Source organism: Zootoca vivipara, chromosome 1 (assembly GCF_963506605.1).
Source record: "Zootoca vivipara chromosome 1, rZooViv1.1, whole genome shotgun sequence".
NCBI classification, from domain to species: domain Eukaryota; kingdom Metazoa; phylum Chordata; class Lepidosauria; order Squamata; family Lacertidae; genus Zootoca; species Zootoca vivipara.
In genome coordinates, this window is record NC_083276.1 from 14,549,302 (window position 1) to 14,837,659 (window position 288,358).

At 45.7% G+C, this 288,358-nt stretch overlaps 1 protein-coding gene across 3 annotated transcripts; it reads right to left on the minus strand.

The window, feature by feature from the left end:
• Positions 1-75,425: 75,425 nt before the first annotated feature.
• Positions 75,426-219,109, minus strand: RCOR1 (REST corepressor 1). 3 transcript variants are annotated; one of them, XM_035105605.2, is made up of 12 exons: positions 218,465-219,109; positions 218,101-218,160; positions 169,024-169,107; positions 132,772-132,824; positions 126,565-126,726; positions 119,943-120,061; positions 109,370-109,448; positions 93,710-93,907; positions 89,904-89,981; positions 87,161-87,218; positions 83,025-83,254; positions 75,426-80,885 (listed from the first exon to the last, which is right to left on the minus strand). In XM_035105605.2, the coding sequence occupies exons 1-12, from the start codon at positions 218,700-218,702 to the stop codon at positions 80,844-80,846; spliced, it is 1,401 nt and encodes a 466-aa protein (XP_034961496.1). In that variant the 5' UTR covers positions 218,703-219,109; the 3' UTR covers positions 75,426-80,843. The 3 variants fall into 3 exon arrangements, with proteins under 3 accessions (XP_034961496.1, XP_034961506.1, XP_034961489.1); XM_035105615.2 differs by having other exon boundaries at positions 83,187-83,254; positions 93,710-93,922; positions 218,465-219,108; XM_035105598.2 differs by having other exon boundaries at positions 93,710-93,922; positions 218,465-219,108.
• Positions 219,110-288,358: the final 69,249 nt, after the last annotated feature.

Genomic DNA, 288,358 nt, shown 5'->3' on the forward strand with positions numbered 1-288,358 from the left:
TAATAAATACATAAGCAAGCATGCATTGCAGTGTGCGAGGAAGGAGCTGATTAGCAGCCGCAAAGATGGTAAACAACACCCTGCCAGCTTAAGATGCGTTACGTTAAGCTGCAGTGCAGGGACGTACTCTGATTTTTATTCTTAGCATTTATACACCATCCTATGAACAGGGAGCTGCTTAGTGAACCTCCAGAGAGGTTGCGAAATGAAGAAACCACGGGAGAACTCAGGCAATAGATTGATACTCTTTATTCTTAATTAATAAATAGATGAAACGGGAAGCATTCAAAGCTTTGACTGGAGAAGTGTGTTTTATTGGCCGGATAACTGATCAAGCCCTTGCTTTGGGTGGGGGTTGCTCCCCTTGGAAGAGTCCCTTCATAGTCTGGGGGTGGATCCTGGAATCCACCCAAGGGGTGTATAATTTTGTTGTTGTTGTTGAGTCATTTAGTTGTGTCCGACTCTTCGTGACCCCATGGACCATAGCACGCCAAGCACTCCTGTCTTCCACTGCCTCCCGCAGTTTGGTCAGACTCATGTTGGTAGCTTTGAGAACACTGTCCAACCATCTCGTCCTCTGTCGTCCCCTTCTCCTTGTGTCCTCCATCTTTCCCAACATCGGGGTCTTTTCCAGGGAGTCTTCTCTTCTCATGAGGTGGCCAAAGTATTGGAGCCTAAACTTCAGGATCTGTCCTTCCATGTACAGTATGTATGTAATTTTTTATTACATACATACATACATACATACATACATACATACATACAGTACTATTGGGAGGGCCATTCCACATGATGTCAGAATAAAACCTACAGTGTGGCAGTGGACTGGGAATGGCCGCATTGGTCCTAAAGGATCTTCACTGGGTCCCAGTACATTTCCGAGCACAATTCAAAGTGTTGGTGCTGACCTTTAAAGCCCTAAATGGACTCCACCCAGTATACCTGAAGGAGCGTCTCCACCCCCCACTGAGGTCCAGCGCCGATGACCTTCTGACGGTTCCCTCGCTACGAGAAGTGAGGTTGCAGGGAACCAGGCAGAGGGCCTTCTTGGTAGTGGCACCTGCCCTGTGGAACACCCTCCCATCAGATGTCAAAGAAATAAACAACTATCTGACTTTTAGAAGAAATCTGAAGGCAGCCCTGACTCGGGAAGTTTTTCATATTTGATGTTTTATTCTGGTTTTTATATTCTGCTGGAAGCCGCCCTGAGTCGCTGAGGAAACCCAGCTGGATGGGTGGGGTGTAAATATTATTATTATTATTATTATTATTATTATTATTATTATTATTATTACTGCACTTTGTAACTCCCATTATATATCATGCAGGCATATTCTCAATTGGCCTTTCAGTACCTGCTGAAAACGTTTCTAAGTGGAGACTTTTATCCCAGCTGGTATCTGCTTTGGATTTGAATTGATTCGTCATACATGTGTTCATGTTTGTCCTTCCGCCGGCAGGTGAATGCCTCTTATTCAAACAGGCTGTTGGGAACTGACTGCTTTTAATGAAAGGGCTGATGCCATGCTGTTTTTACTGTAAGTATCTTTATGTTTCTAATAAATATTATATATACAGTATTCTCTTAATGCTATACTGTTCAATTTCTTTTTAATCATTGCTTCCCTCCCAAACACCTTTAGCTGTTCCTTTTTTATATATGGGTTAAACCAGAGTCTAGGGCTTGCTGATCAGAAGGTCGGCGGTTCAAATCCCTGCAACGGGGTGAGCTCCTGTTGTTCGGTCCCAGCTCCTGCCCACCTAGCAGTTCGAAAGCACCTCAAAGTGCAAGTAGATAAATAGGGACCGCTCCGGCGGGAAGGTAAACAGTGTTTCCATGTGCTGCTCTGGTTCGCCAGAAGCAGCTTTGTCATGCTGGCCATATGACCCGGAAGCTGTCTGCGGACAAACGCTGGCTCCCTCGGCCTATAGAGCGAGATGAGCGCCACAACCCCAGAGTCGGACACGACTGGACCTGAGGGTCAGGGGCCCCTTTACCTTTACCTTATTTTATATGTAAGCTGCCTTGACTTGATGTCAGGGAACAGGGCAAGGGTATAAATAATTATTATAATAAGAATAAGAATAACATACCCTCCACCACGTTGAGGCGAAAAACCTGGATGCTCGTTTTCTGGGGCACACTCCCATGTGAGTCACATGGCGTGGGTGAGCTTGTGGCCCCCAAAAGCACAGTGCTCACGGTGCCCCAAAAGGCATGTTTTGGGGGTACCACAAGAGATTGCTGCCCCACAAAAAGTGCATCTTTCGGGGTGAGTTTGCGGTGTGAGATCATGTGAGATTGTGGTGCTCAAAACCACGCTTTTTTGGGTGCCATGCTCTTGCACAGAAAAATTGGATTTCCCGGGACAAGTGATGGGTATGGAATAAGAATAATATGTGGTGCACATGTACGTTTTTGTGTGTGTGTTGTAAATTGTTGTATTGCAAATTGCTTTGAGGTGTCTCGCAGGGCAGGATTCGTAAATGAAATAAATATATAATAAAGCCAAACAATAAAGTTGCTTACAAGAAAATGTATTCACTGAAAGTGGAAAATGGGAAGAGTTGCATTAAATAGTGACATCGGAAGAGGAGTGTTCTTGGAAGCCTTGAAATTGCGGCAGGAGAGGAAATACTAAGAACATTGTTGGAGGGGTGTTGCTGGGACTAAGACTCCCTTCTTCTTCTTATTATTATTATTATTGCTATTGGCAGGAAGTGTCATGTTGTTTAATGTTGTTGTTATATTTATAGTACTGAAATATTTGGGGGTTTCTTGCATGTCACTATGTGATTTGCTATTACAAGTGGTACCTCGGTTTTCGAAAGTCTCCATTGTCGAACGTTTCACTTTTCGAACGCCGTAAACCCAAAAGAAAGGGCTTCGTTTTTCGAACACGCCTAGGAGGTTGAACACGCCACGCGGCTTCCGTATTGAGTTTTCCGTACTGAGTTTTCCATACTGACTCTTCCGTTATCAGTTTTCAAACATTTCGGAACTCGAAAGGTCTTCCGGAACGGATTACGTCCAAAAACCGAGTTACCACCATGCGTCCTTTCGTTATCATGTAGCAGCTCTTGCGATGGTTGGTATAAAGATTTATTCCTTTATCCTTCATTGCAAGCCGCCTTCAGCAAAATTATTTTTTTGTGGAAAGGCGGCAGAGAAATAAAATGATTGAAATTGTACTGAAAGTTAAACAAACAAACAAAAAACCTAGAGGCAGCTAAAGACAACTAGGTTCAGGTTAATTCTGTCTCCAGGGCAGCTGTCTATCAGCTCCATCTGGTATGCAGGCTGAGAGCCTACCTGCCCGCAGACTGCCTTACCAGAGTGGTGCATGCTCTGGTTATCTCCCGCTTGGATTACTGCAATGCGCTCTATGTGGGGCTACCTTTGAAAGTGACCCGGAAACTACAACTAATCCAGAATGTGGCAGCTAGACTGGTGACTGGGAGCAGCCGCCGAGACCACATAACACCGGTCTTGAAAGACCTACATTGGCTCCCAGTACGTTTCCGAGCACAATTCAAAGTGTTGGTGCTGACCTTTAAAGCCCTAAATGGCCTCGGCCCACTATACCTGAAGGAGCGTCTCCACCCCCATTGTTCAGCCCGGACACTGAGATCCAGCGCCGAGGGCCTTCTGGCGGTTCCCTCACTGCGAGAAGCAAAGCTACAGGGAACCAGGCAGAGGGCCTTCTCGGTAGTGGCGCCCGCCCTGTGGAACGCCCTTCCATCGGAGGTCAAGGAGATAAACAACTACCTGACATTTAGAAAACACCTAAAGGCAGCCCTGTTTAGGGAAGTTTTTAATCTATGATATTTGATGTATTTTAATGTTTTGTTGGAAGCCGTCCAGAGTGGCTGGGGAAACCCAGCCAGATGAGCGGGGTGTAAATATTATTATTATTATTATTATTATTATTATTATTATTATTATTTTATAGCTTTTAGGTGCCTTTAAAAGCTGCAGAATCGCCTTTGCATTAAAAACAATAAATATCTGAATGATCAAATCACCCAGGGCATTTTCTGACAAAATTGACTTACACAGAATTAAAACAGCATTGCAAAGGTGGGAGCCAACATCCTGACAACTTCTGATATGTCACTCTCAGCTGCATTGCAGTCATGCGCCCCCTTTTTATTCCAAGTGCAGTATTTATACACTGTTCCATGAATAGGAAGCTGGCCTGGCCAAAAGATGAAATTAATTGGATAAGTGGCACCAGACTGGGCAGTCCAAAAATAATGATTTACATCTATTTCAGGAAAGGCATATCCACTATACTAAGGGAGCGGAATTTATCTTAGCGCGACACATCATCTACCATAACCCAGACACTTCAGGAGGTCTTGTAGCAGATACTGCTCTCAAAATGGGTCGTTCAAATTGTTGCTGAATTTCACTGCTCTCTTTTTAAAAAAAAAAAAATTATTGGCCAGCATTTATTCTTGATTTTATAGGCATTCTTTTCTGTGTGTGTGTGTGTGTGTGTGTTTATGAGATTTATAGAAACCACAAGCCACAGCGCCTGGGTGCCTCGCCGTCTGCTTAAAAATAAACAAATATCCATGGCCTCCACTGTTTGACGGGAAAAAATAGATGTGCTTGTTTGGCATAATGTGACCAAGGGATTCAGAAGAGGGCAACAGTCAAGAATCCTCAGTTAGGTGTATGGTGACTAAGGGTGTTAGAAAACAGTGAGAAAAGTAAGTACAGTGGTGCCTCGCTAGACGAACTTAATTCGTTCCACGGGTCAATTCTTATAACGAAAAATTCGTCTAGCGAATCCCATAGGAATGCATTGAATTTATTTTTATTTTATTTTTTTGCCCATAGGAACGCATTAATTGAATTTCAATGCATTCCTATGGGAAACCGCGATTCACTAGACGAATTTTTCGTAAAACGATATCGTCTAGCAAGGCAACCTCCGCTAGAAAAATCCTTTTGTTAAGCGAAAATTTTGTCTTACAGGATGTACTTCAGGAGGTGACGGGAAGTCAACACTTTTAGTTTAATAAGTTGGGCTCGATTATGTTTAGTTTATGAATTCATTTATTTTTTGTATATATTTGATTTAACGTAAAGAACATAGGAAAAAAGAAATAACCAACATGTATCCCAAAAAATAATCAACGTGTATCCCAAAATATGTAACAAATGCTTAATAATGTAAGCAAACAACAGTGTACATGTATATAAGACTGCATATGGATTGACAAAATAAAGATATATCTCAAAAAAAGAAAGAAAAGAAAACAGTGGGTTTTTTTATTGTGAACATTTTTCCAGAAATGCCCATTTTTTGTGTGCCATTTTGCCTCATGTACACATATTTGCAGGAAACCTTCCTAAAATATATATTGATTTATTTATCCATTAGAGAGTTCTATACAGTACTGCCCTTTGTGGGGATGGGTGGTCATAGGGCAGTTTATCCCCCCAAAATGGTACTGTAAAAAGATAAACGCATAATAAGCAAAACCATTGCGATAATTCTCATGAGTAAAATAATTCGAACACAGTAAAAACGACTGAGGAACAGTTCCCAGGATCCTTTGCTGCAAGTCATGTGCTTCAGAGTTCCTTGAAATGGATGTTGTGTACACAGCCACGGCCAGAGGCAAAAAGCGACATTCAGGGTCAGATTGAAGCCCTTCATTCCACAGGAACAACAAAACTCTGAACCTTTGGCAAAGGACGCAGGAGGAAGGCTTGGGAATAAGGCTGCAGGAGTGATGAATGCGGTCGTGTGTAAGTTCATACATCTCAGTTAGATCAAAGTGCATACATCTCAGATTCATGCATCTCAGTTAGATCAAAAGAACCGGCAATTAATTCACTTTAACTCTGGTCCCAGCCTACTTTCCGTGCTCATTACGGCATGTGTACATCTTTCAGCTTCTTCCCCAAATTGCAGAGCAGCCACCAATTTTTCACCTGGAAAGTACAGGCATTAGGGGGGTCTGTGTTTAATGCCTGGGAAAACTTCTGTGCTGCACATCCAGAATCCATAGGCTGCTGAGGGGGGGGGAGATTTAGGGTTCCCAGTGTGGTTTAACGCTCAATCTCTCTTCACACAGAATTGCAGGTCTGTGAGGGGCATAAGGGTCTCCTAACAACTCTCAGCTCCCTTAACAAACTACAGCTCCTGCCCAGTTCTCTTTGGAAGAAGCATGATTGTTTAACATGGTATTGTAGCATAGGTGTACCCAGGGGGGGCAGGCGGGGGCAGCTGCCCCCCCAGAAGCAAAAAATTAACATATTTTACAATCCATAACCAGCACTTTTCCCCTCCAAAAACTGAAGTGGAAAAGGGCAAACGGGAGACGTGCTTTGCTTTAGCGAGAGCCGCTCGGTCGCCGCTTGCTTGGGGGGGGGGGCGGGAACACAGCTGTAACAAAAACAAAGCAAATAAATAAAGCAAAGTGGCTACCGGTAGTTAAGCAGTTAAGACAATGGAGCAGATATCCCCTTTCAGGCAAGATTTGATAGCTCACCACTTCACCCTATTGTTCTTCAGTGGGAGTTGTTAATGAGCATTCAGGGATCGCATTAAGAGTTCTATTGGCGATTTAATGAGGGCACAGAGGATTCAATTTGACTGAGGTGGCTCTGCAAGGCTAAAAGGAAGTGAATAAGAAGAAAGGGGGGTGTAGCTTTGATAGACACAGTGATGTTTATAAAAAGCAGTGGTGTTCCAGTCTGCCCCTCCTCCTGCATCTGTATACTGTGTAAATCAAGCAGAGAGAAAGCTGCTTACAGGCGTACTGGTATCTTCCTCTTGCTGCAGAGTTCCAGCATCACAGCATCACCCAGAGGCACCCACAAATGTGAGTTATCCCTCTCTCTATTTCTTCCTTTCTTCCCTCCCTCTTCCATCCTTAATAAAATACTGGGGGGGGCAGGTAAGCCCCACATAGAAAGCCCATCAGCATGGGGGGGATGACTCTTTCAAATATGGTATTTACAAGTAATGGGGGGGCACCTAGGCCTCTAGGAGTTGGCTGCTATGCCTAGGACAATTCAAGAAAGCAGAATGATGCATATGCTATGGTAATATATCAAAAGAATCATAGAATTGTAGTCGGAAGGGACCACAAGGGTCATCTAGTCCAACCCCCTGCAATGCAGGAATTTTTTCCCAAGGTGGGGCGACATGGTTGAAATATTATGCTGATATGCAGCAACGCCTTAGAGCCGTCGTGACTGCAGCCGTGCCTTGCCTTGCCCTTGCCTGCCCTGCCACCCCCTCTCACCTGCCCGACCCTCCCATCCTCTCCAGCCAAGCAGGGTAGCAGCCCCAGAAGCACAAGGTGTCCGCTCTCGCCGACGCCACAATGTCGTCGGGCCCGCTGGCCCTGTAGCCCCGCCCATGTTCCCACTTCATGGCCCCGCCCCTGAACGACCATGGCTTGCCCCCCCCCAGTTTTGATCCTGGGTATGCCCCTGTATCGTAGTGCATTAAATGTATGGCCTGTGGCTTTCTTGTTCCAGCAGGTATTTAAAGGTAGAGTTTGACCTTACGATTTCTTTTTTATTGTTTTTCTGTCTCACTTTCTGTCAATTGTTTTTATGTACACCCCTTAGAAATGTGAAAAATTAAGCAGTATGAAAATGCCTCAAATACCTTTAAAAGTTTTTTTCCTTTTTCTTTTATAAGACTGGGCAAAGCTGGATCCAAAATGTGGCAAATTGCTAATCTAAGGGACACGGGATGCAAGTTGGATAAATGAATAAAATGCAATGAAAGTGGGCTTTGAAAATGTGGTTCTCTGTCATTTGAGCAAGTCTTATTTTTGCAAAGTCCTTTTAAATGCATCGGGTTATGTTTTATTAACATTTTCAGCCCCTGCCTTCCTCCACCTCTGATAAAAAGGATATTCACAGTGCCCTAGCGCAACAGCGGTGCTCCTTTCAATAAAACTGTTTGGGGGGAGCAGTCCACAGTGAAAATACGATAGCAAAAAGAAGAAGAAGAAGAATGCAACCCAAGCTTTAATGAGCTGGGAAGCAGACAGATTCATTTGGGAGCATTCAATCAATAACATTATCAAACAAAGGCAATTTGCATTCTCTTCTTTAAAAACAACAACCATCAAAGCTAAATGCCAAACCATAGTAAAACAATGTTGAGGTAGCAAGTTAAAAAAGTAAACACAAATTGCGTAAAACAGCACCAAATGTAGATACCGTACTACACAACAGTGCTACCGACCTTCCCTTATTCTGTTTTTTTTAATAATAATTTTTCCAATTTAACAAATAAAACAAACAAAACAACATTTTTAATACAATTCATCTTAGATTCGCCCATCTCCATCTGCTCTGCCAAGCTTTGACTTCCCTCCCTCCCTTCTCGCGGTTTTCTTATTTACTCCTGTCTCGCAGTTTATTATTGTCCTCACTTTAGTCAATTCGTAGGATTTATTTCAATCCTGCGAGTGATTTTAAACTTCTACAGTTCTTCTCCATATAGTCCACAAATTTACTCCAGTCTTTTCGGAACTTTGTCTCTCCCTGGTTTCGGATCCTGCATGTCAGTTTTGCTGATTCAGCATAATCTATCAATTTCATCTGCCACTCATCAATCGTTGGTATTTCCTGATTTTTCCATTTTTGGGCCAATAAAGTCCTGGCTGCGGTTGTCGCATACATAAACAATGTTTGGTCATCTTTTACAATCTCCCCTCCCATAATTCCTAACAAAAATGCCTCTGGTTTTTTGGGAAAGGTGTATTTAAACATCTTTTTCAATTCATTATATATCATTTCCCAAAATCTTTTAATTCTGTCACATGTCCACCACATATGATAAAGACCTTCCCTTATTCTGAGGGGATCCGCAGGCCCAGCATTATTGTGAAGGAGAGATGGGGTGGCCCTCCAGATATTCTTGGACTTCAACTCCCATCAGCCCCCGCCAGCGTAGTCCATGGTCAGGGATGATGGGAGTTGGAGTGCCACAACGCCTGGTGGGGCACAGTCTCTCCATCTCTCCTCTAAAGCAACGGGAAGCAGCTGGTTCAGGCAGAAGATTCCAGAGGGAGAACCATTCTTCTGTTTTCGGTTTCCATCTCTGTGTATCATTTTAAAAAAATAAAAATAAAAAACAGTCCAGAGGAGAAAGTATCCGCCATTTTGACTTCTTTGTTTTTCTCAGGTTTTAAAATATCTAAGGAGGACATGTGCAGTTTTTTTTTTTTTAAAAAAAATGTTTTCATCCTCTAAGGCAGTGCTAGGATTGGATGTCAGGAGAGCCGGTCTGCAATCAACCACACAGCATCAGTGAAATTAACTCTTTATTTAAGGGAGCGGGGTCTGGTCAGGAGGCCAGGCCTAGTGAGCACAACACCCTGGTAGATATTGCCCCTTTGAGGTAGTTGTAGGGACTGAAGGTCACCACCTTCCCACAGTCACCTAAGTCTCCTCCTCTCCCAGGTCCTTCCCAAGCAATCTGAGACTCCATTGACATGTATGTCTCTGCTCCACGCTTTTCATACCTTTTCTGGTTCTAGGAAACCAGGGGGAGAGGAGCTGGTCGCAGCAGGAGGGGGAGACACCATGGCTTCTTCACCAACCTGGCTCATCTCTGCCTTTTGGACCCCCTCCTCCCCAACCTCTGATTCTGCCTCTGATTCTGGGCTTCTCTCCTTGCCTTCCTCCTCTTCTCCCTGTGACCACTCTTCATTGTCCCACCACCAATCCCCTGGCTCTGAGCCTTCTCCCCTTGGTGTTTCCCCAGTTGGTTCCTCCCACCATTCCTCTGCGTCCAACCAGTCCATGACAGTAAATGAAACCAGGGGGTTGCGAACAAGGACATGTGTCCTGTAGCTTCTTGAGAAATACCGCTCTTTGATGCATTTCCCATTCAACCAACTTCTATCCAACTCGAAAACGTAAGTTGCTTCATGGGGAAAGCATCCCCCACCCCACTCTCTGGTGTGTACAGCAACACACAAAAAGAACTCGAAAGGCAGCAGAAAGAAATAACCTCGCTGCATTTTAAGCCACTAATGTGTGATGTGTGAAGCTTTTGAGATGAACCATTCAGTAACAGCACCGTCGGACTGAAGGGCAAGCTAGCAAGGCAACAATGGACCATCTGCTTGAAGGAGAAGCCAGAAAAGGGAATCAGCATAAGATGCCTAACTGCTATTGAAATGCAATCAATTAATCGATTGACTAAGCAGTAGGGATAGTCGTGAAAGCCTCCCATCTGAATTAATCCCTAGACGCTGAGCTGCTTAATTATCTGATTATGTTCCCAGAGCAAAACTGATAAACTCGGAATCCTTCCTTCTTATTTCCGGAAACTGCATGGAGCCAAAATGTTCCTTTTCTGTTACTCAAAGATGGGGAACCTTTTCGTCCTACGGGGTGTGTTTTCTTCTGAACAGCCTTCAGGAGGGCAACTTGCAAGCAGTAGGGCCGGATGCAACATGGGAGGGGGCAATAAATATATATGTATATATTTATCTTTGTATAGCAGGTAGGTGTGCATTGCTGTGGGTGCCAGCACTGGTCCATTCTGCTGAGTACCATTAAAAAAGCCCTGCCCCCTCTAGCCAACAAAGTTGAGGTATAATAATTAATTAAAAGAATAAATAGCTAAAATCAGTTAAAAACACAAAGACAACAAATACATCATTCATTCATTCATTAAATTTGTATTCCACCCTTCATTGGTAGACCACAGAGTGGTGGCTCCTAGAAGCTATCTCCATGGGACAGCAGCCACATCCCAGGAAACGGCTTCAACTGGCCAGCTAAACCAGGTGAGGGTAGCCAATGGGTCTCAAACCCTCAAGGAGCTGGGGACCTCCGCTGCATGCAAAGACAGACTCCGGCGGGCTCAGCAGAAGAGACCAATTGTGAGGTCCAATGCTCAAGAAGGTGGTTTATGCACCTACTGTAGAGGGAAGTGAGAGGCCTTCCAGAGTTAACACTGAATACATTACTTCTGTTGTCTTTGTCCATGGAGTTTTCTTGGCAGGGATACTGGAGTGGCTTGCCAATTCCTGCTCCAGGTGGATCACGTTTGGTCAAAACTCTCCACTATGACCTGTCCATCTTGGGTGGCCCTGCATGGCATAGCTCATAGCTTCTCTGAGTTATCCAAGCCCCTTCACCATGACAAGCATGAAGGATTGATGCTTTTGAATTATGGTGCTGGAGGAGACTCTTGAGAGTCCCATGGACTGCAAGAAGATCAAACCTATCCATTCTGAAGGAAATCAGCCCTGAGTGCTCACTGGAAGGACAGATCCTGAAGCTGAAGCTCCAATACTTTGGCCACCTCATGAGAAGAGAAGACTCCCTGGAAAAGTCCCTGATGCTGGGAAAGATGGAGGGCACAAGGAGAAGGGGATAACAGAGGACAAGATGGTTGGACAGTGTTCTCGAAGCTACCAACATGAATTTGACCAAGCTGTGGGAGGCAGTGGAAGACAGGAGTGCCTGGCATGCTATGGTCCATGGGGTCACGAAGAGTCGGACACGACTAAATGACTAAACAACAACAACAACAACAATTGTTTAAGGGGTTGTTGCTCTTTTTTTGATATTAATTCTTTGTATTTTTGTCTGGTCCATGGCGTCACGAAGTCGGACACGACGAAATGACTAAACAACAACAACATTACTTCTGGTAAATGAGCCACTATAACTGCTAGAGGGCTGTGAAAATTTGTGTCCCGGGCTTCTTAGACTGATCTACCCATGTATTATTGTACAGGTGCAATTCCCCTCCCCCCAGTTTTCCTACCCCACTATGTTAACCAGGTATGGTAGCACATCTAGGAGAAGGAAAACTCTGATCCTAAACCTCTGCTGCCTACACAATTCTGGAGTGGAGTGCCTAGGGTGGTTAGATGGTGCCTTGTACGCCTCCTTCCGGCAACTCCTGCAGCCAAGCTGGTGCCAAATGTATTGCTCTGCTTTCCTTTGGACCACTTCAGCGAGACTGAGAGTCTTGTCATCTGGGCAGCCCAGAACCTCCATATACACTACCCAGGCTTGTGCCTTGGGGAGGCCACTTCGATGCTGCTCATGCAGCGGTTTGGCTTCACCCCCGGAGATGCACTTCACTGTCTCTGGAGACAGAGGGATGCCAACAGCAGCAATGAAGCCCTTTTCAGGGATGAGCATGGATGAGCAAGGTGGTAAGATGCTCATGTTGGTTCCTGAAAGGGGCTTCCTACCATGAGTTGAAAGCATCTTCCCAGAACTAACTCGGTTAGCTACATAATGGGGAAGGGCAATAGCTCGGTGTTAAAAGCATCTGCTTGTCATGCAGAAGGTCCCGGTCTCGATCCCTGGCATCTCCAGCTCAAGCTAGGAATCTTCCCTTCCTGGATCCTGGAGAACAACTGCCAGTCGGTGGAGGCAATACAGAGCCAGCTGTGCTAGTGATGTGACTCAGTAGAAGGAAGCTTCCCTACATTTCCAGCTTGGATGAGTAGTAGCACCACGGACGTTTTCGGGAGAAGATGCAGTACATACCAGCAATGTATAATTAACTGCTACAGTACTTCCAGCACAAACATGCACGAGTTGGTTGAGAGTACTGTTAGCTGCGCTTCCCTTCATTCCGGAGGATTAAATGTTGACTTTTCGTTTTTGCATGCCACACTTGCTGCTGTAGGGCGAAACAGAAGGTTGCACTGTGCTTATCCTTGTGTGCAAACAATATAAATAGATGTCAAATAGAGAACGCCGCGGAGCCATCTTTCTCCCGACAATATGGTAAGCCTCAAAGGCAGAAATGGATTTCCTGCTCGCTGCTCGCTACCTCTGCCTCAGTTGCTATAGCATTAGCCGGAGCCTAGCTTTGCAGAATGAGGGAAATAAAAATAAAAACAAGCATCTACTATAAGTAGCAAACAACAACAACATATGCACTGCTCCCAGGAGATGCTGCTAATATCGAAAGGCTTTCGAGAAGCCGCTCGTCATTCTTAGCATGGCTTCGAAGGCTGAGAACAACGTAGTGTGGAACAATATTGTGCATCAATTTCGTTCAACAGCAGCTTTAAAGGGAGAGAAAATCACTCCAAGTGGTGACTTTGTGTGTGTGTGTGAAAGCAGCTCTGTATATTCTAATCACACCTCATTGCTGCCAAGTCCAGATCTATAAGGGGAGAAAGAGCTGAATCAGAAAAAGCACAAGAACGCATGCAGAAGGCAACCTCTGCTGCAAGGTTGTGGGAATTCTGCAGCACATTTTACTAATTCACCTCCAGCCCTGCAGCGATAACGTGGCAGTTTGCAATCTCCAAGTACTCTTTGAGGGGGGGGAGTGAAGTGGATCGGGGGTGGGGGAAGCATTCTTAGGAATCCTTGCTGCAATACTGAGCTGCACAACCAAGAAAGACAGATTTCCAACCAACTCACTAAGCAATTCAACTTAAATCCATAAATGGTAATCCTTACGCTACCTTTATCTCAGGTCGTGCTCATCGCAAATAAATGCCTCCTGAGAAAATAACAGATGCCAGTTGCAGAGGAAGATTGCACAGGCGAAAGATCCCATTGCCGTCTTTGGCATTTAAAACAAATATTTTGTTTCAGAGTACAGGGTGATGCATTATTCCAGGGCACCCTGCTTGCCCAGCTAATCTAAGTACTATCTACCTCAAGGGTGGGGAACTTTTTGCAGTCCGGGGGCCACCTTCTCTTCCGGACGATCATCCAGGGCCCACATGCCAGCGGTGGCCAGAACATCCCATTTTAACTTTCCATAGCAGCCTAGGCTCTACACACAGGGACTTCCACCCAGGCAGGCAAAAGCCATTATTAGAGTTCAAGGACACTTTACACATAGGAAAAAAACACCCAAGGAGGTTGCAAAAGAAGGAGGTGGCGAGTAGGGCTGTCTCATATTTCAGAAAGTAGAAAAACAGGACAGCATGTGAGAGCCAGGCTGGTGAGAGTCCTGAGGGCCAATGAGAGACACCTAGGGGGGCTTATCTGGCCCCTGAGCCTTGAAAATCTCCATCCCTGGTCCGGCAACTCTCCAGGGGCCCAAATAAAGGTTTTCATGCACTCTACCACGGGGGGGGGGCGTACAGAGCTGTAAACTCTCCCACTTCAGGTGCTGGAGCACACAAGCTGGGAGTCACAGACACTACCAGAACTAGTAATTTATAATCTTATAAACCTCTAGCACAAGTGTAGCATTTGGGGGAGGTGCCCTGCTTTCTGGATTATGTCAACCTGTATGGTATACTCCCGATGTTTTAGACTACAGCATCCATTATCCCTGATCATAGGCTGTGCTGGCTGAGTGAAGCTGATGGAAGTTGTAGTTCAAAAGGGCAACACAGCTGATGTGTAGTGATTGGTGGGGCAGCACAGGCAGGACAGTGTTGCTCACCTGCCTTCCAAGCACCAAGTGTTGCTGCTGGTTCCTGAGAGAAGGGAGTGCGAGGAGCAGGAAGCTGCCGTGCTCGGTGAAGGCATGGCAGTGGAACCATGCTTCCTGCCACCATGCTTGCACCACGCTGAGCTCCCTGTGCCTCGCCCGTCTCCCTGGTCCCTCTCCCTCTCAGGAAACAGCAACAATGCTCAGTGGGCAATACTGCTCTGCCCCGCCCTGCTGACTGCTGTGGCCTCTGATGTCAACAGTTCAGGAGTTAAAATGAGGGATGAACATCAGTATGGTGTACTCTCATCCCTTCTCAGCGATGCTCACAAGAGGAGCCTTCCAGAGCTGGCATTGTTACAGGTGCCAACATAATGCCTGTTCTGCAATGGTACCACCAAACTTTGGAACTCCCTGCCTGTTGACATCAGGCAAGGGACTTTACTATGCTCTTTTCAGTGCCTGCTAAAAACATTTTTGTTGAGACAAGCCTACAAGGCTCTGTAGAATGTTGATGTATGTTTTAAGCTTATTGCCAATTTAAAATTTTTAAAATAGTTTAATTGCTTTGTTCTCTTTGGTAATACATAGCCACCACATTGATGAGCTCCTTTTAGTGAGAACCAGTGCTCCATCTAAAACAGGCACCCCCAAACTTCGACCCTCCAGATGTTTTGGACTACAATCCCCATCATCCCTGGCCACTGGTCCTGTTAGCTAGGGATCATAGGAGTTGTAGGCCAAAACATCTGGAGGGCCGCAGTTTGGGGATGCCTGATCTAAAACAAGCTTAATGGCTATCAACCTTAGGTACTGGAATGTCGGAACAAGAACAAGATTCACATGCAATGGCATGCATGTATCACAGGAGGAGCGAGTGACAATTTCTGGAAAATGCATGGCACCTCCCTTCGCATTTGTTAACAGCCCAGCCTGAACAACAATTGGTCTCTCTCAGTTTCTGGCCAGTAGAGATTAAGGGTATTATTATGAATGGTGACATTTTCGGCACACAGGGAGAAGAGGAGTTTTTTTCATCGTAGCTGTTTCTTCTGGATAACAGAGATGTGTGAACTGCATATTTAATGTTCATAAGAGGCTTTGAAAATGTAAAGGGCAGTTTATTTATTCTTGCCTAAAATGATTAATCGTGGTCCTGAGGCACAAAAAGAAAGCATCGGAAGCTTTTTCAAGTGCAAACTTTCACGTTTCAGGTCTCAATCTCCAGCTCATCATGGGCAAGGCTTGATGCATTAGGTATAATAAACATGTAAGGGTGTTGTCATGCTGCAGTTCACTGAGCCACTGACAGGTGGTGCTGTGGAGTAAACCCATCCAAAAGGCAGTGGATGAATGGCATAGCTGCCAAGTTTTCCCTTTTCTCGCGAGGAAGCCTATTCAGCATAAGGGAAAATCCCTTAAAAAAAGGGATAACTTGGCAGCTATGGAATGGCCCAGGAGCACCCAAAACAGGCTGCAGGAGATCCCTAGCAGCTACCTTACTCTACTAGCTCCTCCAGCTGCCAGTCCTAGAATTCCTGTCCCCAGGATCCAAAGCCCCAGGTTGCCCAGTGCTGCTACGAGCCAGCTTCTTCCTCCCTGGTCAACTTGAGGAGCTTCTGCTTCTGCTTCCATGGCTGAGTAGGAGCATGAATTCCTGTAGGAGCACAGGAAGGTGGCTATGAGCAGTGGCAGGCCAGCCTGGTAATCCGTTTCTTCAACACATGATCCCCAACTGGCCGGCGCTTCTGGCCTCCTTCCTGCCCTCCTCCTGCTCCTGCCAGGCCAACCCTTCATCTCCCTTGGCTGTGGTGGACAACAGAAAGACATAGAAGCATGCTTTGATGAAGGAGGAGGATGCAATTTCTGTTCAATGGAAACGGCTGCTCCCTCCCTTCCAGCAGTGCTCTTTGGAGCTTCTTGCACCTCCAAGCTTACAGCCACCCAGGAGCCACATGGAGAGGCTTTGAAAGCCCTTCCAATCCCTCCCCATTTTCCTTTGCACCTCTGACATTGGAGTTGCAAAGGAGAAGGGTGGGAGAAGGATCATAAAGGACTAGAGGAGGGGTGGGGGATCTTTGGCCCACCAGATGTTCAGAGAACCATAGAACCATAGGATTGCAGAGTTGGAGGCACCTGAGGGTCATCTAGTGCCTGCAATGCAGGAATCTCAGCTAAAGCATCCATGACAAATGACCATCCGTCTAAAAAAATCTCCAAGGAAGGAGAGTCCAAAACCTTCCGAGGGAGCCTGTTCCACCCCCAATCAGTTTTTACCAACAGAAAGTTATTCCTGATGTTAGTCAGAATCTCCTTTCTTGTAACTTGAATCCATTGGTGCACGGCCTATCCTCCAGAGCAGGAGAAAACGAACTTGCTCCATTCTCCTTGTGACAGTCCTTTAAATATCTGAAGACGGCTGTCGTATCTCCTCTCAGTCTCCTCATTACCAGGCTAGACATACCCAGCTCCCTCCATGACTGTTCCTCATAAGGCTTGGTTTCCAGACCCTTGATCATCTTGGTTGCCCTCCTCTGCACGGCTGCCAACTTGTGAATGTCCTTCTTAAATTGTGGCGCCCACAACTGAAAACATGTTGTGCTGCTAACTGTGGGCAAACCACCTGGCTTCGTCTTTTGCAAGCCAAATCTAGCAACGAAAGCATGCCTACCTCCGAGGTAGGTTCCCATCGGTACATGAAAATCCAGACACCGCTGCTGCTGACAGTGAGACGACTTGGCTGACACTGAAGCTGCTGCGGCCAGAAAGCCGTGCAGAGTTTGCCTCCCACCTTCTCGGCGGGGTCCTGAGCTGCTGTGGCTACTGTTTGGGTTGCCTGGATTATGGTTTAGAAAAGGCTGATCTGCTCTGGTCAAACACTACATAATCCATAATGCTTACCTAGGGGGAAATGTACCAATAGGAGCAGTGAAAGAGAAAGGGGTAAACTTTCACACCAGGGCTGGTTGCAAACTGCAACAGGTGTAACTAAATTGCTAAATGCGCATTTTGGGTGTGCGTGTGCCGAGTTATAAATACAATGCCTCTCTGATGGAAAATTGCTTCATCTATTCCCCTTTTTATAGCATTGCATATGCTTGCATCTAATAGTTGGAGAGTTAGTGCAATCCAATTTCTCTGGCTTTAAAAAACAACCACAATGCTAAAGCGGAAAACTATAACTTGCAGCCATTAGTCCACATTTGCAATGATCTATTATGTTCTCAGTGCCTAATTCCACCGCCCTGCATGAAAATGAAATTAACAGGATCATATTCGGGATGAGCCTTATTTTCAAACACAATGTCTTAAGATGTCAATAAAGCAGCAGCTCATTGGGCAGAGAAGCTTTATATTTTTTTAGTTGTTGGTGTGTGTGTGTGTGTGTGTGTGTGTGTGTGTGTGTGTGTGTATCTATCTACCTGTTATGTATTAAGTTAACTGCAGTATTCCTTCTGGCCACCGTGGCTGCAGTTCTTACCCTGCCCACTGTGGCTGCAGTTCTCACTCAGGTCCACAACATGCAAATGAAGGATTGAGACTGCTGTTCATGGATTGGGTAGCTAGGGGAAGTTTGTTACTGTTGCAAGTTACTGAGTACTATATAAGCCAGTTGGCTAAGCTGCTGTTCAGTCTGGACTCAGAGCTAGAATAAAGAGCTGGTTGTTTTGAGAGCTGTGTCTTCATCCTTCTTACCCACTATTCTACACTACCGATATGCTGGGATCCTTTCAAGCGTGCTTCACAGAACAGTGGGATGCAACGATAGGATCTAGTTTATGAAACGGTCGTAAAAAACGAAAGGGAGGGAGGGGAACGATTATGGAAAGCGCGCTATATGTGACAAGTCACGTCTGCGGCAGGGTGGCTCGGAAAAAAACATATTTATAAACTCTTCCGGTTGGGTGCTTATAGATTGGCAAGATTGCAACCCAGAAGATATGCATTTATGGAGGATATAAATTGTATTTGCAATTTACACAACAAAGGAGGGCACAGCAGAAGCTGCCAACAGTGTGGCCGCCAGCACCTTCTCAGAAACCCACAATGAACGAGAGGCTGTTTGCTCATTCTGTTTGGTTCCTGGCTCAGTCCCTGCTGCGATGGACACCCACCCTTAAGCCTGCCCACGTTTCATTGGGTGCCAGGGTTGGACACCCATCCTCCCATCCGTCCTGAGTATAGGAGAGGTGCAAAGAGCATCTCTCTGTGAGTGAAGGTAGAAAAGTCTGGTGTAGATACTCCCCACAACCCCCATTGATAGGGTGGCTGACATAGCTGCCAAGTCTCCCGTTTTCCCCGGGAAACCCCCCGTTTTTCCAGCTGTCCCCAGCCAAAAAAACGGATTTTTTTTGTTTTTCCCCAGTTTATTCTGGCGCGGTGGCCATTTTGGAAGTGGGCGGAGCATGCTCAGAAGCGACTTTTGATGCTGCTCTGCCCAGTTCCAAAATGCCCAGTTCTGGTGCAGCGGCCATTTTGGAACTGGGCACAGCAGCATCAAAAGTCACTTCTGAGCATGCTCCGCCCACTTCCAAAATGGCCGCTGCACTACTTCCGGTATGCTACTTTCCGTCCGGTCCCTTATTTTTCAGAGAGGAACTTAACAGGTATGGTGGCTGATGCAGAGGCATGCCTGTAACATTTTATAGCCTTGTGCTTTTTTCTGCCCTTTTAGATATGGCAGCCATTTTGTGCTACACCACACCTCCTGCCAAAGCCATTTTGTGACTGGTGACCATGGTACTTCTTCCACTGTGAAATGCGCCCACCTGGCCCAAAATTCGCAACCCCTATCATGGCATAGCTGCCAAGTACGTGGCAGAGAAATCCGGGATCGGCAGCTGCGCGACACCGGAAGTTGCATAGATGCAACTTCCTGTGTCACTTTGCCCATCTATGGGCACCGAAAATGGCCGGCGCTGGTGCCGGAAGTCGCGTCTACGCATGTCCGGAAGTGCGTAGACGCAACTTCCAGTGTCGGCGCCGGCCATTTTCGGTGCCCATAGATGGGCAAAGCGACACCGGAAGTTGCGTCTATGCACTTCCGGACATGCGTAGACGCGACTTCTGGCGGCGGCACCGACCATTTTTTGTGCCCATAGATGGGCAAAACGGCACCAGAAAAATGGCCGCCGACAGGAACAAACATAAGGTAAATCAACGGGAGAGGAGCTGGAACGGGAGACATTCAGGAAACAGTAAGTAAAAACGGGGGTTTCCCGGGAAATACGGGGTCTTGGCAGCTATGTATCATGGTAGCTTGATGGAAGAGTGCGTGCTTGTTTGCAGAAACTACCAAGTTCAATCCTTGGCAGTGCCAGGATCAGGACCTGAACCCCACACTCTGGCGAGGCCCACTGCTGAGCCTACATTTATTTTCAGATTTGACAAGCGAGTGAACCAAACTAACCTTGTAAAATCCCCACAATGCCCTTGGGTCTAGCATCATTCTGGAATGCAGTAACGTAGCATGGGTTGCCAGTGCCCGGGGCTGTGCGGAGGGAGGGAAACGGATGGAGTAGACATGCACATTCAACTGCCTAACGGCGTTCGTGTCACCCAGAAGATCGCAACCACTGAGATAAGAAAATAATAGTCGTTCCGTTGTCTGGAGAGGTCACTTCCTGGTTCGCGAGGAGAAGCTGTTTTCAACAGAGCCCAGCAACAGAAGTATGTAGCTGTGTTGACGCAGCACTGGGTGTTGAAACTTTGCAGCCCTAACAATTTTGCGCCTGGGGCAACTGCCTCTGCACACTAAAGCACTGCTGGAATGTTCTAGGGAATTAATAAGCCCAGTGCAGTTCACAACCTTGCAACCTGCAGCCAGGTAAGCCCACTAACAGAGGAAGTGACATGGGGTCACTTCAAAGCTGGAGCTGCGGCCCTGATCCCTGGAATCTCCTGTTCAAAAGGTCTGGGAAGACCGTTGCCTAAGATGATGAGACTGTGGAGAGCTGCTGTCAGTCAGAATAAGCAATAGTGAGCTAGGTAGACTAATGGTTTGATTCATGCCTTCCTCCTCAATTTGCTACACTCAAAGGTAAATTCACACTTCCTGGGTTATATGAAATGACAATCTGCCTTGTGAGTGCCAAAGAACACCGCCAAATTTCTTCCTCACTCAAATTCCTGCTTCTTTTTCAACAGTCCTTTTTTTATATATATAATAATTTTTATTAGAATTTTTTCTTAAAATAATCACAACAAAGAATAACACAACGAAATTTTTTTAAAAAGACACTACAATAACAACAAAAAAGAAAAAATAAACACAAAAATTCAAATTACTTATTCCTTTTTCCTTCACATTATATATGGGGACCCCCTCGGGCTCCCGTCTACTGCGGTTCTTTACCAAATTGAATTTTTAGCAACTTCTAAAACATTTTAATCACATTTTCTAAACTTATTTTACTCCTTTGTACTTAACATATTCATACATTCCACAGTTTCTTTTTAACCTAATTCTAATCTTAATATGTAACTTTTGCATATTTTTTTAAATATAGCTTAAAATCTTTCCATTCTTCTTCTGTCGTTTCTTCTCCCCGGTTGCAGATTCTTCCGGTCATCTCAGCCAGTTCCATAAACTCCATCATCTTCATCTGCCAGTCATCAACTGTTGGTAGTACTACATGGGATTTCCAGTTCTTAGCTCTTTTTCAACAGTCCTAATCTGCTGCAGACCATGGATGGAAAACCCACCATGGATCCAGCTATCCTTGGTCAGTTTGGGCAGTAGCCAATCCATTATTCAGTCACCATAAGGATGTACACTTCCCCACTCGACACACTGTACCCTGCCCCAAATTTGCTCTGAAGGGCTCGGGGAACCCCCCAAAACAGGTTTAGGAGGCACCAGAGGGGCCGAAGAATAAAAGCCTTTTCCTCCAATGCTGTGGAAAGTGCCTCACAGCAAGAGAGGCAATGCTCTCTAATGGTTGACTTCACGATAACGCGCAGCGACCAGAAATAGATAAAGTGTCAATAGCCACAATTAGTGGGTCAATATTCATTAGCGTAATAAAAGAGCTGCCCATAAAAGCACTTGGCTCCAACTCGAGAGGACGGTAGCCGAGTTTCTGTTTACACAGACAAAACAAAATAGCTTATTTCAAGGAAGGGAAACCATGACTAAGGAGTGGTTCTTATCAATTCAGTGCAGTCCTAGTTTCGTCCCTGCTCTGCCACGATGCTCTCTGGGTGGCCCTTGGGCCAATCACTGGCAGAGACTGGAAGGAGCTGGAAGATGAAGGGCTGGGGAGAGAGGGGACATGACAAAGTGTACGACTGGGCAGGGGCGTAGGAAGATAGGGGCCGTGGGGGCGGAGCGCCCCGGGCGGCGCGATCCCAGGGGCGCCATCGCAACTGCCTGCCCCGCCCCCAAAATGTGCGCCCCGCCCCTGCACACGGCATGCCCCACCCATAGCTGCCAAGTTATCCCTTTTTTAAAGGGAAATTCCCTTATGCTGAATAGGCTTCCTTGTGAGAAAAGGGAAAACTTGGCAGCTATGGCCCCACCCCAAAGTGCGTGCCCCGCCCCAAAATGCATCGATGTAACTTCCGGTGTCGCTTTGCCCTTCTATGGGCACTCAAAATGGCCACCGCCAACACCGGAAGTCACGTCTATGCACTTCCGGACATGCGTAGATGCGACTTTTGAAGCTGGCGGTGGCCATTTTTGGTGCCCATAGAAGGGCAAATCGGAAAGAAAAAAATGGCCGCCGGCAGGAGAAAATAACGGAGACAAACGGGAGACAAAGTGATACGGGGGACCACCAGGAATAGGTAAGTAAAAAAGGGGTTTTCCCGGGGGAAACGGGAGACTTGGCAGCTATGGACTGGGGATAGGGTGGTGGGGCAGCGGGAGGAAGAGGCAGCGGATCCTGGGGACGAGACTAGTGAACTGTGGGGTTCTGTGCCACCACTGAGAATTAAAATAACCCTCCACCAGCACCCTCCCCATAGGCACCAGCCGTGTCTGCGAGGCATTTGCCGGCAAAGTCAGGGGAGCTGGGTGCAGGTCAACAACAGCAAAGGAGAGGAGACGGAAGCCCAGGCATTGACAAGACAGCCTCCAGAGATCCCTGAACATGGCCGTGCAGAGCTTGTCTGAGGCCTATGGTGGGAGTCCCCAGTCAGCTGGGAGGCACGGACATTCTTGGCATGATGGCATAAGTCCCTGGCAGGGGACTTCAGCCAGCTTAGCCCTCAGCCCTGAGGCAAGTGTACTCTGTATAGCTTTGTACAGTTGTACCTTGGTTTTCAAACGGCCTGTGACTCGAACCTTTTGTCTCCCGGACGCCGCAAATCCGGAAGTGACTGTTCCAGTTTTTGCAGGCGTGTTTTTGGAAGTCGAATGTCCGACACGGCTTCCAATTGAGTGCAGAAAGCTCCTGCAGCAGCCAGTCAGAAGCCATGCCTTGGTTTCCAAACGTTTTCAGAAGTCGAACAGACTTCCAGAACGGGTTCCCTTTGAGAACCAAGGTACGACTGTATAGGGAAGCTTTGCAATGTTTCATGTTTTATTATGTTTTTATATATGTTGGAAGCCGCCCAGAGTGGCTGGGGCATCCCAGTCGATACATGATGGTGATGGCGATGGCGATGGCGATGGTGACTATCCCTGCCCTGCATAGGCCTCTCCCTGATTGCTGAGAGTCACCCAAGCCCCCTGAAGAGGCTGAGCCTCCAGAGCCCTTTGTGGATCATTCTCCCCACTGAGGTGCATCCAACTACATCATTTTTTTCTTACAGGAAACAGGTGGAGACCCACCTTTTCCAGGAGGCTTTGGGATGTGGGAATTGTGTCCGCAGTAATTTGTGGATAATTTGATGGTGATGCTTTTATTATAAGTTGTAGTAAAGCAAGTGTTTTTACCTCAAATGCCTGTTGTGCTAGTTACAGGTAGGTAGCCGTGTTGGTCTGAGTCGAAACAAAATAAAAAAATTCCTTCAGTAGCACCTTAAAGACCAACTAAGTTTTTATTTTGGTATAAGCTTTCGTGTGCATGCACACTTCGTCAGATACCACAGCCTGTTGTGCTGTTTATCATGTTGTAAATCACCCCGTGGCCTTTTGGCGTAGAGCAGGGGTAGCCAACTCCCAAGAGACTCTGATCTACTCACAGAGTTTTGGGGGGTTCAGGTCAAAGCTGCTGAGTTTTTTAAAGGAAGGGAAGCCCTGTTTTGGGGGGGTTAGGTCAAACTTGTTGAGTTTCTTTTAGGAGGGAGGGAGGGAGGCCCATTTTTGTTTAGGGCTTCAGGTCATAGTTTAGCTTTTTTTAGGGAGGAGGAAAATTTTGGGTGAGCTTTTTTTAGGGGTGCCAGTGATCTAGCAGTGATCTACCACAGACATCCAGTGATCTACTGGTAGATCACAATCTACCTGTTGGACGTGCCTGGCAACAACACCCAAAAGAATTTTGATAACATTTTGCATGCATTTCTGAAAACGCAGCTAGTCATGTTTTGGTTGATGCATCGGTTAAGGGAAGTACAAATTTGGGTAGTTTCCATTCTCCATGAATGTGTCTCGAAAGTCTTGTTCACATGTTATACTGTACCAAACACAAGTCTTTACACATATACTCACATCTGAGCAACAGAGTGTATCCTTATGGAGTTGTACAGTTCAAATACCTGGGTACACAGGTACACAAATTGTACACCTGCCAATTGTATTGCATGTACACTCATACGGTCACCCCCCTTTAAAGCCATTTCATGGCAGCCAATTCCACAGGTTAACTTTGTGCTGCGTGAAGAAATACTTCTCTATCTCTGGCCTTGAATTTTCTGCCAATCAGTCTTGTTGGATGACCCTGAAAGGTAGACACAGCAGTGAGGGGTGGAGTTTTTTTTTTTTTTGCATCTACATTCTCCATACCAGGCAGAACGTTAAACATTTTGGAGTGATCCAAGGCCAGTTTAGGCCACGGGAAGGCATCACCATTGATTAAAGTAAAACCGCAATTCATCTTCCTTCTCCCTTTTTAAATAAGTAAAATCCAAACATTATTATTCAGTCGTTACCTTGGAAAGTTCCTTCAATAGTTGGGTTCGGTCCATCACAGTATAACTAATAAGCTGCCCTTGCTTAACTCTGGCTGGAGAAACGCAGTGATATCCGGAAAGTGCTGAACAGGCATTCTAGAGGACATTGGACTTAGCAGCATTTGGAAAGAAAGGGGGGAAAACAGCACTATAAATAGAGAGCTGGAAGAATCCAACTATGTTAATTACGGTATAAATAAGGCACGCTTCAGCTGTGTTTACACATGCACTTCATTCTGGATTTCCTGAGTGTTCTTATTCTTGTTGGCTTCACACACACAACCCCGCCCCCCCAAATGCATTTGAGCCTTTGCAACGGGGTGGGGATTGTTTCCCTCCCGTTTGCATTCCCTCATGGGAAACCTTCCAGGGTCCATAAGCCAGCGAGGAGCACACTGGAGAGAAACACAGCCACCCTTTGAAACCCGCACTTCTCCAGCCGAGTAATGTGCACAAAAATACATATCCTCGTGTCAGATGTGCAGGTGGATGCCTCTATTGGTGAAAACAACGTGCAAAATTGCATTGTGTTGTAACTTGCCCTGGGATCTCCAGCATTTCTCCAATGAAAACAGGGACATCCTAAGGAAAAGTGGGACATTCCGGGATCAAATCCAGAAACCAGGTGGCTTCTCTAAATCAGGGACGCGTCCCTGGAAAATAGGGACACTTGGAGGGTCTGCCATTTGCTTTGGCAACAAATTACCCCCCAAGACAATGTGATTCCCTGCTCTGCTTTCCGAGACATACTTGCAAAGTCTTTCATTCCAGGCTGTTCTGACATTATTCTGTGACACACACATGAACTTGCATGCACAGGGAAGAAGTGGTGCCATGCCAGCTGACACCCACCACCGACACCTGCAGATTGGGGGGGGGGACCGTAGGAAAGGGGAGCCAACCTGCATATGTTCATGCCCACCAGTTCACGCCCACTCTCCTTTCAGACAATGCACAAAGACTTGGGTGCATGGAAACATTACTGGGAACAGTGTTGTGCAATGGATGCTGCTGCTGAATAATAATAATAATAATAATAATAATAATAATAATAATAATAATAATAATAATGTTGTTTAGTCGTTTAGTCGTGTCCGACTCTTCGTGACCCCATGGACCATAGCACGCCAGGCACTCCTGTCTTCCACTGCCTCCTGCAGTTTGGTCAAACTCATGTTCGTAGCTTCAAGAACGCTGTCCAACCATCTCGTCCTCTGTCGTCCCCTTCTCTTAGTGCCCTCAATCTTTCCCAACTTCAGGGTCTTTTCCAAGGATTCTTCTCTTCTCATGAGGTGGCCAAAGTATTGGAGCCTCAGCTTCACGATCTGTCCTTCCAGGGAGCATCCAGGGTTGATTTCCTTCAGAATGGATAGGTTTGATCTTCTTGCAGTCCAGGGGACTCTCAAGAGTCTCCTCCAGCACCATAATTCAAAAGCATCAATTCTTCGGCGATCAGCCTTCTTTATGGTCCAGCTCAGGTATATAGGACCGAGGCCGTTTAGGGCTTTAAAAGTCAGCACCAACACTTTGAATTGTGCTCGGAAAACGTACTGGCACTGAGAGGTGATGGTGCGCGTCTCTTCTGTTGGCGCTAGTGTCTGATGTCTACGAGCTGCAACACAGCCTGCCTGTCTCGATGCCTGCCTCCTCCCAGGTTCAAGAATGCCATAAATGCTACTCTCCCTCCATGAGGAATCTGACCACATAAAAGGCTTCTCCTGTGGAAGTTGAGAGCCCAGGAAACTTCTCTCCTGAAGGAATGGAGGCGTACGAGTTCAGCCTGAGTGAACGAGTGACCATTTGCCCGAGGTTTCTCTGCCACAGCTGCAGACAGCTTATGGTAATTTTAAAGAGTATTTATAGCCAGCTTTGATGAGTTCCCTGCAGTATTTCAAAGCTCGTTGCAATCATTTGGCATTTCTAATGACTCCTCCGTTCCCCCACCTACTCCCTCTGCCTAGCCTAACCAAGCAACACTGCGGTACCTGCAGGTGTAAAGGTTTCTGAGAAAGCAAAACTGTTCAAAGGTGTGTCCACACCTACACAGTTGTCTCATCATCATTCTTTCTGATACCTATCATTCTTTCTGATACCTATCAGACCAGTGGTCCTCAACCTTGGGCCTCCAGATGTTTTTGGCCTACAACTCCCATGATCCCTAGCTAGCAGGACCAGTGATCAGGGATGATGGGAATTGTAGTCTCAAAACATCTGGAGGCCCAAGGTTGAGGACCACTGTATCAGACCATATCTGCACAAATGCCACTTTAACCATCACTTTAACCATCCCCCCAAAGAATCCTGGGAGCTGTAGTTTGATAAAGGTGCTTAGAGTTGTTAGGATACCTGTATTCCACTTACAGAGCTACAATTCGCAGAGTTCCCGGAGAAAAAGGAATCTCTATGAAACCCCTCTGGGAATTGTAGCTCCAACTGAGTTGCTAGGACGGTGATGGCGAACCTATGACATGCGTGTCAGATGTGACATGCAGAGCCCTGACTGCTGGCACGCGCCCCATCGGCCCATTCGCACTGTTGTTGTTGTTTTTTCCCATTTGTTCTCCTGCTGCTCCTCACGCTACAGCTTGTCTCTGCTGTTAAAACCCAGATCCTTTTTTGTTGTTGTTGCTGGTAGCCAGAGATTGGTTTTTTAACCCTTTCTGTGCTGTTTTTTCTGGCGCTTTGGCAGACTATGACGGTGCTGCGTGTTAGTTCCAGCGAAGGTATTATTCGTCATTTATTTCTGTTCTCTTTCCACCCCAAAAAGTGCAGCAGCTTTGGGGCACCCCCCCAAAAAAAGCCTCCAAAACTTTGGTCAGCAGCTCCCCCCAAAAAGCTCAACAACTCTGGGCACTTTGTGATAAATAAGGGTTTTTTGGTTTGGTTTGGTTAAATAATTAGTTTTTGGTTTATTAAATACAGTTATATATTACAATTATACATTTTTGTTATTTAAACTATAAATATCGCAAAATTATAGTTTTTTTCTCGAAGTGACACACCACCCGAGTTATGCTCGGTTTTTCGGCAAATTTTGACACACCAAGCTCAAAAGGTTGCCCATCACTGTGCTAGGAGAACCCTATTTCCCTCAAAGAGCTGAAATTCTCACCGTGGTTTAACAGTCAATTCCTCTCCCCAAGAAACACCGACAATTCCAGCCTCAGTGCTTTCCAGAGGAATGTGGGGGGGGGGGGCTGGAGGCTGAAACAGGCCTCCTCTCCAAATGGTGGCCAGCCTCTCCACTCTTACTGCCTGCCATCATGTTTGCAACTCTCTAATACTTATCCACCCAGAGAGATTTTGCTACAGACCCTCCAAGTGTCCCTATTTTCCAGGGACAGTCCCAGATTTAGAGATGCTGTCCTGGTTTCTGATTTGATCCCAGAATGTCCTATTTTTCCTTAGGACGTCTCTATTTTCATTGGAGAAATGTTGGAGGGTATGGCGTTATCCGACCCCCGATCCATCTGAAGGCCATCCTATACAGTTGTACCTCGGAAGTCAAACAGAATCCATTCTGGAAGTTTGTTCGATTTCCAAAATGTTCGGAAACCAAAGCGCAGCTTCTGATTGGCTGCAGGAAGCTTCTACAGTCAACTGGAAGCCGCGGAAGCCCCATCGGACGTTCGGCTTCCAAAAATAGTTCGCAAACTGGAACACTCACTTCCGGGTTTACGGTGTTCAGGAGCCAAAACATTCAAGAACTAAGCTGTTCAAAAACAAAGGTACAACTACATAGGGAAGGTTTTTTTAGTGTTTCATTTTTTATTTTTATTTTTTGTATACGTTTTAAGTATGCCCAGAGTGGCTGGGGCAACCCAGTAAGATGTGTAGGGTACACATAATAAAATTATCATTATGAAATGAGGTGTCCCTATTTTCATCAGAGAAATGTTGGAGGTTGTGTTACCACCACCATCCAGCATAGACATATAAAACTGTGGGAATCAGGCCATGGATAATAAACTAAGGCCCAGTAGTAGGAGCATCCCATACCCGCAAGTGTCCCAGAAAAACCAGCACTTCCTGTTTTTTTAGCATGAAAGCATGGCAGCCATTTTAGCTGCTGTGATCTCACGCGGTTTTGCAGTGCAATTTTCTCCTGAAAAGAAGCACTTGGGGGTTCGGCTGCAATCTTGCGTGGTGCCCCAAAACACATGTCTTTGGATACCTGGACCTTACCTTCCAAGTCCCGGACTGCAGAATCCAGGACCGGCAGCCGTGTGACACCGGAAGTTGCATCGACGTAACTTCCGGTGTCGCTTTGCCCTTCTATGGGCACCAAAAATGGCCGCCGCTGACACCGGAAGTCGCGTCTACGCACTTCCGGACATGCGTAGATGCGACTTTTGAAGCCGGCGGTGGCCATTTTGGGTGCCCATAGAAGGGCAAATCAGGAAAAAAATGGCCGCCAGCAGGAGAAAATAATGGAGAAAAACGGGAGATGAAGTGATACGGGGGACCACCGGGAAAAGGTAAGTAAAAACGGGGGTTTCCCAGGGAAAACGGGGTACTTGGCAGCTATGGCCTGGACCAAAAAAGCGCTTTTGGGGAAAGGAACCACAGCGCGAAATTGCGTGAGATCATAGCAGCCCAAATGGTCGTCATGCTCTTGAGATAAAAAAAAAGGGAAGGTGGCATCCGGGAAGATGGCATCCTGAATTTGGGCACCCCAGAATGTCAGGAGGAAGGCAGCCAGTCCACCTCAACGCTCCTCACCCTGTCTCTTACTCATGGGGGAAACTCACCAACTCAAACTTGCCCCAGAATGTCAGGCTTTTGCCCCAGCTGAGGACCTGGACTACAGTTCCATATTCTGACCGACAGTGAGATTGCTCCTGTCCCTCTGACACCCCAAACTAATGACCCAAAGGGTCGAGCCCCTTTGGCGCCTCCCCTTCAGAGACAGCCATGCTGCCCGTGGCAGAGCTTGTTCTTCTAATAAGGCAGGGCAGGGATTATGGCAGTTGTAGTCCTGAAAATCTGGGGGGGCACAAACTCCCCACCCCTGGACAGAGCAGAGCGCCATTTTGTAATGCTGTTATTTATAGGCGAAGGCCTTTCTTTTGGATGGCTTCATTTCAAATGGTGAATTTGAAACTTCCATTGAAAACTATAAATCCACAGAGTGACTCTCCACCCCCCACCTTACAAGGCAAAAAAGGAAAAAAAAGTTTAAATAATCACACCCATGAATTAGACAGCTTGGGCAGACTCATAACCTATGAATTACAGGGTGATACGTGAACTGCATTGCAATGGTGCCTTCTACACTATTAATTTTCTTTTTTTTCCTTCTTACGTAATTCTTCCTAAGGGTTCAGGCATTAATGGAGTACTAGCGCTCCCAATGCAGACAAGAGTCCAGCGCATTCCAGATTCTAATTTGAATTGTAATTTGTAAAGCGTTGAAGGGACGTCCCTTTGCCCCCAACCACTGAAAGTATTTGTCATCCTCTCCTCCCTCCGGAATGACAGCCCTGTTCGCCATTTCTCTCCTCATCTGGCCAAGGTTCTCTCCTCAAGTATAAACATTTAGATGATAGATTTTTCTGGTGGTGTTGGGGAACCAATCTCAACCCCCCACAAAATTCCTAGATTTCTCTGGGAAAAGGGATTGATGGTTTGGGAACCGCTCTGTGAACGATAGCTCTGTGAAGGGAATAAAGGACTCGTAACAACTCTCTCAGCACCCTTCACAAACTGCAACTCCCAGGATTCTTTGGGGGAAGAAGCCATGACTGTTCAAAGGGGTATCATAGTGCTTTAAATGTACGGTTTGAATTTGGCCAGTGTTTGCCATCAAAAGGTATCTGCTTCCCACCCTCCAGCCCTTGAAAAGCCTGCACAGGAGAGCTGCTTCCAGTTGAGGTAGAAAAGATGGTTGTTGGCCCTGAATTCCCCAAACATTCCTCTTCGTTGGAAGACCCTGGGATCTAATGCTATGAGAGAGGTCTGTTCGCTTTTTTCAAACAGTGCACCTCTGCCATGCTCTCTTCAAAGGTGAAGAATGGTCAGTGGTTCGAATCCCCGCAACGGGGTGAGCTCCCGTTGCTCGGGCCCAGCTCCTGCCAACCTAGCAGTTTGAAAGCACGTCAAAGTGCAAGCAGATAAATAGGTACCACTCCGGCGGGAAGGTAAAGGGTGTTTCCATGTGCTGCTCTGGTTCACCAGAAGTAGCTTAGTCATGCTGGCCACATGACCTGGAAGCTGTACGCCAGCTCCCTCGGCCAATAAAGCGAGATGAGCGCCGCAACCCCAGAGTCGGTCATGACTGGACCTAATGGTCAGGGGTCCCTTTACCTTTACCTATGGTCCCAAAAGACTTTCCTTGTGTGCTGCTTCCTAAATATATCCCACCATATACTATACATGAGCAATTGATTTCTTGTTGTTGCCCAAATGCAAGACTTTGTATTTGTCCTTGTTCAACTCCATTCTGTCTATTGCAGCCCAGTTTCCCTTTCTGTCCATGCTGCTTTGAATTTCATTCCTATCTTCTTCACTATTCCTCCCTGTTTTTTATGTGATCTGCGGGTTTGATAAGGGTCCCTTCAACAACCCCTTTCATCTAAGTAGTTAATGAAAATATTACCAGGCTCTGAATCACAGCACCCCACTCAATGCCTCTCTCCAGTTTGATGAGGAGCCACTGATGCCCACTCTCCCAGTAGGATTTTCTCTCCAGCTGCGAATCAACCGGACGGTATTATTGTCTGGCTCACATTTCACCAGCTTGCTAACCGAAATGCCGTGGGACATTTAGCTGCCCAACACCGACTTATCATTTCTGTGGACATCTAAAGGTCAGACCTCCCCCACAAGGACTCCAGCCCCACATCCTGCTAATGCTGGCACATTGTCGAGCAGCTGTGATCCTAGGCAGAAACCTAGGAATGGCGTTCCAGTCTTTTCAGAGAAGAGCTGGACTACAGAACAAGTACAGTCATACCTCGGTTTAAGTACGCCTTGGTTTGAGTATTTTCAGTTTAAGTACTCCGCGGACCCGTCTGGAACGGATTAAACCACTTTCCATTATTTTCAATGGGAAAGTTCACTTCAGGTTAAGTACGCTTCAGGTTAAGTATGGACTTCCAGAACCAATTACACTCATACCTCGGGTTAAGTACGCTTCAGGTTGAGTACTCCGCGGGCCTGTCTGGAACAGATTAATCCACTTTCCATTACTTTCAATGGGAAAGTTTGCTTCAGGTTAAGTATGCTTCAGTTTAAGTACTCCACGGGCTGCCTGGAATGGATTAATCCACTTTCCATTACATTCAATGGGAAAGTTCGCTTCAGGTTAAGTGTGCTTCAGGTTAAGTACAGACTTCCGGAACCAATTGTGTTTGTAAAACCGAGGTACCACTGTATTAGAATAGAATAGAATAGAATAGAATAGAATAGAATAGAATAGAATAGAATAGAATAGAATAGAATAGAATATCTTTATTGTCATTGTCCCCTTGCGGGAACAACGAAATTTCTCGGTTGCTATATCAACTCAAATAAGACACTCCACATAAATTAAAATACTAATAAGCACAATACAATACAGAACAATATAACAGATAAATAAGATGACTTCAGAGTCCATAGTTCCCATTTAAGGCCAAGATTGCTCTAGGAAAGAAACTGTTCTTGAGACGGCTCGTTCTCGCCTTCATTGTTCTATATCTCCATCCCAATGGCAGGAGCTCAAAGAAGCAATGACCAGGATGTGATGGGTCTCCTGATGTATCTAATGCCTTTCTGTGGCACCTGATGGTATAGATATGTTCTAAGGTATCTCAACTGACCTGGTTTTAGGACAGATGAAAGGACGTACTGTTTCACACAGCATGCTGGTGGTGGGCGGGGCAAAGGGAAAAGTGGGTGGAGCAATAAAATGTGCTTTACCTCTTTGTAGTAGCCTAGTTTCCACACATGCACTCCCAACATCCCTCTTTCCATCCTCCTACATCCAGAGGCGTGAACAGAATTCCAAAGCACATTCCAGCCAAAGCCTGTGGAGAAGGGCTGGTGAGGAGGTGTGGCTGGGGGAAAGGGGGTTCTCCAAGCCCACCACAAGGCATACATCTGAGAATCAAGTCTTTATTAACAAAAGAAGCACTTATAGTGACTCCTATGGTGCTCTCGATGCACACGCAGATGTGCATGTGCGCACACACGGCTCTAGTCGCTAGTCAGCTGTCCTCCACAAATCTGCACCCTGCAGAGCAATTGCATCAATAATGAGACTCCCATCCCTCTGCAGCTTATATACCCTCCCCTGAGACTTCTTCTGCATGGAAAGTTGTTGGGGATTGTTGGACGCAGAGGAATGGTGGGAGGAACCAGTTGGGGAACTACAAAGGGAAGAAGGCTCAGAGCTCAGGGATTGTTGATGGGGCAACAAGAAGACTGGGAGGAGGAAGTGGTGTTGGAAGCTGAAGCAGTAACAGGGCTTGGTGAGCAGGGAGCATCTGTGGCAGAGAGCGGTCCGGAATCAGAGGCAGAAGCTGAAGCAGGAGAGGAAGGAGGCCAAGAGGCAGAGATTAATCCAGCTGGTGAAGAGTCATGGGTGTCTCTCCTTCTGCTGTGACCAGCTTCCCACTCCTCCTCATCTTTCAGAACCAGAAGAAGCATGAAAAGGGCAGAGGAGAGATCGGCTTCACGCAGGTGCAGTCTCCGATTGCTTGGGGGGGAAAAAACCTGGAGAGGAGGTAGGCTGTGGGGAAGAGGGGACTTTCAGTCACGGCAACTGATTTTCATGGAGGAAGAGCACAGGGAATGAACTGCTCTGACCACTAAGCCCGATACTCAGTGAAGTCTGCGGAGATTGTGTTTTTACTAATAAAAAGTGAACTCCAACCTGCATGGTGTAATTTACGGCTGACTTGCTGTTTCCACTTCAAGCCCCTCCAGGTTCTAGGAGACAGCAAGTTTGGGGAAGGCCTAGTGACCTGTCTGCCACCTGAACGGCCTCTTCTTCTTCCACCACATCCTATGTGCCTTCCTCCATCTCGGACTGCTCTGATTCTCTTCCCTCTTCCTGCCCTGGCTCCTGCCTTGCGAATGGCATCAATCAAACCCCATAAATCGCTGGCTCCTTCTCCTGGGTCGCTCCCCTTGGCCCCTGCCTCTGCCACACACTCTTCAGAGACCTGACAGTCCCTGACAGAGGCCTGGCTGGGGAGAGGTAGGGACCCCCAGGGCCACATTTGGCCCCTCGGCCTGAGGTTCCCCAGCCCTGAGCTCCAGTTTCACCATGATGTTGTGTTCATAAGACCACTGTGGTTTCTGTAAGAGGTCTGCGATATCCACAGCTTTCCTAGTTTCTCAGGGCTGTGCAAAGAAACGCTCTGGCAATGCCAAATGCGGGAGCAACAGCAGTTTTGTATTTTTGTCTTTTGAGGGCGGGGGGGAAGATGCTTATCCGACCTCCCCGAAACTGGGCTTTGCATTGCAGCAGTAGAATTTACTTCCATCTTGTGGGTTTTAAATGCTCCCTTGGCAGGAGTGTCACGATTCAACTCTGCAGCTGTGTCCTGTGGTATATACACAGCATCCAGAAATGACAAATTAAGCTTTCAAAAGGGGGCAAAATGCAATTCCAACCCAATTCCGCAGCTTCCAGTTGTCACCATGCATGTGTTTTATAGGCATCTTCTCCCCCATCTTGTATATATATATATATCCCTCTCCCTCTGCATAAAGTAAAAGAAAAATGGCATTATGGTATTTAACTGTGGCTTTGAACAAATAGTTCTAATTTTCTCTTCCAGGGGAGAAAATAAATACAAGGTCGGTCAGGCTGTCTGTTCTTCTATAACCTAGGGGGGGGGGGCAGCAACCCTTTTGGTTGCATTTCCTTGGGGGTAATCTGTCAGGGGCCACATGCCACTGGTGGGCAGGGCCGGATGCAAAAGTGGGGGGGCACAATCTTCTCTCCCCCTCCCTTTCACCCTGTGTTTTATCCCTTCCTTCCCACCAGCATGAAATTGGGTCAAGAGCCAACACCAGAGATGGAGAACCATTCTCAGCATGACACTATCGCAGTCATACTAACAAATCATGTTCTGCCAGATAGACGCATGAAGGCTCACAGAACTTTCCCGTAATATTTGCTAGAGAGAAATCTCATTTTGTACTTTTGTAACTTTGATAGTAGTTACAAACCTGCCTTCATCTTGCTGCTGTAATTGGTGCTTCAAGGCCTAGATTATGTAAGTAAATACTACTTTTATTTGTTCACACAACAATGTGTAGGTGTGTGATCGTTGTTCTTAAGGGGGAGAAAAGGGGCAATGCCAGGAAAATCCAGTCTGCCTTAAAGCATCCTGGATTATTGTTTCTAGAAGGTTAGATCAACTTTGTCTTAGCTTCCAAGTTTAAGCTGCAAAGGATGGTACTCTGTTGATCTCACTAAATTGAGCAAGGAAAATAACTAAACAGTATATAACAGGCATCCCCAAACTGCAGCCCTCCAGATGTTTTGGCCTACAACTCCCATGATCCCTAGCTAACAGGACCAGTGGTCAGGAATGATGGGAATTGTAGTCCAAAACATCTGGAGGGCTGAAGTTTGGGGGTGCCTGGTATATCCAAACTCTTCTATATAATCTCCTGGTGTCTAAATCTATTCCTACAAATCTTCCTCAGCCCACCTGTCAGTCATCACAATGACATCAGGTGACTGATAGGTGGGCAGCGGCAGGCCCTCCCTCTCCCACCTGTCAAAGTTGACCCATGGGGCCAGATGGAGGGGTCTCATTCACCACTGCATTCCCTGCAGGGAATGAGCTGGTAAAGCAGCACCCAGCTGGGCTGAAGCACACTAGCCAACTGGTGTCACCTGGTCGTGTCAGCTGATGGTCAGGTGAGTTTGGTTTGGGGAAAATGGCTTATTAGGCCAATTCGGACTGCCTTGCAGGCCAAGAATGGCCCAGAGGCCAGATGTTCTTCCAGTCCTGTTTTTGGAGCACCTACCTTAGGCGAATAGTCTACATATTTAATGCCGTTTAGATGGTAAACACCAATGTTATGGCTCTACAGGCTGCATCTCTCTTCTAATTAACGTAGAAATGAAATGAATGACCAAGGGGGGAAAAAGAGGAGAGCACAAAACAGTAATGAAATAGAAACTAAACAAATGAGACAATGACAAATGGAAAAGTAAAGAAATTGGGTTCCTGGAAACAAAACAGAACAAGGGATGAGATGAAATGCAACAGTAATTTTTCAAGAGCATGGCTCTAGTAGATCATGCTTGGTTAGGAGGATCCAGAAGTCTGAGAAGCTGTGGAAAGAAGTGTGGGTGGGCTCAAGGTTTTAGCAATTTAAGCCTTAATGTGTGGCACAGCTGTGCTCTCTGATGCCAGTTTCTTCATTTGTCCTCTAAGGAAAGGAAGATATTTCCCTGGTCTGGAAGGCTGTATATGCAGAGAGTGGTGTGTTCTACAATTGTAGTTTCACCAATAAAGCAATCCTATACATGTCTACTCAGAAGTAAGCTCTGTTAAGTTTTATGGGACTTACTTCCAGGTAAGCATGCTTGGACAGTAGCCTATGAGGCTTAAATGTGAACTGAACCAAGGGCGTTGGGAAGTGTGATTGGGGGATGGGACAGGTGAGGCAATAAACAGATCATTACTAGTTAGAAGAGATGATTTATGTGTAATAGAGAAGGTGACCCATCAAATTAAAACAGAAAACAACGTGGCAAGTCCTGCTGGTTGTATATATTTACTGCACTACACAATGTTTAAATAGCTTTCACATTAAGATTTTCTCATAATTTTCACATCTATTCTTTGTTTTGTTCTATCAAAATGTCACCCTACAGCATTAATATTTCCAGGGCACCTTACAGAATTAAAACAACAAAAGCAGCAATTTATTTATTCATGAAATATTTATGCCGCAACTTCTATAACAATGTCGGATATACAAAAACACCCCAGCAGGGAGTTCTGTACCTTAGTGAACCGAGTTTGTATGGGGACAGTTTGATCAAAATCATTTGGTTTGCAGTGATAATGTATTCATATTATTTTTAATGTTATTAATATTAATATGTCACTTTTATTGGGTCAGGTTCTCTTTTTAGAACTTGTTCCTTAAACTCCCAAGGCTTTGTGTGGCTTCTGATTCCCATGAGTGTGGCTTATTGGACAGAACAGAAGGTGAAAGTCGGTCTCCTACATCCACCTGAGGCAGGTGTGGGCAAGTGTGAGGAACCTTTGGCCCTCCAGGTGTTGCTGAACTACAATTCCCATCCCCCCCAATCACTTGCTATACTCTCTGGGGCTGATGGGAGTTGTAGTTCAGCAGAACTCTGGAGGGCCAGAAGCTTACCACACCAGCCCTAAGGCCTTGCGTGGCCCTCAGCCTAATTTCATGCATCCTTGCCCTACGGTAACTTTGTATGGGTGGAAAGGATTTTCTTTGACTGTTGTGACGTGGGGTTCGTGATTTCAGCTCTCTTGACATAATATGCTGGAGACAGTTCTCTAGTAACACTTCTTTATTAAAGCAAACAAGACTGAGCTCTGAGGAAAGGAAAGCTGCATTTATAGGGACGGGGGAATAGCTAGAACGGGATACATTTTGGAGGGAGCGATATCAGGCAATCACAGTGCTGCCTTTTGGAGGAAACCAATAAGACAGAGGATCCAAATACAGCAGCTTAAATGAACCAATAGTAGCTGTACCTTCTGGAACCAAAAGGCAGTTACTTTACCCTAATGCAAATACAGTGGTACCTCGGTATCCGAATGCCTCGACTTCCGAAGGTTTCGACTTACAAAGTCGGCAAACCCGGAAGTATTTTTGCCCCGCTTGCGTTCTGCGCATGTGCAAAACGGACGCTTCGACATCCGAAGGTTTTGACTTATGAAGAGCGCCGCGGAACGGATCGCCTTCGTAAGTCGAGGTACCACTGTACATACAATAGTAATACAGATATAAAATCCTTTGATTCAATACACAACATTGACCACAGCTTTGTGGTCCCTGGAAGATTATCCCCAGGGAATACGACTCTCAACAAAAGAAAAAGGATGGTCCACCCCTGAGCTAAGGAAACTCAGAACTCTAAGCTGATAGGCGTATAACATGGGTAGGCAAAACTAAGGCCCGGGGGCCGGATCCGGCCCAATCGCCTTCTAAATCCGGCCTGCAGATGGCCGAGGAATCAGCGTGTTTTTACATAAGTAGAATGTGTCCTTTTATTTAAAATGCATCTCTGGGTTTTTTATGGGGCCTGCCTGGTGTTTTTACAGGAGCAGAACGTGTGCTTTTATTTAAAATGCATCTCAGGGTTATTTGTGGGGCATAGGAATTTGTTCATCCCCCCCAAAAAAAAATTTTTTATAGTCCGGCCCCCCACAAGGTCTGAGGGACAGTGGACCGGCCCCCTGCTGAAAAAGTTTGTTGACCCCTGGTTTTTAACGTCCTGAATCCCTCCCCACCCAACCCCACAGGTAGCTTTCACCTGAATACACAGTTGGGGAAGGATGCAATCTACCTGCGCTATATTACTTTGCATGGGATGCGCATTGCAGTGCGCATTGAAGCACATCCCCACTACCATCTTATGCAACATTTGCAGATGAATACCTTTGCCAGGGTTGGACTAAGGCTGGGAGAGGTTCTGATCTCAGGTCTCCCTGTGAATGGGTTCCTAAGAAACCACTGCAGAGCGTGTCAGGAAACTGTACATTAGACAATCTGAATGGCTGTCATTATCTGAGCGGAGTAAGTAATTTGGTCTGATAATTTGTTTGAAAAACAAGGCAAGACTTAGAGAATGATTTAGCCCGGACATGCCAACCCAGATCTAGCCAAACAAAAGGGAAGATAAGAAGAAGGTATCTTCCCACGCAGATCAGAGCACAGTGAAGGAGATGCAATTTTCTTTTTAGAATAGTTTCATACTGGTTATTCTTGAGAGGCAGTCTTTTGTAATTAGGATGAAGGCTTTTCAGTGGCTCTGATTTTGACTAGCTTTCTCGGGATACATTTTCCGCAGTGCTTGTTCCTCTCCAACCTCTTTTACGATAAATTGGTTCATATAAAGAAAAGCTCAAGGAAAGTCAGGTATTTTGGTGCAATGGCGAGGGCGGGGGGGGGGGGCAGGATGATAATATATTATGATTGGGGCAAGGTCACTGATCCTCAAATCTGAAAGCCTTATCTTACGGTATAAACAGATCTGGAGAGACGTCTGTTGGTGAGGAAAACGATAAAACTGTACCTGTAACGATTTATAACTGCTGGAAGTGTAACAGAAGAGATCATTCCATATGTAATTTATGGGTTAATTTTTGTTATCCATAAGTCAGCTAAGAGGGTGGCTGTGGTCATGTTACTTAGCAACCAGGCAGAGTGCTGTAAGGTAGTATGTGCTCTGTAGTTCTGAGGGAGTTTTCCTCCATATGTTTGGTTGGATGTCTTCCTGATGTGCACAAGGCCTGAAGTCAGAATTACACACTCCCCCCCCCCACTGCTCTGGTTCATCAGTACAGTAATGCGTTTTCAAGACTTTTCTCTCTGGACTTTGTCTTATTTAAGTGACTTTGCTAACCACAGCAGGAGGCACAAGAGTCCAGAAAAACACACCCGGATAACGATTTAGCTAAAAACATTATTATTATTATTATTATTATTATTATTATTATTATTAAGCAGCTATTTAGCAAACTCGACATTTCTAGCTGATTCCTAAGGTACACGCATGGGAGAGAGGTGACGCCACATGGCAGCACCTCTACCAATGAAACGCAGCGCCCTGTTGGCAGGAAGGAACCCGCTGTGGCCCGGCCTGCCCAGGCACCCCGCTCCGCTGGGAGAAGGGAGGAAGGCCGCACGGAGCAGCAGCCTTATAACCCTCCGCCCAAAATTGTATCTCCTACCTCTCTAGTGCTCATACCCCATGCAGGGCAGCTCACAACAAAAGCACAATGCTTTTTCAAAAAATAAATAAATGCAAAATACCCCAAACATAAAGGACGCACAACATTAAAAATGCATTTCGAAAGCAACGGTGGCAGAGATCACAGATAAAAATGAAGAACAGTGCATACTGGAATTTGCAAATTCCATTCCAAATGTGTGGACATTTTTCTTTCCTCCTTCAGTAGCAGCAGCAGCAGCAACATGAAGACACTTTGCATAAATCCTCCTCGGCCAGAATCTGTTATCTACATGATCATTGCTTCCAATCTACTGATTTGCCAGGGCTTTTCACACTGGCATTAAGGAGGATAATTACAACAGGCCCCCACCCCCCACCCCTCGTTTATCTGCAGATCCAAAAGCTTTACAAATGATTTCACAAGCCCCGAGATCCTTCTGTCAGCTAAAGGTACTAAATAATCCTTAAGATCTGAGCGATGGGTCACTTCCAGATGAAAATTTACCTTGGGGAAAATTCAATGCAGCATCTTCAGCTGCTTCCAACCATCTCCGCATCTGCTTGTTCTCTTGGTCCTGTCTAGTGGCTCGCCGCTAGAATTATAGCGATCGTTCCGGCCCAGATTTATGGACCATTTATGTGCAAACCCCTACAACTTTTGTGTTCTATTTTTAGGCATCTGGTGGTTCTGTGGCACTGTAGGATGCTCACGCTGCATACATCAGCCCCTTCCTTAGAGCTCTTAGGCCAGGCACCTCCCAACAGGACTTAATTTAAACCTGGTTTCAGCTCCGGCGGGGATTAGGGACCTGTAGTTATTGGGATCGTGCTGGCTGGGTTTCAGGATGCTGTCAGAGGCTCCCGGCTGGATGCCCAGGAAAGTACTGTATAAAGACAAGGGAAAGTTTCTTACAGTCCTTTTTTTATTCCAATCCTTACAGAGAGAGGCTATAGAACCCAGCCTCATGGATAATGGCATTGTCCCGTGTGAATCTCCACCCCCTGCCACTCCCGATTCCTCATTCGTCACTTCTACGGGTGCTGCTACGTGCCCTCTTGTCTTTGAGCTCTTTGCTCTCCTACTTTTAAGGCTCGCCAGGTTCTGGGAGATGGAGGGTGTGGAATGCTTTCTAATGACCTCCCTCAAACCCCTGCTGCAAATCTATACTGTCTTCCTCTTTCTCCTCCCTGGAAGGGTCAGGCTGGGGAGGCGGTCTCCACCATTCCTCCTCTGCCCAGTCCCTGACACTGGGGTTGATAGCAGCTGAAGCTCAACAACTTCTGAAGGGATCCCCATCTGTGGCTCAGGGCTTATCCACACCTCTGTTTGCCCTGCCACTAACCCCATCCCACCCCAGAAGGAAATCTGACCTTTAACAGTTAATCAGAACAAATGGCAATTGGGTTTGCTGTTTGTTCTGATTTCGCACTAAAGAGTGGGTTTTTTTAGTGGACAGTGGTGGGCCATGGCATCCAAACAAACAAAGCCATCGCCATCATAAGACCTAGAAACTTGCTCTTTTCAAATCGAAAGCGGAGATTTTCCAGGAACCGTTGTTTTGATGTGGGTTTTCTACGTTCCCACAAAACTGTGGTGTATAGGTAGACATACCGGTGTGCACTTTATATGTCTGTTGGACAGCTAGTAACTGGGAAGCAAGGCAAACAATGCTCTTCATTCCTTTGTTCTTTTTCACCTGACAAGTCTGCATGTGAATTGCTCTGTTTAAGAAAACGCATTGTTGTTTGTTGTTTAGTCGTTTAGTCGTGTCCGACTCTTCGTGACCCCATGGACCAGAGCACGCCAGGCACTCCTGTCTTGCACTGCCTCCCGCAGTTTGGTCAAACTCATGTTCGTAGCTTCGAGAACACTGTCCAACCATCTTGTCCTCTGTCGTCCCCTTCTCCTAGTGCCCTCAATCTTTCCCAACATCAGGGTCTTTTCCAAGGATTCTTCTCTTCTCATGAGGTGGCCAAAGTATTGGAGCCTCAGCTTCACGATCTGTCCTTCCAGGGAGCACTCAGGGCTGATTTCCTTAAGAATGGATAGGTTTGATCTTCTTGCAGTCCATGGGACTCTCAAGAGTCTCCTCCAGCACCATAATTCAAAAGCATCAATTCTTCGGCGATCAGCCTTCTTTATGGTCCAGCTCTCACTTCCATACATCACTACTGGGAAAACCATAGCTTTAACTATACGGACCTTTGTCGGCAAGGTGATGTCTCTGCTTTTTAAGATGCTGTCTAGGTTTGTCATTGCTTTTCTCCCAAGAAGCAGGCGTCTTTTAATTTCGTGACTGCTGTCACCATCTGCAGTGATCAAGGAGCCCAAGAAAGTAAAATCTCTCACTGCCTCCATTTCTTCCCCTTCTATTTGCCAGGAGGTGATGGGACCAGTGGCCATGATCTTGGTTTTTTTGATGTTGAGCTTCAGACCATATTTTGCGCTCTCCTCTTTCACCCTCATTAAAAGGTTCTTTAATTCCTCCTCGCTTTCTGCCATCAAGGTTGTGTCATCTGCATATCTGAGGTTGTTGATATTTCTTCCGGCAATCTTAATTCCGGCTTGGGATTCATCTAGTCCAGCCTTTCGCATGATGAATTCTGCATATAAGTTAAATAAGCAGGGAGACAATATACAACCTTGTCGTACTCCTTTCCCAATTTTGAACCAATCAGTTGTTCCATATCCAGTTCTAACTGTAGCTTCTTGTCCCACATAGAGATTTCTCAGGAGACAGATGAGGTGATCAGGCACTCCCATTTCTTTAAGAACTTGCCATAGTTTGCTGTGGTCGACACAGTCAAAGGCTTTGGCATAGTCAATGAAGCAGAAGTAGACGTTTTTCTGGAACTCTCTAGCTTTCTCCATAATCCAGCGCATGTTTGCTATTTGGTCTCTGGTTCCTCTGCCCTTTCGAAATCCAGCTTGCACTTCTGGGAGTTCTCGGTCCACATACTGCCTAAGCCTGCCTTGTAGAATTTTAAGCATAACCTTGCTAGCGTGTGAAATGAGCGCAATTGTGCGGTAGTTGGAGCATTCTTTGGCACTGCCCTTCTTTGGAATTGGGATGTAGACTGATCTTCTCCAATCCTCTGGCCATTGCTGAGTTCTCCAAACGCATACTTGCGTGAAAAATGTTGCAATTGTTTTGTCTTCTGTTGCTGTAACTTGTGCTACATTTGACTTGAGTGCCTCCAATCCTCTGGCCATTGCTGAGTTCTCCAAACGCATACTTGCGTGAAAAATGTTGCAATTGTTTTGTCTTCTGTTGCTGTAACTTGTGCTACATTTGACTTGAGTGCCTCCCCCTCAATCATTCCCGTTTGTTTGTATGTAAAAAAAAATTCTCTTTCTTTTTATAATTCACAAATTTTAATAAAAACTTTTAAAACAACAGCAACAACAACACCCAGCTCACAGAAAATCTGAAACTTGAACCCATGGCTTCCAAATGGACTCAAAAGGCCCAGCTTAGCCCTCTTTTTAGCAATTAAGTGTCATGAAGGGATCACTTTGTAAAAGAAAAATTTAAAAATCCCCAGAGCTCCAGTCCTAGGAAGCCACAGCAACCTATATACTGGGGATTGCAGAAGAGAAAACAAGTGACGGCAAAGAAAGGGGGATCAAGGTAAATCTTGAGTTATATGCACTGCATAGCAAGAAAGATGAGTCTTCTTAGGCATCTGAAGATTGTCAGTTTTACAACCTCGGAAGGTAAGAAAAGTGGAATGCAAGAAGCATGCACACAAACAACTAGAGCTGTCTCTTCCACATAAGCCTAGCTGATAATATAACATCAAAACCTCTATCTTTTTCCGCAGGAAAATCATATATTCTCCTCTCTCTTCATGATGATTTTGATTCAGTTTCAATACTTTATCCAAGATGATGAATTTGACATTCTTAAAATAACAACAACAACAACAACAACAGCAACAACAACAACAACAACAACTTATACCCCCACCCATCCAGCTGGGTTTCCCTAGCCACTGGGCATCTTCCAACACACATAAAAACAGAACAAAACATCAAACATTAAAAACTTCCCTAAACAGGGCTGCCTTCAGATGTCTTCTAAAAGTCAGATAGTTGTTTGTTTCCTTGACATCTGATGGGAGGGCATTCCACAGGGTGGGTGCCACCACAGAGAAGGCCCTCTGCCTGGTTCCCTGTAATCTCATTTATTGCAGGGAGGGAACCGCCAGAAGGCCCTCGGAGCAGGACCTTAGAACAATGGGGGTTGTTGGAGATGCTCCATTCTTAAAATGGACAAAGCTACATATTTTAATATAGTTCACTAAATTTATATCCTGCTCTTCCTCCCAAAGGAGCCCAGGGCGGCTCCTAAAGGCACATGACTTCCCCTGAAGAATCCTGGGAACTGTAGTTTACCCTTTACATACCGTAGTTGCTACTGTTCTCAGCACCTTTAACAAACGACAGCGGTAAACTGCGGAATGCCCCTCCCTCGGGGTGATCCACCCATAGGGTTGGGGTAGGAAATTTGATTCAGCTTGCATTTAAAGGCAAACCTACCCAATTCACATTCTGCCAAATCACTATGTGGACTGAAAGACAGCTGTCCTTCAAAAGTTGCCCTTTCCTGAATTTTGCAATGCAATTCTCTAGCCAAGTAATGTGTAACCCCCCCAAAAAAATGCATTTAATAAACCGTGCATATAAATATTCAAGAAAATAAAATGCAAAAACACGCTGTATTAAGGCAAATTGCAAAAAGGTTGCACACACGAGAAGCACCAACCCCACAACAAAGACCCCCCAGGAAGCTCATGTATGCAAGAGGAAAAGACTATTGACATCATCCACGGCATATCAGTTTTCTGAATGCATCTCAGTGGCTTCTGTTTGAAATAGTCTGCTAAAGTTGTTGGCACCCATCTGTCTTGCATGACAATGGAGAAGTGAGCCTTTAGGGGCGAGGCCAAACTATTGGGAGATTGCAGCGCTTGCTGTGGCTATAAAGACCAGTGCAAGAGAGACATGTTTTGTTGCAGCTGGGGCAGATGAAGGCAGCCGGTTGTGCTGCTGCAGATGCACCCTGGCGTTTCTTCTCTCTGCGCTCCTCCCAGTGGTCATTCCTCCTCTGGTCACTGCTGTGGATGCAAAATCTGACTCCAGTGTCTCCAGGCACTGCAGTCATTTGCAAGGGATTCCCACACCGCAGGGTTGATGTTGCCAGCCTTCATGTCATGTTTACAGACATCTTTGTGACGCAGATTTGGTTTGCCAATACCTGAAGGAGCGTCTCCACCCCCATCGTTCTGCCCGGACACTGAGGTCCAGCGCCCAGGGCCTTCTGGCAGTTCCCTCACTGTGAGAAGCCAAGCTACAGGGAACCAGGCAGAGGGCCTTCTCGGTAGTGGCACCCGCCCTGTGGAACGCCCTCCCATCAGATGTCAAATAGAAAATCAACTACCAGACTTTTAGAGGACGTCTGAAGGCAGCCCTGTTTAGGGAAGCTTTTAATGTTTAATAAATAATTGTATTTTAATATTTCTGTTGGAAGCCGCCCAGAGTGGCTGGGGAAACCCAGCCAGATGGGTGGGGTATAAATAATAATAATAATAATAATAATAATAATAATAATAATATGTTGTTGTTGTTGTTGTTGCTAATGGGCCTGGTGCCTGAAGCCAGCTGCCTGAACAGACAGGCCTAAATCTGGTATAGCAGGGTACTTCCTTAAATTCTCGATGTAATAAATGAAAGCTACTACTCACCGTTAGAAGGGCACTGTTAATATATTATTTTCCATTCTCTTCTTACAGTTACCATCCCGAGACAAAGAAATAAATCCTCAAAGAAAGGAAGAGCTTTGCCCTTTAATCTCCTGCAATTAATGTTTGCCCCCACTAATGAATCAAGCTTTAGATAAGATTGCTATCTTTGGATTATTAACCTACTGATTGAAGCCTGGAGCGGTACATTTTAAAATGCATCTTTTAAGATGCAAGTTTTAATTACTTATTGACCCCACGATACCTTCTCCAACAGAACGAAGATGCAGTCCATGGGTCACGACATTGGTTTGCAGGACTGGTGACCAATTTATCTGGGCACTGCATTTGTGCTGGGTGCTAGAGCTGCCTATCCTAAGGCAGCCGGGCAGATTCCTGGTTGTGCTCTATCCCCTATAAATAATTTAAGCATATTTAAAGGGGCACGGAACCACCTGGAGAAATAAATCACCACTGCCCAGTCCTGCTGCTGACAACTTAGAAACGCCCCTGTTATGTGACAGAGAGAATCATAGTATCGTAGAGTTGGAAGAGACCACAAGGGCCATCCAGTCCAACCCCCTGCCAAGCAGGAAACACCATCAAAGCATTCTTGACATATGCCTGTCAAGCCTCTACTTAAAGACCTCCAAAGAAGGAGACTCCACCACACTCCTTGGTAGCAAATTCCACTGCCGAACAGCTCTTACTGTCAGGAAGTTCTTCCTAATGTTTAGGTGGAATCTTCTTTCTTGTAGTTTGAATCCATTGCTCCGTGTCCACTTCTCTGGAGCAGCAGAAAACAACCTTTCTCCCTCCTCTATATGACATCCTTTTATATATTTGAACATGGCTATCATATCACCCCTTAACCTTCTCTTCTCCAGGCTAAACATACCCAGTTCCCTAAGCCGTTCCTCATAAGGCATTGTTTCCAGGCCTTTGACCATTTTGGTTGCCCTCCTCTGGACACGTTCCAGCTTGTCAGTATCCTTCTTGAACTGTGGTGCCCAGAACTGGACACAGTACTCCAGGTGAGGTCTGACCAGAGCAGAATACAGTGGTACTATTACTTCCCTTGATCTAGATGCTATACTCCTATTGATGCATCCCAGAATTGCATTGGCTTTTTTAGCTGCTGCATCACACTGCTGACTCATGTCAAGTCTGTGGTCTACCAAGACTCCTAGATCCTTTTCACATGTACTGCTCTCAAGCCAGGTGTCTCCCATCCTGTATTTGTGCCTTTCATTTTTTTTTGCCCAAGTGTAGTACTTTACATTTCTCCTTGTTAAAATTCATCTTGTTTGCTTTGGCCCAGTTGTCTAATCTGTTAAGGTCATTTTGAAGTGTGATCCTGTAGTTGAAGTGTGATCCTGTAGGAAGTAGTTTCCATTAGGCCATTGATGTGACACAACATATTATCATAGGTGTATGTGGGCCAATGACCTAGGACCTTTGGTTATGGACTAGAAACCTATGTGGGCTTTCAGCTGCAGTTGAACACAATGTGGGATATTTAAAATGCAGTCAAACCAACCATTCACATTTTGCTAGATAGGCACATGGTAGGAACTGAAGCTCACAGGCTTTCCCTGTAAACTTGCTAGGGAGTGTCTCCCACTGTGCCCTGAAAGAGGGAGGGCATAGCCATATATTCTCCTACCTGCCAGGGCACAACCTTTCCCCATCTATTTCCACTCTGCCAGCAATGTGCCACATTTTAAGCTAGACTTACGTCATTGATACTGAATTACCATTTTAAGCTTGCCTGGACATAGCTGCTCTACCTGTTACTCTTTGACAAGGATTCTGAATGAGGAAATGTTATTCTTACCTTTTACAAGACTGTTTGTGTGGTTATTGTTTTAAGGGGGGGGGAAGAAAAGGGGAAAATACCGGGAAAATCCAGCCTGCCTTAAAATATCCTAGATTACTTAAGCAAAAAGGCTAATACTAGCCTATCCCAGCTTCCCTTTAAGCTGCAAAGGGATGGCCCTCTGCTGACCTCGCAAACGTGAGGAAGGAAAGATAATATTTTACAAATATATCCTCTCCTAGCATCCATTCACATCCCAACACATAAAATAAAAGGGCAGATCACGGAATGCAGCAGACAAATGAGTGGGGCCATAACCATAGCTGCCAAGTTATCCATTTTTTTAAGGGAAATTCCCTTATGCTGAATAGGCTTCCTCGTGAGAAAAAGAAAAACTTGGCAGCTATGGCCATAACCCATGTTTGATTTCCTGATCTGCTCCAGGAAGCAGTAAGAACAGCATTTGCTGCATGTTTGTGACTGCCCTTTGGTGTATTACTGGTAAGTCTGAGTCCTGCCTTATTTGCATGGTTAGACTGCCGAAACACATTTTGCTGCCTTAAGAATATCTCAGAGGTTCCACCTGAGAATCCACCAGAGGACTCGCTTCAAAACAGGCTTCAGAACTGCACTTCTTCTAGTGAAAGCTGCAATTCTCTCTGTGCGTGTACGTGTCGGGTTAATTTTGCTTGGGTTCCCTCCCCGCTTGCAGTCTCCTGTTGCTAGGGTGTGATAAAATATAATTTCTTGTAGTTCTACCCCTTCTGAAGAAAGTCTCTCCTCGCAAGCACAGAGTCAATAAAGATCTCAAAGCGTTTTGCAAATTAATAGCGCCATTATCTTCTGTATGGAAACAGCCAGCTCCCACAGTGCTCTCTGCTGACTGCAGTCTTAAAACCCCCAGATTCCAGGGTCTGCCACACTCTGCTATCTGCCAGAATTCAGGGCAAGGATATCTCAGAAGGACTGCGGCTCAGTGACTGAGCAATCTGCTCAGTCCAGTCCCCGGCATCTCCAGGGAAGACTTGGAAAGACTCTTGCCCGAATGGAATGTCAACAATATTGATCCAGATATAAGGCAGGTTCCTTTGCTTTCTGTGGGACAATCTGAGATACACTGCAATCTGAGAGACACTCAGGAGGGAGCAAAATCTGCCTCTCATCCCAGATGACTGGCACCAAAGGGGGTGGGCATTTCCTCCCATTGTAAATAGCAGCTTCAGGGGAGCAATCTTCATCAAGAGAATAGCAGGAAAGGGAGAGGATTTGGCTCCCCCTTTTCGGCCTGCTGTGATCCCAATAAATATCTGCCCTCTTCCCCCTCCCCCTCCCCAGAAGCTGCTGGTTGCATTTTCAAAAAACGTAACAATGCATTTAACCTAATATTTAATTTGGCCCTGGGGTGATCAGGGCAGGTTTTTAGACACACTCTGGGGTGCAGTCCTGAGTAGAATCGTAGAATCATAGTGTTGGAAGAGACCACAAGGGCCATCCAGTCCAACCCCCTGCCAAGCAGGAAACACCATCAAAGCATTCCTGACATATGCCTGTCAAGCCTCTGCTTAAAGACCTCCAAAGAAGGAGACTCCACCACACTCCTTGGTAGCAAATTCCACTGCCAAACAGCTCTTACTGTCAGGAAGTTCTTCCTAATGTTTAGGTGGTATCTTCTTTCTTGTAGTTTGAATCCATTGATCCGTGTCTGCTTCTCTGGAGCAGCAGAAAACAATCTTTCTCCCTCCTCCATATGACATCATTTCATATATTTGAACATGGCTATCATATCACCCCTTAACCTTCTCTTCTCCAGGCTAAACATACCCAGTTCCCTAAGCCGTTCCTCATAAGGCATTGTTTCCAGGCCTTTGACCATTTTGGTTGCCCTCCTCTGGACACGTTCCAGCTTGTCAGTATCCTTCTTGAACTGTGGTGCCCAGAACTGGACACAGTACTCCAGAGCAGAATACAGTGGTACTATTACTTCCCTAGATATAAAGAGTATAGCTCTTTATTTTCTCTCATTCAAATGAAAGCTTCCTTTCCCCTATTCCATGGGGTCAGGCAGGCTTGCCGCAATATCAAATGGTTCGAGGGATATAAGGGAGGCCAACAAATAAATGACATTAGAATAAGCCATAAACAGTTCCAAAAGAAAATCATCTAATTTCCAAGCAAAGGGTCTGCTGGTTTCTCTTGAAGGTTTCCAGACTCAAAAGAGAGCAGGGCAATTAAAGGCACAGAAGTCCTGTCATCTATTGAGTCTGGCAACCCTAGAAACTACCTACAGTAGTTCAAACATTTGGAACCAATAGGTGGAACAAAACGCAGCCATCTTTTCCCAGTCCACACTTCTCCAAATTTTGCAATGCAGCTTTCCAATGTGTACAAAAAAGCATGCATCAGAAGTTTGCATCAGAAGACACATATTTCTGGGAGAGCAGAGCTCAGTTCCAGAGGTGGTGATACCTTTTATATATATATTTAATTTATAAGTATTCTTAACCGCTCTTCACCAAGTCGGTGTACAAAGAAATATGCAGTTTTGGGGGAAGCCATCATGGCTGTTTAAAGTGGTGTCATAGTGCCTTGAATGTATTATGGGATGAATGTGGCCATATTGTCTCATTGAGGCAACCCTGCAAGTAAAGGCAGGAACGTGTCAGGCTCAGCATGGGGTGGGGGGGTGGGACATCCATGACCCTCCAAACATTGCTGGGGGCCAACTTGTAGCAGCCCCGGCCAGCATGCCCAGTGGTCAGAGAGGATGGCTCTAGGTGGCAAAACGTCTTTGGCCAGCCCTGTCGTTGTGCTTGTTTATTGTGCTTTGACTGAGTTTGGTTGTAATTATCTTTTTATGGTTGTTCTTCTTTTTAATTAGTGGGAGCTGCTTTGAGGGATTTGGGCTGACAAGCAGCCCAGAAATAAATATGAACGGTATAGATGTTATGTTAATAGGTTCTGGATGAATCACGTACCTCAGTGTTCTGTAGAGCAGGGGCCTCAGCTGACCTTGGGCTCCAGAGAATCACAGAATTGGAGAGTCAGAAGGGACCCTGAAGATCATTAAGCCCAACCTGTAATGCGGAAATATCCCATACGGAAGCGCAACAAGAGAGCCAGTGTGGGGTAGTGATTAAGAGCAGTAGGTTTGAGTCTCCGCTCCTCCGCATGCAGCTGCTGGGTGACCTTGGGCTAGTCACACTTCTCTGAAGTCTCTCAGCCTCACTCACCTCACAGAGTGTTTGTTGTGGGGGAGGAAGGGAAAGGAGACTGTTAGCCGCTTTGAGACTCCTTCGGGTAGTGATAAAGCGGGATATCAAATCCAAACTCCTCCTCCTCCTCCTCCTCCTCCTCCTCCTCCTCCTCCTCCTCCTCCTCCTCCTCCTCCTCCTCCTCCTCCTCCTCCTCCTCCTCCTCCTCTTCTTCTTCTTCTTCTTCTTCTTCTTCTTCTTCTTCTTCTTCTTCTTCTTCTTCGCACTAAGAACCCACACAAGTACAGCCAAACACCTGAGTATTTTGGCCTGGCTGGAATGCATCCTTGCACTCCCATCATGTCTTGTTTGCCTGGATGGAGAATGAGATGCAGCTATGTGTAGAAACTAGCCTATGGCACAAAGGCAAAATTTTATTTGTTGATCTGCCAACTCCCCCCCCCCACCTCCAACCACCACTGGCATAAGGTCCCCAGAAGGCTGCCCTCATGCAGAAAACATTTTCTCAAGCTTTCCATACCAGGAGATTTTCTTGCCATCCCTGCACCCCTGTTCCAAAATCACCTACAGAAGACTGTTCTTTTCTAATAATAATAATAATAATAATAATTTATTATTTATACCCCGCCCATCTGGCCGGGTTCCCCCAGCCACTCTGGGCGGCTTCCAAAAAAAACAGAAATTCTAAAATACAGAAATCCATCAAACATTAAAAGCTTCCCTAAACAGGGCTGCCTTGAGATGCCTTCTAAAGGTCTGGTAATTGTTCTCTTTGACCTCTAGTGGGAGGGCATTCCACAGGGTGGGTGCCACTACCGAGAAGGCCCTCTGCCTGGTTCCCTGTAACTTGGCTTCTCGTAATGAGGGAACCGCCAGAAGGCCCTCGGAGCTGGACCTCAGTGTCCGGGCAGAACGATGGGGGTGGAGACGCTCCTTCAGGTATACCGGACCGAGGCCGTTTAGGGCTTTAAAGGTCAACACCAACACTTTGAATTGTGCTCGGAAACGTACTGGGAGCCAATGTAGGTCTTTTAGGACCGGTGTTATGTGATCTCGGCGGCCGCTCCCAGTCACCAGTCTAGCTGCCGCATTCTGGATTAGTTGTAGTTTCCGGGTCACCTTCAAAGGTAGCCCCACGTAGAGCGCATTGCAGTAGTCCAAGCGAGAGATAACTAGAGCATGCACCACTCTGGAGAGACAGTCAGTGGGCAGGTAGGGACTCAGCCTGCGTACCAGATGGAGCTGATAAACAGCTGCCCTGGACACGGAGTTGACCTGTGCCTCCATGGACAGCTGTGAGTCTAAAATGACTCCCAGGCTGCGCACCTGGTCTTTCAGGGGCACAGTTACCCCATTCAGGACCAGGGAGTCCTCCACACCCGCCCGCCTCCTGTCCCCCACAAACAGTACTTCTGTCTTGTCAGGATTCAATCTCAATCTGTTAGCCGCCATCCATCCTCCAACCGCCTCCAAGCACTCACACAGGACCTTCACCGCCTTCACTGGTTCTGATTTAAAAGAGAGGTAGAGCTGGGTATCATCAGCATACTGATGGACACCCAGCCCAAACCCCCTGATGATCTCTCCCAGTGGCTGCATATAGATGTTAAAAAGCATGGGGGAGAGGACAGAACCCTGAGGCACCCCACAAGTGAGCGCCCAGGGGTCTGAACACTCATCCCCCACCACCACTTTCTGAACACGGCCCAGGAGGAAGGAGCGGAACCACTGCATGACAGTGCCCCCAGCTCCCAAGCCCTCTAGACGGTCCAGAAGGATGTTATGGTCGATGGTGTCAAAAGCCGCTGAGAGATCCAGCAGAACAAGGAAACAGCTCTTACCTTTGTCCCTAGCCCGCCGGAGATCATCGACCAGTGCGACCAAGGCAGTTTCAGTCCCATGATGAGGCCTGAATCCTGACTGGAAGGGATCCAAACGGTCCGCTTCTTCCAGGCGTGCCTGGAGTTGTTCCGCAACCACTCGCTCAATCACCTTGCCCAAGAATGGAAGATTTGAGACTGGGCGATAGTTGGCCATATTGGCCGGATCTAAAGATGGTTTTTTAAGAAGCGGTTTAATAACCGCCTCTTTCAGCGGGTCTGGGAAGGCTCCCTCATGGAGAGAAGCATTTACCAACCCGCGAAGCCCATCGCCCAGCCCTTCCTGGCTAGCTTTTATAAGCCAGGATGGGCAAGGATCAAGGAGACAGGTGGTTGGTTTCATTCGTCTAAGCAGCCTGTCCACATCCTCGGAGGTAACAGATTGAAATTGATCCCACAAAACTTGACTAGACAGGACTCTAGCACTCCCCCGCCCCGGCCCTGCTCCCACGGTGGAGTCTACCTCTTCCCGAATCTGAGCGACTTTATCTGCAAAAAACTTTGCAAAATCATTGCAGGAGATCATGTGGCCCGTACTGGGCCCGGATGGAGCAGGTGGTTCCGCTAAATTGTGAACCACCTGGAAGAGTCTCCTGCTGCTGTTTTCTGCAGATGCGATGGAGACGGTGAAGAAGGTCCTCTTCGCCGTCGCCATTGCCACTTGGTAGGCTCGAAGTTGAGCTCTAGCCCGTGTCCGGTCTGATTCAAAATGAGTTTTCCGCCACCGGCGCTCTAGCCGTCTCAACGACTGTTTCATTGCCCTCAGCGCCGGGGAAAACCACGGGGCTGTCCAGGCTCCATGCAATCTGAGAGGGCGCTTCGGAGCCAGACAGTCAATAGCGCTGGTTAACTCCGCATTCCAGCGGGCCACCAGGGAATCAGCTGAAAGGCCATCGACATGGGATAAAACATCCCCTACCACTCTTTGGAAGCCAATTGGATCCATTAAGTAGCGGGGGTGGACCATCCGAATCGGTCCCACCTCCCTGCAGAGGGAAAGGGTTGCGGAGAAGTCCAGTTGCACCAGAAAGTGATCTGACCATGGCACTTCTTTTGTTTCGCTTTTACTTAATGTCAGATCACCAACATCCATAGAGGTAAACACCAAGTCCAAGGCATGTCCGCGGCTATGAGTTGGGCCAGACTTATTCAGGGACAGCCCCATGGTGGCCATGCTTTCCACGAAGTCCCGAGCGGCTCCTTGTAAGGTCGTGTCGGCATGGATGTTAAAATCCCCTAAGACAACCAAGCTAGGTGTCTCCAGGAGCACATCCGACACGACCTGAAGCAGCTCGGGCAGGGAATCCTTGGTGCAGCGGGGATTTCGGTACACCAAAAGGAATCCTGTACTGCCTCTATTGCCCAACTTCCAGAACATGCACTCAGAGAACTGGGTCTTCCCAATAGGACGCCTGGTGCAAACTAATGACTTCCTAAAAATCACTGCAACCCCCCCTCCCCGCCCAGATGGCCTGGGTTGCTGTGCATAAGAGAAACCTGGTGGGCAAGCAGCGCCAAGAACGGGCCCATCGGCTTCCTCCAACCAGGTCTCTGTCACACATGCCAGGTCAAATCCTCCATCCACAATCAGGTCGTGAATGGCGGTGGTCTTATTCATCATCGACCTGGCATTGCACAGCAGCACCTTCAGGTCATGTGGGTATCCCTTGCTGATTCCAATATCCGTCCGGTCAGGACCAGACCTGGAGGCAGGGATAGTCCTCAGACAACGACTAAGTCTGCCTCCTCGGTAATGACATGGTCTGGTCTTAGCGTAACTCCTCCTCCTACCCGTGACCACTGAGATCGGTTGTTCCAGTGCACACCCCCCTGTGGAATCTGCCCCAGCCATTTTGCTTGCTGGGACCCCCTCCCGGGCAGCCCTGACCCCTCCCCTTAAAAACAAAATAAAACCTCTGTAAAAAACAGCAAAGAACTCAACAAAAGAAGAACACAAAAAAGACAATAAAACAATAAAACCAAAAACAATAAAAATTACAAATACACTAAAATTTAACAGATTCCCACACCCAACTAAAAATCCCTCCCACCTACCACCCCAAACACAATAAAACAATAAAACCAAAAACAATAAAAATTACAAATACACTAAAATTTAACAGATTCCCACACCCAACTAAAAATCCCTCCCACCTACCACCCCAAAGAAGATAAAAACATTAAAAATTCTTTAAAAAGCATTTTAAAAAGGACTCTGTGCTGTTTCAAGTTCCCCTGGGCAGCACCAGCAGCAGAGCGGCGGCAGCAGTCCTGTATGAGGCCTTCCAGGCCCCGCCCTAGACCAGGTGGAAGGAGGCAGGGACAGGGCCTGTGGGCACTCACAGCAGGAGAGAGTCCTGGGCAGCACCAGCAGCAGAGCAGCGGCAGCAGTCCTTTATGAGGCCTTCCAGGCCCCGCCCTAGACCAGGTGGAAGGAGGCAGGGACAGGGCCTGTGGGCACTCACAGCAGGAGAGAGTCCTGGGCAGCACCAGCAGCAGAGCAGCGGCAGCAGTCCTTTATGAGGCCTTCCAGGCCCCGCCCTAGACCAGGTGGAAGGAGGCAGGGACAGGGCCTGTGGGCACTCACAGCAGGAGAGAGTCCTGGGCAGCACCAGCAGCAGAGCAGCGGCAGCAGTCCTTTATGAGGCCTTCCAGGCCCCGCCCTAGACCAGGTGGAAGGAGGCAGGGACAGGGCCTGTGGGCACTCACAGCAGGAGAGAGTCCTGGGCAGCACCAGCAGCAGAGCAGCGGCAGCAGTCCTTTATGAGGCCTTCCAGGCCCCGCCCTAGACCAGGTGGAAGGAGGCAGGGACAGGGCCTGTGGGCACTCACAGCAGGAGAGAGTCCTGGGCAGCACCAGCAGCAGAGCAGCGGCAGCAGTCCTTTATGAGGCCTTCCAGGCCCCGCCCTAGACCAGGTGGAAGGAGGCAGGGACAGGGCCTGTGGGCACTCACAGCAGGAGAGAGTCCTGGGCAGCACCTTTGATTTATTTGCCATGCTTGTTTGTTGATATGCATCTTTTGATTTATTTGCCATGCTTGTTTGTTGATATGCATCTTTGCATTTATATATATTCTGCTGTTGGTGCATCCTTTTTATTTATTATGATACTTATGGAATCATAGAAGCTTAGAGTTGGAATAATCAATTCCAAGCATTCCTGCAATGCAGGAATCTCAGCTAAAGCACCCATGACAGATGGCCATCTAACCTCTGCTTAAAAACCTCCAAGGAAGGAGAGTCCACCACCTTCTGGGAGTCCCTTCCTCTGTCAGCTATTAAGTTATTCCTTACTAGTGTCATTCAGCCCGTTAAATAAACGGGCGCTAGAACACATATGAGAGGAGTGCCGGTGCTGCTCTCGTGCCTGCTGAGCCACCTGGGTGGCCTCTTGGTGGCGGCGGCGGTGGGGCAGGCCCAGGTGGAGGTGCTACTCTTGCTGCCTCCCCTGCTGCCGCCACCGCCCAAAGAACAGCCAGCGCAGCAGGCTGAGGGAAGCGGCCCGGCAGCAGCTACACTCTGCAGGGCGCACTGCTGGGCAGGCCCGGCCTGGAGCCAGAGCACAGGGAGAAGCGGTCCCAGGAAGAGGGCGAGGAGGAGGCGGAGGAGGAGGAAGCTATCCAGGGCAGCCTCGTCCTGGTGAGCGGCAGCCCCACGACGACCTCCCCTGATTTCACGGGCCGCGGGCGGGGGAGAGAGGCATGCGGGCGGCGGCGAGTGGTCCAGGAGCTGCACCCACCTCCCCAGCGCCGCCTCCCTCACCGCTCCGTCCTCCGAGGGCAGACGGGAGAGATGCGGCGCTAGAACATATGTGAGAGGAGTGACGGGGCCGCGGCCTTCCCTCCCTCTCTGTGCTCGGCCGCGGGGCGTGCCGGGAATGCTGAGCGCAGAGAGGGAGGGAAGGCCGCGGCCCCACCGTCCCTCTCACGGGCCAGGGAGGGTTGTCAGTAGGAGGCAGCGGCAGACCAAGATGGCGGCATCGGGCTCCTCCAGCTGCGGGAGCTGGACCGGGATCCTCCTTGTCATCTTGCTGCTGGTCACCGGGGGGGAGCATAGGGGGGGAAGGAAAAGGAAGCAGCCTCCTCTTCATGCTTTAGCGCAAGCGCAGGGAGGCGCTGTCCGAACGGGAGCGGCGGTTGGCGGCCACAGGTAAACGGTAGGCAGAGGGGTGGGGGTGGGGAGAGCGTGCGCGTGTGTGTGCGTCCAGTCTCTGCGTCCAATCCCTGTGTCCGTGGGGCACATGCGCAGTAGCGTGGACACAGGGACACAGGGACTGGACGCAGAGACACAGGGACTTTATTATATAGGATATTGAGTCGAAATCTCATTTCTTGCAACTTGAATCCCTTGGATCGGGTTGTAGCCTCTGGAGCAGGAGAAACCATCTTCCCCCAGCTTCCATGTGACAGACCTCGAGATATCTGAAGATGCTTATCATATCTCCTCTCAAAATGAAAAAATAAAAAATTGTCCAGTAGCACCTTATAGACCAAATAAGTTTGGTCTAAGCTTTCGTGTGCATGCACACTTCTTCAGATACCTTATGAATTCTTCATGTATACATGCACACGAAAGCTTGTACCAGAACAAACTTAGTTGGTCTATAAGGTGCTGTTGTTTAGTCATTTAGTCGTGTCCGACTCTTCGTGACCCCATGGACCAGAGCAAGCCAGGTGCTACTGGACAATTATTATTTTTTCTAAGTGCGTCAGACCAACACGGCTACCTACCTGAATCTATATCTCCTCTCAGTCCATCACATGCCCAACTCCCTCAACTGCTCCTTCTAAGGCTTTGTATTCTACTTTTCCTCCAAAAAGCCCAAGGCGCTTTATATGGTTCTCCCTCTCTCTGGTTTATCCCCACAACAGCCCTGTAGTGTAGGTTAGGTTGAGGGATTGCTGTTCAATCGTGTCTGTGCGTGTTCTATCCTTCGGTTGCTGCACTGAGCATTTCTGAAGCTGGAAGGGTGAAGAATATGTTGTCTAATAAATGAATAAGTTATAAACGGACCCCTAACTTTGCATCGCCTCAAGCCCTATGGACACGGCGTATTCTTTTTGGACAAAAGGAACGGGCTTTGTTCCTGCAAGCAAATGCCTGGCCCAGCTTCCTCTCAGCCCCTGCCCCTGCATCTTTTGCATTCAGATCACAGGCATGTTAACCTTGGCTTTATTTCTGGTGCAGGCTATAATGTACCACTTTCTGCTGCCACAGTAATGACCCTGGATGGTGACAGGCAGGCTGTGGAGCTCGCAGGATGCCCTAGGAAAACTAAACCAATTTACTAGCAGAGCTGCTCCATCTCGGGAGGATCTGGGATCGTTTTCTGCCACTTCCTCGCGACTTCTCTTATTATATCCTGAGCGTTATATGGCTCTGCGGCTGCATAACTTACCAGATACAGATGGATTCTCAAGCACAGGTAGGCGTACGTGCGCCAAGGAAGTCATTTAAGGGAATCTCCGCTTGTTGCTCTTATGATGACGCAGTCTCTGCCTGGCAGGCCCGCAAGGATGTGCTGGAGCCCGAGGAAATATTGCAGGGCCCTCCCAAGCTCAGACGGCTCCTCTTCTCACTTTTATACCAATGTGGTCCACCTACATGCACTCATGAGTGCATTCCCACACACACCAGTACATTTTGGCACCTGAGGCAACCCCCCCCAAAAAAATGGCTTATCCCTCCCTGCAAGGGAAGAAGGGATGAGTGAAGGAACAAGGATCAGGAACGGGGGGGGGGGACAACAACATCGGGGTGTGCTGTCCCTGGGGATCCTGCCACCGGAGGCCGTTGCCTCACTTGGTCTCATGTGTGGGCCGGCCCTACAGAGACTGACACACACACACACACACAGAGAGAGAGAGAGAGAGAGAGAGAGAGAGAGAGAGAGAGAGAGAGAGAGAGAGAGAGAGAAAGTTGCTCACGCACTTGCAACATGCTGACTAACACTCTCTCTTCAGACGCTGCATCAGTACAGATTATTGCAGATTAAATGAACACATCCAGGAGTTCCAACTTGGCCAAGCGACTGGGTACTGAAATTTGTGGGTGCCAATTCATGGGGAATGTTGTGGATGCTCAGGCACCCAGGCCCTCAGGGAGTTGGCACCTAAGAACCTGCAGCAGGCGGAAAAGATTTGCAACTGGGGTGGGAGGAGCTTGAGCAGCAACTCCCGGTGTAAGAATAATGGCACTTAGGTACAAAATGTGACCCTGTTTTACCCTGTGACATGTTGGTGGATGTGAGGATGTTCTGATGGTAAGAGGTGACTGTACCACTTCAGACTTCTTCGGGTGTGTGGTGGGGTGTTGAATGCTTCCCCATTGGCTTGTTTTTGCTTGTTTGCTTGCTTTTGTTTGTTTCCTTGCATATAGGAATAAGATGCCTTTATTTTCATTGGAGGAATATTGGAGGGTATGGACTCCTCAACCCTCCAGACTGCATTTGTGGGGGAGAATCTGCTGTGCCAATAGCATCTGCCCCACTGAGAGATGGACACCATTAGATTTCACCTGTCATGTTTGAACAGCTCGTTATGAGCAATATAACAAAAACCCAGGAACTCCAATATTGAAATATTGTGACATTAACACTGAATAATTAGAGCTGTCATGCAGTTGTCAAATATCCAGGATGGCACTTCAAGCGGATTGTTTCTGTGCTGTACAAATCAATCGTAAATAGAGTGTGTTTTGAAGAGGAGGCAAGAGTGGCAGGCAGGCAGATAGGAACAAAGTCCTTATTGAGGTATGTCAAGAATGGAAGCCACGTAGTCTGGGCTTGGGGTGAATCTTGGTTATCCACGCCCCTGATCTCAGGCGGATGGGGTGCCAAATCTCTGAGAACTAGCTCTCAAACGTGCAGCCCCGTTGCCAGTTCCTACTTTTGTTCTGTTTCTAATCAAGCTGCCACCAGCATGAATGAGATAAGACCCCTAAGGAAAACGTTAGTTTGCAGAGCCTACCAAATGGAAAAAGAAGAGGCGATAAAATTGCTACCGTGCTTTGTCAGCTGCACTGATTCCTTGTTTATTTCCAGGCCTAGTTTAAGGTGATGGTTTTAACTTTTCTTAATGAGCTGGAAGCAGGTGACCTGGAATTTCACCTCCACCCTACATATAAACTGTCTGGGTCCAGATCCTCATCAGAGGGCTTGCTCTGAGTGCTGTTGTTGGCTTGAGAGAGGGCCTTGTTGGTGTTGGCACACCAGTTATGGAGTTGTTTCCCTTGCAACCCCTTTATGATGTTTTCAGCACATTTTAATTTACCCAGGAACTCGTAAATAATTTGTGCTTTTACAATCTGGGCTTTTCCATTCGATTTTTTTTTTACTGTATACCAGGCATTGCAAATCGTAGGGAGAAGCTCTTTGAACTTTCCCCCTCTTGGTCTCCTAGTCTTGCATCCAATGAAATATAGTCATGTTTAAGCAGGACCAGGGGATTTGTATAATGTAGGACAGGCACGTCCAACAGGTAGATTGTGATCTACCAGTAGATCACTGGATGTCTGTGCTAGATCACTGGCACCCCTAAAAAAAGCTCACCCAAAATTTTCCTCCTCCCTACAAAAAGCTGACCTGAAGCCCTAAACAAAAATGGGCCTCCCTCCCTCCTAAAAGAAGCTCAACAAGTTTGACCTAAACGCCAAAAAACAGGGCTTCCCTTCCTTAAAAAAAACTCAACAGCTTTGACCTGAACCCCCCAAAAGGAGGTAGATCACTCCCAGTTTTTAACTCTGTGAGTAGATCAGGGTCTCTTGGGAGATGGCCACCCCTGATGTAGGAGATGCTGAACCAGGAACAAACAGTCTCTTGTGTATTGTGGAAAACTCAGGCCTTTTGTCTTAGGAAGTACCCGGCAAGCAGATGTTGGCTCCCCATTTTGCATAGACATGCTGTTAATTGTTTTCCCCCCCTGCTAGGGAAAACAATTAGGCTGCTCTCTATTAATCGTACAGTATTATAACTTTGCATTTTTTTCTATTACTTTTTTTTTTTTGCAAGCTGCCCGGAGAACACATTCCTTCAGTAGCCATGCAAATATAATTAAATAATAAACCAACATTAAAGGCAGGCAGGGGATATTTTCTGCTACGTTATTTCTTTTCTTTCTTTCTTTTTTAAATACATTTTTATTGGGTTTCTTTGTTATAACAAATTGCCAATACCGTACAATTATCCAAATTTTATATTTTACAATCCCCACCCTCCCATTGACTTCCCTCATCTTCCCTTTCTGGTTTATTACATTACTTGTTATCTTCTGCATGTTAAATAACTATACATGTTGTTACGCTGTCTTTCATCACATTCTGTTTAAATAAAGTTGTGAATGTTTATTCAAAACCTGCCAATGAGTCAGTCTCTTTTTGTTGTTTCTGTAGGTAAGTTGTGAAAGGTCCCCATTCTTTTTTAAAAGCCACTCTTGCCCTTTTCATGTAATTTGTCTGTAAAGCTTGCTAATTATGCATAATTCATCAATTTTTATTGCCATTGTTCCTTCGTTGCTCCTTCTCCTGTTTTCCAGCCCTGGGCTAACAAAACTCTTGCCGCTGTTGTGGAATACATAAATATTTTCCATTTTTCTTTTGGCAGATCTTGACCTGAAATACCCAGCATTGCTATGTTATTTCTGTGGTCATATTGAATGCCCACCTCCAAAAATTGTGCAACCTGTGGCCATGCCCACCACATAGGAATGTGGGGTGAGGGTGTGCCCCTGTGCATCCCTCCAGCATTTGGGTGAGAGATTCCCACTGCTCATAGCTGCCAAGTCTCCCGTATTCCCCGGGAAACCCCTGTTTTTCCAGCTGCCCCCAGCCAAAAAAAACGGATTTTTTTGTTTCTTCCTGGTTTATTCTGGCGCGGCGGCCATTTTGGAACTGAGCGGAGCATGCTCAGAAGCGACTTTTGATGCTGCTTTGCCCAGTTCCAAAATGGCTGCAGCGCGACTTCTGGTGCGGCGGCCATTTTGGAACAGGGCAGAGCAGCATCAAAAGTCGCTTCTGAGCATGCTCCGCCCAGTTCCAAAATGGCGGCAGTGCTACTTCCGGTCTGCTACTTCCGGTCCAGTCCCTTATTTCTCAGGCCGGAACTTGGCAGGTATGCCACTGCTATGGCATGAAGTTTTGCTGGTATTAAGTGCCATCTGGTCACTAGCTTCTGAAAGGACTCCCATTGCTACCAATATGGTATTAAATAACTGCTTGGTCCACAGAGCACCCAAGATGCATTTGAACCCACTGGACACGTACTGTATAAAAATGCTAAATTATATTCATAATGGAAATGCCCGATGCAAACTTGTGCATCAATTTGTTCTTGGGTAGCATATCGCCACCCTTTATTTTCAGCCTTGGCTATGAAAATATCATCAACGCCACCGGCAATAAATAAATAAAAAGAACATCCCTAGAGTGGCACAATTATTGCTACAAATGTTACTGATAAGCACTGATGAAGTGCAAGGAAATCATTTTAGGAAATAGAGCAAGCATAAATGCCAGAGCCCATTATCTTGTGCCATTGCGTCGGAATCATGCCTATTTATTGCATTTTAAAAAAAACAAAAGCCCGGCTTCAACTTTGCCAGTGCGAGGAAATCCTTTTAAAATATCACACATCCCTTTAAAACAGGGGTCAGCAAACTTTTTCAGCAGGGGGCCGGTCCACTGTCCCTCAGACCTTGTGGGGGGCCGGACTAATTTTTTTGGGGGGGGAGTGAACAAATTCCTATGCCCCACAAATAACCCAGAGATGCATTTTAAATAAAAGTACATATTCTACTCATGTAAAAACACACTGATGTCTGGACCGCCCGCGGGCTGGATTTAGAAGGCGATTGGGACAGATCTGGCCCCCGGACCTTAGTTTGCCTACCCATGCTTTAAAATATCATACAGTACATCGTATTAGCATGCAGGCATTATGCACTCCCTAATTCCACACTAACATCCAGATTTTCCACACTAACTACAGCTGGCAAGCATGACCAATAGGCAGGGGTGATGGAATTTGAAAGGCAGTTGCACCTGGAGGATGACCCTGCTGTTGTATTATTATTATTATTATTATTATTATTATTATTATTATTATTATTATTCTGCCCTACACCCATAGATTTCAGGATGGTTCACAACATAAAATTACAATATAAAAAACGCAAAATACATAATAAAAATAATAACTAAGACAACCCAATAATCCCCTCTACAACAACACATTCAAAAGGGCATCGAATGTCAATCAGCCAAGGACTTGGTTGAAGATGAGGAGCCACCACAGAAAAGGCCCTTTCTCATGTTGCCACCCTCTGGACTTCCCATGGGGGAATCACATGAAGGGCAGTCCACCATTGGAAGACAGACTATGTTCCTTGGAAAAGCATATATCTATGTAGATTTATGTTGAGAGGCCACTATTAAGGTGTCACACAAACAGCCTCTCAAATGGGAGAAGAAAGAAAAGGCAATATGTCATATTTCTCATTTACTTTTCTGTTCACAAACCAGACTGGCCGTCCCTCCCCTTCTCATTCCACCACCCAGCAGAAACCTCATTAAGAAATCCTTTTTTTCCCCAACCCCGCCGTGTGCCTTCTCCCTAAGGGAGTTTTAGTGCCATAACTCAAGGGAGCTTTCAAGTCTTATATTACTTCTGTTTTGATTTATCTCACGCCCTGTTCACAGCAGCCCAGGGCAAAGCACAGCGTGCTTAAAAGCTGAGAAAATATCAAATGTGAATCCTAAGCGTATCCTATCATTGACAATCATTTATAAGGGCAATTATATTATGCAGAATGCTTTATAACCTGACATTTAGGCTGCTGACAAATCGGCAAAGGACACTGCCAGTGTTCCCGTTTCGCAAACAATGCTCTTCCCAGGCACCACATACACCACCAGCGATACAAAGACTGCAGTCGGATATGCACTTAAAGTTGGATGAGACATCAATAGGTCATCTAACGCAACCTGCTTGCAAGAAACCCATTCCTCCAGTATCTCTGACAGGTTGACTCTGTTTCAAGACCACTAAGTAAGGAACTGACTGCAATGCAGTCCTGCGTTATGCCAGCTTGCCAGTTTACGATTGCTCAGGACTCTGGTCTTCCCACCCTAGCAAGGCAGAGAGGTCATGTCTTCCCTTCAGCATACAAACTGTAGAAAGGGTTCATTTGGCTGGGAGGTGGGGACAGCCTTTCACGACTTCCAAAAGGCATCATGTTCCCCTTTCTGTCTGTCTGGGGAATGACTAAAAGCGACCTGAGTCAGGAGAGCTTTTAAAAGACGAACTGTTGCCGACAGTTCACCTCCAGGTTTTGCAGGAGGGATTCAATTGCCTACCAGAAAGTTAGGGTTGTGCGGTTGCAGTGCTCCCAAGTGCACTGGTGCATCAAATCAGCATTTCTTTCAAAGGCAGACATTTTTGCATTTAGAAAATGGATAGGGGTATTCGCTAAAAAGCGACGCGGGTGGTGCTGTGGGTTAAACCACAGAGCCTAGATCTTGCTGATCAGAAGCTCGGCGGTTTGATTCCCCACAACGGGGTGAGCTCCTGTTGCTTGGTCCAAGCTCCTGCCAATCTAGCAGTTCGAAAGCACGTCAAAGTGCAAGTAAATAAATAGGTACTGCTGCAAGCGGGAAGGTAAACGGCGTTTCCGTGCGCTGCTCTGGTTTCGCCAGAAGCGGCTTAGTCATGCTGGCCACATGACCTGGAAGCTGTATGCCGGCTCCCTCGGCCAGTAACGCGAGATGAACACCGCAACCCCAGAGCCGGTCACGATTGGACCTAATGGTCAGGGGTCCCTTTACCTTTTCGCTAAAAAAAGTGCGGAATAAATTACTGGTTGATCCTTCATGCAATCAAATCAGGACAAATACTCACCGTCATAAATGGCAATAATTTTAGATGCATTCAGTTGACATGCCAGTGCGCATGTTCTTTTGGACCCAGAGGAGGGAGGAATGTGGGCAGGAGTGTAAAAGGGCGTAATGGGGTGGAACAGGATTACGCATGCTCTGCTTATGCAGAGAGGCCAGTAATGGAGCCCCCGTGGAAAATGGCTGGTACCTGTAACCTTCCCAGAAACAATCAGACCAAATGCTCAATAAAGAGCAGGTATTGCATAAGCGGGGCCGGTCCACCCATGAGGTGAAGTGAGGTAACTGGAACGGGGGGGGGGGGCGGGAGCCCGATGTCAGTCTTCATTCCCCTCTTGTTCCTGTTGTAGAACTTCCCTCACCTCTTCTTCCCTGGCAGTGAGGGGGTGCCATTTTGGGGTTCGCCTCAGGTGCCAAAATGTCTCGGGCCGACCCTGTGTACAAGCAAAACCAGGTCATTTGGATGAGCCCCCAGTCCATTGCCCCTCAACCCCACCTGACTAGCGTTGCGAGGGAGGGGGGAGCCGTGAGAGCGATGCAGACCCCCAAAACAGCCCCAGATCGAGCATTCTGAATTTTATTTTTCTGTTGAAAGCCGCCCAGAGTGGCTGGGGAAACCCAGCCAGATGGGCGGGGTATAAATTATAAATTATTATTATTGTTATTATTACACCAGAGGAGACCAGAGGTCTGTAGGCAAGTAGCTGCCATAGGGTAGCTAGATCTGAATGGTTCATTTGCTTTCCTGCTCCTTTCCCCCTTGTGGCTCTAATGGTTGTTGGACTCTTGCATGATTTGTGCCAGATTCAGGGAGATATACACCCTTCATTTGGCTTTGTTTGATGTGTTGTGACAAAGAAATCAAGTTTCCCTTGGCTCTTAGGAGAGATGGGAAAGTTGGAGACCTCCCTAATAGGTGTTTTCCTTGCAACCCTTAGCCCAAAGTTAGAGGGAACCTAAGTGGGGTGAGAGCCCTCTTATGGTGGGGGCAGCTTTCCAGGCTCTGAGTCACAGCAGCAGGTCTACATTTTTGGGGTCATGAAGCTTGAACTGTTATGGGGGCCCTTTTGCAACCAGCAACAAGGTCGGGGTAACCACTGTCTACCATACAGATCGGCATAGAAAGCTCTATGTGGGGCTACCTTTGAAGGTGACCCGGAAACTACAACTAATCCAGAATGCGGCAGCTAGACTGGTGACTGGGAGCGGCCGCCGATACCACATAACACTGGTCCTGAAAGACCTACATTGGCTCCCAGTACGTTTCCGAGCACCATTCAAAGTGTTGGTGCTGACCTTTAAAGCCCTAAATGGCCTCAGTCCAGTATACCTGAAGGAGCATCTCCACCCCCATCATTCTGCCCGGACACTGAGGTCCAGTACCGAGGGCCTTCTGGCGGTTCCCTCATTTTGCAATTTTTCCTGAATTTTTCAAGCCCTATTGACATCAGAGCTCCGACATTAAAAAAATTAAAAAAAGTTATGAGAGAAAAAGTAAAAGGGGGGGAGTGGCAAAAATACAATAAGAAGGATACAGGTGAAACTCAGAAAATTAGAATATCATCAAAAAGTGCATTTATTTCAGTAATGCAACTTATTATTTTTTATTTTTATTTTAATTTTTACAAATGCTTTCTGTTGTAAATTCCAGTAATAAAACAAATAGTTACAATAATACAAAAAAATAAACATTGCTATTACATTTCATTAATTACATTCCATTTATAATTGAACCGCCTAACGACAAATAATTACAATTGCAACAAATAAAGGCTTGATCTATCTTGCTTTGCATGTCATGCATCACTCTCATATATTGGTTTCACCTTTTAAGTTGCGTTACTGAAATAAATGCACTTTTCGGCGATATTCTAATTTCCCAAGTTTCACCTGTAATCAGTGACAGAAGAACCTGCTTGGTTTTATTTTGAAGGATTAAGTTAGTTTATTAAGGAAAGGGGACAAAGATTATGTTCAATTACATTGTCCTTTCCAAATGAGCAGACCCACTTTGCCTTTCGTCTATTGACGACTTCTTGGCTGAAAGCTTATGGCAACATTTTGCCATTTGAAAACACACTCACACACAGGCTATGCCAATGCATTCCCAGAGAGCAGAACATTCTCCACTGCAGGTCTTCCAGATTTTTGCTGTCAGAGCCCAAAGCTCAACCTGACACTAATGAGAGGGTCTGATGGGTGAGCGTTCAGATTGTGTCTGTTATGCAGTCGTTTATTATGGTTTCCCTGTGAAGTTGTGACACAAAATCATAGCATCCAGCCCTTTTAACTTCGCAGCGGCTTCTACGAGCCCCGACATTTTATTCCTCTCATTGAAGATCCTTGTCAAGGGGAAAGGATGGCTATAATGATAGCAAAGCACACAAGACTGCATGCAGAAGGCCTCAAAACACACAAAGGCTCTCATTTGCAAGGAAGAAATATATTTTTATTCAAGCAAGAAGTGGCGCCGGCTGAGCAGTAGACACAGCCCTCAGGAGTCATAGTTCAGGAGCACAAGAAGCAGCATAGCTGCCAAGTCTCCCGTATTCCCCGGGAAACCCCTGTTTTCCCAGCTGTTCCCAGCTGAAAAAAACGGATTTTTTTGTTTTCCCCCGGTTTATTCTGGCGTGGCGGCCATTTTGGAACAGGGCAGAGCAGCATCAAAAGTCGCTTCTGAGCATGCTCTGCCCAGTTCCAAAATGGCGACAGCGCTACTTCCGGTCTGCTACTTCCGGTCCAGTCCCTTATTTCTCAGGCAGGGACTTGGCAGGTATGAGAAGCAGCTCAGATCTGGGAGGAAGCAGCGAAGATGTCCCAACAAGTTGCCATGCCATGCCTGGGACAGGTAGAGACATGGCTGCCAACCTGGTTGTGTATTTGCAAGGGAAAGCAGACTTTGGCTCTACTTCCCATTAACTGATGGATCGTAAAGACAAAGCCTGTTGGATTGGCTGCGTGTAGTTCTTTGAAGTCCCAACTTGGGGACCTCAAAGTGCCTAGTCACCTGGCATCATTGTGCTATCAGGTGACAGATAGGTAGGCAGTCACACTGATCCTGATAAGGATCGGGCCCGCAGAGCCAGAAAGGGTCCCCCACTGCTGTTCTATGTGGAAAACATGTGCTCTGCCCTGAGAGAGATATAGCCGCTCCGGCACCCTACCTCTTATTTCTCTTATCAAAAACCGCAAGAAGGGCATATACACTCGCCAGAAGCATGGCCCTGCCCATGCCTGTCTTGGAAGGATCCTACAAAAAAAATCCCATATGCCCAAAGGCTCTGCACCTGCCCATTAGAGGAAATAGGAAGCCCAAAGCACATTTTCTTTAGATGCCCCTTCTATGAAGAGGCACGCAGGGAGATCTTGGATCCCATACTGGCGAGGTCAGTAGGCCTCCCGGAAAAGCAAATATACGATCTGCTTCGGTTAGGTAAAGACCAGAAGATAACCAGGACGGTCGCCAGATTCTGTGTCCAGATATGCATACATCAGTGATGGGTAACCTTTTGTGTGTCAAAATTCGCCAAAAAACGAGCATAACTCGGGTGGTGTGTCACTTCGAGAAAAAAACCATAATTTCGTGATATTTATAGTTTAAATAACAAAAATGTATAATTGTAATATATAACTATATTTAATAAACCCAAAACTAATTATTTAACCAAACCAAACCAAAAAACCCTTATTTGTCACAAAGTGCCCAGAGTTGTCGAGCTTTTTGGGGGGAGCTGCTGACCAAAGTTTTGGAGGTTTTTTGGGGGGTGCAAAAGTTGCTTTGCTTTTTTTGGGGGGGTGCCCCAAAGCTGCTGCGCTTTTTTGCGGGGGAAGAGAACAGAATTAAATGACGAATAATACCTTCGCTGGAACTAACACGCAGCACCGACATAGTCTGCGAAAGCACAAAAAACCCCCAGCACAGAACGGGTTAAAAAACCAATCTGGCTACCAGCAGCAACAACAACAACAACAAAGGATCCGGGTTTTAACAGCGGAGACAAGCTCTAGCAGAGACAAGCTGTAGGAGGAGCGGGAGAACAAATGGGGAGAACCAACAACAACAGAGCAAATGGGCCGATGGGGCGCGTGCCAGCAGTGAGGGCTCTGCGTGTCACGTCTGACACGCGTGTCATAGGTTCACCATCACTGGCATACATAGACTCTCCCCTGAGAAGAACCAGCCTGTCGGAATGTCCTAAAACACGGTTCCCCGAGCGACCCAGGCTCAGTTTTCTGCGGCAGCTTTTTAAGTTTTAAGCTTTAAGCTCTCTTATTCCCATTGCTTTTATTACAATATAAATTTTATTGTTGTATAAAGCGTCACATGTATGATATGTTCTTTGGAAATGTTCTTCCAAAGGAATTTTTTTATAAGAGCTGGTCTTCGACTGTAATAAAGTATTCATTCATTCATGTGCTCTGCCTATTTCACCAACTACTCTTAAGCACTACAGCTCATGCGTAATAGCCAAAACATAACTGCTCATCAGCTTTAATGCATTTAAGAAGCCAAAAATACAACTGAGTGTCTGGGCACTGTGACTATTCCCATCGCAAAGGGAGCAACCCAATGCTCTCATTAGCAATGCCATGCTAAGCGAGAGAGGCAAAAGACAGATGAAATGTTGCAGTGAGCTTTGTGTTGAAAAGATTGTCCCCTTTCAACACAACCAGACTTCTGTTTGTTTGTGCAAATAAGAGCAATCTACAGGAGTGCTTGTAACCTACTTGGTAAGTTGTGTTAACAGAAAATAAATAGGCACTCCCATGAAACTTTTCTAATTGCCTCTTAATGTGCCAAACACAGGTCTCCATTCATGCAGCCATTGTTTTGCTCTGTTTCCGCTCTGGGTCCACTGGGCTTTCCCCTAGAAAAGGAACAAAACCATGTATGCTCACCTCAAGTTTACTGGGTTGACACTAGCTCAGTAGAGGATGTTGAGATGACTCAGTTCTAGAGTGTTATTTACTTATTAGTATTAATAATAATATTAGGTGGCATAAAGCAAGGTTTTACTCACAGAGTAGACTAAGGTTACCAGATGTCCCCGGTTCCTGGTAATCATAATTTCTGGGCAATTTCCAGAACAGCCAAGTCAGCCTATCATAGCCCATAATCTGATAGCCTAATTTCTTAAATGGTCTGAAAATGGGACGTTCTAATGTTTAAATCAAATGCTTCAATGTTTTGCAGACACAATGCTAAATTTGTGAATTAAAAGTGCGAGTTTGCAGCTTGCAGGGTACAAGAATGGATCTCTAAACGGCAAGGAAGGAAAATCACTTCCCAGTGGCAAAGCTGTCATTTCTGTAGGAAGCATCTTCTGTACGTGTTGACCTAAAATAAGAAATAATGGTCTATATGTTACAACCATAATGAGCCCCTGCGAGACCGAATGAACTGTGCGACTGTCCTAATGTATATTGACAGCATAATCTGAGGGATTATGGTGGAACTGTAGCCTTGCTAAAATGTATTGGCTAAATAATAGAGAGAGATTTTTTAAAGGATTATTGGATACAGCATTACTCTTCAGCCCAAGAGTGATCTTTCCTGGTTATCCAAAACACTCACGAGAGAATCGAGAGCTCGCTTGGAATATTCTGACAATTGCTAGAACATCCTTGTTTTAAGTAATGCAGAAGTGTGTCACTGCCTGGAATAGTGACAGCAGTATAGGAGGACATGGTATGTATTATTGAAGTGACGTGCCTTACACATATGAGGTGAACGGGAATAAAGCCTTTAACGACATTTGAAGCCTATTTGGGGTTTTTGTTTGGTTTGGTTTTGAAGGAAGACATTGAAACAGGATTATGTTCTGCTACGTCTTGAAAAGAAGAGGTTGTGCTGGCAGCCTCACTTAGCCCAAGAGTTCTCTCAGGCCAATGATGGTTCTGTCAGGAGTGATTATATTGCCTGAGGAAAGAGAAGATCGAGGCTGTGTACACACTTCTGTTTATTTTGCATCCGTCACTTGTTTGGGAAGTGCTGTGCACGCAGGTCCTGCTATCCAAACGCTCGTTATACGGAAAATTCACCTATCCAAATACAAGGAATTCGTACCCAAACCTCGCTAGACATACCGCAGATTCAGATATCCAAACAGCTGGACCTGCGTATAGTACTGTCAACAAATAAGCCGCCTTAGACAAGCCTTGCTTTTTTGTTTTGCGGGTCTGTGGCAGCCCACAGGGAGGGAGGAGGAGAGATTGGGCATATACGAGAGCCCATTTTTCCCTTCCTTGTTTGCCTTTTGCAAGGTTTTAAAGGGTTGTCCTGGTATTTTATCCCTTATCTTGAAGTCCAAATCCCGTAGTCAGGAACGCAATAGATTTTTCCTCATGGCAATCAATGAAAATCGCAGACTCACTCTGCAAACACTCACAAAACTATTTCCTGAAAACACATTGTGTTTGTCTGGCAGGAGCTGCCTTTACAAATCCCGTGTATCAATCCTGTCTCTCCTTATGAAAAGCAGCCTCAATCCAAAGAATGGCTTAGCTGCACTTTAAGCAGGTACTGTGTACACGGCCAAAGTATGGGATAAATAGAAGGTGCATATTGATTACAAGAAGGGACTTATTAGGAAAGAAGAGGTCTGCTTGTTTTGGCTTGGCTCTTAAGGACAGGCCATAATAATCTCAGTCATACCTGCAACAGGCCTGTGTCTCTCACACAGTGAGGCACCACTCACGCTGGACAAGCAATCTGTCACAGATGGGGTGTTGGCTACTCCCGAGTAAGCACTCCACACATCCTCTGGATTTTCATAGTTTTATTGTGCATGCTATATACAGTGGTGAGATGTCTCAAATCATGTCTGCTCTGCATGGGGCAGAAGCCCACAATGGCGTCTCGTGGGCTCTGACCCCCCTTTTAAGACTCCAAACGCCCCTCCTCCTTGCTCTATGGGTCCTCCGTGGTCCCAAACCAGGCTCCTGAGGTGCCGTTCTCTCTCCTCCCTCCTTTCCAGCCCCTGCTGAAGCTAGCTCCTCCCCTGCTTCCCTGCTACCAACCTGGAGCTGAGCCACCAGGACTCTGCAGAGCCCTGGACCCGTCTTAACCCTTCCTGTTCCTGATTTGAACTCCCAGACTTGCTGCTGCTCTCCCATCTGGTGGAAGTAAGCAGAGTGGGCTGCTCTCTGCAAGCCCTCTCTCTTACATCCACCCCCCCTCCAGGCTCCCCCCCCCTTCCTGAGGCCTGGTTTGCCTGGTCTGATGTCTGTAAAGAGGGCTGGAAGCCTGACAGGTCTTCCTCCTCTGTAGTGTGTGTAAAATCCTGTTCCCCGTCGGTGCTGGGTGGCTGGTCCGTGTAGTTCCTTCCGTTGTCATCCTCCTCCTCCCTCTGGAAAATTGCTTCCGATTCCCGGAGGGCTCCTTGGGTCTGCGTCTCCCCTGCTCCCCACCTGGGATCGCCCTCCCCCTCTGTGTTCCCTGTGCTACTGACGTGTGGTGGTTTGGGTCTGTGGGAGAAAGGAGCGTGCAGTTCCAGTGTGCGGTCCTCCCCTTGCATGGTGTGCGTGGTTGCCTCCGCGTTTTGGGAAGCAGGAGTGCCCTGCCTGGCCATCAGACATTTTAACCCCCCCTCCCCCCACCGGGAGCCCGGGCTCGCTGTGGCACTGTAGACCTCCTCCTCTTCCTTTCTTTCTGGAACCTCTTGGCTGCCTTCTCCCTCCACCCTTCTGTCTAGTGTCTTTTGTGTGATTTCCTCCCCCTCCCTCCTGTCAGCGTCTTGTGTTGGATGTGTGTCACGTCCTCTGAACCTTGGGCTTTCCCTAAAGTGTGAGAGCAAAGACCTGTGACCCACGGGATGGACCTTTCTCGCTGTAGGTGCTTCCCCCCTGAAGGTGACAGGGTTGATCTGTGTCAGAACCTTGAAGGGCCCCAGCCTTCTGGGTGCCAGCTTCTTCCCCCTTCCCCCCATGGGAAGGCCTTCTGACCACAGCCAGACCCTGTCCCCTCCGTGGAAGACCTTCTCCAGTCCCCTGTGATGGTCTGCCCCCTCCTTGTAAGCCTCATTGCCCCTTGCCACGTCTCCATCCAGTTGTTGGTGTACTGTCTCCCTCCTCTCACCCCATGCCTCAATAGGAGGTCCCCCAATCTCCCCCTCCCCCTGCTCTGGGAAGGCTCTGGGGTTTCGCCCAAGACTGGCCTTACTGGGTGTGAGCCTCGTGAAGACATGTACTGCATGCCCCTCCGTGGGGTTGTCATGATATTGCTTGAGAATCTTCCCTCTGAGGGAGTCCTGGGGCATATACCGGGCATCATTGCTAAAGAGTAACCCCTCTTTCTCGGCAAGCCCTTCCCCTGCCCCCTTTTTCTCCCTCAAGTCCCTCCGTATGTTCTGGGTAAAAGTGTCCTCTTTGGTGAGTTGGCTCAGTTTCTCTTCCTGCATCCCCGCCTCTGCGTCGTTCCATCCGCCTGGGGAGCTGATGTGGTGCGATCCTGAGGATTCTCCTTCTTTCCTGCAGTGCTCCTTGCCGTCTGCATCTCCAAAGGTGAGATCTCCCCGGCGCTGGCTGCCCACAGGGTCATTGTCCATTAAGTCCAAAGCTAGCACTTCTGCGTGCTTGTTCACTGTCATCTTCCGAGAGGGGGTCTGTTGCGTGACCTCACCCTCCTGCAATTCCCGGTCGCCTACGGTCAAGACGCTCATGGGCAGCTCCCTTGGGAAAATGGGAATCTGATCCTGCTTAGCCAAGTCCACCGATAGGAAATCGTTGCTGCTGCCCCTGCGGAGAAGCCCGACTGTCTCCTGGGTCTGGCCTCTTGGCAGCTGCAGACTCACTTCCATCTCTTTGTCGTGCTGTGGGGTGTTACAGGAGGGCTCAGTTGTTGGTGCTCTGCCTGGCCCCTCCCCTCCTGATCTGGCATCCAGGCTTGTGTCTGTGCCTGCCTGCTCTCGCCATTCCTTCCTCTGGGGGCAGTGTTCCACCCAGTGGCTGGGTGCATTGTAAAGGCATCTCCCGCCTTTCTCTTCCCTCTGTTTTCCCGCGTCAGCGTTTGAAAGTACCCGCGCGCGGGCTTTGTCCCTCTGCATCACATCTGGCTGGAGGGGGCTGTGCTGTGCTGCAGCTGCCTCCCCGGGACTGTATGGGAACTTGTGGCCGCTGCCTTTCCCCTCCGTCTGTCCCCTCTGCCCGGACTCGCCTCTCAGCCTCCTGCACTTCCACGCCACCATGCCTCTCAGTCTTAGAGCCAGCTTGTGCTGAGGGTCGCCCTACAAAGTGCTGGCCCGTCCAGAGTGTCCTCTCTGCTTGTCCAGCCTCCGCTCCTCTGGCTTGGCTGTGTTCCGAGCTGCTCGGTTCACTAAGCTTGGCTTCCCCTGTGCCCGGGTGCCTACCTGGTGCTTGAGCCGTTCCATAGTTGCAGGGTGCTGGCAACTCATGCCAATCCTCCCTCGGCATCTCTCTCTTCTGCTTTAGATGCTGCCAACTTCATGCCGGCTGCTACATTTGCAGCCCTCTTCCCTCGGGGTAGCCATCAAGAGATTGTGGGCTTGCTGTCACAGATGGGGTGTTGGCTACTCCCGAGTAAGCACTCCACACATCCTCTGGATTTTCATAGTTTTATTGTGCATGCTATATACAGTGGTGAGATGTCTCAAATCATGTCTGCTCTGCATGGGGCAGAAGCCCACAATGGCGTCTCGTGGGCTCTGACCCCCCTTTTAAGACTCCAAACGCCCCTCCTCCTTGCTCTATGGGTCCTCCGTGGTCCCAAACCAGGCTCCTGAGGTGCCGTTCTCTCTCCTCCCTCCTTTCCAGCCCCTGCTGAAGCTAGCTCCTCCCCTGCTTCCCTGCTACCAACCTGGAGCTGAGCCACCAGGACTCTGCAGAGCCCTGGACCCGTCTTAACCCTTCCTGTTCCTGATTTGAACTCCCAGACTTGCTGCTGCTCTCCCATCTGGTGGAAGTAAGCAGAGTGGGCTGCTCTCTGCAAGCCCTCTCTCTTACACAATCAATTCTCAAGTCCTATCAATTTTGGAATGATGAGGCTTTTAAGCACACAGCACGTCACATCAATGGCTTGAGTTTTGTTTTTTTTAATTTCATGTCAGCAAACATTGGAAATAATAGAAAAAATGAACTGTGCAGAGTTTCAGAAAAGAATCACAAGTTCCCCTCCCCGCCATAATTCCTCTTACAGTAAAATGATAATTCAAGGGGTAGGGGAGGAAAAACTATTATTTTCAGTGGCTAAGCAGTTTTATAATTCTATGACCATTCATCACAGTTAAGTGTACTAAATAATGCGCAGGGAGGGAAAGAAACAGGCAACAAGAGAGAGAGAGAGATGAATAATATTACTTACAACAGCATTATCAATACATACTTTTTTTTAAAAAAAACCTACCCCTGGTGCATAATTGTATCACTTCAAAGGCTAATACAGAATTTAATTATATTTGCAAACTTAACCTTAATCATCAGAAAGTCCGGGGGGGGGGGGAGGAATCGACCTTGTAAGCAGTCTATGAGAATTTAACAAAACTGATAAAATCTACACAATGGAATAACTATACACTCCAGTATAAATTTAAATTTGAGGAGAATATGAATGTAAACACTCATTAATATACAACATGCCCAGACGTATACTGACCTTCTCTCTTCAGAACTGTCGCTTTCGCTGTTAATTGTGCTTTGCTGCCCACAGAGGCAGCTATCCAACCGGTGTTGCCTCTTTCGGTTTCAGGGGTGCTTGCAAGGGAAACATTCCAGCTCAAGCACCACTGAAACGAATGGAGGCTATGCAGCAGCATCACTACAAGGCGAGCTGTGCCCAGGGACACACACACACACACAAAAGCTGCACTATTTTCAGGGAGTAGCCAAAGAGGACTTGGGGTATTGGGCATTGCACAAGATGGCTCGGTTTTGACAAGCTAAAAACACGGGCTAGAGCTAATTGTAACTCATAAAAACAGGGACACTGATTATTATTATTTTTACCCTGGTTCAAGTTTTTAAAATGTCCCAAGAGAATTAAACTTTGTCATTTTAAAACCAATACCTGCAAAATTAGTAAAGCCTTTTACACTTGTCTATACCGTAAGGAAATCAGGTTCTTTAAAAGCAATGCTTGGATCCTATCTGGTATGCAACAGGCAGTGTGTGTGAAAACCTAAACGAAAGTGAAGAGTTAAATGACAACCAACGTATTTTAGCCGGGCCGTAAATAGTAACAAAACTTCTGGCTAGGATGGCGATTTGAGGATAGTTTCCTTCTCTTTCTCTCAAAAAAGTTGCTACCATTTTTAACCAACTTCAAGACGCACACAACACCCAAAGTAATTTCTGGAACTCAAAATAAAAAAATTCCTTTGGTATGAGCTTTCGTGTGCATGCACACTTCTTCAGATACACTTGTATCTGAAGAAGTGTGCATGCACACGAAAGCTCATACCAAAATAAAAACTTAGTTGGTCTTTAAGATGCTACTGAAGGAATAATTTTATTTTGCTTCGACTCAGACCAACACGGCTGCCTACCTGTAACTAGAATTCTGGAACTCAAGCAAGCCTTCTATTTTCTCCTTCCCCCCCCCTTCTCAAACAGCATCCGTTCCCTGGCCTACCAATGCCACATGACAAACTACTTCATTTCATCAAGGGGAAGCTTTGCACATGGGATTAAACTTCTGAGAAAGAAAGAAAAACCCATACATCAATCCCTGTCAGGAGGCCGATGCAAACATCACGCATGGGACTACTAAGCAACACATCTATCAAGTGTTCAAACACGGTGCTGGCTGGCACTGGAACAGGGATCATTCCGTTTGGAATTCCTGGTACATCTTTGCAGTGGACTACTTGGGGCTGTGGAACAGGAGGGCAGAATTACCACCTCCAGGATAGAGAATGGTCACCATTGGTTCTATGGTCCAACCTGTCTTTTTTGGGAGCTGTGTGGAGGAGACACCTGACTTCCTGGGGGGTATGTAAGGCAGGCTGCCAGACAACACACACCCCACCGACTAGTAGACTAGAAGGCAGGGCCTGACCTTCTCCTCCTCCTTCCCTCCATGCATATACAGGTGAAACTCGGAAAATTAGACTATCATCGAAAAGTGCATTTATTTCAGTAACGCAACTTAAAAGGTGAAACCAATATATGAGATAGATGCATGACATGCAAAGCAAGATATGTCAAGCCTTTATTTGTTGTAATTGTAATTATTTGTCGTTAGGCGGGTCAATTATAAATGGAATGCAATTAATGAAATGTAATAGCAGTGTTTATTTTTGTATTATTGTAACTATTTGTTTTATTCCTGTGGAATTTCCAAACGAAAGCATTTGTAAAAATAATAATAATAAGTTGCATTACTGAAATAAATGCACTTTTCGACGATATTCTAATTTTCAGGGTTTCACCTGTACTGACTGCACGGAGTGGGAGAGCAGTTAAAACAGCCGGTCCTCTTGCCCCTCAATCTGTGATCAGCAGAATGTATGAAAGGGGTGTCTATACACAGATGGCTTCTATCCACACAATCAAAGAGCTTGGTTGTGCAATGTCCCTACTCAGACTGAAGACTCCATAGATCTGTGCCCTTTCCCACACATTCTGCCAACCCCTGGAAAACAGGGGTGGGGGAGCAGCTGCATGAAAGTCAGGGATCGGGGCCAAGGGCCACAATTCCCTCCCTCCTCAACACACAGATGCGTTTCAAAGGGGGGAATCTGCAAATAAAATAAAATAAATAAAATAAAATCCCTGAAATATGTGCAAGGGATTTATGGCTGCTTTGCCAGTTGTAGCTGCTGCTGAGCATATGATTGTACATTTCCCTAAGCTATGTTAAGTTCATCATACAATGTCTCTTCTTCCCTTACAGAAGTTCGATCGCTATGTTTCAGACCAGTTAGGATACAACATTCAAGTAAACAAGGTATCCTGATGGATAAGCAGAGCAGGTTGGGTAGAAATGGGGGGAAATGTACTGGCATGTTACACAACTATACTTAAAAATTAAATAGAACAAACGTAAAATTATGGCGCGTGTGTACATTTGTTAAGATTTCTAAAACTAAAAGTCTTTTTTTTTTTTAAAAAAAAAGTACCACTTTTTGTTGTAGCGATGTCGTCGTTGCACAATAACTTATACTTAGAAGGAAACAAAAACTTCCCATCTTCCACAAAATATATATAATTATAACATCCATACTGATAGTTTAAGGAAACAAAATGTAAGCAAATATTACATATAATGTAGCAATCTTTCTGGAACTTTCTAAATCAGAATGTGGCGCCTCGGTTGAATGCTTGAACTGAAAGGTTTAAGCTTTTCCATATAGGAGACAAGACTATGAAAGAAAGAAAACAACCGAAAGGAAAGTTAACAATATTTCCCCCATTTCATACTGGAACAGTTGCAGGCGATATTCAACCAATAGGGGGAGGGGAATTCAGTGTCACATTTTATTGTATGCAGGCTTACAATAAGGTAATCGTGAAGAGGCGAAGACATGATTTCTCTTCCTGGGAGAGGGATCAAGCCAAAACTCATCTTTTTGTTTGGTAGGTTTGCTGAAGGGAGCAGCGAAACAGGCTTGTACTCTGAGCTAAACCACATGATCAACAGGTCCACTGTCAAGACTGTACAAGCTGCAGGTCCACTGTCAAGACTGTACAAGCTGCAGAAGAGACATAAATGCTCCCTAGATACAAAATCTTAACATGTCAGGGAGAAGTTCTGGCCACACTCTCTGGCATGAAAGTTCTCTACATGGAAGAGCTTTCCAATCTCTCCCAACCAGCAATCTCAAATGTCCAGTAACGTATACATCACATGATCATACCTTTCAGCTCTCCGACAGTATGGATTTGAGGCAGACCGTTCAAACCAACCTGGCTATTATATCCTCTGCTAATTTAATATAAAACATTTACATAGATTTTCTTTAAAAATATAAAAATTGCACACTGCCTAGTGCTGTGGCTGGATTATTTAAAAAGGACAGGACAGGGTTGTTTTTTAAAAATAAATAAATTACTAGGTGGTAATCCAAACCCACAACCTCTTTAATGCAGAACATGGTTAAAACACGGCCAATTATTCTTCACCACGTCTCTCGGAAGCAGCTACTTTTTGCAACCTTGCCTGGCAGGGAACAGAATCAATTCAATATGGATACGTGAGGATTTAAAGAAGGGGAAGAAATGGTTCCCAGAGATCGTAATCTAGATCAGATATCTCAGGCACAAGGAGGTGTCACTTAGGAGTAAAGGAAGGAGGCCAAGATTTTGTCATTTGCACGCTAGTGTTTTTCAATTTCCCTGTCCCTCAGTAGACTAGCTGGCGTTATTTTTCAAAAAGCTTGATTGTTTCTTTAGCTCTATATGATTTTTGGTGTTATCTATGTATTCCCCCTCTTGTTTTGAGCCCTGGATAAGAAAACAAGCAACGTTATATATCTCGGCTTCTCCAACATTTCATCATCAGGCAGATGCTATGAAGCAAGTCTTGTTTAAAAGGTGCTTCCAAGTGGCTAGAATTAGTCTTGATCTTGGCTGTTCAGGACCCGCTAAGCTAGGGATCGGGGAACCTGTTGCTTGCCACATTTGGCAGGACTACAGCTCCCATCAGCCCTAGCCAGCAAGGCCATTGGTCAGGCATGGTGGGAGCTAAGATCCAACATCATCTGAAGGACCACAAAGTCCTTCATCCCTGCTTGGGTTGGGCTATTATTGTCACTGAAATTTGTCTACCAGCCGATTGCAATTCCCTTGTGGTTTCAGCCACTGAAAATTATGATAAAGTGCAGTTCTGCCTTCTCCGTGCATAGTAGAAGTCCCCAGTTATTATTACTGTTATTAATTTTTTTAAAAAAAAGCTTCAGTGCCACCTAAGTACACCACAGTGGTTAAAATGCTTACACTGGCTAATGCATGTCGTAAGGAATAAGCCACCTGTTGTGCTTTAACTGCATATATTTTTAATTATCAAAACAGAAGGGACGGACCCTTCCAAAAATAAGGCGTTTACATTACCTCAGGAAACAAGGAGTTATTACTAGACCTGTTCCCCCATATATTTGCAGTGGCTTTTGGTGTACCAAACAGAATGTGTCTTAGGACAGCAAGCTTTGATCGGCTTTTATCGGCAGGTTAGTTCGTAGGTAGGTAGGGTGTGTGTGTGTGTGTGTGTGTGTGTGTCTCAACTTTAGAAGGCAGAGGCAAATTTTAAAATCAGCGTGACTGCCAGCGAAGGGCACACGCGTACATTTGCAGTTGCTACAGTAAAAAAGGGCATGGTAAAAGAAAAGTATTAAAGATAGCTCTTTTTCTGTCTTAACGAGCAGTAGGTTTATTAAATTGCAAATTAATCCCACTCTTGGCCCTCAGCATCTCAAAAAGCCGTGCATATTGAGGTTGCAACTTTATTTGAAATTGATTTCTACGTTAAGGGTACTGTGGCAATGAAGTCAACTAAAAACACGCGCCCATAAATTAACCCCTGTACACCCCTGATTAAAATTATTTAATTTTGCATCATTATTACAGCTAATGAAAATATTTAAGAACGCTACATCCTACATCTTTTAGCTGAAGGGCTCCTTTTGGTACCCACGCCGCTTCCATGCTGCCAAGTTCAGAAGTCTAAGGAGGAGGAACCTCCAAGCCTCTGTTCCTCAAGCCAGCTCCATCCCAGCTCCTAGTAAATGCTACGCCAGTGTGGAACTTGCCATAACGGCCTTTGCCACATAGCTGGGCTCTGCGTGTCGGAAGGAACTAAGCGACAGCAGCTTGAAGGAGCTCTTGGGGTGGGAGAAAGGTGAGAGGGTGTGTGTGTGTGTGTGTCCTCTGTTCAAACACACATTTTAAAGGACCGAAGCTCTCTATCCTAATTTGCACCGCAATGTCGTGGCCAAGCAAGCCATTTGCTGAGCGCAGCGACTGTGCAACCTCCGTTCACTCCGGTGGGGCGCGAAGTCCCTTCTTTAAGACGACAGAAGTATCAAACAGATGCAGAAGAACCCTGGAGCGAATGGGAAAGGCTGCTGCTTTTGCTCTAACCCTTTAAGACAGTCAAAGGAACTCAGCTGTGTCAGCATTCGCCGGGAGGTTATAATGAAAGTACATGGGTGTTTGGGTGCATATACATCGATCGACCAACAGATTATTCCAAGCAGGCTATAGGCTGCACATTCCCTTTTGCACTAAGTAAGAAGGTCCATCATGACAATAATAATAATGACAATAATAAAAATCACAACTAAGAACGGGGTTTTCTTTAAAAATAAAAAAGGAGCAGAAAACAAGCTTCTGCATGTGCTAGGAGGTTGGTGGTCTACCGCTTGCAGCCCTGAAATCCTACCTACTTGCCATGTCCCCTGACTTCAGAGAAGCCACCGGGCCAACCTAGCACATGCTTGATACATGTATTTGACAGTTCATTCATATATATATGTATATAATTTTTTTAAAAAAGAAAAAGAAAAAAGATTTTAAAATGTCACTGTAAGAATAATGATTACATCATAAAGTAAGCTGAAACCACACAAGGCCGTACAGAAGCACATACTACTAGGGAGCAAGTTTCAGAAACGCCCCTGGTATTAGGGGTCACCCTCTGAGCGTGGGGAGGAGCAGGAGGGGGAGGAGAGCTGGCTGGTAAGAGGTTTTTGCATGCCGGCGCGTAGATGGCTCAAGGAGAAGCTAATGCTTTGAAGTTGGGTGTTGTTGAAGGGTGGAGAGCTTGTCCCAGGAACTGCAGAAGAGCAAATGGAGGCAGTATGGAGGGATGAGGAGAAAATTAAGGCAAATGTAGCACAGGAGCAGAAGTGTTTTTTGCCTTGGTTCGTGATCTGTTCTCTTCCTCTCTCTCTCTTTTTGGTAATAGCTGCTTGTCCACGGAGATATGATGGCTGTCTTGAGGTTTTGCTAATACCTGATATCATGGATGACCAACAGTAGTCAAAACATCAACATTGTCCTAGGCTACCTGAGTTTCTCATGATGCAGGTGTATATCTGACATCCAAAACAGAAGTTGCCTGGAGGAGAAAAAAAGAAGGGGTGGGGTGGGGGCAAAGAAAAGGAAGACACAACATTAAAATCGGACGACTCACACAGAGGTCAGATTTCGAAGCCTCGTATTCTGTCCCCCAAGGAATCAAAGGTAGCAGGCACCAAAATGAAGGGAGGGGGGGACCCACAAACGGCTGACATGAGAGCAAGGAGCTGGCCGTTCCCGTCTGCTCCGAGACATCGTTCATGGATTTCTCAGTCAATATTCATAAACAAACAGAAAGCTGAAACGTCAAACTGCATTGCCGCTCTTGTCAACGGCACGGCTTTCAGCAGAACATAAGGAAGGGAGGGAGATGAGGCAGGAATGTCATCCTCAAAAACCCCTGGGCCCTAGATTTATAAATGCCTATTGTGTCTCATGCACAACACTCGAGATATTCCAGGATAGCGTCAAAACAAATATAAAAGCCGCACACACATCAAGCTCACAAAGCAATGAAACAGGGTAGGGCGAGAGAAACGATATTAAAAAGTCGAGCGCCATCCAAAGTCATTAGAAAGGGAAGCTTTAGAAATTGGGCCTGACACATCAGAGAAACAAAAGTGTTTGTGTACACTTTCCCAGGAAATCAACATTCCATGGAGGATGGAGGCTCCCTCTTACTGAGAGGGGGAGTCATAAGGAGACATGCACTCTCTGAGACGTGTGGGTCCTAGGCCACCAAGGGTCTTGGAAGGTCAAAACCAGAACTTGAATTTTGCTTGGAAATAAATCGCATGCTCCATGGCAGAAGAATGAGTCTTGGTTCCCCCTGCTTCTATCACAAAGCAAGCTTGCAGTGGGAACTCCCAAAGGGTCTTTCAGGGAAACCCAACGCAAAGCACATTGCCAAAAAACAAAGGTATTGCCCCACTGAGGAAGGCACCTCACTCACACAAGCCGCCATGAGATCTGCCGTCATTTGAACAATGTCAAGAATACACAAATTGATTTCCACTGTTTCTGTCAATAGCAAGAACCAGGCTTTGGGGATCTTGACTGCTTTTAACTATAGGGTTGGTGCTGCGCTGTTTTTTGCCATTAATAATTTGCATGTTTTAAACAGATTCTATGTGTGTACATAGTTTTAATTCTATTAAGGTTCAATTGTTTCTTAATGATTGTTTCTTCTATGTTTTTAGTGATTCTTCTTTTTATCTGTAAGCTGCGAAGGAGGAGGAGGAGGAGGAGGAGGAGGAGGAGGAGGAGGAGGAGGAGGAGAAGGAGGAGGAGAAGGAGAAGGAGAAGGAGAAGGAGAAGGAGAAGGAGGAGGAGGAGGAGGAGGAGGAGGAGGAGGAGAAGGAGAAGGAGAAGGAGAAGGAGAAGGAGAAGGAGAAGGAGAAGGAGAAGGAGAAGGAGAAGGAGAAGGAGAAGGAGAAGGAGAAGGAGAAGAGTGGCTGGGGCAACCCAGTCAGATGGGCAGGGTACAAATATCATCCGAGGCACATTACCCCAAGGGCCTACACCAGCCACTTTCTTGTCACAGATTTTACAGAAAACTCAACAAAATTTTGACAGAGAGTCACAAAGGAAGTTCTTGATGGGGCAGTGTATTTAAATCAGACCCAAGAAAGACAATGATCTTCCATGGACATGCTAAATATCCCCAGGTCAATCTTCGAAGGCTGCCAAGTTTTTTTGTGGCCAAGATAATTTTACTTGCACTTTCATTTGTTCTTTTCAAATGCAACCCAATTTCCGGAATAGCAGTTGGAAAGCAGGCTTTAATTCTGCCAGCTCTGTGATGGAAGAAAGGTAGGATTAAAAACCTACAAAATAAAATATAAATAAATAAGATACAGGCCGAACCCAGAAAGACCTCTTTTTTTTTTTGCCATGCTCTGTGCATCCTGTGTTAAAAAGTTGCTGCAGAGTAAACTTTTGCTTCTTTCTGCTGGCTTCGAGGCTATCCTTGGCTCTAGTGAATATTTGACGTTCTCCAAACATGTCAAAACCACAGGCAGTTAGCTGATAATATATGACTGGCCAGGTTCCAAATGACACCGCTAAGTAATAATGTTAGCAAACCACCATCCGAAAAGGAGCCCGTTCTGCCAAGGAACTGATCGTCAAATTTTTTGGGAACTAAATCAAGATTGAACTCAAGTTATAGCCCTCCTACCTCTTCTTCTTCTTCAGAAACTTTAATGGTATTATCTGGTGACTTTACGGGTTTCTGCGTACTAGTTCCATTCGTCTCTTCTTTGCCATGCTCTGCTTCCCACTCCTGTAGGACTTCGTCTATGTTAAAACGCCGCCGGTAATTTACAAAAAAGTTCTTCACCTGCACCACAGACTTGTTTCCAATCACATCAGAGATTGCCTGAAAATCTCGACCATATTTCCTGATGGCTAGAGAAAAGGAGAAGTGGTGTTAAGGTTATTATCAGCGCAATAATGGAAGCCTTTTAAGTTTAATAAATCATTATTACAGTGGAACCTCAGTTTATGAACACCTCGGTTTATAAATTTTCAGTTTACGAACGCCGCGGACCCATCTGGAATGGATTAATTCACTTTCCATTACTTTCAATGGGAAAGTTCGTTTCAGTTTATGAACGCTTCAGTTTATGAACAGACTTCCAGAACCAATTACACCCATGCTTCAGGTTAAGTACGCTTCAAGTTGAGTACTCCGCGGACCCGTCTGGAACGAATTAATCCACTTTCCATTACTTTCTATGGGAAAGTTCGCTTCAGTTTATGAACGCTTCAGTTTATGAACAGACTTCCAGAACCAATTGTGTTCATAAACCGAGGTACCACTGTATTGCTACAGGGAACCAGGCAGAGGGCCTTCTCGGTAGTGGCGCCCGCCCTGTGGAAAGCCCTCCCATCAGACGTCAGAGAGATAAACAACTACCTGACATTTAGAAGACATCTGAAGGCAGCCCTGTTTAGGGAAGTTTTTAATGTGTGACATTTTAATGTATTTTTAATCTTTGTTGGAAGCCGCCCAGAGTGGCTGGGGAAACCCAGCCGGATGGGCGGGGTAGAAATAATTTATTATTATTATTATTATTATTATTATTATTATTATTATTAAGACATGTGACCCTTGAATTTGTATTGTTGGGGCACTGCATCCTATGTTACATTACGTTTCTATCCTTCCCATCATCCTCTAAAGTGCTGAGAACAGTATGCATTCACCCCCATTTCATCCTCTCCACTGGCCCAATATCACCCATGTCCAGTATGGTGGGTGGGTGGGGGGACTGTGTGTTGGGATTCCTGCACTGCAGGGGGTTGGACTAGATGACCCTCGGGGAACCCCTGCCAACTCTACAACTCTCTGATTCTATTATCTTTGAAGAGGATTTTGCCCATGGTCACGCCAGGGGGCTACGCCCAAGGGACGGTGGCCTTCTCAATAGTAGCACACTCTGTCGAAAACCAATTTCAAAAATATTTCATAGCAAATACTGGCAATATCGTAAGGTAAAGCAGCACCCTCCTTATGGAACTCTCTGTGACTGGATCTGCATCTCTGAGCTTTCAATTCCGCAAACAACTTAAGGGGCAACTTTTCACCCAGGCTTTTGAGCCCTCTTGATAAATAAAAATATTTAAGAAGTGCAGCCAGCCCAGCACACACTCTTATTTTTTTATTTAAAAAAACCTGCACACAAAAAATGGATCTATGCAAGCTGCATGATTTTTGTTTTATCTCCAATCCCTTTTTGTTTCACTTTTCTATGCTAGCTAATGTTGTTGTTGTTTAGTCGTTTAGTCGTTTAGCCGTGTCCGACTCTTCGTGACCCTAGGGACCAAGAACTTGTAAAATATCAGTCAAACTTTACTGAAAATAGAAGTAAACAGACCCAAAGCACCACAACAAATACTTCTCCTCTCTGTTTACCACTGTTGTGGGAGACGTGTTACGCTGTGATCCAAGAAAGCGCCTTCTCTGCAGGGATGTTTTTCATGAGAAATCCTTCCCCTTAGAAGTGTGCTTGGCCTCAACACTTTCATCCAGTGTTCAAAACTCCCATTGCTCTAGGCGCAGTCTGCGACGGGGAATTTCATCGGCACGAGCAGTTTCTGAGCTCTGGGCGCAGTACTGCGCCTAAGATTTCAGATTAAAACTGCAGAGTGGAAGGAAAGGAGGACCTTTTTCTGCCTCCCCACTTCCAGCTACTCTCTGAAGACTGGAGAAGAGACCCTTTTAGGAATATTAGGAGGGTGGGCAGGAGAAGAAGGACTAGACCATGTGAAAAATGAACATAATAATTTAGCCGCAGTTCATTCATTTTCAGCTTTGTATTCTTGTTATTTAAAAACATCCCTGGACATTCCATTGTGGCGCCCATAACCTAGGTTTAAGGTGCCATTTAGCTCCTAGCTAAAAGTCTTTTGAGTAAATGTTCATAATTGTAAGGGTGTTGTTGCGGCTTCTCTTAAGTAAAGACGCCCAAGTCTGCTCTGTCTTCATTGTGCATAGCATTTACAGTGCAGAGATAGCAGAAAACATGACCTCGCAGTCACTCGCAGAATCCGGGAGTGGACGTTTCCGGCTACGGGACCAGCATAAGAGTTTGGGCACCCCGAAACGCTTCCTCCCGACCTTACGTTTGGTGGCACGCCTTAATTCGAGCGCCGGAAGGGGCTGCCTGCTCCCCTCCATCTCTTGGTCCTGGTGGCGCAAGGGCTCTCCAACATCGCCGAGCCCTGACACCTCCGTCCCGCTCACTTCCTGATTCCCCTCACCTGACCCACTGCTGCTGCTCTCACTTGGCGAAGTGATGGTCAGCAAGAGGGGGGGGGCTCCTTGTAGGAAGGCCCCCTGACAATAATGTACAGTGCTACAAATGTGTAGGCCTCTTTTTTCGCTAGCAAACTCCACCTGTGACTTGCGAAACTGCATTGGGCATCGCTACCAGAGGGGGAGCCAGAGCTGAGCTATCATGGAGAAACCTCAGCCGTAGATTGCAAACCAGACAGCCTCCCAACTACCGCGATGGTTTGCAGTAATAATAATAATAATAATGATAATAATGATAATAATAATAATAATAATTAGCGAAAGACCCCAGCGTACAACATCAAACATTTTACGGGGCATCATTAGAAGAACATAAAAGCACAGTAATAGATTGCATAATACAGTGGTACCTCTACTTACGAATTTAATGCGTTCCGAGCGCACATTTGCAAGTCGAAAAAATTTGTAAGTCGAATCCCATAGGAATGCATTGGGAGAAAAAATTCGTAAGTCAAAGCAACCCTATCTAAAAATTCGTAAGTAGAAAAAATCCTATCTAAACCGCATCCAAGATGGCGGACGGAGCTCCATTCGTAAGTAGAAACATTCGTAAGTAGAGGTACCACTGTAATAAAAATGATCATAATAGCTGTCTGTCCCCAACACCTTTAACAGGCCACAGGTTACCTAATGGCCAAAGGCCTGGATAAAGAGGAAAGTTTTTGCCTAGAGCCTAAAGACATGCAATGATGACACCAGGAGAGCCTCTTGATAATATTAAGTAGGAAAGTGGATAAATTCTCTCTGTTTTCCTTTTCCTTTTTAAAAATGTTTTTATTAACAAAGGTTTTTAGTTAACAAGGGTACATACAACGGCTCTGTTTTCAATGTATAGAGTCCTTTCTACAGGTCGGTTACATTCAATGTGAGACACTGCTATATACAAAATGCTATTCCAAGACCCTACAAAATCCCTCAATGCAATCAAAGACCAATGGGAGCATGATACAGGTTATGAAATAAACCCCACCCAATGGTCTAAGCCACCCTTTAAGCCCATCTCAGCCAAAAGAAGGGAACTCACTTTGAAACTAATTTATAGATGGTACCTAACACCTCGGAAGCTCTAGTTACAGGTAGGTAGCCGTGTTGGTCTGAGTCGAAGCAAAATAAACAAATTCTGAAGAAGTGTATCTGAAGAAGTGTGCATGCACACGAAAGCTCATACCAAAATAAAAACTTAGTTGGTCTTTAAGGCGCTACTGAAGGAATTTTTTTATTTTTCCTCGGAAGCTGGCACTGATACACCCAAAATGCTGGAGAAGTTGCACCACTACAGGATAAATTCTTTGTTATCAATGTGGGAGTTCTCCATCACAAAGAAATAGGGTGCCCACTATATATGGCAAACTACAACTCCCATCTTTCCTGATCTTTGATCCTGATGGCTGGGGCTGATGGGCTCCAGCCCACATCTGAAGGGCTCCACGCTGACTACCCCAGAGACAGAGAACCACCCTCCAATGCACAGAAATGGGTTTCTGGCACTATACCTTGTACAGCAAGAAGCTGCTCGTCGGTGGTCCAGCGTGCGTTGCATTTCAGCGTAACCTAAGTGCCACGAGAAAGAAAAGGAACCATTTACTTAGGTAACAGATCTGCTTTCAAACCCCAAGCCTGACAAGTGTACACAAATGAAAAATTTGAACAAATTGCTTGAGCTCCAAGAGGAAAACAGTCATTTGTTAAACAAAGTCCCCATTATTCCTCTGAGCGGTAAGAAAGAAAGAAAGAATATATTTAGTTAAACGACAGAAGCAATTCATTATCTGAATTAACTGCTGGCTGACAGCAGGAAAGAAGGAGGGGCTGGAGTGAGCAGCCAGGTGATCTAAGCTCAGGGAATCTCTCCCAGCCCAACCTGGAGATGGCAGGCACTGAACCTGGGACCTTCTCCATGCAAGGTAGATGTTCTGCCATTGAGCAATGGTGGCCAAGCCCAACTAGTTCTCTTCAAATACCACCCCAACCGAGTTCCATGCACCAAGCTTCATGTTAAAACTAGGTTTCTATGAAATTTTTATTTATAGCCCTCCTTTCCACCAAGAAGCTTAAGATGGCAGACGTGATTCAACCCTGCCTTTCATCCTCACAAGAACCCTGTGAAGTGGTTCGGCCAAGAACTTGTGACTGGTCCATGGTGACTCACTGAGCTTCAATGTCAGGCTCTCAATGTTATGCCTGCTAGCCTGGCTCCACTCCCTGACCTCACTTTTCATTTCACTTTTAATTTGTAGACCACCTTTGTGTATATTACAGCAATGTATATTACAGCAATGAAATGTGCAACAAAGAACACACACACTACAATAATCTGATCCAATACAGAAAGTAATAATAAAACGGAACTTTGAAATGGAACGACTTCTATCAAACAAAAGTAATAACAAAGTTATATAATAGTAAACAATAAATATTAATGTTTTGAGAGTTGACTTTATTACTTTGCAATAAATAATTACTATGATGAACGGGACATGGGTGGCGCTGTGGACTAAACCACAGAGCCTAGAGCTTGCCAATCAGAAGGTCAGCGGTTTGAATCCCCGCGATGGGGCGAGCTCCCATTGCTCGGTCCCAGCTCCTGCCAACCTAGCAGTTCGAAAGCACATCAAAGTGCAAGTAGATAAATAGGGACCGCTAGGGCGGGAAGGCAACCGGCATTTCCGTGCGCTGCTCTGGTTCGGCAGAAGCAGCTTAGTCATGCTGGCCACATGACCTGGAAGCTGTACGCAGGCTCCCTCAGCCAGTAAAGTGAGATGAGCGCCGCAACCCCAGAGTCGTCCGCGACTGGACCTAAAGGTCAGGGGTCCCTTTACCTTTACAGTTATGATGAATCAAAATAACTGCAAGTCACAATGCATAAAATACCACAATGCATACAAAACCATGCAGAAGGATCAGATTCAGTAACAAAGGCAAACAACGTATAAAAACATTTTTTTAAAAAATTCCCTAAACTCCTCTTGTCTCATATGAGAAAGTCTAGAGGGGGAGGTGGCTATACTCACAGGGGTATTCAATCTGTGAGTGCCAGGATCGTGACATGGTTTGTTCCCAATGTGTTTGAAGAAACCATAGTTTAAGCCAGGCATCCCCAAACTGCGGCCCTCCAGATGTTTTGGCCTACAACTCCCATGACCCCTAGCTAAGAGGACCAGTGGTCAGGGATGGTGGGGATTGTAGTCCAAAACATCTGGAGGGCCAAACTTTGGGGATGCCTGGTTTAAGCTAACCATAGTTCATGGGAATGTAAGATGAGCCTGTTGGGTCAAGGCCAGTGGGCCATCTAGTTCTTACAATGACTAACCAGCGATGCCTGGGGGAAAGCCTGCAAGGGGGACAATGAGCACAACAGCCCTCTGCCCACCTGCAATTCCCAGCAAGCGGTGCTCAGAGCCCAGACATAGACCAAAACTCTGTTTACGCAGAAGTGCACATAGACGCTCTGAATCTCTTCTGCGCGGCTGCATTGGAAGGAAGGGTGAGAAGAGAGAGCGTGTGAGCCCCAAGGCTTGTTCCTGCACTGCTAAAAAGGTGCAGAGCCCTTTTTCTCTGTGGAAGCCCTGCATTCTCTCCTGTTAGGGCAGGTGTAGGCAGGACCAGAGCCAAGATGAGTGTGGCAATTCCTGCCCACTATGTTTCCCCTCCTTGTGACCCTCCTGAAATTAGACTGAAGGCCACGTTATAGCCCTATGGGCTGCAAGCTTCTCAACCCTAATCTGGGATGATATGCAGGAAGACCCTGATTCCTCTCTCACACGCGGGCAAGATTGTTGGCACAATTATTATTTTTTAAATGCCATTCTGTCTCGAATATATATATATTGCAATTTCCCCATACGCCGTATGTTTTTGCACGTTGTCTTCATTTATATATGCATTTTTTTATGTGCACTTCCCTCTAATATATATATAATTTTTGTATGCATTGTTGCTGTTGCTGTTGCAGACTTGCATCCCAAAGTCTGGAGGTGAATTTGAAAGGAAACCTGTTTTTCAATCTGCATGAGGACTCATATGAATTTAGCACCGGTCAGCGCACATGAAACCAACAGACTTTCAGCACAACTGCCATCTCTCTCTCTCTCTCTCTCTCTCTCTCTCTCTCTCTCTCTCTCTCTCTCTCTCTCTCTCTCTCTCTCACACACACACACACACACACACACACACACACACACACACAAACACACACACCGCTCCTTTGGTTCAAATTCCATTAGGACATAAAGTTACCTCTGGCATCCGATATTGTTCGACTCCTCTTTCAAGTTTCTCTTTCAGAGCGCTGTTTGTTTGCTTGATATTCTGAATCTGAAAAGAAAAGCCTCGTCTGTCAATAGAGATAACAGAATAAAACACCACTTCCTTCAGATGGGGCGGGGTGGAGAAGCCCCTGCCTTCAAGCTCTGATCTGCAATTTTCTGAAACACTTTTTCCTTTCTCTAACTAAAACTTCCTACCTTTTTCTTTTTTCTTTTTCTGGTCAGTGCTGCTTTGAGGACTGCAGCTTCGCTTCAGAGCCAAAGGACTCCAGGGAAGAAATGAGAACTTTTAACTAATTTAAGAGGCAAGCCTGCACAAGATCTAAAAGAAAATACCCTTTTTCCCAGGGCTTCTTTACGCACACACACAAAAGCTAAGGGAACTGTTAAGTTTCAGATGTGCAGGTCAAGAGGATCTCGGAGACGGTTTGCGGGCCACGAGTCTCAGTAGGAAATAACTGGGAAAGTACGCCTGGCCTTTGAATTACAGAGAGTGTTTGCCCTCAAAGACCTTTTACGCTGAGAGGCAGCTCGTAACAGTTTAATGCTGACATTTAAAAGCAGAGCGTACTTACCTATCCCGCCCTTAAAAAAACCCAACAACACACAGCAAGAGAAAAAAGCTCGGTGTTTTAAAAACTAAAAACAACCACCATCAGATTATAGAACACAGAAGCCCTGCTTTGGAGCCCTACTGAGACTGCCAGTTTCACTATACAGTGGTACCTCTACTTACGAATTTAATGCGTTCCAAACGCACATTTGTAGGTAGAAAAATTTTTGTAAGCCGAATCCCATAGGAATGCATTGGGAGAAAAAATTCGCAAGTAGAAAAAATCCTATCTAAACCGCATCCAAGATGGCGGATGGAGCTCCATTCGTAAGTAGAAACATTCGTAAGTAGAGGTACCACTGTACTGTAGGGAAACATTAAAGAGATCGTGGAATCAGATACCAGAAGGAAATAATACAGAAACACCCATGGCTCCTTTTGTTTCTCCCCATCCATCTACTACCCCAAAAGTATCTAGCAATTCATCTGCTGGGAAGCAATGATAGAAGAGTGAAATCCCCAGGTCTGACCTACCAGCAATGCTGTTCTTATGCTCTTAAATCTGTGGCATGGCACCTCTGTGCATTTTGCTTAGCAGGAGAGGCGTGGAGAGAGATGACGGGTTCGCTGGCTGCCATGCTCCTCTTAATTCGGGGTAGGGAACCTGTGGCTCTCTAGGTACTGTTGGATTCCTAGTTCCCATCCCCTCTAGGCAACCTGTTCAATAGCTAGGGAATGAAGGGAGTTGGGAGTCCCAACAAAAGGTCCCTGGCCTTGATGGGGGGACAAAAGCATCGGCATTTACAGGTGAAACTCGGAAAATTAGAATATCGTTGAAAAGTGCATTTATTTCAGTAATGCAACTTAAAAGGTGAAACCAATACATGAGATAGATGCATGACATGCAAAGCAAGATATGTCAAGCCTTTATTTGTTGTAATTGTAATTATTTGTCGTTAGGCGGGTCAATTATAAATGGAATGTAATAGCAATGTTTATTTTTGCTTATTTTTGTATTATTGTAACTATTTGTTTTATTACTGTGGAATTTCCAAAAGAAAGCATTTGTAAAAATTAAAAGAAAAAATAATAAAAATAAGTTGCATTACTGAAATAAATGCACTTTTCGACGATATTCTAATTTTCCGAGTTTCACCTGTATGCACAAAGGGGACAAAGACAGCAAAAGTGAAGTCAGCGGGGAATTTTCAGTTGCTGCCATTTCTCCCCTGGGGTGGGTTCAGTGTTGGCAAGGCTGCACCTGCCAAGTTTTCAACTCCCACCCTTCATTTCCCAGTCCTTCGTGAGGCATTCGTAATCCACGCGGAGCCTATAAATATTTTGTTCGGCTTTTCAGGAGATTCCATTAAGCACTGGGGTTCATTTTTCTTACTTCAATCCTTTTATAGCTGTAGCCAGTGCAGGGAAAATAAAAGCCCGAAGTGTAATGCAAGATACAAACGTAGTAAAATTAATTAGGAAAAGGGAGTATTTGCTTTACTTAATTACTATTTGTTTGGGGTGAGGGGTTTATCCCACTTATCTGCGCACGGAACCAAAGCGCCATGAAGTGATTGGTATAAGCAAATGTAGAATGTGGCCAAACAAAAAAGGTTGCATTAACTTCCAGTGCAATTCTGTGCATGTTTACTCACAGGTTCAAGTGTATTTACTCATGGGATTGAAGCTTTTGTTTATATTCATAAAGGGCATAAAATATTTGATGCTCTGACCTCTAATTTCTATTATCCTGGAACTGGATGCTTGGCCAAAGTATAGCCCCTAAATTTTTATAATCAGTAATTAAGAGTGGTGCAACAGGCATACATCATCCAAATCGGACAACTGATAATTGGTTCAAGAGAAAAGGGAACAAAGCTACAAGTTCTATATGAAGAAACATGCTTCTGCATTTTTGAAAAAATCTACAAAGTGAGAGAAACCTGCCATTTTAAAAAATACGAATGCTGCTCAGTTAATCATGAGCGCAACCAATCAAAACACAGCCTCTTCTATTGCACTGATTGAGAAAGGCAATTGGAATTCTGCACCATGGACCAATCAGTACATACTAGGAAATGTCTGGGAGGAGCTTACATCTCCCTTGGAAACAGTTCACACCAGCCATTAGAGGAGTCCTGTCCCACACTTGGGCCACATTCGCACCATAAAGTGGTATCATATGGTACTACTTCATACACTCAATGTCTTCCCCCAAAGAATCTTGGGCCTTGTAATTTGTCAAGGGTGCTGGCAGCTGCCGGGAGACCCCTACTCCTCTCCCAGAGCTACAGTTTCCCGAGTTCCCTGTGAAGAGGGACTTGATGGTTAAGCCCCTCTGAGAACTATAGCTCTAGGGGGCAAATAGGGGGATCTACCTAGTAACCCCCAGCATCACAAACTACAGCTCCCAGAATTCTTTGGGGGAAGAAGCCATGACTGTTCAAAATGGAATCCTAGTGCTTTAAATATGTGTTGTGAATATATGTGGCACTTGAAAAAACAAACAATCCTTTTAAGGCAAAACATATTTGGGGAGCGAGTTGCCCAGGGGTTGCAATCATAAAATCATGGAATCATAGAGTTGGAAGAAAGCTGTTTTAACATAGGAAACTTGAAGATATGCAGAACGGCAGCAACCGGGCCAAATTCGTCACACAGTTCAGACTTGCTATAATGTGGGGTTTTTTTGGGGGGGGGTTAGAGAAATGTCTATTGTATAGGAACGGTATGGCAGGAAAAACAAGTGCTATCCTAGTTGTATTCCTGGATTTGAGAGTGTGGAAGATTGCTATATGAGTAAAAGTTGAAGTTGGGAAGGAAATCAAGTCACCAAGTATGCAAAAAAGAAAGAAAAAAGGGTTTTTTTGGCTGGTACAAAAATGTTCTCCAAACCAAAAAAACAAACCCGTCCAGAGTATAAGAAGAGTACAGAAGCTGTGATTTATAGAAGTCTATAGTAGCATCTTGGGGGAAGAGACAGGAAGCTGGCAAACTGCACATTGTACCTTGCTGCACTGTAAATAGAAAGCCAAGATGAAATAATTCCATTCTGAAACATGCTGCTCAGCTGACAGCTTGTTAATCAAGTCTCATCCCGATGCAAAACATCTCGTCCGAGCTATGAATCCTCCGGGGAGGCGAAAAAGGCAGCTCCTTTCTTAAAATATGTATGGGGTGATTAAAAATAAGCCTTGATTTGTCGCAGGGAAAAGCACTCGTACCTGTCGTTTGATGGAGACCAATTCCATATCCAGTTGCCTCAGCAAGGTGGTAGCAGCTGTGGCGTTGGCGGAGACGGCCTCCACATCTTCTTGAGAAAGGAACATTCCCTTGGGAGGTTTCCTCTTGGCTCTGTTCTTAGCTGCCTGGGTACTGTGCTTCTCCTTCTTCACCTGAGGAACGGTTTCCACTGGGGGAACCTGCAAAGTAGAAATCTGCCATACGTTAAGCCGGGATAATTCACTTCAAACTACTGTACATCCACACATACATACAACTGTTTAAGAGGCCTACAAACCTGTAATTTGTCTGATTGTGGTGGCTGATCCTTGCAAGGAGTGAAGCTGCCACATTACAGTACTGCTAGGGCTGGGCAATATCTGGTTTTCAACTTTGTTATATACCACCATCGCGGAATAAAAAAAGAAAGGTAAAGGACCCCTGGCAGTTAAGTCCAGTCGCAGACGACTCTGGGGTTGCGGCGCTCATCTCGCTTTCAGGCCGAGGGAGCCGGCGTTGTGCCAGAAGCAGCGCATGGAAACGCCATTTACCTTTCCGCCGGAGCGGTACCTATTTATGTACTTGCAATTTTTGGCGTGCTTTCGAATTGCTAGGTTGGCATCAGCATCGCGGGGATTCAAACCGCCAACCTTCTGATCGGCAAGCCCAAGAGGCTCAGTGGTTTAGACCACAGTGCCACCCACGTCCCACAACGTCTGAAATAAGGATGGAGCTATGTGGAGGCATTGGCTGGCTTTGCAGTTTTCCCTCACATTGTGATTTTCACACACATCGTGATTTGCTTCTCTCCATATGAACCGACCCAAACCCCATCCTCTGAGGCCCTTTCTTTGTGTGCCTCCTCCATGGGAGGTCCGAAGGGTGGCGATACGGAAACGGGTCTTCTCTGGGGTGGCTCCCCATTTGTGGAATGCTCTCCCCAGGGAAGTTCGCCTGGCACCTTCACTGCATACATTTAGGCACCAGGCAAAAACATTCCTCTTCCACAAGGCCGGTTAACATCTGATATCCTTAAATGTGTTGTGGGAGGGAGGATTGTTGGACTTTATTATGTGTTTTTTATATTGTATTTTTATGCCCTGAAGTTATAGACTGGCTGGATGCAGAGGAGTGGTAAGAAGAACCCCCCGGGGAAGAAGACTCAGAGCCAGGGGACTGGCAGTGGGACGACAATGTGTGGTCAGAAGGAGAAGACTGGGAGGTGGAGGTGTCAAAAGTTGAAGAGGTAACAGGGTTTGGTGAGCAGGAAGAGGCTATGGCAGAGAGCTTATGTATGGACAATCTTGCCTTGCAAATTGTTTGGGATTAGCAGACCAGCCCCCAGCATGGTGGGGAAAATGTTGACTCCCTGGGAGGAACCACTATCATAGCTCTACTGCAGCCACCACGAAGGCTGACATGGCTCTTACGGGTGACAAAGTTAACCATGCTTGCATTGCATCTGTCAAAACGAGGCTGGCATCATTAACACTAACATGTAGATATGCTACTGCATCCCGTATTTTCCAGGAAGATGTTGTATTTGCATTATTTAGGGAAGGGTGGAACAGTTGGTCTCTAAGGTGCTACTGGAAGGGATTTTTTTATTTTGTTTAGACTCCGGCAGACCAACACGGCTACCTACCTGTAAAGGGAATTAGAATGGACAATACGACCCGAACAATGGAAGATTGCTTTGGAATCTAGACAGAATGTTTCTTTTGATTTAAAACTGAGACAGATTCAGCAAAATTGGGGGTTTCAGGTAAGCTAGACTCAATAACATCTCTACAAGAAGGTGCTGTCAAGCAGCTAAGATGTAGGCTGGAAGTGCAATGCAGGAAATGCCTCATTGAGGCATATAATGTGAGCCAGTGCAGCAAAATATTTGTTTTGCGCTGTATTAATCCTATATTGGCAAAATCCTTCATATTTGTGGGTGTTTGTGTACTTTTAAATTATTCCCCTGTAGTATGGGGGACTAACAACAGGACAACAAAAATGGAATCTGCAAGTCCTTATGGTGACTGAGTGACTTAAGCCTGGAAGAATAAATATCTATTATGTAATGATCTGAAGACCTTAATGCCCTTGGACATTTGGATGGCATATATTGATCTGTATGTGTAAATTAAGATGGATGCATAGATGCTGAGTGTTATTGTGAATGTGAATAGATGATTTGGGTTTTGTTCGGTTCTTGTTGTTTGGTTCTACCCCCTCCACCCCCCTTGTGTGCATTTTCTCTCTATTTTTTCTTTTGTTAATAAATTTGCAATTTAAAAAGGATATGCATTATATTTTACAGTTGCAAGCAAGGTAAGTGGGTAATAACAAGTTATGAGACTACTTTACAGGGGTTGAGTTGTGGAATTTATTGCTGGGACAAAGCTGTGATTAACTTGACATGATTTCCTAGCATGTATTCATTGGGGACAGGCATCCCCAAACTTCGGCCCTCCAGATGTTTTGGACTACAATTCCCATCTTCCCCGACCACTGGTCCTGTTAGCTAGGGATCATGGGAGTTGTAGGCCAAAACATCTGGAGGGCCGCAGTTTGGGGGTGCCCGATTTGGGATGTATCATGTATTACCTGTTATCATGCATTGATCACATTGATAGCATTCATTACAGTGGTACCTCGGGTTACAAACGCTTCAGGTTACAAACGCTTCAGGTTACAGACTCCGCTAACCCAGAAATATTACCTCGGGTTAAGAACTTTACTTCAGGATGAGAACAGAAATCGAGCGGCGGCAGTGGGAGGCCCCATTAGCTAAAGGGGTACCTCAGGTTAAGAACAGTTTCAGGTTAAGAACAGACCTCCGGAACGAATTAAGTTCTTAACCAGAGGTACCACTGTACGTATTATGAACTGTAATTTATACAACTGTTTAATTCTTTGCTACTATATGGGTGTTACGTTATGCATTTATCCAAGGCTTGTATCCAAGGTAGTGCTTAGTCAGTTCTTCTGGTAGTGTCAGGGGATCTGCTTCCCCTCCTTCCCTCACCGACAGGAGCCAGCAAATCACACTAGCAAGTTGGAGTTCACGCTTTATTAGCAAAACCAGGATCTACACAAGGAGTGTCAGGCCTAATGAGCACAGCAACTCATCTCTGGCAGGTCTTGTCCCCATGAAATATAAAACACACATGCTGTTGTTGTTGTTTAGTCGTTTAGTCGTGTCCGACTCTTCGTGATCCCATGGACCAGAGCACGCCAGACACGTCTGTCTTCCACTGCCTCCCGCAGTTTGGTCACTCATGTTCGTAGCTTCATGAACACTGTCCAACCATCTCGTCCTCTGTCGTCCCCTTCTCCTTGTGCCCTCAATCTTTCCCAACATCAGGGTCTTTTCCAGGGAGTCTTCTCTTCTCATGAGGTGGCCAAAGTATTGGAGCCTCAGCTTCAGGATCTGTCCTTCCAGTGAGCACTCAGGGCTGATTTCCTTCAGAATGGATAGGTTTGATCTTCTTGCAGTCCAAGGGACTCTCAACACACACACACACACACAATTTGTTTTATTTTATATTTCATGGGGCAAGACTTGCCAGAGATGAGTTGCTGTGCTCATTAGGCCTGACACTCCTTGTGTAGATCCTGGCTTTGCTAATAAAGCACCTATATTTTGCTATATATATATATTCTCTCCACCATTGTTTTATTTTATATTTGAGCCTTGAATGCTGAGATTGCCTGGGCTGAGTCTCTGCTTTGCTGGAAGCTGCCTTGTGAGGGTTCAGCTCCAAAGGTATTTGTAAAATAGGTTGCTACTGGTTTTCACCAGCTGGAGGGAAAGTACCCTGCCCCGGCTCCCCTCATCACTTTCCAAGTGTGTCACTCAAATCTACGCAATGATTTCCACGCCACTCTTTCCAAAGCTAGGCCACCAATATGTCACTTTAATTCTGTGCCAGAAATAAAAGAAGACCTTGCTTGTTGAGTGGGTGGGAGAGAGGGAGAGAGAGAGAAGAGTAAAGTTTAAGTTTGAGATGTAATTTCCTGTGTGTCAGCCAGAGGGGAAGAAGCAGAAACTAATTTAAGACAAAACATGAGGGGTCAGATGATTGCAGACTAATCCTTAAAGCTCATTCATTTTTATATGCAGTACCATGAAGCACTGAGATAAAGATTTTTGCATGGGTATGGAATCTGCCCTGCAAACGAAAATAAAAGGTCTTTTGGGGACAAGGTAGGCAACAGAAAGAATGCGTTTTCAAAATATAAATCTGGGATATTGTTTTGCGTTTCAAAGCACTTGGATTTGCCTGCAGCTCCAGTACAAATTCCTCTCTCTAAAAACACATTTTAGTTTTGCCTCTCTCCTGGTTTCTTGCGGATAAGGAAGTATACACAGCAGAATGTGAAAGGGTCTTCTAAAATATTTGTCCTACAACTGCTACTTCTTCCTTTCCTTATTTGAAGACTGCTAGGTATGAAGTAGTCGTGCTGCTCTCTCCTTGTCTGAGGGAATAAAGCTCCCCTGAGCAGGCAACACACCTTGTTCTAAGGATGGGCTGCAGCAAAGGGGTGGAGTGTCATGTCTCATCTCCAGGTAATCTTGGGAGAGCTGCTGCCAGTCAGTGTAGACAATACTGAGCTAGATGCTCCAATGGTCTGACTGCGCACCAGGCAGCTAAGCTCCTATGATGGCTGCCTGCCTCCTCGGATAGGGAAGGAGGCTCTGTAGACCAAGCATCCCCAAACTCGGCCCTCCAGCTGTTTTGGGACTACAACTCCCATCATCCCTAGCTAACAGGACCAGTGGTCAGGGATGATGGGAGTTGTAGTCCCAAAACAGCTGGAGGGCTGAGTTTGGGGGAGCCTACTGTAGACTGTGATCTGCATTAGCTAGAGCTGAGTGAACAGCTATCACAGAGGTCAACAGTCACATGCACCAGAATAACAGCACATTAGATTTTACGTGTTTCTGTTATCTCGTGGTTCAAACCAGGAGCATCCCATAGCTTCGTTTACTTCTCTGCCTCTGTTCCCCCCTTCCTCCCCGCTCCTCTTTTTCCTGCTTAGTCATAACTATGTTTTCACCACAATGTGCAGCAATTGTTCCCTCTAGTCACCGCTCGCTTGCAAGCCCGAGATTGGAACCAGTTTTTAATCTTGATTTTCAATCTCTGCTTTGAAAGCAAACTTTGGCTAGCTTTGAACGATGGTTATGCTAGCCTGGGCACCACGACCCAAGTTTCGTGATCACTAACAAGGAAAGGAAGGGGGCGTTAGTGTGTGGGGGTCATTCAGAGATATGCTGGCAGAGAAGCAATTGGAGGGGGGAGGCCTCTGCAGTTTATGTGCCTCTGGATCGCAGCCCCCCTCCCTCACAGTTGTTCGCCAGCTATTAATTATTCCTTTGTTCCGGCAGGCTTTTGTTCATGTGCAGGGAGCTAATGTTCTTATGCTTGGTTTCTACTGCTGATCTTGTCTCCTTGGCTGATTGTTTCATATTGATGAGGGTTTTTTTTTTGTTTAATGAAATGGTCAGTTTTAAATGCAGGCAACCCTGAGCAGTGCCTTTGCACCAGGAGGGCAGCATACAGCTGCTTCAACAAATTAATAAAAATAAAATAATTGGTCCCTCCCTCCCCCAAAACACCATGATGGAGGAGCACCCCCTACAATGTACATTCAAAGTTGAAAAATACTTTTCCACACAGATAACCATGGGCACAGATTATTCACTTCTGAACTAGAGACAGAAAACAAGGCCCCGTAAATATTCTGTTGGGAGCCACCCAGAGCGGCTGGGGCAACCGAGTCAGATGCGTGGCATATAAATAATAATGTTGTTGTTGTTGTTGTTGTTGTGATGTTTGCAATTATGTAAATAACTGCCCTGTTGTTTGTTAGCTGCCTCGAGCATGGTTTTAACCAGGCATCCCCAAACTGCAGCCCTCCAGATGTTTTGGCCTGCAACTCCCATGATCCCTAGCTAACAGGATCAGTGGTCGGAGAAGATGGGAACTGTAGTCCAAAACATCTGGAGGGCCGAAGTTTGGGGGTGCCTGGTTTTAACCATGCAAAGGCGGCCTACAAATCACATGATGGTGACGATTATTTGTGTTCGGGGAGAAGGCAGTTTCTGTTCCTTTGCTTCCACACATTCCAGCGCAATTGGGACACTGTGACCACATCCATCTCCACAAGCCCTCTCTATGCGCCAGGGGGCACGAGGGAACAGAGATAGGCCACAACAAATAATGGCTGGCAAGCGCAAGCCAACATCTGTGGGCAGTGGCGCCATCAAGCAGAGACACCACCACTGACACATTTTAGGGCAAGCTCTTTGGATAACGCGGTGCAGGATAACGCGGTGCAGGTAATGTGTGTGTGGTGTGTGGTGTTTGTGTGTGTGTGGAACCTTTTCCCACCAAGGCCCACATTCCCCCTTAGGTGACCTCCCAGGGGCCACATGCCACAGATGGGCAGGGCCAGAGGCAAAAGTGGGTGGGGCGGTGGTTCTAATTTTGGTATAGTAGGCCACAACCTAGCCACGCAAACGTCAGGAGGTTTCCACACCCCAACCGTTACACTTTTCCATTCTCCATGCAGGCAAGCAAATGCATTACAGTGGTACCGCACCTCGCAAGATGAATGCCTCGCACAACGAAAAACTCGCAAGATGAGAGAGTTTTGCATTGCGCAAGGGACTCGCAAGACGACGAGGTTTTCTATGGCCGCCGCTTCGTCTTGCGAAGCGCGGCTATAGAATGTAGGCGGCAAAGGAAGATCAGCTGTCAGCGCGGGAAGCTGACAGCTGATCTTCCTTTGCCTTCTTCCCGCGCTACAGGTGGTTTCCCGGGGCTTGCCAGGGGGGATGGAGCCGAAGCGCGGCGCTGCGAGGGCTGCCCCCGCCTGTCTTCCCCGAGCCAAGGGGAAGACAGGAGGCAGCAGCCCCACTTTCTCCCGCTCGCCTTGGCGGTGGTGGTGCTGAGGCGGCCGATCCGGGCCGACCGGAGGGCGAGCAGAGCCCGCGGGGGGCGAGCAGGAGAAAGCGTGCTGCGGTGGCGCTGAGAGGGCCGGTCCAGTCCAACCCCCTGCCAGAAACACCATCAAAGCATTCCTGACAGGTGGCTGTCAAGCCTCCGCTTAAAGACCTCCAAAGAAGGAGACTCCACCACACTCCTTGGTAGCAAATTCCACTGCCAAACAGCTCTTACTGTCAGGGAGTTCTTCCCTAATGTTTAGGTGGAATCTTCTTTCTTGTACCTTGAATCCATTGCTCCGTGTCCGCTTCTCTGGAGCAGCAGAAAACAACCTTTCTCCCTCCTCTATATGACATCCTTTTATATATTTGAACATGGCTATCATATCACCCCTTAACCTTCTCTTCTCCAGGCTAAACATACCCAGCTCCCTAAGCCGTTCCTCATAAGGCATCGTAACCAGGCCTTTGACCATCGTTTCCAGGCCTTCCTTCCAGTCTGAAGGACAGATCTCTTATAGCTAACTTTCCAGGGACTGCATGCCAGGGGTGGGTGGGTGGCATCAGAGGCAAAGGTGGGCAGATCAATAGGTACCACTGTTACCTGAAAAATAAATGCACCAGCCTTGTCAAAGTGAGGGGTTTTATGCCTCCCATCACATGATTTAGGCAAGCAAGAGGCACCGTCATAGTTCAAGGACACAGTCCAGCCAGGCTAAAGCAGTTGGGAATGGCACAGAACAGAGCCAGTGTGCAATGTGTCCTGGGAAGGATTCCAAGGGCCGGATAGAAACCTCTGGAGGGTCATAATCTGCCCACAGGTTTGCGATTCCCTGTCCCTGGCCTCCTAGATTATTGAGCTGCAGGGACTCGTAATGAGGGATAATTGCATTGGTTCTACCTGGGTTAACCGCCAAGGTGACCACCTTGCATAGAGCAAAGATGGAAGTTGTCAGTCAGAACTGGCAGCACAGAGTTAATCAGCCTGCGTATCTGTGGTCCCTCGGCTGATGCAATCCAAAATTATCCTGCGAGATTAATCTGTGAGAGGACATACATCTCTCCGCATTCTCCCTTCACTTGTCATATTTTTCTGGAAATGACATGCTCAGGTTTCTCCTCTCCCTCCTCCCCTCCCTCCCTATTTAATTAAAAACTGGATGAACTCTGAGTACGCCGCTTTATCATTTGGTTAAATGGTATTAAAAATTAATATGAGAGTGGAAGAAATTATATAAGGGTCCACCGCACAATGTTCGTGTCACAATTGGTTTTCTTAAAGCTTGTTAACAAAAAGAAATCTCTGCCCCTTTCCCCCCGTTGCTTGTGTATTCCTTTAATCCTTTGATCGGCAAATCCCATTGTTCCTTCTTTTTTTAAAGATAAAATAAAGCCCCTGCTTCATCCTTCAGATGTTCTGTGGAGCAGTGAAAAATAATAATAATTTATTTCTTCTGCTACTGTAAACAGAAGCTTAGGCTGAATCATGCTCTTATCCGGCCCTTGGGAGTCTCTTCAAGCCAAGCATTTGTACACCCTCCTCAAGTGCTTTTGCCTGACTAGAATCTGCCCTGGAAGACAACAATACAGTGGTGCCTCGCAAGACAAATTAAATTCGTTCCACCGGTCAATTCGTTTTACGAAAAATTCGTCTTGCAAAGCACCGTTTTCCATAGGAACCCATTGAAATTTAATTAATGCGTTCCTATGGGCTCCGGGGGACTGGCGGCGGGGGCTCGGGGAAGCCAGGGGGCAGCAGCGCTCAGGTGGCTGATCCCGGGCCGGCCCAAGGGAGAGCGCAACGCACGGGGGCAAGCAAGAGAAAGTGTGCGGCGGCTGCGGCGCTGATCCGGGCTGGCCCGAGGGCGAGCGCCACACACTTTCTCCCACTTCCCAGGCCGGGCCGAGGGCGAGCACTGGGCCAGCAGGTCTCTGCCAAACAGGTCAAAACAGTAGTGGAGGGGGCAATTTGAAGGTGGGGGGGGGGGTCTGCGGAGGAGAGAGACGCCAGAGAAAAGGCAGATTCCCTCCTGCTACAAACAAGAACAGAGGAGGAAAACTCTGGTCCTAAACCTCCACTGCCTTGCGGGATATCTTCGAGAGAAGAAAAGGCTATGGAGTATTTATTTATTATTTATACTCCGCCCATCTGGCTGGGTTTCCCCAGCCACTCTGGGTGGCTTCCAACAAAATATTAAAATACAACAATCTATTAAACATTAAAAGTTTCCCTAAACAGGGCTGCCTTCAGATGTCCTCTAAAAATCTGGTAGTTGTTTTTCTCTTTGACCTCTGATGGGAGGGCGTTCCACGGGGTGGGTGCCACTATCAAGAAGGCCCTCTGCCTGGTTCCCTGTAACTTGGCTTTTTGCAACGAGGGAACCGCCAGAAGGCCCTCGGCGCTGGACCTCAGTGTCCGGGCAGAACGATGGGGTGGAGACGCTCCTTCAGGTATACTGGACTGAGGCCGTCTCAGCCAGGCCTAGGGGGGGGGTGTTGTCATCTGGGCAGCCCAGGACCTCCATATACACTGCCCAGGCTTGCACCCCAGGGAGGCTACTCCAGTGCTGCTAACACAGCAGCTTGACTTCACCCCTGGAGGCGTACTCCATTGCCTCTCAAGACAGGTGCCAACGACTATGGCAATAGAGAGAGCGCAGCCATTGTGACTAGTAGCACTCTCATTGTACCCCACCCCACAATGCACCGCAGCTGCTGGGCAGTGACAGAGGCACCAAGAACAGTGTCTGCTGACAAGCACCTGGTTTCCCTTCTCAGACCCGAAGAATGCACACCCGTACGCAATGCACACACAAGCTTATGTATTCTTCACAGGCAATGTGTCCTTGTGCCTGCAGAGCGACTGGATGTGCCTTGGCAGTTCTGGAGGGGCGAGGTGAGTACAAGGGAGGGAACGGCGGCAGAGATCAGCTCTACTACAGTGTGATAAACAAGGGTGTGTAATCCAACGCACACTGCTTGGCTGCAAAGGGGACCTGAACTCAAACATGGCAACCATCTGTTTCCTTTTGGAAAGCACAGCAGACACAAATTAACTTTGACTTTCAGCATGCATGGCTACATCCACTGTTCTTGGCTTTGCAGCAGGGAGCCAGTGGCAAAAAAAAAGGCTTTGGGGGATGAGGGTGAGGCACAGCCAAAGCCAACATTTGTTATAAGCAAAACCTGTCAAAGGGATTTCAAAAATTATACATCGATCCTAAAACATCCATCCAAAACAGAGACAATTGTGGCCTTGCTGGTGCCAGAAAACAATGCCAATTAATAAAATAAAATAAAAGCGAGAGTGGAATATTTTTATTGGTCTTGCAAACCACACCCATCTGCTTTTACGTAAGTCATACCATTGGTGCATTGAGGCCAGCATTGCCTGCACTGACTAGCAGCAGTTCTCCAGGGTTTTTAGGAGAGAAAAAGTCCTACAAGGTCAGATTGGCAAGTGAAATTAGCCTGCTTTCAAATGTTGGTTCAAGGAAAAAATAGGTATTTTTAGAAAGGAGAATTCCCTTGATGCAAAGATCCAGGTTTGGGACAAGTTGTCTTTGGTGAGAGAACCCCAGCAAAGATTTAAGATAACAAAACATGCAGAAAAGTAAAGCATTGAAAATATAGGCTGTCAGACCTTTAAAATATGCCCTTATGAGATCTAAAATTTGCCCCTTCCCCAGCATAGAAGAAAGACCGTACCTTTGGTAAGTTTAAAATTGTTTACTTACAAACTCTCCAAAGGTCAGATTCATACAGCATTCAGAAAAATTGCACAGGCAGCAAAACCTGATTCGTTACAGTGGGGAAAGTTCCTAAATTATTGGTACAGGAACTCAGGAGAGGCACGTTAGAGCCATGCAGCTAAGTTTAGCCAGCTTAGCCTCTTCATACACTGAGCTTCTCAGATAGACAGGAAGAACAATGGCTTGATTACCTAGTCTCTTCCAAAGAGAGCTAAGCTTAGCAGGTCAGCTTACTCTATGGCAGGCGTCCCCAAACTTCGGCCCTCCAGATGTTTTGGACTATAATTCCCATCTTCCCTGACCACTCTGGTCCTGTTAGCTAGGGATCATGGGAGTTGTAGGCCAAAACATCTGGAGGGCCGCAGTTTGGGGATACCTGCTCTATGGTCTTAAACTCCTTCCTATGTTCATTAGACTTAAGCAAGTTGGTTATATGAGGCTGGTTATCCCACAATTCGTTTATGTCTTCTGGACCTCTGCTTTGGGGGTCAGGTTGTTCCTGACCCTTGTCTGAAAGATTTGGATTACGGATGCGAATATTGTGAAGGGGTAGGGTGGAAAGAGCTTGTTCAAAGACCTGTGACGGCACTTGCGGTGCTGGCATCAAAGAGCTGCTCATCACCTCAGAAACACAACACACACCTAAAGCTTCCTGGATTGGGGATTTAGCAGGCAGCCAATTTTAACAGAATTTAAACTGCATTAAATTTGTGCTTAATTATCACTCAATGTCACAGTCAACTCCCAAAGTGGGAGCTCCCTCCAGCAGCACTTCATTAGGTGTTATTGGATAAATTCATCCATCTGTCACTTAAGAATTAAAAAAAGAAAGAAATGATTGCAAAAATTATGAAAGGGGTTCTGTCGAAAAGGAACACAAGGGCACGGGAAACATACGTGCTTCCAGAATTCAGCATTTGAAAGACAGTCCAAGCAACGGTCTGCTGATTTATGCATTACATTGTATTTATCGTTGACATTTCCTCCAAGGAGCTCCAGAAGTGAAAACAGTTCTCCCAACCCACTTTCCTCTTCACAACACTCGTGAGCGGGGGGTCTGTTATACTGAGAATTGGTTCAAGGTCACCCAGCAAGTTGCACGACAAAGTGGGGATTTAAGCCTGGGTCTAACCCCAGGGCCAAGTCTGGCAAAGGAAGTTAGGCCATTTATTTGTCTAGCTTAGTACTGCTGACATAGATCAGATACAGCTCCCCGATGTTTTAGTGTCTTTCCCAACCATGTGCCATGGACGCAGAGGAGTGGTGGGAACCCCCAAGGGAAAAAGGCTGAGAGCCTGGGGATTCGTGGTGGGATGACGATGAGTGGTCTGAAGGAGAAGACTGGGGAGGAGGAGGTGTTGTAAGCTGAAGAGGCAACAGGATTTAATGAGCTGGGAGAGTCTGTGGCAGAGTGCAGTCCAGACTAAGAGCCTGAAGCAGAGGCTGGAAAGGAGTGGGGCAAAGAGGCAGAGATGAGTCTGGCTGGTGAAGAAGCCAGGGTGGCTTCCCCTCCTGTTGAGATGAGCTTCCTCACCCCACACGACACGAAGAAGCTTCCTCATCCCTGCACCATGCCACACTGGCACATTGCTTCACGACCCAGAGCAATGCATATTATGCAAAAAATGTGGTTGCCCCCTTTGTCCTTCAGCTGCTTGCATGCTGCTCCCAGTAACGTGTGCAAGCTTTCACTCACACAGGTATGATGACTCGCATGGCTATGTCCCTTGCAAGCCCCCCCCCCCGCACCCCTAACAGAACAGTGTGTCTAGCATGGGTTGCAACCACTGCAAGGCGCTCTCAGTGGTGGCCCTCAGATTTTAGAACTCCCTCCCTGGGGAAATACAACAGTTCCTTTCATTGCTGGGCTTCAGGTGCCAGCTAAGGGCTTATTTATTCAACTAGCCTTTGGGGAACCTAGTTGCCCAAGGATGTAATCTTTGTGCATGTTCAACTGTAGTTTTGGAAGGTTGAGTTTTTAAGACATTAATCATGTTGTGAATCAGTTTGTGTTGATGGGTTTTAATTATACTGCATGCTGCTCTGGGCTGCCAATTGGGTGGAAGATTGGTTTTTAAAAAATAAATCATAACAAACAAACAATATGGTGGAAATTGGATAATCTACCAGCAGCTGCACCAGATTACAGGAAGTACATCATCCATGCTGTTACTGTCTCAACAGTGAAGAAGTGCTTAATCTGCCCTACTACAAACTAAGGAACTGTTCTTTAAGCATGGAGACTTCTAGTAGAAGGTTGAGGATTGTTTCCTTGACACTGGATTTGTCTGGTTGCTTACTTCCACCATGGGGTAATTATTATCAATTGCACCATGGAGGAATCCAATGGCCCATGTGTTGCGACCACACACCAAGACAAAACTCTGCATGGAGCCTACTATTAGACATGGTCAGCAAATTTTTGTTCATGGTGCAAGAAAAATAGTTCAAATGCAACCAGAACAACAGTGGGTTGGCAAAGGATTGCCTCTAATATTCATCTTTACAGACACTAGTCTTAATAACTTAGTAGTCACGCTGGCCTCTCAAAGCCATTACGAGGTTGAGATAAAAGCAAGAATGTCAGTGGTGGACACCGACCACTGCCTGCTCCAATGCAACCCCGATTTACAAATGTCTCTAGTCCTCATGAAAAGCAAATGAAATTTGAAAACAGGGTGAGAAGGTGCTGATCGAAAGAAGACAATAAAGATGGCATCCAGATTAAAGCAATGATGCCAAGTTGCAGAGCTTCCTCTGAACAGTAGATTAGTTTGCCAAACGCACTCCTAACGTACAATTTAGCTATGGGCTTCCAGCTGATGATTCAATTCCCATCGTCTTCAATGCTGAATGTATTGTTGACAGACACCTTTGGCACTAATCAAGATAGCAGCCACGTACGATGTGGCACTCTCGGAGTTTGTAGAATGATGTTTGCCCCCAAGACGTTAAGGGATGTGTCACAATTTGGTTTTGCATCCAGCCCTGCTCCAGTTTGAGCAAATAAGATGATAGTTTTGTGCCATTCGGTTGCCAAGAAAAGTGATGCTTTACTGGGCCAAGGAAGCATTTTTTTAAACAGCTGTCTTAGGCTGCTGTGCTACCATTTAAAGAGAAGGAATATATAATCTCCCCTCTTCCAAACTCCTCCAGGGGATTTTGGTATTAAAACATTGTTATTCACTCAGATGTTTTAAAAAATTATACTTAATGCAGCTCGGCGAAAAGGTGAACTGGACGCTTGCCCATCACATTGCTGTTGTCTATTCTTTTGCAGCTTTAACGCAATTGCTTATTCTACATAATCCTGAGTCTGATTTAACCACAAAAGTGACTTAATAGCACAATAGTACAAAAGTATGACGTTCCAAGTGTGACAAATTCCTGCGATAAGCAGTGATAAAGGAGTTCAGAAGCTCAAAGCGCTTCTTAAAATTTAGCATCACCAACACTCCCTGACAAGACAGCTTTATATGTGGCAAGGCCGTGCACGTAGGTGGTCTATCAAACATTTATAGCCCACCAACCACAAAAGGGAGGTCCACAAGGGGCGTGAGAATCTTCCTGTTTTTGCTGTGTGTCTGCCTGGTGGCGAGGAGTAAGAAATAGGGAGTCCAGTGGCTGGCAGGCTGTATTTAGCTGGCTAAACCAAGATGGGCCAGCCCGATTCATTGAGGAAAGCATCCCTTCCCATGAATCTCCCAACTCGCAAGCTAGAATCCTGAAAGTTGTAACTGGACACAGATGTTCTAACATGGTTCGGGCTCAAGTTTCAGACTGCAGTTCTAGCTGCTACGTGTCCTTGATTATGCACATGACAACACAGATGGTATGTATGGCATGGGGGAAGGCCAGTGCTTTTTTCGGGGGGGGGGGTTTGCAGGGGGACGCATACCCCTAAACATTTTGTGAATCTAACGGGAGAACAAAAAAATTTAAATGTTCAGTTTCTTCTCTAGCACGGTGGATCATCAGTTCCGTTGCTACACCCGATGGCGGCCTCATTTCCTGTCATGGTGTTTCCCGAGTTTCTGACAGAAGCTAGCGTTTAATGTGTGAAGTAGGAGTTGGAATCTAGCATGGTGATTGGTCAGTTCCGTTGCTACCCCAAATGGCGGCCTCATTTCCTTCCCCAGTGTCTCCTGAATTTCTGATGGATGCGAGCGTTTAATGTGTGAAGCAGTGTGGAATATGGATGTGTGGCAGTATTTCAATAGGAGTAGGAAGACGTTAGTGCACACAGCCTCATGCCAATGTGGAAGTAACTGTGAGCTATCAGCTGTGTAATATGAGGTAATACATGTTATTTGTACTTTTGTCCTTTTGCTGTATTTATTTTTCCCAATTTGAACTATAAAATGTTGATTTTCTTGAGTAAAAATGAGAGTACCCCTAAACGTTTCTTTTTAAAGATAAAAGCACTGGGGAAGGCTTTCTTCACCTCTCTTATCACACTAGAAGTCGTGGACATCCTAGTGAAGCTGAATATTGGAAGATTAAGAACAGATAAAATAAAGGGCTTTTCTCGATTGGGGGCGGGGGGGGGAGCTGTGAAACTCCCAGACGTTCCTGAACTACAAATACCATCAGCCACAGCAAACGTGACCAACAGCCAAGGATGTTGGGAATTGCAGTTCAGCAACATCTGAAGGGCTAAAGGTTCCCCATACATGACTTGGGATAGAGAGGTGAGTAGAGTTAATAAAAAATGACCCCAACAGCAAGCAAACAGTTGAGGCTAAAAGAATCAGGAAGGCACAAACTTCTAGAACAGACTTGTAACTAACCTGTGTTTTTATATTACCTCCCACACAAGCTAAAGCAGTTAGAACTGAATCCTTACTTTAAAAACAACAACACCTAGATGAAGAAAGCACAAATAAAACTACCTAGCATTGTTTTTAGCAACTCCACAGGCTATTTCCCCCCTCCCTACCTTAAATGTACTAAAGTAGGGAAAATACCTCTTTTTTGTTCTCCTTGTTTTGTTCAACCTCAATATCGATAGGGTTAGTTCCATTTGCTTCTTCTATTTCATCCTCGCTAGAAAACAAAAGAGGAAGAAAATGCCACATTATTTTTCAGTAAACACCAGAAAAGATCACTTTAAAGAAAAGAAGGTGTGCAGGTTCTAATACAACAAAATAGAATCGAAAAGAGAACGCAAGAATCTTATAATGAACATCCAGAGGAGATGCTCAAACTAAGGAAACAACCACGCTATCACAAAACCTAAGTATTAATGTGACCTGTATTTAGAGAGACAGGTCATACTTATATTTTAAGAGACCATCTCACAAGAACTACCGAAGTAGATACAGGCTTTTTGTGTGTGCGAGCTACCAATCCATTACATCTTAGAAGCCACTTCACTGAAAGGTCTACAGCACTTGTGATTACTTATACCTGACACCAAGTTTCCATACCTTAAAAGCAAGTACAGTAGCTGCTTTTAAACTATCTGTTTCCTTTTATTTATTTTAAATCATTGTATATTATGGTTTGGGGTTACAGTGGTACCTCTACTTACGAGTAACTCTACTTACGAATGTTTCTACTTACGAATGGAGTTCCGTCCGCCATCTTGGATGCTGTTTAGATAGGATTTTTTCTACTTACGGATTTTTAGATAGGGTTGCTTCTACTTACAAATTTTTCTCCCAATGCATTCCTATGGGATTCGACTTACAATTTTTTTCGACTTACAAATGTACGTTCGGAACGCATTAAATTAGTAAGTAGAGGTACCACTGTATTTGCTTTGTAAGCTGCCATGTTTCATATTACAGTGGTACCTCGCAAGACGAATGCCCTGCAAGACAAATTTTTCGCAAAACGAATACGTCTTGCGATCTGATGGTGACTCGCAAGACGCATTCGTTTTGCGAAAAATTTGTCTTGCGAACCGCGGTTTCCCATAGGAATGCATTGAAATTTAATTAATGCGTTGCTATGGGCAAAAAAAGAAATTTCAATGCATTCCTATGGGAAACCACAATTCGCAAGACAAATTTTTTGCAAAATGAATTGACTCGCGGAACGCATTAAATTTGTCTTGCAAGGCACCACTGTATGTCTTTTCGGAAGGGGAGCGGTAAATACATTAAAAATAACCCTGAACCCTTTGGTTTCTTCTTTTAAAAAGTCATGGGTCATAGCCACCATTGCTGCTCCACTAGTACAGCACACTTCTGCTTGAACAACAGAATCTTTCCCACCTCTCCCCATCAGCCCTCTTCCAAAATCAGCCCAAGAGGGGATCCAATTGCATGAATGGAACTCTGTGTGTGCACATTTTAGCCCAAGCCAAGATGGAGCAAACCAACTGGCAGAGGGATCCTATGCACAAGAACATGAAAACAGCCTGCTGGATCAAGCCAATGGCCCATTTCGTTCAGCATCCTGTTCTCACAAGAGCAACAAGTCTCCCCTCCTGCGATTTCCAGCAACTGGTATTCAGAAGCATTGCTTCCTTCAACTGTGGGGGCAGAGCATAGACATCGGATGCCTGTGAGTTCCAGTGTTATGAGACAGCAAGAGAAACCGTTCTCTATCCACTTCCTCCATGCCATGCGCTGAGCCTCTTGGGCTTGCCGATCAGAAGGTCGGCAGTTCGAATCCCCGTGACAGGGTGAGCTCCCGTTGCTTTGTCCCAGCTCCTGCCAACCTAGCAGTTCGAAAGCATGCCAGTGCAAGTAGATGAATAGGTACCGCTGCGGCGGGAAGGTAAATGGCATTTCCGTGTGCTCTGGCTTCCGTCACGGTGTTCCGTTGCGCCAGAAGCAGTTTAGTCATGCTGGCCACATGACCCGGAAAACTGTCTGTGGACGAACACCGGCTCCCTCGGCCTGAAAGCGAGATGAGCGCCGCAACCCCAGAGTCACCTTTGACTGGACTTACCTGTCCAGGGGTCCTTTACCTTTAACCATGCCATGCGTTATTTTACAAACTTCTATCATGTTTCCTGCCTTTTCCTCTAAACTAAGAAGTCTGAAACACTGCAACTTTTCTTTGTAAGGGAGTTGCTCCATTTCCCTGATCATTTTGGTAGCCCTTTTCCAAATCTTTTCCAACTCTGCAATATCCTTTTCCAGGTGCGGAGACCAGAACTGTACACAATACTCCAGTTCCACTATAGATTTGCTCAACAGCATTATGATACCAGCAGTTTTATTTTCAATTCTTTTCCTGATTATTCCCACCATGGAAATGGCCTTTTCCAGAAGCAATTCCCACTGAGTTCAATGGGCCTTACTCCCAGGTAAGTGAATATAGGGTTGCAGCCCAAACGGGGCTGCACACGGATTTTCTTGTTTGCTAAATCATACAGTATCTTTCTTTCCTTTTTTTGAAAAAAAGGAAGGAAGGACGGAACCACAGGTGACAGATTTTTCCCTGCAAGGCACAGAACAGCATATGCTCTGCAATCTGTGTACGTGTTTGTTTTAATTCCTGGCTGGGTGAAAACGCCGTTCTTGTCAACAACAAAAGAATAAACAAGGGACATCAAACTGGAACAATATTGACTGTCACGGAACAGCCAGCATAAGGGTGTTGGGGGAAATGAGTCAATCCATCTTTTTATTTGTATGCCGCCTTTCCTAAAGTTAAAACCATGCTCAAGGTGACTTGCAACATGTGAGAAATTACATGCCTACAAACATAACAGAAGTAGTCATAAGCAATAAACAAAACATAAAAGGTACACAGTCAAATCAAACTATTTCCACACAAATCCTAAGATCCAAAATAAAGATGATATAAAATTAACAGCAACAACAGCAACACACCTCCGCAACAAAACACATTAAACCAGGGGTCAGCAACCTTTTTCAGCCATGGGCCGGTCCACCGTCGCTCAGACCATGTGGTGGGCCGGACTATTTTTTTCGGGGGGGGGGGGGGATGAATTCCTATGCACCACAAATAACCCAGATGAACATTTTAAATAAAAGCACACATTCTACTCATGTAAAAACACTAAGCAGGCCCCACAAATAACCCAGGGATGCATTCTAAATAAAAGGACACATTCTACTCATGTAAAAACGCACTGATTCCCGGACTGTCCATGGGCTGGATTGAGAAGGCGGTTGGGCCGCATCCGGCTCACGGGCCTAAGGTTGCCTACTCCAGTGTTTCTCAACCTTTTTTGGGCCATGGCACACTTGTTCTGTGAAAAAAATCACGAGGCACACTACCATTAAAAAAGTTTAAAAAATTAACTATGTGCCGCCCTATATTATAATTATGACTGTAAGAAACACTTGCCAAATATTGCTTTCCGGCGGGTTAGTGCTGTGTATTGGCGGCCGCCAGGCTCGTTTGCACTGAGCTTTGGGAAAGAGGAGGAGAAATATTGCTTTCCGGCGGGTCAGCGCTGTTTATTGGCGGCCGCCAGGCACGTGACAATGCAAATCGCCCTTCTCGTCGCGGCACGTCGCGGCACACCAGCCAGCATCTCGCGGCACACTAGTGTGCCGCGGAACAGTGGTTGAGAAACGCTGGCCTACTCCTGCCTTAAACAATACTAGGGCCCAAGGGTCTGTCCAGCAGCTTTTGTAGCTGGAGTCAGTCCAGGCCCTGCCCTCCCAGGCCAGGTGGGGAAAGGAATGTTAAGATCTTGCAAGCACTCACAGCCCTAAGTGATTCCTTTAGATCTTTAACCAATCCCAATGTGGCTAATAATGACTTTAAGTAAACCCTCCCCAGTTAATGTATATAAAAAAACAGATCACTATATTGTATAGTATTAGCCAAGTATTTCAAAGTCATCTGTCACCACTATCTACAATACCAGCCATGCAGGCAAATATTTTATATTCTGGGATATATGGGTGATAGATAACATTAGCCATACTCAAGAGTAGACCCATTGAAATAATGAACTTGTATCTATTGATTTCAATTTGCCTTATCATCCTCTGAAAGTACCCCACACTGGGTGGGGGATAAATAATAATAAAATTATAATTATCATCATCATCATCAGTGATAAGTTGTCAAACAGGGCCTGCAGACTCAGTGGATTCCACAACCTCGGCCCTCCAGATGTTTTTGGCCTACAACTCCCATGATCCCTTGCTAGCAGGACCAATGGTCAGGGATGATGGGAATTGTAGTCTCAAAACATCTGGAGGACCGAGGTTGAGGAAGCCTGGGCTAGACAATACTGGGTTAGATCAGGCATAGGGAATCCGTAGTCCTCCATGTGTTGCTGGACTGCAGTTCCATATCACCTCTGACCACTGACTATGTTGGGCTGGGGATGTTGGAAGCTGTTGGAGCTGGAGTCCCCTGCTTGGCAGGGGGTTGAACTGGATGGCCCTTGCGGTCTATTCCAACTCTATGATTCTATATGGAGGGACATCTCCCTGGGCTTCTTGGACGAATAGCCCAACCCGGCACAGAGTAGCTTCCCATGGGTCCAACCACTGCTTTAATATGCAAGCTATATCATAGCAAATTACTTTGAAAGAGAGAGATTAATATGCACTGTTTATAAAGTGCCTCAACTGCTAGGCACTGCACAGTTAATTATTTTGAAATAAACAAACCCTGCCTGCAGGCTTGCTATCTTAAAAAAAAGGAAAGGAAAAAAGACAACACCATGTGGGAAAGGGACACAAGCAAAGGAACATAAAAGGAAAGGATCAAACTGTTAACCAGAACTGTGGTTTCTGTCTCCAAAGAAACGCCTCCCTCTCGGTTTCCAGGTTGAACTGGAAGGGTTGGCTACACTTGTGAATCTCCAGGGGTGGCCCAGAGGACAGGGGCTTTTCAAAAATGTGGCCCATGGACCACCAGCGGTCTGCAGCAAAGTTTGCTCGGGTTGTCCACCGGTCCACGGTGCACCTGCGGATTTGTGGCTGATTACAGGAGATGGCACTTCCATTGCATTAAAACAGTGGTATTGATTTTTAATTTGCGTCTGTATTGCTTCTTCTATTGTTATTTTATTGTGCTACAATCTGCACTCTACGTAATACGGTAAGATATAAACGGTAAAAGCAGCAATGAAATGACCATTAAAACCGCGCAGCACCTTGTAGAGCACATTACGATTGCTACAACGGGCGTGAAAAGCCATTCAGAGGTCTGCCAAGACCCTCGGCAATTTTCAAGTGGTCCGCGGGGCAACAATTTTGGGAACCAGTGGCAAAGGGCAACATCAACCCTAAGCCCGATGGACCGCTGATGTAACCCATCAGATTTTTATCCTTCAATAATTCCAATCAGACGCTGGACCACAGTTCACAGTGATGCTACATTCCCACCTGTGACTTAGCATTGCTGTACAGGATGCTGCTGAAGACACTTGTGTTGCGTAGGAAGGACAGACAACAGCGAGGAACTTATTGGATCCACTTTTAATATATGCATAGGCTTCAGAGCCAATGAAACTGGCACACCTTTCCAACAACCCATGAAATTTAAAAAAAAAAAAGCTATTGCAGAAGCCCATATGACATATACTGCCGTTTTCTTTCCCAAACTCTTTTAGAATTCTTTCCACGGAGTCCGGAGTTTGCACCTGTTTACCGCAGAATGCTTTTATTATTATTATTTTCTGACTCTGTGGTTTTCACAAATTGAGGCAAAAAATAATTTTAATAACCCAACGCAGGAATCGTTGAGGGGGCACCGATTCGGGCAACCTTAACTAATGTGCTATCTTGCAAATACACCATCGCTTGTACAAGCTTTCTAATATGTTGTATACAATTAAATGAAGAGAACGACACACACACACCCCTCCTCCCCCATTTCTCTCTCACGCTTTATGAGTCTGTTGCTACCGTTTGGCTAGGCAAACTTAACTTCAAATCTGTGCAGACAGCAACTGTGCAGGGTTTCAGACAGGGGTCTGTGCAAGTCAGGGATTGAACCTGGGACCTTTGACATGCAATGTAGATGCTACAGCCCCTTCCCCAAATGGGAGTCATTCTATGAAGCTGCTTTTTCAGTCACATGACTGAGTCTGTCTAGATCAGGCGTCCCCAAACTTCGGGCCTCCAGATGTTTTGGACTACGATTCCCATCTTCCCCGACCACTGGTCCTGTTAGCTAGGGATCATGGGAGTTGTAGGCCAAAACATCTGGAGGGCCGCAGTTTGGGGATGCCTGGTCTAGATCAGCACCATCTAAAGGCAGTGGTTGACAGGAGCAGTAAATCACACTAAGCAAGCTGGAGTTAACTCTTTATTAGCAAAACAGGATCTGCGCAGGAGTGTCAGGCCTAATGAGAACAACTACTCATCTCCAGAAGGTCTTGCCCTGTGAAGCAGTAGCTGAGACTGAAAGTCCCCACCTCTCCACAGCATAGCTGCCAAGTTATCCCTTTTTTAAAGGGATTTTCCCTTATGCTGAATAGGCTTCCTCGCGAGAAAAGGGAAAACTTGGCAGCTATGCTCCACAGCTGCTCAAGTCCCCTCCTCTCCAGGGCTTTCCCCAAGCAATTGGAGACTGCACCTCCATGAAGCCAACCTCTCCTCTACCCTTTTCATGCCTCCTCTTGTTCTGGGAGACCAGTGGGAAGTGGAGCTTGTTGCAGCAGGAGAGGGAGACACCCCCTCCTCTTCACCAGTCAGTCTCATCCCTGCCTCTTAGCCTTCCTCCTCCCCTGCTTCAGCTTCTGCTTTTGATACTGGACTTATCTCTACCATGGACTTTCCCAACTCGCCAAGCCCTGTTACTTCTTCAGCTTCCGACGCCTCCTCTTCCCAGTCTTTTCCCTCTGCCCACTCATTGTCATCCCACCACCAACCCCTGGGCTCTGAGCCTTCTTCCCTTGAGAGTTCCACAGCTGGCTCCTCCCACAATTCCTCTGCGCCCAACCAGTCAATGACACCACTAGACAACATGGTGCCTTTCTGATGCTGCTGGACTACAGCTCCCATCATCCCTTGCAAGTAGCCATGAGGGCTGGTGGGATTTGGGAGTCCAACTACCTTTGGGCGGTACCACATTGCCTGTCCCTGTCCTACAACAATTTACAGCGTCTCCCCTGGGCTTCAGTTTCTTCCAGCCCTACTTGGGAGATGCCAGGGATTGAACTTGAGATCTACAAAGCAGATGCTGGACCCCTGAGATCTATCTCCTTCCTTTTTATACTCTCTTAACTGTGGGAAGATCTTCGCTGACGATAATAAACTGAAGTGGCGGATAAAATTACGTTGTTCTGCTTTACTGAACACAGCAGCCCTGAGAATATTTATAAAAAAGGGCACCATACAAACTAACAAACGAAATAAGACATAATGTGTGAAGGGGGCTACCTGGGTGGCTTTTAATTTCCCAGTGCACCTGCTTAAGGCGGAAGAAGAATGCATGTATTTGCTTCTGCGTCCACCTTTACGTCTTGCATTTGTTGGATAAAACAATACCTTGCACTGTCGACTCTCAAGAATTCCCAGGGCAGCAAGCAATAAAAGCACAGTAACAAAATATAAAGTATGCAGTGCAAGAAAGACAATCAATCACACACACACACACACACACACACAACCAGCGTACACATGCACACACACAAACAATTGAGAACAATAACCGCAGCCCTACTCAACCATTTAAAAAGATGCAATTCAGGAAGTTCACTTAAAAGCCTGGAAAAATAAAAGAAAGCCTTCGTCTTGTGCCTAAGTGACATGGGTGAAGACACCAGGTGAGTGAAGTCTTTACATTAAAGACCTAGATGGACTAACGGTGTGACTCAAAATAAGGCAGCTTCTTAAAGTCCTGGCAATTTTCCGATTACTATTTTGCTTGCTCTGGTTCCAGTGCTAGAGTAAGGCATGTTGGAAAATCATGCGAAGCAAGTCTACTACACATGCCTGCTCCCTTCAGTGTAGCTGCAAGAGTTGTAAGTCATTGGTGTTGATGAAAGCAAGCACCAACCCAGGGCTCAGGAACATTTCTATTCTGCATTCATTCATGTTGTGCAAATGTTCCCTTCAGCGTTTGCAACCACCAGGCACCTGCAGGCTGCAATATTATTATTTTTTGTCAGATACATTCAGATACTGGCTTGTTTACTGAAATTGGGTTGGTGCTTTTCAAAGAAGAAGAAGAAGAAGAAGAAGAAGGAGAAGAGGAGGAGGAGGAGGAGGAGGAGGAGGAGGAGGAGGAGGAGGAGGAGGAGGCACCAGTTGCAATGATGCTTGCTGTCTAGAGATCAAGCCAAAAACACTTTTTGCTCACAAGCTTATCTCAGTGATGAAATTAATACAGTTGCACCCAGCTTTCCCAAGTTTAGCTCAAGGTGGATCACAATTAAGAAACCAAGCACAATTTAAACCTGCAGTTTATCTATTCCTGGGTTTTTTTTAAAAAAAAAAATATTCACACAAAATATACATATGCTAGCTTGGTCCCTTTCCTAAATTGTAAGAGCGGAATCACCATCTCCATAGCAACAGGCTCTCATGACTATTTTGAATCAATATTCCTGCACTGCAAGAGCACTGAATTAATGCAAAATCTAGGCTCAGGCACATCTTTGTGGAGCTTTCCCAGGGTCCAAAGGTATGGAGAAAAAATCAGATTAAGAACATGTGCTGGTCTCAAGGAAAAAGCAGGATGGAGAGAAAGCAAAACCCAACAGGGGCAGGGCGGAACTATAAAGCTATTTTCCCCCTTTGGGACTATTTCCATTGCAAATTTTCTGCTTGCATGTCCTCAGAATAAGCCAAGTGGATGGTCACCATTAAAGACACAAATAATAATAATAATAATAATAATAATAATAATAATAATGATAATAATGTTGTATGCAAGCCTTTTAGCTGCTAAAGGGAAAAAAGGAGGGAAATTAACAACAACAACATTGATGTTTGCTTGGAAACATAGAAGGTATGAAAGAAACAAATTGTGTCTGGGTGGTCATCTCTCAACACACTTGGTAGCCAGCTTGCTGGTTGTGAGAACACAGGAAATGATGACTAGTTACACATCTCATTGAGACAGAAGGAGACAGGAAGGTGCTGCATGAATGGGCTGAAGGTTCATTCATATGTTGGCTTATTAAGAACTGATAGGACCATTCAAACACAGCCAGAGGTTGTTGTTTTTTAATAGCCTTAAGATTTATAAGCAGTGACACACAAATCACTTTTCCCCTTAATGCAAACCAACCCTGCCCCTAGGAACAGAATGCATGACTGACTGACTGACTGACTGACTGGGGGAGGAGAGGTGGAAATAGAAGCCCACAGCAAGGATCCCATTTATCAGAAAATCCAATTTCACAACAAGCAATTGACAGGGAAGCAGCATGTTCCTATAAGCAGGCTGGGCAGAGACCCTGGCAGAGACAACTAGATAATCTTGACTTGTCTATGTCATCACCCCATAAGACATGCTCAGTGTCCACTGGGCTCATAAATCACGGGGTAGTTATAAAGAAAGGTTCCTTGGGAGATTTAGGGCTTTCCAGGAATAGTCAGCATTTGATCTCATGTAGCAGCAACTGATAATTCTTGCACAGGGCCGGCCCTATGGCCAGGCGGCGCAGGGCACCACGGCGCCGGCCCACCAGGAGGGCGCCGCGAGCTGTGCCCGCCGGCCGGCCGGCCGGCCCGCCGCACAGCTGCACCCACGGCAACCGCGCTGTGCCTGCCCGCCCACCCACCGCGCAGCAGTGCCTGTGGCAGCCGCGCAGCGCCCACCCGCCCATCGCGCTGGGAAACGGGGCGGGAGGGCGCCGGAGGGATCCGGCGCACCACGGCGCCAGGGGCGCTTAAGACGGCCCTGTTCTTGCAACTTGGTCAGATAGGCACTATCTAAACAGCCAATCCTGAAATCCCAGGCTCCACCCCTTTCACCGTGTTAATTTTAGTTTTATATATACGGCCAGAAACAAATGCACAGAGGTGGCCCTCACTTGCAATAGGCTGGAAAACCCTGCTCTTTTTCGGGGGAAACAAGGGTCTCATTTGTGTGATAATTTCATTTGTGTGGTAACTTCCAGAGGAAGCATTGCAGATGTGCAGCTGCAGAAACAGCAGAGAGTGTTTTGGCACCTGACAGACAAACAGGTTTATAATGGCATGAGCTTTTAGGGACAGAGGTTACAGCATCAGGTGCAGCCACAAAACTTAGGCCACAATAATTCTTTCATTCTGTAAGGCAAAATGGTGCTTTCTACATGATGTCACAATCCTGCTTCAACAGATCCAGCCAGTATGGGAAGTGAACGGGAATGATGGAAGTTGCAGCCGCCATTTTGACCACCTCTTCTCCAACAATTCAACAACAACAACAATCCCTGCCCATCTGGCTGCGTTTCCTCTGCCATTCTGGGCAGCTTACAACTTAATAAAAACATCAATCCTTCCTTAAATGCTTTCCTAAACAGCATCAACACTGAATATTCCCACCAGACCCTTGACTCCCAAATAGTGTGAGTTAAAAGGTATTTCTGTTCAAAGAACTCCAAACTGCAAGCATGATTCTGCACAAAAAACAAAACTGAAATATGCACTTCGAAGGGTCCTGGTTTCTAGATCCTCAGTCTTCAAATCCTATTGGCAAGCTTACCTTTCTTCCCTCTCCCTTTTCTGCTTCCGAGCATGACGATCCATGACGCTCGTTTTGGTTCTCGTCTTTTTCCAGGAGTAGTAGAACTTCACCAGGCTTGCTATTGATTTGTCAGGAAGCTGTGGAACACAGAATATTGGGAGCATTGAGACACCCTGCGTTACTCACGCACCAGCTTCGAATCGGATAGCAAAGTTTGCAGAGGAAAACGGCCAGGACCCATTGTGAGCAGAAGTTGGTAACTGTTGCGTTGGACAGGGCAAAATCTGATTCTGGGATTGCTTGGGGATGAGCTAGCACTTGCCTGAACCAGCAGCAGCACACAAAAGGCTGGTGTATGGGTTTTCTGGCAACTCCAAATGCAGGTGCCATTCCAGAAACTGAACACAACACAACAGGCAAAGTGAGTGCATTAACACTGCCAATGACTTACGTATTGCTGGTCTTTGACCCGCAGTTGGGTTGCACAGCGACCTAAAACACGTCGAAACAGCAGCACTGCCACCACTCAAATAGGTGTCAAAAATTAAGAAGTGGGTCCCCAAATGCATGTTGAGGACTATTAACTTAAAATCACAAAATAAAGAGGTACACGTGGGCTTGGTTTGCGCATAACACCAAGCCACGGTTTGTTCAGCCCAAGTATTGCTTGTCTGAATGTGCAAAGCCAGCCAAGCTTTGGAGAAGCAACCCATGGTTTAGGTGCTCACGTATGATAAGAAGCTCATGGTTTGTTGAACAAGCTAGGGTTAAACCAAACCATGGGTTAGCATTATATGTGAACACAGCCATTGAAAGGCAACAACTTGACGGTGCTTCAGTTGGTTGCTTCTTAATGATTCCTTTTATTTGGCTTTCAGTGAGTGGAGAGGCTTGTCTTATAACTTGCCTCACGTTCCATAACACAACACCTTCCCTTTTCAAGTTTGCATGCCCCCCCCCACCAACTCCTACCCAAGTTAGTCTTGCTGTATTTTAACACTAATTACATTATCAGTGGTTCTGCTTTTACTGCTAGACAAGCCCAGCTTTAGAAAAAGCAATTTGCAATTAAAGAGCTGTCTCTTAATTGCATTTTTTTCTTTCTCTTCCCTTTTTTAAAAAAAGAATGTGCTTACAACCTGAAAGGGGGCAATTCTGCGTGTCATTTCCTCCTCTCATAGCACCTTATGTCCTCTGGAAAACCTGTTGATAATGACTAAGTTTCATCCACTGGTTCTCATACTGTACGGAAGGGATCCTGCTTTGGGGAGACCAAAGTTCCTCAGATCCTGAGCCAAGGCAAGTCATATTCTCTTCACCAGCCAAGATGATGATGATGATGATTTATACCCCACACACCTGGCTAGGTTTCCCCAGCCACTCTGGGCAGCTCCCAACAGAATATTAATAATAATAAAGCTATGGATGAGCTAAAGGCTATCCTTACTGATTTACATTGGATTTTGGGGTATAATTTCTACCTTAGTTGCCTCTTCATCCCAGCTGCTGATCTGATGGCTGCTTTTATAGTTTATTGCTTGGCTTTTAGAAGGGATCAGGAAAGCCTGGTTGCAGGTTCATAGATGGGGAACCTCAGGCCTGGAAACCAAATGCGGCCCTCCATACTTTTCCATCTGGCTCTTGGGGCCCTCTCCAGGCCACACATGACCTCACCAGGGGCTTGGCTCAGATGGAGGACAGGAAGAGTGCCATGCAAGGGCGTGGAAAGCATCCCTCTATGCAAAGATACAACTCATATTTGTTGCTCTGCCTACTCTTGCTCCTGGCCCCACCCACCCCTGGTAACATGGCCTTATGAAAGGATGTCCAGAACGGAACGCCCTTCTTCTAGTCTTTTTGAAGTCTCTGCTAGGTCACTAGTCTGTTAAGATGGGTGCCGCAATCTACAGCACCAAGCTGCATTGCAAAGGCCTCTGAATGAGCCACGGTGGGAGAAAAGGCTGGCATTGGGTGCAGTGTATGGGTGCAAAAGAGGGTGCAAGTATAAAAGACAAAAAGGCCAAGCTTCAGGCTTATGCCAAAGTCAGCTAGTCAGCCTCACAGCACTTTAAGAAAGGGCCCTGGCTGACTCCAGCAACGAAAGCTGAGGCCACTAAACATACTCTTGGGTTGCAGTATTGTTTAGGACAGCATTTCCCAAACTTGGGTCTCCAGCTGTTTTTGGACTACAACATACATCATCCCCAGCTAGCAGGACCAGTGGTCAGGGATGATGGGAACTGTAGTCCCCAAACAGCTGGAGACCCAGGTTTGGGAAACGCTGGTTTATAGGGGGTTTTTGTTGGGGGATCTTGTTGCTGCAATTAGTATTTTTTTTTTCATCTTTGTTTTAGATCTTATGATGGTCTGTGTGGAAACTGTCCCGTTTGGTTGCATACTTTTCAATGTGCTTTATTTATTGTTTACAACTACTCTTGTTACGTTCGCAATTGTGTGAAACGTTTCATGTTGTAAGCCGCCCTGAGCGTGGTCTATGGAAAGGCTGCCGACAAATAAAATGAGGCTGATCATTTCCATCATTATGTTCTGATTTCCCAGTGCCATTCCACCTCCAAATGAACCAACCCAAAATTCCCTGCTCTCAAGCCATGCTGTCCATACTCTCTACTGGCTCCCTTCTGCCTGGAACTACATTATAGCAAAGTGATGCTAGATCTCTCTTCCTTCTAAGTATTTCACAAAACCCATTATACATCCTTGAAGCTGTGGGTATAACGACTTTCCCGTCATCTCCCATTGAAAGGAAGCACTGAGACTGCACTCACTTTGCCATCTATCCGTCCACCCTTGCCTATGTCTCTCCCACGGCTGAAATTTAGAGTGCAAGCTCCTCCTAAGTCACTTTTTGGCTCATGTTCCTGTGTAAAGCACCATGCATACGTGGCTGCTGCAATCTTGGTGACCTGAAGTGACTAATTCTGCTGTCGTCCTCATAACAATACCGAATGCCACAAGAATGCACTTTTAAGCAGGCCATGGAAAAGCCATTTCTTCCCGAGAACCTTTCAAGCGCAGCAACCATATTTATGCCTTTGGAGTGGCTTGTTCATTTTTTCCTAGTTGCTGAAAATCAATAAGACTTCACATGGAGAAGAAAGCCCTGCATCTTGCTCTCTGAGAGGTCGTCTTTGTTGGCTGAAATACGTAAAACTTGGTAGTCAAAGACCCTCAACTGTGAAACGATCAAAGGCGCAATTAATTACAGGCTTCTTTCCATATTGACTCAGTTCCGACAAACCTCCAAATCATCATTCGAAGGATTCCTCCACTCATCTTACATACCTTTCTCCCACAGTATAAATACTAACCATCGTTTTCCATCAGTCAATAGTGGTGAACCCTTCCTCTCTCTGCAGGGCTGCAGTTTAGTGCTAACCATAGTTTGTCATAATGTTCCAAATCAAGAAACTGTGGCTTGAAGTCTGAAATGAGTTTGGAGAGCAAGAGCTGTCCAGTTTGCCGATTTCGACATCATGGCAAACTATGGTTAAATGGAAAAGACAAAGACACATAGGCAAAAGGATCGTGTGAGCTTGGGGCTCATTTCCAATCCTCCAAATCATGCAGCTCTACCTCTCTTTCAAATCAGAACCACTGAAGGCCGTGAAGGTCCTGTGTGAGTGCCTGGAGGCGGTTGGAGGATGGATGGCGGTTAACAGATTGAGGTTGAATCCTGACAAGACAGAAGTACTGTTTGTGGGGGACAGGAGGTGGGCAGGTGTGGAGGACTCCCTGGTCCTGAATGGGGTAACTGTGCTCCTGAAGGACCAGGTGCGCAGCCTGGGAGTCATTATGGACTCACAGCTGTCCATGGAGGCGCAGGTCAATTCTGTGTCCAGGGCAGCTGTCTATCAGCTCCACCTGGTATGCAGGCTGAGACCCTACCTGCCTGCAGATTGTCTCGCCAGAGTGGTGCATGCTCTGGTTATCTCCCGCTTGGACTACTGCAATGCGCTCTACGTGGGGCTACCTTTGAAGGTGACCCGGAAACTACAACTAATCCAGAATGCGGCAGCTAGACTGGTGACTGGGAGCGGCCGCCGAGACCACATAACACCGGTCTTGAAAGATCTACATTGGCTTCCAGTACGTTTCCGAGCACAGTTCAAAGTGTTGGTGCTGACCCTTAAAGCCCTAAATGGCCTCGGTCCAGTATACCTGAAGGAGCGTCTCCACCTCCATCATTCTACCCGGACACTGAGGTCCAGCACCGAGGGCCTTCTGGCGGTTCCCTCGTTGTGAGAAGCCAAGTTGCCCTCCCTGTGGAACGCCCTCCCATCAGATGTCAAAGAGAAAAACAGCTACCAGATTTTTAGAAGACATTTGAAGGCAGCCTTTTTTAGGGAGGCTTTTAATGTTTAATAGATTATTTTATTTCCTTTTTCTGTTGGAAGCTGCCCAGAGTGGCTGGGGAAACCCAGCCAGATGGGCGGGGTATAAATAATAATATATTATTATTATTATTATTATTATTATTATTATTATTATTATTATTATAGTAGAGCCAGGGATTGGGAACATGTTGTTGGGGCTCATGCGAGTTGCAAATCCAACAATTTGCAAAGGCCAGAGAGAGGGCCAGAGGTATCCGTACCACAAAGTCACTGTCCCCCACCCTATTCTACATCATTGGCTAAACGTCTGCCTGTACGTTACCAGTAGGAGGTGGGAGAACTCAGTATGGGATTGCCATTCTGAGTAACAGGCCCACATCTAGCTCTGCCCTTAGACAACAAAACATAATTATTATTTTTAAGAACTGGTGGTAAAATAGTTAAAGAACAGGGATTAAGCTGGAAGACTTGGTTGGGCGGGGGAGTTACAGCTGTTACTTCTGCTAATTAACAGCACACAGCTTTTAGTGTGACCCTTAATCTCCAGTGAATATAAATATAAAACACTTCTGTTCTTTCAAAAAAAAAAAACCTCAAGGAAAAGCAAGAATGCAGAGATTGGGGGGGGGGGGAGGGAGTTACTTTTTTGTGCATTCTTTCTCCTAGTCGATAAAGCAAATTTATGCAAGAACTGAGTTAAAACGCAATTAAAACAGATACAAAACACTCCTGAGCTTCTGTCATCTTAATTTGGTTCCACCCACAACTCCTATATAAACAGATCTAGCCTTAGTGTGATCTTTTTGTACATGAATATTTTGATGGATGTGTTTCGGCAATCTGAAACCTCTTTCCAGGCCAAGAAAGGTGGATATGGGATTCCATATCACAGTGTTGTCGCCGCTGGTGTTTCACGGCAGTGGAATAATAAAATCCCCTCGCTCCATACGCCAGTATAAGGAGGGCCTGATCTCGCTCTCAGTCTGCGAATTTGCTGCATATTACACGCAACAATAATAACTTGGCCAGATTTAGACTGCCAGACACTCCTATCCTTATGAGATTAGTGACTTACCAATTGTAGGTAAGTCTTCATTTGTGTGTGTGTGTGTGTGTGTGTGTGTGTGTGTGTGTGTGTGTGTACACAGCACTTTTCTTGAAAAACTTATTCATGAATGTTAAAACCATCAAGGGCAAAGCAACAGCAGAGGACTCGGGTGCCGCTGAGTAGCCCTTTATGATATACGTAAATATTTATCTGACAAGTTCCCTGTCGAATCTGATTACAGCAGGCATCCCCAAACTTCAGCCCTCCAAATGTTTTGGACTACAATTCCCATCTTCCGCGACCACTGGTCCTGTTAGCTAGGGATCATGGGAGTTGTAGGCCAAAACATCTGGAGGGCCGCAGTTTGGGGATGCCTGGATTACAGTCATACATCAGGTTACAGATGCTTCAGGTTGTGCACCGTGCCGAACCCGGAAGTACCAGAACGGGTTACTTCTGGGTTTCGGCGTTCACGCAGAACCACTAAATCACATGCGCAGAAGTGCCGAATCGTGACCCGTGCGTGCAGTTTGCGAATGCTGCGGGCTGCGAACGTGCCTCCTGCACGGATCATGTTCGCAACCTGAGCGTCCACTGTATATTAGAATGAAACACTAGTCTCCATTTTAGAAGTATATCCCAGAGTGTTCATCTTATGTCCTTTAATTTCCATTCTCCACAGTGCGGCTTTAATGCAGCGGAGTAGAATCTCTCTTCCCCAGTAGTTGCTTTCGACGTAAGGGTAGCTTTCATTCTTATCTCTGCATTTTTGCAACCTGCTTTTTGTTTGTTTGATTGTTTTTCTTACAATATAAATGTTAAAAAGGGGGAGTTCCCAGCACATCATCTTTTCCCCTGTTATAATCTCGTGCCCCTCCTCCCTATCAGTGCTTCACACTTCTCAATTGTCGAAACAAAATAAAAAAAAATCCTTCCAGCAGCACCTTAGAGACCAACTAAGTTTGTCATTGGTATGAGCTTTCGTGTGCATGCACACTTCTTCAGATGTGTAATTCATGAACAAAGGGGGGGGGGAGATAAGCATGAAGTCCAAAGACTCCAGCTCTTGCAACTCAGCCCTCCTGTCCCCCTCTAAAGATCACTGTGCCTTCCTAGATGGTCAAAACATCTCAGCTGGAATATCTACTTGAGAACATCCAAACCCAACACTTTGCAGCACCTGCTTTCGAAGCCAGGGCTCTCACGCCTATGCACTCAGGCCTCAATGATGCCTCACCATTTGCTGAATACGATGAAATGTTTTTCCGTGGAAACTGAAAGCCTGCTCGAACAAGACTTTGTCCTCAACCGTCCATTCGTCTGGGAAGGGGGTGAAGTTGGGCAGGTCAGCCAGAGATTTCTCAATGTTGTGCTTGTGCCAAAATAGCATCCCCAGGGCCTGGAGGAAGGAAGAGAGAGGTAAGCGTGGATAAATGCAACAAAAAGTGGACCCACAACCAAAGGGAAACAGCAGTCACCCTGGCAATTTTCATGGGCTGTGTTCAGCTTGGGCTGTGTTCAGGTGCTTTCTGATAAACCTCTGGCAGGCTCACTGCTTTCTTGCCATACGGAGAACACAGATGTTCTGGAAGTGGAAAGCTGGCCTCGGATCCACACAGTGGCGCTTTTAAAGCAGGAACCATTGGCTAGGAACAATTCCTTCCCAGTTGACTAAAGATGCACACAGTCTCTGTTTGTGTCTGCCTCTATCCCTCTCTCATGCATGCATGCACGCACGCACACACACACACACACGCACGCACAGCACAGCACAGCACAGCACAGTAAAGTCTCTGAGCAGTTTCCACAAGACTTCTAAAATCTTTACACCCCTTGGTATCTTTCTCGTAACTGAATTGATTTTGTTCAGGTGCTGTTGTTTTAAGCTGTTTTCATATTTCTAACTGTTTTTTATATATCCAATCATAGATTAACTATTCCTATATAATTTAAGTGTTCTAGATGTATTATGTTGTAAATTGCTTCGGGGGTGCCTCGTGGGAAGAAAGGAGGGGGCAGCTATTGGGTTGTTGTTTTTATTATGTATTTTGTGGTATTATATCTTGATTTTATTCTGTGAAACGCCCTGAGACCCCCGGGGTATAGGGTAATATATCAATAATAATAATAATAATAATAATAATAATAATAATAATAATAATAATAATAATAATAATAGAAATAGCAGGCCACACGTATGGACTACTGAACATGCAGATGGAGTGCAATGTACAAACCACACCTTTAATTTTGTTTTGAAACATCTTTGGGCATAACCTAGACAATGAGGAGCAGCGCTCCAGAAGAGCAAATGGACTTCAGATGAAGTCCTCAGATCTGGTGGTCATGGCTGTACTGTCACAGAATGAGCCGGAGATTCTGCTTCCCTTATTTATTTATTTATTCATTTATTATCTGCCTTTTGCCACCAGAGTGACTTACAGCAATTTCAAAAGGCAATACAGTGGTGCCTCGACTTACGAATAACTCGACTTACGAATGTTTCGAGTTACGAATGGAGTTCCGTCCGCCATCTTGGGTGCGGTTTAGATAGGATTTTTTCGACTTACAAATTTTTAGATAGGATTTTTTCGCCTTACGAGTTTTTTTACATTTTCCCCCCATTGGCTTTGACTTACAATTTTTTCAACTTACGGAGGTCCGTTCGGAACGGATTGAATTCGTAAGTCGAGGTACCACTGTATTAAAAACCCAATTAAAACAAACTGCTGTCAAGAGAATAGGATGGGTGGCGGCTTCAGACAGCAGTTAAGACTTTGCAGTTCTCCCATCCCACCCCTCTCTCGCCGGCTCCTGCTGCCCACCCTGCCACTCTTACGGAAAACCCAGCCAGATGGGCAGGGTATGTATGTATGTATGTATGTATGTATGTATAAATATATTTATATTATTATTATTACTACAGCCACTATGCTGGCCGCTGTGGCCTCTGCCACCTGCTTTCTTGTTCGCTGGTCTTCATTGTTTGGCTGGCCACTGCTAAGTTTGCCTTCACACTGTAGTTAGCAGTGCCACCTATCAGGGATCATGTGAACTACAGCATGATGACATCTCTACAGATATATGGGGGGGGGTGGCGCTGTGGTCTAAACTGCTGAGCCCAGGGCTTGCCGATCAGAAGGTCGGAGGTTCGAATCTCCGCAGCGGGATGAGCTCCCGTTGTTCGGTCCCAGCTCCTGCCAACCTAGCAGTTCGAAAGCACGTCAAAGTGCAAGTAGATATATGGGTACCACTCAGGCGGGAAGGCAAAAGGCGTTCCGTGCGCTGCTCTGGTTTCGCCAGAAGCAGCTTAGTCATGCTGGCCACATGACCCGGAAAAACTGCCTGCGGACAAACGTCGGCTCCCTCGGCCAGTAAAGCGAGATGAGCGCCGCAACCCCAGAGTCGTTTGCAACTGGACTTCACTGTCAAGGGTCCTTTACCTTTATACACACACACACACACACACACACACACACACACACACACACTCACACACACCTCCGTGTGTTAGATATGTATATCATTCGAATGCAGAGTAAAAAATTGTATCTTCATCGTAAAACAAAAGCCACACAATGAAGGTGCCAGATGCACCTCTCTGGAGAGGGATTTCCACAACTTAGGGGCAGAATGCCCTCTCCTGGGCCGCCCACCCCTCCAAACTTCTGAGGGTGGATGGACTACCAAGAGGGCGCCTAGGTAAAGGTAAAGGGACACCTGACCGTTAAGTCCAGTCGCAGACGACTCTGGGTTTGCGGTGCTCAGCTCGCTATACAGGCCCAGGGAGCTGGCGTTTGTCCGCAGACAGTTTTTTCCCGGGTCATGTGGCCAGCATGACAAAGCCGCTTCTGGCGAAACCAGAGCAGCGCACGGAAACGCCGTTTACCTTCCCGTTGGAACGGTACCCATTTATCTACTTGCACTTTGACATGCTTGGAACTGCTAGGTTGGCAGGAGCAGGGACCGAGCAACGGGAGCTCACCCCATCACGGGATTCGAACCGCCCGACTTTCTGATGGGCAAGCCCTAGGCTCTGTGGTTTAGTCCACAGTGCCACCCAAGAGAGCCCCTATTGCTGGCTTTAATGCCTGAGACAGTATATAGGTGTGTGCCCAGGTGTTTGTTTCTTAGTTAGCTAAGACAGAAGCCATTCAAGATCAGCATGATACCATTTGGGAAGGGTGGTGCAAATAATGTCTGGAAAGCACATCTTACTAAATTCTCTTGAACAGAAGAGTCCCAAATCTGAAGGCACGGCACCACCTCTGAACCCAAGTTCTATCTGCTGCACGATCCGGTCTTTCCTCCCTATTTCCTCCACAGCAAACATTTCAGAAAAGACCAACTATCTCACAGTCATAGTTTTAAAAAAGGTTAATTTGGCAGCACTGTCTCCTCAAGTAAAATTATTATTCTCTCCATCTGTTGGTTAAAATGCCCTGGAACAAACCTCTTAATTCTCTACAAGTTATATATAGATCACATAACTCTTGGCCAAAACATTTTGACTCAGGTTATTCAAAGTGAAAGTGCTAACTTTGATACTGGGATTTCCCTCTCCCCTGAGCCCATTTTGCAATGCAAATTATTATTATTTTTTAAAAAGCTTTTCTTCATTGGTAGAAAAGTCATCACTTCGTGATTTCCTGAAGCTCCACATTGGTCAGCACACGCAAGACCCTTCTGCTCAGTTCCATGTCATCACACACTCATTGCTCAACATCTAGGGAGTTTTCCTTCTTGGAATTCCCTTCAACATGACTCACTGTGAAAATAATCCTTTTTACATGAAATAGTAGTTTCTTCCTTTCCGCCCCTTTCTAACCTCTCAGTAGGGACGGTGCCTCGTGGAATAATGGAATAACCAAAGCTTAAAGTTATGCATTTCTCCACTTGTATCATTCAACAGTTAAGTGGATCCTCTTCGCCTTCTTCTCCAAAACTACCTTAGTTGCATAATGCACCAGGAGTATCCAATTTAGGCTGTGTGGCGCTGTGGGTTAAACCACACAGAGCCTAGGGCTTGCCGATTGGAAGATCGGTGGTTTGAATCCCCGCAACGGGGTGAGCTCCCGTTGCTCAGTCCTAGCTCCTGCCAACCTAGCAGTTCGAAAGCACGTCAAAGTGCAAGTAGATAAATAGGTACCGCTCCAAGCGGAAAGGTAAACGGTGTTTCCGTGTGCTGCTCTGGTTTGCCAGAAGTGGCTTTGTCATGCTGGCCACATGACCTGGAAGCTGTACGCCGGCTCCCTCGGCCAATAACGCAAGATGAGCGTCGCAACCCCAGAGTCGGTCACGACTAGACCTAATGGTCAGGGGTCCCTTTACCTTTACACGCCATACATTTAAAGAAAATGGGTTTCTCCCAAAAGAATCCTGGGAATTGTAGCTTGTTCGGAGAGCTGGAGCTTGTAACTTCTGTGAGAGGTAAATTTTAATTCCGGGGATTCTTTTGGGAAGGTCACAGAATCCTAGAAATATAGAGCTGGAAGGGATCCTGGGAGTCATCTAGTCCAGTGGTCCTCAACCTTGGGCCTCCAGATGTTTTTGGCCTACAACTCCCATGATCCCTAGCTAGCAGGACCAGTGGTCAGGGATGATGGGAATTGTAGTCTCAAAACATCTGGAGGCCCAAGGTTGAGGACCACTGATCTAGTCCACACCCCCTGCAATGCAGCCATCCTTGGGTGGGCTTGAACCAACAACCTTCTGGTTAATAGCCAGACACACTGACCCATCGCACCACAACCATGGGGTGGTGTTCTTTAAAGGCTCCATCCATACACACCATACATTTAGATAGATCTAGGAAATAGGTATATAGGGAAGAAGAGAGGCACCCAGGTGCATACCAGGATATTTTCAACTGGCCAGAAGAGATACAGAAAAGCATGCATTCATTTTTCTCTCATCTGCTACCCCTTAGGTTCAAAACGAAACAGAAACATGTGAAATTAAAACAATCACATATCCACCCCCACTTCTATTCTCTCCTTCCTTTGTCATTTTCTGGTGTCAGTTTTAGACTGGGCAGGAACCAGCTTTATTATTTCTCGTGTTTATATCCCAGGTACATGAAGCTGAGAATAAGCGATTGGTCAAAGGTCACCCAGTGAACTTCATGGCTCAGTGGGGATTTGAACCCTGAACTCTCAGGGTTCAACACAGTCTAGTCCAACACTCTAACCACAACACCACACTGTTCCTAGAGTACTTCTGCTGTGGGACAGCTATATAAATTAGGTCAGTAAATAAATTTGGGGAAAGCAAAACTTATTTTCCTTGAAGCTTGCATTCGTTTCATTGTGAATTGTTTTTATTTGGGGGTTTTAATCTGTTGTAAACTGCATTGAGATTTTTTTCTTTAAAACATAAAGTGGTATAGAATTATTATTATTATTATTATTATTTAGCAAAAAAAAGTTCCTAGACATTCTGTTGTGGCAACCGTAACCTAGATTTAAGGCGCCATTTGGCTTATACATCTAAGTTTCTAACTCTCCTTCACAATTTATGGCCACACACATTCTTCTGAACACCTGAAGGGGTCTTCCGCTTAGCTCCTATCTGTGCATTTTCCTGCTCCTGAACCATTTTAAGAGTTTGTAGAGAAGCTGTGCCAGTGAATGTTCTTCTTGCCAATTTAGAAACAGAGGCAAAGCTCGCCTGTCTATAGGCAGGCATCTAGCGGGTTCATGTTTCATGATGTCATTTACTGGTCTTGTGTGTTTTGCTGTGTGTCCTACTGTATTGCGTATTTTTTTTTAAGGATATTAGCCTTTGTTGTTTGTTTGGTATATATGTTTTGAGCAAGGCTTTAATGTTTCCAGCCAGCCTGACCTTTTACGGAGAGGCAAGATATTAAATGTGCTTGTTTATACATAAATACACCCAAGAATGGCAGATAAACATCATGTCAGATGCATCTACATGGGTTTGGTTTTCTCCTTGCCTGCCCACCCACCCACCCACCCCCCACCTTATTTTGGTTAGAAACAGGAGTAAAACATCCCCAGGGTGGTTTTTTAAAAATTAAGATGCGTAGGCTAAGAAATGGAAAGGATAACAAAATTCAACGTACTGGGAATGATTAGTAACATATCTGCTTATTCCAGACATCAAATAATATTAACTGCATTGGTCCAAAGGGGAGAAGGAAGACTGTTGTACAACAGTCTGTTTTACAGATTATGAATTTGTTTCATTAACAACTGGAATGCAAGTTACGGACATGCAGAGTGTTGGACTAGGATCTGGGACACCAAATTTCACCAACCTCACAGGGTTGCCGTGAGGATTAAATGAAGAGACTTAGGCAAACCACCTGGAGCTCCTTGGATAAATGCAATCAATCAATAACACTGGAAATGAATCTTCCCTTTTAGAAAAACTCATCATTTGGTTAATAGGACACTATAATTTTTTGAATTGTTTTCAGTACCTGCTCCATGTTGTAGCCGTGCTTTTCTTTTGCAATAGCGATGTATTCATCCACTGGAGAGAATTGGGGAGGGAGAGAAGGAGGGAGAAAGAGAATTAGATATTGAGCAACAAAAGCTTCGGAAAAGCACAAAATTCCCCTCCGTGCAGAAAAGGCAATGCATACTTCTGATGCTCTGAACGCAAGCCAGAAAGCAAGTTATCAAAACTGCCTATCTATTATTATGACTTATCGCTTATAAAGCACCCACAACTTGCTAAGCACCGCACAGGGATTAAAAACTACAAGAGAGTTCCTGCCCACAGGTTTACAATTGGAAAGGCTCAGAACAAAACAAAACAAAAAAAGTGGGCTGGGGAGGGAAAACAATTATTGAAGTTGCTTAAGTCTCATTTACATGCTACTTTTTGCATGCAGGGCACTCGATCTTCTGTGCTGCAGTGAGGCCATGCCCTTTGCCCCAATGCCACACCAGCGTTAGACCCACCCGCTGAGCACAGCCCTCTGCAATGGAACCCCCATATACAAGCAGCTTCTCTCACGACGGAGACCATCCAATTCCTCGGAGTGCCTGTTCTCCCTGAGCCCCTACATGTGAGCCGCAGTTTGGGGAAAACTCTGCATTGCCAGGGGACGAAGCAAGCATCTCCCCTTTCTGGCTTGAAACCATGGGTGCCCCTCTGCCAGTGGCAGAGCGTATGCCCGCACTGCCCGGGGCAAGCGAGGGGGCGGGTGTGCCACAGTTCAGAGTTAGGAGAGGGGCGGGGAAGCTGCTACCCGCTCTCCACCTGACCCGGTGAGGTGTGCCACGGCTGAGGAGGGTGAGCTGCAGCGCTGCCACCCACTCGCCTGCTCTCGCTCTCTCCACCACCCCAGATTAAGCCTGCCCCAGGGCGTGAAGCTGTACCAGGCACAAGCACCGCAGTCAGGGCTCTGCTCCTTCTGGCACGGAGCCAGGCTCTCCGAAGGAGGAGCATGCTGTGTGCACCCCCTCTCAAAACTGTGCCCGGCGCCACGGCCCCCACAGGTGTACACCCTATGGTACACCTCTATCCTCTGCACAAATGAATCTCGGCTAAACCCAGCAGGGACAAGGCTCTCTTCTCTTCCATTTCTTTAATCCCAGGGCGATCAGCAGTGTTTTCTGTCTGGTGGGGAATGAGCAAGTAAGCTCCCTGTTGCTGGACAGTCGAGGTTTTCCCCATGACATTACTATCTTTCCTGGGAGGCAGCCTCCCTGGGCCTTGGGATATTGTATCCTGAACGCGTTGCACACCACAGCCCACGTGGTGAGCGCTGCAGAAACATGAATGTGCATAGGAAAGGAACATAGCACCGTCAGGAACATAGCATGGCTGACCAGTCTCGTTTTCTTCTTATCAGTGGGTGTCTCTCTGCACATAGACCTGCAGAAGCTGCCTTTCCTATGCTAAATCGACATTGTTGAGTGCTGCCTTTTTATGACTTCGTTCCTGAAGCAGCTAGAAAACCCTTTGATGCCTTGGGGAGAGGGTCACCGGACAGGGAGGGCTAATGAGGTCACCAGAGGCAGGGCCAATTTGCTATGGCTTCCTCCCCGTTCCACTCCCTTCCAAAGGTAACAGTGAAACTCTCAAAGGGACAACACTACGTAGGTGGTGCCAATTATGCATTACAGCAGCAATGTGGGAATGAAGCAGTTCCCATGTGGCTGCTTTAATTTACAACCACAGAAGGAAACGGCGCTTGCATTTTCTTGCACCATTTTATACCATCCTCTGCCCGCCCACTTACCACAGGGAACGATACCAATGACATTTTGCATGTTGGTGTTGTTTACCATGGTAAAACATGGTTTAATGTTGCCTGTGAGGCCTGTCGGGATGGTCTGCGTATTCTGAAAGGTGAGTTATATGTAATTGTAAGGTTAAGTATAATAAGATGTCGAAAAGCACCTTACAATAAAAATAAAACTGACCGTTGCAAAAAGCAACAAGGAACAACAGATAAAATAAAGAAACTAGTAGCGTTTATACATAAATACACACACATGTGTTTTTTTGAAATGTGTCAACTCTCTTGGCTCATTAGGGCAACCAAGGAATTTTAGCTGGAGGGTCAAACAAAAAGAGAATTTTTTAACACTTTGAAAGAAAGGGCTTTTTTTCTGGAAGGCTACCAGAGAGCAAACCAGGCAGGCTTCCCCAGGGAGAGAGTTCCAAACCCCAAGTGCACACACAAGGCAGGCAAAAGTGCTAGAACTTGGCACACCCTGCTGGCCATTTACTTGGCAGTATTGCTGCGGCCAGCAGAGCAAGATGCCCTGTGAACGAAGCTTAGGCTGTATAGATCAGGTTGCAGAATCACTATAATGCATTGCGGATCAGGTTGCGGAATTTCCGGCTTTTCTAAAACGAACACGGAGAAAGCAGGGATAGAGAGAAGCTGCCCTCCGTCTCCCATAACACTAGAACTCGTGGACATCCAACGAAGCCAAAGGCCGCAGGGTTCAGGGAAGGTAAAAGAAAGCGTTTATTTATGCGGCGCATAGTTAAAACGATGGGATCCGTTCCCACGGGAGGGGGTGATGGCCGCCAACTTGGGTGGCTCTGCAAGAGGGTCAGACAAATTCATGCTATCAATGGCTACTGCCCTGATGTTCTACCCCCGCTGTGAATTCCAGTAGCTGGAAACCTCAGAAGGGGAGAGGGCTATCGCAATAGGGTACTGCTTGTGAGTTCCTCATAGGAATCTGGTTGGTCACAGGATGCTGGACGAGACAGGCCACTGGCCTCATCCAGCAGGGTTTCTTCTTATGCCACAGGCAAACCACCCTGGGTTTAAATGCCTTCTCTCTCTCTATTCCAATTGTTATAAGAATTTTGAGGTCATATATATATATATATATATAATAATTGTTCATAAAACATGTACATGAATGTACAGAAACATGTCTGAAGCAGCACAGGAAAACAGGCCTGACTGACACCATTTTGACTCTCTCTGACCAGGTGTTCCTCTGCAAGGAAGAAGGGGGGTGGGGGGAACCTTCTCATAGTCTCAGGAATTAAAGTGATAATCCCTGGCATCCTGATACCTGGGTGCCAGACAAAAGGGTGTGATTAACTTGGCTGGGAAACAGGGAAATGTAAATATCTCTCTCTTTTGTTGATTAGGTTTTGGGGGCAGGGGGCAGGGTCCAGGATGCTCAGATTACTGCCACCAGACCTCCCCGTTCATGATGTGCCTATGATGAATCTAGGGAGGGGGGGTCTTGGGCTACACCCCTTCTGTGACATATGGATGATGCTTCTGGGGGGTGGGCTGAAACCAATTTCAAATCTCTTTTTAAGGGCAAGACATCTTTGTTTGGGGTTCCTTCCTTGTTCTCCTGAGTGAGAGGAAGGACCCTGTTGCAACAGCGAAAATAAAAGTGCCTTGCTTCGTACGTCCTGGTTTGGTCTCTGTTATTTGGTGGGCAGGAGACGCTTAAATTCGTCTGCTTGCCTGGATCCTCGGGCTCTCCCTGGGTCAAGATCCATTTCTCTGGGTTCATAGGAACCAGTCTAAATTTTACTTCACATTCATTTCTCTGCACCTCCCTGCTCCAGAAACTCAGTCCTTAAAGGCTCCAATATGTATATGGCATATTTCCATCATTAGCCAGCCTTCTCTTGAGTAAAGCACAACTGCCATTAACTGGCTTTTAGCATGAAACTACCGCAAGTCCACCTTCCAGATAACATTTTAATCCCCACCCCCCACACACCGCGCACGCCCTGGAAGATCAATAAAAAGCAGGACAGATAAAAGTTCTCTCTTGCAAATTAGCCTCTTAACGTCCTAATGTCTGCGGCAATTAAAGTCAGGGTTTTTACTGTCCATTAAAAGCCCCTCTCCTCGCTGCCAATTCAACTTGAAAGGTATAAAAGGGATTGGGCGGGGGGAGTATCCTACAGCAATAGCACCTTTAAAAGCAGCTGGAGTGATGTGTGTGTGTGTGTGCGCGCAAACACACACGCACACACGTGCCATTTTAGAAATAAAAAGCAAAACGTGGTCGCTGTGGCCAGTGGGGTGGATTAAACATCGGCCCAAAGTTGAGGTTGAGCATGTGAATAAGATTTTAATAGCGAAAAAGAAAGCAGCTTCCCAGAACCAAAAGACGGCATGCCCCAGGAGGAAAGAGGGACTGTGATCTATTGTTTCATTACCTTGAGAAATTATTGATAGCAGATGAGAAATGTTTTGTTCGGCCTGCTTTACATTCTGCAGGCACATGCCCCATCCTTCCCCAAACGCTCGCCGCTCTCAGCTTCAGCGAATAAAACATAGTAGGGGGTTTGCACTGGGATAACCTTTTCTCTCCGAAGCAGGAAAAAAGGAGGCAGGGGTCGAGAGGGGACAGGCTGTGCGGAATCCACCAACGCAGCCACAGCAGGGCCAATGACTCATGGATGGCAAAGGCTTGAGTTCAGTAACATCTGGAGGGGACCATAGAGAAGGTGCACACATGTGGAGAAGCTCATGTGTGTTTAAGCTGCATTCGTTCCGTCCTGGAGCAGACAGCAGCACATCAACACAGTGGATGCATGGAAACTACCCTTTTGACGGCAGGTGAAGCATGCTTCCTTCAATGCTCCCCTGCATGAAAACGTTTCTGAATAGTTCAGTGTGTGTGGCGGCATGGGACCCAGGTGGCACTGTGGGTTAAACCACTGAGCCTAGGGCTTGCTGATCAGAAGGTCAGCGGTTCGAATCCCTGTGACGGGGTGAGCTCCCGTTGCTCGGTCACTGCTCCTGCCCACCTAGCAGTTCGAAAGCACGTCAAAATGCAAGTAGATAAATAGGAACCGCTACAGTGGGAAGGTAAACGGCGTTTCTGTGTGCTGCTCTGGTTCGCCAGAAGTGGCTCTGTCATGCTGGCCACATAACCCGGGCGCTGTACACCGGCTCCCTCGGCCAATAATGCGAGATGAGCGCCGCAACCCCAGAGTCGGTCATGACTGGACCTAATGGTCAGGGGTCCCTTTACCTTTACCTGTGTGGCGGCATTAAGATAAATTCAACAGTGTAAAGAAGTTTTGATGGATTTAATAATGGGATACTGAATGGTCTAGTTCAGGGATGTCCAACAGGTCGATCGCGATCTACTGGTTGGTCCCTGGGAGGTTTTGGTAGATCGCGGTCGATTGCTGGGTCCCTTTCCTTAGTGTTGGTAAAATCGAATCCGGCCCCGCCACCTCGCCCCCCCCTCCATTGTTGCACCATCTGCAAAAGTTTACTGAGTGAGGATGTTTGTTTCCCCGGCAGTGATTTGTTGGCGAGTGGCTGTTCCTCTATCTCCCCCAAAACCATTTAAAATGGGGCTGTCCTCCTCCCTTTGTTGTTTAGTCGTTTAGTCGTGTCCGACTCTTCGTGACCCCATGGACCATAGCACGCCAGGCACTCCTGTCTTCCACTGCCTCCCGCAGTTTGGTCAAACTCATGTTCGTAGCCTCGAGAACACTGTCCAACCATCTTGTCCTCTGACGTCCCCTTCTCCTAGTGCCCTCAATCTTTCCCAACATCAGGGTCTTTTCCAAGGATTCTTCTCTTCTCATGAGGTGGCCAAAGTATTGGAGCCTCAGCTTCACGATCTGTCCTTCCAGGGAGCACTCAGGGCTGATTTCCTTAAGAATGGATAGGTTTGATCTTCTTGCAGTCCATGGGACTCTCAAGAGTCTCCTCCAGCACCATAATTCAAAAGCACCAACCCTTCGGCAATCAGCCTTCTTTATGGTCCAGCTCTCACTTCCATACATCACTGCTGGGAAAACCGTAGCTTTAACTATACGGACCTTTGTAGGCAAGGTGATGTCTCTGCTTTTTAAGATGCTGTCTAGGTTTGTCATTGCTTTTCTCCCAAGAAGCAGGCGTCTTTTAATTTCGTGACTGCTGTCACCATCTGCAGTGATCCTCCCTAAAAAAGCTAAACAACTTTGCCATGTACCCCTAAAAATGCTTTCCTCCTCCCTAAAAAAAAAAAGCTCAGCAACATTGACCTGAACCCACAAAATTTAAAAAATTTAAAAAATTAAATTAAAAAAATTAAAAAATTAAAAAATTAAATTAAAAAAAATTAAAAAAGTATAAAATTTAAAATTAAATTTTAAATTAAATTTAAAAAAAATTTAAAAAAACACTCAACTTTGACCTCAACCCCCCAAAAAACAGGGGTAGATCACCGCCAGTTTTTAGTTCTATAAGTAGATTGCAGTCTCTTGGGAGTTGGCCACCCCTGGTCTAGTTTATATAAAATATGCAGGGGTCCTTCCACCTGGCTTGGGGCATGGCTTCACAGGCTTCACAAGGACTGCAGCTGTTTTTAAATAGGGGTTTTTTTTATCTGTGTTGTTTTAAATGAGACCATCTGGCCTGGGAGAGTGGAGTGCTGACTGACTCCAGCTACAAAAGCCGAAGCTGTTGAAGATTCTTGGGCTGTAATACTGTTTGCGGGGTTAGAGAACTGTTGCTGTTCTTGATATTATTGTTGTATCTTTAGTTTTAGATCTTATGATTTATGTGGACATTGTTTCCATTTGGTTGTGTACTTTTTGATGTGTTTTATTTATTGTTTATGACCTCTGTTATGTTTGTAATTACGTAAATCTTGTCATGTTGTATGTAAGGCGTCTTGAGAGTAGCTTCAACTATGGAACGGCGGCATACAAATAAAATGATGGTGTTGATTATGATTATGCAAAATGACCCACGGAAAGAGAAGAAGAGAAGTTATTGATATTTTAAGGTTGCTTAAATGAATATTTTAAATTGCAAATTGTAAAACAGAAAATTTAATAAAAACTCTGTTTGAAACTCAGGTATACCATATATGCTAGGCACCAAATCGCTCCTTAAACCATGGTTACAGTCACCAAAACGGAATGCCTAGTTGCCAATTTTGGGCCAGACAGCTCTAAAGTCTTATTTTTCAAACGATGGCTTGACAGGTTGATTCTCAGTTAAACATGTGGCTAGTTCAGATGACAACCCTGAGCTAGGTTAAGAGTTTTGAGAAGTTTTAAAGAAGGAAAGTCAATTGATCCAGGGACAGTCCACATATATATTGGCCCCTTCCGACCTCTTTTTCTTAACAGCGACCACTCCTGCTCAGGCTGCACAGAAAAGGTATTATGGTTCCTGAAATTCATTCTGGTTGTGCAGATAAAATATATCTGATAGAATTCTACAGGACGTGTTGCTAGTGTGTGAAAAGAGTTGAGATCCAATGATCCCCATGCATGCACCTCAAGAAGGTGGAGATGTCAGGAGCCATCCTGGTGCCCAAGCATCTTCACTTGGTCGCAATAAACGGATGGTCTTGGGCCAATCACCAACGCTCAGCCTCTCAGGGTTTTAATGAGGATAATAGAGTGGCTGGGGAAACCCAGCCAGATGGGCAGGGTATAAATAATATATGATGATGATGATGATGATGATGATGATGATGATAAGGAGGGGAACGATGCATGGCACCACATACCTCACCTTGAGCTCCTTGGAGAAAAGATGTAACAATAATGCAATAAAAAAACCAAATAATTTATTAGAACATTTTTTGTGGGGTTTGCCCATAGAAGACACTTGGCGTTCTTGTTTTGATTTTGTTCGGTTGGGTTCGAATAAAGAATAACAAACCTTCTCATTGTCTTCCTAATTCACACTTGAGGAACTATTTTGCCATGTCCTCTAGGAACAGGAGAGAGTGCTAGCCTCAGACATCAATGAAGAACTTAATGTAGCCTGAATGGGGCACGAGAGTTGCCATCTCCCATATCCCCCCCCCAAGAGAGTGGGAACAACCCCCCCCAAAAAAAACATCCCAATGCAGCCTGAGAATGTTCAGTGAGCATGGAATGCTAACTGACCACTGGGGCGGGAGAAGGGAAGCCATGCTGGGATTGGAGTGACTTGAATCCAGAACAGAAGCGCTCCACACTGGCAATGTTTTGTTATAGGGTCCCCCATGTCTTTTTATGAACATCCCTTTGTTATTTTCCTAATTCATCAGATTTTACGGGGTAGCACTGGCGCAGGCGTTACTGGTGTTATTCGCTAACTCATTTGTTCATATATTGCTTCCCATTACCATTACATTTATGTAATTCATGTACTCCTCTCCTGCAACATTCATTCACTCTTTTGTTGCCTTGCCTTGCCTGAACACAGGTACAAGTTCTAGTTATCTTGCGATCCTAGCCAGCACCGATACCAAATGAGAACACCTAAGGGACAGAGAACAGGCAACTTCTTTACAACCCTTTTTTATGGTATTTATATATCACTCCTCCAAAGATCAAGCCTGCTTGTAACACACACACAAACAAATAAAACACAAAATAAAACAAACCACCGGCAATATATGATACAACAGCAGCAGTACTAGTCTTCAACAGCTAGTCTGGAAATATTAGAGCTGCCTTAAAAAGTCAGATTACACGTCCATATGGCCCACAACTGTCTACACCAGTATTTCTCAAAATTGGGTCTACAGATGTTTTGGGACTACAACTCCCATCATCCCTTGCTAGCAAGACCAATGTTCAGGAAGGATGGGAACTGTAGTCCAAAAACAGTTGGAGACCCAAGTTTGGGAAACACAGGTCTACACAAACTGTCATCATCCTTCTAGCTGGCACATCGAACGATCCCCCGATCTCTGCTGCAATGTAAACCAGCGACCCAGACTTCAAAAGCCTGAGCACACTATATTAGCAGAGCGCACTGCACGAACAGAAGCAGTGTGAGGAGGCTTGTTAAAGCATAACAACAAGCAGATTTATTAAGCATAAATCAGGACAAAGAAAACATGTCGTCTCTCCTTGTCTCCTCAGAGAGTGTCTCAAAAGCTATACACACAACGGAAGTTCCCAGCAAGCTGTGCTGGAATGTAAACAGACACGTGACATGTAACAATCACACGCCTGCAACTTAAGGTGGAATGGAATTTTCCAACACAAACCTCCTCCAGCATGGTGACCGCCAGATGCTGTTGAACTCCCAACTCACATCAGCTCCAGCCTCCATGGCCAGTTTTCAGGGATGGCTGGAGTCCAAGAACATCTGGGGACATCAGGTTAGAGAAGGATGGTCATTGTCAGCTGCAACCCAGGGTCTCAAAGCTGTTCATTCCATGAGGATTCCGCTCAACACTCTTTCTCATGGTGTTCTGGAAGCAAGCATCAGTTATGTTTTGTTCTGAATTGTTTTTGTTTATTTGTTTGCTTTTTGTAATTAGTTGCCATCAAGCTAAATGTTTTTGTCATATAATCATAGACTTGTATCATTGGACGGGATCCAAGGGTCATCTAGTCCAGCCCCCTGCAATGCAGGAATCTCTACTAAAGCATCCATGACAGGTGGCCATCCAACCTCTGTTTAAAAACCTCTAAGAGGGGGTACACTTCCCACTGTGGAACAGAAAGTTATTCCTGAAGGTTAGTTGGAATTTCCTTTCTTGTAACTCGAATCAATTGTCATTTTAATTTTGGTAATAGATTTGTAATCCGAGATACTAAGGTGGTTCTCGGAGAGGAAGCTGGAAAGCTGTTTAGAAACCTTGGGAGTAAATAATATAAAATGCAGGTGGGATTTTGTGCAAAGTCAACCCTAAAAGCACAAGCTCAATAAATCCCTCAAAAAAATCACAACCCCTTTAGCGAACTGTGCATAAACAGGGTGAGCTTTTCTTGTTGAAAGAGGACCTAAAATCTTTTAGGTCACCAGAATGAGGGTTAGTCTACGCATGCAGCGTGTGAACTGGTAGAGTCCTGAGCTGCTAGAACAGGCTCTACCAGTTCTTGCTGTAGGTAGGATATTCCTTCTGGGTGTTCCTCAAAATCTATAGTAAAGTGTTCTAGACCAACATCCTTCCTCAAATCTATAGTAAAGTGTTCTAGACCAACATCCTTCGTCAAACTGATGCTCTACAGACATTCTGGACTACGGTTTCCATCAACCCCAGCTAGCATGGTCAGTGGCAAGGGATGATGGGAGTTCTAGTTCATTCTTCTTCTTCTTCTTCTTCTTCTTCTTCTTCTTCTTCTTCTTCTTCTTCTTCTTCTTCTTCTTCTTCTTCTTCTTCTTCTTCTTCTTCTTCTAGACATTCATACCTCATTGGTTCTGCATCTGTCAACCAGGCCTGAGACTCCAGCCAAAGTGAAGCTGTGCAGGTCTTACCCCTCAGTGATACGCCAGAGCACATTTATTAGTGTTATGCTGAGGATGAACATCTTTTTTCACTCTAATCTTTTTAGCTCATTATGTTAATTATGAAAAATGGAAAGCCTAAGTAACCATCAGCAATTGAGATTAATTAAGGAATAATCAGTAATTTCTCATAAACACAAGTCCCCACTAATTTAAAAAGCTATTATATACTGCAAATGCTAGTGATAGAGCTGGTGGCATAAAGACCAATATCCAAGAGGGAGTTGTGCTAAAACAAAAACTAGAGTAACAGACAACATAAACGCACCCTGTTCTCCCCCTGAGAGCTGGCATTCTCACGGGAATTTCCAAACTATTCCTCTGCAGTGTGGTGGAGCTGAACTGAGGGTTCTTTTGGCCATTGACTTGGTGGGAATGTTGCCCCATAGCAGAAGTACAGTGGTACCTCAGGTTAAGTACTTAATTGGTTCCGGAAGTAACTGAAGCGAACTTTCCCATTGAAAGTAATGGAAAGTGGATTAATCCGTTCCAGACGATGAAAAACACCCCCTAAAACAGCAATTTAACATGAATTTTACTGTCTAATGAGACTATTGATCCATAAAATGAAGGCAATAATCAATGTACAGTGGTAAGGTAAGGGTAAAGGGACCCCTGACCATTAGGTCTGTCGTGACCGACTCTGGGGTTGCGGCGCTCATCTCGTCTTATTGGCCGAGGGAGCCGGCGTACAGCTTCCAGGTCATGTGGCCAGCATGACAAAGCTGCTTCTGGCGAACCAGAGCAGTACACGGAAACGCCATTTACCTTCCCGCTGTAGCGGTACCTATTTATCTACTTGCACTTTTGACGTGCTTTCGAACTGCTAGGTTGGCAGGAGCTGGGACCAAGCAACGGGAGCTCACCCCGTCGCAGGGATTCGAACCGCCAACCTTCTGATCAGCAAGCCCTAGGCTCTGTGGTTTAATTGGTTCTGGAAGTCCGTACTTAACCTGAAGCGAACTTTCCCATTCAATCCTCACCACTTCCAAATAGGGCTGGTAATCTGCTCTGCCTGAAACCCTGGAGAGCAGCAGCCAGTCAGTGTAGATCAGGGATCAGCAAGGCTTACCTTGCCTGGGCCGGTTCACTCAAGCGAAGATCCCTCCGTAGGCCGGAGCACCCCCCCCCAACATGATTTCCAGCACCTGCACAGACACGATTTACGGCGCCTGCACCTGCGCAGATGCGATTTCCAGTGCCACGGAAGCGAGTCCCCACATCACACTGCACTGGTTTAGCACAGCACGCGGGGACTCGCCAAGCAGGTGGCTCGGTTCAGGGGCGGCTCGTGGACCGGTTAAACGATCCCCATGGGCTGCTTGTGGCCCATGGGCCTTAGGTTGCCAACCCCTGGTGTATATAATACTTGGTGTGCACATCAGCTTCCTATGTTCCTATGACCTAAAATAAGTTAAGATAGGAAGGTGCTTTCACACATACAACACACTCAAGCATACCAGCAATGCTTGCTTGCTCGCTCCTCTTCTTTTGGTTCTGCAAACACCATGCAAGTCCCTTCAATGATTTCATGCATGCGTCAGGTTTTTTCTTTTTCTTTTTTAATGAATCAGTAATGTGTGTGGGTTTAGCTTTCACGTGAGACCTGCAGACTGAAAGCCAGCTCCTGTCGGCTGATTCAGTTGCACGCTCATTCATAAAAGGCGCATGGCAGCGTGTGTGCAGACACATGAGTCACCCCATACCTAGAAAAGCAAAAAGTGGTTAGCGGTTCTGCATTTTAGTGACGGCATCAGGCGAGGAGATGTTATTTACTCAATTCATCCGTCGCTTGTCACTCATTAGTCGCTCGCCACGCAAGGAGTCTCCAAGAAACTTAATAACATAAGAGTAGCATGCGGGATCAGGCCAGTGGTCCATCTACGTCCAGCATCCTGTTCCCACAGATGCCTCTGGGAAGCCTGACAGCGGGACCTGAGAACAACAGCCCTCTCCCCAACGCCACCCCCCACCCCATGGCTTCCAGCAACTGGTCTTTGGAAGCATACAGCCTACGGCTGACAAAAATTTAAGTGCATTGAGAATAACATAAAATAAAAAGAACAACGCATCACAATAAAAGCCACACAATAACCCATAAAACGGACACAGTAAATGCAAAGGCTTGCTTTGTGGAACAGGGCGCAGAGAGAGACATATCCAGACCTATTAATTACTAGCCAGCCACATGTGCTTCCTTCAACCAGCCCCACCCATTGTGGGTCCCTGAATCTTGCTTTCTGACCCAGCATCCCACCAGCCATAGCTGCTGCTGCTGCAGAAAGAAGAGGGAGACCACCTTCCCACATCATCTTGCTAAGGAGCCGGGGAGAGAGAGAGAGAGATCCATAGGGAGCCGAGCCCAAAAGAGAGAGCAAGAAACCCCCCAAAGTTAGGTGGACGCAGCAGGCTTAATTCCCCATGACGTGACAAGGTACTGCAAAAGGAGGCTCTGCAACACCTTGCCTGTTACGTGCCAAAATGCACTGAGAGAACAGAGTTGAGTTGAGGACACAGCAGCGGTTTCAACAGCACCCCCCGTATTTAGTATGCTCGGTGAAGGTTCTAGCATTGATCAAACAATGAGAGGCTAAGACAGGGCAAGATTCCTCCGTCCTCGTCCTCCCCCACCTTCCAAAACCCATTATCATACAGAAGAGCCCGTGCAGATTGCTTGCATACAAATCCGAAGCGTCTTCGAGCTCCAGAACATGGTGACAGCCTAAAACAAACACCGGGAGCTGTGCTTTTTAGCTTTCCTTTAAAAAGGAAGAAAAGAAGGACATCTGCAGTTAGCAGGTGGCTTTTTGCTCGAGGTTCATTGGCAAAGCAACTCTGCCATCTTGTGGCGCACATGCGCATCCTTGCTTGTAAAGGCACAGTGTGAGGAAAGAGGCTGAAAGCAAGGAGGCCTCTGCAACTTGTGAGGTCCGGAGCTGAATGCAGGGCAGCTGCTGGGCAACTCCCCAGTTTGCTAAGCCCCAGGTGGGTTTCCAAAAACTGCATTTTCATGACCCTCTGATGAGGTGCTAAATCTATATGGCTAATGGACTGGATTTGTCTTGCAAGCCTGTGATAATCTGACGATTTGGGGACAGAGCCAATTTGCTCCAGTTAGTGCATTTGTAATTTTTAACTTAAGTTTTATGAAACTGTCTGGTCAGGTGGCATTGCATTTTCAAAAAAAACAAAAACCACCAAAAGCCACCCTTTTAAGAGACCAAGATTCTGGTCCATCTTAGTTGCACAACTTAACCTTTACACCTGAACTGAGCATGGCTTTATATACTCGAATTGAGGAAAGGCTTTTGCAGCTTCTCGGTCCATTCATTACATGAACTATTAAGCATTATAATATACAATCAAAACATCTTGATTAAAAATCTGTATCAGCCATGTGAATCAATTCAGTTCAATCAATAATGGGGTTTTTTATAAATAAAAAATATAAACACACACACAGTTTTCTCAGCAAATACTACCACCAAATAACATAAAACTGAGTACCCATTTAACCGCAATACATGAGATTTTCTATACTGTTTTTGCTGGGGGTACTGAAAGGTATGCAGTACTGGTATCTCCCCCAAAATAATGTTAAAAGTGTGGCAATTACTGTAACAACTTATTGGTGAGTACTGGCACCTTTACTTTAGTATTCTTTTTAATAATCATTGGTTGTATACAAATACAGAGACAAAATACGCAACAAAAGTTGAAGAGATTGTAAACAATCCAGAAGACAATTAAGTGCAACAACACCTTTTAGAAGTGTTCTTATCATTTAAATGCCAGGAGAAGGCTTTGAAGAAACAGATTCAATGGAAAGAATATTGCGTATTCCTAGGCTGATATTTTCCTAGACAACTTGCCCCCCCCCCTTTAGAATAAAGAATGCAACAAGTCGGTTAATGCAGGCACCGTTTTAATTATGATTCCTGAACAGATCTTGCTGTTTGAATTCCTACTGCATAAATGTTCCTCAAGGAGCAAATGAAAACTGGGTGTTCATTTACAGAATTAAGGATCCAAAACTCTCTCTGCCATGACTCAATTCTCCAGAAATTCACGTACCATAAACACTTACTGTCATATATATTATATACCCCCGTCTTTCTCAGCCTGTGGCTCCTCTAGATATTGTTGGACTACAAATCCCAGCATCCCCAGCCAGCGTGGCCAATGGCCAGGGATGATGGGTGTTGTAGCCCAACGTCGTCTGAAGATTGTTGGGTAGAGGGAGGCTGTTAATACACAATTTTATACAAGTTCAAGGAATGCTGCTTCCCCCCCTTTTTTAACTTTCTTTGAATATTGGGTTAATGTCATACATCTTGATTACTTATGTGCACATTTTAGAATATTGATCCTCATCAACAACCAGCTGTGTTCACAAGTTAAGTGTTACAATGCTGTTGGGCCCCCGCTTCATAACACTGCTAAAATCGAAAGGTTCTGCACTTAGGCAGGAACAACCAACTGCACAAATACGAGATAGGGAAAGCCTGGCTTACTAGCAGTACATGTGAAAAGGATTTTTGCTCTGAAAGGGATTTAGGGGTCTTGGTGGACCACGAGCTGAACATGGAGTCAACAGTGTGATGCAGCAGCAAAAAAAGCTAACGCTATTCTAAGCTGCATCAACAGAAGTACAGTGTGTAGATCAAGGGAAGTAATAGTACCACAGCTGGAATACTGTGTCCAATTCTGAGCACTACAATTTAAGGATATTGAGTTGACAAATTGGAATGAGGGCAACCAAGATGGTCAAGGAGGGTCTGAAAACCAAGCCTTTATGGGGAATGGTTGAAGGAGCTGGGTATGTTTAGCTTGGAAAAGACGAGACTGGGAGGAGATATGATAGCCGTCTTCAAATATCTTAAGTGCTGTCACATGGAAGATGGAGCAAGCCTGTTTTCTCCTGCTCTGGGGGGGAAGACTCAAACCAATGGCTTCAAATTACAAGTAGGAAGATTCCGACTAAACATCAGGAAGAACTTTTTAAAAGTTAAGAGCTGTTCGACAGTGAAAAGGACTCCCTCAGATGTGGTGGACTCTCCTTCCTTGGAGGTTTATACGCAGCGGCTGGATGGCCATCTGCCACGGGTGCTTTAGCTTTGACTCCAGCATTGCAGGGGGTTGGGCTGGATGATCTCTGGGGTACCTTCCAACTCTATGATTCTAATAAATCTCAGAGTGAAGAGGCATAACTCAGTGGATCTGCTTTGCATGCAAAAGGATCCCTAGGTTCAATTTCCAGATAAGGTTGGGGAATACCCCATCCGAAAACCCTTTACCGCCTTGCTGCCAGTCAGTGCAGACAATACAGAAGCAAATGCACCAATATGCTAACTCGGTATGAGGCAGCTTCCTATGTACCCACAGAATACTAAGCACACCATTTCCTCAACTCCATACACAAGGCCTGTGATTAAAACCAAAGTATCTTTTACTAATACGGCTCAGATCCACACACACACCCTCACTAGTCCAGTCCAGTTTTCCCAGTTCCGTTATCAAAAGCTGAACGGGGCCTCTAAGAATAATGCTGCTTTCATCCTTAGGCATGGCAACTTCTGCCCCCACCCCCACCCCGCCCTCTATCTCATGAAAGTTTTACACAGGAGCCCGGCTTCATAAATAGTTCACATTGTGCAAGTCCATTATTCCACTGCAGGGCGTAGGTTTTTGCATTGCACTCAGGCACACATGCAAAGGGTGGATACGCACGGACTTGCCATCAGATTAAGATGCATTAATTATTGCAAGGGAGCGGGATCACCACGGAGCCTTACCGCTGAAGCAGCAAAAGTAGAGGCCTATTCAACTTCTCACTGCCGTCTAGGAGAATGGCAAGCAGGAAAGGAAATGAATGCTCTCCATGTTAAAAGGACCAAAAATAATATAACTCAGCCCATCTGGCTGGGTTTCCCCAGCCACTCTGGGCGGCTTCCAACATAATATTAAAATACTTCCCTAAACAGGGCTGCCTTGAGATGCCTTCTAAAGGTCTGGTACATTAAAATATCACAGATTAAAAGCTTCCCTAAACAGGGCTGCCTTCAGATGTCTTCTAAAAGTCTGGTAGTTGTTTTTCTCTTTGACATCTGGTGAGAGGGCATTCCACAAGGCGGGTGCCACTACCGAGAAGGCCCTCTGCCTGGTTCCCTGTAACTTGGCTTCTCATAGTGAGGGAACCGCCAGAGGCCCTTGGCACTGGACCTCAGTGTCCGGGCAGAACGATGGGGGTGGAGACGCTCCTTCAGGTATACTGGACCGCGGCCATTTAGGGCTTTAAAGGTCAGCACTAACACTTTGAATTGTGCTCGGAAACGTACTGGGAGCCAATGTAGGTCTTTCAAGACCGGTGTTACGTGGTCTCAGCGGCCGCTCCCAGTCCCCAGTCTAGCTGCTGCATTCTAGATTAGTTGTAGTTTCCGGGTCACCTTCAAAGGTAGCCCCACGTAGAGCGCATTGCAGTAGTCCATGGGGAGGAGGGGCTGGCATGGTGCAGCAATTCCTCCGCTGAAATCTCCCCTCCTCGTCTTAAACTCACTAGCCTTGGCCCCATCTGTATTACACATTTAAAGCAGCAACATGCCACTTTATAAACAGCTTCTCCCAAAGAATCCTGGGACCTGTAGTTTGTTAAGGGTGCTGGGAGTTGTTGGGAGAACCCCTATTCCCCCTCGCAGAATTCCTTGAAAAAAGGAATTGATTGTGAAACCACACTGCAAATTTATTGTTAGACCACTTTGTGAGGGGAATAGCCACTCCCAGCTCCCCTTAACAAACTACGGTTCCCAGGATTCTTTGGGGAAAGCCACGGCTGTTTATAAAGCGGTATGTTAGTGGTTTTAATGTGTGCTGCGGATGGGGCCCTAGACAGGCTGCTTTTCTCCCAACCTCAACCACCCCACTGCGACACAGAAACCGCAATACTGGCCTCCCTTGCAGGGCTGTTTTGTAAGAAGGGGAAACAGGGGCTACCCCTGATGTAAGTTCAGCCTATTTGTTCCACTAACTTGGAACTGTCTCTACACTTGACTGGCAAACATCTCTCAGGCAGAAGTTCCCTCACATCACCTGCCACCTGGATCCTCCTTTTAATAGGACTGAGCCAGGTGCTGTATTTTTAAAATTATTATTATACTTATATCCCAACTTTTCTCCAAGTAGCTCAAGATGGCACGTACAATTCTCTTCCCCGTTTTATCCTCACAACAATCCTATGAGGTAGGTTAGCCTGAGAGGCTGTAACTGGCCTAAGGCATGAGCTTCATGGTTGAGTGGAGGATTTGAACCCAGGTCCTCATCCAACAATCTAGCAATTACACGACAGTTGTGCTCTACTGTGGAGCTGCAGCCCTTTCTTGTGTAGGCGGACCCTCTAATAATCTATATACAGTATATAAAAATGTAAACTGGGCATGTGTGTTCGTCTAGAATGTTCAACGAAACCGCTTGACCGTTTGCGTTCAAATTTTGACACAAAAGTCAAATGTGACTATGAGAGCAAGCCCATACCATTTTTAAAGACAGATGTCATGCCTGGCTCATGAAAAAACCCCAAAACCACGTGTTTCAGAACTCACAAATCAGACAAAACTGCATGCTGGGAAATAGAATGGGGAAGCAGTGTCTCCATTGGCTGCAGACCATTGGTGTCATCACAAAATTCACGGCAACCAACTGAGAACAGGCCTTTTGCAGCAACAAGGCCCAGCATTGCCCAGCCAAATGAATAGGCCGCAGCATTGCCCAGCCGGAAGAACTGACTAGGCCGCAGCGGATGAGCCGGGGTGGGTGGGGGGAGGAGTCAAAAGGGGGACTCTGAGGGCCCATTTAACAGACTAAGCCACAACAACGTGTGGCAGGGCCAGCTAGTGCTATTATAAATTACAAAAAAGGCAATTCCTTAGTTCGAAATGAAGCTGCAGCAGTACTCAGAGACTCTCCTTGCAAGAGCTCTTTAAGATGCCTCTGAAGGGGAGTAGAAAAGGCTTATTAGTACATAGTACAATGTTCATGTGCCAGCGCCACATATTCTCTTACACATGCTCACAAGTTTAAGTTCGTTACACAAAATATAAATAAAATAAAATAAAATAAAATAAAAGGTACCATCAGGAAAATGCAAGAGAATTGCAGAGAGTGAGTGAGTGAGTGAGTGAGAAAGAAACAGGCAGACAAGGGAGGAACCAAATGATTGAGGGTGTGTTTGAGGGAGGAAGAGAAAGAGAACGCACACATCACTAGTTTACAGTGCTATCCTAGCCACGTCTGCTCAGAAGTAAGCTCCACTGAATTTATAAGTTGGGCTATGACTGCAGCCTAAAAATAAATATTCCTATCAGCTTCAATCAGGAGAGAGTCTTGATGTCAATTGAGTATGTGAAGAGATTGTTCTTTTTAACTGGCGAATTAATGTATATGTGGAATGACAGTTCCAGTAGTCCAGGGGTTGCCAACCTCCAAGAGACTGCGATCTACTCACAGAGTTAAAAACTGGCAGTGATCTACCCCCTTTTGGGGGGTTCAGGTTGAGGTTGAGCTTTTTTTAGGAAGGAAAGCCCTGTTTGGGGGGATTCAGGGCAAACATGTAGAGCTTTTTTAGGGGAGCCAAAGTTGCTGAGCTTCTTTGGGGGGAGCCAGTGATCTACCACAGACGTCCAGTGATCTACCAGTAGATCACGATCTACCTGTTGGACATGCCTGCAGTAGTCTAACTGAAAGGGACTGTGGTGAAGACACACCCTCTATGTAATTAACAGGGCAAATGAAAGCAAGTCCATGCATCTTATTTTCCCCAGGCACAGAAACATGCCTGCAAATGTAATCCTATTGCATGTTTTACAGGTCGGCAGAGAATCCACATGAGCATCACATGCCATCTCTGGCATGATCTGTGTGCAGGCATTACACACACACACGAAAAGATATGCCGTGGAGTTGTCGTTAATTAATCAGATTAAGGTTTGGATTTTCCCCATTTAATTTCAAAATGGCAGCAGCTGATAGCACACTTCCATTTCATCACTGAGGACTGCTTGCCTGCCCCTCAAAACCAGCGCTATAAATTCCCCAGGTGCGTTTTGTGACTGGCACAGATCCAATTGCGACCATGAGGAGGTCTCCGGATGCCAGGTCGGTGACTGACATCTCCATCTGTCTGGCCCCTCCAGCTTTCTAAAGCAGGTAAGCAGAAGAGCTTATTTACTGCGATTATATCCCAACTTTTCCACCAACGAGTCTATGGTTCACCCACCTCCTCAATTAATCCCTGCAACGACCCTGTGAGGTAGGCTAACAGGCTGTGACTGACTCCAAGGTCACCCAGTGAGCTTCATGACTGAGTGGGGATTTGAACCCTGATCTCTCAGGTCCTAGTCCAAAACTCTATCCACTACACCACACTGGATTCCTAGAGTACTTCTGCTATGGGGCAGCTATATAAATTAAGTTGGTAGATAAATATGAGGAAAGCAAAATGTCACTTAGAGAAGGATCTGAAATGTTTTCCTTGAGGACCTGTAAAAGAGTATTGGGAAATAATTTATAATGAATTGGAAAAAAGTTTTAAAGTACTTAAAAAAAAACAGCAGAGTCCTTTTTGTTGGGGATAATTCAGATAGAAATTCCCAGGTGTCATAAAAGGCTATTTATGTATGCCACTGCTGCGGCCCGTGTTTTGTTAGCCCAAAAATGGAAAACGAGCTCATTATAGTCGCCTAGACTTTCTGCTGTGGAGACTATAACCTGGGCTTAAGATGTCATTTGACAATCAGCTTGTATATCCGAGTTTTTAACACTGCTCAAAATACATAGAAGTTTGGGCTACCATAACACTTTCAGTCCCTTTTGGTTGCTTTAACTGCAACAAGCTAACATGGGTACCCCTCTGGGTGTTGGGGCTGTAGAGCAGGCATTCCCAAACTTTGGCCCTCCAGATGTTTTGGACTACAATTCCCATCTTCCCTGACCACTGGTCCTGTTAGCTAGGGAACATGGGAGTTGTAGGCCAAAACATCTGGAGGACCGCAGTTTGGGGATGCCTGCTGTAGAGGGTTGTAGGGTCCATATAAGACTCAAAGCATACTGTTCTCATAATGACAAACCAGGTGCCTATGGGAAGTTCCCATACAGGACCTGAGCACAATAGCACTCTTATTATTCCTAGCAACAGGCATTCAGAGACATTCTGCCTCTGACACCAAAGGCAAAACATTTTACACGGATAGATAATAAATTCATGAATGGAGCTGCGAATCTTCAATGGAGAAGAATTAAGAGGAGAGTTGCTTTAAAACTATGTGCTGGATTCAGGAATGATGGGATGGGAACAAGGTCTTGCAGGACCTCGGGTGCTTCTAGTTCATATAACAGCATGTGCTTGGCCCATGACAGTTTCCAATGCTAACGAGTTCAAAGCAGCAGCAACACCAAACTATACAAGCATTAGACATTCTCCTCTATGGCTTAAAATGCTGCCTTTTCAAAGGATTGTTTGTTAGCAGCTGCTGTGAATTAGCTTTAAGCTTGTTCTCAAGCTTTACAAAAAGAAAAACCACACTCAACTTTGCAGCAGCTCTCCGATTCTCGACCAACAATAGCCAAAAGGCAGGAAAAACCTGGCAAGAGGCCACATCCTGCAGACTGCCTGATGCCTTCAGATTCTCATTGGGTTAACAGCTGCACAGGGGCTGGTCCTAATCTATACCTGTAGAGCTACTGTCATCAAAGTCTCAGCATACCAGTCTAGCAACTTCCATTGCCTATCAGCAAGAGGCTTCCCAGGACTGTTTCAGAATGCGCTTTAGGTCAGGGACTGCAGAGAGCATTAGAGATGTGAAGGCCTGAGAAAAGAATCAGGAAAATCCAGAGTTTGTTCCAGGTTTTTACAAAGCCTCTCTTTGTTTTCGTTCTTCACCAAAAAAGGGGGGGGTTATATATTTATTCCCCCAAATTGATTCCTAAAACTAAGGTACATTAACAGGAAGACTTTCCTGTAAGGCTACATACAGTATCAGATCATTACAGCCCCTGTGCACTGGGAAATTGGGGGTGTTCACCCGAAATCTGAACTTCCTCTGCATGAATTGCACTTTTGGGTTAACAGCAAATGTTGACCAAAATCACTCTACCTGATTAATCACCCTGGTTATTTAAGTTGATAGATAAAAATCTCCATGGCCTTCTGATTTTTAGCTATTTTGAACCGTGATGAAGAGATAATGTAACATGGATTTTATTTGTATGCTGCTTCTCCATAGTTCAAACCACCCTCAAGACAGCTTACAACTTGAAACACATAATTACAACATAACAAATATAGCCATAAACAAAACATCAAAAAGTACACAACCAAACTGAACAACTATTTTAGATCCTAAGATCTAAAATAAAGACACAAAAAATTAGTATCAATAACACCAACAATCCTTCCTAAACAATGCCCCAGCCTAATACAGTATTCTTTTCAGTAGCCTCAGCATTTGTAGTTGGAGTCCATCCAGGTCCCACCCTCCCAGGCCAGGTAGAAAAAGGCCTGCAAGGCAGGGAGCAGGTCTTCCAGGACTCACAGCCAAGATGTCAGAAACTGTTTACGAGCATGGGAAGCTGTGTCATCCCAAATCAGACCTGGTCCATCTACACCAGGCATCCCCAAACTTCGGCCCTCCAGATGTTTTGGACTACAAATCCCATCTTCCCCAACCACTGGTCCTGTTAGCTAGGGATCATGGGAGTTGTAGGCCAAAACATCTGGAGGGCCGCAGATTGGGGATGCCTGATCTACACTGACTGGTAGTGACTCTTTAGAGTTTCAGGCAGGATTCTCTCCCAGCTGTAACCTGCAAATACCAATGGATTGAAGCTGGGACCTTGCATGCAAGTTCTAAGAGATTGGCGCTGTGGTCTAAACCACTGAGCCTCTTGGGCCTGCCGATCAGAAGATCGGTGGTTCGTATCCATGCGGCGGAGTGAGCTCCCGTTGCCCTGTCCCAGCTCCTGCCAACCTAGCAGTTCGAAAGCACGCCAGTGCAAGTAGATAAATAGGGACCGCTGCGGCGGGAAGGTAAACAGCGTTTCCGTGTGCTCTGGTTTCCATCACGGTGTTCTGTTGCGCCAGAAGTGGTTTAGTCATGCTGGCCACATGGCCCGGAAAACGGTCTGTGGACAAACACCGGCTCCCTCGGCTTGAAAGTGAGATAAGTGCCGCGACCCGACTGGACTTAACCGTCCAAGGGTCCTTTTGCCTAAGAGATTCCCATGTTTACCAGCTCTCCATTAAAGAGAAATGAGCAAGACATGCATGCCAGCCTGTTCCCCTGAATCCACAGTAAAATTTCTTCCCAAGTTAGCAGAAATGGAGATATTTCCCTCAATTCTCCACTCCCCCTAACCACCTTCCTAGTCTGGGAAAAGGTTATGATTTAATCTGATTGGATTAAAATATTTACAATTAAAGGGATACTATAATTAGAAAGACACACTGCCATTAAAGTTTAGAATTCTATTTTTCTTTTACGTAACTTCGCATATTGAAGTATAGTTTAAGATATTAAAAAGTCACAACAATTGTTTCCCATGCAGCTTTCCCTACAAATTAACTACAAATTACCTAGATCTTTGCCTTCTCTGTCCCGTATACACTTCTCACATATAGGTTGCAATCCTATGTACAGGTATGAGGAAGGATGCATTCATTGGGGGGCATTTGTACATAGGACTGCACATACACAGGACTGACAGAAGCTAGAAGTTCACACTCGCTGGTAAAAGACCATCACAACCTGATATTTTAAGGCATATGCCAATAGTCAGCATCTGGATTCTGAGGCTGAATTGCACAGGAGAAACTCCAGAACTCCAGCAATAGAAAGTGAGACCTGCATTAAAATGTTGCAGTGTGGAGTGTGCCTGTTCACTGTTCCAGCCAGCCAACTGCAGCAGCAGCAGCAGCAGCAGCAGCTAGGACACACTGGAGACTGATAGGTCACAAAGGCAGGGAAGCCAACAGTAGGGGGAGCCAGAGCCAATATAAGGCAGATCTTTTTGTCCCCATCCTCCTCCCTGTTGAGTTCCAAAAGGGGCAAGTCTGGGACTAAGGGGGAGGAAACAAACAGTGAGTGCAACACCCCCTGGACCAGTTGTAAATAAGAAGGCAGGCAAGCAAGCAGGCAGGCAGGTAGGCAAACAAGCGCAGGCTAAGAGCAGAATGCAATTGGGGGGCAGTGCCCTATATACCCAAATGCACCATTGTCCACTGGTCAGCCGTGTCCTCCTGCCTGATACTCCATTCCGCTTCGAAACCCACTTGGGATCCCATGGCTATGAAACACCCATTTGTGGCGTTCCCAGTGGTGGAGCTTCATGCTCTGGCACCGGGGGCAGAGAACAGGCGGGGGTGGAGCGCGCCGCCCACATGGGCATGGCATACGTTCTAGGGGCGTGGCAAGTGTTCTGGGGCGGGGACAGCCGCGATGGCACCCTACCGGGGTCACGCTGCCGGGGGCAGTGTGCTCCAATCACCCCCCCCCTTCCTACGCCCCTGGGTGTTCCCACTATGAAGGTTTTTGGTACTCCTGCAAACCTCAGGTTCCCCCAAGCTGGGTAATACCTCCGTGTTTTGTGTGGGCTCATGCCATTTGGACTAGGTGAGCGATGGCACTCACAACCGTGGACATCAGAAACAGAACATGATGCACCCAGTTACCATCACCTTCAAACCTTGGGTTTAATCACCTGCTTCTCAGGTCACACGCTCGAAACGTCTGGCTGAAGCTAAGGCATGCTTAATCCCAGGATTCCCTGACTCTCAAAGTTCACTGAATGCTCTGGAATTTAGGTTACAGACAGGCTTTCTAATAATCCTTCCACACACCCCTTAAGTGAATAACTCTTGTACACATTTATTCAGAAATATAACGAGGGCAGGGGTTACAGAAAAAGGGGAGGGGAAAACAGCACTTGTTTTACTGAAATGAGTAAATGTCTTTAGACCACAGACCAACTTTTCCAAGTCTGATGCCTTCACTGTGTTTTAAACACCCACCAGCCCCAGCCAGCATTATGCATGGTCAGGAATGAGCTGTGGTGTGTAGTGATCTTGGGGTTGTAAAGGTAAAGGGACCCCTGACCATTAGGTCCAGTCGCGGACGACTCTGGGGTTGCGGTGCTCATCTCGCGTTATTGGCCGAGGGAGCAGGCGTACAGCTTCCAGGTCATGTGGCCAGCATGACAAAGCCGCTTCTGGAGAACCAAATCAAAGCAGCAGTTTACCTTCCTGCTGGAGCGGTACCTATTTATCTACTTGCACTTTGATGTGCTTTCAAACTGCTAGGTTGGCAGGAGCAGGGACCGAGCAACAGGAGCTCACCCTGTCATGGGGATTCGAACCGCCGACCTTCTGATCGGCAAGGCCTAGGCTCTGTGGTTTAGACCACAGCGCCACCCTGGTCTTGGGGTTGAGGGGGGTTTAAAAACCTGTTACTAATTTTGCTGCAGGATCCTAGAACCACTGCATCAGCAAGAAAGGGCAGGTTTTTTAGCCACCATGTGCACCAAAGCTAGGAATTTAGGGACACTGAAAACTTAAAAATGCATCCATTTCAAGGGATTGGTGTGCAAGTTCTGTTACGCAGTGTGACATTTCATGGAAAACACAGTGTCACTCCAAAGAATATATTAGAGTACTCCAAACCATTTGCACAGCAAAATCGAGCTGAAAGGCAAAACATGGAGATCTGTATTAATCATCGCATCCCTTATTTTATTTTATTTTTTATTGAATTTGTATACGGCCCTTCATCCGTAGGTCTCAGGGCAGTTCACAAAAATACTGTTGTTGTACAATAGCAGAATAATAATATTCTTGTATTTTCTTAGAAGGTTGTACAGTATAATATTTGAAGTGGCCTGGCTATGAGGGGCCATGGCTGTTGACTATCATGAAGGGAAACCTGCACTTCTGAACTTGCCACTACACTTACTGGGGATAAAACGCAGGTCCGACACCTGGAGGTCACTGAGTTGGGGAAGACAACCATAAACAAACTCCACCTTCCTTGCCCTCCAACTATTCACTCTGTAAGCGTGCACACACAAACACCCACCCACCCACACCCACCCTTTTTGGACCAGGTTTCTCAAAGACATTTGAAACATCAAGTTGAGGGCACGAGGAGGCTGGGAGATCCCAAGAGGCTAGTATTAAAGAGTGGGGGAAACGTACATACACGTCCCTGTAACACTAACTGCAACTTCTCTCCTTCGCTCGTCACCACACAGACATAGCTTTGCTATCAGGGGAAAAAGCAGTCACAATTCTAAGCTCTGTCTCAGCTGAGCATGCAGAAACTTGCTGATCAACCGGCAATGGAGACCTGAGTGTTCTTCCCTGTGGAAATTCTACTGCCAGGGAGTGCAGTAAGGTGATAGATTTTGTTAGAATCTGCCTAGCTCTTCTCCGAACAAAGGCAATGGAAGCTGCCTTGTATCAAATCAAACTGCTGATCAGTCTAGCTCAGGCTTCCTCAACCGTGGCCCTCCAGATGTTTTTGGCCTACAACTCCCATGATCCCTAGCTAGCAGGACCAGTGGCCAGCAATGATGGGAATTGTAGTCTCATCTGGAGGGCCGAGTTTGAGGAAGCCTGGGCTCAGTGTGACTGGCGGCAGTTCTCAAGAGTTTCACGAGGAGGAGGAAAGCAGAAAATGGATGTGTTCCTTAAGGGGAGAATGTTTACCGGGGAACATCACCAAATGGTCCACAACTGTTGCTACCCATAACGCTCCTCGCATTCTGCCAATTTTTGCTTTGTCCATTGAATGCACAGTTGGTACAACTTCTAGAAAGGGACTATGAACATCCACAAGTTTTTTTTTCCTTCCTTTCTTCCTTCGGCGGTCAATACTACAAATAATTAAATGCTATTTAACGAAGTGAAAGCTGGGGTCTAGGGGTCATGGTTCATTGGAGTGGGGTGAAGACTGCCACCCCCCACCACTCCCCATGAGCGGGACTGTGCTTCTCTTGGCAACAGTACAGCACCTAGCATTCTGTACGTGTAAAAACTACAGTGGTACCTCTACTTACGAATAACTCTACTTACGAATGTTTCTACTTACGAACGGAGCTCCGTCCGCCATCTTGGATGCGGTTTAGATAGGATTTTTTTCTACTTACGAATTTTTAGATAGGGTTGCTTCGATTTACGATTTATTTCCCCCAATGCATTCCTATGGGATTCTACTTGCAATTTTTTTTTTTACTTACGAATGTGCGTTCGGAACGCATTAAATTCGTAAGTAGAGGTACCACTATATAGCAATGCCAAAATAGTTAGATTCGGCCCCTTTGTATTCCCCTATTTTAAGCCTTGAGTCGCTTAGGAGACTTTTTAGCGCCTAAAGCGACTGATAAATGCAATCAATCAATAAGTAATGGGTGAATAGGATGATGGATGCATTAATGACTGCTTCCAACTGCAGGACGTCACACTTTGCATCTGAGCGGATTTCTGCTTTCCAGTATGTTTGCCTCCCAGTCACGTATTTATTTGCTCCTTCCAAGGTTTTCATTATTCAACACTTGTTCTCCCATCTCCTCCCCACCCCCCCTGGCATACCACAATATAGGGCAGGCATCTCCAAACTGCGGCCCTCCAGATGTTTTGGCCTACAACTCCCATGATCCCTAGCTAAGAGGACCAGCGGCCAGGGATGATGGGAATTGTAGTCTAAAACATCTGGAGGGCCGCAGTTTGGGGATGCCTGATATAGGGTTTGCAGGTGAAACAGGTGGGGTCTACTTGCCTTTCTCAACCCTAGATGATTATCTTTTAGCATTAAGATGTGTGCAACAGAATGCAGCTAGGCAGCAGCAGCAGAAAGGAGGAGGAAGTGGGGAGAAGGCTCAGAAAACCCCTGGGAAGACCCCACCACCACATACAACTTTTGCACAGAAGGCTGCAGACAAGAGCAAAGGCACAAAGAACCCATGGAGGCTGCATACTTGTCAAATATTTAAACACATCTTTTCCTCACAAAGGATTCTGGGGGCTGCAGCTCACCAAGCGTGCTGGGAATTATAGTGCTGTTAGGCGTAAAACTACAGTTCCCAGGATTCAGTCGTGGGTGTGCACACTTTGAATGTGCTTTGTGTATGCCGTCTTGCAAACAACCGGTGGGCCAAGATCAATGTTTATTGCAGCCTTTGCCAGCCTTGCCTGGTGCTCATAGGAGTGGCAGTTCAAAATATCTGGAAATATTACAAGATTCTGTTGTAATGTACTATGAACTGAAACAGCCTGATTCATTTGCTTCTCGTCAATCTGGGACAGTTTAAAATGTGGTAACACAGGACCTACGCAGGCTCCCAGCTGTGCCTTCTGCAGCAGGTGAGGCAAGAGCTTGATTAATTAAAAACGAAGGAGAATGATTTTTTTTAAAAGTGAAGGCAAATCCTAGCTTCCTTTCTTAGGGTTGGCTCCTCAGGCCCACTGAAAAGAACAGATATGACTAAGTCACGCTTGTTAATTTCAGAGGGTGTAGAGAGTAGAATTTAGCTTGATACAAGCCTTAAGTCTCCATTTTCAAAATCTTGATTAGCAGCAGGCCTTTAGAATCATAGAGTTGGAAGAGACCACAAGGGCTATCCAGTCCAACCCCCTGCCAAGCAGGAAACACCATCAAAGCATGACAGATGGCTGTCAAGCCTCCGCTTAAAGACCTCCAAAGAAGGAGAGTCCACCACACTCCTTGGTAGCAAATTCCACAGCTCTTACTGTCAGGAAGTTCTTCCTAATGTTTAGGTGGAATCTTCTTTCTTGTAGTTTGAATCCATTGCTCCGTGTCCACTTCGCTGGAGCAGCAGAAAGCAACCTTTCTCCCTCCTCTATATGACATCCTTTTGTATATTTGAACATGGCTATCATATCACCCCTTAACTTTCTCTTCTCCAGGCTAAACATACCCAGCTCCCTAAGCCGTTCCTCATAAGGCATTGTTTCCAGGCCTTTGACCATTTTGGTTGCCCTCCTCCGGACACGTTCCAGCTTGTCAGTATCCTTCTTGAACTGTGGTGCCCAGAACTGGACACAGTACTCTAGGTGAGGTCTGACCAGAGCACAATACAGTGGTACTCTTACTTCCCTTGATCTAGATGCTATACTCCTATTGATGCAGCCTAGATAAATTTACTTGCAGATAAATTTGGTTAGACTAGGGCAGGTGTTAGGGAATTTTATAGGGGGGGCACCCAAACGAGGCTTCATTTGGGAATCAAGATTGGCACAAATGCCCTCAAGGGGACCCTGTCTGATCCTACAAGACCACTCTAGTATCGCACCAACACGAACCCCTCAAGATCAAGCCCTGTGTAATAAGTCTCCCTTTCCTACCCTTTCTCTGTTGCCTGAGACTCTATGTAACCATATTTCTTTATGAATGAATACCGTGTATCTTTATTTCTAAATGAAACCCCCTTTTGCGACTCTGGCCAAGGGCTCTCAGGGATGCTGGGAACAGCCATAATCCTTTAAGCAAGAGGTCAGGTAGCCAGGGTGGTGCTCCTCTGCATATCCATAATCCATTCAGGTACCATCTCCTGCCATTCCGGACCCTCCGGACCCTCCGAAGCCAGAGGCAATACACACACCTGGGCCCATTGTTTTTCCCTGTCAGGTACTCAAGGATCCCCTCCCAGATACTTACTGGTACTTGCTTATCAATGTCCTGGGACATCATGCATTGTTACCTTATGTTAATCCTGTTTACCTCCTGTTTACCTATATGCTAATACCCCTTGCACCTTCCCCTTTTCTGACATTTTACCCTGTCACAAGTGGAGTATGTATGATGCTTTCGATGTGCATTATGGGATGGTGGTGGGAACTTTTAAAAGTTCTTGCAGCCCTGTTCACGGTGTTCAGTCTGGCATTGAACCTGCTGCGCAGTAATAAACCTTGCTGTTTGCTCCGGATCATGGCTGGACTCCTTCCTTTTATACTCCGCAACGACCACAGGCCCTTGCCTGATGAGCTGGGTGGCTGAGCATTCTCGCACCCAGAATTTTGCCCTAACAGCAGGTGTCACAGGGGTCTGAAGGGCTACTTCAGAGTAACGACTCCACACAGCTCTGCATTTTATCTTTTATTTGGTGCTGCGTATTTACAGTGCTAGGGACCCAGGTGGCGCTGTGGTTAAACCACTGAGCCTAGGGCTTGCTGATCAGAAGGTCAGCGGTTCGAATCCCTGTGACGGGGTGAGGTCCCGTTGCTTGGTCCCAGCTCCTGCCAACCTAGCAGTTCGAAAGCACGTCAAAATGCAAGTAGATAAATAGGAACCGCTACAGCGGGAAGGTAAACGGCGTTTCCATGTGCTGCTCTGGTTTGCCAGAAGCGGCTTTGTCATGCTGGCCACATGACCTGGAAGCTATACGCCGGCTCCCTCAGCCAATAATGCGAGATGAGCGCGCAACCCCAGAGTCGGTCACGACTGGACCTAATGGTCAGGGGTCCCTTTACCTTTATTTACAGTGCTAAAGGCAGTGCTATTTACAGAGGAACATCTTAACCGCTTGAGTCAGAACCTCCGAATGGCGTTTGGCGCGTCTTTCTCCAACATAACAACTTGGGGAGACCCAGCCTCTTCCCCCGACGCCTCCTGCGCAATTCTGGAGTTGGGGGAATAGGTCTGCCCCCCTTGCTTCCCCCTTCCTGTCCCACCTGGGACGATGGCTCCGCTACCTTGCCTGAGCCTCGGACACGACTTCCTGCTTCCCCACTTGAGTCAGAACTCTCCCTGCTTTCCCCTGCGCTCGGGGATGGGCTGGAGCTCAGGAGGGGAGGGGCTTCGCGATATCCCCTGTCCCTCACAGCAGGCTTCCCCAAACTTCGGCCCTCCAGATGTTTTGGACTACAATTCCCATCTTCCACGACCACTGGTCCTGTTAGCTAGGGATCATGGGAGTTGTAGGCGAAAACATCTGGAGGGCCACAGTTTGGGGGTGCCTGGACTAGGGCCTGGGAGATCTGGGTTCAAATCCCAACACAGCCACGAAGCTCAATGGGTGACCTTAGGCCCATTAGCTTATAGCCTACCTCAGAGGTTTGTTGCGAGAATAAAAATGGGGAGATGCTCTATAATAATAATAATAATAATAATAATAATAATAATAATAATAATAATAGCAGCAGCAGCCGCAGCAGCAGCAGACTGTCTCTTGCAGACACTCAAAAGCATGCCTTAATAGATTTCTGGAACACTTCTGCAGCACTTCAGGTGAAACTTAACATGACGGGAGAATATTCGTATCTGACCTTCATCGATCATATCAAAGCAGCACAAAACGACAAAAAAAGAAATAAGGAAGTCACATCGTTCTGACCACAACCACCACCAAAAACAAAACAAAGCCATCTTAAAAATAGCACCTGGGATTCCGGTACAGTTTATCATCTGTTTCTAAGCTCGGGCAGTTCCCTAAAACTTCCTACATGCAAAAACACAGGAAAACCTTGTTCATGTTTTGCTGGGGGAGAGCATCCCACCTGGAATAAAGGCGGCAACTACATCATGATGTCTTGCAAGAGCAAGAGAAAAGAATTCCAGGACAGAGTTTCTGTGTGTTCTGGGTTTTTGTCCAGCTAAACAGAGGACTCTGAAGGGGAGCTGGCTATGCTAGTTACACGGGCAGAGGGCAAAGGGGGGGGAAATGAAAAGGGAGAAAACCGAAGTAATGTATTAATTCAATGGAGGAGACCACCCCAGGCCAACCCAGGCCTCCTCCAGTTGCCATGGCAACGAAGTATTGATTTTCCTTTTCCTCCGGCCCCCTCTAGTGTGAGGATTCAGTATTTTGAATCCACCATGCCGCTAATGATATCCAACAAACCCTGCTAAACTAGTACTGAAAATAAACAACAGAAATATGGTTTGTGCTTGCCCTGCTAACGATGGTTGGAGCAGGGTTTGCAGTCCTGGTTCAGGAGAAAATGCAAACAGTAATTTGCAAGTTTGGATATACAGTAACTACAAGCTATGATTTGTATGTTTTATAACGTTTTTGTGAACCAACCTGGAATCACAAGGAAACCCTCAGGATATAAATACAGCAGACGCTCAGTTTGCGAACATGATCTGTGCAGGAGGCACGTTCGCAACCTGCAGCGTTCGCAACCCGCATCTGCGCACGCGCGGGTTGCGATTCGGCGCTTCCGCGCATGCGCAAAGTGTGATTTAGTGCTTCTGTGCATGCACCGAAACCTGGAAGTAACTCGTTCTGGTACTTCCAGGTTTGGACCGGAGCGCAACCCGAAAAGACGCAACCTCAAGCGGCTGTAACCTGAGGTATGACTGTACAGTGGAACCTCGGTTTATGAACACCTCGGTTTATGAATTTTCAGTTTATGAACGCCGCGAACCCATCTGGAACGGATTAATTCACTTTCCATTACTTTCAATGGGAAAGTTCGCTTCAGTTTATGAACTCTTCAGTTTATGAACAGACTTCCAGAACCAATTACACCCATGCTTCGGGTTAAGTACGCTTCAGGTTGGGTTCTCCGCGGACCCGTCTGGAACGGATTAATCCACTTTCCATTACTTTCAATGGGAAAGTTCGCTTCAGTTTATGAACGCTTCAGTTTAAGTACTCCGTGGACCATCTGGAACAGAATAATCCACTTTCCATTAATTTCAATGGGAAAGTTCACTTCGGTTTATGAACGCTTCAGTTTATGAACAGACTTCCGGAACCAATTGTGTTCATAAACCGAGGTACCACTGTATTTTAAATAATAATGTAAGTAAATAGAGGCATGAAACAGTGTAACTGATTAAGCAAAGGAAGGAAAGAGAGGGGGAACATGTGAGCCAGAGGTTCAATCACATAATGCCAGACCATGGCAAGATAGGAAAGCTTTGCCTCCACATTCTCCCTTTCTTTCCTGCATCTTCTTCATGCTCTTAGCAAGCCACGGTTTGCCCAAGAAACTATGGTTTGCCAAGAACCAGAACTAAATGAAGGCTCCTGAGCCGACAAGGAGAAGATGAAACGTGTGGACCCAAATATCATTCATGCAGTAACAGCGCCAAACCATGAGTTCCCTTTATGTCTGACACTGGCTAGTATTTGATGAGATCCACTGGTTCTGGAGTTAGAGAAGCAAGACAATCCGGGTGGAACTCCCTGGTATTAATAAAATGTTCTTTGGCTATGTAAATTATTCCCAGCTTCGCTTTTCCTTCAGTTTTTGATGTGGGTGGAGAAGCCTTTGATCAGAATAACACTCCCCTGTGTATCGCACATTAAAGTGGCACTTCAAATGCTCCTGGCAGGGATTTAAAAAAAAGAAAAAAAAAGTCTACAGCCAGGAGAAGTGCGGTAACTTCAGAAAAGTGCAAACATACATACTGTACAGTATATAGACGTTCAACAAGGTGGTATGGCCTTCAACCCTCAGTGGATATAGGCCCATCAACCAGAGAATGCATGCAGAGAATTGCACATGCCATTACAGAAATTCATGTACGGGGTCCAGCAAATTGTGTCTAGTCTTGGCAGCCAACAGTTACCGTATTTCTTGTGTTGGACTACAACTCCCACCATCCCTTGCACATACGTCATGCACACAGGCCATGCTAATGACAAGTTGGAGTCCAACTTGGAGAGTACTGGTTAGAGGTAGGTAGCCGTGTTGCTCTGACGTAGTCGAAACAAAAAACAAACAAAAAATTACTTCCAGTAGCACCTTAGAGACCAACTATGTTTGTCATTGGTATGAGCTTTCGTGTGCATGCACACTTCTTCAGATACACTGAAACAGAAGTCACCAGACCCTTATGTATAGTCAGAGGGTGGAGAGGGGTATTGCTCAGAAGGGTGGTGGGAATGGGTGATTGGCTGATAGGAGTGGTAAACCTGTTGACGGCTGTTAATGACTGTTAACGACTGCAATTGGTCTTGCAGGAAAAAGCAAGGGGTGAGATGGCTAAAGAAAGCTTTATCATGACATCAGGAATCACAAGGCAGAGAAACCAACACTTCAATCTCCCAGGACATTCTATACAAGATCTCAAAGTAGCTGTCTTACTACAGAAAAATTTCAGAAATAGACTGGAAAGAGAAATTGCTGAATTGCAACTCATTACCAAGCTTAAAACCACGGAGAGACCTGGTCTGAATAAAGACATTGGATTCTTATCTCATTATACATGATAAAGCTTTCTTTAGCCATCTCACCCCTTGCTTTTTCCTGCAAGACCAATTGCAGTCGTTAACAGTCGTCGACAGGTTTACCACTCCTATCAGCCAATCACCCATTCCCACCACTCTTCTGAGTAATGCCCCTCCCCACCCTCTGACTATACATAAGGGTCTGGTGACTTCTGTTTCAGTGTATCTGAAGAAGTGTGCATGCACACGAAAGCTCATACCAGTAACAAAATTAGTTGGTCTCTAAGGTGCTACTGGAAGAATTTTTTTTATTTTTTTGTTCCAACTTGGAGAGCAACTCTGGAGAGCGCTATGTTGGCTGTCACTATATTAAATCAGTCTCGTCTCAGGCTATTTGTCCCAAAAACGAACACCTAAGGGGGGGTGATTTGGAAATTTTTCTGATGCCCTAGAGCAGGGGGCTGTACCCTTCCAGGTGCTATTGGACTCCAACTCCCATCAGCCCCAGACAGATTCACCAATGGTAAGGGATGCTTGGTGATACAGTTCAGCAAATTCTGAGAGGTAACAAGTTCCCCCCGATCATCCGCAGCTTGGCCATCCTATAGTGAAGACCCCTGAAGAGAGAACTTGCTCTGCCTTAGGGTGATTTAACCTCGCAAGTCAGTTGATGTATAATATTTATAGAAAACTGGAAGGAAAACAACAGACCAGACCTTCTGCTCATTTGGGAGGCAGGTGTTATAGCTCCTTTGGGAAGAAGGCTAAAGAAAAGTCCTGGTCATGACTGCCACCTTTCCCTGTGTTTCAATTTATTTATTATTATTTTTATTTGCTTTGCCTTGGTTATATTTAAGGCGGTACCAACGGTTTTCGCCCTAAAGAGCACTTCTCTTTTAGAGAACATCAGCCCTACACTTTTTTTTCTGAGCAGCTCAAATTAGAACGCATGCTAATTTACAGATATGCAAAACTTCACAAGATCTCAGAGAAGCTTCGTCCTGTGGAAGTATAAAGGGGAAGGAGAATAAAGAAAAAGAGCTGCAAAATCTCCTACCCTGTCAGAACTGAGAGCCTTAAATCACCTTCTAAAAAGTTCTATCCCTCATGGTTGAATAAGGCAACAGAATGTACCTTAAGAATACAAAAAGGACATTAATAAATCATAATTATGTTGTTGTTGTTTTAAAATATGAGTGTCTGTATAAGCTGTTTAAAAGTTGGAACTATTCAGCAATGCTTGCTGCTCTTCAAAGCATTTTCTGTGTTTGGACAATGTTCCTTGCAACAGCATACACAGTGGTACCTCGCTAGTTGAATGCCTCACAAGACGAAAAACTCACAAAACGAAAGCGTTTTGCAATTTCAATGGAGACTCGCAAGAAGAAGTTTCCTATGGCGCGCTTCGCAAGACGAATTTTTTTCATCCCATAGGGTGCCTCGCAAGATGAATTTTTTCCCCTGTCTTGCGAGGCACCCTATGGGAAACCACACTTCAATGCGTTCCTATGGAAGCCACTTCGCAAAACTAATTTTTTGCTATACAAATAGAATGTCCTGGGAGATTGAAGTGTTCTCCTACTGGTTTCTCTTATCCTTTGGCGTAGTGTTTGGCCTGTTTGTCCAATATAGAGAGCTGAAGGGCACTGTTGGCAATTTATGCTGAATGCTATGCTAACGGCATCATATATAAGAGTAACAAAATATGTTCAGTGGCCAGTCATTACCATTTCCAAGCATATAATGGGATGATCTGAATGCAGCCAGGTAACAGCAAACCTCACAGAATGCACATCCAACATGCAACTGGCCAGGTTAAAAATAGAGCAAACAACGGGTGAGAAAAGGATGGGGAGCCTCAGGCCAAGGCCCATCAAGCCTCTGTAACTGACCCTCATGTCTTTCTCTAGGGCGAGGCCTCAGGCCTTCCCCAACCACACTTGCCACTGGCCCGAAGGAAAAACTGTGTAGCAGGAGCAATCCTTCCTGCCTGGCCCAAATGTTGTCACCTGCTCTGTTTCCAGATATGATGTGGTGGGGAGACAAGACAGAACCTGCACAGAACTGTGTTATAAGAGATGTAACTTGTGCTTGTCTTTTCCCTCTTCCCTCCCCTTCTTTTTCCCTCGTGTGTCATGACTCCCTGAATGAGTCACCAGTTTCTGAAAGCCACTCTAGGAACCTCTTTGGCTAAGAGAGAGGGTAAAAATGCTTTCAATAACAAACAAATGTTCTACTGTTAGTTAGTTTGGGGGCTAATAGTGCAAATTTGAGTGGCCATTCCACATTTTTAAAAAGCTAGTAAGAAAAGTGCAAATAACCTATTTTCAGTCACCCTGATATTTTGGGGGATTCTTATCGGAAACTTGTTAACTAAATAGCATGAATGGGAACACTTGCCTCTGAACAGTTACTCCCCACTTTATTCTTAGGGACAACCCTGCTCCCAACAAACCTTCCCTCTGCAGTTTTTCCCTTCCTCCCTCTCCAAACCAGCAAAGCCAATAGCACTTCTCCTTGCACAACGCTTCACAGAACACGTCCAGAAATTTAGTGAGAATTCTGGGAAGCTTGCATTCAAAATTTTCACAAGATGTGTGATTAGGAAATGAAGGAATTAAAGATGTTTTTGACAACACCTCCCATCAGCCTCAGCAAACATGGTGTAAAGTTGTGTTACATCACACACTGAAAATTCGACTTAAAGGACAAAGAAAACACAAAGTAGGTTACAGCTGTAGTCTCTCCCTGGTTTTATTTTATTTTCCTTTTAAAACAGCCTCTCTCTTTTTTTGTAAAGGAAGTAGTGGGGTTGGGGGAAGCAAAAATCCAGAGACTTACACTTTGCTTCAGAAATATTCTGGTTGGGCGACCAGACCAGCATACCAAGATTTTCTCTCTCCTGGGACCGCTTTGCAAGTTTAGCTGGAAGAAAACACATATATGTAGGTTGAAATAAAATAGCAAGGTGGAATCTTATTGCTTCTAAGTGCTGATAAAAGAAACTGTATAATTAGGCTCACAAGCAGTGTACCACCTAGCCACAATCCTTGAAATGTTTTCATTCATTTTAAAAATAAAAATAAAATTATGTCTTGACAGTATTTTCCTGGGCCAACTGAAGATGAAACAGAATTCAAAATGTTGTTGTTGTTGTTGCTTTAAGATTCTGGCATTTTCAGGGAACATGCAAGGAAAAAAACACACTAACACACTGCAGGATTTGCAGGAAAGGTTGCTATCTGATTCTCCCCATGCTATTAGCCAAGAGAAAAAGAAGAGCAAGCAAAGAAAAATGGGAGTCTGGCTGTATTGTGTCAGCAAAGTAAAGTTGGATCAGTTTCTTAACACCAGCAGCGCCAGCCAACTTATATATGCAGTTCCCCCGAAGACTGGTCTTAAATCAGGTGTTGAAGGAGAAGAAGAGCTGCTACTGGGTTCATTAAAGGCCTCTAGGTCTGTGATCAAATACCCCTTTATCACATTATACATTTAAAGCACATTCCCTCTTGTAAATAATTCTGTGAACTGTAGTTTGTTAAGGGTGCTGGGAATTGTATTTCTGTGAGGAGTAAACTACAGCTCCCAGGTTTTGGGTGTGTGTGTGTGTGTGAGGGATTAAATAAGAATAATTTAAACACTTTATATAGAATTCTTATGTTGAACTTTTTTAAAAAATCAAGTACTGTACTGGGGCAAATAGAAAGAGGCAACTATACAAAACTCAGTCCGCTCACAATATTGTTTATTCATACCATATTTTAGATCTTGGCATAATGTGCAGTTTTCCAAAACTGCTATGATAGAAGCAAAAATGTGACAATTAAAAAGATGATTCAGAAAAAAAATGGGGGGGGGTGCATAGCAGCACAAAAACAATTTAAAGAGCAGCACACACCCAAAAAACCCATTCATGAATGGCCTGTCACTGGGGCCCACCAACAAATAAATGTTTGCTAATGAAACACCCAGCAGCAAGATCTCGGATACTGCTTGGAAAGGGAAGTTGGTAGATAAAAGTAGTCCTTTTGAGTCAGTCTTTTAAAGACCCCCCTCCTCTGCATTTCATTGGCATTGATTTATTTATTATACCGCCCTTCATCTATAAATCTAGGTTTACAAAACAAAAGATAAAAACACAAAATGCATAATAAGAACAAGAACAAAAAACCACAAACCAATAAAAACGCCTTCCTCCCACAAACATATTTATAGGAGCAAAGGATGTTAATCAGCCAAAAGGCCTGGTCGAAGAGGAACGTTGTTTTTTTTCACCTTGGTGCCTAAATATGTCAAGCCTGTTAAGGTGGCACCATATTTGGCTTGGAGGTCATCAGATCTGATCTGCCTGACCTGAAGCCTAGGCTGGGTAATTTATTCCTAATCAAGGGGTGCTTGTAAAGCGATTGGAAACTCAGTAAAGCAAGCTGATCTCCAGGGCCCAGGGCATTTTACAAGTATCCTTCCTGGGCAAGAAGGATTTCTCACCATGTGGGAAGGGCCATAGCTCAATCGCAGAGAAATCTGCACTGCATTCAGAAGAAGACCACTGGCCTCTCTAGGCAGGGCTGGGAATGCCCCATGTCTGAAACCCTGGAGAATTGTTGCCCGTCACTGTAGACAATACTGAATGAGACAGACCAATGGTGTGACTCAGTATAAGGCAGCTTCCTATGTTCCCGCAAACCTCACTCCTCACTGCGAAAAACAACAGGCTGATAAAATGTCTGAAATGAGAGCCTGCAAACTGCTTGAGAGATTCTCCAAGTGCGATCTACTCCTTCCTTCTATCTAGGGCGGTTACAAGGCAGAAGAGGAAATCTAGCCCTTGTGCAAGTCAAGCAGACTAGCTGCCAATTAAAAGAGAATTGGGTGTGGCTACCTGAGTGTTGCAATGCAGCCATGCCAAGAGCATCATCAGCACAGTAGAAAAATCTAGTTCTAGAGAACAAGTACTCCTAGATTGATGAAGATATACAAATTCCACATTTTCTACTTAAATGGCACATAATGGATGCAGCAGGACTCTTACTACTGGAAGGGGGGAAAGCATTAATGCAGGCATCCCCAAACTGCAGCCCTCCAGATGTTTTGGCCTACAACTCCCATGATCCCTAGCTAACAGGACCAGTGGTTGGGGAAGATGGGAATTGTAGTCCAAAACATCTGGAGGGCCGAAGTTTGGGGATGCCTGCATTAATGAGACCAGGTGCTTTTGAATCATGTAACTCAGGCATCCCCAAACTGCGGCCCTCCAGATGTCTTGGCCTACAACTCCCATGATCCCTAGCTAACGGCCAGTGGTTGGGGAAGATGGGAATTGTAGTCCAAAACATCTGGAGGGCCGAAGTTTGGGGGTGCCTGATGTAACTGGTTCCAGCCAATTGATTTTTCCAATGTTTTCCCAAGTCAAGACCACTACAGTTCTTCCTAGATCCATTTCCGCATATTCCACCCCTTTCCCAACATACTGTGTTTGCCATTTTTGAGACTTTTGACTTCTCCCTTGTGGAAGGGCATTCTGCAATTGAAGAACCTCCACAAAACATTTTGATGCAGGCAAAGTTTTACTTAGAGGAGGATTAAAAGTGAATTGCGGGTGCTACAAAGATGTCTAATGTAAAAATACAAAGTATTTTAAAGGAGCTAAAAGTTCATCTGAGATTAGTAGCTTTTTTCAGAGGGGTACCCTAGGTCATGACTAGATTTTCTACATCTCCAGTTCTTCTAGCAAACGCCCCTTTTTTGCAGAATGACCAATGCTCTCAACTTCATTCTTTGTATCCTTTTGCACAGTGGACTTTCAACCGTTGATCAAGCCTCACCTCAGCTTGGTGAATTCTGGAACTGACATTTTTAAAGTGACTGCAAGTTTACTTATGAACAAGCTCACCTATGCACACACAGTATTCAAAGCACAGCCAGATTTGCTGCTATTTTAAGATTTTAATTCTAGGAGTCTTCTAAGCACGGCCTAATACCAAGAGGAAGAACCTACTAAAATGTCACAATATCAGACATGCCAGGTTAAATTGGACAGCTTTTTTTTTTTACTGTCACATGTACAGCAAAGCTGCAAGTCTTTTGCTGCTGATAACTTATATTCATTGCGCAAAAAAACGGAGGGCAGCTGCTCATTCCCATTTATTCCGATAGCTTCCTTCCACCTTTTGCTTTGGAAATACAAAGACAGCAGTAACATAAAAGCAGTTTCAAAGCTATTGCATTTATCCACCTCTTCATTCTTAGTGTAGTCTCCAATGGTGACTTTCCACTGACAGGAAGTGCACAGCAGGGAGAGAGCCAATTTTCAGTGACTACAGCAGCACCCCACACCCCCTCTAAAAAGGCTCTGGATAGTCATAGAATCATAGAATCGTAGAGTTGGAAGAGACCACAAGGGCCATCCAGTCCAACCCCCTGCCAAGCAGGAAACACCACCAAAGCATTCTTGACATATGCCTCTCAAGCCTCTGCTTAAAGACCTCCAAAGAAGGAGACTCTACCACACTCCTTGGCAGCAAATTCCACTGCCGAACAGCTCTTACTGTCAGGAAGTTCTTCCTAATGTTTAGCTGGAATCTTCTTTCTTGTAGTTTGAATCCATTGCTCCGTGTCCGCTTCTCTGCAGCAGCAGAAAACAACCTTTCTCCCTCCTCTATATGACATCCTTTTATATATTTGAACATGGCTATCATATCACCCCTTAACCTTCTCTTCTCCAGGCCTAACATACCCAGCTCCCTAAGCCGTTCCTCATAAGGCATCGTTTCCAGGCCTTTGACCATTTTCGTTGCCCTCTTATGGACACGTTCCAGCTTGTCAGTATCCTTCTTGAACTGTGGTGCCCAGAACTGGACACAGTACTCCAGGTGAGGTCTGACCAGAGCAGAATACAGTGGTACTATTACTTCCCTTGATCTAGATGCTATACTCCTATTGATGCAGCCCAGAATTGCATTGGCTTTTTTAGCTGCTGCATCACACTGCTGACTCATGTCAAGTTTGTGGTCTACAAGACTCCTAGATCCTTTTCACATGTACTGCTCTCAAGCCAGGTGTCTCCCATCCTGTATTTGTGCCTTTCATTTTTTTGCCCAAGTGTAGTACTTTACATTTCTCCTTGTTAAAATTCATCTTGTTTGCTTTGGCCCAGTTGTCTAATCTGTTAAAACAACTGGGCCAAAGCAAACAAGATGAATGTCCCCAAAGCCGCGACACCAGATTTAGAGAGATGTGGTACAGGAGGGTAAGGGGGGCAAGAAAATTGGCTTCTTCTTCATTCTCTTCTCTCAGTAGACCGATGAGTTATCCCTCTTACTGTGCACCCAAATTTTGCCATCATCAAAGCATAATGCAGTGCAATCTGGGGAATCTTTGCTGAATTAACATATAGAATATGCTGTTTGCAGATGGCACATCCCTTCTGCCAAACTCTACACCAGGCATCCCCAAACTTCGGCCCTCCAGATGTTTTGGACTACAATTCCCATCTTCCCCGACCACTGGTCCTGTTAGCTAGGGATCATGGGAGTTGTAGGCCAAAACATCTGGAGGCTGCAGTTTGGGGATGCCTGCTCTACACCATCTCAGTTGCATGGAAACACCTGAACGGAGCTACTGTTAATCCAAATATTGGGAAATGGGGAGGTTTGAGTGTCAAGTTCACCTTTGGAGCCCCGTATGGCGACTATACCTGCCTTCAGCTGAATACCTCAGGGCAGTTCACAGGATTAAAATACAAGGTAAAAACACAAGTAAATACTGTAGTTAAAAGAACAAAACAATAACACACACACCCTTCCCATAAACATATTTTAAAGGCTGTGGAATATTAATCAGTCCAAGGTCTGGCTGTCTGAAGGGGAATGTTTTTGCCTGGCACCTAAAGACATATAATGAAGGCGCCAGGCAAACCTTCCTGGGGAGAGCATCCCACAAATGGGGAGCCACTACAGAAAAGGCCCCGTTCTCCTGTCGTCACCCTCACATGGAGGATGCACACAAAGAAGAGTCTCAGATTATGAACTCAAGAGTCTGGGTCAGTTTATATAAGGAGAGGCGGTCCCTCTGAGGTTTTGTGGTCCTGAGCCATTTAAGGCTTTAATGGTCTAAACCAGCACTTTGAATTGGGCCCCGAAGGTAATTGATCTTCACCGGAGGCCCTTCTCTGGGTGCCCCACCAGAAGGAAGTGTGGACGGTGGCCCCATGAGAACAGACCTTTTCAAGTGGTGCCTCCCTTCTCATCTCAGGTGGAATGCTCACCTAGTCAGCCTTTACTGACTCTCTGGTTTCCCCAGGGCTTTGGGGTTAAGCACTGTTGCCTTTTGCGGTGATGCCCATCTTTAAGGAGGGTGGGCAGGGGGCAGAGTGGATTTGATTTAAACCAAATCAATTTAAATCACAATTTAAATCACTAGTCAGTAAGACTTGATTTAAACCATTTATTTATTTTTACAGAGAGACTCGTTCTTGCTGGTATAATCTTAACATTTACAACCAGATGAAGGTTTCATTTTTGGAACAACAAATTTTCAGAGTAGTTTTTACAGTTATATCAAAAATTACTGATTTGGTTATACTATTAGAAATACATAGACCGGGAATTATTAAATTATTGTGAGGTTTAATAAGTTAACAGCTTATATTTGGACAACTTTTCTGCTGTACTTTATTGGAAGGAGAAAAATAATCATTTCCTTAATAACAATTTAAACAATTTATTTAACTAAAACAATAACATTATAGCATATGTATCCATGTTTGTTAACTGATGTGGTTAAACATTTTTTTAAAAAACAACAACAACTTAGACTGAGTTTTAGCACACATGAAAAACTTAAAACAAATCCTTATTTCCTGATTAATACCCTTTGGACTATAATGTAACTTAAATAGAAAACTATCTTTAGAAAGATTTCTCCTCCAAAAGCATTTTATTTTAAAAATCTGATTTAAATTTTTAAAAAATCTAATTTAATTTTTTTAAAAAAATTGATCATTGATTTTTATCCACCCTGTGGCCAGGACTTGTCATTATTACTAGTGTTTTATGTATTTTGCATTTTTAAAAATCTGGTTCTATATTGCTTTTATGTGTTGTCTTTTACTGGGATAGGTTGCCCTGATCATTTTTTTTATTGTCTAAAGCAACTGATAAACGTAATCATAATCATCTCCCCATCTGTGGGCAGGATTCCTGCATTGCTGGGATTGGACCTTGTGAATCTACAATTCTGTGCTCCTAAGGAGTCAGGGGTGGTGGGAGCTGCGACCCAACGATATCAAAGACTGAAAAACACTGCTCAAGAAAAATGTGGGAGAAGGCAAAGTCCTTCAGGCACTACAAGAAAAGAGATCCACGGGTGATCGGGTGTTCAATCCTGCTCCATCTCTTCCTCTCTTACCAACTTTATCCGCAAGTCTTTCAGCTGATTCCCCAGACTTCCCAGCAGAACCTTTGCTGGTGTACAATTTGGCTGTACAATTTGTAGGCCTGTTAAAACGTGAAGGAGCATTTCCAGGCCCAAAACCTGTATATCAAGTGGGTTCTTTTTAATTAAAAGAGCTGTAAATTAAGCAGCATTGGAATACTTCCCGTGCGCATCTATACCCAATTATCACATAAATATTCCTCTGTCTGTCCATCTTTCTCCAACACCCCCCACCCTGATTTTTTAGTTTCACTTGTGACACAAATAACTACAACACCGCAGCCACATAGAAAGGTTAAAATGCTATACTTAGTTTGATATTTACTCTTAAATTGCTCTTTTTTAAAAGAAAATAAAAAAGGCTTGCAAATGTTTATAAAGGATTAATAGCATTTAAATACAATTCATCAAAAATCATGCTCTCTCCAGGGGGCTTACTCCTGAGTAAGCGTGCATGAGATTGCAACTTTAGGCAAGTTCCCCATATGTTGTTTTTGCAATTCATCTTGTTCTTTTATTCTAAACCGCTTTGTTGTTGTTTGCAATCAAGCGTTATGCCGATTTGATGAAATCAGTAAAATAAATCAACAAATGAAACAGTAAAATAAACCCAGTTGGTTGGGGCTGGTGAGGTTACCTTAGCTCTAAGGGCACCAGGCTGGAGAAGACCGCTCTAGAGGTAGGGGGATGGCCCTACAATTGGAAAAGGGGGGAGCCTTGAAAAAGCACAATCATGTTCTTATCACTAGGGGGGAGAGGGGAGAAACTATCTGGATTTTTCTGCCTCAGGCACCAAACCGTCTCAAGACATCTGTCTGGGGCCAGAGATAAGGCAACAACTTTCCTCCACAAACACTTGTGCTTCATTAATAAGGGTGGGGCTCGAGAACTCTGAAGTCGGCAAAGGTACAATTCAGAAGGTGTTAACTGATCCACTGCATATATCAGTGGTTCATATGTTTTTTTCTGTCTACCACCCTAAGATATTTATCAGCAGCCAAGTCTCCCACCTCCAGATTGCACTGCATACCCAAAGCAAACAGGAACCTCTCCTGTTAGTATAAAAGGTAAAGGGCCCCTGACAGTTAAGTCCAGTCGCAGACGACCCTGGGGTTGCGGCGCTCATCTCGCTTTACAGGCCGAGAGAGCCGGCGTACAGCTTCCAGGTCATGTGGCCAGCATGACTAAGCCACTTCTGGCGAACCAGAGCAGCGCATGGAAACGCCGTTTACCTTCCCTATTTATCTACTTGCACTTTGATGTGCTTTCGAACTGCTAGGTTGGCAGGAGCTGGGACTGAGCAACGGGAGCTCACCCCGTCACGGGGATTCGAACCAATCAGCAAGCCCTAGGCTCAGTAGTTTAGACCACAGCGCCACCCGCGCCCCTCGTCTGTTAGTAGTGCAGAACATACCAAATTTCACTTTTACTACCGTAATTATCACTGGGGTTGAAAATGTTGGTTTGAACTGCACACTTTGTGTTGCGCGGGGGTGGGGGTGGATTTTAACAACTGGTGCCTCCACTTGCTTTTCTTTCCTCCTCCCTCCTCCTCCTCTTTTTCTTCTGTTTCATGTCTTTTAGGTTGTAAGCCCAAGGGCATGGACTGACTTTCTCTTGTTCTGAAGAGCAGGGTAAGGCGTGCTTTAAATAAATAATGAACAAACCTCCAAAGCTAAGACAAGACATCGCTGTGAACACTTGAGAAGCCCTGGTCCAAATTTATCTGAGTCACCTTTAACCCCGTACCCTTCTTAGCTGAAGTTGCTTTAGCCGCAGGAACCAAATAAAAAATAAATACAGTGGTGCCTCGCTTAACAAACGCCCCGTAAGACAAAATTTTCGCTTAAAGAAAGGATTTTTCTAGCGGAGGTTGCCTCGCTAGACAAATTCGTTTTACGAAAAATTCGTCTAGCGAATCGCGGTTTCCCATAGGAATGCATTGAAATTCAATTAATGCGTTCCTATGGGCAAATTTTTTAAAAAAAAAATTCAATGCATTCCTATGGGATTCGCTAGACAAATTTTTCGTTATAAGAATAGACCCGTGGAACGAATTAAATTCGTCTAGTGAGGCACCAGTGTACCTGAATTAGTAATTGGGATTGTATTACTGCGTAAAAGTGACACAATGGGATGGAACACAACATGGATCTGCAACTGCAAACAAACAAAAGACAAAGGAAGAGCAGGAAAACGCAGCACATAAAGTAAGGTTTATTGCTGGGGTCTCAGCACAATGCTATTATTTGTGAACTTAAGAAGGCATTGCTCATTTCCAGTAGGCCTCTGAAACATCAATCATTGTGACAGAGCAGGTAGCTGTGTTGACCCATTAGAAGGAGGAGGAGGAGGAGGAGGAGGAGGAGGAGGAGGAGGAGGAGGAGGGAAATCAGAAGCATTATTAGGAGCTAAAGAAGCTGAAAAGCTAACACTTCAACTGCAACCTGCCAAAGGGCAGATGAAACCTACGGTAATGCTTGCTTCACTGCACGGTATATTCCTTTATCTTCTTTATAAATCAGAGAGACCATAGGATGATGACTGTCACCAGAAGCAAAGTGCCAGGATTCGGAATGATCCAAAACAACACACAAGTTTCGCCCACACGATTAACAGGAAAATATTTTGTTCAAATGGGAAGGAACCAACTGGTTCAGGAACGTATCCCCTGGCCCAAACCTTGGCTTAGCACAGCGCTGTATGGCAGCCAAAAACAAAAATGGAAAAAACAGGAAGGAGCAAAGAAACTCTGTCCTCCTCTCCAGGGGGTCCACACAGTCACAACCAACCCAGAGTTTGCTACCGGTACCTGTGTACCAAAACTGGCAAGGGAAATACTGCTGCAAAGACGCGAGAATACTAGTGTCATTCCCAGAAGAGTAGAGAAGGAGTCAAACAGAACCCAAGCCTGTTTACTTCTGCATGATTCCTCCCACAAATAATGTGCAGTACAGTACAGTACCTATGGCCCGGGGGGGGGGGGTGTTTGCTTTCTCCCTTTACCGCCTCCTCCAGTTTCCTTGTTCATGGTACTCTCCTGCTTTCGCCCCAACAACGGAAGGCAGGGGAAGGATGAGTGCAGCCAACTCATTCGCAAATTCTGGGGATGCTTCCAGATCGGTAAAACTCCTAGAGTTAGCAAATCATTGCCCTTCCACTGTAAGCTGCGTGCGGAATTGCAAATCATGCTTTGCAGGAATGGGCTAGGATAATACAGCAATCAATCTTTCTCTCTCTCCCTCCCGTATGTGTAAGAAAGGGAATTTTTTTACAAAGGACACTAACTGCACTATTGCTTTAAAGATGGAGGGTTAAAAGGTGTGCTAGCTAAAATGAGGAGGAGGAGGAGGAGGAGGAGGAGGAGGAGGAGGAGGAGGAGGAGGAGGAGAAGAAGGAGAAGAAGGAGAAGAAGAAGAAGAAGAAGAAGAAGAAGAAGAAGAAGAAGAAGAAGAAGAAGAAGAAGAAGAAGAAGAAGAAGTTGTTCACAAGGTGCTAACTGGAAAAGCAGACCTCCCGTTTTCTTGCTTGGGATCTCATGTGTACAGCAGGCTAATTTAGGATTACTAAATATAAGCATCATTTGCCACTTAAAAAGAATCAGCCCTGAAGCAATTTACAACAAATAAATGCAGTAATAAAATAAGAGTTAGCAGTACAATATTGTTGCTGCTGTCCAAATGCCCAGAAAAAAGCAAAAAGATCTTGGCCCAGTGCATATAGGTTGGTGCCAGGCAGGTCTCCCTGGGGAAACCGTCCCATAAGTGGGGCAGGAGGTGCTATGACAGAGAAGGCCCATTCTCTCCTTGCTGCTCTCCAGATCTCCCACGGCCCGGGTTAAGATTTGGATGGGATTCCGCTCTTCAAACCTGGTCTCCTTTTCTCCTATAATGATGGCCTCCAAAGAGAGCAGACCTCCAGCTCTTACTAAGTTTTACAGAGGGGAATGGGGGAAATGCTTATGCTTTTAAAGAGTTTCTAATTCTCAACCCCAGAGACCAATGCTCCCGCTACACATTCCCCAGGACGCCAGAACTTCTCCTTCCTTGCTGCTCCTGCACTTGATGAACTACAGACCTTCCAGGTGTCCCTATTTTCCAACGACAGTCCCAGATTTTCGGAAGCCATCCTGGTTTCTGATTTGATCCCTGAATGTCCTGTTTTTCCTTAGGGCACCCGCATTTTCATCAGGAACTACGCTGGATTTCCCTCAACCTGCCTTCTCTTGAGCGATTAAGCATGTTCCACTAGGATGTCAGACAACGGCATACAAAGGAAATAAAATAGGGCAAAAATCCAGGAGAAAAGCAGCAATTGGTGTGCTGCTGCGATTAGGGGTTTGGTGTCTTGGTTTCCCTGTGTGCTGCCTCAAGCAGAAGGAAGGGAATGTAGGCCAGTTTAGAAAGGACAACATGCTGATCCACCAGGTAAATTTGAACCTTCTGAAATTGGTTACACACTGTTTTCCACTCCCACGAACGACCAGAGTGTTGGGCCACGGAAACAGCCTTTCCCTCCTGCAAAGAACTAACTGTTTCTTGTGGCTTCCTCTAGAGGAGAATTCCTCTCCCCTAATTCTACATGTGGTGCGGTAGCGACTAATTAGTCATCAGCAAAACCCACTCCTTTACAAACTTAAGAGGAACTACACACGCTCCAAGGAGATTTGGGGGCTGCACTTTGGTAAGCCTGCATTCAAATCGAGCCCCACACCTCACTAAAAATAATACAACAATCTTTGTGCAGAATTATTAAAACAGCGGAGAGCATTATTGGCTGCTCACTCTCCACCTTAGAACAAATCTATATCACCGGGTGGGTGCCAAGAGATCCATCGCATCCTGGTCACCGTTTCTTCAAACTCCTGCCATCCGGACGGAGATACAGAACAATGAAGGCGAGAACGAGCCGTCTCAAGAACAGTTTCTTCTCTAGAGCAATTTCGGCCTTAAACGGAAAGTCTGGACTTTGAAGTCATCTTATTTTTACTTGTCATTTCATATTGTATTGTTTAATTAATGTTTTGTAGTTATTTAAAATTTATGTGGAGTGCCTTATCTGAGTGGATGGAGCAGCCAAGCAATTTCGTTGTTCCCGCAGGGGGGCAATGACAATAAAGATTATCTTATCTTCCAAGCAACCTCCATCTTCCCAATTAATTAAGACACTATCTATCTATCTATCTATCTATCTATCTATCTATCTATCATCTATCTATTGTCCTTATAAGTTTAATGTTCAGCATTGCAATTGGAGCCAACACCTCAACACCCAAGTGTAGTACCTTACATTTCTCCTTGTTAACATTCATCTTGTTTGCTTTTGCAAACATTTGCACAGACTAGCATAGCTGGTGTACCTTGTCTTTGAGAACCAATCATGCACAAGGTTTGCAGCAGCAAGGAGCCAAGTCCTTATATTCTGAGCCCGCCCCTGCCATTACAGGCAATGCATTCGAAGAACCAATCAAGGTTCCTTCAGAAAACCCACCCTGCAGCTTTTACACGGGGATAATGGGGTGAAGAAGACATAAAAGGGTAGCCTGCCTGGATAGCAGTCCATAGGAAGGGGCAGCTGTCTGCCTCAGGCATGTTAATAGAACTTAGCTAGGGTGGGGGAATCTGTGGCCTTCTAGAATGATGCTGCTGGACCAAAATGCCCATCATTCCTGGTCACTGCTCACAAAATATTAAGAGACCATTGTTAGGGATGAGCTGTAGGCAACTGTAATGTGAGAGAAGGAACTCAAGTGATTTGGAAATAGTTGTATGGGGGGAAATCTGTTCTGAGTGAGACCGGCAGGGAAAGGAAGCTTAAGATGTTCTGACTAGTTTCAGTTTTGTATATAGTTCGGTAGGAGCTAAGAGAAAATTGTTCCTTCTAATCCAATCTACGTGGATCATTGGTGATTTCGCAAACAATACAGCAACTGTCAGGGGCTGGGAATGAGGACCCAGGCCATAAACAAAAGACACAGCAGAGTGTAGGTGTATCTCAGTTGCTTGACCAAACTAACAGTGAAAACAGGAAGTCCTCTTATACTCCTTCCTGTTCTGGAAAAGTCAATGGCCAGCCTGGCAAGTGGAACCTTGAAGATCCTTCACAGAAAAGCTGTAGTTATGTACTTCGCCACATGGGGCAGTGGTCAGCAGTTCCTAACAGCCAAGAAGACAATTCCACGTTAAACCAAAATTATTACAATCTGTCCCAACATGTTGCAGGTGGCTAAAGCAAGAAAAGGCAAGAAAGAGAGTGCATTATGAATAACAAGCACTGCACTGGGTAGCTGGGAAAACTCCATACTGCAAAGTATCCTAGTTGAGACCAAGAAGGGCTTTAATCCTAGGACTGGATCCGGACTCCATCACTGAAATCAGTGAGACTTAAGTTAGTCACAACCAACTTAAATTCCATTGATTCCAACGTTTGGATTCAAACTGCAGTTTCTGAAATGACAGCAGAAATAGCCTTACGACACTGTTAAAATCAAGAGGGAATGCACTGCTAATTAGATTCAGGAACACTATTGGGCAGACACTGAAAGCAGGTTTTCCGAGAGTGGCAAGTTTCACAGATCTGAATGGTGTGAGAGAACAGTCAGACCCATCTGTAAGGCACTTACCACGTATGCTCCTAATTTTAAAGCACAGAATGCATCATCCTCTCAACAAACTCCCCCCTAGAAGCAAATTGCATTCCGTTTACCAAAAAACAACAACACAATTGCCATTAAGCAGCTAGCATTAGCAAGACTGTGCCACTGGGCTCAGTCGTCAGCCAGCTCCTAGAAATTTCATCTTCTATGTAGGAAATAACAAAAGAAAGGTTGATTTTAGCCAGTGGTGTCCAAACTTTTTTCAAAGAGGGCCAGATTTGATGAAGTGAAGGGCCGTGAGGGCCGACCAAAGGGCCAAGTTGTTGACCTTTTTGTAGGATTGAAGTTGAAGTTTATTACCCCAGAAAATAAATAATTGCCACAGGGGCCAGATTAAACCGACCGGCAGGCCAGATTACGCCCCCAAGATGGAATTTGGACATGCCTGTTTTTAGCCATTCGTCCTTCTGAAGCTGCTACAGGGCTTACGTCAGTTTCATTGATTTGCAGTGGAACCAAAACAGTATGATGGTGTCCTCCTTACATCATGCCTTCCACAGATTGTACATTGAGAGGTGAGTGACTCACCTGGGGTCTCTCTCTCCCCGCCCCTTTCCTCCACCCACTTTTAACTGGAGACCTTGTTTGGGGTGGGAAGAGGGAGAAAACATTTCTAACTGTCAACAAGAGAGCCTCTGCAATAGCCAGCACCAGACCAGAAGTCTTGCTAGGCCAGTGCCCAAAAGATCCTACAGCCCAGCCAGAAAACGGGAGAGCTTGCCATGTTGGAGGTGCGTGTGAGCCTATTACCGAAAGGACACCAGCTCACGCATACCTTGCAGATTATAAATTTCCCTTGTGCAACTCTCTTCCCCAGGAAAAGTGTGCAGAGACACACTTTCAGGGCAGAGGATAAAGTGCATACCCCTCTCACACAAAGGGGGGCGGGGAGTGAGAGACAGAGAGAGAATGGAGAAGTTAACAGCATTCTCCCTCTCCTTGCTATTTCCGTTTCTTTCTTTTAAAAAAGGAAAGAAAGAAAGAAAGAAAAAACTTCCGTTTCTGAACAAGGTCTGCTGCTACTGATCTTACGGATTAGAAACAGAGCAAACTCTGTAGCTCCCAGTTCAGATCTCACTTTAAACTTCTTTATTGATCTGCTGAAAGCAGAATTTTTACCCTTCTCAAGCAGCTGAAAAGGCCTCCCCGCAGAGCAGCTTAACATTTAGCGGTTATTTATTTTGTTCAATTTCCTACCCTCTCTTCCACCATAATGTCCCAGGGCGGGTTACAGCAATTATTGTTTTTTAATGCAATGTTAAAAACGGTTTAAAACAAGAGTTACAGTCAAGAGAACAGGGTGGGTCCTAAAATATATCTCTCTCAAGTGTAGGAGGCTAGGGTTTGGGATTCCTGATCGAAGACTTGATAGAAAAGGGAAAAACCCTAAGAGGGAGGGAGGGACCAAGACCATCAGTTCTTAAAGTTACAAGCTATGAGTTAAACCAGGGGTCAGCAAACTTTTTCAGCAGGGGGCCAGTCCACTGTCCCTCAGACCTTGGGTGGGGGCTGCATATTTTGGAGGAAAAATGAACAAATTCCTATGCCCCACAAACAACCCAGAAATGGATTTTAAATAAAAGCACACATTCTACTCATGTAAACACACACTGATTCCTGGACCTTCTGCGGGCCTGATTTAGAAGGTGATTGGGCCGGATCCGGCCCCCAGGCCTTTAGTTTGCCTACCCATGAGTTAAACCAGGCATCCCCAAACTTTGGCCCTCCAGATGTTTTGGCCCACAACTCCCACGATCCCTAGCTAACAGGGTCAGGGTCAGGGATGGTGGGAATTGTAGTCCAAAACATCTGGAGGGCCAAAGTTTGGGGATGCCCGAGTTAAACACTCATCAGAAAGTCTGTTCTCTCAACCCTTCTGTGTGCAATATGGGGACCCTGCTAACCTATTGCAGTATTTCTTTAAGGGCTGCAAACAAAAATGCACACAGAGAACTTTGAATGCACACAAGAAAGTGCTAAATCAGGCATCCCCAAACGTCGGCCCTCCAGATGTTTTGGACTACAATTCCCATCACCCCTGACCACTGGTCCTCTTAGCTAGGGATCATGGGAGTTGTAGGCCAAAACATCTGGAGGGCCGCAGTTTGGGGATGCCTGTGCTAAACAAATGCTGATCCTCCTCTCCAGTAGGACACACCAGGATGAAGAATATTTGCTTATTATTAAGTCTATTGTTCCTCTTCCTTTGGAAACCTCAGAACAGTCTTGCATGTGGCTCCCTGGCAGTCTCCCGTCTGCCTTATTTATTTATTATTTGGAAAGGCTGGATGGAAACATCCCACTCAGAAAGCTCTCCAAGTGGCTTAAAAGACCCATAGAAATAGTCTTTCACATGTAGTTCAGTCCCTCCAAAACACACACACACAGTGTTCAAGGATTTTAAAATGCTATCAGAAGCTTTGGTGAAAAGGACAAAGTTCATCTGGTGCCTAAAGGGTAGCAAGAATAGTACCAGCTGCACAACAGAGGCCCATTGAAATAAATAGACTTGACCAACTTAAGCCCATTAATTTCACTAGGTCTACTCTGAGTATAACTTACTTGGTTGCGATCTTCAGTTTCCCCTCTCTTCCCTCCTCATCCCACAAAAGAGGTCATGAAACAACTACAGTGAGTTAAATAATAAAATAAAAATAAAAAATCAGGTAACACGCAACAATTACAGAAAATGAGAATCAAAAATAAAACAAGAACAAACAAAACCATCACAATTTTAACAAACACAAAATAAAGCGTAGTAACACCCACAGTTGTGCCCTGCATTATAAAAACTTCCTACTGACAATTTATGGAACCATAAATGGGAGGCAGTAGCTTGTGGCAAAAGTTAACTTTCTATTTTTAGTAGCTCATGGGCCAGTATTTGGGACGGTGACCTGGCCGTTAGGAGCCGGTTTTGTGTATTATAATTTTGGGAATAAACTTACCCCATTCAAGAAAGCATTGCCAGCAATATAGGTCTCAGTCCACCACGACTTGAGGAAAAGAGGGAGCAAACCCCATGTGGACCCCCCCCCCTGTACTTTTTAAGGAAGCCCATGCATTTTAGGAATAAGAGGGAGAGATGAGTTTTGCTTCGCTCGCCCGGAATTGTCAAAAGAGATTTAGCACAAAGCTCTCTTTGCCCGAGTTACAATTTGTGTTCTTCACTCTGAGATAGGCCAAGAGACACATCTGGCCTATAATATAATTTGACTTTGCCTGGGGATTTTAAGACACAATTTCAGCGTATTATATCTATAAAGGTTTCTAGTTCTGACTGCAGAGGCGAGGCTCATAAAAGGCAATTAAGGCTACAGTGTTGAGGTTTCAGGTATCGCTGCCTAGCGTGCCGTTGCAAATCGACGTTATGCAAGTTGCAGGGAAAATAATTAGCAAAGCAGCTAGGAGGGAAAGAGAGAGATGTGGACACCCAGGGAGGTGGACAGATATAATCACTTTCTCATTCATGCCCATTGTTAGCTGTGCTCTTACAACAGCCCTATGAGGAAGTCTAGGCTGGCGGGGGGGGGGGCAAGGTCACCCAGGCAGTTTCATCCCTACCAAATGCTCATTATGTAACCACAGGCCATCAATTGTACAAAAATATATATCACTTAGATTTCGAACATGACAGAACAAAACATCCCAACTGACTTTCCACAGTACTAACAAACAAGAGAACACTGCAAAAGTAGTGAAACGCTGCGTATATTAATAATTTAACCTAATGTTTTCACCCAAAGCTACCGTGTTTCTCCAAAAATAAGACACCGTCTTATTTTTATTTTTCCTCAAAAAAACCCCACGGTGGCTTATTTTCAGGGGATGTCTTTTTTATTATTATTAAGTAAGGTACAGTTTAATGCCTATCACTATGGCTTATTTTCGGGGTGTGGCTTATTTTCGGGGTGTGGCTTATTTTCGGGGTATGGCTTATTTTCGGGGTATGGCTTATTTTCGGAGAAACATGGTAGCAACTCTCTGCTATCCATCTTCCTTCCCACTCCATCCCACCCCACTGTCATTTTTCTGAAGCATGCTGTCAGTCAACCTTTTGGTGTCCAGACATCTTAACTTTGTCGCAAGTGACCAACAGCCAGGTGCAAAATGTAGCATGTGCCTGGCTAGGGTTTGAAATTAGCTGGGCGCCAGGCACATTTTGTCCACTTGTGAGCACCTCCAAAAGTCTGGGTGCCATTTTTTGCGCCTGGCTAACACTCAAGGAAGATCAAACCTATTCCTTCTGAAGGAAATCAGCCCTGAGTGCTCACTGGAAGGACAGATCCTGAAGCTGAGGCTCCAATACTTTGGCCACCTCATGAGAAGAGAAGAATCCTTGGAAAAGACCCTGATGTTGGGAAAGATTGAGGGCACTAGGAGAAGGGGACAACAGAGGATGAGATGGTTGGACATTGTTCTCGAAGCTACGAACCTGAGTTTGACCAAACTGCGGGAGACAGTGGAAGACAGGAGTGCCTGGCGTGCTCTGGTCCATGGAGTCACGAAGAGTCGGACATGACTAAGCAACAACAACATGTGCTTTGAAGCCTCAAAGTATATGTTATGGATAGACAATATAAAATATTTTTCCAGTCCTTTATCGCTAAGCAGAAAATTTCCCATTTCATTAGTATCGATGAAAATAAATGTTAAGCAAGGTTGGCAGTGTCAAGGTTTTTGCTTTGTTTAATAAAGACGATTAAAAAAGAGAGGATAAAACAAGCACACCAAATGAGACCAGCCTTATTTTTTAAAATATGAAAATTACTCTTAATTTTCACAGGCACAGTGTTTGAAACTGGGATAGAAAAGCTAGGCCTGGGATCTGGGTTGTGGGTGCCAAAACAGAATGTCTAGTTGCCATTTTGAGGGGGAGGGTCAGCAACACTTTTTATTTATTTATTTTGATAAGCACGCACTAATACACAGTTCACATAAGTGACACATTGTTAATATCACATTTTTAACAGAAATTGTTAATACATGTTGTCCATGTGTCCAACATCTTCATGGCAGATTTAGAACAACGTTTCCTTAACTCCTACCCACTCAAACCTCTCCTGTACCTGCGATACATTGACGATATTTTTATTATCTGGACACATGGACAACAGACCCTGGAAACCTTCCACCAGACATTCAATGACTTTCACCCCACCATCAACCTAACAATGAACCAATCTATGCAAGAAATACATTTTTTGGACACTACTATAAAAATACAGGATGGACATATAGACACCACCTTATACAGAAAACCAACTGACCGACAAACATATCTACATGCTTCTAGCTACCATCCCAAACATACCAAACAATCCATCGTATACAGCCAGGCCTTACGTTACAACCGCATCTGTTCCAACTCTACAGACAGAGAATCTCACCTAAGAGATCTACAGCAAACCTTTTTAGAACTAAAATATCCACCTGATGAAGTTAAACAACAGATCAACAGAGCCAGACAGATACCTAGAGAGAACCTGCTGCAAGACAGACCCAAAAAAGAAAATAACAGAACACCACTAGTCATCACATACAGCTCCCAAGCTAAAACAGTACAACGCATCATCAGAGATCTACAGCCTCTCCTGGACAATGACCGCTCCCTTTCTCAAGCTCTGGGAGGAAGACCTTTCATTGCCTACAGACAGCCACCCAATCTTAAACAACTCCTCACCCACAATAATACAACCACCAGACTTAACATGGACACTGGTACCAGAGCCTGCAATAAACCCAGATGCCAACTTTGCTGCCACATACACCCAGACAACACCATTACTGGCCCCAACAACATCCAACATACCATCTCAGGACTATTTAATTGCTCATCCTCTAACATTGTGTATGCCATCAAATGCCAACAGTGCCCTTCAGCTCTCTATATTGGACAAACAGGCCAAACCCTACGCCAAAGGATAAATGGACATAAATCTGACATCAGGAACCAGAAGACAGAAAAACCAGTAGGAGAACACTTCAATCTCCCAGGACATTCTATACAAGATCTCAAAGTAGCTGTCTTACTACAAAAGAATTTCAGAAATAGACTGGAAAGAGAAGTTGCTGAATTGCAACTTATCACCAAGCTCAAAACCATGGAGGGACCTGGTTTGAACAGAGATATCGGGTTCTTATCTCATTATACATGATAAGCGATCTTCAGCCATCTCAACCCTTGCTTTTTCATGCAAAACCATTTGCAGTCGTTTGCGGTCATCAACAGCTATCAGTCAGTCAATCACCCATTTCCACCACCCTTCTGAGTGATCCCCCCTCCCCATCCCCACCCCTCCCCACCCCTTCTCTACATAAGTGCCTGGAAACTTCCATTTCACTGTATCTGAAGAAGTGTGCATGCACACGAAAGCTCATACCAAAATAAAAACTTAGTTGGTCTTTAAGGTGCTACTGAAGGAATTTTTTTTATTTTACTTCGATCCAGACCAACACGGCTACCTACCTGTAACCAGGATAGACAATATGTTAAGGAGTTTAACAATAAAGGGTAGAGTGTTTTTGAAAACGGAAGTACGTAACCAATATATTTATTGTAAACACCAAATTAAACATGTATTAACAATTTCTGTTAAAAATGTGATATTAACAATGTGTCACTTATGTGAACTGTGTATTAGTGCGTGCTTATCAAAATAAATAAATAAAAAGTGTTGCTGACCCTCCCCCTCAAAATGGCAACTAGACATTCTGTTTTGGCACCCACAACCCAGATCCCAGGCCTAGCTTTTCTATCCCAGTTTCAAACACTGTGCCTGTGAAAATTAAGAGTAATTTTCATATTTTAAAAAATAAGGCTGGTCTCATTTGGTGTGCTTGTTTTATCCTCTCTTTTTTAATCGTCTTTATTAAACAAAGCAAAAACCTTGACACTGCCAACCTTGCTTAATATTTATTTTCATCGATACTAATGAAATGGGAAATTTTCTGCTTAGCGATAAAGGACTGGAAAAATATTCCAACCCACAGCACTCAGCCCAAGCTGGAAGAAAACAGTTTTCAGCTGCAGGATCTGTGCACAGCTCTCATTTGTTGTCCCTTCTGTCAATCAGGAAGTTGCTCCGCCCTCCCCCAGGCAGATTTTCCAAATATTTTTTAAAGGAAATGATGGCGGGGTGGGGAGGGGAGTAGTACCGTAGTCGGCCAAAGAATGCTTAAGCAGAGAAATATGCATGTCACTATGAGGAGAATGTAAATAGTCTGCTTAAAACTTAAATCTCAACTTCCATATTTTCCATGAAGCCTTTGGCACAGGATTCGTGCTGTTGATGACCATACTTGTTTGCCTAACAGACTCTAAACGCTCGTGATTTGCAGAATATAATATACATCCCAGGTAGGGTGCCATTTATAAATGGCGAACCTGAACAGTCAAACGCTGCTAAATGTACATGGTTTAATTTAAAGTATTCATTGCTATTTCCGAATCTTGGTGGTCTAAGTTCTTTTGCGCTACTCTTAAGAGAAAATCCAGACCCCTCCTGCCCCCACCAAGATGTTGAAGGTTGCATCCAGGCAACAGAAAGCTACCACAGCCAGTTCCTCCACTGGCAGCGGTGAGCAGATTGCCCTGGAATGAGGCGTTTTGCAGGTGGGGTGCCCAGATCTAACCCCCCCCCCAGAGGAGGAAAGCAATATATAAATCTTTGTATAAATATACAAATAATGCAAAAGAATGATTTAGGCAGTGCTGTTATTCTAGAAAAAGAGGAGCCGGAACTCACCATGAACACCTCCCTCGTTTTCTTAGAATAGCAATGGCACCCACCCACCCTGCATTTTAGGGTAAAAATACTACAACAGGCTTTAGCTCAACATATCAGATAGGGTGTCATGCATTTAGGTTTAAGAAATTATAAATTCAGGGATCAGCAAACTTTTTCAGCAGGGGGCCGGCCCACTGTCCCTCAGACCTTGGGGGGGGCGGACTATATTGGGGGGGGGAGAGAACAAATCCCTATGCCCCACAAATAACCCAGAGATGCATTTTAAATAAAAGCACATATTCTACTCATGTAAAAACACCAGGCAGGGCCCACAAATAACCCAGAGATGCATTTTAAATAAAAGGACACATTCTACTCATATAAAAACACGCGGATTTAGAAAGCGATTGGGCCGGATCCGGCCCCCGGGCCTTAGTTTGCCTACCCATGAATTAGACTAACATATTTTCATTTGCATTAAAACAGAGCTTTCCTTTTTGCACCAGGTTGTCTAAAAATAAACTTAAACCTGTTCTGTGGGTTTAAAAACAATCAAACAAACAAAAAAGAACTGATACACACACACACACACACACACACACACACACACACACACACACACTATATATACATATATCTCAGTGTACGCATGGACACTGAGATACGTCCGAGGGCCTTCTGGAGGTTCCCTCACTGTGAGAAGTGAGGTTATAGGGAACCAGGCAGAGGGCCTTCTCAGTAGTGGCACCTGCCCTGTGGACCACCCTCCTGTCAGATGCCAAAGAGATCAATAACTATACAACCTTTAGAAGACATCTGAAGGCAACCCTCCCTCGGCCAGTAAACCTAGATGAGCCCACAACCCCAGAGTTGTTCACAGCTGGACTTAACTGTCAGGGGTCCTTTACCTTTACCTTTTTAATAATTGTTTGAAGCCATCGAGAGTGATTGAGGCAACTCAGTCCGATGGGCAGGGCATTAAGTAATTTATGATTATGATCATGGTTATGATTATTACCCCTGTACCATGGAATGCCCTTCCCCTGCCATACGTGAAGCAGCAATTATCAGTTGCTTCAGATGTCTAATAATATCATATCTTTATGTCCAGCCTCTCCCACAGCAGTAAGGTAGGGTCCTGTTTTATATCTGCAAATTCCCCCAAATCTGTGTTTTTACATGCACTCTTATACTGCTGTTTTCCTGTTTTTATGTTGTAAGCTGCTTGGGTGTTTTTTGTTTTGTAAAAGCGCTGCGATGGCACAGTCATACATTCAAGTCAGCTACTGCCACAGATAGTTTATATATACAGACAGATATATAAGGATCAACATTGAAGAACCACCAGGGAGGGGGGTGAGCTTCAACCTCTACCGACTGCCAGGTTCCTTTTTCCCCTTTTCTTTTTTAATAAAGCTTTATTTTTATTTTTACCATACAGTCATACCTTGGAAGTCGAACGGAATCCATTCCAGAAGTCCGTTCGGCTTCCAAAACGGTTCAGAAACCAAGGCGCAGCTTCCGATCGGTTGCAGGAAGCTCCTGCAGCCAATTGGAAGCCGTGGAAGTCGCAACGGACGTTTGGGTTTCCAAAGAACATTCACAAACCGGAACAACCACTTCCGGGTTTGCGGCGTTCAGGACCCAAAACTTTCGACTTGCAAGTCGTTCGAGATCCAAGGTACAGTAAAAGACATGCCAATTCACACCAAGAATAACAAAAAAGAAAAGAATGATAGAAAAATACAAGGTTCTCTCTCACACAAGTGTATCTCAACTTTTGTTCCATACAGAAAAAGATGCGCCTTTCCCAGATCTCACCTGGGAACATCCCTTTCTTCTCTCCCCACCTTGGGAGATCTCACTGTCCCTGTCTCTCACGAAAGGGCCTTCAAACTGTCTGTCATCTTCATCTGCACACCGCATGCCAGGATTCCAGAGACCGCCTCAACGCACACCATGCCTTGCACCAGCCAGAAACTTTTAAAAAGTTACAACTTGAGCAAAAATGCACCAGGCAGCACAGAAGGGGGAAAGGCCAGCCACTGGTGAGGAACAAGATGCGGCACACATTTTTATTGAATGCCTGCAGTAACAGGAGCACCTTTTCAAAAAGGCAGCAAACTGGTGTGAGACTGTAAGCCATTTTTGTGGAAAGAGAGGGTCAAATCCTTTCCTGGTTCACCCAAACATCAAAGCCACAGGTCACTGGGAGGGGATTTTGGCCCTTTCCTTGAGTGCCCACCAGGAAAAGGAGTAAAAGGGGTAAATAGAAGAAGGACCATAAAGAAGGCTGATCGCCAAAGAATTGATGCTTTTGAATTATGGTGCTGGAGGAGACTCTTGAGAGTCCCATGGACTGCAAGAAGATCAAACCTATCCATTCTTAAGGAAATCAGCCCTGAGTGCTCCCTGGAAGGACAGATCGTGAAGCTGAGGCTCCAATACTTTGGCCACCTCATGAGAAGAGAAGAATCCTTGGAAAAGACCCTGATGTTGGGAAAGATTGAGGGCACTAGGAGAAGGGGACGTCAGAGGACAAGGTGGTTGGACAGTGTTCTCGAAGCTACGAACATGAGTTTGACCAAACTGCGGGAGGCAGTGGAAGACAGGAGTGCCTGGCGTGCTATGGTCCATGGGGTCACGAAGAGTCGGACACGACTAAACGACTAAACAACAACAGAAGAAGTTTGTGGTCAGATATGCCATTGCTTTGAAGGGAGTCTGGTTTGTCTACGGCACCCCAGTGCTATTCGGCTGCTCTGGGAGGAGGAGGAGGAAGTTTTGCAGCTTGCATTCACACAGCTGAGCAAGAGATAATCAGATGAAGCAATGTTCCATGTAATCTAGTCACTCAACGTTTTGCTGGAGACATCTGCCTTTGGAGCATCCCAGCCCCCAATTTGTCTGCCTTCAAGGACGCAAGCAGAAGCCAGGGAGAGGATGGAGTAACAAAGGATTCCTAGCAGCATTTCATAGAATCATAGTTGGAAGGGTCACAGAGGGTCATCTAATACAACCCCCTGCAATGAATGCAGCAATCTTTCGCCCAACGTGGGGCTCGAACCCCACGACCTTGAGATGAAGAATATCATGTTCTAATGACTGAAGAACGCTCTCAAACTTGGGTCCCCATCTGTCGTTGGGACTACAACTCCCAGCATCCGTGAACACTGGTCTTGCTAGCTAAATGCTGCCTACACTGACAGGCAGTAGCTCTCCAAAGGATTCAGAAAGGGTTTTCTCCCAGCCTACCAGGAAATGCCAGGGACTTTATTTAATTATTGCATAGCTGGCGTACATGGTCCTCCTCCCCACTCCTCAAATAATCCCTACAACAACCCTGTGTGGTAGGTTAGGATGAGAGGCACCGTCACTGGTCCAAGGTCACTCAGTGAACTTCGTGGCTGAGTGATGTCCTAGTCCAACGTTTGCCTTGCAGGGCATCCGAGAGAGAGAGAAAAGGCTAAGGAATAAACCCTACACAAATCCGGAGTCCCTAAGACAGTTGGATGGTGCCTTGTACGCCTCCATCCAGCAACTCCTACAGCCAAGCTGGTGCCAAACGTATTGCTCTGCTTTCCTTTGGACCACATCAGTGAGACCTAGAGGGGAGTCTTGTTGTCTGGGGAACCCAGGACCTCCATACACACTGCCCAGGCTTTTGCCCCGGGGGAGGTCACTTCAGTGCTGCTAAAGCAGCAGTTTGATTTCACCCCTGGGGGTGTACTTCATTGTCTCTTGAGACAATGCCAACAACCACCACCAAAATTAATGGCTAGAAAGGGCTCCCGCTGCTTTGCCCTGCTCCTATCCCAGGAAGTTCTGCCTCCCTCTGGAGCACATCAAAATGTTGAGTGATGTTGCTTTTTGCAAATGCTTTGGCAGCACAGGTAAGTAATATTCATATTTTGAGCGCTGCAGCTAGGTAGATAAAAATATTTCGACACCAAGGCCTTATGAAGGCATGACGCTGTTATGAAAAATGTACCCCAAAATGCGTTGCCTTTTAAGAAGGACAGACGCGGGTCGGAAGCTCCAAAATTCTCCGAGGAGGACTCTTATTCCCACCCACGCTTTAATGGTGCCACAGCAATCTCCCTGCCTCTTACGCGCTAGACTCAGATCCTACTGAACGCTTGCCTACGCAATGTCAGATTGGAACTGAGGAATACAAAGTAGGAAAGGAACGGGTGCACTTGCATTCTCTGGTCATGGGTCATACCCAACAAGGGTCGCCATTGCAGAGGGGCGTCTTCACCCGGGATAGCTAGCAGGCGAGAGAAGGTAAAGTTACCCAAGGCTCGCTATCTGGGCAAACTCCGACGGACAACAAGCCTTGGGGAGGGAAAGGGCAGCCGCAAAACCTCCAGCCTGGGCAGACTCCGACGGGCCTTGGGCTTTTTGGCTGTGAAAAATAGGAAAGAGTTTGATTGCTGTGACAATTCCCACCCCGAAAAGCCAATTTCCCTATTGATACTCACGTCGCAGCGCGCTGCCTTCTTTTCCTGAAGCTTGATCACTTCGCGACAACAGGAGAAGAAAATCTTGGAAAACAACCCCCACGGCCGTCTGGATCCTGTTTGTTTTCCCTGTGTGGTCCCGCTAAGGATCCCAGTTAGGCCAGAACTCCAGGGACAGTCGGGGAAGGGGATCCCCCCTGCAAATGGCTGGGTGCGCTTGGGCTCCCCAACCACGGCGCCCCAAGAGTACGGCTAAACGGAGTCTCCTGCCTGGCTCGCCATATTGTTATGAAAAATGTACCCCAAAATGCGTTGCCTTTTAAGAAGGACAGACGCGGGTCGAAAGCTCCAAAATTTGCACTAAGTTCAGCTCCGCCGGGAAAATGACAGAGACCACGCGTTGCTGTCAGTGAAAACAAACAGATCCCTTTATTGCAAAAATGCAGAACTACAGCTGTAGGGTCCCTGCCTCTGGAAAAGGAAGGAACCCCGGGAAATGGTAAGGTCCCCTTATATACCCTCCTGTCCCTGCATGGAAATATCTGGATTGGGAGGGAGGGGAAGGACAAGGAGGATGGGTGGTGATTGGATTAGCTGGGTGGGGAGATGACTTTTTCTTTCAGATGGCGGGGTGTCAATTGCTCTTCTCCTGTCGCTGATGGTGCTCCCTGTTGTTTGGCAGGAGGGGCAATCAGTCGAGATGGGTGCAGAGGTGGGGCAGTTCCTGGCGATTCCCGTGGGGTGGAAGTCTGCCCGGCAGGTGTTTTCCTCCAGGCCATGGAAGGGTGGGCTACGTAGAGGATGGCAATTTATTTGAATAAAGTTGTTCCAGCTAATCCCTCTATTGTCCGTGTGTCCTTGAATGGGTATCGGGTGGTAGTAGGGCAAGGTTCAGGTGGGTTGGGATCATACAGGGTTCATACAGAAAATATACCTGGAAAACATACCTAATACAGGGATTTCTAATTAAAAGGTAGCAGTCCTGACATATACAGTTCTAAGATATAAAACAGCAATTCTAATACAGAGGCAGCGGATAGAGATTTCATGGTAAGAGAACATATAATAGGCTGTATTATTAACTTGAGTAGAAAAGTGTCACTTTGGATTTGGGCGGTTTCTCCCCCCCCTTTCTTCTGGAAACATTGTTTTGTTCTGGGCGGAGGGGAGGTGGAGAGGGGAAATGTGTGAGTTTATGCTAACTGTTGTGCATATGCAGATCCTTAAGCCTTCCTTCAGGCAGGGTCGCGTCCTAGCGGGAGGGGTGGGGGAGACAGGGAAGATGGCATTGAACAGGATTCTGGGTATTGCAGCTGTCAAATTCTGTCACCCCTCTCTGTTCATTAATAATGGTGTCCTGCAAACCCCCCCCCAATATGATTTTATAACAACGCTAACTGGGATCCAGAGCATCGCAAATGTGTACTCCGTGCCCTCACAGGCTCGGATTGCCACGCACAACTTCCTGTAGGAAAGGGAATGCAGCTCAGGGATGCATGCAAATGTTCCCAAGTTCAGTCTACGGGAGAAGCTGCCCATCTCAGAGCCGAACACACTGCTGCTCTTTGGAAACACGGGGTTCCCCTGGGGTGACCAAAAATGGCTCGTGTGCTGCAGATGTAACAAAATCAGATTCAGCTCCTAGACAACTTTCCACCACCGGCATCACTCTGCTACGCAGATTCACTGGGGCATTGTGATATTTGCATGCAATGGGCTCAGGAGGAACACACCGCACAGAGGAGGCCTTTTAAAGTTGTGTCAGTAGCTGCTGCTGCAATTGGCAGAAGGCCAGACTGTGAATCCAGAGTCAAACTTCCAGTACTATTTGAATTATTTAAACCCCCCCCCTCCTTTTTAAAAACAAAAGCAAAACCCAAACACTTCTTGATGTTAAAAAAACAGACCTGGTAGCTCCACACTGAAAAATTCAATTAAAAACAGCATTTCTGCGGGGGGGGGGGGGGGAAGCACCATGCAAGCGTTTCCCACGACTGCCTCAAAAAAAAGCAATCTGTTCAATCTCTGAAATTGCTATTAATTGGATTCATATGCAAGCAATCTTGCTCCAAGGAACTGAAGGAAATGTACATGATTCCTACACACACACACACACACACACAGAGAGAGAGAGAGAGAGAGAGAGAGAGAGAGAGAGAGAGAGAGAGAGAGAGAGAGAGAGAGGAAGAGAGACTTTTTATCCTCGCAATAAACTTGTAAAATAAGGACAGGCTCATAGATTGTCACCTTAATGCAGTCAGTCAGCTCTATAGCTGAGAGAGGATCTGAATCTGGGTCTCTGCAATCCTAGTCCAACACTGCCTTCCTCAACTTTGTGCATTCCAGATTTTCTTGGAGCAGAGTTCCCACCATCCCTCACCACTACGTCCTGGCTAGCTGGGACTGGTGGAAGCAGAGGTGTAGTGGTCTGGGGTCAAGGGGGGGGGGAGAGTGTCAAAGACCCGGTAGTCTCTAACATCCTAGACCTGCCCAATCAACATGAAAGGAGGACTTTTTAGCCACCACGAGCTCCAAAGCATTTACCCCTAGGAACCCTGTAAACAGTGTTAGAAACTCATTTTGGTTGCTGAAATTCATTCTGATTGTGCAGATGAAATATAATGGACAGAATTCTACAGGGTGTGTTGCTGGTGTGTGAACACAGTCAAGATCCGAGGGTCCCCAGGCATGCACCTTGGCCGATAGCTAGGTGCAAAATGCACCTGGCGATATTTGAAAGCTGCCTGAAAAATGCTTCAAGGTAATGGTGCGCAGGTTTCTGCTGCGTACAACTTTGCATGAAGCAAAACTCATAGAATCATAGAGTTGGAAGAGACCACAAGGGCCATCCAGTCCAACCCCCTGCCAAGCAGGAAACACCATCAAAGCATTCTTGACATATGCTTGTCAAGCCTCTGCTTAAAGACCTCCAAAGAAGGAGACTCCACCACACTCCTTGGTAGCAAATTCCATTGCCGAACAGCTCTTACTGTCAGGAAGTTCTTCCTAATGTTTAGGTGGAATCTTCTTTCTTGTAGTTTGAATCCAAGAAACTCAGGTCATCCGCCCCCCCCCCCAAAAAAACCCTCCACAACACTTGCCCACGTTTGCGCACAGAAAATAGCAGATTTGGCTGAAAAGCAACACTCGCATATCTGCATTAATCATTGCAGTGCGTGCCTAATTGGTATTATTGTGCAATTATAAGATGACTGCATAACTTTATAAAGTTGCATAATCTGAGAAGGGGTGTGGCTGTGAGGGAAACTGCGCTTCTGAACTTGCCACTACACTACAGATTGGAAATTGTAATCCAACACTGCCTGGGGCACATGAGGTTGCGGGGGAGCGCCTTAGCATCCTCTAGCCACTGTACTTCTTGAGAGCTGCAGAAACAAATGAGCTTTTAATCTGCTGTGCTTTCAATGTGCTCGGCTGGAAACCCACCCACCCACCCAAACTTTTGGCCACAAGCTCCCTATTCCGCTAATGAACCCTCCAGTTCTGCTATCAACTCCCCAAGTGTTGAGAAGCTAGATTTTTTCCAATAAAAAATATTTTTTTAAAAAAAAAATAAGAACATGTTCCTCTTATGGAGACTGCTCGATACCTGCACCGAGTTAGACCTGCCTAGCAACAAGTTGGGAGCCACAGACTCGCATCTTCCTACTTGCGTTCCCATGGCTACTGTCACCCATGGTGAATTCAGCAGCTACACACAATCAGCAGCGAGGTCCCAGGAGGGCCACAGAGAATGGAGGAGAAAGAAAATGCCAGCAGTCGTATAAATAAGCGTCCAGGTAGACTCGCCCCTCTCTTGTCCCCGCCAAAGCAAGAGCTCAGAAACCGGCTTCCCACAGGCGCCTATGGAATGCAGGGTGTCTTTCACAAAAGACATGATCAGGCATCTCCGACATACACAAAGATTTACAAGCATTGCAAAAGCGGGGAGGTTAAGAGAGAAACGAAGAAGGGAGAGAGAAGCAGGTCTCAGGTCTGCAGAACTGCTGCAAGTCAACTCGTCGCAAAGATACACCAGAAGCTGCCTTAGTAAGAAGGACTCCGAATTGTCTGGTAGCTGGGAAGCAGCTTTAGTCAGAGACAGAACCACCGGTTTGTCCATACACGGATCGGCAACAAGGTTTTTCCAAGTGGGACATTCCCAGCCCTGCCTGGGGAGATGCTGGGGATTGAACCTTCTGCGTGAAAAGCATGCATTTCTGATACTGAGCTATACAGAACTTAATCGCCATGGGGCACCTCTGAAATGCTGTTTACAAACCTACAATTACGTAAGGACAGGCTACAACAAAGAGGCTATCCCACCCCGTTTTCTAAATTTAGGATGCTGGGATGAAAAAAAGCTTGTAAGGGAAACCAGAAGGGTTGTTTTGGGGGGGTGAGGGGTCCAGTCACAGCAGCTCACTTTCAGTACTATCTCCTGGGCTGAGCATGTTCTCAGAGGCACACTGCTCCTTAATTCCACAAGTATGTCGGCTGCTCCCGCCTCTCCCGCTGCCACCACAAGCGCACCAACTTCTCACAGTTAGTGGAACTTGGGGTTCCAGCAAAACAAAGCTTGAAAGCAGTTCCCACTTGGCTGAAGTCTGCCTGGTACTTGCTTGGACAGCTTCAAGGGGGAGTATAAAGAGGGGAAGGCCTAACCATTACAGTACAGTGGTACCTCGGGTTACGAACGCGATCCGTTCCGGGTCGCAGTTCGTAACCCGAAAAGGGCCCGAACCGCTGTTTTGCGCATGCGCAAAGCGCTATTTTTGCGCATGCGCAAAAAGGCGCTTCTGCGCACGGCAAAAATACTTCCGGGTTTGCGAAGTTCGTAACCCGGGTTGTTTGCAACCCGAGGTACGACTGTATAACTAAATAGAACCTCCAGCTTCAGAGACAACAGACTTCTGAAAAACAGAGGTTAAGAGCACTGTTTCTCACACAGATGTTGTTGGACTACAACCCCCATCATCCCCTGCTAGCAGGACCAGCTGTCATGGATGATGGGATGAAGGTTTAGCTGCATGATCTGGCCTCTTCCAAACTGGATGTTGCCTTTACCTTTAAGAGAGAACACATTGTGGAACAGGCACAGAGAGGGCTTTTCTCTGAGACAGCTGGTGTGGTGTAGTATTTAACAGTGTTGGACTAGGCCTGAGAGAGTAGGGTTCAAATCCCCACACAGACATGAAGCTCACCTTGGGCCTGGCCACTGCCTCTCGACCTAACCTACCTCACAGGGTTCTTGTGGGTTTTAAATAGAGAGGGGGGAAGAACCCTGAACTCCGTAGAGCAAAGCTGGAATATAAATGTAACAACAGCAACAACAAATCTTGCAGGAATGAAGCAGAACCTATCAGAAATTCCTAGTGCTCCCTAGGAGAAAATAGAGCAGAGAAACAGAGTGGTTTCCCAACAGGGCAAATCCAGCCCCCACTGGACTCCCTGCTGGCCCTACCAAATTTTAATTAAGGTGTACAGACACACAATCGATCACACTTCCACCTGCAAGAAAAACCAGCAACAAGCCCCTGTGTGCATTTCAGAGCCCAGTGAGGAACAGCTTGTATTGTTGGAAGCTAAAAGGAAGCATGAGCATGATCGGTGCTCGGAGAGGAGACCTACATAAAGCACTCTTGAGTCTTCGTATATTCTGTGTGGCACTCAGAAGGAATTAGGCTCCATTAGCTTGTTGCACGGGGCTCCAGGTTGAGGAACAGGATAGTCAGATTCACGTCCTGTCATGAGATGCTAAGAAGGAGGAACAGCCCACCTTTTAGGAAGGGACCACAGTTCAGTGGGTAGAGCACATGGGTTGCATGCCAAAGGTCCCAGTCCCTGGCAACCCATACGCATTTACTTCCGATATTTATAGACCGCTTTTCGCTGCGGATAGTTCCAAAGCAGTTTACACAACAACCAATAAAGCAATCCAGCCATCAAAACAATAGGGGAGCGTTAAGACAAAACAAAAGCCACAAGTAAATACTGAAGCTCCATAAAAATAGGCATGATGCAACTTCTGTAAGATGCCTGCTGAATCAGAGGAGAGTCTCGCTCAGATGCTGAGAAATGAACTTGGGATGTTCTGTGTGCAAGCCAGACACTCAACCACTGAGCTACAGCCTTTGCAAGTGTCTCCCTGCAACTACTACCTTTATGAAAGAGTAAATCGAGAAGTAACAAAACACACTACTCTCACACACTTTTATTATCTAAAGCAGGCACCCCCAAACTGCGGCCCTCCAGATGTTTTGGCCTACAACTCCCATGATCCCTAGCTAACAGGACCAGTGGTCGGGGAAGATGGGAATTGTAGTCCAAAACATCTGGAGGGCCAAAGTTTGGGGATGCCTGATCTAAAGAGAACTTGTCCAGACAAATATTTCAACTCAGTTGACCAACTTTGATAGGCAGGTGGCTTAGAGGTTTTACGGGGCTGTACCAGCAAGCTAGGCTATGTCGCACCTTTGAAATGTGACCGTATATGTTGCGCTTTAAGGATTACCCAGCGGTTTTAGTCTTTTGTCATCTGAAGAGAAGTAATTATCTGGCAAGGAGCAGCTGTCAGCCTCACAGAACCTTAGCACAGTCTTCTTGACAATGTAGAAAGTTTTGGGAAGTGGTTTCCAAGGTGGAGACTCACAAACACACAGACTGCTAAACACATGCAGGAATGGGGCACAGGGGAGGGATTTACAAGGAATGAATGCTTCTCTAATCGCAGAAATGATAAATACAGCAAAGGGATACATGGGCAAAGAAATCAAGCCATCTCTCCCAGTCACTGATTATTTCCTGCAAATGTTTCCCCCCCCCCAAATATTAGCATTGCAAAAGGGCCAGTGCAAGTGTAGTAGTTAAGAGTACAGGACCACAAATTGGGGAGGGGGGGAATCTGGGTTCAGATCTTCACTCATCCATAAAGCTCCCTAGGTGACCTCAGGGCCAGTCATTGATTGTGTTTAGGCGTAACCAGAAGCCACAATGTGCATAAACTGAAGAATACAGCTGCGCTCCTCCCTTAAGTCCACCGGGGAGTAAACCACACGGGAGCTAGCTTGGAATTACAACCCACACGATTAATTTCTCTCTGAACAAACCATGAAACACGGAGCCATGGTTTGTTAATGTTGGCTCACCCTTGCCCTGTGGAGCCTGAAGTAGCAGGAGTAGAAGCTATCCATCCGTATATTTCGCTCTTGGTGTGATCCCCCAGTTACACCCCCCTTTCCCTGGCCATGTCCTTTACCTTTTCCTGCCTTTGCGCCCTCTTTTGAGTATTTTTGCTCAGCAGGATGCTTTCAGGGCACCAAACACAGAGTCATGGTATTATTATCCAAGTGCACTTGCGGAGGGGAGGAATACTATTGCTCAGATTACATGCCTTGCGTGCAAGAAGTCGCAGGTTCGATCCTGGCCAGCTCCAGTTAGAGTAATCAGGTAGCAGGGAGTAGAAAATTGTTATTGTTAATGATGCAGAAGGTCATTTCGCAAAAAAGGGACTTTTGCTAGAAGAACTGGAGGTGTAAAAACACCTGCCATATACTCCATTAAATTCCTCAGATGGTCTCATTACTGAAGAGTCTCCAGATTCTCTTCTAATTTGTTTGTTTATTATTTAGATTTGTATACCACCCTTCACGCATACCGATTTCAGGGTGCTTCACAACATAAAATTACGATATTAAAAAACCTGAAATACATAATAAAAATGAGATCAAAAAGAAACCAATAACACACACACACACCCTCCCACAAAACATTTTAAAGGGCATCAGGTATCAATCAATCAATCAGCCAATGGCCTGGTTTAAAAAGGAATGTCACCAAAAGGTGTATAATGAATGTATCCGGATGAACCTCCCTGGGAAGGGCATTACACAAATGGGAAGCCACTGCAGAAAAGGCCTGTTCTCATGGGCCTCACATGATGATTGTACAGTCTGGGGCAGTTTAGGTGGGGAGAGCCGGCCCTTGAGGCATTGTGGTCCTCCGCCGTTTAAGAGGAAAGATGTCTTTGAAACGTTGGTGACCATCAGAACAGACCATATTGGGCAACATGGGACAGTCTGGCCCAATATAAAGCCTGCTTTCCATTTGTTGTGAACCTGCTCCTCTACTGCACAACAACCACAGGATACAAGCAGGTGCACTACCTATTAGGGTGCAGAAAATGGGAAATCCTCACTTTTGCAACTACTTTAAGGATGTAGCTGGGCAAGACCCCACCCTAAGCCTCGTTATTTAGCACACCTTGATCAGAGCCAAGATTTCCGAGCTAATAATAAGGCCTTAATCGCAGGGATTTCTTAGTCCTGCCACTTTGCCAATTCACCCAACTTGCTAGGCTGGGAAGGGAACATGAAAAAACACAAGTTTCGAGAAGCTGGCCAATAGCCTAGTTCGGAGGAGCAGGTCCTCAGTTCCGTTGGCTTGCCGATATTATTGCTGTGCACATGTCAGCCTCTGCTTGTCAAATATTGGGGTCCCCCAAGTCCCTTGAAATGTGCAGCTCCCACATCATCCAGGGCAGCTGTCGACCAGCTCCATCTGGTACGCAGGCGGAGACCCTACCTGCCCGCGGACTGTCTCGCCAGAGTGGTGCATGCTCTAGTTATCTCCCGCTTGGACTACTGCAATGCGCTCTACGTGGGGGGCTACCTTTGAAGGTGACCCGGAAACTACAACTAATCCAGAATGCGGCAGCTAGACTGGTGACTGGGGGCAGCTGCCGAGACCATATAACACCAGTCCTGAAAGACATACATTGGCTCCCATACGTTTCCGAGCACAATTCAAAGTGTTGGCGCTGGCCTTTAAAGCCCTAAACAGCCTTGGCCCAGTGTACCTGAAGGAGCGTCTCCACCCCCATCATTCTGCCCTGACACTGAGGTCCAGCGCCGAGGGCCCCACTGCGAGAAGCAAAGCTACAGGGAACCAGGCAGAGGGCCTTCTTGGTAGTGGCACCCACCCTGTGGAACACCCTCCCATCAGAGGTCAGAGAGATAAACAACTACCTGACATTTAGAAGACATCTGAAGGCAGCCCTGTTCAGAGAAGTTTATAATGTGACATTTTAATGTATTTTAAATTTTTGTTGGAAGCCGCCCAGAGTGGCTGGGGAAACCCAGCCAGATGAGCGGGGCACAAATAATAAATTATTATTATATTATCAGCAGGGGGACAACATCTGCATAGCACCCCAATTTATCTGTCTCTTTCTTTCCATGTCCATCTACTCTGGGTAATACAGAATGAAGGCGCACAAACTATGCATTTACTATAAAAGAACATGGTAAAAAGAAGGCTTTTATATCTTTGGAAAGAATGAGGAATTTTTCCTCTTCCCACCCCCCACCCCCCATGCTATACATACAGCAATTTGCTGCCAAGGCTATCTTTTGCTCCTGTCGCAGTTTTCCAGGTGCTTTTATTTCTGACTGTTCCATTCTACGTTTAATTATGTTGCAAACCGGAGGACCAGAGACACAGGCGTGAATATTAAAAATACCTTTTTTTTAAAAAAAAAAGAGAGCTTACGAGTGGCTCTGGAAGCCGGTTTCAACACAGCCATTCTGCTTTTAGTTGGCCTTGAACGGCTTTCCTCACCCACAGCTTCCCTTCCGAAAAGCCCTCACACCCTGGCAATGGCTCTTTGTGTGTGTGTCTGCACAGTAAGAAATAAGGCACATCCTCCTCGCAATGTAACTTTACAATCAGGCTTGCACTCGCTGGTGGCCGAAAAGAAAAGTTTCTCAGGAGCAGACGTTTCCCTCCCCCCTCAACAGAAAGACATGAGTAGGTAAATAATGAGGTCTAGTAACTTGATGGCTCCTTTTCAAGGTTGTTGATAGAATCAGAAAGTTACTGTAGAGTTGGAAGGGACCCTGGGGGTAATCTAGTCCAACCCCCCTGCAATGCAGGAATCTTCTGCCCAACATGGGGCTCAAACCCACAACCTCCGGGCATAGGGCGGTATACAAATTCTAATAATAATAATAATGGCACCATGCTCTACCAACTGACCCATCATTCACAAACTTGGGTCCCCAGCTGTTGTTGGAATACAACTCCCAGCATCCCTGACCACTGGTCCTGCTAGCTAGGTACTGTCTACACTGACTGGCAGCAGCTCTCCAGAGATTTGGAAAGGGGTTTCTCCCAGCCTGCTTGAAAATGCCAGGGTCTTTATTTAGTTATTGCATTTATATCCCACCTTCCTCTCCAAGAGATTCGAGGTGGTGTGCGTGGTCCTCCCCTCTCCCCACAACATCCCTTGGCCTCACAGGCCAAGGTAGCTATCTGGTGTAGCAATGTTTCCCACAGCCTGCCCGGTATCTCCTCCCTTGTCCAACCCAACTCCCAGTCATGCCAAAGCCTTCTGTTTGGAGAAATGCCATGCTGAATAAAGGTGACTAAAGAGTTGGGAGAAGTTTGGCAGGCAGTGGGAGAGGGAAGGAAGGAAGGAAGGCCTCCCTTCTCTGAGGGGCAAAGGGGTTAGAGGAGGTGCTGAAGGAAATTAGAAAGTGAGACAAATTGCTAATATGTACGATAAGAACCACAATAATAAATGAGAGGGGTGAGAAAGGAAAGCTGCGAGAGGAGGAAGAAGTGAATGCAAAAGACAGAGAAAGGAGGCAGTGTGTGTGAGGGGGAAAATAAGGTACAAGTTGAAGGTGAGAGGAGAATGGGAGAGGAAATTACAGGAGATGGGTAAAAACGTGCCTGAGAGCCATGTGGGCGTAAGGATAGGAAAAAATATGAAAGAAAATGCCAATTCCACTTAGGGCTTCTGGATGCGCAGATTTCGCCTAAAATGGGGAGGCTGTGGTGTTATCACCAAAAAAAAATATTCTGTTTTTGCTTAAGGAAAAGTAAACTACGGAACTCCTTCCCACAAGGAAAATGCTGTGGGAAACAATTCAGTAATCACCAACCGTGGATTAGGTATCAGAAGGAAATGATGTCAGCTGTTTATGCCAAATTCTGCCACCATCTTGTGGTTGGCTTTGCTTTGCCCATTCATCAGTAGCATTGTGTTTCTAGTGGGCCTTGTTAATTTTCAGGTGTCTCCGATTGGGCCCAGGGGGCTGAAAGTTTTGAGAATCTCCATGGTACACTTCACTTCACCTATGTTAGTACTAGATTTGAAAAGGAGATTTTAAAAATGAAGGTAAACTCCCACCCTTCACTCAGGCTTTACTTGGCACAGCCAGGAGATAAGGCAGCTGTTCCGCTAAGATGTCAAATCATTACTACGAAAGACTGCCTTTTATAATCTTGTAAACTCCCTTCCCACTCCTTAAAAAAAGTACAAGGGTATTTTAAAGAACTATTTGAGTGAGACAAAGTGTCAAGACCCCGCAATTATGTCACACTGGCTTGTCCTGAAAAAATGCACCCCCGCCCCCGAAAATGGGATAAAACAAAGAGAAAGAAAATCCAGCCAACTTTCTCTGAAAATTAAGTGTGGCCAATTTTTGTGGCTGTTTGTCTCTTTGTTTCACCATTTGGGTGTCTGCTATTGATACTTTCAAAGGAAGCCTTTAACAATAACCTCACCAACACGCCCCCGTTTTTTTTGTTTCTTCAGATTTTGTTTAATTAGTTACTCAATCCATATTCTGTTTCCTATTTCAACAGCAAGCAGTTTATAAATCCCAACAAAAAGGAATCAAGGTAAGAAACACAATACCTATCCACATTTTAACTATCATAAATAAATAAGCAAATCTCTCTTAATAATGTATGTAAGAAATAAAGCAATGCCGAGGCACCGGCTGGCTTCATGGTTTTTCCCACATTGTGATTTTTGCAAAGCATGTGCGTACACACATACATCATTACGAAACCAGTATCACGATATGGACTTCAAACCAGTTTTGGACGATATATCGCCCAGCCTCTATACAATACACATTACATATTTATCTGCATGTTTCACCACAAATAATATTCTATAATGTTGGGAGTGATACATGCAAGCCACACATTTACTCCAATGCATCTGGCCGTTAACCAGAAGGTTGGTGGTTCAAGCCCACCCAGGGACAGCTGTGGGTGAGATTCCTGCACCTAGATGACCCTTGTGGACCTTCTACAGAGTTCTATGATTCCATGAAGGGACGCAGGTGGTGCTGTGGGTTAAACCACAGAGCCTAGGGCTTGCCTATCAGGTCGGTGGTTCGAATCCTCGCGACGGGGTGAGCTCCCGTTGCTCGGTCCCAGCTCCTGCCAACCTAGCAGTTCGAAAGCACGTCAAAGTGCAAATAGATAAATAGGTACCACTCCAAGCAGGAAGGTAAACAGCGTTTCCGTGTGCTGCTCTGGTTCGCCAGAAGCGGCTTTGTCATGCTGGCCACATGACCTGGAAGCTGTACGCTGGCTCCCTTGGCCAATAAGACGAGATGAGCACCGCAACCCCAGAGTCGGTCACGACTGGACCTAATGGTCAGGGGTCCCTTTACCTTTACGATTCCATGAAGAGCTATTATAGGCTGAGTTAATTTCCCAACCAGTCCTTTCTCTTTGTGCTTGGCTAGCTAATTACTTCAATGATGGCTCCACTGAATGCTTCTTTGTGCGTATATTTGTGGGAGATCTTCTGTCTACTTGTTTTGCTCTTGTGTTTGCTGTGAACCAAATATGTAGGTTTACTGTACTTTTCCAGGTAGAAGACTATGGTTTTTTTACTCCAAAAATACTGTTCAAAATCTGGACTCGTCTTATACACGGGTAGTATCTCTCCCCCCCCCCATTTTCTTAAATCTGAGTCCCCCCAAATAGGGGATGTCTTATACATTGGGGGGGGGAGTCTAATAGACGGAAAAAAATACGTATTTTGCATTGTTTCTCTTTGATATGGAAAGTCTTAATAAAACTGTTCTTAAAATCTCTCCCTCTCTCTCTCTCTCTGTGTGTGTGTGTGTGTTTAAGTCAACGCACATCCTTCCCGTCGCCCAGACTCAGGGTTTGGATTTTATATATCGGTAGTAAATAAACGTGTTGCTTTTTGTGCAAGCCCTGATTCTTTCCTAGCTGGCGCTGCAAATTCCCTCCCCCAATCCTAGAGCAGCTAACACGTGGAAAAAGGGAACTGCCACCCAATATGCTCTTCCTTGCAGCTCTCTTTCACTCTTTGTCTTCACTTCCTATGAAAGTGGCTTCTCCAAAGATGTTTACAGACTTCACAACCCAAACTGCAGTCAATCCATTTTCAGGATTTCCTAGCAGTCAGGGCTCATTCAAACACACAAGCAGTAAAAAATCACCTGCTCGTGCCTCACATTGCATTGCAGGGGGTTGGACTAGATGCCTCTTGGGGTCCCTTCCAACTCTACAATTCTATGAAAGTGCTCTGGTGCTGCGTTAGCAAGCAAGGTCTAAGATACTGGTGTATTAAAGGTGGAAGTTTTCTTTTTAACCCCATACCTGGCTATTAAATTGCAACTCAAACAGGAAAGTATTGCAGAGCTTCCAAAAGGTATCAAGGCTCAGAATAACTATAATGGCCTGCAGGGAAGGGAAGGAACAAGCAAGCTGTTGTAAAGTACTCTTCTCAGCCCGTGCTAACTATTGGAGTTCATCCAGAGGTAGATGGACAGGGGTTCCTTGTTTATTTTATTACATTCTTATGATTATCCTGCCCTTGGCTCCAAGGAGATTGGAATGAGGTACCGAATTCCTCCATACACTGCCGTCTTTAACCTCAAAACAACCCTGCGAGGTAGATTCGTCTGAGAGGCACAGTACTAGCCTCAAAAATCACCTTGTGAGCTTCATGACTGAAGTGAGGATTTGAACCCTGATCTCCTTGGCTGGCTCTGGCCATTGCACCGCACTGTCTCTCCCTCTTTGTTCTCTTTATGCTATTCCCCATCTCAAGAGAATCTTATGAATTCAGACGCAGGCCCTTCTTCGAACAGTGCCTTGTGTCTTTGTAGTCAGGTAAGTATCTGAGGTGGGGAGGTCAAATAAATCACGGTTAAAGAAAGTTTCCAAGTTCACGTGGCTAAAACACACCAAGATTCATAAGTAAACAACAAACCATTGTTTCAGACTTTGGTTTGTTGCCAGTAAACGAACTATAGTTAAGCCGCTGGATTGAGTTCACGCATGATGTGAAGTCATGGTTTATTAAACCATGGTTTAGTGTTATGGGACAACGAGGTGGCTGGATTATTTACACAGCTGAGCAGTTGCCTAAAAATGAAAATATCTGAACAAAGGTTTGCTTGGTTTTATAACAGCCTCTGCCAACCTGATGCCCAACCAAAGTACAGTTTGGAATGAGAACGTTGGGCAAAAGATTCCGACACTGCAGGGGGTTGGACTAGATGACCCTTGTGGTCATTTCCAACTCTACAATTATATTATTATTATTATTATTATTATTATTATTATTATTATTATTGAAACATCATCACAATAAACGTCCCCAAAGCAACTCTTTGTGGCTACCCAAGCAGCAAAATTAAGGACTGGAAGTGTCCAACCTGGAGTCAAGTCAATCAAATACAGTGGGAGAAATAAAGGTTGGCAAGTCCACTGTGAAAGAAACCCAACAAAACCGAAAGCTTTTAAAAGCAATTGTTGCTTTGACAAAACCCCACATGTGCCCACTCAACCACTTTACATGATTCCACAGTTGCAAGAAATACAACTTCTGCTGTGGCAAAAGACTTTGGAACTCTCCACCTATTGATATAAAGCAGGTGCCTTCACTGAATTGCTGTTGGGTGTCTGGTAAAAAGTTTTTTGTTCCAGCAGCCCTACCCAGGCATGTAATTTTAACAGGTATAACAGTTTTACAATTACTGATTTTATTTTTTATGTAACTCCTTCTTAATTGGTATTTCAAATGAACCGACTGCCTTGTAAACCACTTAACTGGGGGTTTTTTCCTGCAGTAAATGGCATATAAATTTTGTTCAATAATAATTCAAAGTCTAACAGCAGAGAACCCCTGCTCATTGTCTAGCTCAGGGGTTCCCAACAAAATTTTCTCGAGGACCCCTCATCGAGCCGCTATTGTGACAAGGACCCCCATTAATTCCTAATCCTAAAATTAAAAAGTGAGAGCCAAATTAAGAGTCTTTTTATATTTTATATTTATACGTTTTTTACAGTTACAACAGAGTACTCCATCAGTATACAGTTAGTTTTAATTTTCAGTTCTTAATGAGATGAGTTAAATCTGTCCTTTGAGTCCATTATTTCTGAAATATTAGGTTCCAAACTTGAAACTTTCACTCTGAAATCCGACCGCATGTCGAGCTGATTCCTATATTTGTTTTTCATGAAACACATGGAAGAAAATGCTTGCTTTGTTTACAAACACTACTGTTTTGCAAAGAGGCAGCGCGCGCCAGGGAGGAGGGAGGGGAATGGAGAAGACGGGGTACCTGCGCAGTAGCGCACAAATGAAGCCGACGCATGCAAAGCATCTTGGGGAGGTGAGCGTTAGTAGAATGCGCGCGCTGCCTCTTTGCAAAACAGTAGTGTTTGTAAAGCGCCACCTAACGGCATACAGCAGAACTACTGCCTCTAAATTCTAGTTTTGCGCTAGACTCTGCTCATGCAGGAAGCAGCCAAAACAAAAATCTGTTATCATACGAAATATATTTAATATATTTTTTATTCTAATAGCATCTTGCGGACCCCTCTGGCATAGCCCACGGACCCCTGGGGGTCCCCGGACCACCTGTTGGGAACCACTGGTCTAGCTGATAAGGTCTATATCCTGCTAGCTTTTCCTTTTTTCCTTAGAAAGGTACACCTCCTTAGAAAGATATACCTACAGTATATCTCCGGCATTTAAAACGGCAGCAAAGCTACAGACCTTTCTGCTGATTTTACTCGGCACCGTTAGCAAAATGTGCAATTTAGACCCCGTACACTGTCTGGAATTTTTATTTAATGCAAATCAATTATTACCAATGCACACCTTGCAGACAGGCCGTATCTGTGTGCTTTACTCTGGATTTCACACAGACTTTAACGTTTAGATTTGGGGAGGATGCCAAGCCCTTTCTTGCCCCACCTCAGTTCTGCTTTCATGGAGTCACAGAGAACAAAGAACCTCACCACAGGCCACTGCTTTTATCTTTATACATTTTGGGATCTGCACAGAATTATGACAGGCCTCCAGCTACCTTGGGAATTTCATGGGCTTTAGGTCCTTGCTGTAAAGGAAAGACTCTAATTCAGTGGTGCAACATTCACTATGGTTCCAAGAGCGATCTCCAGGTAGGTTCCCAGGAGGGACCCGTCTGAAACTTTGGAGACGCACTGCTTGCCAATCTAGACAATACGAAATTAGATGGGTGAATGGCATATGCAACTGTGAATGGCTCCTTACAATGGGAAATGAACATTGTGTGGCCCTTAGAATCATAGAATCATAGAGTTGGAAGAGACCACAAGGGCCATCCAGTCCAACCCCCTGCCAAGCAGGAAACACCATCAAAGCATTCTTGACATATGCCTGTCAAGCCTCTGCTTAAAGACCTCCAAAGAAGGAGACTCCACCACACTCCTTGGTAGCAAATTCCCCTGCCGAACAGTTCTTACTGTCAGGAAGTTCTTCCTAATGTTTAGGTGGAATCTTCTTTCTTGTAGTTTGAATCCATTGTTCAGTGTCCGCTTCTCTGGAGCAGCAGAAAATAACTTTTCTCCCTCCTCTATATGACATCCTTTTATATATTTGAACATGGCTATCATATCACCCCTTAACCTTCTCTTCTCCAGGCTAAACATACCCAGCTCCCTAAGCCGTTCCTCATAAGGCATCGTTTCCAGGCATTTGACCATTTTGGTTGCCCTCTTCTGGACACGTTCCAGCTTGTCAGTATCCTTCTTGAACTGTGGTGCCCAGAACTGGACACAGTACTCCAGGTGAGGTCTGACCAGAGCAGAATACAGTGGTACTATTACTTCCCTTGATCTAGATGCTATACTACTATTGATGCAGCCCAGAATTGCATTGGCTTTTTTAGCTGCTGCATCACACTGTTGACTCATGTCAAGTTTGTGGTCTACCAAGACTCCTAGATCCTTTTCACATGTACTGCTCTCAAGCCAGGTGTCACCCATCCTGTATTTGTGCCTTTCATACTGCTCCTTGTATAGGTGCTAGTTCCACAGATCAAAGTGCTTGGTTGGGTGAAGATTTTAGCTGAATAACCCTGCCCACAGAACCCCCTATGCCTGTACAAGGTCAAATAACTATTACACACCATTAGAATAGCTAAAATTGTACACTTGGGTCAAGGAAGCACATGCATCAACCTTACTGATTTAACCCTACACTGAATAACTCACCCTAAACAGGTATCATTTAAGCCACTAGCACCAAATATGCATCCTGTCTTTCTGCCTAATATTTAAACCATCAGACAGCTTAAAAAAATAGTCACAAAAAGTTAAAAGGCAGGACATGAAGAGCATCTCTAATTCTAGACACCCACAGTACCAAAATTTTAGGCACTTGGGAGTCAGAACACACAAGATATTTTCCATACCAATTTCCTTACTGCTTCAAGGAGAGGTTTAAACATTTTACTTACCACCACCCCAAAAAATGCTGACATTCAAAAACTAGTTGACAAAAGAACCCTTCTGGGAAAGATTAACTTGACATCACTGACATTTGTGTAAGTTAAAGCAATACCTTGTTGACAAGCTCCATCAAGAAATTTGACAGGTCTTTACCCCAGTTAGTAGAGAGCATCATTAAGAAGGGGTTTTTTAGTTCATAAAAGGGTAGTATGCATGACTCTCAATTGATGGAAGCCTAAGGGGCGGGGGAGCTAGCCTTCCACACAACCTGGTCCTATCCAAGGTTTTTGGGGATGTTACGCTCATCAGCTGCAGACAACATCTGGAGGACTACGAACAAGCTGCTTTTGTATACATGGGGATGGGCGACAGGTAGATTTTTTAAAATGTGATAATCTTTGGGGAAAGTAAATTGAGGTTCTCAGTTGGTTAGAGCATGGTGCTAATAACACCAAAGTCACAGGTTTGATTCCCTTAGGGGACAGCAGCATATTGTTAAAACAGTGTTTATGGAAGACAATCTTACTCGGCTATGAATGATCGCCAAAGAAGAAGATTATTGCATTGTATGGTCTTGGGCTAGATGATGCTCAGGGTCCCTTCCAACTCTACAATTCTATAATTCTGTGCATGCAATCCCATTTACAACAGCCAAGTATCCAAATTCCAAACAAGTTAGAAATTACTTACAGCTGCAGTGGCCAGTCCAACAAGATGACCAAAATATACCGTAATAACCACACTACGAAACTCAATCTAGTTTGAGGCTCAGACACATCTCATCACCTCCACCTAAGAATGCCTCTAACCGCCTCATGAAAATATTCAGTAACAAGTTTATTGCGGCAGGAAACAACCCACTACAGGCGTAGGCTGCCTTGGCTCTCCAGATGTTTTGGAACTACAACTCCCATGATCCCTCGCTAACAGGCCCAGTGGCCAGGGATCATGGGAGTTGTAGTTCCTAAACATCTGGAGCGGCAAGGCTGCCTATGCCTGGCCTACTACTTCAGAAGTTCTCAGAGCCAACCAGTGGCCACAAAAGTTAAAACACAACATCAGATTTAATTTTCAGTGTATAATGTTGAGAAGGGTGGACCACTGTAACCTACAGAACCTGGGCAGGAGGCGTTGGGAGAGGTAGGGGAGGGAAGAGTACAAAAGGATCAAATTAGGCAAGACATTGAGAGGCCCTTGATTGGATCTCCTGCAGGTATTTGGTTTTCTTTAAAGGTTAAAAGAAATGCAAGGAAGAAAATCTAATCAGGGCTGCAGTGCAAAACAGCCAACAGACAAAAAAAACCTTTACAAGTCAAAACCCCTCCCTGCCTGCAGAAACTCTTTGCCCAAAGGGGAAAACATGCAAATTTACACATCCCTGTGTGCCTCCTACCTGCCCCCTACAAATAGCAGCATTTAGGGAGGGGGGCAATTTTGATCAGGAAAATACACCTGGGAAAGAGGATCCAAGATTTGGTATCTGAAGAAGTGTGCATGCACATGAAAGCTCATACCAATGACAAACTTAGTTGGTCTCTAAGATGCTACTGGAAGGAATTTTTTTATTTTGGGGCCAATTCAGACACTCACCCCCTTCAACTTGGATAAAAAGGGGGGCAGGAAATCTCCTCTGCGATTTTGGCCCTGCCAGTAACCTTCATCCAGGAAGAGGTTTCTACATGGAAGGGAACTGTGGGAATCCCCTTTGATGTTAATTGTGTGCAACAAAGACACATGTACCTGGGGCTGCCATATGTACAGCCAGCTGCCACACACACACGCACACACACATGTGCACATGGAAAACCAGATGTGTGCACATACAACACATGGCCACGGTCTAGGGAGGGATTCATCCAACACTAAACAAACACATACGAGGCATAAAAAGCTTAGATCAGTGTGGCTTAGAGCAGGGTGTTCCAACGCACCAATGCGGCCCCCGAAGCCTTTTTGGGCGGCCCTTGGCAAGCCTAGTTAGCGCTTTTCAAGGGTTGGGAAGGAGGTGGGAGGGCTGCAGGACCTTGCCAGCAGTGTTAGAAACTGGGATGGAAAAGCCAAATGGCTACTGGGACCTGGGTTGTGGGCACCAAAACAGAATGCCTAGTAGCCACTGGGGGGGGGGTTCGGGTCCGGCAACACTTTTTATTTATTATTTTAATAAGCATGAATTAACACACAATTCACACAAGTGACACGTTGTTAATATCACGTCTTTAGCAGAAATTTGTTAATACATTATTAATTTGGTGTTTACATCAAAATATATTAGTACCATACTTCAGTTTTCAAAACACTCTACTCTTTACTGTTAAACTGCTTAACATATTGTCCATCCTTATACGCATACTTCGAGGCTTCAAAGCACATACATTTCAGTAATCCTTGAGTGTCAGCCAGGCGAAAAAAAAAAAAAAGGCACCCATGACTTTTGGAGGTCCTCACAAATGGAGAATTTTTAGGCGCAAAATGCGCCTGGCGCCCTGCTACCGGTAATTTCGAACCTTGCCTGCCAGAGCCTGGCACCTACTTCCCAAAACAGAGAGTCTTGTCTTGTTTAGTGGGCATTGGGTTGGAAAAGCGGTGTAAGGGCTAGGGGCGTATGCCATATTTTGGCCTCAATCTCCACACACACACACACACACACACACACACACACACACGACAAGGCACTGTGCAGCCCACACATTCCATGTCGAAGTACTTTTGAGGCCCACGTGGTATGAGAAGTTGAGCTGACCCGGCTTAGAGTGTCAACAAACCCGGGTTCAAAATCCTGTCCCACCACGAATGGGTGACCCTGGGCCAGTCACCATCTCTCAACCTAAGCTCCCTCACATGGTTGTTGAGAGACAAAAGGGGGGCTGAAGAGAGAGCGAGGAGAAAGACCATATCCCTTGAACTTAAGATATACCATGAATGTAAAAAAAACCACCACACAAAATGATTAAGAATCGTAGTGTTGGAAGGGACCCCGAGGGTCATCTAGTCCAACCCCCCCAAGCAATGCAGGAATCCTGCCCACAGTTGTCCCTGGATGGGTTCGAACCACCAACCTTCTGGTGAACAGCCAGATGAAATTACCTTCTCATATTTATTTTGTTTTAAGATGAGCATTCTTTGAAACCAAATAAAAGAATTAATTTAAAGAAACTCTTGGGAATACATCCACTGAACCACTTTTTACATATGCATCATTTCACAACACAGTAATTCAGTTTTACTAGCAAACCAGAGATTAAACTAACCCTTTTCCAGCCACGGGAGGAGTGTGGGGAGCGTTCGCATGACACACCTACACACTGCAGCCGACACACTAATGTTGGAACTTAGCAAAGTGAAATTCAATAATGCAAAGTTTTGCATCTGGGCAAAACAGAAATCAAATGGTGATGCCTGCCTTGACAGTAATGCATGCGAAAAGGAGCTTGGGATTGCAACTGATCACAAACTGAAATGTGCGTCCGTGATGTGATGCAGCAGCAAAAAAGGCCAGTGCAGTTTGAAGCTGTTATTCATAGAGCCATAGTTTCCAAGGGCCAGATTCAAGTACTCCGTTCCACTAGCAGCAGCCAGCACAATAACTCTCGGTAGCACATCCGGGCTTTCCTCTACCCCCATAAATCCATTCTGGGAGAACATCAAGTACAGTGCATTTGGGGGGGGTGGGGGTGGAGAGATAATTTCACTGTTTTGACAGAGTGATCTGGGTTGAACTGCACCCCAAGTCGCAAGAAGTAATAGCTGCACTTTATTCCAAATACCACATCCAGTTCTGGCCTCCGCACTTAGGAAAAAAAGAACAGGTTCAGAGGAGGACACGCCGAGCATGGTCAGTGGTATGGAAAACATGTCTTAAGAGGAAAGGATGGAGGGAATGGAGTTATGTTTAGCCCAAATACGGAAAGACCAAAGTGGAAGGCACACTCTTCAGATATCTGAAAAGCTGCCACACAGAGGGGACGAAAGAGAAGATTCAATGGGCGATTTCGGATGCAAAAAAAAAAAAAAAGAGGAGGAACCTCTTGATGTCACGAGCGGCTCAACAACGTCACCAGTTTACCTGCATGAACTAGGACTACAAGCAGATGGTTGGACAGCCATCCCCCTGAGAATGCTCTGCCCGTGGGATTTTTGCATCGAGGAAGGGGGTGGGCTACATGGCCTGAAGGAACCCCTCCAGCTCTCCCAATTCTTAAAACAGCCCCAGCCCTGCACAACTACACCAGCCGTACAAATCTGCAAGCGCTATCACAAATTACGACAGTCAGCAAACTAGCGGGGGGGGGGGGGAATCAATTATCCGGAGTTCCTCCGGGTCGTGCTAAAAAAAGAAAAGAAAGGAAATCTCATACTTTTGAAAGCATGTACTGGGGAGGCGGACATTCTTTTTCGTTGGGCTTATTATTTTGGAGAGTCCAGAAACAAAGGATTCAATCGAGTTAGCTACAGGCTAAAGTCAGCTCTCGTGTTAAGACCAAGACAGTTGGGGGGGGGGGTGGCAGGTTGTTGTTGTTTTGCTTGTTTTACAGGAAGACAGCATCAAGCTATGTAGTTGCAAAGGAACAACTGGAAGCATTTCCGTTTCAAAACTAAGGAAGTAAAGACTGTAGCAGTGCGAGAATGGCTCCCGACAAAGACACATTAAAAATAATAAATTATCTGCCTTACAGGAAACCTTGAATTCCTTTGTTTGCCCAGGTTTCTCTCCTCCTTCCCCCCCCCCCCAACCCCTTCCATTTTAAATTAAGAGTAGGGGAAACTGAGGGAGAGATTAAGTATACAGAGAGCATTGGGGAACTAGCTTTTTCTTCCTCCTCCTCCCACTCCCAACCCCCAAGAACAGAAACAGTGGATTACAATAAATCTGCACATCCTAAATAAAGGAATGAGGCTGTTTTTGTTCTCCTCCACTCCCAAAAACCCTACACCATATATCCACATACAGAGAGATTATTATTTTTTAAACACTCCCCTTTCGCCATCCCCTCGCTGGACAAATCTGTTGTTCTGCTTGACACCCAGCCTATAAAGCGCCCCCTGGAAAGACTTCTGTTGTTTTTATTAACTGGATTTCTTTTCTTCCCTGTCTCTCTCTCTTTTTGTCCTCTACTCCACTCGTCCTAAAAAAATCCGTCATTAAAAGAAGTAGGAGATTCCTGCTCTCCTCCGCACCTCTCTGGACAACCTAACCAATGCAAACCGCTCGTTTAATAACAATAATTGTAAAAGTAATTGGATTTAGGTCAATTGCATGTGAAATAATTGGTAGTGGGGGGGGGGAGAGAGGGAGAGAGGTTGAGGGGAGGAGTCTAAAGGAGTCCAGTGGCACCGGATTTTCATAAAGGGCAGGTTCCTCCCTCCCCCCCCCTCAATGTGAATTATGAAAATAGTAACTACACCTGCAAGCCACAGAAATTGAGGGGGGGGAGAGAAAAGAGAATATTAATCTTTCCTCCTCCCTGAAATATCCATAGCACTTTTCTAAAAGAAAAAGAAATGGGGGAGAATGGGGAAAAAGAAGAGCTATAAAAGAATGGATTTGTGGGAAGATTTTCAAAGAAGTAAAAAATCCCACAATATATCCTCTTCGGGGCCCCCCCTTTTATCATCAAGTGTGGTGGCACGTTTCCCAAGCACGCTTCTCTGCTTTTCCAACCCCCCCCCCGTCCCTTGCTGTTCCTTCCTTGGACAGCAGGGTAAACACACAGGGGAAGGGGCAAAAGTTGTCATCTTCCTGCTTCTTGAACAGAGTGGGGGGGAACAACACTTAAAAAAAAAAAGCAGGCACCAGATCAGGGTTGGAAACAACGCTTCCCCCCCCTTCCAAATGGCGAAAGATTAGCGGGGGGGGGGTGGCGTTGTGCAGAGAAAGAGAGAGAATTTGAGAGGCACGTTCTGAGCAGCCCCAGTTGGAATTAATGGCCACCCACGACTACCAACTTGGGCCCACGCGCTCCAACGGGCCTACTCCCGAGTAAGACTTCCTCAAAAACTACTCGCGGCTCGTCCAGAAGAGACTCAAAAAAAAAAAAAAGCACGCAGGATCCACGGAAAATTGACTCACCAGGATCGAAGTCGGGAACGACGGCTTGGTATTGGGTTCCCACTCTCATGCCTCCTCCTCCTGATGTGGAAACAGCAAGAATAATAAGAATAAAATGCTTGCCATGCCCATGTTTCCCAAAAAGTCTGCAAGCTTTTCTTTTGGGGGGGGCAAACTCTGCTCGATTTCCTTCCTTGCTTCCCTCCACCCCCGCTCCTGATTTAAAAATAAGAATGCTTGCTTTCAAAAAACCATGCGCCTATTTCCAGAAGTCTGCAGAGTTTCAATTGCCCCCCCCCCCATTCTCAATTTTCTCTCCTGCTTCCCTCTCTCTCCATCCCTCCCTCTCTCTCTCCCCCCCCCCCCCCATCCCCGGGAGACTCACCATGCTCCTCATCGCTGGAAGACCCCGAGCTGCCCTCTTCCCAAGAGTTGGCGGCGCTGCTTCCATTGCCATTGGGCGCTGCCAAACTTTTACTATTATTCCCATTGTTGGCGCTGCCGGCTGAGACGGAGGCAGAGGCGCTGTGAGAAGCAGCGCCGCTCGCCTGGCTGCTGGCATTATTGTTCCTGCCCCTTCTTTTGCCTGAGATCTCCGGGCCCTTCTCTATCATGGCTGGCATTGGGGGTTGAGGGGGGCGGTAAGGCAAAAAAAAAAGGAAAGAAGAGGAGGAGGTGGAGTGTGAAGGGTTGTTGTTTGGGGGGGGGGAGAGATAGAGAGAATAAAGGGGAAAGACCAGTCAGAATTTAGAGGGAGGAGAGAAGGGGGAATAGCAGGAGACGAGCTTGCTGCTCTCTTTCTTTTCTTTTTTTCCCTCCCCCTTTTTTTTGCAAAGAAAGGGGAGGGGAAGCAAGCTGCAATTGCAAAGCTGAGGCTGCTTTATTGCAATCTCCCTTCTCTCCTCTCCCCTTCCTTCAAAGAAGAAGAAAAAATTCCCTGCAATGAGAGGAAGCCTCGAACTTTGAAGCTCATCCCCCTCCTCTCTCTCTCTCTCTCTCCTTGCACTTCCCTGCACTGGGACTAGTCACTGTCAACCTGAGCTGCTAGCCTCCCCGCGAGCCCGGCCCCCCTACGCATCCCATTGGCCGCCTACACATTTTGGGAAGCCTCCCCGCCACGCCATTGGCCCCGCCGAGCCGCCCGTCAAAGCCGGCCCGGCGCTTCCGTTTGCTCAGGTTAGGTGGAGAAGGCGGGGGGGGGAGAGGGAGAGAGCTTTCCCTTTGCAATCTCTGCGCCCAATGAGGCAGGCTCGTTCCGAGGCTACACTGTGTCTTGACTGAGGCGAAAAGAGGAAAAGAAAGATTGCAATTTTTTATTTTTTTATTTTTTTTAAGGGAGTTTGGGGGGGCAGCGTTGGGAAATGCACTCTAGCCATGCTCAGGGGAAAGGGGAGCTTGGGTGCAAAAATAAGAGGGTGGCGTAACCGCAGCAAAAAAGCGAGTTGCAAGCAATTTCTCTCTCTCTCTCGTGCTCACGTATACTCCCCCCCCCGCACCCATCAGAAGGGTGACGAGTAGCTTGGGACTATTTTTCTTCCCCACCCCCCTCCTCCTCCTCTTTGGCGGAAGGTTATTGGTGACACGCTGAACAGTTTGAATGGAATCTCCATACAAAGAAACTAAGATAATACTACGAAGTCGCTCGCTCGGTCGCTGTGGTGCGACGGGTGCCCTCGCCCCACTCGTGTCGTGTGCGTGGAAAGATGTTATTGCATTGTTCCCCCCTTTTCTCTCAATTTTCAAATGCCCAAACCTTTCTCTGTAAAGAAGCAATAGCTCCACTTTACACGCAAGAGAGAAAGGCGGGGTGCGCAGATAGGCAAAGTCACCTAAATTGCTGGAGTTGTGTGTTGTTTTTTCCTTTTTAAAAAAAAGCAAATTGCTTCTCCTGTCTGGTGGCGTGGAGTTGAGAGAGAGGAATACACAGAACCTTCCACCTTATTATAAATGAAGGCAACTTTCCCCTGCACATTTCCTCACAAGGCAGAGAAGGGCTAGAAGAAGAAGAGGAGGGGAGATAGGTTTTTTCTTTCTTTCTTTGTAATGGTACAGTACTGCAGAACAAATATTCAGGGGAAGAAAGAGAAGGAGAAAAGAGATTTCAAATGGCTGGGGTGGAGTGGAAGAGAAAGGGAGAGAACCCTCAAAATAATTATGTGCCCGTCCAATCCACCCACTAGGGCAAAGGGAGGCATTGAAGGCCAATGGCATATTTTCCAAAGCTGTCTTAACATTTGAATGCCTTCCGTCTCTCTACGCCCCCCCAAAAAAATCTGCCTTTCCTCCCCCCCCCCTTCCGAAAAAGAAAAGAGGAGGAAGGGGGGTGGAGACTCGGGGAAAGAATTTGTCAACATTGACAATTTTTTCCACACGGGGAAGGAGGAAAAAAAGAGAGGCAGCCTTGAAGGGCTGAAGTTTCTGCGTGTGGTGGCCTTTGTTTGGCTCCTCAAGGCCTTTTGGAAGGAAAATAACATAAAATATCGTTTATACCCAGGCTGTGTTCCCTACCCCCCCCCCCAAGCAGAGAGCAAAACTTAAAAGGCAGGTGAAATTTTATAGTGCAAAACCAAGGGGGTGGCTGCTTTTTAAAAAGAGGGAAATCGTGATATGAAAAATAGAAGAACTCCAAACCTCACTTGTCTGGCAGCTGGAGTCTTCCTCCAAAATCCTTCCCAGCGTGTTGTGCCACAGCCTTCCCCAACCTGGCGCTCTCTATATGCTTTGAGCTACAACCTGCATTATCCCTGAGCGCTGGTGTAGCTAGAGGGCACTGGTGAGGCCTGTTGTTCATAATATCTGGAGGGCACCAGGTCGGAGAACCTCTGGGAGAGGGCCAAATGTGGCCTTTCAGGAACATTACCCAGCCTTTTTTCCGCCTTGCTGGCTCTGATTTGCGCTCCAAATGTTTCTGCTCATTCAGAATGTGTCCTTGAAATCTTGCATATCAGGATGGAGGATAGGGAAGGGTATAGAATCATAGAACTGTAAGAGTTGGGAGGGACACCAAGGGCCATCTAGTCCAACCCGCTGCAATGCAGGAAACTCAGCGAAAGCATCTGTGACAGGTGTGAGTGTGTCCCAGTGCCTGCTGGGAAATGGTAACATTTGCATTTGCTGCTCCGTCTGCTTTTGCCTCTGGCCCCGCCCACCTCTGTCATGTGGCTTTTTTTGGTTCTAAGATTCTTTGCTACACAGGTACACCAGTGCCCTTCTTAGCTACAGCTCAACTCTGCCCTGCTGTCTGTGCCTCCAATGTGTGGCATAATTGTTGTTGTGTTGGACTAGGACCTGGGAGACCAGGGTTCGAATCTGCTACTCAGCCATGAAGCTCACTGGGTTGACCTTGGGCCAGTCCACCTACCTCACAGGGTTGTTGTGAGAATGAAATGGGGAGGGGGAGAACCATAGACGCCACCTTGAGATCCTTGAAAGGTAAAGGTGGCATATAAATGTAGTAAATAAATAATATATTTTAATAAGGGTCGAGGCCCATTTAATTGCCTTCTGCTGTTTTGATTGGTTTTTAACCAGCCAATTTTAGTGTTCTGTCTAATGCTCTGATGGTTTTTATGGTCGCTGTCTTTATTGTTTTAAGCTTCTTACTGCATGCTGGCTTCAGGGCCACTGGCAATAAGGCAGAACAGAAGTCTTAACAAATAAGAAAATAAATTAAGCCACTGAAGCAACCTACTTCACGTTTACTCAGAAGTAAGGCCCACTGAGTGCTATGTAGCTGACTTGCCAACTGTGTCAGGATCTGTTTAACACTCATCTATCTGCCCAGGTCCCCTTCATGGATCAATGCCTTGTCGTGGCGAAGGGGCTTGAATAACTCAGAGAAGCTATGAGCTATGCCATGCAGGGCCACCCAAGATGGACAGGTCATAGTGGAGAGTTTTGACTAAACGTGATCCACCTGGAGAAGGAACTGGCAAGCCACTCCAGTATCCCTGCCAAGAAAACTCCATGGACAAAGACAACAGGCATATAAAAGTTATGACGCTGGAAGATGAGCCCCTCAGGTCGGAAGGCGTCCAACATGCTACTGAGGAAGAGCGGAGGACAAGTACAAGTAGATTCAGAGCTGATGAAGCGGCTGGCCCAAAGCCGAAAGGACGCTCAGTTGCGGATATGCCTGGAAGCGAAAGGAAAGTCCGATGCTGTAAAGAAAAATATTGCATAGGAACCTGGAATGTAAGAACCATGAGTGGAGGTAAGCTGGATGTGGTCAAAAATGAGATGACAAGAATAAATATCGACATCCTGGGCATCAGTGAACTAAAATGGAAGGGAATGGGCGAATTCAGTTCGGGTGACTATCATATCTACTACTGTGGGCAAGAATCCTGTAGCAGAAATGGAGTGGCCCTCATAGTCAACAAAAGAGTGGCAAAAGCTGTAATGGGATGCAATCTCAAAAATGACAGAATGATCTCGATACGAATCCAACGCAGACCTTTTAACATCACAGTAATCCAAGTTTATGCACCAACTACCGGTGCTGAAGAAAGTGAAATTGACCAATTCTATGAAGACCTACAACAACTTCTAGAAATGACACCAAAGAAGGATGTTCTTCTCATTACAGGGGATTGGAATGCTAAAGTAGGGAATCAAGAGATAAAAGGAACAACTGGCAAGTTTGGCCTTGGAGTTCAAAATGAAGCAGGGCAAAGGCTAATAGAGTTCTGTCAAGAGAACAAGCTGGTCATCACAAACACTCTCTTCCAACAACACAAGAGACGACTCTACACATGGATATCACCAAATGGGCAGCATCGAAATCAGATTGATTATATTCTCTGCAGCCAAAGATGGAGAAGCTCTATACAGTCAGCAAAAACAAGACCTGGAGCTGACTGTAACTCAGATCATCAGCTTCTTATAGCAAAATTCCAGCTTAAACTGAAGAAAGTAGGAAAAACCACTGGGCCAGTAAGATACAATCTGAATCAAATCCCTTATGAATACACAGTGGAAGTGAGGAACAGGTTTAAGGATTTAGATTTGGTGGACAGAGTGCCTGAAGAACTATGGATGGAGGCTCGTAACATTATACAGGAGGCAGCAACGAAAACCATCCCAAGGAAAAGGAAATGCAAGAAAGCAAAATGGCTATCCAACGAGGCCTTACAAATAGCGGAGGAGAGGAGGCAAGCAAAATGCAAGGGAGATAGGGAAAGATACAGGAAACTGAATGCAGATTTCCAAAAAACAGCAAGGAGAGACAAGAGGGCCTTCTTAAATGAGCAATGCAAAGAAATAGAGGAAAACAATAGAATGGGGAAAACCAGAGATCTGTTCAAGAAAATTGGAGATATGAAAGGAACATTTCGTACAAAGATTACCATAATCAAGGACAAAAGTGGTAAGGACCTAACAGAAGCAGAAGACATCAAGAAGAGGTGGCAAGAATACGCAGAGGAATTATACCAGAAAGATATGGAGGTCTCATACACCCCAGGTAGTGTGGTTGCTGACCTTGAGCCAGACATCTTGGAGAGTGAAGTCAAATGGGCCTTAGAAAGCATTGCTAATAACAAGGCCAGTGGAAGTGATGATATTCCAGCTGAACTATTTAAAATTTTAAAAGATGATGCTGTTAAGGTGCTACACCCAATATGCCAGCAAGTTTGGAAAACTCAGCAATGGCCAGAGGATTGGAGAAGATCAGTCTACATCCCAATCCCAAAGAAGGGGAGTGCCAAAGAATGCTCCAACTACCGCACAATTGCGCTCATTTCACACGCTAGCAAGGTTATGCTTAAAATTCTACAAGGCAGGCTTAGGCAGTATGTGGACCGAGAACTCCCAGAAGTGCAAGCTGGATTTCGAAAGGGCAGAGGAACCAGAGACCAAATAGCAAACATGCGCTGGATTATGGAGAAAGCTAGAGAGTTCCAGAAAAACGTCTACTTCTGCTTCATTGACTATGCAAAAGCCTTTGACTGTGTCGACCACAGCAAACTATGGCAAGTTCTTAAAGAAATGGGAGTGCCTGATCACCTCATCTGTCTCCTGAGAAATCTCTATGTGGGACAAGAAGCTACAGTTAGAACTGGATATGGAACAACTGATTGGTTCAAAATTGGGAAAGGAGTACGACAAGGTTGTATATTGTCTCCCTGCTTATTTAACTTATATGCAGAATTCATCATGCGAAAGGCTGGACTAGATGAATCCCAAGCCGGAATTAAGATTGCTGGAAGAAATATCAACAACCTCAGATATGCAGATGACACAACCTTGATGGCAGAAAGCGAGGAGGAATTAAAGAACCTTTTAATGAGGGTGAAAGAGGAGAGCGCAAAATATGGTCTGAAGCTCAACATCAAAAAAACCAAGATCATGGCCACTGGTCCCATCACCTCCTGGCAAATAGAAGGGGAAGAAATGGAGGCAGTGAGAGATTTTACTTTCTTGGGCTCCTTGATCACTGCAGATGGTGACAGCAGTCACGAAATTAAAAGACGCCTGCTTCTTGGGAGAAAAGCAATGACAAACCTAGACAGCATCTTAAAAAGCAGAGACATCACTTTGCCGACAAAGGTCCGTATAGTTAAAGCTATGGTTTTCCCAGTAGTGATGTATGGAAGTGAGAGCTGGACCATAAAGAAGGCTGATCGTCGAAGAATTGATGCTTTTGAATTATGGTGCTGGAGGAGACTCTTGAGAGTCCCATGGACTGCTAGAAGATCAAACCTATCCATTCTTAAGGAAATCAGCCCTGAGTGCTCCCTGGAAGGACAGATCGTGAAGCTGAGGCTCCAATACTTTGGCCACCTCATGAGAAGAGAAGAATCCTTGGAAAAGACCCTGATGTTGGGAAAGATTGAGGGCACTAGGAGAAGGGGACGACAGAGGACAAGATGGTTGGACAGTGTTCTCGAAGCTACGAACATGAGTTTGACCAAACTGCGGGAGGCAGTGCAAGACAGGAGTGCCTGGCGTGCTATGGTCCATGGGGTCACGAAGAGTCGGACACGACTAAACGACTAAACAACAACATCTGCCCAGGTATTGCCAGGCCATTAATATTGGATAGGAAGCACAGAGCAGCACCTACAGTGGATAAGATTCTGAATTTTTGTGTTATGGTTTTGGTCTTTTTCTGTTTTGTGGTATGGTTTTTACCGAATTGCACATTAGCGTTTTTATTGAATTGTGCATTAGTATGGTTTTTACTGAACTGCACATTTAGCTTAGCGTTTGCCCCTAATGCTAAGCTAAACTATGGTTTGACGCAAACATGCAAGTGTGAGGATTCCTGGAGAGCTCACAGCTGCTGCTTTACGTTTGCCACAGTCCTGCTGCAGTACTACCAAGCCATGGTTTGGCTTAGCTGGTTGTCTGAACCCAGGTTCGAGGCTTGTCCTGCTCCATACAGATTGTGAGCTGTAAAACCAAGATTTGTCCTTGGGTGTATAGCTTGTGGTTTGTCTGGAGGAGACAAACCAGAAGTCTGATTTTGGTCAGCACGTTAAACCAAACCATGGCTTAGCTCATAGCAGCAGGAGGATTAGGGAGAGGAATTGTAGTAGTCACCCTCCCCTATCTGGGATGCCTCAAACTTGTATGTTTGCAATGCTTTGGCGAAGCGCGATGTATGAACCAGGTCATTGTCTCTGTACACTGCTTGGCATGTTTTTAAATACAAAGTAGTATATAAGTGTTTAAAAAATAATAAATGCCTATTATCAAGATTGCAAGCCATAGTTTGCAGGATCACCTGCAGGAGTGTTGTTCATCACTCCCTGGGCTGCCGAGGCACATTTGGACAGCACCAAGAAAAGGAGCCCTTAGTGTCATCGGGCCAGTCTTCTGGAATACTCTGCCAATAGAGACTGAGAAGGGGCCCTTCTATCTCAGCTTTCAAATGCCTGCTGAATACTTTTTCTATTCCACCAGGTTTAGGCAGGAAATCAAGAATATAGAATCCTAGAGTTGGAAGGAACACCAAGGGTCATGTAGTCCAACCCCCTACAATGCAGGAATCTTTTGCCCAACATGGGGCTTGAACCCACAACCCTGAGATGAAGAGTCTCATGATGTACCGACTTAGTTATCACAAGAGTTAGCTGATCTCTGATCTAACATAATAATGTTTTTAATCGCGTTGATTTTATGCATAGCTTTTGTAAGCTGCTTTCGTATTTTTTATGAATAGGGGTATAGAAATACACACACACACACACACACACACACACACACACACACACACACACATATATATATATATATATATATATATATATATATATGAGAAAAGTAACTGCCAATCTGCTTCTTCATGCATCTTTCAGGAAGTTTTCTTGCCGACTCCCATTAATAATAATAATAGTAGTAGTAGTAGTAGTAATTTATTATTTTTACTCCCACCCATCTGGCTGGGCCTCCACAGCCACTCTGGGTGGCTCCCAAAATAATAAATAAATAAATAATAATGTGATAAAACATCAAACATTAAAAACTTCCCTAAACAGTGCTGCCTTCAGATATCTTCTAAAAGTCAGGTAGTTGTTTATTTCCTTGACATCTGATGGGAGGGTGTTCCACAGGGCAGGTGCCACTACCGAGAAGGCCCTCTGCCTGGTTCCCTGTAAGTTGGCTTCTCGTAGCAAGGGAACCGCCAGAAGGTCCTCGGTGCTGGACCTCAGTGTCCGGGCAGAATGATGGGGGTGGAGATGCTCAGGTATACTGGGCCGAGGCCATTTAGGGCTTTAAAGGTCAGCACCAACAATTGGGTGCCCTTGTATACCTGAGCACATGTGTGGTGTCGGAAGGAAGCTTCACGGTTGGAAAGCTGATCTAGGGGTTGGGCGACCCAGATGCAAACGGCCATTCAGTGATGCATCTTGCTATGGTGATTCACCATTGCCCTATTTGGGCATTCGTTTTGTACACAAGGAAGAATCAAAGAACTGCAGAGTTGGAAGGGACCCTGAGCGTCATCTAGTCCTCAGGAATCGCAGCTAAAGAATCCCATCCACACTTCATGTTTAAAAAAACTTTCACTGAAGAACAGCCCACCACCTTCCAGTGCCAAAATACCAAATAGGCAGAGCAGGCACCGGCCTATGGGTCCCCATGCCTTTTAGGGGCCCCGCAACAACAGATCAAAATAATATTAATTCGATCTTGTGGCTTGGTAAAATCAAAAACGTATTAGGAGATAATATGTGAGGCCCGCCCCCCCACGAAGATTTCGACTGCCTAGGTGGAGCCTCCACAGGGTTTAATACGGCACTGCCACCTTCCAATGTAGTCTGTTCCACTGTTGACCAGCTCTTACGGTGAGAATGTTCTTCCTGATGTGTCGTTGGCACATCCTTTCTTATCATTCGAATCCATTGCTTTGGGTCCTACCTTCTGGAGCAGGAGAAAACAAGCTTGCTTCATCTTCCATGCAACAGCCCTTGGGATATTTGAAGATCAGCTCTCAGCCTCCTCTTTACCAGGCTAGATATACCCAACTCCCTCAACCATTCCTCATAAGGCTTGGTTTCCAGAGCCTCGGTCATCTTGGTCGCCCGCCTCTGCACACGTTCCAGCTTGTCAATAACTGTCTTAAACGGTGGTGCTCCTAACTGGACAGGCAGAGAAAGTATCTCAACCAGATATATTTGTCGAAATGTTGGGTTCTCTTTGCAAATCGTTGGAATTTAAAATTCCAAGAGACGATGCTATCGTAATTATTGTCTTTTTTTATATACAGGTAAGGGTTGTGTTTAGATTATTAGTATACAGTAATTTTTAAAAAAATTGATTGAAAGATTTTCATGGGTAACAAAGGTACAAATAACAACTCTGTTTTCAGTTCGTGGAGTCATGTACATTTGGTGTGAAACATTGCTATCATAGGCAACTCTACAATTCTGTGATTCTACTTCTGGTACTATAATCCCTGCCTTCAATCAAGTTCTGGGGGCAGCTTACAACGATGTTCAAGCACAATAAAACATACTAAAAACAGCAAGGCTGAAGATCAAATCCAGGTCCATTGCAGAACCTGATATTAACTAGCCCAAATCAAAGTTGCTTCTTGTAAGTTTATTATAAGGAGCTCTGATTTGGGCTGGTGTCTCAGGTTCCTGCTGTGTTTTAAAAGACTCTGAAAAGGTTTCCTATTAAAGATATGGTAAACCTGAGCTGCTTAAGTCTTTATCATGCCTTACGCGGGTTGCCCATCTCAGTTTAAGATAATAATATAGATTTGCGTTGCGTGAATCTTTCCCTTTAAAGCATTGCAGTGTGAAACATTGCCTTCCTCATCTGTTTATAGGTCTATGATGAAGGCAATCTAATCTGCTTTTCGGGATTTCACTTTGATCATAGGTCAAGGAGTGGAAGGAGGGTCGGGGCAAGAACTTCAGTGGGTGAGGTTAAGGAGTTTCTCTACATTTCCCTCTTCTGAATTTTCAAAGGCGACCACAAATGCACCATGATGGAGAGCAGAGAAAGTCTGGCATTCCGCTCTGTACAAAGCTCCTTCCGGCTTCTACACAGCAAAGGCTTTCAGCGTTCCAGCCCTTTCCAGGCTGGGAACTGGCGCCTCTAAGAGAGAGGGGGAGGCCTCTGGCATTTCCCTTCTCCCACAAGCTTTTCCACAGAAGGTGGCAATCTGTCCCGTTGGTAAGCATTGCAAATTCGTTTGAAATTGCTCCTAACCAACAAAAATGTGGAAGGCGAAAGAAATATCCGAGAGTGCACATGCAATTTAAGTTAGGAATAGTTCACTAAAAAGCAGCTTCTGAGGTAGGATTGCCACTAGATGTTTAATTTTTGATCATGCCATTTGTAGGTCTTTTAACAGCAGCAGGAAGTTAGAAAGTCAAGCTTTTCTCATCACTTTAAAGGGCAGATCCACACCATATATTTAAAGCACCTAAATGTAAAGTGCATTACTCCCCCCCCCCCCAAGAGCCCTGGGAACTGTAGTTTGTTAAGGCTGCTAAGAACTGCATGGGGAAACTACAGTTCCCAGGGTTCACTTCTAACGGGGCAATCACGCATTGTAAATGTGGCTTTGATGTGCTCTAAATGCATTATCTTCAAACCCAAAAAATTACTTATGTCTCCAAAAGTGTTTCCACATTGCACGTTTCGTGTAGAACTGCCATACAATCGTACCTTGGAAGTCAAATGGAATCTGTTCCGGAAGTCCGTTCGACTTCCAAAACATTCGGAAACCAAGGCACGTCTTCCGATTGGCTGCAGGATGTCCAGGTTCCAAAGAATGTTCGCAAACCGGAACATTCACTTCCGGGTTTGCGGCATTTGGGAGCCAAAACATGGTAGGATTGTATTTAGTTCACTTTTTACAGAGCATCCCAAAAACGATGCCATCTGATTATCATCACCATTATCCTGCATTTTCCTGTACCTCTCTAGTCTTTCGTCACATCACTAGAAAATCTGACTTTCTTCAGAAGCATGGAAGCGTAGGAAGTAGCAGCAATCCCAAAAAGAGGGCTATAACAGAAAGCAGCAACATTGAAAAGAATGAAATTGTGGCCAGATTCTCACCAGCAGCTTGTTTTCCTTACACCAGGGACAGAAATGGCTAAATATAGTTCTCAGCCTCCACAACTCTTATAACATGAGATTTGTTTCCCATATCTTAGGATCGTGTTTTTGGAGAAATTAAAGCTCTGTTTCAGAATGCTCATAATATTCAGAAATAACTATTTGTACAAGTGGAATTTGCAACCAGAGCCCTGTCTGGACATTCAGTGTGCAGTTATCACCCTGTGAGGCAAGAGACCAGGGGATTCTGAGAATTGTAGCTCTGTAAGGGGAATGGGGGTTCCCTAACAACTCTCAGCACCTATGAGAAACTAGTCGGTTTTCATTGGGCCATCTATCCTGTCCCCGCATTGCTGGTTTGTTTCTTTTCTTTTCTTAAAAAAGTGATACTTCTGCAAAGTTTGGAGTGTTGGGGGGGGTATAAAAGGAGAATTTCCTGGGTGCCAGGATCTAAATTTGGGGCAAGTACTCTTTGGTGAGAGAACCCCAACAGAGATTTAAAATCACAAAACATGAAGCCAAGTAAAGTGTGGAATTATAGGCTGTTAGAGCTTTAAAATATGCCCTCCTAAGTTCCCAAACTTCTCTTAGCATAGAGAAAGGCCACATGTTCGGTAAGATGAAAATGGTTTACTTACAAACTCTCTAAAGGTCAGATTCATGTGCTTTTCCATACAGCATTCAGAAAACACAGGCAGTACAACTTGGCTTGGTTACAGTGGTGAAGGTTCCTAAATTATTGGTCTAAGTCCTTGATTACCTTCCTCCCAAGCTGAGGGAGAGTGACTTCGCTAAGCCTGGCAGGACAGCTTACTCTATGGCATTTACCCCTTTATACCATTTGTTGTTGTTTAGTCGTGTCCGACTCTTCGTGACCCCATGGACCAGAGCACGCCAGGCACTCCTGTCTTGCACGACTTAAGCATTTTGGTTGTATGAGGCTGATCATCCCACATGGAGTTCCCCCAAGCATATTGAAATTCCCCTATTGTATGTCACCGGTACTGTTTTTGTTACCGGTATGTAAGCATCCACAGCTTGAACACTGGGTGGAAGTAAAGAGGACAAGCTGTGTCCCCCAACAGAAGGCTAATTGTGTGTGCATAGGCACCCATGGGAATTTTTCATTTCAGGGGGTGGGGTGGGGGAGTAACGGAAATAATCTTGGCCACCTCCCAAGAGACTCTGATCTACTCACAGAGTTAAAAACTGGGAGTGATCTACCCCCTTTTGGGGGGTTCAGGTCAAAGCTGTTGAGTTGTTTTTTAAGGAAGGGAAGCCCTGTTTTGGGGGGGTTAGGTCAAACTTGTTGAGCTTCTTTTAGGAGGGAGGGAGGCCCATTTTTGTTTAGGGCTTCAGGTCATAGTTCAGCTTTTTTTAGGGAGGAGGAAAATTTTGGGTGAGCTTTTTTTAGGGGTGCCAGTGATCTAGCAGTGATCTACCACAGACATCCAGTGATCTACTGGTAGATCACAATCTACCTGTTGGACGTGCCTGTGCTACAGGATTGGTTGCATTGCAAGCCATCTTTAAGTCTCCTCCAGGCCCATGGTTTTATATCTGTAAGGTGTGGGATTCTATAAAAGAAGAAAAGATGGGGTGGTCTAAACAACCCTTTTTATTTAGTTAATGGCCCTAGCCAAGCATCTCTTTGCATGACAAAAGGGTTGGCCAAGTACAGGTGTGCTGCCATAAAAACAACTACCGGTAGCTAGGGACGAGCTTTCAGAAGAAAGGTGCATCCCTCACCTGTCTGGAGGTGACCTCATCCTGGGTCAAATTTTAAACTCCATTTAGTCTCACCCTAATTTTTCACACTTTTATCTTGGCTATTTTGTTCTCTATGCTGGCTGCCTTCACAGCATGCAGTTTAAGCTTATCTTAGCATACATGAGAAGAGAAGACTCCCTGGAAAAGACCCTGATGTTGGGAAAGATTGAGGGCACTAGGAGAAGGGGACGACAGGGGATGAGATGGTTGGACAGTGTTCTCGAAGCTACGAACATGAGTTTGACCAAACTGCGGGAGGCAGTGCAAGACAGGAGTGCCTGGCGTGCTATGGTCCATGGGGTCACAAAGAGTCGGACACGACTAAACGACTAAACAACAACAAAGCATACAAAGATCTAATCTCCATTCTCTTCCTAGCATTCCCACAGTCCCATTTCTTCCCTTCAGATCACCTTTTCGTCCTTACCTGCACCATACCTGCACCATACCTTGTTCACTTAAAGGGGGGGAAAGGAAGATCTCTAATCCAGTAATGTCTAACCTGTTGTCATCCAGATGTTATCAAACTCAACTCCCATAAATCACAACCAGAATGGCCAATGTTCAAGGATGATGGGAGCTGTAATCCAACAACATCTGGAAGGCACTATGTTGGTGATGGCTTAGTTAGATGTTGCACAAAGATAAGATCAAACGTATTTCCTGCCTGCAGGCTAATGCTCTCTGCTGACTGGAGCTTATGGGAGATGTAGTTCAAAACAGCTGGATGGCACAACGTTGAGGAAGGCTGCAGGAGCTATAATGGTACATGTGTTGCTGTTATTTATTACTACCATAACAATCAATTTGAAGGTGCCCTCAAAATAGAACCGTAAGTACAAATCATGCCAGAAGGGCAATTCGAGGGCAATTGCTCCTAGGCGTTTACAAGTTTCAGTATCCTACTCAAGCAGCCATTTGAAAGCGGCAAAATCTGGTGCAAATACATCAAATCTGAAAAAAGGAAAAATATTGGCAGCATCTGTGGAAAGAAGGAATTTTAAGAATACAATGCTACTACGTATTGTTATGAGTTGGGGGGCAAGGGGAAGTATGCGAGATCCTTCTAGCTCCTGGAACCAACAAGCGTTAAAATATTGTTGTTGTTTAGTCATGTCCGACTCTTCGTGACCCCATGGACCAGAATACGCCAGGCACTCCTGTCTTCCACTGCCTCCCGCAATTTGCTCAGACTCATGTTGGTCGCTTCGAGAACACTGTCCAACCATCTCGTCCTCTGTCGTCCCCTTCTCCTTGTGCCCTCAATCTTTCCCAACATCAGGGTCTTTTCCAGACAATCTTCTCTTCTCATGAGGTGGCCAAAGTATTGGAGCCTCAGCTTCAGGATCTGTCCTTCCAGTGAGCACCTTAAGAATGGATAGGTTAGATCTTCTTGCAGTCCATGGGACTCTCAAGAGTCTCCTCCAACACCATAATTCAAAAGCTTTTGAATTATGGTTAAAATATAAGCCAGGCTATTTTCCAGTGTTGAGGTGACAGCGTGGACAATGGGCCATTAAGGGAACCAAAGGAAAGAGGTTCTGTGCCAGACGGGGGAAATGGGTGGAGCCCTCAACTCAGAAATAATTAGAAGGACGAAGCAGAGTTCAGAGCTGAGTTGCAGCGATGTGACCTTAGAAGTAAAGCAGCAATTCGGGGAGAGTCGGAGCAAAGTTGCGGAGGACTGTTTGATTTCTTTTTTAATCCAAGGCTGTGGCTTTGGGAGAAAGAAGGACCCCCCTTTGGTGTTTTAATGCTGTGAACCACTCTGTTGTAGGCTCAGGTTGTATATACAATATGGTACCTCTACTTACGAGCACCTCTGGTTACATATCCTTCGGGATACTCACATGGCAAACACGGAAGTATTTTTCCAGGTTTCACCCCATGCGCATGCACAGAAGCGCTCTACCGCACTACTCGCACTTCTGGTTGCGAAAACCTCGGGATCCAACCAGAGCTCCAGAACAGATCCTGTCTGCAACCAGAGGTACCACTGGATGTGTAAATAAACCATATAGCATAAAGACACCACAGTCTCTGTTGTGCCTCATTCCAAAAGGAAACATGAACCCATGGTGAGTGCCCAGAACCCCAGGATTCGCACACCAACTGCTCAGAGATTGGGGGGCCAAGCAACAGTATGTTAGCAAGTTGAAATGGTAACTATGGTGACCACGAACAAAGAACAAAGGCATTTGGGTTGACTTCAACACACCCTCAGTTCACAAACTGTTGATGTAATACTCAAGCTTTGTCAAACCAAGTTAGATGTCAAAGTAGGGAAAAAAACATTTAATTCTTCACAACTCTGTTAATTTTTAAAACTAGGTTAAAGCAATCACACACCAAAAAAAGCATCCCTTTTTTATTAAGTGTGTTCTCCACTAGAGTCTCATTCCCCCCCCCCTTTTTATTTTTCTATTTTAAATTGATTATTCCGCTTGCACTTTTGGAAACAGCCAGGAATTACTAATGGAAAATGACTGAGCAGCAAGAACTCGTTTATTCTCTGTTATTGTCCTACCTGGCTGGAAACTACGCTAAGGAGTAAGGGAATTACGACGCTATTGTGGATCTTCTACCACACCTTCGCCGGGTTTTGTTCACATGTTTATTAGGTTTTGTACACACACTTGCAGCAAAACCCTCTAATTTCACTGACCTGGAGCTATAGGCTGTGACAGGCACCTCAGTATTACTGCTGTGCAGCCAAAATAATTGTTCACTCTATTTATCATTTCTGTCCCCAAAGATGCTCGCAAATGGCAGCAAAATGGCGGCACTGCTGGCAAACACACACACACACACACACACTTTCTCTCTCACACTCAGGGAGGTATCAGCAGACTCAGGAGAACCCCATAGTGTACAGGGGTGGAAAGAAGGGAATAGGTCTCAATGGCCACTGATGACAGGGGTGCTAACTAGAACAAAATATTCTGGGGGCCCTGGTAAGCCCCGCCTGCTTAATTGATAACATGACACGGTGCACAATCACCATTTGAATGGCAATGCCCATCAACTTTGGGGGGGGACTCAAATATTTTATTGAGGGGGCCGAAGTCCCTGCAGCCCCTAGGGGTTGGCTCCTATGGGTGAAAGCTAGCACAAGGACTCCAGTGAGTAGTGCAATGGGGTTTCCACCCCTTTTCTCCTCCTGTGCCTCCCCAAAATCCATGTAGGAAGGATCCCGGGAAATGGTGAGGCTCCCTCTTATACCCTCCTGTCCCCACGTGAAAATCCCTTTACTGGAAGGGAGGGGAAGGACAAGGAGGATGGGTGGTGATGGGATTAACTGGGTGCAGAGAGGACTATTTCTTCATATGGTGAGATGTCAATCGCTCTCCTCCCGTTGTTGATGGGTTTCCCTTTGTTTGATCAGTCTAGATGGGAGTTGAGGTGGAGCCCTTCCTGGCAATTGCCGAGGGGTTGGGGTCCATCCAGCAGGTGTTTTCCCCCAGGTCATGCAAGGATGATCCCTGGGATTATGTAAAAGGTGACACTTCTGGAGGTTTGAATAAACTGTCCCAGTTAATCCATCTTTGTCCATGTGTGTCTTTTGAATATGAAGGAACGTCTAGTGGCTACATTAAGGGATACACATAAGGATTTCATAATAAGAAGACATATAAAATGAGCAGACATATAAGCTAAGAAGGCATATAAGGGGACATATAAAAAGGCAGGGTTCAAGGTAAGGGAGCATATAATAGGCTGTATTATTAACTTGAGTAGAAAAGTGTCGCTTTGGATTTGGGCGGCTTTCCCCCCTCCTTCTTCTGGAAACATTGTTTTGTTCTGGGCGGAGGGGAGGTGGAGAGGGGAAATGTGTGAGTTTATGGCATCCTTGGGAGATGTTTGCATATGCTGATCCTTAGGGCAGGGTTGCATCCGAGCGGGAGGGGTGCGGGTCTCTGGAGTGGAGCAGAGGTGATGCGAGGGATTCTGGGTAACTGCAGCTGTCAGATTCGGCCACCCCTCTCTGTTCATTAATAATGGTGTCCTGCAAACCCACCCCACCCCCAATATGATTTCATAACAAAAAGAAGACCAGGTGGGAGAGGGAATGTAAGGGCTGGAATAAAAGCAGCAGTAATCCATGCTGCAATTTATTGCAGGCCCCACTCGATTAGCGGATTTTTCAGGAACATAACAAGCTGCCTGATACTGAACCAGACCTGTTGTTCCACCTTCCTCAGTACTGACTGACAGCGGCTCCCTGGGGTTTCACAGAATTATAGAATTGGAAGGGACCCCAGGGGTCCTCTAGTCCAACCCCCTGCAATGCAAGAATCACAACTGAAAAATCCCTGATAGGTGGCCATCCCACCTCAGCAAAACCACCAAGGAAGGACAGTCCGCCACCTCCCAAGGGGGACATTCCCAACCCTGCCTAGAGATGAACCTGGGCCCCCAAGACACAGAAAACAAGTGCTCCCCACCCCAGTAGCAATGCCACCGGAGTGATCTAGGATCTCACCATTAGCCTCTGACAATCTTGGCCCTTGCCTCTCCCGAATTTGCTCAGTAGATGGGAAAAGGGTGTCAGTGATAGTTGTGCTTTCAAGATGAGCTGCTGGGTTCAGGGTAGGAGGAAGGAGAGAGAGGAGGGGACTTGAGAAGGCATGTGAGTCATTAGTTAGGTAAGTGTGCTTCCCACTATGCAGACAAAGCAACATTTTGACATAAGCTTGTGCTGTCCCTTCTTTTCCTCTGCCCACCCCCACCCGCTTGAGTGCCTCAATTTGCCAACAGTCGATATAATGTGGCTATAGGGTCCCCTCCTCCTGCTCCAAAAAAGGTGGGCTTAATCATGAAACCAACTCCTTGATTTAACCCCCACACAAACTCCTTCCACTTATCCCAGGCCGTTAAATCGACAACAATCACAATTTGCAGCATCTGATGATGTTATGGTCGCTGTGGGAGTAATGGCTCCGAATTTGCTATCTTTGGCATATTGGCATTCTGAACTCATAAATATAACGCAGTTGTTTTTGTCAGAACTTCTTTTAAAAAATTGAAATCTATAATAAGGGTGTGTTTTTGTCAACATGCTTCCAGAGATATGTGCCGGGAGCAGCTGGTGCCGTTTACACCAGATCCCGAGCATCGACGCATCACTTCAGGTGGTTGTGGGAAGGTACACATGGCCGAAACCTGATGTTACCTCAGCAAATGTGCGTTCTCATGTTACACATCATTTATCGGGTCACGGGGATGGTGGGAGAAGTTCTCCTGAATCTTCATCCAGGGGTGCACCAAGATCATTTTAGACCCAGGGCTTATATGTGGGGGGTGGGGGCTTACACCCAGCCACTTCAGTCTTTACCAACCATCATTTGAAGGAAAGCAAACCCTTAACTTTATATGCTTCCTACCACCACCACCACCAACAACATCCCATTCTTTACAACAGCTTCCAAATTCCTGATATGTTACATTGAAAATAATGATAGGCAGTTTGCCAACCCTGATTTTAAAAAAAAAAAACAACGGTTGAGATATAGGGATATATTAGTGCAAGACGGTGATCAGATAAAGTTAAAACCATATGACGAGTTGAAGAGTAAAGTAAACGATTGGTTTCAATACCATCAGATTAACGAAATGTTTAAAATGGATAAAAGAGTTGGTTTTCAATTGCAAAAGTCTAGAATAGAAACAGAATTGTTAGATTCTAAAAGTAAAAACTTATCAAAAATGTATAATGTATTGTTGGAATGGCATACAAAAGACGAGCAAACAAAAAGTGTAATGATAAAATGGGCAAATGATGTGGGGCACAACATCATGGTGGAAGATTGGGAAAGGTTATGGAAGCACAACATGAAATTTACCGCGAGTACGGTTTTAAAAGAAAATTTAATGAAAATTATGTATAGATGGTATCTGACTCCGGTAAAGTTAGCTAAGATTTATCATAAGAAAGACAATAAGTGCTGGAAATGTAAAAAGCAAGAAGGTACTTTCTTCCACATGTGGTGGACGTGCCCCCAAGTGAGAGACTTCTGGGAAAAGATTTACAATGAATTGAAAAAAGTGCTGAAAAGCACCTTTGTTAAGAAACCAGAGGCCTTTCTACTTGGGATAACAGGGGATGATATCCCCAAGAAAGATGTTGTTTTCTTTTTGTATGCCACAACAGCTGCAAGAATATTATTGGCAAAGAATTGGAAGAATGAAGAAATACCAACTGTGGATGACTGGGCAGAAGAAATTGATAGAATTTATGGAACTGTCTGAGTTGACGGGGAGACTTCGGGATCGGAGCGAAGAAGCAGCGGAAGAAGACTGGAAGAAATTTAGAATTTATTTGAAAAATAAGCATGTAATAGATTGATTTATTGGTAGTGAGGGAGATATAAGGATGTTGTAGATTATACAAGGGTTTGAAAATAAGTATTGTTAGAAGATAGGGATATTAGAATTAAGATGAAAGATATAGACTGAGTGTTTAAAAGATAAGAAATAATAGATATAATAATATGGTAATATTGATGCAAATTTAGAATTTATATAAGATTTAGAATTTACTAATTATGAAATGTAAAGAAGCGCAGCGGGAGGAGGGAGAGGAAGTCAGTAGATTAGAAATAAGGTTTATAAATAAGAAGTTTTGGGTTTTGTATATTTTTTGTGTGTTTTTTTGTATTTTGTATTTTTTGTATTTTTGGTACTGTTGTCTGTGTTTAATGTGTTTTGTATTTTTGTATGTGTGAAAATCTTTAATAAATATATTTTTAAAATTAAAAATTAAAAAAAAACCAATGTGCAGTTTTGCATTTTTATTTCATTTCTGTAGGGACGACATTGGTTAGGATTGGCACTGGCAAGCCATGCCAAAAGCAAGGGATTGTGGTCCTGGCAAGCCAGGCTGCAGGTCAGAGCAGCTTTGGTAAACCAGGCTGGAGGTTACGGGTCTTACGTAGGTCACCAAGACAGCAACAAAGGGGATAAAACAGGATGGAACCGGTAAGAACAGGATAGAGCACGAGGTGGGAGAGCAGGCATGTGATTAGAGGACATGCAGAGTGCATGTGGACACTTGGGGGAGGTTCAGGGCGTGGCTAGCTCAGGAACACTACCATATAAGGAATCATTAGGGCGTGGCAAGCTCAGGAACACTACCATATAAGGAATCATTAGGGCGTGGCAAGCTCAGGAACACTACCATATAAGGAATCAGTTTACCATGATTGGTCTAAAGTTACTCTACCTGTTGAATATTAACCTGTTAAGCTGGTTTTCAATAAAAACGGAGCTCTCTGGCTTGCCCAGGGTTGTCTTCTGCTTTGATTCAACTTGTCTACATGTGTATTGTGTCTCTGTCACTACAACACATTTCAGTCATAGCACCATCACGACTATAGGAACTAAACAGGGTTCACTTTTTCTGCTATGGTAGTTAAACACATTTACGTAAGAATAAACACCCATGGCAGTCTTATCAAGATATGAGTACTGGCATCTCATTATAACATACAGTATATATTTTTAAACCCAACAAAGCACCGGAAATGTGTATTACTTCACTTCCTTCAAAATCTGTTGTCAGTCAAAATTAGGGTTGCCAGACTCAATAGAGGACAGGACTTCTGTGCCTTTAATTGCCCTGCTCTCTTTTGAGTCTGGAAACCAGCAGACCCTTTGTTTAATTTCCAGGCAAAGGGTCTGCTGGTTTCTCTTTAAGGTTTCCAGATTCAAAAGAGAGCAGGGCAATTAAAGGCACAGAAGTCCTGTCCTCTATTGAGTCTGGCAACCCTAGTCAAAATCCGTTGTCAGAATTTAGGGGGCGGCCTGCTCTTTCTGCTGGGTGAGGTCCCATACACAGTTCAACAGGTAAATGTTTGATTTATCTGATGAGAATAGAGACATCCGAGATGATTGGACAGTGTTCTCGAAGCCACCAACATGAGTCTGACCAAAGTGCGGGAGGCAGTGGAAAACAGGAGTGCCCGGCGTGCTCTGGTCCATGGGGTTACGAAGAGTCAGACACAACTAAACGACTAAACAAAAACAACATCTTCATCATCACCATCATCCTTACTATTTATACCCCGTCCACCTGACTAGGTTTTCCCAGCCACCATGGGCAGCCTCCAACACAGGCATCCCCAAACTGCGGCCCTCCAGATGTTTTGGCCTACAACTCCCATGATCCCTCCTAACAGGACCAGTGGTCAGGGATGATGGGAACTGTAGTCCAAAACATCTGGAGGGCCGAAGTTTGGGGATGCCTGCTCCAACATATATAAAAACATAATAAAACATTAAACATTTTTTAAAAAACTTCCCTATACAGGGCTGCCTTCAGATGTCTTCTAAAGGTTGTATAGTATCTCTTTGGCTCGGGGGTCACATAATTCCATACCCTCCAACATTTCCCCTATGAAAATTGGGACGTCCTAAGGAAAAGTGGGACATTCCAGGATCAAATAAGGAACCGGGACGGCTTCTGTTAACCTGGGACTGTTCGTGTAAAATAGGGACACTTTGGAGGGTTTGAGGTCCTGGATTTCTGCCCCAAAGTCCTACCCTCTCGGCACTGCGATTCATTTTTCATTCATTAATTTGTTTGTGGTGTTTGTAAGCTAGCCCATAACATGAAGTTCCCTGGGTGGCTTACAGTCCAGGTGAGAGATGCCTCTCCGCCTGAAAACCCGATAACTAGTAAGAGCAGATGCTACTACCCTTTGCTGGACCAATGGTCTGTTCTGGTCTAAGATGGGCATCTTATATTACCCTTTGCAATCCAATGAAAGCATGCACTTAGATTTTGCTTCTCTTCCATATGCTATAAACTCACACTAGATGACTCTTCACATCAAGCAAACATGGCTGTTCTTGAAGGCAAGATTGTCCACTCCGCCTGGTGGGGGGTGGGGTGGGCAGGAAGGTAGAGTGCAAAGTTCATTCATTTTCATAACTGTTTGAATGTAAATATAATAGAGAGGTTGGGCCCCACATGTGGAAATCAAACTCTTTACAAAGCTACAGAATGTGACACTGCCTTCCACCTTCACCCCAAACAATGAATATACAGTGGTACCTTGGTACTCAAACAACTTGGAACCCAAACCCGGTTTACAAACTTTTTTCGGAAGCCGAACATGCTCCGTCTTGAGTGTTACGCTTCCATTTTGAGTGCCGTTTTGAGTGTTACGCTGAGGTCTGTCTGTTTTTGCTATTTAATTTGCGTTTTTGTGGCTTTTTTGTTTTGTTTTTGTGACTGTGTGGAACCCAGTTCAGCAACTGATTGATTGTGTGACTGCAGTACATTGTTAATTGCTTTCATTTTATGGATCAATGGTCTCGTTAGATAGTTAAATTCAAGTTAAACTGCTGTTTTAGGGGTTGTTTTTAAAAGTCTGGAATGGATTAATCCATTTTGCATTACTTTCTATGGGAAAGCGTGCCTTGGTTTTGGAACGGACTTCCGGAACGGATTAAGTTTGGGAACCAAGGTACCACTGTATTATGATAATTATTATGTGTTAGTCATTTTTCTTACAGCGTGAACCTGAGAGTCACAGTCTCGTGTTACCAACTGAGCTGTCCCACGATGTTACCCTTCAAATTAAGGGCGTAGTGCCCAGATAAAGAGAAGTCTTTGCAATACCTAAGCTTGTCAAAAAGAGTGTCTGTAAACTGCCTGGGAAACGAAAAGTAGTGTGTCGCCATAGGAGCCAAGATGCTCAGGCTAGGGAGCAATCAGAAGAGGTGATCTAACTTCAATATTCTATCCAGGAAGAGGGAACAAGTTAGACCTGTGTGTAAAAAGAACAGCAGACAGGAGTTTGAATGAGCATGAGAAAGAAAAAGATGGGTTTTGGTTTTGTATGGATTTTAGGGTGCTGGCTGTCTCTCAGATTACGTGGGGCCTCTGAACACAAATCTGTTCCTAAATTTCAAGCTTTACATAATCAGTTTTTTTAAAAAAGATCATGTAAATGTGGTGGGAGTGAACAGACATTACCGTTCTGATATGACAAAAATATACTTCAGCTACACAGTTATTTGTCACATTGTGGTTATAGCACCACTCATAAAAGAATAGCATCACTCATATCGTATTTGTCATCTTGTGCTTACAGATCTGTGCAAAAATAACCATAATCTGTGTCAAAATTTCACGAGGCCAGGTAACTGCTTTTGTGTCGCTGTACTTTAAACGTATTCATGTATGCCAAGTAAGAAATCACAATGTATTCTCATCTGGAGTTGTTTTGTATGCAAATAGGCTTTATTGCAATATAGATGTTTTAGTTAGACGGTTAGTTTTTAGTTGCCAATACGCCAGTATATGGGGACGCAGGTGGCGCTGCGGGTTAAACCACAGAGCCTAGGGCTTGCTGATGAGAAGGTCGGCGGTTCGAATCCTTGCGACAGGGTGAGCTCCCGTTGCTCGGTCCCAGCTCCTGCCAACCTAGCAGTTTGAAAGCACGTCAAAGGGTGCTAGATAAATAGGGACCGCTACAGCGGGCAGGTAAACGGCGTTTCCGTTCGCTGCTCTGGTTCGCCAGAAGCGGCTTTGTCATGCTGGCCACATGACCTGGAAGCTGTACGCCGGCTCCCTTGGCCAATAATGCGAGATGAGCGCCGCAACCCCAGAGTCGGTCACGACTGGACCTAATGGTCAGGGGTCCCTTTATCTTTATACGCCAGTATATATGCAAATATAAACCTTTATTATTATTATTATTATTATTATTATTATTATTATTATTCATAGATCTTTCTGTTAGAATAATGTTATGAGTCCTCTTAAACATGACATGCAGTTTAGGGCCTCAGCATGTCTTAATCCTGTCCTGTCTGCAAATTTGAAATAGCAGCAGTGGGCTTTGGCTGTGTTTAAGCTGTGCTACTACCTACCGGTAGCTATATCCAACTTGTATATTTATAAATAATCTCAAATATTACAACGTGGCCTAAGCTTCCAGCAGCTTCCTTACAAAAAGAAATCGAACTTGGGTAAGCACTGCATCTCTGCAACTACTATTGGAGAAGTGGAGTTGAGCATACATTTTTGATTGTGTTATGGTTGGTTTCCTAAATGGTTAATGTTAAAGTATCTCCGTATACACTGCCGAGGAAGTCACTTTGGAGCTGCTAGCACAGCAGTTTGACTTCACCCCTGGAGGCGCACTCCATTGCTTCTCAAGACAGACGGATGCCAACAATAAAAAAAATTAAAGGCACCTTGTTCTGGGCTGCTTTCATTTCTCAAGCAGACCATTGCTCTTTTTAAAAAAATGCAACAGATGCATTTTTAAAAACATATCTGTTGCATTCCAACATTGTATTTTTTTTACAAGTACTTTTTACAGGAACACAGTCGGTAGAGCATGAGGCTCTCAGGGTCGTGGGTTCGAGCTCCACATTGGGCAAAAGATTCCTGCATTGCAGGGGGTTGGACTAGATCACCCTCAAGGTCCCTTCCAACTCTACAATTCTCATTCTGAAAATGCAATGTCTGAAGTATCCCCCTGCATGTGCTGTTTCTAAGGGCACCCCAATAGCTTTTATGGAGATGTGTATTTAAATCAGTTTGGGCGGACCGGAAAACGGGTAGATACTAACAGTATATTCCCTGTGTAGCATTTTTGACTTTATTGCACTTTTTTTTTACTTTTTTTTTTACTTTATTGCACTTGTGCCTTGCTTACTGACAGGCTAGTTGACTATTACACGTAATTAGCCAGGAGAGAAAGTACAAATCTTTCATCTGCTTCCAGCCTCTCATTTGTGTGTTTACATGCTCTCTGTCTGTTGCAATAGTAGCTCAACTGTGCCCTCATTAATTAGTGACAGCAATTTGTGCCTATCCTCATGTGAGATAAGCAAGCCTATTGCATAGGTAGGAATGGCATGTGATAGCAAGGTTGCAACAAAGGAAACTGTTCAAATGTACACCATCCTCTATGTCCACATGCCTGGCTCTCCCTATCGAGGAGGAGCAGCCCCTAATTTCTGCTACCACGCCTGGAAAATACGGCGTTTACCTTCCCGCTGGAGTGGTACCTATTTATCTACTTGCACTTTGACGTGCTTTCAAACTGCTGGGTTGGCAGGAGCAGGAACCAAGCGATGGGAGCTCACCCCGTTGCGGGGATTCGAACTACCGACCTTCTGATTGGCAAGCCCTAGGCTCAGTGGTTTAACCCACAGCACCACCCGAGTCATTACCTTTCCATAATTATTTAGGTTTTCTAATTTCCAGGTGAATTGGAATATCTGTGATACAGAAAAATATCTCAGACCAACTCAGGCCAATCAGTTTGGTTTATTTATTTTTGCAAAAATGCATAGGGAAAAAATGCATACAATAGGGAAAATGTACACTAAAATGCCGATGAATTTTCATTTGGACTGTATTTTTTTAAGAATGCAAACGGATGCGGAGATTTGAAGAACCGAGCTTCTGCGTTGGAAAAAAATGAGAAGTTGAGAGAAGCCAAAATGGAACGATTCACCCATCACTAAGCGGTGAGAAGTGGCTGGTGACTGGAACCCTGGCAGTCCCCTGAGGATGCCACAAGCTGATGCCAGGCTTGTCTCCGCTACCCCACTGCTCATGCCCTCCCCCGAGTGCTTAGCTTTCCCTTGATATTCTCTGCTAACTCATCCTTGTGCTGCCGCTGCTGCCGTTCACTGTGGGCTGCGTTCCATATGGAACGACAAGATCTCTAGCTGAATCATAATCAAGTGAGAAGTCTGCCGTGGATTCTCGCCAAGGCTCAGCATCCATTTTTGGGAAGGCTTCGTAGAGCAATTCCTCTTTCGAGCAAGTTTAAGCTTCCAAGGGGAATGTAACTACCCCTGGATTCACACTGCACTTCCCGAGTTGTGTGAATCATGCTGCAACGGCTATAATATTCACCAACAATTTGATTCCCAAGGTGGGGAATCTCAACCCAAGGGGCCAAACAGAACACCAGCCCGAAGCAACATGACGGTTGCACCCTCCCTGTGCCAGGTGGGATCGAAGGGCGGACAGTTGCCGCATCCCCACACCGCCCTCCCTTGCAAGGCTTGGAACTGAGGAGGGCGGCGTAAGAAGGATGCAACTGCCATGCTGCTCGGAGGGGCGGGGCTGGGGGGGCAAGGTGCATGGGTGTAGACAGGGGGGGCAGGAGGGGGCAGCTGCCCCCCCCCTAGAAGCAAAAAATTATTGTATTTTACAGACCATAACCAATACTTTGCCCCTCCAAAAACTGAAGTGGAAAGGGCTTTGCTTTAGCAAGAGCAGCTCTCCACTTGCTGGGGGCGGGAACACAGCTGTAACAAAAACACATCAAATAAATAAAGCAAAGTGGCTACCAGTACTTAAGCAGTTAAGACAATGGAGTTAAATATCCCTTCAGGCAAGGTCCACCCTATTCACCCTATTGTTATTCAGTGGGAGTTGTTAATGGGCATTCAGGGATCGCATTAACAGGTCTATTGGCGATTTAATGAGGGTGCAGAGGATTCAATTTGACTAAGGTGGCCCTGCAAGGCTAAAAGGAAGTGAATAAGAAGGGGGGGGGCTGTAGCTTTGATAGACACAGTGATGTTTATAAAAAGCATTGGTGTTCCAGTCTGCCCCTCCTCCTGCATCTGTATACTGTAAATCAGGGGTGGCCACCTCCCAAGAGACTCTGATCTACTCACAGAGTTAAAAACTGGGAGTGATCTACCCCCTTTTGGGGGGTTCAGGTCAAAGCTGTTGAGTTTTTTTAAGGAAGGGAAGCCCTGTTTTGGGGTGTTTAGGTCAAACTTGTTGAGCTTCTTTTAGGAGGGAGGGAGGCCCATTTTTGTTTAGGGCTTCAGGTCATAGTTCAGCTTTTTTTAGGGAGGAGGAAAAATTTGGGTGAGCTTTTTTTAGGGGTGCCAGTGATCTAGCAGTGATCTACCACAGACATCCAGTGATCTACTGATAGATCACAATCTACCTGTTGGACGTGCCTGCTGTAAATCAAGCAGAGAGAAAGCTGCTTACAAGGCTCCTGTACAGGTGTACCGGTATCTTCCTCTTGCTGCAGAGTTCTAGCATCACAGCGTCACCCAGAGGCACCCACAAATGTGAGTTATCCCTCTCTCTATTTCTTCCTTCCTCTCCTCCCTCTTCCATCCTCAATAAAATACTGGGGGGGGGGGCAGATAAGCCCCACATAGAAAGCCCATCAACATGGGGGGGGAGGACTCTTTAAAATACAGTATTTACCAGTAATTTCTTTTGGGGGGGGAGGCACCTAGGCCTCTAGGAGTTGGCTGCTATGCCTAGGACAATTCAAGAAAGCAGAATCATGCATATGCTATGGTAATATATCAATAGAATCATGGAATTGTAGTCGGAAGGGACCACAAGGGTCATCTAGTCCAACCCCCTGCAATGCAGGAATTTTTCCCCAATGTGGGGCTTGAACCCACAACATGGTTGAAATATTATGCTGATATGCAGCAACGCCTCGGAGCCATCGAGACTGCGGCCCTGTCTTGCCTCGCCCTCGCCTGCCCTGCCACCCCCTCTCCCCTGCCCGACCCTCCCATCCTCTTGCTGCAGAGTTCCAGCTTCACAGCATCACCCAGAGGCACCCACAAATATGAGGTATCCCTCTCTCTATTATTCCTTCCTTCCCTCCCTCTTCCATCCTTAATAAAATACTGGGGGGGGGCAGATAAGCCCCACATAGAAAGCCCATCAAAATGGGGGGGGTGACTCTTTCAAATACGGTATTTACCAGTAATTGGGGGGGGGGAGAGGCACCTAGGCTTCTAGGATTTGGCTGCTATGCCTAGGAGTAGGACAATTCAAGAAAGCAGAATGATGCATATGCTATGGTAATATATCAATGGAATCATAGAATTGTAGTCGGAAGGGACCACAAGGGTCATCTAGTCCAACCCCCTGCAATGCAGGATTTTTCCCCCAAGGTGGGGCTTGAACCCACAACATGGTTGAAATATTATGCTGATATGCAGCAACGCCTCGGAGCTGTCGTGACTGCGGCCGTGCCTTCCCTTGCCCTCACCCGCCCTGCCACCCCCTCTCGCCTGCCCGACCCTCCCGTCCTCTTGCTGCAGAGTTCCAGCATCACAGCGTCACCCAGAGGCACCCACAAATATGAGTTATCCCTCTCTCTATTTCTTCCTTCCTTCCCTCCCTCTTCCATTCTTAATAAAATATGGGGGGGCAGATAAGCCCCACATAGAAAGCCCATCAACATGGGGGGGATGACTCTTTCACATACGGTATTTACTAGTATTTGGGGGGGGGAGGCACCTAGGCCTCTAGGAGTTGGCTGCTATGCCTAGGAGTAGGACAATTCAAGAAAGCAGAATGATGCATATGCTATGGCAATATATCAATAGAATCATAGAATTGTAGTCGGAAGGGACCACAAGGGTCATCTAGTCCAACCCCCTGCAATGCAGGAATTTTTTCCTAAGGTGGAGCTTGAACCCACAACATGGTTGAAATATTATGCTGATATGCAGCAACGCCTCGGAGCCGTCGTGACTGCGGCCGTGCCTTGCCTTGCCCTCGCCCACCCTGTCACCCCCTCTTGCCTGCCCGACCCTCCCGTCCTCTCCAGCCAAGCAGGGTAGCCGCCGCCGTTGCCAGCCCCAGAAGCACAAGGTGGCCGCTGCCGCCAAAACGATGTCGTCAGGCCAGCTGGCCCTGTAGCCCCGCCCACGTTCCCACTTTGTGGCCCCGCCCCTGAATGATCATGGCTTGCCCCCCCCCTAGTTTTGATCCTGGCTACGCCCTTGGCAAGGTGGGCTCTGTTTGTCCTCCGCCCCTCACCCCTCCCTCGGCTCATGCACACACACACACACACAACACCAGTCCCTGGCGGCATGGAGATTTGCTGCACTATTGGAATACAGGGTCTCTTAACAACTCTCAGAACCCTTAACAGTTCTCTGGAAGGGACCATTATTTTGGGAGAAGGCATGACTTTTTAAAGTGATATGATACTGCCTTCATTATACAGCCGAACCTTTGTTTTCATACAGCTTAGTTCTTGAACGCTTTGGCTCCCAAATGCCGCAAACCTGGAAGTGAGTGTTCTAGTTTGCGAACTATTTTTGGAAGCTGAACGTCCAATGGGGCTTCCCCGGCTTGCGATTGGTTGCAGGAGCTTCCTGCAGCCAATCAGAAGCCGCGCTTTGGTTTCTGAACGTTTTGGAAATCGAACGGACTTCCGGAATGGATTCCGTTCAACTTCCGAGGTACGACTGTATAGGCTGATGGGGTCTCAAGCTTGCATGATCTACAGCCAGACAGGGGAAGTGTTTTGAAGCATCCCATGTATTTACTGACACATGTGTACACGTGTTCATATTATGGGTTTGCAGAAGCAAGTACACAGCAGACCCTACCACTTGCAAAGTAATACCAGGATTCTGGATTCCTCACAAAGCTGCTTCAGCTGGCAACAGATCCCCTGGCTAACTTTCAGCCAGCTCCAACATCCAAATAATTTCCCTTTCCAGCTCTTTTGGCACACGCATCCCACACTCGACTGGTCAGACCAGTTTCATAGCCTCCACCCGCCATGCAGGGGCGTGTGACCTGGTTATCCAAATGGCTAATGTGATCTGCCGCAGTGCCAAAGCTAAAGGGAAGGCTTTGCATAGAGGAGGAACATCCACCTTAAAATCGTTAGGGAGACATGGTGCGGTTTGCATTTGCCAACATCCCTCCTGGCATATACTTTTTAAAAATTGGGTTTGTATCGGCATTTCCTCCAACAATCAGAAAAAACTCACATAATAAAAACAAAACAAAAGAACATACATAGCAAATACTGACTTTGGACTTCGCCCTGGTACTACTTGTTGATGCACAGAAAAAAAGAAAAACTGAAGCAAGCCCCCGTCCTATTATTAATTCTGTTTCTGTCCTTATTGTTATTTTGCCTTTCACATAAGTCACTCGCGCAATAAAACCAGCTAAAATACAGGTGAAACTTGGAAAATTAGAATACCGCCGAAAAGTGGATTTATTTCAGTAATGCAACTTATTATTTTTTCTTTTTCTTTTAATTTTTACAAATGCTTTCTTTTGGAAATTCCACAGTAATAAAACAAATAGTTACAATAATACAAAAATAAACATCACTATTACATTTCATTAATTACATTCCATTTATAATTGACCCACCTAACGACAAATAATTGCAATTGCAACCAATAAAGGCTTGACATATCTTTGCTTTGCATGTCATGCATCTATCTCATATATTGGTTTCAGTTGCGTTACTGAAATAAATGCACTTTTTGACGATATTCTAATTTTCCTGTAGGATTTTAAAACAATACAACAACAACTAACAATAGATCCAAAAACAACACAGATAAACACTCAGGTCAGAGACTTAAAACCTTTCCCCTTCCATCCAGTCGGAACAGGAGGAAGCAAAAATGACTTTGGTTATTCCAGAAACTACAAATAGTGAGGGCCTGCCATATCTCTGCAGGGATGCTGTTCCATCAAACCGGGGCAGCCGCAATGAAAGCCCTGCTCTGAGTTGCCGTGATATTTTAGGAACTTCAGGGGGAGAGTCTCCAGCAGAACACAGTGCCCTACTCAGTCTGTAAGGGGTAAGGTGTGCAACCTAGGCTGGGTAGAGACCACTGCTTATTCTGGCTCCAGTGTGCTCCTGCCTGTAGTGTTTGAAACCAAGCGCACATGGTGTGAGCCACAATCCACAGGTATCCTGTAGCCCATGGGTAGGCAAACTAAGTCCCGGGGGCCGGATCCAGCCCAATTGCCTTCTAAATCCGGCCCGCGGATGGTCCGGGAATCAGCATGTTTTTACATGAGTAGAATGTGCCCTTTTATTTAAAATGCTTCTCTGGGTTATTTGTGGGGCATAGGAATTCGTTCATTATTTTTTTCAAAATATAGTCCTGCACCCCACAAGTTCTGAGGGACAGTGGACTGGCCCCCTGCTGAAAAAGTTTGCCGACCCCTGGGCTGTAGCTTATTGGCAAATACTTTTGTTTGATGCCTTTCCCTTTAAACCAGCTTCCGTCCAATTTGAAAACAGAAGCTGCGGTTAAGCTAAGGTATGTACGATCCAGGCAACCGCTGCACATGTGCAGATGGCAGTGAATTGGAGTTTGGCTCAGGGTAACAATTTGGGTGATAAGAAGAAGAAGAGTTTGAATTTGATATCCCGCTCAGGCGCGTAGCAAGGGAGGGGCGGGGGGTGGGCCGCCCCTAGCTCCAGTATGGCGGGGCAGCGCCACCGGCCCCTGGCCCGCCCCTCGCCTCCTCCGACTGAGCGTGCCGCCACCCTCGCCCGCTGCCGCCCTCACCACCACCCTCGCATGCGCAGTCCGTCCTAGTGCGTGCATCGTGACGTCACGACTGCGTATGTGCCGCCCTGGGCAGCCAAGCGGCACCGTTCACCACTGATCCCACTTTCACTACGCGAAGGAGTCTCAAAGCAGCTAACAGTCTCCTTTCCCTTCCTCCCCCACAACAAACACTCTGTGAGGTGAGTGAGGCTGAGGGACTTCAGAGAAATGTGTCTAGCCCAAACTCACCCAGCAGCTGCATGTGGAGGAGCGGAGACGCGAACCCAGTTCACCAGATTATGAGTCTACCACTCTTAACCACTACATCACACTGGCCGTCGGTGAATACATCCCTGCCCCCTCTCTCTAGGACTGCAGTTTGAAACACACACACACACACACACACACACACAGGAGGGGGGAACAACCTAGCTGCATTTTAGTCCGTTAATGTGTACCAATCCCTGATTGTCTCCAGCTGTACAAGGGCCACTTTGTGCTAGTACCAAAACTTTGAACTTTCAAAAAACACAGGATCCCTTTCAACTCCTTTGAATCTGATCGACCCTACATCTTTCAATAACCCACCACAAGCTTTTCCTCTGCCTGCATCAATTCATACCAGCTGTGATTCAACTGGGAATCCCTTAGCAATGGATTTGCCACCTGAAGCTGAGCGAGTTATTGTAACAGCACAATTTGGGACGTGCTAATTAAACAATGCTTCTATGTTTGTTTTCAATGGCTTTGTAGGGATCCATAAATTTCCAGTAAACGTAGTAGGGGCTGCTGAAACGGCAGTGGCTTTTGTTTTTATTCCTTAGAAGGGAGTTGTAGCGGTCCTGTCGGACACAATGCCTTGGGAAAATAACAGGAAAACGAACAGGAGAGCAAACATATATACTGTGCATAAATTAAGTTGCTCTGCTGGGTGTCTGGCCAGACCTTCTAGTACAGTATTGTCTGCAAGGTCTGGCAGCAGCAATGCAGGGTTTCCTAGAGAGAGGATCACTCTCAGTCCTTCCTGGAGATGCCAGGGACCTTCAGCATGCAGTGTAGATGCTCTCACTGAGCTATGGCCATGGCCCTACACAGGGCCAGCGTGTCCATTAAGGCGAACTAGGCAGTTGCCTAGGGCGCCAAAATGGAGGGGGCGCTGGTGTGTCTCCCCGCTTGCAAACACTCTCTCTGCCGCCGCTGCTTTCGCCCCTGCTGCTGCAGAGGCGCTTCCCTGCAATGCCCTGCAGGGGGCGCAGGGCCGCGCCACACGGCGGAGCCAGAAATCGGGGGGGGGGGCACTCAAATTAATCAATCGAAGCAGGCGGGGAGGCAGGAGAATCTGAACGCGTGCGTGCCCTGTTGTTAGGCAGACGGGTTTTTAAAAAAGGAAAGGAAAAAAGAGAGCGCGGCCTTCGGGGCGGGGCGGAGCAGCGGAGAACACGCTCCACACTCCCGGCTCCTCCCCTCCTTGGCCAATTGCCGAGCAGGAAGGCGGGGGGTGCCAGAAGGCGATCTCGCCTAGGGCGCAAAAAAACCTAGCACCGGCCCTGGCCCTACATTCAGAGAACAGAAGCAAGCGATAACTGAAGGTTGGCTCTGTTGGTAGAGTAGGAGACTCTTAATCCTAGGGTTGTGGGTTCGAGACCCTCGTTGGGCAAAAGATTCCTGCATTGCAGGAGGTTGGGCTAGATGAGCCTCGTGGTCCATTCCAATGCTACAGTTCCATGCAGGGTAGCATTTTCTCAACATGCCTGCTGAAGCGAGTTTTGGGAGAAAATGCAAATCTTACAGGTGCAGCTTCCCAGAGCACGAATCTCTTTGCACAAGAGAGGATGAAATGGCACGTCCCAGGCTCAGGAAGAAAACGTGGGCTTTTGATGCATGACAGAACGGCAGCTGTGGTTTTTGCTCAAACATTCAAACACAACTATTTTTAACAACCCCCCCCCCCGGGCACCAGAATCTCTAGTGGCAACCCTGCAATCCAGACATGTTCAAAGGACTTGTTTGTTAGCCATTCCCAAAAGGAACTCTGGGAACTGTAGTTCTGTGAGGAGAACTAGGGAACCCTGTTGGTCTGGTTCACATTGCAACATTAAACCATGGTTTGAAATAAAATACGATTTAACACATAGCAGGTCTTTGCTCCTTCCATGCCCCTGACTGTGCTACTTGGGGACAGAAAAAAACCAGAGTTGTGGGGAGTTTTTTATTTATTTATCTGTGCTAAACACCATCTTATTGGGCTGATGAAATCCGCCGCCCCCCCAAAAAATTAATTTGCTTTTCTGTTATATCTCGCCATCAACACATACTCTGGTGCATTCATGCACAAAATGAAAAGAAAAACGATAACATAAATATAAAACATAAACATGCAATAATAATAGTGATGTATGTATATTCCTCCAAGCTGTTTAAATCCAATATAATTATTGGGCTTGTCTTACTGGCCATTCAGCAAACTGCGCTGACCACCTAAATGGCCCATAAACACTGAAAATAAATACAAGAACCGTATTCTCTTAGCCTCCGGGTGGACAGTAGGGTAAGTCTTATCAGCCTTCTGCAATTGCTCAAAAATCTGGGCAAGCACCAGCAGAACCAGGCATAAACAGAAGCTGGAGATAGCCACCTCTCCACAGTTTATAGCTCCAACATGGGATGTTTTGAAGTAACTTCCATTTTGATAGCAAGCAGTGATCTGTTCCCTAGTTCCACCCAAAGTTTGTTTCAGAGGCTGATGACGCAGGACAGTTATCGGGAACCAGTCACAACATTCTGTGAAAAAGGAATTTCAGGGTGTTTCACCCACATCCCTGACAACCCTCATCAGCTCGGGTCAATGTCACTCGTGTTTGCAAGGAACTCTTGCACTCTGCCTGCTTCTGCACAACAGAGATAAGCACTCTGCAACCGAGTTACTGCTCACGCGTCTCAGAACACAAAATACCGTAGATGCAATAACAGCTTCTGAGTTGACCCAAGGTTCTCCTCTTTCAGCTCAGTCAAACATCCAATTCATCTGTTGAAGGTGCAAAACAAGCAAGTGTAGTGGTTAGGGTTTTGGAGACCAGGCTTTAAATCCCCACTCAGCCATGAGACTTAACGTGTTGCGACACACAGTTTGGAAAGCTCTGGTCTGGTTGGTAAAAAAAAAGGGGGGGGGGAGAAGCAGCACACCTTGTGGTTATTTTATTTTTTCTGTCTCACAACAACTCTAGCTGTGTCAACCCAGGTCACAAAGTCCTCCTTTTCAAGTAAGGGGATTTGTGTCTTTGCCATGCCTACCGGCTCCTTCACTAGCTGTTGATCTGCATTCCTCGTTCAGTGCGAGTTTCCCAGAAATGCAAGCCCTGGGAAGGTTTAATCACGTCTGATCTGAAATGAAGGTAAGTGGCATACCGGATGAATTGCATGAACTCTGCATGAGAAACAGCCTGCTCCTTCCTCGTAGATGTGATAATGCAAACTGGGGGAAAAGAAGAAGATGGGTATCATTTATCGAACATTATCAGGAACGGAGGACGGGAAATAGTTGAAGTTCTTATTTGAAGAGGCTGGAGAGAAGATGAGAGCTGAAGTCAAGGGCAGCTGTGACTGCAGCTCAGCAGCAGTATGGAGAGAGAGAGAGAGAGAGAGAGAGAGAGAGAGAGAGAGAGAGAGAGAGAGAGAGAGAGAGAGAGAGAGAGAGAGAGACACGGGGCAGGCCGGCCTTAGTGGGAAATTCAGCATCAAATGACAGACATCCTGCTTCAAAGGTCAGCATGCAATTTCTTAAAAGCATGCATATTAGTAGGGGCGAGTAGACTTCAAGCTATGTGGGATATTGTGGAAGGACTTCAGGTTTGTGGGGTTTTCTCCTAGAATCCTCCAACTGGAGCCTAGTGCAGAAGACATAAGCTAAGAATTAAAGGATTCAATCAAAGGGGAGGAGTTTGCTTCAGGAAATGAAAGGTGCTCACAGTCTTTCCACCCAAAAAATCCTGCTGCAGCAGAAACATAATTCAGGGGGGGAGGATGAACAGGAGCGTCGCTGTCGCTGCTGTCGTCAAGTTGGGAGTCAGAACTCCTTGCCCATCTGCGGCAAGCTGCCCAGAAACCTATCATGAGATCCTGTTCTGCCTTCTGAGCTAAAAGCACCATGCTTCTGTGTGATGCTCTTTTAGAAATTAGTCCTTGAAAAGTTACAGCAAGGGTCTTGTAAGGAGACACCCTCTCCGCCTCCAGGAGGGAGGAAGTGCCCTTCTCCTTTGGGCCAAAGCAAAACAGGAAACAGCATTTCCTCTGAGTTCGCCGACATCCTTCCCATGTCTCTACTCCTGGACAAGAGCGATCCAGCGCCGCTGGCACACACAAAATCCTGGCTTCCTGCAGTCTCCTCTCCCTTGTTCTCCTTTCTTCCTTTCTGGTTCCATAGGAACAATTTCATATGCTTCAGCTCCAGTGGCAGCCATCAGCTGCGATGGTTAAATAGAAGCTTGGTGGTCAGTGGCAGTGTGCTTCTTAATTCACAAGAATATAAGGGCCAAAGTAGGTGAAGGTAAAGGACCCCTGGACGGTTAAGTCCAGTCAAAAGCAACTATGGGGTTGCAGCGCTCATCTCACTTTCAGGCTGAGGGAACCGGCATTTGTCCACAGACAGCTTTCCAGGTCATGTGGCCAGCATGACTAAACCGCTTGTGGCACAGCAGAACACCGTGACGGAAACAAGAGTGCACAGAAACACCGTTTACCTTCCTGCCACAGCGGTACCTATTTATCTACTCGCACTGGCGTGCTTTCGAACTGCTAGGTTGGCAGGAGCTGGGATAGAGCAATGGGAGCTCACTCTGTCGTGGTGATTCGAACTGCTGACCCTCTGATCAGCAAACCTAAGAGGCTCAATGGTTTATATTGAGTCATGGGAAAGACGGATGAAGACACAGCTCTTAAAACAACCACCTCTTTATTTCAGCTCTGAGTCCTGGACTGCACAATAGCTTAGCCGGCTGGCTTATATAGTACTCAGTAACATGCAACAGTAACAAACTTCCCCTAGTTACCCAATCCGTGAACAGCAGTCTCAATCCTTCATTTGCATGTTGTGGACCTGAGTGAGAACTGCAGTCACTGTGGGAAGGGTAAGAACTGCAGCCACGGTGGCCAGAATGAGTACTGCAGTCAAACTTAATACATAATACAGTACTGTACATAACAGTTTAGACCACAGCACCACCCACATCCCACAAAGGGCCAGATCAAGGCTGTGCTCACACAAGGAGAGGAGAGTGGGGGATTGTGCCGTGTAGCAAGGTGAAATGCTTGCATGTACAGAAAGTTCACCGTATTACACGAGGCCAAATTCCATCCCTGCTTTGGAAACCCATATTGCCCAGCTTTCACAAATTCAGTTTTACCCCACCAGGGCACATTAAACGCTTTCTATTTTGCTACAGCCACTGTGCACTTAACATTGAAAAGTCATTAGCCATTTTATTGTTATTTATTCAATTTATTTATTGTTATTTGTTCAATTTATTTATTGTTATTTATTCAATTCATTTATTGTTATTTATTCAATTTATTTATTGTTATTTATTCAATTCATTTATTGTTATTTATTCAATTTATTTATTGTTATTTATTCAATTTATTTATTTTTATTTATTCAATTTATTTATTGCTATTTATTCAATTTATTTATTGTTATTTATTCAATTTGCATACCGCCCCATACCCGTAGTGTCTCAGGGCGGTTCACAACATAAAATCACAAAATAAAAACACAAAATACGCAATAAAAATATAAACAAGAACAACCCAATAATCCCTCCCCCCCCCAAAAAAAATGTTTTAAGCGTGTTGGATGTCAATCAGCCAAAGGCTTAGATAAAGAGGAACGTTTTGCCTGGCACCTAAAGGTATATAATGATCAAACCAGCCTAACCTCCTAGGGGAGAATTTATATACTGCCATGTATCAAAAGATCCCACGGTGGTGTACAACATTAAAAACACATTACAGAGCACCAATAATAAAAAGCATAGTAACAGACAGCATAATAATAAAATAATCATACTACCATATTTGTTGCCGATTCAACTCATTTGCACAGATCCTTTGAGGGCTCATCTGTTCTTAGTATTTGCCACCCTGAGTAATTTGGTGTCACCTTGGGGCAGATTCACACTGTATATTTAAAGCATATTCATCACACATTTAAAGCACATGACTCCCCCCCACAAGTATCCTGGGAACTGTAGTTTGTTAAAGGTGCAGGGGGGTGTACCCCCTATGAGGCTTAAACTACAGCTCCCAGGATTCCTTGAGGGAAGTCATGTGCTTTGGATGTGCATTGAATATGCTTTAAATCAGGGGTCAGCAAGATCTATCTTACCTGGGCTGGATCGGCCCCGCAGAGATCCCTCTGTAGGCTGGATCACGCACGTGCATGTGATTTTTGGAATCTGCATCCATGCAGACATGATTTTCAGTGCCGCAGAAGCGAGTCCCCGCGCTGCTCTGCGCCTGTTTAGTGCAGCGCACAAGCGGGCAACTCAATTCATGGGCGGCTCGGGGGGCGGTCAAATTACCTCCGCGGGCCGCTTCCGGCCCATGGGCCTTAGGTTGCTGAATCCTGCTTTAAATGTATAGTGTGGATGCAAAGGGGAGGAGGACAATTAAATGAATTAATATTTGACTCCAGATCAGTTCAGGTGTGGTGATTATCGTGTTAGTTTTCCTGATTTTAACGCTAGCGCTTCTATGCCAGATTCTAACATTTCTGTTACACTGTGCTACCTGTTGTGTTATGGAGCTGTGGCTTAAAAGATAATATTTATATTGGTTTTGATATCAACAGTAATACACATAGCAGATAAAACAGGATTAGCAGCTAATAAACAAGAAGTTGCAACAGTTATGTGATATATCAAGACTTAACTCTCAGAGATTTAACTAATGTCTGGGTCGGCATAAAATATCCATACCAGTGAGGAGTGTGGGTTTTTTTTAAATTAATAAACCTAAATTTTAAATGCCAGGAAAGAACGGTTTGCTGTAATACCACCCCAGATTTCCTCATGTGAAATAATAACACAAAATCCCTGCAATTTTCTGGAGCTGCAAAAAGGGATGTTTTCTGGAAGCAAATAAAATGGAAATGTGTGCTAGAGTTTCCACTGGATTCTGCTAGTTTTCCAGAAATGGCTTTTACGTTGTGCAAAAGATCAGATGAAGCATGGAAATTATCGGGTCAGGAAGCACTGGGGAAATGGAACAAAGTGTTGTATGAATGCAGCCTAAATTAGGGTGGGAGAGACCCATCTCCCTCCAGTTAATTTACCAAAAATGTTGCAATCAGTATGCATTTATGATGTGACATTTGTTTGTTCTCTTGTTTTTTTGTGTGTGTGGCAGGTGCGTAATTAAGGACCAAAGCAGAATCATAGAATCATAGAGTTGGAAGAGACCACAAGGGCCATCCAGTCCAACCCCCTGCTGAGCAGGAAACACCATCAAAGCATTCTTGACATAAGCCTGTCAAGCCTCTGCTTAAAGACCTCCAAAGAAGGAGATATACCGTACATGGCAGAGATGATGCAAAGTGGCAAGCTGCCAGAGCTTAGGGGTCAATCAGGGCTAATGCCTACCCCGACCAAGTCCCCTTGACTTATTTTCCTTACCTGGCATGGTGAGCAAATCCAGTCAGCGGAATCCAGCTGCCCTTTCGATTTACCACAATGCCCTAGAATGTTCTGGGGCATTGTGGGAAATTAAATGGGTAGCTAGACTCATCCACTCAGCAGAAAACTGGAGTGCTGCCACCACAGCTGGGTGAAGCCACTGACTGAGGAAAGGGCTCACCGAGGGAGGACACTTTGCCCTGAAACCCCCGCAAGCCCAGAGGTGTCCATGACGCAAGCATTGACTTCATCCAAGGCCGAGCCTTGTGCTGTACGGGAGCAGAGCTCTAGTGTTGCTTTGGCAACAGCCGCAGGCTAAGTTTTCAATCTCACCCCCTGGAAAAGCATCTTCACAACAGTGCCCAGTTCAACTAGGGAATTCGTTTCTGCAGGAGACAATAAAGGCCACCGGCTTGAATGCCTTTAAAAGGGAATTAAGGCTGCTAGCTAGTGGCTGTCTCCTTAAAAGTATGGGTTCTGTCGCTGAACTGAGGAAGGCCTCTTTCCCCTTCGCTTTAGCAAAACGAAACCTGGATCAGCCACAAAATAGCCATGTGTGTCGGAGTTATTTGACAAAAGTAGTCTGGCCAAAGTTATTTACCCGAAGGCTCACGTAAGTCGCTGGCCACAATGGCTGTATTCTGCCTCCGCAGTCGGAGGATGTAATGGCTTCTGAATACCAGTAGCTGGGAACCAGAGGAGGGGAGAGGGATGTTCTTGTGCTTGGGTCGTGCTTGCAGGTTTCCTACAAGCATCTGGTTGGCCAGGTGGGTTGTTGTTGTTTTTAAAACAGGTGTGAGAAAATCTGGAAAACGCTCCCCTTGGCACCATAGAATCATAGAATCATAGAGTTGGAAGAGACCACAAGGGCCATCCAGTCCAACCCCCTGCCAAGCAGGAAACACCATCAAAGCATTCCTGACAGATGGCTGTCAAGCCTCTGCTTAAAGACCTCCAAAGAAGGAGACTCCACCACACTCCTTGGTAGCAAATTCCACTGCCGAACAGCTCTTACTGTCAGGAAGTTCTTCCTAATGTTTAGGTGGAATCTTCTTTCTTGTAGTTTGAATCCATTGCTCCGTGTCCGCTTCTCTGGCGCAGCAGAAAACAACCACTGTGAATCCTCCCTTCCCGAACTAAAAGCAGTATGTGGGGTGAAGGGGGATTTCGGTAAAGATCATGGTTTGAGAACGGAACTGTTAAGACAGCTCCATTCTGTGCATGGGGGTGCGGAAAGTACAACTGCTATTAACAGAAGACAACATTTCAAGGAACAGTGCTCATCGTTTGGCCTCATGGAAAGACAGCCATCTTATTAGAAACACAGGCAATCTCAGTAGACGTAACTATGCCGGGGTGAGTGATGACAACATCAGCTACAAGGGCTGCTGCTGGCACTGTTTGAGGGCCTCCCTCCTCTCTCCTTCCGACACAAATATTACTCAGAAGAAAACCTGGCCTGCCTGCCTGCCAGAAGGTTGCAAACAAGGGCATGGCGCATTGAGTATCGCATGCCAACGCTACGTGAATATATTCTGGGACCTGGGGGCCTAAAGCAGCCTTTGCCATCCTGAGGTCTGCTCCAGATGTGATCAGGCTACAACTCCAGCTAGCCCAGGTCGTGCCAGATGTGGTTGGTGGGAACTGTAGCCCAACACATCTGGAATATGGCAAGTTGGCAAAGGCTGGCATAAATCACACTGCTAGCCCAATTAATATGGCTCTGCCTTTGAAATTTTACAGTTTCTAACAAACACTTAGGTGTGAGGTTTTATGTTTCGCAAAATCCTTGGGTTGCATCCATTGTAGCATTAAGTAACTCGTTCCATTAGCGCAAAGATAATTCGGGAAGGGCCGTAGGCCAGTGGTTGAGCATCTGCTTTACATGCAGAAGGTTGCAGGTTCGGAAACCCCCCCCCCCAGGAAAAAAAAATCCTGGAGAGCAGTTGCCAGTCAGTGTAGGCAGCTCTGGGCTGGACTGCCCAATGGTCTGACTCAGTATAACACAGCTCCCTATGTTCTCAGTGTTCCTAAGGATTTGCACATGCGCAACTGAACCCCCCTACACACTCTCCTCCTCCTGTGAACCCCTTAAATCTGTTATGGGGGTTACCCTAACCCCCTGGAGCAGGTTTGGGGAGAGCTCAGGGTGTGAGGGGAGAAGGGTGGGGGGAGTGCCCTGCGCAAGCGTAAATCCTTTCACTAATGGAGGAGCATCCTCAATCTATCATTCGACCTCTTCACAATCTCCTCCTTTCTCAGCATTTCTTGGGGCCTGTGCCCCTCAAGGGTTTTGCTATGGAAAGCCTCAGCCCCCCACCCCACCCCCAAGAACGGAGTCTTCTGCACCAGACTCCAGATTTCCTGCCCTTCCCTTAAAAAAAAAAGTAGAGTTAATGTGTTTTTTACAACAACAACTTTGCTTACAAAGCAGCTGAGAGCCCCACGGAACAGTTCTGCCAGCCTCCCCCCCCCACCTTAATTTGCAGAGGGCCCAATCCACATACAGCATTGAGGGCCCAGGAAATCCTATTGGCACCCCTGGCAGTAGGGGCTGGAGGTGTTGTTATTTCTCTCTCTCTGAAAGCCAGCCCAGATTTACACTGGTGCATAGAAATTAGCATATGCCCATTTTCAGCCAATTTATGCCCCAAGTCTTTTAAAATACCTTGCCACTGCTTTAAGGTACTGTTGCCTTTTCTGTTGATGCAACAACCCAGGCTTGCTCCCCTCCCCTCCCCTCACCCCAGTGATCTATTCATCCTCTGAGACATCTCCAACTCCCCCTCTCCAACCCAATTACTTTTCCTTTGTATGTTCCCTGTGCAGGGCCTGTATTCAGATGGTTATGCTGAATGGACAATATACAGATGTTCTGCTGAATCCCCACCTTGCTGGTGCATCTCCAGCACAGTGTGTTTCTGTGTGTGCTTGTGCGGGTGAGAGAGAGAGAGAGAGAGAGAGAGAGTCCTTTGAGGAGGTACACCGTTTCTGCTTCCACATATGGTGCTCAAGGGGCGGTGGAAGAAGAGGGTAAGATATTCAGCCAGGTTCCAAAATGCGTTCAAGGTCAAAGCAACGAAAAAGCCCTGGGTTTTAAGAACATTTCTTTCCCCATCTTCCCAACACCTCGTAATTACGTATGACAATGTTATCGGCACAGGTTAATGAGAACCTTTAACAAGAGGGCAGAGGGGTCCTTTGTCGCTTTGGAAGGCATGTCCTCCACCTGAGACCTGCTGCCAGTTAGGCTAGAAAAGGTAAAGGACCCCTGGACAGTTACATCTAGTCAAAGGTGACTATGGGGTTGCGGTGCTCATCTCGCTTTCAGGCCGAGGGAGCCGGCGTTTGTCCAAAGACAGCTTTCTGGGTCATGTGGCCAGCATGACTAAACCGCTTCTGGCGCAACAGAACACCGTGATGGAAACCAGAGCGCACAGAAACGCCGTTTACCTTCCTGCCACAGTGGTACCTATTTATCTACTTGCACTGGCGTGCTTTCGAACCGCTAGGTTGGCAGGAGCTGGGACAGAGCAATGGGAGCTCACTCCGTCAGGGGGATTCAAACTGCAAGCCCAAGAGGCTCAGTGGTTTAGGTGGTCTGAACTGGCATGAATCTACTTCTGCTTTGCCTCAGGGGAGAAAATATGTAGCTATCAGCTTCTTCAAGTGGCAGGATTTAAATGGGGAAAACAGCACAAGAGGCAAGGCTTATATAACCCTCCCCAAGTGCTTCAGCCTCAGCCCGAAAGTGCCCCCCCTTTAAATCTAAAGCTCCAGCATTTCACCACAGGAGAGATGCTATGAACTCTGAATAATTTTGCCTTCATAACGTGTATTTAAAGCATGTGTTATCCCATAGAATCACGGAATCGTAGAGTTGGAAGGGACCTCGAGGATCATCTAGTCCAACCCCCTGCAATGCAGGAATATGCAGCTGTCCCATATGGGGATCGGACCTTGGCGTCATCAGCACCACGTTCTAACCAATGGAGCTATCCATGTTTTACTCCAAAGAATCCTGGGAGCTGTAGTTTGTTAAGAGTGCTGGGAATTGTAGCTTTGTGGAGGGCAAAACTACAGTTCCCAGGATTTCGGGGGGGGGGGGGAGTCGTGTGAATTAAATGTGGCCACCGAGACCATATAACACCAGTCCTGAAAGACCTACATTGGCTCCCAGTATGTTTTTGAGCACTTCAAAGTGTTGGTGCTGACCTTTAAAGCCCTAAACGGCTTCGGCCCTGTATTACCTGAAGGAGCGTCTCCACCCCCATCGTTCAGCCAGGACACTGAGGTCCAGCTCCGAGGGCCTTCTGGCGGTTCCCTCACTGAGAGAAGTGATGTTACAGGGAAACAAGTAGAGAGCCTTCACGGCGGTAGCACCCGCCCTGTGGAATGCCCTCCCATCAGATGTCAAGGGGGGGGGAAAAAACTACACAACTTTTAAAAGACATCTGAAGGCAGCCCTGTTTAGGGAAGTTTTTAATGTTTGATGTTTTATTGTGTGTTTTTTTTAATTAAAATAAGCTTTATTTCTTCTCTTAAAAACATAACAAATTCATAAACAATAAACAATTGTAAACAATTATAAACAAACAAATACAAACCTATAAACACAAAAACTAACTAACTAACTAACAAAATTATACAAATCAACAATAATCCACATCAATACATTTACATTAAAAAAACCATTCTTCCCAACCAATTATACATCGCTTTTCTTATAAACTCTCTATTACTTGCAATGCCTTTTCCTATTCTTCTACTAAATCTATTTAACCCATCCTTATAAATCCCTTACAAATTTTAAATATAATTTCCCCCCCATGTGAATCTAGTCCCAGCAGATCGCTAACTCAGTCTTAATGTTATTTTTCCTAAAATAAAATTCCACACACTCCCATTCCAGTAGTGATTTCTGTTTAGATATGTTCCTAATCGCTGCCGTCATTCTTGCCAAATTATTGTGTTTTTAATATTCTGTTGGGAGCCGCCCAGAGTGGCTGGGGAAACCCAGCCAGATGGGCGGGGTATAAATGATAAATTGTTGTTGTTGTTGTTGTTGTTGTTGTTGTTGTTGTTGTTGTTGTTGTGTTAGGTGTGTGAAAACTGGTTGGTCCTTGGGCGGTAGGACGAATTTTCAGCTGATACAGCTTTGACCACCCCTGCAAAATGAGAAGAGCTTTGAAAAAGTAGACACACCTGTGCCCTCCTTTGCATCTGAGTGCCCTCACAAGGCACGAGCGATGCCAAATAATGCCAAGCTGCCCCATTTGCCCACCTCCCCACTCAGCAAACCTCCCATTTTTAAATTATTAGCTTGGGACTAAGAAAACAGGAGGACTTCAGATGCCTAACAGATCACACTACAAGTTCATGGAGTTATTACATATGCTGGCCCAGGTTATGCTATCTCTTATTCATCAGGACAAACAAAAGAAAAGAAAGTACTTCTTCATATAATGCATAGTTAGACTACAGAACTCACTTCCACGGGAGGCAGTGATGGCTACCAAGTTGGATGGCTTTAAAAGAGGATTGGACAAATTCTTGGGGGTGAAGGCTAACCACAGAGCCTAGGGCTTGCTGATCAGAAGGTCGGCAGTTCGAATCCCTGCGACGGGGTTAGTTCCCGTTGTTCGGTCCCAGCTCCTGCCAACCTAGCAGTTTGAAAGCACGTCAAAGTGCAAGTAGATAAATAGGTACTGCTCCAAGCGGGAAGGTAAATGGCGTTTCCATGTGCTGCTCTGGTTCGCCAGAAGCGGCTTTGTCATGCTGGCCACATGACCTGGAAGCTGTAGGCCGGTTCCCTCGGCCAATAATGTGAGATGAGTGCCACAACCCCAGAGTCGGTCATGACTGGACCTAATGGTCAGGGATCCCTTTACCTTTACCTTTAGACACAAGGAATATGCTCTGCCTACAAGGTTGGAGGCAGTAATACTTATGAACACCAGTTGCAGGAACCCGCAGATAAGGAGAGGGCTCCTGCACACAGGGAAACCAAAATGCTCGTTTACAAAGCTATTGTACTACCAACCTTACTGTATGCTTGTGAAACATGAACCACTTATAAACGCCATCTCCAACTCCTGGATAGATTCCATCAATGGTGTCTCCAAAAAATTATACAAATCTCTTGGGAAGACAGGCAAACTAATGTCAGAGTACTGGAAGAAGCAAGGATCACCAGTGTTGAAGCAATGATTCTTCAACCTCAGCTCCACTGGAAAGGTTGTGTGGTTTGGATGCCTGATTATCACCTTCCAAAACAACCACTCTATTCCAAATTTTAAAATGGAAAGCGTAATGCTGGTGGTCAACAAAAGAGGTTCAAAGACTCTCTCAAGGCAAATCTTTTAAAATGTAGTATAAACACCGGCAACGTGGAAACACTGGTCTGCAAGCACTCCAATTGGAGAACAGCCTTTACCAAAGGTGTTGTGGACTTTGAAGAAGCACGAACTCAGGGAGCAAAGGAGAAACGAGCTAAGAGGAAGGCACCTTTGGCAAACCCTCTCCATGATCAAACCTATGGAAGGATGTGTGGATCCAAAATTGGCCTCCACTGTCACTTACGAATTCACTTTTAAGACCATGTTCATGGAAGACAATCTTACTCGGCTACGAGTGATCGCCAAACAAGAAGATTACTGATACGACATCCTTTCTCTGTTAATATCCTCAACAATGCCTTCAGCACAGTGCACAGTTGCATTTTGTAATATTTATGTGGTGTGAATATTTTGTGTCTCACACTGAGATTTGCAATGCATCCCAATAAAATATATATATTTTTAAAAATTAACAGTGTAAAATGCAAGCCATCTTTAGCAAGTTGAGTGCAAAGGCGATAAATAATATCTCCACTGTTATTGTTTAGTCGCTGAGTCGTGTCCGACTCTTCGTGACCCCATGGACCAGAGGACGCCAGGCACTCCTGTCTTCCACTGCCTCCCGCAGTTTGGTCAGACTCAGGTTGGTAGCTTCGAGAACTCTGTCCAACCATCTCGTCCTCTGTCGTCCCCTTCCCCTTGTGCCCTCAATTTTTCCCAACATCAGGGTCTTTTCCGTAGTGCAGGTAAAAAAATGAAAAGGAAGAAAGAGGGAGGGAGGGAGGGAGGGAGGGAGGGAGGGAGGGAGGGAAGGATCATTTCAGCGCTCTGTCTCTCCCTGTGTGGCTGATGGCATTTGTGTCTTGTGTGCTGTACCTTTAAATATACTCAGGCCTTCTCTTTGTGCTGTCACTTCAAATACAGAACAGCTACAGAGGGGAAAGTCATGTGTCTATGTTCTCTTTCTTGCTAATGGAGACTTTAGGGCATATGCCAAATTGTCAGAGACACACACACACACACACACACACACACACACACACACACACACACAACTAATTATGTAGGCTTTAAAATAAAGATGGGAAGGGAGGCTGAGATTGCCGCTTTTCAAAAACCACCTTGCCTATGTGAGCGGATGCAAAGGAAGGAATTTCATAGAAGGAACCATTTGGCAGGTGTAGTTTGTCGTGCGGGGAGGGGGGTGTAAGTGTGAGGAAAGGAAAGCTGCACTCTCCCTGAGATTTCTCTCTTCTGCGCAGTTACAGAAACCTTGTCTTCCTCTTTCCAACGATCGCCCTCACCAACTCTGTAAATATCACAGTTTTAACAGAAAAGGGGGGGATGTATGTCAGCTGTATTAGGGCTGTTGCCTAATATAAAAAAGCATCTAAGACTGTGCTCCTGTGCACCTCCCTAGGAGCACACCCTGTTCAACAGCGGGACTGGCTTCCACAGTAAACATGCATATAGGAATGTGTTGTTCACTCTGAATGCATTTGCATATGCATAAAAGAGGTCAAGAGGCCAAAAGGCCCTCTTTTCTTTCTTTTTTTCCCGGGACCTTAGATAAACTGCAGCTATGCTGTTGGATACAACTTCAGCTGATAAGAGATAAGAGAAAAAGGCAGAGGGGGACTTCACTGCAGAATCTAATGAAGAATACACACACCCAAACCCAGCCCAGCCATTAGACAAGTGAGGCCATTGCCTAAGGCAGCAGAAACCCCATCAGGCAACATAGCTGTGGGTCCCCCACCTGTCCCCGCCCCGCTGCCTCTGCCAGCAGCACTAATTTGGGACAAGATCTTGTCCATTTGGGGTGGGCCCCAAGAGAGTGGAGCCCTAAGCTATAGTTTGTTTAGTTTATACGTAAATCCGGCACTGGCCACCTGAAGTTCAATTAATTCAACAATGAACTTAATCCGGTGATACTAGCTTTTCAAAGTCTGGTGATCATTTATAGCTCCAGTGCCCCACTGTCATCCACTTGCTTCTTAGTGTGCCCCCTCCATAATCCCACTGCCTCCTGGGGAGCAGGACACCAACTTTGGAAACCACTGATCTGCACGGACTGGCAGTGGGTCTCCAGGATTTCAGACAGGGAACATTCGTAGCCCTACCTGGAGATGCTATGGATTGATCCTGAGGCCTTCTGCATTCGAAGCATGTTCTCTGCTACAGAGCTAAGGCCTTTCCCCGATCTGAGCAGCTGCCAGCAATGCTAAGGCTTCTCTTTGATGTCTGATTCCTACCAATGAGATGTGGAGACAGCCAGAGGCCTGTGATCCTGAAGAGAGAGAACACTTTGTGGCATTCCCTTCACTGCCCCGCTTCCCTGTCTCTGAATGAGCAGCGCAAATTAGAAATTAAAAAAAAAAAAGAGCAATCTCCTCATCTCAGGTCGGCAGGGCTTTTGAGGACCAGAGGATAAATGAGTGAAAATAAGGCAGTAATGAGGGTTTCAGAGGCTGGTGCTGTCACAAATGTTTATGGAGCACTTTCTGCTTAGCAAAACTGAGAACTGTCTGAGAGATAATGGCTTATCCGAAGCCGCAAAATGAAGCCTTGGCGAGCAGAGGAAATGTTTATAGCTCGGGCAGAGTATGATCGGAAGCAGGGCTCGGCTCCAGGACAAATATCTGTGCAATAATATTGCATAAGTATGGAATTAATCGGCAAAAGGTGCAGTAAAAGCCACTCCCACGTGGCCAGGCCGTCAGTGACGATGTACGTCTGTGAATGGGCATGATGCCACAGGCCAAACACCCCAGATAAAACTTCCATTATCAACCTTGCATCACTTCTGATATGTTCTTCACGCAGGCTTGGCTCTTACATCACGGTAAGCCAAAATATGGTGCCAGGAGTCCAGTCCTCGGCTTGATAACACAGTGAGAGTGGCTAATTAAAAAGGATGTTTTATTGTCAAAACAAACAGATAACTCTGAAGGGCTCTAACACAGCCTCCGCCATCATCAATCAAGATGACCCTTCTGAAGACTGCTTCCGGCCTGACCAGAACCAACTGAACTTTTGCTTCTTACGTCTTTTGTTTTGCTTCCTGTCTAATAGCCCTCCCCTTAGTCTGCTTTTAGGAGGGATTGGCTCAGCTCCAGTCTCTTCCAGTTGTGGCTGCTTTCTTCAGCTGGTTGCAAACCGTCCCTGGGAGCTGGCTCATTCATGACATATGGCCTACCTATGCAAACGTGAGGACTCTCAGAAAGGAGCTGGCAGTCACTTCATTCCTTGCTGATGCTTCATCTCAGCATAGCAAGGCAACTAAGCTCAAGATTAGGAACACAGGGAGATGCCATATGCTGAACTGGGTCCACCCAGCTCCCCAGGGTTTCAGGAAGGGGACATTTCCTGCCCTGCCTGGAAATGGTTGAACCTGGGACTCTCTGCATGCAAAGCTGTTTCGCCATCATTTCCATAGCTCAGAGGTGGGATATAATTTTTGAAATACATAAATAAAAGTTTGGGCAGAGCCACAGTTATGTTGCACGGCATGCCAGGTGTGCCTATGATGGGTTGGCAACCTGTAAAATGGATTGCACAGGAAAGTTATTAATTAACAAGATCTCTGGCAAGGTTTCAAAGGCAGAGATACATTGTATTTTTCCTGCTACTTTTTAGGAAAATACGTGGGGGAAGGGTTTGCGTTTAAATAGAGGATTCACAAGGTCCTGCAAGGCAAAGTAAACCTTAGCTGCAGAAAAGGAGATAGCTTGATCATGTGGACAGGTTCAGTTCAACTTGCTAATGCCGCACTACGCTAAAAGGGCCAAGGAGGAGCAAAGCAGCCTCAATCTCCTCCACAGGACCTCAAACATTAACACTTTCATGCTAAGCCAGAGCTTTCCAAACTGTGTGTCATGACACGTTAGTGTGTTGGCTGCAGTGTGCTCTTATAAGGGGTTAATTTAACCTCTGGTTTGCTAGTAAAAGGGACGCGGGTGGCGCTGTGGGTTAAACCACAGAGCCTAGGGCTTGCTGATCAGAAAGTCGATGGTTCGAATCCCCGTGACGGAGTGAGCCCCCGTTTCTCGGTCCCTGCTCCTGCCCACCTAGCAGTTCAAAAAGATGTCAAAGTGCAAGTAGATAAATAGGTACCGCTCCGGCGGGAAGGTAAACGGTGTTTCCGTGCGCTGCTCTGCTGGCCACATGACTCATAAGCTATACGCCAGCTCCCTCGGCCAGTAAAGCGAGATGAGCCCCGCAACCCCAGAGCCGCCCGTGAATGGACCTAATGGTCAGGGGTCCATTTACCTTTAGCTTGCTAGTAAAACTGAATCACTGTGTCACAAAATGACACACGTCTAAAATGTGTGTCGCTAACATGAAAAGTTTGGAAAGCTCTGTGCTAAGCTATGGTTTGGCTTAGTGTTGCATGGCAAGGGAGCCGTCATCTTCTGTCGGAAGCATGGGAAGAGGCTGGGTGAAATGGCTAACGGAAACATCAGGAAGGAAAGCACAGCAGCTACTTGCTTCTCCCGCTTTCTTCGGAGTCTTTAAATAGATAACCATGTGGTGGTTTTTTTTAAAATAATAATAATAATAATAATAATAATAATAATAATAATAATAATATATTATTTATACCCTGCCCATCTGGCCGGGTTGCCCCAGCCACTCTGGGCGGCTTCCAACAAAATATTAAAATATATTTTCAGTGATTTTAACAAATACCAACAATAAACAACTGTGGAGTCGTGACTCATGGCACGCAGGCCACCGCAGGCCACAATGAAACTCAGAAACCCGCTTCTCTTTACTCTCCCTTTTGCGAGACAGGATATGATTATTGCTCACTTCTCCCTCCTGTCTTCATCTGTCTCGTTTCCTTAACCACTTTGGCTGCACACACCCCATGCGTTTAAAGCACGAGATACTTCCCTCCAATAATCATGGGAGCTATAGTTTACCCAGCGCTGACCTACAGCTCTCAGCACCCTTAACAAACTACAGTTCCCAGGATTCTATGGGGCAGGCGGGAGTCGGGTACTTTCAGATTCATATATGGTGTGTATGCAGCCTTTATCTTATAGACTCCTTGTCCCTTTCACTGGCATTTAAGGTTTCCCTGCCCTGGTGCATTAGACTTCCACTGCGGCTTAGATGACGAATCCATTTTTTGCCCTTAGGACCTAACACCAGGTGGCATGTATTTAATAAAAGTGGCTCCCTGGATGGAACACCCATCCCCTGCGTCTCGGTAAAACTACCCTGTTCTCCATGAATCCGTGTGATCTTTTTCGATGTGACAGGTCAGGTGTTGAAGCGAAATATTCTGTGCTCTCTGATCTTTCGGTAACTGTATCAACATTTAGCACCTGTCGCAGAAAAATTTTGCTGCTCCTTCTGGAATCCTGGATGCCAAATTGCATTGGGATGAACTGCTGACCTCTGCTGGGCAGACCTGGAGTTGCACATGTGTTTGTTTGTTTTTAAAGGATGCTCCTAAATGCCTCTCCTAGCTCCAGCAAAGAGAGCAAAGACCTCGTGGGCAGAAACGGTGCATTCCTAGAAAATCCAGAGCATTTATTTACATCTCCTCCTGCAAGACATTGATCTTGTCTCGAAAATTCATTTGAATTACTTTTCTAAAGCTCTAAAAATTGTAGGAGGAACCAACGTAGAAAACATTGTTGAGTTTAAGTTCTAGAGACAACAGGAAAGTAAGAACTGATGATCTGAGAAGAATCTCAAGGGACATCCAGTCTTGTGCAATGTAAACTGATCCTGACAGATATTCATCCAACCTCCTTTTATGAAGCTCCAGAGATTTAGGTTCCAATCACTGTCCGTTGCAAACTGGAAACCTTCCCCGATACGCACCCAGATCTGCTCCACTTCCCTTAGAACGTGCCCCTTTCCTAGTGGTCAGAAATGGTGTCAATATCTCTGCCTACTTTCTAGTAAATCAATGCCACAGGAGCGTGCTGGTCCGTAATCGCACAATTCAAAGATGGCACTAACTCTTTATTAGCAAAAACACAATCTCCACAGATTTGGTTGAGAGTCACACCTAATGAGCAGAGCAGCTCATTCCCAGTGGTCTTACCCCATGAAAATCAGTTGCCGAGATGTAAAGTCCTCCCTCCTCACAGCCGTCTAAGTCTGCTCCTCTCCAGGGCTTTTCCCAAGCAATCGGAGACTGTGCCTGTGTGAACCAGCCTCTCCTCTGCCCTTTTCATGCCTCTTCAGGTTCTGGGAGACAAGGGGGAAGGGAGCTTCAGCTTCTGATTCTGGACGTCTCTCTGCCACAGACTTCCTCAGCTTACTAAATCCTGTTACCTCTTCAGCTTCTGACACCTCCTCTTCCCAGTCTTCTCCCTCTGCCTGCTCATTGTCGTCCCACCACCACTTCCCAGGCTCTGAGCCTTCTTCCCTTGGTGGGGGGGGGGGTCCCCATCTGGTTCCTCCCACTATTCCTCTGCAACCAACCAGTCTCTGACAATCAATGCAAGATCGTAGGAACTAGTCACTAATGGAACGGCCTTGTTGTCTGCCTGTCCATACACACCATGCCCTCCAGCATTTGCTGCACTAGATGACTGCCTCTTGTTTCCTAATGGTAGGGCCGGCTCTGGCTATCTGCGCATTTCCAAAGACTATTAGCTGTTTCTGGATCTAAGGTAAAGGTAAAGGGACCCCTGACCATTAGGTCTAGTCGTGACCGACTCTGGGGTTGCGCGCTCATCTCACATTATTGGCCGAGGGAGCCGGCGTATAGCTTCCAGGTCATGTGGCCAGCATGACAAAGCCGCTTTTGGCAAACCAGAGCAGCACATGGAAACGCCGTTTACCTTCCTGCTGTAGCGGTCCCTATTTATCTACTTGCACTTTGATGTGCTTTCGAACTGCTAGGTTGGCAGGAGCTGGGACCAAGCAACAGGAGCTCACCCCGTCACAGGGATTCGAACCGCCGACCTTCTGATCAGCAAGCCCTAGGCTCAGTGGTTTAACCACAGCACCACCTGGGTCTAAGCACTGGATCTAAGCACTGCACTAAAAGCAAGGGGCAGGCTTCCTGGAAGTGCACGAGCAAGTTGCTTGCTGCATTCTAAAGTACAGTACTACGTGGAGAAAGTTGCCCTTCTGGAGGAAGCTAAGTTGTATGCGGCCATTCAGGAGCAGATGGCGAGGGAAAACATGCAACCACCATTAAGCTCTTTGCTCTTGCAGAGGAGCTCAAGGTGAAATCTTTGCCAGCTCACCTGTCCCCAATGGATGATTAGCAGGCAGGCATTGCTGCACCCCGGGCTGGCTGTTTACTCCCTGTCAGAAGAATCCACACCCAGCTCCTTCCCAGATCACCAGCCAGAACACCAGCCACATAAGCAAAGGAGGCTTTTCATTTCACATCTGGCTCCATCATTTTTGCATTTAGGATTAAAATATTCATTGTCCAACAGCTGCTGCCTTTTTGAATGCAGCGGCAACAAAGGGAGATGCCTCCAAGCTGCGTATCCTTTTTCATACATTAGCATTTGTCTAACCCTCTTTTAAAAGCATCCCAGTTGGTGGCTGTCTTTGGAGTGCAAATTCCATACATTAAACTCTTGCAAAAGTACTTTCTTTTGTCCTTCCCCGTCTAATTATCACAGCCTTCTTCCCCCAAAACCTGATCGGAGCTGTACTCCCAAACACCTGAAGGGCACCAGGTTTTGGGGGAGGAAGGCTGGAACCTTAGCTCCTGCGATCTTCTCTTTCTGACACCCCCAGTCATAAGTAAGACCACAAATAGCTCAGCTCTCTAAAATGCCCAGCTGGCTCATTTGCAGGCAGACTGCAGCTGGGTCGCAGCCAAGATGGGGCTGCTGTGTGCTGCAGGGGAAGTTGCAAGAAGAGCATTTAATGCTCCGTGCACCTTTGCGCGCGTGCCCGCTGAGGGCAGAGAGGCGGCATGAGGACGCTGCAATCTCTCCATCTTGTAGGAGCGAGCGCCCTCCTCCTCCACCGCAAGGGAGCCTCGCAAGACTCCACATGGCGTCAGCAACCAGTATCTCAAAAGCTGTGACGCAAGCTGCCGCCCCCACCCCCACCCCGTTCGAGGTCAGGCTTATACAAACAGGAAATGTTTTAGCAGAAACCCTTTCCTTTAAAAAAAAAGTTTAAGAATGGGAAATGTGTTTTCCACTCCAGCAATTGCTCCCTGTTCATCACCTCCTGTTCCCCCCCCCCCGGAAAGGAAGAGAACTGCAAATGATGGCTAGCAGGGGGTGGGTTGGTGGCTCAGATTACAAAGGTGGGTGAAGAAAAAGAAGTGGAACATTGACCTCTATAGAGGGAATGGGTGCAGGGTTGCAAATCAGTAAGAGCTGTTAGGCAGTGGAATTTGCTGCCAAGGAGTGTGGTGGAGTCTCCTTCTTTGGAGGTCTTTAAGCAGAGGCATGACAGGCATATGTTAAGAATGCTTTGATGGTGTTTCCTGCTTGGCAGGGGGTTGGACTGGATGGCCCTTGTGGTCTCTTCCAACTCTATGATTCTATGATTCAGATATAAAGGTCCCGCATTGGATATATCAGGGGTCAGCAACCTTTTTCAGCTGTGGGCCGGTCCACCGTCCCTCAGATCATGTGGTGGGCTGGACTATATTTTGAAAAAATAAATAAAAATGAACGAATTCCAATGCCCCACAAATAACCCAGAGATGCATTTTAAATAAAAGGACACATTCTACTCATTTAATACGCTGATTCCCGGACCGTCCGTGGGCCGGATGGAGAAGGCGATTGGGCCGCATCCAGCCCACGGGCCTGAAGTTACCTAACCCAGAATATATCCAAGCAGTGCCAGATTTACGTATAAGCTAAACAAGCTATAGTTTAGGGTCCCACTTTCTTGGGGCCCCCAAAAAAAATTAAAGAAAGAAAAAACCTGGATGTACATTTCCAAAATATAAGATTTTAAAAAAACAAATAAACCTACATACAGCAACAATGTTTTGTGTTGTGTAGGCTCCTATGATGTAAGTCATGGGCCCCGTCTGCTAGCCTGCTCCCTAAAATATCACTGGTTTGTTCATTTCTATATATAGGGTGCCTACATTCTGCATGTGCAAATGGCCTTAGATACCTATTAGGTCCATAGCTGTCAACTTTCGGATTTGAAAATAAGGGATCAGCAGCCTTATCTGTCCCGGGGGCAGTCTGCGGTATATCTAACAATCCAGGATAGCAGTGGGAAACGGCACTGGAATAAGGGAATTTCCAGCAAAAAAAAAAAAGGGAAGGTTGACAGCTGTGGCTTGGAATAAGGGAGTTTCCTGAAAAAAAGGGAGGGTTGACAGCTATGATTAGGTCCATAAATTACCATTCTTCTTCTTCTTTGGCGATCACTCATAGCTGAGTAAGATTGTCTTCCATAAACACGCATTTAACAATGGGTCCGTAAGTGGCCGTGAAAGCCAATTCTGGATCCACACATCCTTCCGCAGTGGGGACATTGGTTTCCAGGTGGGAGTTGATCACGGGTGTGGATTTGCCAAGTGTGCCTTCCTCTTAGCACGTTTCTCCCTTGCATCCTGAGATCGAGTTTCTTCAAAGCCCATGACACATTTGGTAAAGGCTGTTCTCCAACTGAAGCGCTCGCAGGCCAGTGTTTCCCAGTTGTCAGTGTTTATACTACATTTTTAAAATTACCATATAGTATACAGCATATTCAACACAAAAAACAGCGGCAATTTGTTGTTGACAAAGGACAGCTGACATATAAAGGGCCCCATTACCTTCAGTAGCTTAGGGCCCATAACTGCCAAGTTTTCCCTCTTCTCGCGAAGAAGCCTATTCAGCATAAGGGAATTTCCCTTAAAAAAAGGGAGAACTTGGCAGCTATGTTAGGGCCTCATCAAACCTAAATCTGGCCCTGTATCCAAGATTAAGGTTCCAAAAAGAGAGAGAACATTTCGTTAATTTTTAAACTTCAGAATAGCTTCCTGCAGCAATGTTAACAATACAGGTCAAAGAGTTCCTCTCTCTTTAATTGTTAGGGATAGAGATCTGTGGTTTTGGTCCTGTTTAAGAAAGTAAGATGGACCTTTCCAGATGACAGGGGTGGGGGACTTTTATCCCATGGGCCAATACCAACCTGCCAGGCAGTCTGAGTGAAATTACCCTCCTGCTCAGAAGCAGCCAGTGGGTTGGGGTGGAGATGCTGACCTTATCTCCTGGGTGTGGCATTCTTGCCACTTACCAGAGGGCAGGAAGTATGGACAAAAAGGTGCCCTTCCTATGTGTGTCTGCAGAAGGGGCATATAAGCTCAGTGGCAGAGCATCTGCTTTGCATGCAGAAGGCCCCAGGTTCAAATCCAGGCATATCCTGGTAGATCTGGGAGAGATCCCAGAAAGCCACCGCAAGTTGTTGTAAATAGAGTCTGAGTTAGATGTACCACCTGGGGTTTGCCATTGCTTGCCCCAGGCTAGTATCCGAGAAACAATTACCCTGGTTCTTCAGCCACGGTTAGGCAACCCTGTCCCAATTTTACCTCCTTTTGCTAAGAATAGGGCATCTGATGTGGCACAAATGAGCATTAGGAAGAGAGGCAATCAGTTAGTTCTCATGGCTCTGCTATGTGCCCAGTCATCAGTGTTCCCTGAAGTCCTCCTCACTCATTACCTACTGTTAACTTAATTGCCTCTGACACAGTGGAGAGGCAACAAATACACTCGGAAGTGCTGACTCGCACCTTTAAACACACACACACACACACACACACACACACACACACCCTGAGTTCCACAGAGAGGAGCTAACTGTGGATGGTTGAATGTAGCTCTCTGTCTCCACGCTCCATGCACTTTCCTCAAAGAGGAGGGATGTAACCCGGGGGGATTTTTATCCAGTGCAAGCCTCACTGAAATGAATAGGGCACAATTTGGCACCTGAGGCAGACCCCCCAATATGATGCCCCCCTCCCCGCCAGGGAAGAAGGGGTGAGGGAAGATCTACACCAGGAACAATAGTAAAAATAAATAGTAATTTTTAATTTATATCCCACCCATCTGCCTGGGTTTCCCCAGCCACTCTGGGCAGCTTACAACATATAAAACACAACAGCAAATATTTAAAAAAAGGTATCCAATGTAAGCAACAAATAAATCAATAACAACCAATAATAACAACAACAATAAGCAGTTTACAGTTATACCCATACTTAGGTAACCACCAGCCCCAACTAAACATATTACCAACACCAACCTGACAAAAATGAAACAGAGGAACCAAAATTAGAACCGTTTGAAACATTTTAGACAGTTGCCCCAACACCAAGAGTTGTTCCAGCAATGTCCCAGTGGCCTCCCAGGAGCCTCCTTTAGCTGTTCAAGGTGAGTGTGGGCCAGGTGGAAATGGGCTTTGCGTGGATCCTGCCGCCTGAGGCAACCGCCTCACCTTGCCTCTTGGGTGGGCCGGCCCTGAGTGTACCGCATGCCCCACTTCCTTGAATAGCAAGAAGTTGTCACAACACTAGATCTTGCGGCCGTAACAATGAAGCTGAATGTTGGAAGTTCCAGGACAGATAAAAGACAGAACTTCTTCACAAAGTGCATAGACAAAAACAATCGAACACGTTCCCTGGGGAGGCAGTGAGGGCCACCAACTTGGGTGCCTTTAAAAGAAGATGGGACAAATTCACGGAGCCTAAGGCCTGTATTATTTGTCAGAAAAAGAGGTGCCAGAACTCACCATGAACGCCTCCCTTGTTCTCTTAGAATGACAATGGCGCCCACCTGAGAGGTTCCGGCAAGTTCCGGCTGGATAAAAAACCCCAGATAAGGCTACCAGTGGCTACTAGCTATAATGGCTATGTTCTACCTCATTTGCCAGGGGCAACTTGCCTCTGAATGCAAGTTGCTGTGAATTGTGGGTGAGAAGAATGCTGTCCAGGTTGTGGGCCTCCCTCAGGCATCTGGGTGGCTACTGTAAGAACAGGACGCTGGCTTGACCCAGCAGGCTCTTCTAATGCCTCTATGTCCAGCGCTGAGCCCTCTTTTCAGAAACGGGTCAAAAGAAAACACCACAGCGCCAGCCCTTTTGTTAAAAGCAGTCAGTTTCCAAAAGCCTGTTGGAACAAAAAGTTATTCACCTGCTTGGCAGAAAGACAACAAGGTGGGAGCCAGTCTCTAGGGAGGGAGATTCAAAGTCTGGGAGCAGCCACCGAGAAGGCCCTGTCCTGTGTCCCCACCCAAAGTGTCCCTGTGAAGGTTGCAGAACCAAGGGAGGACCTTCCCTGAAGATCTCCAAAGATGGGCAGGTTCACGTGAGGAAGTACGGTCTTTCAGATATCTTGGGCCTAAGCCATGTAGGTTCACCACCCCTGGCAGCCAAAACCCATTGGTTCCATGTCAGAGCTGCAGGGAGAGGCAGTTGGCATGCTTATATAACTTCCTTGCAGAACCCCCAAACTCTGTCTTTCTCACTCAAGACTGCTCTTGTTTGTTCTTCCCACCCACACCCACACACAATTTCAAAACATGTTGTGTGAAGCCGGATTATGCGAATGCTGCTCTTAGCGCTGGTTAAGCAACGTGATCTAGAGCTTCCGCTCTCTTAATTAAAACGCTCTGCAGGTAGAGAGCGTTGCGAAAGCTGCTGTTCCGACAGGCAGCATTTTTGCAACAACCCGGAGGAGCTCGGTACCAAGAACAGCCCTCCCCTAACGCCACGCAAATAAAGGCTCGCTTGTGTTAATATTCAACTGGAGAGCTAATGGGCAGCTGCACAGCAAGCAGGTCACAGGTGGTCAGGGAAGCGAGATCCAATCCGAGAGCCAGAAATGGGGCAACCTTCTGGGATGCCCCCTTCTTTTTGCTACCCATGACTGGTATTCAAAGACATGTGGTGCTGGAGCCTGTTGGCTGTTTAGCTAACATGTGGGGCTTCCCTCGCGGCCGGTGCAGAATGCTGCAGCCCGATTGCTGACAGGAGCGAGGCCTTGTCAGCATATAACCCCTGTGCTCAGAGATCCTTGCTGGTTGGCAATTTGCTACTGGGACGCGGGTGGCACTGTGGGTTAAACCACAGAGCCTAGGGCTCGACGACCAGAAGGTCGGCGGTTTGAATCCCCCCGACAGGGTGAGCTCCCGTTGCTCGGTCCCAGCTCCTGCCAACCTAGCAGTTCGAAAGCACGTCAAAATGCAAGTAGATAAATAGGAACCGCTACAGCGGGAAGGTAAACGGCGTTTCCGTGTGCTGCTCTGGTTCGCCAGAAGCGGCTTTGTCATGCTGGCCACATGACCTGGAAGTTGTACGCCGGCTCCTCGGCCTATAACATGAGATGAGCGCTGCAACCCCAGAGTTGCCCGCGACTGGACCTAATGGTCAGGGGTCCCTTTACCTTTACCTGGTTCAAGGTGTTACTATTAGTATATAAAGCTCTGAACAACCTGGGACCAGTTTACCTACAAAATCGTGTTACCTCACATGTGCCCACCTGACCGCTACAGTCAGAGGAATTGGCACTACCACAGGTGCCACATAAATACCCGTTCTGCATTTGTAAGAAGTCAGCCATTTAGTGTGGCAGTGCATGTCCTTCGGAACTCCCTGCCTATTGATATCAGGCAGGTGCATTCGCTGTTCTTTTGTCGGTGCCTGCTAAGAACATTCCTGTTTAGACAAGCCCACCCAGATGCTTAAAAGTTGAGGCAATGTTGGGTTTGATACTATGCTGCAGCGTGGTTTTTACCCTTGGATTTTAGCAACCTCCCCACAAAGTGCAGAAAGACACACACACACACACACACACACACACACACACACACACATGTCAGGCTTTCTTGACATGGTTTTTAGGAGCCACCTTATTTCTGTGATTACTGTATGAATTGTTTTAAACTGTTTTTAAACATTGTGTTTTAATTATTGTTACCTGCCTTGGGAGCGTAGAGCGTGTGTGTATGAACTTAACAGTGCTTAGTTTATTTTTTATGGCTGCTATTTTGTTAATGTTATTTTATAGATTATAAATGCTGTGCTGATTTGTGAACCATATGACTCTTGCTTTAATTATGATGTTTAGCGCCTTTTTTTTTAGTTGCTGCTTTGGCAACAGTGTTTTACAGAATGTACTTGTTTCATTGGTCATTTGTTAAGTATTTTATATGATTTATGTTGAATTTGTGATGTTCTGTCATGTTATTGCTATTTTTTTGTTTGTAAGCCACCTTGGGGTTCTTTTGAATGAAAAGTGGCATATAAATATAATAAATAAAAATAAAATAAAATCAGCAACAACACACCCTTATATGTCTTCCATCATCCAGGCAAACAAGAGACATTATCAGAGTTCAGTGAATATTCCAGCCCAGCAAAAACACTTGGGATGTGAATCAGGGTCAGTGAAGGAGTTACTTCTGTATATTTATCCTCAAAGCTAAACAGGCAAGAAATGTTGAGATTTGCAGGCATCTCAATGACCTCTCACCTGCAAATGATGACATTAGAAAATGTTACAGGTAGATAGCCGTGTTGCTCTGCTGTAGTCGAAACAAAATTAAAAAATTCCTTCCAGTAGCCCCTTAGAGACCAACTATGTTTGTCATTGGTATGAGCTTTCGTGTGCATGCACACTTGTTTTTCCAAATTCATATTCAATCCTACACATTTCTTCAGCAATAATGTGTAATATATAATGTATAATATATACCCTAATGGAGATTCTTCAGCATTTTAATATGCATTTCCTCTAATAAACACATTTTTGTAATGCCATTTTTAATTAATGTATACATATCTGCAAGCAATTTCTACTAATACGATGCATTTCTGAATGTTAATTTTCACTAGCGCATTCATCTTTATGCACATATTCTCCTGATAATAATTTTTGTAATTATCGTTTGGCTGGGAAACTGCTTTGCAAAATTTGGGTAAGTGCAAATATTGAAGGATGGCTGTGTTTTGGTTCTCCTATTGTTTCAGAAAGTGAAAAATGGGATGTATTCCAATTTAAATGTGAACTGAATTGAATTTCTCCCCCATATAGCAGCCAGGGGGTGTTGACTATAAGGAAGAAGAGAGTTCTCAATCTCATAATATCTGCAGTAACTTTAAGTTGTCTGTAGAGGGTAACATTTTGCAACTGATGCAAACAGGCAAGGAAAATACTGTAATGTCATTCAACTAACATTATGTTATTAACTGTTTCGTAGAAGGTCTTGGCTGATTCTAAATAACCTGTGGAATGAATACTGGGGTTGTTGTTGTTTAGTCGTTTAGTCGTGTCCGACTCTTCATGACCCCATGGACCAGAGCACGCCAGGCACTCCTGTCTTCCACTGCCTCCTGCAGTTTGGTCAGACTCATGTTGGTGGCTTTGAGAACACTGTCCAACCATCTCATCCTCTGTTGTCCCCTTCTCCTTATGCCCTCAATCTTTCCCAACATCAGGGTCTTTTCCAGGGAGTCTTCTCTTCTCATGAGGTGGCCAAAGTATTGGAGCCTCAGCTTCAGGATCTGTCCTTCCATAGAGCACTCAGGGCTGATTTCCTTCAGAATGGATAGGTTTGATCTTCTTGCAGTCCATGGGACTCTCAAGAGTCTCCTCCAGCACCATAATTCAAAAGCATCAATTCTTCGATGATCAGCCTTCTTTATGGTCCAGCTCTCACTTCCATACATCACTACTGGGAAAACCATAGCTTTAACTATACAGCCCTTTGTCGGCAAGGTGACTGGGGTACATTAAGTTAATCATGCTTGCATTTATTTATGGTCCCTGGCCTTACATACCTGAGATTCAACTGCAGGCAAGCCCAGGTGTGACTGCAATGTGCTGAATTAAGAAGACTTTGAACTCTTTTGTAAATGTATTTGCGCTCAACAAAATTCTACAGTTCTATGATTCCTATGAATAAGCTGATCAACTGAGAGGAACTGCAGGAGTTAACTTTGAGGAGGACCGCAGTAATCCTTTCAGCAAGAGAAACTCTGAATTTGGATGAGGGGAGGGGAGGAGGAGGGAGCATGGATTTAACATTCAGTTTCTGTTTTGTTTCCACAAAGGAAGGAAAAGAAACACAAAAGCAAAACCCAGACTAAACGAAAGTGACTCTCAAGGCTTTCAAACGATACGAAGAAAGAGAAACAACAGCAATGAAACGAAACCCAGTTGAAATAAACGGAAGTGACTCTCAAGGCTTTCAAACCAAAAGAATCACCCGACGCAATCAATGGTCCAAATGTGGTTGGATTGCAACTCCCATCAACCCCAGCTATATTTTGTATTTTAATATTTTGTTGGAAGCCACCCAGAGTGGCTGGGGGAACCCAGCCTGATGGGCGGGGTATACATAATAAATTAATATTAATATTATGGTCAGGGGGCAGGGAGTGATGGGAGTTGTCTAACAAATATATGCAGAGAAAATCCAAAGGGGTAACTTACAAGGGAAGTGGTTGAATATATCCTAAAACTACACTGGTACCTTAGTTCTCTAACTTTATCCGTTCCGAAAGTCTGTTCCAAAACCAAGGCATGCTTTCCCATAGAAAGTAATTAAAAGATTAATCCATTTCAGACTTTTGAAATTAACCCCTAAAACAGCAATTTAACATGAATTTTACTATCTATCGAAGCCATTGATCCATAAAGTGAAAGAAACAAACAATGTGAACTGGGTTCCACACACACAAAAATAAAAAAATAAAAAATTGTCCGGTACCTTAGAGACCAACTAAGTTTGTTCTGGGTATAAGCTTTCGTGTGCATGCACACTTATTCAGATACACTTCTGTATCTGTATCTTCTGTATACAGTCTGCATCAGACCAACACCTATCTGAATATGGGTTCCACACAGTCACAACAAACAAAAAAAAGCCACAAAAACAAAAAGGCAAAATAAATAGCAAAAACAGACAGACCTCAGTTCAGCTTCCGAAAAAAGTTCACAAACCGGAACACTTACTTCCGGGTTTGCAGTGTTTGGGTTCCAAGTTTGAGTAGCAAGGCGTTTGAGAACCAAGGTACCACTGTATACTGGAATGTCTAATTTCATATTGGCATGAAACTGCTTTATAGAGGCACAATGTTTACCCATTGCCAGGATTTGCACATGGAAGGCAGAGTAGAAAGTCTTTCACATCATGTGGCATCGCTGGCACCCACAGCAGGGAGCTCTGCATTTCGTGGGGAAATCCAGCTCCATGGTATCACTTCAATAATACAGAATGCATCCCATTTATACCAGCATACACACTGACGAGAGTCTTCCGTGCCCAGCAATAAATGGAGGGTCGTTTATCAAAGCTGACGGTAACAGATGATGTTGGCAGCATCCATCTCTCATTCATCCAAACAGCTTCACAGCTGTGTATCTGCTAAATACTACATTCAGGATCTCTGTTCATGAAAGGTTGGTTGTTGTTGTTTTTGGCGAATTGTCTCGATTTTAACTGATTAATGATTTGTGTTTATACGGCAAAGTTCACAACGAACTTCCAACGTAACTAGGTGACAACTAATGCATCTAGATAACAGGACTGCCTCTCCCTCTCCTGCTTCACAATGCCAGCCCAGTTGCTTTTAAAAAAAAACAACCATAAAAGACACCTGCTGGATCAGGCCAGTGGCCTATTGAGTCCAGCAGCCTGTTCTCACAGTGGCCAACCAGATGCTTGTGGGAAAGCTGCACACAGGATTCAAGCCCCTTTTCTCATTGCTGGGCTCCGAGACCAGAAACAAGCCAGTATACATACAATGTGTGCTTTGTTCATAGGGTGTGTGTTCACATTACTGCCTTAGGGTGCAATGAAGTTGTTTTCTCCTGCCGCCGCCACCACCCTCCCGGTGTGTTTTGCACCTCCTTCCCCATAGCTGTTCACATCAACTTTGTTTTAATCAGTGCCACAGCCGTATCGAACAGTTGCATTTCGCAACGAAGCACAGGGCACCTATGCATTTTGGATAATGGTGTGAACACAGATTAAAAACCCAGGATTGGAAACACAAGTGAGTGCAGTGTAAGCAGGTGGGAGGAACCAGCAAGGGAATAAGGCTCCGATTGGTGGTAGGATGACCTTGAGTGGTCTGAGGGAGAAGACTGGGAGGCAGAGGTGTCAGAAGCTGAAGAGGTATCAGGGCTTGGTGAGCAGGGAGAGTCTGTGGCAGAGAGAAGCCCAGAATCAGAGGCAGAAGCGGAGGCTGGAGAGTTGGATGAGGGAGGCCCAGAGGCAGAGATAAGTCAGGCTGGTGAAGATGCCAGGGAGTCTTCCCCTCCTGCTGCAAGAAGCTCCCCTCTCCCCAGGTCTCCCAGAAGCAGAAGAGGCGTGAAGAGGGTGGAGAAGAACAGGACCGTCTTAAGCGCCCCTGGCGCCGTGGTGCACCGGATCTCTCTGGCGCCCTCCCGCCCCGTTTCCCAGCGCGGTGGGCGGGTGGGCGCAGCGTGCTGCGCAGCAGGCGGGCAGGCACAGCGCGATCTCTCCGGCGCCCTCCTGCCCCGTTCCCCAGCGTGGTGGGCGGGTGGGCGCAGCGTGCAGCTGCGCGGCGGACCGGCCGGCCAGCGGGCGGGCGCAGCTTGCGGCGCCCTCCTGGCGGGCCGGTGCCATGGTGCCCTGCGCCACCCAGCCTGCACGTAGGGCCGGCCCTGGAGGAGAAATTAGCCTCATGCAGGCACAGGATCAGATTGCTTGGGGAAAATCCTGGAAGAAGTCGGGGGACCTTCAGTCTCCACAACAGCTTCACGGGGGCAAGACCTACAGAAGACTGAGCTGCTGTGCTCCTTAGGCTTGACACTCCAGTGCATATCCTGCTTTTTCCTAATAAACAGTAAATTCCACTTGCTTTGTGTGATTGATTGCTGACTCACTCCTGGCAGCACGAGTGCGAATGCAGCCTAGGATGAAAGCAGGGAAATATGTGCGGCCAAGGGTCATGTCCTTCCACAACCAGAGGCTCAGTGGCCGACTGTGGGAGGGAGTGGTTAAAAACAAGGCTGGAGGGAATGACTAAGCACAATTCCCACATGACACATATGGAATTTTGTTAACGTGATTTGGACGCCATTTGGGAGCAAGGTGGCATACAAGTCTTTAAAATATAGGGGAGAGCCATATACCAACCTTTTAAGAGTAGGGAGGGTTGTAGGTCCCAGATTGAACTGGGTAAAGAATCTTGCCTCGAATCCCAGAGAGCCATTGGTAACTAATGTAGACAATCTTGAGCTAGATGAACCAAATTTTTCACTTGATATGAGGCAGTTTTCTGTGTAATTACAAAAACCAAACAGTGAGTTATACCGTTATTTATGCGCCATTTATATTTCCAATTGGACAGGTATTGTACCGAAACCGTTATAAGAAGCTTGCTTCCATGACTTTCTGTATCTCTTCTGGAGAGCTGCAAATATCATAATATTTTAGTAGTATTATAATACTGCTACTTTTAGCAACTTTGGGTTGTGTTTATCTGAAGTGGCACGTAAGTTATAATAAGAGAGGACCCATTAAAATGAATGAACCTAAGTTAGTGGCACCCATTGTTTTCAATGGGTTTACTCTGAGTAGGATTAACATTGAGGACAATCTTTTGACTTTTCACTGCTCTCTGACTTCTGATCCACACCATACATTTGAAGCACATTACTTCCCCCAAAGAATCATGGGAGATGTAGTTCCTTCCTCAACGAACTGAGGTCCAGTACCAAGGGCCTTCTGGCGGTTCCCTCGTTGTGAGAAGCCAAGTTGCAGGGAACCAGGCAGAGGGCCTTATCGGTGGTGGCGCCCGCCCTGTGGAACGCCCTCCCATCAGATGTCAGAAAAACAGCTACCAGATTTTTAGAAGACATCTGAAGGTAGGTTACAAAATTAAAACACAATATAAAAAGTAGTTTCAAGCAACTTACAGTCATAAAAATGAGGTGAGTCATAAAAATATGACTTGCCGGAAACTGTATACAGTCGTACCTCGGGTTACGAACACCTCGGTTTGCGAACAGTTCGGGTTACGAACTGCGCAAACCCGGAAGTGTTTTCGGCGTGCGCAGTCTGCGCATGCGCAAAGCACAAAAACTGCGAAAATCGCGCTTTGCGCATGCGCAAAATGGCGCTTCGGGTCGCGTTCGGTTTACGAGCTATTCGGGTTACGAACTGCGATCCGGAATGGATCGCGTTCGTAACCCGAGGTATTACTGTACTGAAGGTGCCTGACACGCCTTCGTGGGGAGTGAGTTCCACAGCTAAGGGGCCGCCACAGAGAAGGCCCTATTCCCCTACACACACACACACACACACACACACACACACACACACACACACACACACACAAACAAACACACACCTTTGAGGGCAGAGGACTACTGATCTCAGCAAACAAGAAGGCCTGTAGGGAAGGAGGCAGTCTTTCAGATATTTGAGGCCTGAGTTGTTTAGGGCTTTAAGCACTAATATGAGCACCTTGAATTGGGTTGGGAAATGAGCTGGCAACCACTGAAGCTGTTTCAGAAGAGGGGTTATATGGGCAGGGGGACAGCCCCTACCCCAAAACTATTCAGGGGGCCCAAAACTCGGCCCCCAGGAAATCGTCAACCAGGACCCGAGCTCAATCCTTGGCTTCCAAGCAACAAGAGTTTGCTGCTCTTTGATACGAACCTACCCCTGTCATTTAAATATTATTTATGTTGTTGTTTTTAAATAGCTTGCAATCTTGTCGTATTGTTTTGCCGATGGCTTTGGGAGGGTGAATAGACTAAAAGGTGAGATAAAAACCGCAAGCAAACATTTAAAATGCAATTCATTTCATCTTGGGCTGCTCTCGTCGTCTCTTGGCAGTGGTGGGGGATGTGGACTCAGATTAAGGGTTTGTACTTTGCCTAGTCAATATTGGATATTGACCAAGGCATGAAATCTTTCTGTATGCTCTTCCTTGGAGTGTGTTTGAGTTGCTTTCATGCCATTCATTTGTGCTTGGTCCCGTTAGCCACAATATATAGGTCATTGTCACGCACATACCCAACTTCTGAGTGGTAATAAATTTCAGAGGTGCGAACAACGCATACCTTGAGTTTGGTTGTCCTTGGAATGAAGTTTGCTGGAGACAGTGTGCCTCTGTGATAATATACTTCTATTCATATATACAGGGTGCTCACAAGATGGAACCCCAACAGATCTTGCTCCTTTGTTGGGTTTCTGGCATGACAGCATCCCTAGAGCAATAGCTTTGGGCTCCGCACACAAACGGTTGATAAACAGCGAGTGGTTAATGAATGGGTTATAAATCATAGAATTGAATTGTAGACCTGGAAGGGGCCTCGAGGGTCATCTAGCCCAATTCCCTGCAATGCCACAGTCCTGCCCATAGCCATCCTTGGGTGGGCTCGAACCAACAACCTTCTGATTAATAGCCAGACACACAGACCCATCGTGCCACAGCCATGGGGTCGCGTGTTTTAAAGGCTCTGTACACACCGTACATTTAGATAGATCCAGGAAATGGATACATAGGGAAGGAGAGATCCGGATGAATCTGAGGCTTAGTTCCTGTCCCATGTGTTAGCCACATTTAGGAATTGTATGTGCCGAAATTGCAAGTGACCAGAAGAGACTATTTATGTACGTGACTACAGTACTGCCGCCCAGACACTATTAGCCCAGAGATGGAAAGAAGGCACAGTCCCTACCTGGGAAGAATGGCAGATTAAACTGATGGATTATGTAGAAATGGCAAAATTGACCGGAAGAATTAGGAAACAGGAAGACTAAAATTTCAATAAGGAATGGGGGAAATATAAAATTTATTTTAAAAAATCATTGTAAACAATTACAGTTATTAGTAGGATTGGAATGACGTTCATGGTTAAAAGTTGGACCATGGTTTTATTGAAGATTTAATAGAATTGGATTAACAGAGAAGATGAAGGAGAAAAAGTTAGCATAAGGACCCATAAAAGGGGAGGAGAGAAGTCAATGGGGACTTATGGACATTGTCTTATTTGTTTGAAAACCCAAATAAACTTTTTTTTTAAAAAAATGAAATTGCTAAGAAAAAATCTCCACGATGAGCAAGAAAATGTGCTGACAAGTGTAGTTTGGAAAAGGCGGCTGATCCATTGGCCTGCCTAAACTTTGCTTCCTAAAGCCAAGGCCAGGTCTCTGTCCTCTTGTGATAAACTTTCCTACTTGCTTAACCCTGTTAAGCAAACGGCCAAAGCAAACAGCAGTTGCAGACCAGCTCTGTGAGAATGAGATTCTCGTTTTCCTTTAAAAAATAATAGAAATAAAGTATCCTTGCTGGTAGAGTTTACAATGTGAAATGTAACAATTGATAACAATGGACTAATTATCCATTTTAGAAAGTTGCTTCTGTAACAGGAAGACAGGATTATGGCAAAGAAGCATTGCAGATTGGAGCCCCGTTCCTACAACAAACATTAACCCCCCCCCCAAGTAAATAGGCACAATGTTTGCCTTACCAGGGCACAACTCATTGGAGACTACAGTCATACCTCGGTTTAAGTACGCCTCGGTTTGAGTATTTTCAGTTTAAGTACTCCGCAGACCCGTCTGGAACGGATTAATCCACTTTCCATTACTTTCAATGGGAAAGTTCGCTTCAGGTTAAGTACGCTTTAGGTTAAGCACAGACTTCCGGAACCAAGCATGGTGTTTCCTGCTTGGCAGGGGGTTGGACTGGATGGCCCTTGTGGTCTCTTCCAACTCTATGATTCTATGATTCAATTGTGTTTGTGAACTGAGGTACCACTGTACTCCAGAATTACAAGGAAAAGCGATTTTAAAACATCACACCCCAAGCAGTTTACTTTGTGGAAAAACTACCACAGCAGTCTTCTCACTAATAATTTTTCCTCATCCCCAGAGTGGTTTAACAGTCAATCCTTCTTCCCAGGGAATCGCGGTTCGGTGAAATGTAACAGGGGGTCTTCTAATAACTTTCAGCACCCTTAACAAACTACAGTTCCCATGATTCTTGGGGGGGGGAAGCAATGACTATTTAAAGTGGCATGATGAGGCTTTAAATGTGTAGTACAGATGGAGCCCAAGTTATAGCATATTTTAGCTACATGGTTGGATTGTTCCACCAAGGGGTAGATCCAGGTTTGAGGAAGTCTTGGTAGCAGAGCTCTCCTGTGGCCCTTTTTTTCCATCATGGATCCCAGGGGGCTAATACAGCTCTGGCAGCACCAGTCTGCTGGGCAGTTCTGTCCAGCCTAATGTTTCCCAAACTTGGGCCTGCAGATTTTTTTGGACCATAATCCCCATCCAGGGGCATAGCAAGGGGGGCAATGGGGCGATCTGGCCCGGGTCCCACCCTGGAGGGGGGGTGACACTTGGCGTGCCCCTCCCTGGCCCGCCCTCGCCTCCGTGCGTGCCGAGCAGGTGAGCGAGCAAGCTGTGGAGCGAGACTTTTGACCGGGCAGCAGGTCAACGGCGCCTCCCAAGCCGCCCAGTAAAAAACCTTGCTCTGCGGCTTGCCCGCGGTTTGCCGGCGCCGCCACTGACAACCCGCTACACAGTGTGCATGCACAGCGTTGCTACGTAGCGTGCTGCGCGGCATTACTACTTAGTGAGCATGTGCAGCGTTGCTACGTAGTGACACATGTATCGTCATACGTTGCATGCATCGTACGTAGCGACGTTGCACATGTGCGCTATGTGTGACACCATGCATGCGCACTGCGTAGCGGGTTGCCGCTCCGGGTGCCAGAGCGGCTTCCTACACCACTGTCGCCATCATCTCTGAGGACTGATCTTGCCAGCTAGGGATGATGGGAATTGTAGTCCAAAAACAGCTGGAGACCCAAGGTTGGGAAGCACTGGTCGAGGCCAAATTTCCCATAGTGCCCTTGGCAGTGCTCTGAGGCCTTTTGGGAAATTTAAATGGCAGCTGCACCCAGCCACCAAATACTGCTTGAGAACAAGCTAAAGGGAAGTCCAAGGAACATGTCGGTGGTGGCAGCTAGGGGAGGCATGGGAATCCTAAATGTATGTCCGTATTTATTTTAATGTACACAGACACATGCACACTCAGCTAGTGAACAAGTGCTAGTGATGTAGTGGCCAGAGTGTTTAACTAGAACCCAGGAGACCACAGTTCAAATCCTGGCTCTTCCATGAAGCTCACTGGGTAACCTTGGGCCATTTGCACTGCTCTCAGCCTAACCTACCTCACAGGGTTGTTGTGTGGGGATTAACTGAGTTGGGGCAGAACCAAGTACAACAACTTTAGCTCTCTGGAGAAAAGGTGGGATATAGATGCAATTAAAAAACACTAATAAATAAGAGGTTTAGAGTGATGTCTGAGATTGCTAATGAGAATGGCTGCCAGTTTTGAACTGTCTGCACTTACCTGCATGAGAATTTTCTTGAACTAGCAGGAAGCTTAGATGAACACTGCTCTTCCTGATCTAATGATGCTGCTTCTGCAAATGCTGCAAGATTTGGGTACCCTGGAAACACAAAGACAATATTAGCAAAGGAGTTGTGGTCTGATTGTGTGATCAGGCGAGGAGCTTGGAGGTGGTAATGGATGTGTACCTGAGCAAAAACAAAAAGTAACCCAGAGGAATAGAAACCAAAAGTGCTGACCAAGTTTTCAGGAAACGGGTAGCGAAAAAATCCTTTTCTTGTGAAACAGAAACTTAGCGCTACAGTTTTTATTGGTTGAAAGTTGAAAGAAAGGAGTGTTTTCTTTATGAGGTTGCTAGGCGGAAAG

Excerpts from the sequence above, each read along its gene's own strand:
- RCOR1 (XM_035105598.2), bottom strand. The coding sequence starts at position 218,702 with ATGCCAGCCATGATAGAGAAGGGCCCGGAGATCTCAGGCAAAAGAAGG. Across the intron at positions 169,108-218,100 it reads CGTTCCCGACTTCGATCCTG|CTAAACTTGCAAAGCGGTCC; the intron begins GTGAGTCAATTT and ends GTTTTCTTCCAG. Across the intron at positions 83,255-87,160 it reads GCAGCTTCTTGCTGTACAAG|CCATCAGGAAATATGGTCGA; the intron begins GTATAGTGCCAG and ends CCTTTTCTCTAG.